Consider the following 231,035-nt stretch of genomic DNA (forward strand, 5'->3'; position numbering starts at 1 on the left):
GTCAGATCTCGTTACGGATGGTTGTGAGCCACCATGTGGTTGCTGGGATTTGAACTTCGGACCTTCGGAAGAGCAGTCGGGTGCTCTTACCCACTGAGCCATCTCACCAGCCCGTGTGGTTGAATTTTAACAGACATATCTGGGTATCTCTGTGAGGTATAAAATATTGTCATGAGACTAGCCCATCTCCTCATTTTTCCTGATTTACAGACTAGGAAAGAAGAGGAAACTCCAGCTTTTCCAACCCCCTAAAATAGCTCATTTTGAAGCACTAGGCTACATAGCCTGTCTCAGAAGGAACTGCTCTGGAGGCAGCTGAATCTCTCCTGCAGTCTTACTCCCTTGGGCGGGTTAGAGCATAGCTTCTCCTGGGCCTGACAGGAGCTAAAGACAGTAGCACCCAAGAAATTCAGCTGATTCTAGAGTTGACTGGTTGGCTGTTTGTCCTGGTTGTTCTAAACATCATGGTACTCCCAAGTGAGGGATGTGGTCTGCTTTGGAGTACTTGGTCACACAAAAACAAAACCAAAAAACCAAAAAAACCAAAAAACTAAAAAACAAAAAAACAAAAAAACAAAAACAAAGATTCAAGAAAATTGCACTCACCTGAGTGTGGTGGCACAGGCCTTTAATCCCAACACTGAGGAGATTATTTTAGTGAGTTCGGAGCCAGCCTCATCTACATAGAGAGTTCCAGGACAGCCAGAGAATGTAGTGAGACTATGTCTCAAAACAAACAAACAATAAACCCATTATAGAACCCCAAGATTTTGGCTGTGATTTGTGACTCAGGGGAGTCAGATGTTGGGTGCGAGTCTGGGCATCTGGCTTCTGTTCAGTCCACGTCTCCGGTGTTCCAGTGCGAAGCTCGGTGATTAAGAAGCTGTCCATCTGTCAGCGGTAAAGAGTAAATAACGTTGTAAGCGAAGAGTCCTGTTCACGCTGCAAATCCTACTCAAGTTGTTACAAAAACTCTGGACAAACAACGAAGATGGGAGAAGCACGTTGTCACCTGCTCTTTCACGGAGTCCTCGGTTCTGCAGCTTAGCCATTCCTTCAGTTCACTGGGGGTCTCTGCTTTAGAGACTGCGCTGGAGTTTGCTGCAATGATCATTTTGGACGGTAGGAGGCGATGTTGCCCACAACATTCCAAGTCTTCTCCAAGGGGCAGCCTAGCTTCTACCTTCATCCATAGCAAAGAAGCCGCTATTTAGATAGATAGATAGATAGATAGATAGATAGATAGATAGATAGATAGATAGATAGATAGATAGATAGATAGATAGATTATATAGATTAGATTAGAGAGAGATGCTCAAAGCATCTGGTCCCCGTTTTTAACAGTGAAAAAGAAACAGAAGGAGAGCTTTTGTTCACTGGCTGATTTCTCAATGTTTTTTCTTCTCTTCCCTGGTGTCAGATGGTTTCCATTTGCCTCCTTTCTAGTAAGGCTGTGGCAGCCTCCCCTGTGAAAATAATTATCAGATCAGACTGACCTAGGGAGAAAACATCTGTGCGGCCGTGACCATCCCTGGACGGCAGAGCCTAGAACATGATTTCTCCTAGCTGGGGCCTTCCTGCTGCATGTGGCTTCCCTCACAACCTCTTGCAGACTGAGCAAGCCTGTGTGGGACCCTTTTCCAGGCCCAGCGTCTGCTTTTGTATTGGGCTCAAAGGTAAGATTTCATTTTGTAGAATTCTCTGTTGCTACACGCACCAACCCTCTAAAAATTAGACACCCTGGTGTCCCAGAAAGGCAGCAAGACATTAGATGCCAAATATCTAGAGAAACAAATTAAGTCGGTGAAGAGAAAGCCCTTGGCAGACGTGGCATTTAATTAAGCTTTGCTTCACTGAAGTGTGTACTCCTAAGTTAACATTTGTAAGCTAGTATTCTCAATGAAGTTCAAAGACGTTCAAGTTTCATAGCAGACAACTGTAATGGCAAGCTTTCAGACAGAAGACTAGCCAGCACACAGCCCTTTCCACAGGTGACAGTTTATTTATATTTTTTCCTTCCGCACGGTGAAAAACAGTTGTCATTGCGTATATTGGAAAGCCATGACTCGTGGGGCAGGAGGAGACAAGAGAAAACATCTGGAGAGGATGAGTCTGTCTCCTGAGAACAATACACATTTGACTACTTAGATTACACACACACACACACACACACACACACACACACACGAAGACTTTAATCTCCACCTGACTGGCATGTGGACAACCCCGTGGCTTCTTGGGGGTGCTTTCTCTTGTTTTCTTACCTTTCTCAAAGTGACTCCATTCTAGCCCTGTGCTACCTAGTAAAGCAAATACCAGGGAGCATTTGGGAGCCTGAAATATAGATAGAGCTGAGATGGGTTAACTCTCCTTTTCCAGAAGCAGAGGGACTGACTCCTGCCTCACCTGTGGCGGCACGGCTGGGGCCAAGAGCAGCTGGTATGGGTTTTAATGTGGAGTTTTGGCCACTGCATCCCACACCGCAAAAGCCAGCTTAGTTGTCCTTTGACGTCTTCAGACATGCTGTAGCATGGCTGAGCCTGCACTCATACGCATGCGCACACATGGCAACCGGCGACCGCGGCATGGCAGCAACGCCGCCCACCGTCGGTGACAAGAAGTTGAACTGCAAGCTGATGTTGGTGGTACATACACATCTGTAATCCCAGATACTTCGAGAGCTAAGATGGGAGGATTCTCAGTTCAGTGACAACACAGTTTTTCACCTCAATTTTTCAAGAAGAAAAGATGGCGTGTTATTTGTCCTAATTTGTGATTTATATCATAAGGTACTGATTTTGGTTTGCTTGGGCAATATATTTTAATCATTATCTGGTAACATTTATCCAACTTTTATCTTTAAAGTTCCTTGTGTAGCTCAGAAAAAAAATTCTTCTGCACTTCAATATTTGAAAAGCCTCCTTTAAGTGGCTGCGGGTGTGGCTGATGGCGATGGCGAGGATGAGCTGTAAGCATGAGGCCCTGGCGGAGGTCCCCACCAAGACAAAATCAGTAAGGAGCATCGTTTTACTGCATATCTCAAACATTTTAATGGTTTCATTATATTTAAATATTTGATGCATTTGGAATATAATTGAGTCTAAAGTAAATTAAGGTATTCCTCCTTTAGGGAACCTCCCAAACTCTTGGAGTTCTTATTTTTCTTTACTGTATTCATATACTTTGGGGGAAAAGAGAAATTAATTTAAGTCAGGTGTGGTGGCATTTCACGATAGCCCTGGTACACAAGAAGAGGCTGAGGCAGAAAGATTTGTTTTTTAATTTTGTACCTCGATCTCTTTGGCCATTAATTTAAAAAAAATATATATTTATTTTATATATTTGAGTACACTGTAGCTATCTTCAGACATGCCAGAAGAGGGCATCAGATTCCATTACAGATGGTTGTGAGCCACCATGTGGTTGTTAGAATTAAACTCAGGACCTCTGGAAGAGCCATCAGTGCTCCTAAATGCTAAGCCATCTCTCCAGCCCAAGGAAGATTTTTAAATTCAGGGCTATCTTGAGCTAGCAAACTGAGTCCCTGTTTTAAAAAGTAAAATAAATAAATAAAATTGGCCAGGCAGTGGTAGCACATACCTTTAATCCCAGCACTCGGGAGGCAGAGGAGGCAGGCGGATCTCAGTGAGTTTGAGCCTAGCCTGGTCTACACAGGGGCAGCCAGGCCACACAAAGAAACCCTGTCTCAAAAAACAAAACAAAAAATAATAATGAATAAAAAAATAAACTTTGAATTCAACACAGTAATTTCTCCATATTTATTAAAATCTGAGGTGAGAGAGGTGGCTCAGTGGCTAAGAGTGCTTTATGGTCTTGCAAAAGGTCCAAGTTGGATTCCCAGTGCCCACTTCTGGTGGTGCACAGTCACCTGTAACTACAGCTCCAGGAGGATCTCGTGCTTCAGGCCGCTGTGGGCACCTGCACTCACGGGCACATACCCCTCCCCCACATACAAAATTAGAAATAAATGTATTTTTTAAAATCGACCTTTTAAAATAAAATATTTAATTTTTAAGAGTCTGCCGTGCTGGGCAGTGGTGGTGCACGCCTTTAAACCCAGAACTCAGGAGGCAGAGGCAGGCAGATTTCTGAGTTTGAAGCCAACCTGGTCTACAGAGTGAGTTCCTGGACAGCCAGGGCTACACCATTTTGAGCTAGAGAGATGGCTCAGTGGTTAAGAGCAGTGACTGCTCTTCTAGAGGTCCTGAGTTCAAATCCCAGCAACCACATCTGTCATGGGATCTGGTGCCCTCTTCTGGTGTCTGAAGAGAGCAGCAATGTACTCATATATAAAGCAAATGAATAAATATTTATAATTTTTTTAAAAATCTGCCATTTCCCAGGCATTGGCACACTTGGGAGACAGAGGCAAGGAGAAGTTTAGGAGTTCCAGGTCTGCCAGGGCTATAAAGTGAGACCCTGTTTCAAACAAAACAAAACAAAAATCTATCCTTCTTTCCTCCACTGATCTGAAACTCCAACTTCAATCTAAAAACAGATCGTTGTGTTGTGTATATTTGGGGAAAAGAAAATCATCTCTGGGTTCTCTGGATTCCGTACCCAAGATTCACACGTTCAGCCAAGTGCCAGCATTTGTGTGTTTCAATTCTTTCTTGCTTCTCAATGTGCCTCGAATTCTCATTCCTTGTATGCCCATCCGATTCCTTTATTACATCGCAAACTCTCTGAGGGAGAGGGATGCTTTCTTATCAACTTTTGAATTCCGAAAGCTTTTCCTTGTCGGGAGTGGGCGTTCCGTCAGCATTTGTTACTTGATTCAGCTTGGCATGAATGGAAGGCTGGATAGGTAGATTCATAGCAGAGTCAAATCTCCCCTTTTCAGCCCCACCCCTCCCCCACCCCATCTCCACCCAACCGGAAATCTCTTTCGATATGTTTGCTGGTTTGTTTATATTTTTATGTATGTTGGTACTTTACCTGCGTGTTTATGTGTATGATGCTGTTGGAACAGGAGTTACAAGCAGATGTGTGAGCTTCCACGTAGGTGTTGTGAATGGAACTCCGATCCTCTAAAAGAGCAACCAGTGCTCTTAAACCGAGAGCCATCTCTCCAGCCTGGAACTCCTCTGAGGTTCCTCTGCACCATCCCTTTGGAGTCCAGTCTCCTTTTTGGGTCGCTTACTGTTCTCACTCCCATACATCCAGCCTTCCAAGCATGGCTGTTCATTTCTCCAGGTAAGACTTATCTGGCCTTGGCCATCTCTGGGATGGTGGTCATGGAGAGATGAACAGGCTCCGAAGAGGGAGGAATTGGCACACAATGCTTTTAATTTTTGAAGTCATTTTAAAATGCATCCTGTTTGGGCGTCTGAACTTTTTTAAAAAAATTATATATTTTGTTCAAATTTATTTCTAATGGTAATAAGCGTGTATGGATAGTGGTGATGGGTACACAGCAAGTGTGCTCTTGTTATGTTTATAATCTGCAGCATCCCCAGATCCCTGTTTTTGAGCAGCTGGCCCTTGGATATTTAGCATAAAAATTGTATGTGTGGTGGTTTTAATATGCTTGGCTCAGGGAGTGGCACGACTAGGAGGTGTGGCCTTTTGGAGCAGGTGTAGCCTTATTGGAGGAAGTGTGTCACTGTGGAGATAGGCTTGGCGACCCTCTCCTCCTAGCTGCCTGGAAGCCAGTCGTCTCCTGTTTGCCTTTGGAACAAGATGTAGAACTCTCAGTTCTTCCGGCACCATGCCTGCCTGGATGCTGCCATGCATCCTGCCTTGATGATAATGGACTGAACCTCTGAACCTGTAAGGCAACCCCAATTAAATGTCCTTTATAAGAGTTGCCTTGGTCGTGGTGTCTGTCCTCAGCATTAACACCTAACTAAGACAGACAATATGGATCGTTTTATATGTATAATTCCGTGTTATTAAGCATGTATCAGTACCTTTTGTTTGTGACAAAAATATTTAACAGGAGCAACTTAAGGGCATGGGGATCATTTCGGCTCACAGCTTCCAGAGGGTTTCAGCTCCTCGAGGAAGGAAAGGCAAGAGACAGGAACGTGGAGGCAGGAGTGTGACGTGGGAGTGATGGTTTTGTACCTGTGTAAAGATGTGTTTCTGTTGTCCTTGCCTGCCTTAAGGTACCTACTGATGGGTTAAAGTAAAAAGTCTATAGCCTGCATCAAAAGGCAGAATCATAAGGTGGGACTTCTGGACCAAGTGGGAAGTGGGGTGGGGGTGGGGGAATGATTCAGCCAGCAGAATTCGCAGGAAGTCAGACATTTGAACCTGGAAAGAGGCAACTACCCAGCCTTGTGGCAGAAATTAGATTATAAACGGGATAACTGAGATACAAGCTAGTGAGAAACAAGGCCTAGCAATGGCCTAGGCATTCATAAATAAATATAAGTCTCCCATTATTCAGAGTAAAGGCGGACATAGAAAGTCTCACCTCGACAGTGTGAATAGGAAGCCAGTCTGGAAGCAAAAGATGGCCAGAGAGTGTGGCAGGGCTATTAATTCTCAAAGGCCTACTCTCCAGTGATCTAATTGTAAAGTTAGACTCCACCACTTAAACGCTCCACAGCTTTCAAGATAGTCTCAAGGCTGCAGACCAAGCACTGAAAGCACGGGTCTGTAGGAGCATTCCACAGCGAAGCCATGATAATGACTGCGCATGCGCCACCTGATGTTTTGCACCTCTCACTTTCAGAACCCATCTCTTACAAAATTAAAGGCATCCGGACATAGTGGCTCACACCTATAGCCCCAGCATTTGGGAGGTGGAGGAAGATTAGGAGTTCAGAATGATATAATTAGCTGTGTGCAGAGTTTGAGGCCAGTCTTGGGCTATATAAGACCATGCCACAAACAAACAAAGAAAACTCTGAAGTTGCACCCATTAAAGACTCCCTACTCTTTATCTTCTTAGTCCCTGATAGCCAATATTTTTATTTTATTTTATTTTAGTTGTTTAAGACAGGGTCTTGTTACATAGCCATGTCGGTCTTGAGTTCTTCCTGCTTCAGCCTCCATCATGCCTGTGTCTACTATTTATATTTTTGTGAATGCCAACCACACTGTCCTCCATAGAACTGAGCCACTTTCTCTCTCTCTCTCTCTCTCTCTCTCTTTCTTTCTTTCTTTCTTTCTTTCTTTTAACCTTGCCATCAGCCTACAGGGTTCAATTTCTTTCTGGCTTCTACTGTGTTGCAATTTATCAAGGAAAGATACACGCATTTGGAAGCTGCATTGCATACACTAGCAAGATTTCGCTGAAAGGACCCAGATATAGCTCTCTCTTGTGAGACTATGCCGGGGCCTAGCAAACACAGAAGTGGATGATCACAGTCAGCTATTGGATGGGTCACACAGCCCCCAATGGAGGAGCTAGAGAAATAACCCAAGGAGCTAAAGGGAACTGCAACCCTATAGGTGGAACAACAATATGAACTAACCAGTACCCGGGAGCTCTTGTCTTTAGCTGCATATGTATCAAAAGATGGCCTTGTCGGCCATCACTGCAAAGAGAGGCCCATTGGACTTGCAAACTTTATATGCCCCAGTACAGGGGAACGCCAGGGCCAAAAAGGGGGAGTGGGTGGGTAGGGGATTGGGGGGTGGGTATGGGGGACCTTTGGGATAGCATTGAAAATGTAAACGAGGAAAATACCTAATTTAAAAAAAAAAACATTAAAAAAAAAAGATACATGTAATATATTTCTTACCTGTAGGTGGCAGTATTTTAACACTCCGCATCATCATTAAAAGTTTTGGTTTTTTTTTTTTTAAATCATCATGCAAAATTATAAAACGCTTTATTATTTAAAAATGTCAAGTACACACAAAGGTGGGAGTGTCACAAGGGACCCCACTGTCTCCAGCGGCCACTTCAACCTTTGCTACCCTAACCAGGCTTGTATCATTAGTTTACTCTCCCTTCCATTCTCATCTGGATTATTTGAAGCAAATCTCCAACTACTACAAAACTAAAACAGAAAAAGTCATGAAGTCACTTGTAAAGCGCCTAAGAAATTCTAGTGGCATTCATGGGACTCTGACGAACCAAAGGACAGATAACAAGCAAACAAAAAGCAATCGCCATGCTACACAGATGAAAGCCATAGCATTCTGTATGCTTATTTGGTAACCCTGCAGGTTTTTATAGACAGCGTGTACACAGATAATAGAAAATGTGTCGCTTCAGTTTCTTTAAGTGATTGCTAAGTCAGAGAAGCAGCAGGCCGAATGACAAATGACTGCAGAGATGACACATATTCAGGGTTAAAGGCATAAAAGCAAGTTAGAAGTTTCTGCAAAGTGAGCAACTGGGTATAGAAAGGGAACGGGAGAAAGCCAGGCGAGTGGAAAATTACTGACTTGTTAGAACAAAGCCGTGACAGCTGCTGGCTCTAAAATTAGGAACAGAGGCGAGTTTTCAGAGCACCCCCAAACAAGTCACAAAGGCTCGGTTCACCCAGCACCTTCCAGAGCGATGTTAACCCTCAGAGTATGCAGCAAGCTCCCCACGGGTGTGTCTGTCTGCTGTGCCTCACTTGTCGCTGCCTGCTGAGTGCTGGCAGGGCTAGACCTCTCTGAAGATACTGCCCTTGAGTGACAGCTTACTGAAAATCAAGACCAAGAGGATTGTGTCTCTCGAGCTGTTGGTGTTTTCTGTGCTTTCATGGGGCCTTTGTTTCCATAGCTGTTTCTGGTCACCATCCCAACTATGGCAGCCAACCATCACACCTCAATCGTACCACAAGGACCATGAGCTTTCAAGCAGCTGGGTGGCTTTTTTTTTTAAACTGTCTGATTCAGAAATTTAACCAAATACAGGAAGAGAGCAGAAAAGAGAAAACAAGAAATGTGTGTGTGTGTGTGTGTGTGTGTGTGTAATGTATTTATTTATTCTATGTAAGTACACTGTAGCTGTCTTCAGACACTCCAGAAGAGGGCATCCGATCTCATTATGGATGGTTGTGAGCCCTGTGGTTGCTGGGATTTGAACTCAGGACCTCCGGAAGAATACTCAGTGCTCTTAACCACCGAGCCATCTCTCCAGCCCTGGAAGAAACATTTAGAAGGAACCTTACATAATTTTCTGTACCCAGGGCACATTTGTCTTTGGGATGAATAGAGGGTGGCTGAAGGAGTCCATCAGTATCTTGGTACACAGTATCTTGGTACACAGTATCTTGGTGCATAGCATCTTGGTACATAGTATCTTTGTATACAGTATCTTGGTACACAGTATCTTTGTATACAGTATCTTGGTACACAGTATCTTGATACACAGTATCTTGGTACACAGTATCTTGGTACACAGTATCTTGGTACACAGTATCTTGGTACACAGTATCTTGGTACACAGTATCTTGGTGCATAGTATCTTGGTATACTGTATCTACTTAGCATCCCATTGGGACATCAACTACATCACAAGGCACTAAGACAAATTCAGGGATTCATTTGGTCACTGACTAGCTCATAGGTTTAGAGTTGTTCTTGATTCCTTCCAAGTTAGAGATTTTAAAGTGATGTCTCAAAGTCCTGCTTCATCCCCTCATCCAGACAGCCAGGGTAATGCTGCTACAGATGCCTCTCATCTTCCAATGGGTGTGTGTCCTGCAAATCTTTTGTGAGTTGAACACGATTTTAATGTGCCTACTCTACTGGACGCCACAGCTTAGTAATGTGGCATAGCAGCCTATCAGTCAACTGGGAGCTGCCCCTCCCTGTTAAGCCCTAGCACTGCAAGAGAAGGCCACTGGCCCAGGAGAAATTTCAAATTCAAAATATGGTTCCCAGTTAATATATAACACTCATAAAATTGTGAGGTCAAAAATGTACAAGTCATCTGAGGGTGGTTCTGTAAGACTCTGACGAGTCTCAGCTTACTGGAGCCCCTCCATGTGAGCAACATTGAGCCTGGGCTCAATGCAAAAGCAAGAGGAACTTATTGTTCCAGCGCGGGGGTGGGGGTGGGGGTCCATCCCAACCTGAAGGAGAGGCGGTGACCTTGGGAAGCCTGTTTAGACAGTTTTTATACAGCTTTCAGGGGTAGACTAGAACAACAGCCACTAGGCACAATGTGATTATCAGAACAGTGTGACTTTTAAACTGATTGGTCCTTAGGGAATAAAGTAGCAAGGGGTGTGCTCTATGACCCTTCTCTTCCAGGAGGGTCTGGTGGAATTTTCCAAAGTTCCTGAGCTGACCTCTTCAGTTCTCACCATCAATACTTAAAAATGGAGACAGGAAGGATGCAAGTTCAAGTTCAGCCACGTAGCCAGCTCCAGGCCAACCTGGGCTTCAAAGTGGGACCCCTGTCTCAGAAATTCCCCAAACCGCCAAATCATTCAGGAACTAGGAATTTGGAATGTTTGTACCTAGAATATTAGCTTCCAAGCAGACAGAATTATCCTGGCACTATAGACTTCTCATTAACTGCTACATGGTAATCCTGATATGGAGATAGTTGCTGCAAGAAAAATAGATAAATTTGTGGGTTTCATCCACTTTCTAAACTACACAGGAGCCAGGAAGCTGAAAGGGCTCTTTGCTCACTGAAAGGAGTCACGGCCGGAAGCTGCAAGACTGTGATCTGTGCTTTGGACTGTACAATGACAAAGAGGGAGAAGGTTCCGGAAGCACCATGGAGGGGCGGGTCTTGAAATTACCATGCAAGAAGGGATGGTTAGGAAGTGATTTTGGGGGTGGTGAATGAAAGCAGTTAGAACCATCAATCTCTCTTCAGGGAGACAAAATGATTGCCAGTTCCAATGTGTTACTAATAGTTAGTTCCTTGATTGGAAAACTGTGGTCGGTGAAGAGCAGGGAAGGTTACACCTGTGCAAATGAGGAGTTTTCAGCTCTGGTGCTGTGCAGACCTGAGTCCAGATGATTCTTTGTCATGTTCTCTATAGCAGAAAGTTTTTCAACACCCCTGCCTCCCACCTCCCAGCTGTGACAGCCAGATGTGTCTCCACATATTTTCACATGATCTCTGTTAGAGCCACATGATCTGGTGGAGAGACAGTGGTGTGGGCCTGTTCAGCCACCAAAGCAGGGCTGGCACCACTCAAAGCAGCTGGTTCCATGAAGCAGAATTTGGGACACCATCCAGGACAGATGTTACAAAGATCAATGAATAAGCATCCACTATGGCTTACTTGGGGAATTTCAAAGAGTGAGCTGGAAGCTAATCACTCTTCAGTGGCCTAATGCTACTACAACAGATCCAGAGCTCTGCAGACAGACTCTAAGCAATGTCGGCTGGGTAAAGGCTTTCTTTAAACCATATGACAGTGTAAATGACAACTGTCAAATAATCTTACAGGACTCCACTTAAAAAGTCAGACTGCTGTGGACAGAAAGCAGGATGGTACTGCCAGGAATCAAAGACAGAAAATGAAGAGTTGTTAATTAGTGGGTAGGGTGCCTGTTTTTGTAATATGGAAAGTGTGGTGGGTTGTTCTCACAACTGTATAATGTGCCGAACACAACTGAGCTGTACGGTTAGAATGACTAAGATGCTAAGTTTTGTGGCACATATATTTTTGCACACTACCTAAAAACATATTACGTTCACTCCTTCAGTAGTGGGGATGTGGCAAATAGTTCCAGATATTTAACCATCCAGGCTGATAACCCCAGAGAAGGGCTCTGATTGGCCTGGCTCTAGAGCTCATCTCTACCTATAGTATTCAGAAGAGAACAGGATGGGGCTGCCATGGTCTCCAAAGGCTGTAGGAGAGCAGGGAAGGGCAAAAATCACACATCTGACCTGATTAACTCTAGCCTGGGATATGGAGCCTGCAATGCCAGCTCTCCTTCAAATCACCTGACAGGTGTGGACAGAGAAGCATAATCCAGAAAAATGGAGGCGAGGGACAGGCAGGGAGGTCAGGCAAACAAAACCGTGGCAGGAGCCCAACAACGCATCGCCATAAATGATGACGCAGCACTTTGCCGTCATCGTCCGCTCTTATCACCAAGTTGGAGTTGGCCGTGTCCGCCCAGGGCTTAGCAAGCCATATGCACAGTCATCACGAAGCTTGCTGAGTAGCTCAGACTTCTGCAAAGGCAAACCTGTGATTTAGAAAAGAAAAACCAATTCTGAGTAACAGCCTGCACTTCATGAACGGGGAAAGGGCTGGGGCAGACACACTCGGGCTTTGCTCAGCGCCCTGTTGACAACGGCCTTAGACATTAGCATGCTACGGGCAAAATCACACGCCCACGGACTTGGCTACTAAGGGGCCAGACAGAGTTCACAGCACAGCTCTGCCATTTTACAGGGTCAGCCAGCCCACCTCTGGAGTCTCCAGTGCCTTGGGAAAATGAACGAAGGTGGCGAGTTTAGCATCTGTAGCCGGTAGAAAAACAAAGTCGTAGGTAAGTGTTCTCTCTCTCTCTCTCTCTCTCTCTCTCTCTCTCTCTCTCTCTCTCTCTCCTCCCTCCTTCCCTCTCTCATTTTTTGAGACAGAGTCTCACTATGTGGCCTAGGCTGGCCTCAAACTCATGACTCTACTGCTCAGCCTCTTGAATACTAGGTTTGTAGGAGTGCACCAACACAACACTGGTCTTCCGAGTGTGTGTGCATGTGTCTGTGTGTTCATGTGCATGTGTATGTCCGTGTGCGCATGCGCACATGGTAGCCACAGGTCACCCCAGGTACCTCCTTCAGGAGCCAAGCACCTTGGTTTTTTTAGTACAGGGTCTCCCACTTAGCCAGGAACTTGACAATTCAGCTAGGCTGTCTGGCCAGGGAGAATCACTGTGTGCCTCCCCAGCGCTGGGGTTACAAGCCCAAGCCACCGACACTAGGCTTTGTACATAGGTGCTGGGGATTAAACTCCGGTCCTCTTGAGAGGCAAATATTCCACTGAATGAGCTAGCTCCCTGCCCAGACTACGTCCCACACCCTGCTTTTTTTTTTTTTTTTTTTTAAATAAGAGTTCTCATAAAGGCATCTCCAGCAGGACAGTCAGACTCAGCCCATGCCCGACAGCTGCCAGGTGTCACAGAAGCAACCAGGGCTGAGCATGATGAAGTATGAAACCAACTGGTCTCTGACATGAGAGATTCTGACGTCTGCTGTGGTGGATTTTCTTTCTCAGCATTACTGGCTCTTCTCTGTCTCTGTCTTTGTGGGGGCACCTCCCACCCTATGTCCCCTACCAGCCTGTTTTCCATCACTTGTCTTTTTCTGACTCTCCCTACTGTTTATTTGCAGCAGTCAGTGTCTGATACAGCTTTCAGCTTTGCTTTCGCTATTGAGCGGCCCTGGAACTTTCCGGCTACATTCCCAGGGGGCTTCCTAATCGACCCTGCTGAAGGGGGCGTTCTCAGCGGTTCCTTCTCAGCCTTCTGATCCTCCGTGGGAGGGCTGATCTCTATTCAGCTCTTCCTCATAATTTAGGCACCAGCAGACCTCGGGTGAGAGCTCACAGGTGCAGGAAGGAGCCACCTACAGCTGCTGAGGATGCACGACTAGGGCCAGGCTGATTTCTGGAGGGATTGGCAGATGTGGAAGTGGTTAAGGTTGCTTGAACCCAGGAAGAAAGTTCTTATCCCTGAGACATCCCTGTGCTATGCTGTAGCCAGTGTGCTGGCCACTCCAGGGACACAGAAATCCTTGCCTCCTCGAGCACACTGTGAGCTGGGGAAACATACTGAGTTCTATACATCGACAGGGGGGTTGGAAAGCATCGATCTAAAAGGCTGGCAGAATGGCCAAAGACTAAAGAAAGCATTAGACGGCGTGCGTGTGGTGCACAGCCACACATGCCACCAAATACTCATTCACATAAAAATACGTCTTATTTTACTTAAAGAAAGAGTGAGATGGGGCAGAGCGAGATTTGAGAGGACCTGGAAAGGCTTTTTCTCCCCGGTGGACACCAGCCGGTTGTAAAACAGTAACATTGTAACATTGTAGCCTAAGGAGGACAAGGAGAATCCAGATTTCAGCACTTTTGGTGCTGGGATTTAAAAGTGCGCAGCTTACTGGTAAAGATCAAAGGAATCACCACAGGGAAGGCAGAATGGGAGCAGAACCCCTGTCAGTGTGTGGTGGTGGGGGTGAAACTGGACAGTGACCTAAAAGGCATTTTACAGATTAAGCCCCTCCCCACCATCTTTACACCGTTCCTGGTCTGGCTTCCCGGTAGCTCTGTCTGTCTTCATGACCCTGCCCCCCACTCTGGTAGCTTTCTCACCAGAGCCCCTGAGCTCCTCTTCGCCCACTGCCGTGCCAGATGAAGGCACAGACACCAGCTCCGAGATCGCCACCAAGGACTTGAAGGAGAAGATGTTGTGCAGGAGGCAGAGAATGAAGAGATGCCCTTGACAACGGGAATGCCGGAAATGGGGATCAGGAGGCTGGGGTGAGGCAGGTAAGGAAGAGGACAGAGAGGAAGCTGAGGCTGAGGCTGAGGCAGCCACAGGCCAGTGGGCTGCTGAAGATGACAAGGATGATCATGCTGATACTGTGGAGCCGGAGATGGATGAGGACGATTGGACAGCAAAGAAGAAAAGGTTAATCCTAAAAGGCTACCATGGCCTCTTCACCCTCCACTTCCCAGCTCAGCATCCCTGTGCATTCACCTGTGGGTAGCAAGGTTGCCTACAGTGGGCAGTCTCATGGGAAGAGCACACACACACTACACACACACATACTGCTGAAATCAGGATCGGCTCTGAACCCAGTGACATCACACCTAGGTGACAGTGACCTGTACATGTGTGGCCATGGCGACTGCCATACATTCCCCGAATCCTCTTGGCTCACCTCCCACCTTTACCTGCAAGCGACTACGTCATCCAAATAAAAGGAAGACCCCTCTGACCCCTCTCTCCCCTCCCTTCTTCAATGCCACCTTTGCTCTCTTCCTCCACAATAAACCTCTGCCATGTGGATCTGCTTTGGCCTGGTGTGGTCTGTTCAGACGCAAGCTACACTTCTAACACAACATACACACACATATATATACACACACACATATACATATATACACACACACATGGATACACATATGCATACACTCACACACACACACACACACCACCACCACCACCACCACTACCACCACTGCACCAAAACCACAACGTGGACTTGCAGTAGGAGAGGGGAAAAGAGCCCAAACCCAGAAGGTCCTACATTTCCTCTCTAAAGCACTATACAGGGGAAGTTGTATTTTTGATTAATATTTTATATTTTTGTAATATTGTCGGAGTTAGGCCATTTATGATAACAGTGACCAAGCTACCCCTCAGAGCATTCTCTGTCCTAATTTTGAGTTTACATGGTTATATGACCATGCTCATTATAATTTCATAGGAGAAAAAAATCTTGTTGAGTTTTAAAGGAAAATCAACAAGAACAGTTTTACTGTAACTATTTCAAAAGATTTATTTTTAATAAATTTAACAAAAGATTTATTTATTTATTTATCTTTGATTTTTCAAGACAGGGTTTCTCTGTGTAGCTCTGGTTGTCATGGAACTGTGAGACCAGGCTGGCCTTGAACTCAAAAATCTGCCTGCCTCTACCTTCCAAGTGCTGGGATTAAAGGCATGTACCACCACTACCCGGCAAAAGATTTATTTTTAATTATGTGTGTACATCCATGCACACATACATGTAAGTATGTGCACATGAATACAAATGCCTGCCTAGGTCAAAGGTGTAGGATTTCCTGGAACTGGAGTTACAGGTTGTGAGTCTCCTGATATGGGTGCCAGGGAACTCAACTCAGGTCCACGGCAGGAACAGCGTATTCTCTTAACCACTGAGTCACCTCTCCAGCACCTAGAGACTTCATACACTCAAGCAGTTGTGGTGTGTATGTGTGTGTGTGTGTGTGTGTGTGTCTGTGTGTGTGTGTGTCTGTCTTTACTTGGCTTTACCATAAATAGCTGGTTTGTATAGGGTGGATTAAAAAGCCAAAGTTGAAAGATTTCTCTTTTTTTTCTCATCTATGAAGTTGCTGTTTATTTAGTTAGTTAGCCTGTTCAACATACTCATGAAACAATATCCAATAATCAACCATAATATTATTTTGCTGAGTTGTTCTAATGAAAAATAATTTCTTAAATTTATTTTTTAAAGGTTTATTTATATGAGTGCTCTATCTGCATGGATGCCTGCACAGCAGAAGAGGGCATCAGATCCCATTACAGATGGTTGTAAGCCACAACATGGTTGCTGGGAATTGAACTCAGGACCTCTGAAAGAGCAGACAGTGCTCTTAACCATTGAGCCATCTCCCCAGTGCCCCCCCCAATAATTTCTTATCTCATTATAACAGGTTCTTTTTTTCATGGCAAACCTGAAACGGAAAGCACAGCTCTTTCCCACACACCCTCATCCTTACATACAAACAGTGCTTACTGAACTCTCAGGCACAGTAACCGGCTTCTTCCAGGCCATGATGATATTACATTAACACATCGTTGCTGCCTAGAGTCCACTGTTGTCAGTAAGATCCACTTGGATTCTATGCAACCCGTGGCTTCTAACAGCATCGTCCAACGTGGTTCCACTGCCCTGAACTCTGCTGTGCCCAGTCTCACTCACACTCCTCCCACCCATGGAAACTACTGATTTCTCTCTTTTTTTTTTCTCTTTTGTCCTCTCTACCTCAAATATCAGTTGGAAGTACCCAGTCCAGTGATCTGACCCAGGATTGGCTGTTTTTACTGCTGTGTCTTCTCCTGATCCCATAGCTAACTCTTCAGAGCATATACCATCATCACTTCTCCTGGGCTGTTGGTATTTGGGTATAAACTCAACAGGTATAGAGCTGCAGGTCACAGAATGGTGGAGACCCTGGTGACAGACAGGGCCACCAGGGATGGAGCATGAACTAGAAAGAGAAGGGAAGCAAAGACAACCTTTACCTCCACAGAAAGAGAAGGAAAAAAACTGGCTCAACGAGACTGGAAAGCATGAGAGAGACACACACAGGGGTCATGTACTCCCGTTACTCAGGAAAAAGGAATATCAAGAAAAACAGATTGGCAAATAGCATCAAAGACTGCAGAGAGATGCCAGGCGTGGTGGCGCACGCCTTTAATCCCACCACTCGGGAGGCAGAGGCAGGCAGATTTCTGAGTTCGAGGCCAGCCTGGTCTACAAAGTGAGCTCCAGGACAGCCAGGGCTATACAGAGAAACCCTGTCTCGAAAAAACCAAAACCAAAAAAAAAACCCTAAAGACAGCAGAGAAGACAGCCCCAGTCATATCTGGGAAGGCTGGATCCATCTGGATCCTGGGTAACATAGCAATATGGGGGGCTTGAGGCCAGAGGGTACGTTGCATCATTCAGACATGTCTGGGTGAAGCAGGAGGCTAGCACGGCCAGGGTGGGCTCTGCCTCTGAGCATCTCAGTCAAGGGGAAAGACAAGGGTAAGCAATGGTGAAGGTTGCATGGAGTCCCAGGGATAGTTCTGAACTCGTTGCTATAGAGAGATGAAAACATAAAGTTCAGAGTGTCCTCTTGAGTCTTCTGACATCAAGTCTGTCAGGTTAATGGAGCTTCCCCCAAGTGAGTCAGACCAAATGACATAGACCATATGCCATTGGCTCTTACGTACTGGGCCATGACTCAGAAATGCTGACAAAGAGCCACGTGGAGCTGTGGACGATCACCAAGAAGCACCTTTGCATGGTCTAACAGTGACTTAAGAGATTGCACAGGGTCACGCACAGCAGATGGAACAGCCTGAAGTATGGAAGTGACTTTTGTGTGGAACTTGGTGAACTTGCATCATTAAAATGCCTTGAGACTGTGACTGTGAACCGGTAGACGTGTAGATATTCCTTCCTTTGTGTTGAAACCAGGGGAGGGGAAGAGACAGTATTGGCTCAACTACACACATTCTATAGCTTATGAAACTGATTTTTAAAAGATGGCAGCGCATAGCGGTAAGAACAGAGACAAAGGGACTTTCAAGATGGCTCAGTGCATTAGAAAGCACTTGTCATGCAAGCTTGATGAGCCAAATTGGATCCACAGAATTTACTCGGTGGAAAGAGAAAGCAGAATCTCAAAACTTGTCCTCTGACCTCTACACATACTCGGTGGCATGTTCGACACATCACAACACACAAACACACAAACACACACACACACATTAACTTTTTAAAAAAGAGAGAGCCAATGGGGGTGTGCCTCAGAGGTAGAGCACTTGCCCAGTGTGCCTAAGTTCCTGGGCTTGATCCCCAGCATGAGGTGAGGGGACAGAGACAATGAGACAGAAGTAACTTGAATTTTATATCCTCTCCCAACCTCATAGGAGTTGGGGACTCTCTGGTGGGTCACTTATTCATAAACAGGAAACAGCATTGAGCACGGAGGTGACTAATGCAGGCCCAGTAAGGCTGTGAATATTGTGCTTGGCTCAGAGCGTGGAGGCCTGGGCTACACAGCAAGAAACAAACCAAGGCAAAACAAACAGAAGAAGGGGGCAAGTGATCCAGCCCTAAACTAAAAACCAACCGTTAACAGTTGCTCCCTGTACAAGAGGTCAGAAATACTCTTAAATGTTTTGGGATTTAGGAAATTAAATGCTTGCCTAAATTCTTTTGCATAGTTTTAAAAGCCTCCAATTCCTCAGAGCTGAAAGGCTTGTAAACCTTGCAAACACAACTGACATTCTAAGGTAGGTGATTCCTCCTTATGGCTGATACCGTCTTCAGCATCATCTTTCACCTCTGCCCACTAGTGTCTGCAACTGCTACCTACTCCCTCCTGTTTGGCAATCAAAGAACACTTGTGCAGATTTCACAAGCCCCTCCCTGGGGAACCAGCTGGTAGGGTGGGTGATTTCCCAAGTTTTGTTTAGTTAATTGGCAAGTCTCTTTTCTTTCTGTTTTTGTTTTTGTTTTAAGACAGCTCTTGTAGCCCAGGGTGGCCTTGAACTCACAATATAGCTAACCCTAGTCTCAAACTCTTTATTCTCCTGGCCAGACCTCCCAAGTGCTAGGAGTTCCAAGTGTGTGCTGCCATGCCTGGTTTTAGGTTTGCTTTTTATACTATACATAGAATCCAATTTTATCAAGAAATTTTGGCTACAAAAAGGTTTTTCAAACGTTCAAGTGGCTTTGTGAAGTCGGGGCAGGGGAAGATCTGCAAAGTAGCTCCAATAAGAGAAGAATATCCCAAGAACACAATCTCTACACAATCCAGAAATTTCTGAATCATCAGAGCCTGGGACAGTGTACCACCTCAGCCCGCCTCAACCCAGATCTGTTTTTGTTTCTCCATGCCTGTGTCCAGTTTCAGCTGCATCTGTACTTGGTATCAATTCGTGCAGATATTCAAGAGAAACTTGACTGGTCCAGCGTATTGTCACAAACCACTCTTAGGGGTCATCTTCTGCTTGGAATAAGGATGGACCATCCAATCTCTGTATCCAGAGCTGGAGTGGAGATGGGGGTCCCTTGCTTTAGAACAACAAGAGCAGCACACTGGAACTCAGATGTGTGGGACTGCACTATGAGAGGCAGGATCTGAGCCCCCTCCAAGTACATTTGTATGATGGAAGGGCAGGGAGAAAAAAAACACATGGGTGCAAGGCATGAGTGACCAATTGTCCCATTAGGCCCCTCTGGGTTTGCTTGTTTTTAATTAGGGTTTGGGTTTGTTTTAGATTTTTAAAAATTTTTAAGTTGATTTAAAAAAAAAGATTTATTTTATGTATGTGAGTACACTGTCACTGTCTCAGACACATTGGATCCCATTACAGATGGTTGTGAGCCACCATGTGGTTGCTGGGAATTGAACTCAGGACTTCTGGAAGAGCAGTCAGTGCCTTTAACTGCCTAGCCATCTCTCCAGCCTCCTTAACATCGATTTTTATGGTGCTGAAGTTTGAACCCAAGGACTTGTGTATGCAGAGCAAATGCTCCACCACTGGGCTATAAACACCAGCCCTGGGATTTTTAAATCTTTACACTGGGAAACTCTATTTAACAAACATTTTCGTTATATCTATGCAAACAGCTCTGTGACTTTGCCATTCCTCTACCTCCAATTCTGTTTTGTCCACACCCACCCAACAGTAGCCCTCCCCGCTTCTATCCCCATCCTTGAAACCCTCGCTCTTTTTTCTGTCTCCATGAACCTGACTGCTCTAAATTCCTCATACATGTGGGGACCTTAAACTACTTACTTGTTTGAGACATGGTCTCATTCTGCCCATGAGTTTACTATATAGCCCAGGTTGGCCTCAAACTTGAGCAGATGTTTCGGCCTCAACCTCCCAAAGTGAGTGCTAGATTACAGGTATTTCTTTCTTTCAGCTGAGTGAAAACCCAGCGCAGGGCCCCCAAGGTCAGCCATGTAGCATGCGTTCTTCTGAAACGTGCAGTAACATTCCATGCTCTGTTTACCCATTTGTCTGTCTGTGGACACTTGGGCTGATTTCTACTTTTTTGGCTATTATGGATGGAACTGGGTCATTTTTTTTTAACACTAAAATTCTGTGCCCCAGGAAACTTACAAAAGTCCTAGGGAAACTGGGACAGTTGGCCACCCTAGCCCTGGATCCAGCTGTCAAACCAGAAAGAAGTTAAGACGTCCATGAAAGAGGACAAAGCTATCCAGCAGGTGAGCCCCACCTGTACCAAACATGATTATGCTCTTCCAGGAAAGGTGACCCTTAGAGCAGAGCCTCTGAGGATAGAGTGGGCTAGAGAGAGGTGGGTCTCAGAGGTCCCCAATGGCCCATCCAGCTCTCATTGACAGAATGATAGCATCACTGTCCAAATGGGGTAGCGAAGATAAATCTACCCCAGACACAGACACAGACAGACACAGACACACACAGACACACACAGACACACACAGACACACAGACACACACACACACACACACACACACACACACACACACACACACACACACACACTGAGACTCCTCTGTAGCATTCAGTTTGCTTAAATCTTGCCTTACCCATCAATACCAAGGAGATCAAAACCCCTACAAAACCCAAGGGTTTTCTGTTCGCAGGCAACTTGGTTAAAAAGTCCTGCATATTCCGTAGAAGTGAGATCTCTCACATTTTTGTGCATTATTTCTTAGACACACTCACTGCTAAAAAGGCTCTGCATTTTAACATAGTTTCCTCCACACTGTGTAACTCAGAAGAAAACAGAAGGCTCAGCTCTGGCCTTCAGCACAGGGATTTTGGTGTCACAGAAGCCTGCCAGGCCTGGCTTCTGTTTCCCAGTCTGTTGCAGGGCTTGCTGTGTGGCAAGCTTGGGCCAGTAGGTTTTGGGGAGGTGTGAAGTCCTATTTTCATTGTTTTTCCAATTGCTAGTACTAGCAAATTTGAACATTTTTGTTTTCAGATCGTCGGTGACACCACAAATGGGTGGAAGGGAATAATTTTTTCAAAGCACTTAATCTGTGTATTATGAAATTATACCATATTTTAATTTTTTAAACCTCAGATTTTAAAATTCTTTTAAAAGTTTTTGTTATTGGATTTGTTTGTGTTATCTTCCCAATGAGTGTTTTGCCTGCTTGTAGGCATGGGTACCTCGGTGTGCTTGGTGCACACAGTCAGACTAGGGCATTAGATCTCATAGAACTGGAGTTGCAGATGGCTGTGAACCACCACGTGGGTCCAGGAATCAATCCTGGGTCCTCTGCCAGAGCCACAAGTGCCCCTAACCATTGAGCCATGTTTTCAGTCCCAGATTCTAAATATCAACTTTGTGACACTGTCTTTGGTTTGCTGGTAGTGTAGGATACAGGGTTATTTTCAAGTTTGTTTGTTTTTTTTTTAAATACACTCCTTAGTTGATTTTTGTTTGTTTCATTTGATTAAAAACTTGTTATCTTATCCAGAGGTCTCATCTGGAAATATCAGATGGGCAGAGAAGTATGAGAAGCCAGAGTGTGGTGTAATGAGTTGACATTGCCTGCCGTAAAGTCAGCGTGGTCCACATTTCCGAAGACCCCACAGCTCTGGGTAGCTGTACTTGAAAGCTTGGATTACTCAAACGGGTGGGTGTTCCTGGGTTCCCTCTGGAAGCATGGCTCCACTTTCCCTTCAGTGCACCCTCCAAATCAGGGGCTAATACGTAAGAACACCGTGCGGCTGAGGCTGAGGAGTGACTTAGAGGTTCGAGTTCTATGTGATGATGTTTTAGAAGATAAAGGCTCTCTGGGGAGCCAGCTAGAAAGCTTGAGGTGGAGTCTCTGGGCTGTCTGTACATCAGCAACCCCAGGTGGGTAAATGCGCCTTGTTGTGGGGTTTGGCGAGGCCAAAATGCACAAGGAATTTACAAAATGAGACACCTGGGTAACCTCCTTTTCTTCTCTCCACAGTGTCTCTCTGTTTAGCAAGAAGCTGTCTGCTAATTCATAATCCTCCTGCCTCAGTCTAGGATTACAGAAGCACACCACCGTGCCCAGGACTCAGGTGATCTTTTGAGGGTCATGCACAAGATTGTCACCTGCCCAGGGTTCACTCCCTGCCTCTAAGTTAAAGCCCTGATTTTTCCAAATGGAGAGAGCATGTTCTTTTTGGTACATAAATAAACTGGTGGTTTGTATGCTCCTGTTTCAGCCTTTACAGAAAAACAAACAAGCACACCCCACAAAACAAAACAAAACCTTCAAATTTCACATTTGATTTATTTTTTAAAAAATTTTAGGGCTTTAAAAGTAAAAAAAAAAAAAGTGGAGGCACAAATTAAAATTTTAAAGCTTGCAAAAATATATATGTGCTCTCTTCCCTTGACTCTAGAGAGGAAACCACAGCTTCAATATTTTTACTAATATCTTTCCAGAAGTATCACGTGCAAATACAGGCATATTTAAAGATATACAGCCACCATTTTTCATTGTTTCATTCCTTTGTAATTAATCTTTGAGTAAGCATACTTTTGGTTCACATACAATTACAAGAACTCGCACAGATCTTGTTCTACTTCTGAAATCTATCCCCCTTTAACCTTATTTTGAAACAGGTCTCATTAAGTTGCCCCAAAAGACTTTAAACTTGCAATCCTCCTGCCTCAGAGCCTCCCGAGTAGCTAGGTTTACCTGCCTGTTCCACCAGATGCAGTATTTCAGTTTACAGAGCTTTATACACTCTCATAAGTCGAATATTAACACTGGTAACGATTCGTCCTCCTTGTGAGACGCATTGACTTATTCATTGTCCTATTCATGTATACTCACATAGCTGTAGTTATTTTCAGCAGCACTTACAAATGCCTTTGGATGAGAACGTAGATGACCACTTTAGGAGGGTGAACTGCTGAGTCTCAGGGTAGGTGTGGTGGCTTTGGGAGATACTGCAGGTAGTTTTCCACAATGGCTCACCACCACCTGCTCTTACCAGTCCTGTGGAGGAGTTCCACTGGCTTCAGAGCTGTGCCGGCCTGTCTGTCCTCCTCTTCTTAATCCTTTAGTCATCCTGGTGGATGGGACTGCCTCTCCCCTTTCCTCTTTTCAGTGCTTGGTAGTCAAACAAGCACCGTATGCCTGACTACGTCCCCAGCCTAGTATTCTGGCTTTAATTGCATATGCTTGGTGATGACTAATGATGCTGAAGATGAAAAATAAACTTATAGTTTATTTTTCCTGATTTTTTATTCTCTGCTTTTTACTGTGAACACTTTCACATACCAAATGTTGAAAGGATTATATAGTGAGCTTCCATCTGCGCAGAACTAGATTCCAATCACTGACAATCTTTCGTAATATCCCCCCCTCTCCTCTCTTTCCCCACCTTAATTGTTTGGTTGACCGCTGTTAAGTAACTTTCCATCATTAGGACACTTGATTCCTAATTACCCCAGGAAGTTCTCCTAGAAAGAGGCACTGTTCTCCATAACTACAAAGTCACGAGGGCATCGAACACAATTAGCCATAAATCCCTTAAAATGTTGTGTAGTAAATAGTCTACGTTCAAATCTCCCAATGTCTGCAAAATATTGATAATCAATATTTTTTTCTTAAGCTTGAAGCAAAGAGGGCTGGTTCATCATTGTATTTGATTGTTATACCTCTTTAAACAGACCTCACCACCACCCCTCATAACATTGAGTTTCTGAAGGCCAAGTTTTACCGCAGTTTTCTATAGAAAAGATTTTTATTTTGAGACAGTGTTTTATGCTGCAGTTCAGACTATCCTCAAACTCAAACTTGCAATCTGTCAGCCTTAAAGTGCTGGGCCACTCAGCCTGGTTTAGGAATTTTAAAATATATATGTTCTAGAGCTTTGGTGGCTTAAAATTGTCAACTCTTATCTCCAGTGATATTTTCTTTCATAGTTTGTGAATCACAAATTCTGGTAGGGTCCAGGTAAGCCATTCTTCTTTTTCCGTGACATCAGAAGTCATTGGTGGGCACAGTCGGGGTGTGGGGGTGGGACAGGTATGAAGGGTGCAAAACGGTGTCACTCTTATGTCTGACACCTGGATTAGGATAGCAAGAAGTGTGGAATCAGTTGAATCTGCTCACCGGAATCTGTCTCTCAGGCACCTCCAGCATGTGGCATCTTACATGATCACTCCCAACTCTGGGGTGAACCTGCTGGGGACATGACAGAAGATGCAATCACCTCTTACAGTAACCTCGGCCTGCGAATCCACATCACCTCCAACGCTATCCATGTTCCAAGGTGGCCCAAACTCACCCGAGTTTGAATGATGGCAGCTATGTTTTTAAAACTTCTGTGTTCACCATCTGGCCACAGACGATCTGTCTTTTACTCATATGCGAAATTCACACCCCGATGGCTTATCAGTTAAGAGCATTTGCTACTCTTACAGAGGATACAGGTTTAGTATGCAACACCGACGTGGCGATTTTTGTTCTAAGCGACCTCTTTCACCTTTTTTCTGATCTTCTCAGGTACCAGGCATACATGTGGCACACATACAAAACATGCAGTCATACACATAAAATATCAATAAATCTTTTGAAAGTTCACACCGTCTTCCACACCTCCTTGCAGTAGTTTGGATTAAGGACCTGCAAAGGTTCAATTGTGGAATATTTGGTCCCTGCCTGTGGCACTACTGAGAGGCATTGCAGCCTGTAAGAGGTAGGGCCTATAGCGGCATCTTAGGTTACTGGGGTAACCCCAACCCAAGTAACAATTTCCTTTGATTAAGTTCTTAATGATGTCTTCGGGAGATAGTGAGACCACAGCCCCTCTTCTCCCTCTTGTCCATGGCTTGACCGCGGAGTTAGCAGCTTTGTCTCACTAAGATCCGCTGCCCTGATGCGAAGCTACCATGGCTCAGAGTAACAAGGCCAACTTGTTGTAGACAAATCTCTAAAGTGTAAGCCAAAATACATTTCTGTCTCTGTAAACTGATTGTCTCTGGCATTTAAAATATAGTAATGGGAAAAGCTGACTCACACACGAGTCCCTTGGCAGTATCAAGCTTAGGCTTTGGACCAGTCTTTTCTTTCCTGGGTCCCCGGTGAGGCTTCTATATGACCACACCCTTAGAAGTTTCGAGAGCACTGCTGTCAAACTGAGAAGAGCTACCAGATAATCCTCTAGGATTGTCCCACACCCCTACTCCCACCTACTCGGGATGGAATTTATTGGTTTGCATTGTGGTAGACAAGCTCTCTACTGCATATTCTTAGCCCTTGATATGAGAAAAGGATCCCACTGCATTGCCCAAACCAGCCTTGAACTTGTTATCCACTTGCCTCCACCCCCAAGTGCTGGAATTACAGACATGCACCACCATACCCATGTCTTTCGGGGTTTTAGAGAAGGTTTTGCAAATCTGCCCCAGCTGTGGAGGAGGGCACTGACCTCTCTCAGAAGTCTTGATTGAAGCATTGGGGCAGGAGGGCTGGAAGCATATAGAACTGACTTAATTGGCAGCCAGCCTGTGTCCTTAGGGGGATGAGACACAGATGGGAGAGGACCACATATAGACCGAAGCAAAGATAGATCCTCAGGGGCATCTTTGTGGCTCAGCCAATCATGTCCTCAGCTCAACTGTAAAGCATTTTGGAAATCCTCAAGTTAGCTAAAGCAGTTAGTGTTAGATTCTCCTGTTATGTAAAACCATAGGGGGAGCTAGTGAAACAGCTCAGTCAGTGATGTGCTCACTGAGCAAGCATGAGGGCCAGAGCATAGAAAAATCTATCAGCATCCGGGTGGGAGGGCAGAGACAAGAGGTTTCCTGGAACTTTCAGGCTAGCCTAGATGAAGCAGAGAGGCCTAGATCCCAATGAGAGATCTGCCTCAAAACACAAGGGACAGGGGTGTTGAAGGAAAAGACCCACCATTGACCTTTGGACTCTATAAACATATGTACCTGAACATACATGAACATGTGTATGCGCACACACACCAGAAATGACATGACAGTCGTGTGCATGATGGTTCTGTTGGTCAGGATCATGCAAAGCAGTGGGAACAGGTGACTTGGAGTGTGAAGTGTGGAGCGGAAGCTCCTAGCTTCTGTAGAAAGTTTGTTATGTCAAATGATGGGCCACACAGGTGAAAGGATGTCTTGCTGAAGCAGACACGGGCGAAAGGATGTTTTGATATAGCAAACGTGAATGGAACCCTAAGGATAAATATGACCATATGACCTCACAGACAGTTAGGTGGCGGCGGGGGGCGGGGGGGGGGGAACGGGACGACAAGCACTGAGCATTGGTTTGCTTTGCTCCACCTCGCTATTCTTTGCTAACCACATACACTTCTTGGTTCCCCTTACGTAGTGTTGTTGAGCTCACCTTGTGGTAATGGCACCATTGAGAGAAACTTGCCAAGGAACTGCTTGTGAGGTTCCTGTGGCAGCTAGCCACTTCAGTGGTCTCCTCAGGCGGGTTGATGAGCCTGGTGAACTGTAGCTGCTGGTTCGTGTCTGGTGCCTGCCTGTCTAGAGGACTGGTCTGCAGCCACTGAACCATATTTGATGTTTGCTATGGGACTGAACTGCTGCAAAGATCGAGCTCACCCCCAAAGAACCATTGCTGAACAGGTCCACTTCCCTTTCTCTTCCACTACCTCTGCTGTGTGATGGGCTAGAGGAGAGATCGAACCCTTACTAAAAGTAGGTTGCAAAAAATTTATGCTACAGAAGTGCTTTCTTCCAAACGTTCGTAGTCTCAGTCTTTCCCCCAGGTTGATCCTTGGCTCTAGAATGGCCCTTCCTCATACTTAGGGGCCTGCTGCAAAAATTCTACTTTTGCTATAAGGCCCTCATCTAGTCATCTTTCTCTAAAACATTTGTTGTTGTTATTGTTGGTTTACTTTTTAGACACAGGATCTCTTTGTGTAGACTTGACTCTCCTAGAACTCACTCTGTAGCCCAGGATGGCCTCAAACTCACAGAGATCCACCTGCCTCTGCCTCCCGAATGTTGGGACTAAAGGTGTGCACCACCACCACCAGGCCTCACTAAAACGGTTTTTAAATGTTTATTTATTTATTTTGTGTGTGTGTGTGTCTATGTGTGTGTGTGTGCACATGTGCAGGTCAAAGAACACCTTGCAGGAGTTGGTTCTCTCTTCCACCAAGTGGGATCCTAAGGCTGAACTCAGTCATGAGCCATGGTGACAAGTGGTGACCTTTACCTGCTGAGCCATCTCACCAGCTGATGGTCTTTCCTTAAAGCATTTATAAACATGTTCACATCTAGGTTAGAATTCACGTTCCCTTCTGAGCCTCCACATCATTTTGGACTTGACTCTCATTGCCGTGACTACCGTGTGTTACCATTTATTACTCTGGGTACTGACAGATTCCTTAACAGTCCAGAACTGTCACACCCATCCCATCCTGTGCCCACGGTTGAGCCCCGGGGCATGAAATGAGCAACTGAACATCTTGATGAGCTAAAGCAGTCTTCCGCCCATTTTCTTTTCAAACAAACGAATCTGCTTATCACCCTTCCCCTTTAAGAAAATCTGGCCATCCCACAGATTAAACTATACAATACATTACCACAATAAGATGGAGCTATAGGATTGGTTAAGAAAGGTATTGTGTGTGTGTGTGTGTGTGAAACTACAAATACAGAAAAGGAAAAGTTGGCTGAACAAGTGCCTCTGTTATAGAGATAGCAATAGCTGCTTCTTTGTCAAATGAAGGGGGTGACACACAGTCTCCCTGAATAAATAAGACGGGTTTACAATTTCATTAGTTCTGCTGAAGGCCGTGGGAAGAATCTAAAACGAGCACTACCCACATGGAAGGTCGAATCATGCCCATCAATTTATTTTGATCTTGCGGAAGGCGTTTTAGAGCAGGGGCTTAAGAAATAGCTCAACCAAAAGAACATTCGCATTATGTAAAGATGAGCCCCACTGATTTTAATCCATTAACCTTACATAATAAGATTTCAAACATAGCACTGTAATTTCACAATACAAAAAAAAAAAAAACCTTAATACGGTAATTCTTCCTAATAGGTGGTAAATTCTACCTGATAATTTGCAGGGGGGAAAAGTTGAACAGTAACTGTAACTTCAAATACACTGGGAAACCTGAATTGGAGAGGAAAGAAAGGTAGCTGAGTCTAGAGGAATGACAGTCACAAAAGATAGCGACTATTTAACAAGCACTCAGTGAGTGCTTGCTGTATGCCAGATGTCATTTGTCTCATTGAAGAGACAGGAGTGAACAGACACAGTTAACAGCTGGGTTTCAAGCACTTTCTATGGGCCTAATCCTGAGAGCAGAACTCCGTGCAAATTGGCTCATTTGTTCTGTCCTTACCACATTTGTTCTGTCCTTACTACAGTTCTCCGTGCTACATCATTAACTCCATCTTACAGGCTTGGATGTCCATCTTCCTGGCGGTCAAAAGGTGTATCAAGTGGTGGAGGTTAGACAGCAGCTGGGGCTGATGAATTCAGAAGCTGCACACCAATTTGGTGGAAATGGATGCTGGGGATGCTTCATCGAAGAGAAAGGACATTCTCACCTGTAGTCAGCGTTGGCTGAAGTACTCTCTTGCTCACAGTTACATCTAAAGTTCAACTGTGTCAAAATTAGCCAAACTCAATCAGTGGACTTCTTTATGGCTTCAGCTCAGGTCTAGAGAAACACTTGAGACTTAGCCTATACCTTGGAAAAACATTTTTTTTAAACCCCTGGTTTCTGTATTTTCAAGGTTTCCCTGCTGTAAGAGTCACTGCTATTAAATGCCTAAAATACACCAGGCAGTGGGGGATATAGGGGTAAGGTTAGACTAAAAAGCCTCCCTGTCCTTACCCCTGTGGAGCTAACACTCTGGGAAGAGTAATGGATCCAAAGTACTATAAATATAGAAAATACACAGTATATTGAGAGTGATGGGGGATGAGGGAAAAGAAGGTGTCACTCAATTTTGTGTCCTGTAGCCGAATACCACAGACTTGGGAAAATTGTAGGGAACAGAAATGTATTCTTTCACAGCTCTGGATCCTGTGGGGCATGAGAGCTCACGGGGACTAATGAAAGCCTTCTAGCTATGTCCTCCCATGAAGAGAAGCCATGCCCACAATCCTTTCTATTCACTCATGAAGCCATTCAAGGGGACAGGGCCCTTGTGACCTACATGCCTCCCAACACTGTTGCATTGGAGAGTAAGTTCCAACCTGCACCTTTGGGGGACACATTGAAAGTATAGCAAGTGAATATCAAGTATGAGTGGAAAAGAATGAGAACTGTATGTAGAGAAGGCTTCATTGATCCAGGGACTTGGAGAAAAAAAAACCAGAAGAAATCAATCTCGTGGGAATGCAGGAGAAAGGCAGTCCAGACAGGGAGACAGACAGCAGCAAAGCCCTAGGAGTGAGAGTGACTGGAAAGAAGAGGTTATGAACAGAAGCAAGATGAGGCAGGCGGCTAATGCGAAAATCCACTTGAGAACTGTCTTAGGGTTTTACTGTGTGAACAGACACCATGACCAAGGCAAGTCTTATGAAGGACAACATTTAATTGGGGTTGGTTTACAGGTTCGGAGGTTCAGTCCATTATCATCAAGGTAGGAGCATGGCAGCATCCAGGCAGACATGGTACTCCAGACAGGCATGGTACAGGAGGAGCTGAGAGTTCTACATCTTCATCTTCATCTGAAGGCTGCTAGTGGAAGACTGATTTCCAGGCAGCTAGGGTGAGGGTCTTAAAGCCCGCACCCACAGTGACACACCTACTTCAACAGGGCCACACCTCCAAATGGTGCCATTCCCTAGGCCAAGCATAGTCAAACCATGACAAGAACTAATGGACGCTTTGGACTAGGTTTGTGAAGATGTTTAACCTGCAGCTTGAAGCCCACAGGTAGCCATGATGATAGCTATAACGTGGCCCCTGCCAACCTCACAAACTTATTTAAAGCTTTAGGAGATTCTTTGCCATTATTTTTGAGGTTCAAACTGGAAGTTCTTGGGTGTCGATGATGTAGCTAATCATGTCGTTTTGATGAGAGTGATCAGATACTAGAACTTCTGTGAAGGCAAGGGCAACTTCTGTGAATGGGCAAGTGACTGGGAATGGGGGAGGGGGCAGGGCAAGGAAACCCTGCCAGACTCTAAGGGTGGAGCCCAGAGCATTTCTCCTTCTTTCCTGACCCACAGATCCTCCACACTCCCTAGGTTTGGATTTTTGTCACCTGTATTACAACTTCCCACTCAAGGAATTTAGAAAGCTCTAGCATTCAAAGGAGCCAGCTGAGCTGGCTGTGGTAATGAGCATCTCTAATCCCAGCACTCTGAAGCCTGAGGCAGGATGATGAGTTCTTCAGTTTTGGATACCTAAAAAGAAACCTGTCTCAGTAATAATAATAATAATAATAATAATAATAATAATAATAATAATAATAATAATAATGATGATGATGATGATGATGATGATGAGGATGAGGATGATAAAGTAGAAACAAAACACAAATAAAAAGCAGATTTAGGGCCAGGGATGTGGTTCAGTGGTAGAGTTCTTGCCCAGCATGCATAAAATCCTGAGTTCAATCCTCATCATGGGACACACACACACACACACACACACACACACCACACACACACACACACACTCACACACCACACACACACATACACACACACACCACACACACACACACATCACACACACACACACTCACACAAACACACACACCACACACACACACGTGCACACACACATACACACACACACCACACACACACACACACACACACACACACACACACACACACACACACACACACCACACACACACACACACACACACACACCACACACACACACACACACACACACACACACACACACACACACACACACACCACACACACACACACACACACACACACACACACACACACACACTTACCAGGATTGCTTGTGATGTTGCATATCTAAAGGCTGTGGCTTCTAAACTTAGGCCATGACAGATAATGCAGCTCCTGTCTGTTCACTGTCATCTTAAGTATTGCTTCCCTAAGATTCTGCAATTCTAAAATGATTCCACAGGAAACACTAGTCTATTTTCAGCGATCCAGCAGACACATGTCAGAAGGCAGCTCTGAAATTCAGTGTCACTAATACAGTGAGTACCACGCGGGTATTATAAGTAGATGGAAAGTCTTCTCAGCACAGCTCTAGTCTATCGATTAGTTGGCTTAAAAGCATTCTTGGCTCTTCGGATGTAAGCCATAGAGAGATACATACTCAATAAGCCATGTGCCACTCTGCCAAAGGATTGGCTGTTTTTAGTATCATAAACTCAAACTGTCACTCATTTCACTTGTTCTAGTTTATTTACTTGTTTAATAGCACTTATTTATTCATCTATTTATTTACTCAATATATACAAGTACACTGTCGCTGTCTACAGACACACCAGAAGAGGGCATCAGATCCCATTACAGATGGTTGTGATCCACCATGCGGTTGCTGGGATTTGAACTCAGGACCTTCAGAAGAGCAGTCAGTGCTTTTAACTGCTGAGCCACCTCTCCAGCCTCTTGTTTCATAGCTTAAGAAGAGGAAAGGCTAAATGGGGGAACAGTACACAAGTAGTCAAGAGCTTCAGCAGCAGCCAAGAAGTTAAAAACCAAGAGCATCCGATTTCATCTGGATCCCTTTAGTATTAACATGGTGTTTTATTTAGAGCCAATATTCTGATCCCTGCACAAAAGTGATACCTTTTTTTTTATCATGTTAACTCATTAAGTCTTTTTATTATTTCTACCCAAAAGTAGCTTACTGTCCTCAGCAGCAAATGACCCATATTGCTCTTAGTTACCTGAATTAATATTTCTACCCTAAACTCTATTATTGTCATATCTCCCTCTCAGCAGAAAAGTATACATTATCACTATCAGTTATGTTTACTTAATTTTTCAGTGTTATATTGTTTGCATGCAGTATGCATGTGTGTATGTGTGTAGACATGTGCGTGTGCGTGTGTGCACATGTATCCCATGCAGAGGGGGTTCCTTTAGGTGACAGGGAACCCAACCACAAAAAGAGAAAAGAATGAAAACCCAGTGCAGATTGACCTCCATCAACCTGGACCAGACCTCGGGGAGTCTGATGCAGACAGTTCATTGCCAGCATATTTTAAATAGTACAGTTTGGGAAAAGCTTCCAGTCAGTCCAATTCCTGGTGCACAATAAAGGTTAAGGTGTGACCACATAGAAACTCCTTTACAAAGTACATGTGACCACGAGGGTGGGGTTCATATCTGATAGGCCTAGAATCTAGTGTGGTCTCTGACCAAGACATCATAGAGGTCAGCAGGTCATAATGTACATGTGACATCTTCTGTCAGGATGGGTAATGGTCTAGGAGGGCAGAGTCTGGGATAATCATCCTGGGGAATTTGGGGGAGGTCTGCCTCTATAGCAAAAGGGGTGAGGTCTGCCTCCACAGACCGCAAAAAGGTCACCAGGTCATTAACAAGATCCACTCTCAGCTTTCTGGATGGAATGCAGGCATTTGATCTTTATCTCTTCCATTTGATCTCTTATCCTACAAAATATCAGCACTTAGCCCAGTGTGCCTCAAATGGCCTTACAACACATTAACATATGGTTGGGCAAAGTCATCTAACACAAGGCCTAATTTATAACAAAACATGAAACATCTCGTGGTATTTATTGAACACTGTATTGAGAATTACAGCATGGTTATATGAATAAGCTTTTGTTAACACTGTAAAGTAAAAGATTGTGAGTCGAACCATTGTGAATTGGGTAGCAGCAGTATATAAGAACTGGGTACATGCAGAAAATTGCCAGTAGTTACAGGACATGCCTAGCTCACACCCTGGGTCTGCTTCTGACCCGCTCTTGTCAACAAGCACATTAGTCATAATTGTTTTAGAGATAAGGCCTTGCCCTATAACCTGGTCTTGTTTCGACCCTGAGATCCTGTTGCCTTGGCTTCCCCAGTCCAGGGATTCTAGGCATGTGCCAGCATGCTTGACATTATTGCAACTTTTTAAAGTAGCTGTCTGGAATAAAATGTCTTAAACTGACTAGAGCAATGGTTGTTAAAAGAAGAGGAATAAAAAGTAAAGAAAGTGGTGTAAATACTTCAAGCATTCATGTGATACAAGTGTTTTTGGCAAGAAAAAGCAAGTGACTATTGCTTAGCATATGTAAAGTTCTAGTCCATATTTAGAAGGCTATTGCTTAAATGTAGTGAATTATGTAAATACATTAACAAATTATTTCATTCAAAACTAAAAAGGAATACAAAAGATGAAAGGCATGCTCGCCCCCTTTCCTGTGTTGCTCACAAACCACTACCTCAGGAATGCCCTCCTACAGTAGGTAAATTCGGTAGCAAATCTCGCAACAATCTGCCTCAACCTGTATTCATGTATGTACCGCCAAATCTAGGACCAAGCAACCAAGCAACCGTGGTCTTTCCTTTGTTCTCAGGTACTCTACCTGTGATCGCATTTGATATAGGAGCTCCCGCTTGCAGAGTGGCTGTGAAAAGACTAGGAAACTGGTCTAGTTTCCTCTTTCAGGAACCCAAACTGATCACCACACGAGGACTTTGCCAGTTGACAGTAGAGCAAGGCCCTGAACTTCAGATCTTCCAGCCATATATAAATCTACCACTCCATCTAGACTCCCACCCCACCTGAACCTACACCCGGCCAAAATACTACAAATAATTTGTAACTTAGCACACAGTTAAACATTTGGACTAGTGCTTGCGTTTTAGTTTCTTCTGTTGTTTTCAAAGACAATAATTAACCTACCAGTGAAAATGCAATAAAAGCGGGATTAATGAGGGCTGGAATACATAGTGTAAAATGATATTACTTGAATCCCCAAAGATGTTTTTAAATTCTATGTGTGTATTTAAAGGCTGCATGAACACAGTTCCGTTAGTACAGACACATGCTGTCCCTTCAATGATGTTCAAGCTTCATATACCTTCCCCAGCCTAGTCTACAAGCTGCAGGAGGACTTCCGGCCGACTCATCCAGGGCTTCCGCATTGGGCGGGGACACTGGACCCAATCTGTGACCTTATTGATTGCTTTTGCCTGAGCGGCCGCAGGCTCGCCGAAATCGACTGCTCGGGTCTGGCGAGTGCGGCGCGGGAAAGCGAGTTTGAAGCCGGCCCTAGTTCGCTGAGGTGGCGCGCCCTCCTCATCCCTGACTGTGCTGCGAGCTGCCATGTCCGAGGCGTATTTCCCAGTGGAGTCGGGCGCTCTGGGGCCGGAGGAGAACTTCCTGTCTTTGGACGACATCCTGATGTCGCAGGAGAAGCTGCCGGTGCGGGTCGAGACGCCCATGCCGCGCCTGGGAGCCTTCTTCCTGGAGCGGGGCGCGGGCTCCGAGCCGGACCATCCGCTCCCTCAGGTGAGGCGAGCCCGGCCGGGGCAGAGGTTTCCAAGATCTGGAGGCGGTGGGAGTCCTCGGGGGTCCCGGGAAGCTGCACAGCACTCGGAGGACTCTCCCGCCACCGATCTTAGTCTTCAAACTTTCCAAAGTCATTGGCTTTGGCTCCAGCCCATCATCTCAGGGTCTCTTGGTTCTATTCATGGTTTCCATAAAACTTATTTGAAGTTTCGAAGTCTGGGAACTGCAGATTGTCATGCGCACTCGGCACAATTATGACAGTGTCTGCAGCCTGTTTCCGAGGACCGACTGTCCATCAGGGGATGGGAGTCTGTGATGGGGGGATAAATTGTCATCTTCTCGCTTAGGCAATTCTACAAAGAGTGAGTACCTCAGCCAGGGTTCCACAGTAAGTCCGTGCTGGCTTAACCAAGGCAGTCCTCGGTAAAAGGTTGCTCATAACAATTTTCAGTGTCGCACTGAAAAATGGCAACTGCAGCTTCCCGTATTAAGCCTTTTGCCCTCCCATAAACCTAACAAAAGCTGGGTTAACAAAGCCAGGGTCCTCCAGTAAATGGTGAACTGGGATTCGAACCTTGGACTCTATGGCTTCAAGTACGAGTTTGTCCCAAGAGCGTAACTTGCAATGGTTACTTTCATTTCCCGTTAGGTCCTTTAAGTTTTGTTTGGAAGGGTATCAATTTTGTCTCTGTCTATTTCTAGGTACTTTTTCTCAAAGTAAAACACCACATTTTTACTTTTTCAACAACAGAAAGGCTCATTTTTGCTCCCTGGGCTGCTTCTCAACCTCACAGTCCTTTGTAAGTCGACTCTTCAGAGTCGACCGCCATGTTTTTGAAGAATATTCCAGGACTGGGGGTGAATCCTGGAGCGTTTCACATGCCAGGCAAGCATGCTACCACAGAGTTCTACCCCAAATGTCAACTTATTGGCTCCCCATTGTCATAGAGAAAGATTTAGGAGTCTTTTGTTTTTGTTTTTTTAATGTTTTTGAGACAGAGTTTCTCTGTGTAGCCTTGGCTGACATAAACTGGCTCTGTATACCAAGCTGGCCTCAGACTCAGCAATCCTTTTGCCTCTGCCTCCCTGATGCTGGGATTAAAGGTGTGTGTCACCACTGTATGGCTAGGATTTAGTTGAGCTCTTACACTCTACTGAACAAGATATCCTGCCGAGTTTGGGTCTTTTTTTCTTTTTCTTTTTTCCTTTTCTTTTTCTTTCTTTTTTCTTTTTTTGGTTTTTCGAGACAGGGTTTCTCTGTATAGTCCTGGCTGTCCTGGAACTCACTTTGTAGACCAGGTTGGCCTTGAACTCAGAAATCCGCCTGCCTCTGCCTCCCTCTGCCTCTGCTGGGATTAAAGGTGTGCGCCACCACGCCCGGCTGGGTCTTATTTTCTTAATTTACCTAATATTCTAGTCTAGCATCTTTAAAAAAAAAAGAATTAAAGAATAATTTTTAGCTATTATATTTCTCTGGGTTCTTCTTAGCTATCGTCAGGCTTTTTTGTTGTGGTTGTATCTAATGACAGTTTTCTGGCTATGATAACAGATAAGGTTTGCTTGATATTTTACTCATGATCAAACTGGTTTATTGGTTTGGGAGAGATCACAGGGGTCAGGTTCCATTTTTACTGCATCACACCAACTTAGTGTTGTCGACTCTGTGGTAGATTCTGATCACCAGGCTGAGGTAGTGTTTGTTATGTTTGCCATACTCCTTGGAAGTTATTATATATAGCCACTCTGAAGGAGCAGGCTGTCTTGCTCCAGTTTGAGAGATAGTGTCTACACAAAGTATTTGGAATTCCTCTGCAGCACAGAATTAGGTTTGAAGATTTTTTTTATGACATCTAATTTCACTCATCGATATAAGACTTCATACTTTGTTTCTTATGTTGATTTTGATATGTGCCTTGAACTCTGTTCTCCTGCCACATTATATGCCCCTGCACCTGCCTTAGTCTTTCTTTATAGGCAGAGTGAGCTGGGCCGTGTGCTCCAGTTGTGTAATACCGGCTACTTTAGAGGCTGAGGCAGGGAACTGTAAGTTCCACCATCACCTGTTTCCTAAGTTGTCTTATTGTTTAGTTCTGCAATTTTCCATTTGCTATTTTTAGTTTACATTAAAGTCAGTGCCTAATTACTCTGCTACTTAGTTTTAAGTACCTGGCTTCCTACCTTCTAATACCTTGGCCACTCAAGTCCTGGCCTCCTGGCAACCTTGGGCTGTTTATTTCCAGCCCTGGGATGTTTGTGGACTGCTCTACCTCTCTACCCCTAAAAGTTGCCCCTCCCTCTACAATAGTTCTCCCTTTGAGATGAAAAATTTCCATGGCTTCCTTTAATCCAGTTGTTTTTGTATATGAAAATATTTATTCTAATTGGATGTATCAGTGTGTGTCTGTATAGATGTATGTACATCGGTGCAGATGCCTATAGAGGCCAGAGGAGTCACATCCCCCTGGAGCTGTAGTTAGAGGCAACTGTGAGCTGCCCGATGTGGATGCTAGAAATTGAACTCTCCATCTCTGTAAGAGCAGGATGTGCTGAGCCATCTTCCATGTCCCCTTTTGTACCTTTTTATAGATTTTATAGATTTCTGATCCATCATGCCATCTCATCTTGTCATGTTGTGCATTTCTTTTAAGGCTTTGAGAACATAGACATTGACCCTTTCTGCCATCTCCAAAGCCATGAGGTGGGTGGGGAAAGAGACCACTACCTGACTTCAGACTAATTTCATTTTATTCTATTCTACTAGCATCCAGACTGGTACTTAGTGCTTAGTAGACACCCAGCAAGAGCTTATCTACCATAGATGGAAAATATTCAAGGAAAGTAAAAAAATTATTGATACTCATTTACTTTAGAGAACTCATGTTTTAGCTGATTGTTGTTATGATTTATTTTCTGTCTTTATTAGATCATAACGTAAATCCTCGGCCCAGGCTGAACTCATGGAACTTGAGAGTAAGATAGTGATGGTAGAGGCTGGGAAAGTGGGGCAGGAACTTGGTTAGCAGGTATTACCTTGTAGTGAGAGTTAAGGAGTTCTGGTGTGCTGCTGAGTAACAGACCACTTAAGAAAAAGTAAATTGGGGCTGGTGAGATGGCTCAGCGGGTAAGAGCACCCGACTGCTCTTCCGAAGGTCAGGAGTTCAAATCCCAGCAACCACATGGTGGCTCACAACCATCCGTAACGAGATCTGACTCCCTCTTCTGGAGTGTCTGAAGACAGCTACAGTGTACTTACATATAATAAATAAATAAATCTTTAAAAAAAAAAAAAAAAAAAAAAAAAAAAGAAAAAGTAAATTATACACAGAGAAACTCCATCTTGAAAAACCAAACCAAACAAACAAACAAAGAATAAGTAAGGGTCTGGAAATGTGGCTGAGTGGGTGACGTTCTTGCTGCATTAGCACAAGGACCTGAGTCTGGATCCCTAGCACCCACAGAAAAAGTCAGGCCTGGGCTGGTGAGATGGCTCAGTGGGTAAAAGCACCCGACTGCTCTTCCGAAGGTCCAGAGTTCAAATCCCAGCAACCACATGGTGGCTCACAACCATCTGTAACAAGATCTGACTCCCTCTTCTGGAGTGTCTGAAGACAGCTACAGTGTACTTACATATAATAAATAAATAAATCTTTAAAAAAAAAGTCAGGCCTGACTGTGCCTCTCTCTAACTCCAGGAGTAGCAGGGCTGGGGTCAACTGGTTTGTCCCCAGCACCCACTGACCAGTTAGTGTGGCTAAAACAGCTAGTACCAGATCAACAAGAGCGCACTCTCCAAATTAAAAAGTGATTGAGGAAGGCATTGTGACATCAGCCTCTGGCCTCTCCACATACACCATGTTCACCGGGTTGGCAGTGTCTGTCCCTGCTAAAAAAATGTAAATAACACTTTAAGTGTATGGTTCGTTTCTTCAGACCACTTCACAGTCACTTCCCCAGTAGAAGAGACAGTTTTTAACATACACTGACTGTGCCTTTTGTTTTTCAATTTTATGTTCTTGTCTGACGCAGGGTACAAAACTTGAACTTCCCCTGTGGCTGGCTAAAGGACTCTTTGACCACAAGCGGCGCATCCTTTCTGTGGAACTTCCCAAAATGTACCAAGAGGGATGGAGGACTGTATTCAGTGCAGATGCTAATGTCGTGGACCTCCACAAAATGGGGCCCCATTTCTATGGGTTTGGCTCACAACTCCTGCATTTTGACAGTCCGGAGAATGCAGATATTTCCCAGTCTCTGCTGAAGGTAAGTAGTGTGTAGTATTGGGCTGTACATATCTTGGGAGCCTGTGGTGGCATTTTTATCCCTTGTGTTAGCCAGGGTTCTTCTCTAAAGGTGTGAATGAGTGTGTGTGTGTGTGTGTGTGAGAGAGAGAGAGAGAGAGAGAGAGAGAGAGAGAGAATACATGGGGACTTAGAGCTGGAGAGTTGGCTCAAGGTTAAGAATACATACTGCTCTTCCAGAGGACCCAAGTTCAGTTCCCTGTACATTTCTCCCTCCCTTTTCTCCTTCCAAACCCTTCCATATGTCCCTCCCCACTCGTTCAAATTCAGTCTTTTTGTTTTCACTAATTGTTATTGCATGCATATATGTATTTGTACATACATATATGTTCCTAAATATAACCTTCTCAGTCTGGATAGTATTACTTAAATGTGTGTTTTTAGGGCTGACCATTTCAAAAAATCAAAAAGAAATGTAAAAAGTGCCTGTGAGCTCTCAGGTCAATAAAAAGTGGAGAAGAAAAGACAACTATTAAGGGGATATATTGAATTAGCTTATACTAGGCTTCTCACACAACAGAGACTAAAATCCAGTAGTTGCTCAGTCCACAAGACTGATGTCTCTGTAGTCCCCATCTGGCGCTGAAGGTCTAAAGGATTCTTAGAGAGCTGCTGGCTGCCAGCAAGAGTGAAGGCAAGCAGACGGGCAGTTTCCCTCTATGTCATTTTATTATCTGAGTTGTCATCAGAAGGCGCTGCCTTTGCTTAGGGTGGGTCTTACTATTTTAAATAAAGAAAATCTCTCCTAGGAGTGCCTAGCAGCTTGCAGTTCAGTTGATTCCTAATCCAGTCACGTTGACAACTAGGATTAGCCCTCACACTTAGTGAAGGCTAAGTGGCGTTCTAGGGTGACCTACACTTACAGCAAGCATGTCACTAGTTTTTTTTTTTTTTTTAAATTGAGTCAGGGATGAAGATGAGTGGTCCCGTGCCTACCTATTATGTGTGAATTCATAAGTTCAAGCCCGAGCACCACAAAAATAAAACCCATAAAGGTTTTACATAATATATCCTGGAGGAGTGAAAGGGGAACTTGGGGTAGATATGATCAAGATACATTGTTTACATGTATGGAATTATCAAACAATAACTAGAAGATACTGGATTTTAAAAGAAAAACAGTTAATCCAACTTCTGTCAGTCACCTGACCAGGAGTCCATCCACCCCAGAGGAAAGCTTGTCTACCTGAAGGCATGCTAAGGAGAAGGGGGGATAACTGCCCCCTAATAAGTTAATATATGATTGTCTTTCCCAGACGCTTCTCCCATGGTAGATCCTTTTCTTTCCAACTCTGACGGAAAAGCCTAAGCATCTTTCCCTGGCACCCTAGGCTCTCTTACTCTTCCTGCAGTCCTGTCAGCCATACAGCTACTTGCCTACTTGCATTGCAAATGGCAATTGCAAATGGCATTGCAAATGGCCTTTTCTCTTCCTCTTCTCCATCTTGCTCCCATAGGCAGCTTCCAGGATCTACAGCCTGCCTTCCCGGTTGTTTTTCTCTCAGACTTAATAAATTGTCCTCTGGTTTCAAAACAAAACAAAAAAGGTTTTACAGAAGTACAGGGTCCTTCTTAATAGTGCTTTAATGCATGTATACATTGTGTAATGTGTATGTCAGGTTAAACCTGTCTCTTCAATATTAATTCTTTTGCATGTGTGTATGGTATGTTTATGTGTGTTCCTGTTAAATATGTGAGTGTAGGTACATTCTTGCCGTGGCACACTTGTAGTGGTCAGAGACAACTTTGGGTGTCAGTCCTCACCTCCAAGGTCTCGGTTTTGTTGTTCGCTGCTCTTGACTGTGTTGTCTAACTAGTCAGTGAGTTTCCCGGGAGGCTCTTGTCTCCACTCGAATCTCACCATAGAAGCAGTGAGATTACAGATGTGCAGTACTGTGCCCAGCTTTTATGTAGGTCCTGGGAATTCAGACTCAGGTCCTCATGTTCGCAAGACAAGTGCTTTACTGCACCACCTTCCCAGACCCTTAGTCATTTTTTCATGGCAAAAAAAAAAAAAAAAAAGTTCATTATAACCATCTGTAGCCACTTTATAGTATGGTAGCACTCCAGAACTTGCTCTTATCTAATACATTTTAAAAATATATGACCTGCCTACTCCTTTTTGTATTTACTTCCTAAGAATTGGAACCATTCGGAAATTGAGAAAAAGAGAAGGAAAGATGGTGGTAGATTATACATGATTAAACTGTTAACCATGTTAGGCACATGGTTAAACTGTTCTGGCCGAGTTGCAAGTCTGGACTGGAGTTCCTTTTGGAAATACTTGAGTTACTTGTTTGTCCACTAGTGACCCTTCTTCTGGAGTTAAAACATGGCTCTCTCATTAACTCTACCTGTGATTCCTGAAGCTGCATGGCCTGTCTTAACATCAGTTTTTCATTCATATGTACAAAATGTAACATAACATCAAAATCACAGTTACAGTTAAAAAAAAAAAAAGATGTAGTGCCATGTCAGTTAATATTTAGTAAACAGCACCATAGTTACTATTCTGTTGTGATAAAACACCATGACCATGCAGCTTATAGAAGAAAGGGTTTCTTTGGGGCTTACTATTCCAGAAGGATAAATCCATCATGGCAGTAAGCAGCCAGCATGGTGACGGGAGCAGGAAACTAAAACCTCACATCCTTACAGTAAACACAAAGAGACAGAGCAGTCGGAAGGGCACAAGGCTTGGAAATTTCAAAGCTCCCCTCAGTCACAAACGTCCTCCAGCAAGGTCGCACCTTCTAGACTTCCTCCAAACAATAGACCACCTGAGTAACGAGGTGTTCTAATAATTAGCCCTTACCAGACATTCTCACTCAGCTGTAACTACATACATATTTTTTTATGAACAAAACAATGTTAACATAATATTGTTATCATTTATGGTGTATCCTAATTTAATTTCTTAATTATTTATTTTAATATCAGAAAAAATGATCTTTTGTGTCTCTTGAACAATAAACAGCCAAAAGACTTTTGTTTTTGTTTTTGTTTTTGTTTTTTTGAGACAGGGTTTCTCTGTGTAGCCCTGGCTGTCCTGGAGCTCACTTTGTAGACCAGGCTGGCCTCGAACTCAGAAATCCGCCTGCCTCAGCCTCCCAAGTGCTGGGATTAAAGGCGTGCGCCACCACGCCTGGCGAGTCAGTCAAAAGACTTTAATTCTTCCATTTTAATTTTATAAGAACTGTTGGCTCAAAGGCTGGAGAGATGACTTATCGGTGAAGAGAGCTTACTGTTGCAGAGGGCTTGAGTTAGGCTTCCAGCAACCATGTTGGGTGGATCTCAATGGCCTGTAACTCCAGGGAACTCAACGTCTTCCTCTGTCTTTCATGGGCACTTCAGCAACACAATGAGAACCTGTCCCAAAAAAGCAAAAACTTGGCTAGTGGGTGTGATGGTGCACACCTTTAACCTCAGTAGTCAGGAGGAGAGGCAGGCGGATCTCCGTATGAGTCCAAGGCCAGCATGGTCCACATAGTGAGATCATGTCTTAAGAATAACAACAAAACTTTGGGTCTGGGAGGATGGTGTATCAGGTAAAAGCACTGGCTACTCTTCCAGAGGACCTGGTTTTGATTCCCAACACCCATATTCCCACTCACAGCCTTCTCTAATTCCAGTTCCAGAAGGATCCAGTACCCTTTTGTGGCCTCCCTGCAACTTATACACCATAAAATAAAGGGAAAAAAATTGAATCTTGCCTATTCTGTGGCTGCCTGAGATCACAAAATTAAAAGAGAGGGGGGTGGGGAACATTGCTATGCATTCAGTAAAAAAACTCATACGTACCCTATAGAGCAGAAAGCTGAACTCAAATTCATGAAACACTAGAATAGAAAGCTACAGGAGAGGAAAGCATGATTGTTTACTAAGACGTGGGCTTTTTATTTCTGTTTGTTGGAGGTAGGTTGTCTCAGTTCCTCAGCATGGCCTGTAACTTGCCAAGTATTTTAGGCTGGCCTCTGCTTGGGATCCTCAGCCTCCTAAACGTCGGGCATCACGCGCTGGGCCAGTAAGTTCTACTCCCAGGACTTGCTCTTGAGTTCAAGTTTCCTTTTCTTTTTTTTTTTTTAAGTGAGTTGTGTGTTTTCTATTTCCATCACTGCCTTCAAGTGTTTTATAGTTGCTTCCAGATTGAATATTTAGCTGTGAGATAGATGAAGATACTGGAGTAGGGGCTTGTGGTTTTCGTTCAGAGCCCAGTGATAAAATGATACCCTTTGATCTTACACATCTCCATCCTGTGCTTAGACTGAGAAAAACAAACTGGATTCGGTTAAATCCAAAATCCCCTCTGGTTGAAAGCTGTTGGTTATAATCCCTGCAGTCTTTTTTACCAATAACAACAACAGGCAATGCTTCCTCAGAGGCTTACTATGTGCCAGCCTCTCGCTATGTGCTCTGCATATGTTACGTCACTGGTTTTTATAACAATCCATTGGATTTCCATAACAACCTATTGTGCTGTAAGAGAAGAAAAGGCTTTCTTAAGTAGCAGAAGACACTCAACCCTTCTGGGTGAGTCCTGAGACCAAATTCTTGGAAGCTTTCTAATTGATCCAGTATAGGGGCCGAACAGAAGTCTCAGTGGTTAAGAGCACACACTGTTCATATAGAGGACCCATGTTCAGTTCCCAGAACCCACTTCAGGTAGCTCACAAGTGTAACATAAGGGCATAGATGGTTGTGGCAGACACAGGTGATTTTTCTGAGTTCTAGGCTAACTGGGGCTACATCGTGAGATCATAAGTAAATAAATAAATAAATAAATAAATCTTCAAGTGTTCCAGTAAAAAAATATGTCTAAAGGCCAGCAAGATGGCTTTGAAAGGTAAAGGCATTTGCAGCTGAGCCTAATGACTTGTGTCTCCCACATTGTCCTCTAACCTGGACACACATACATGGTGTCACATATGTTCCCTGTCTCCCCTACAAAGTAAATTAACAAAGGTTTTCAATGTGTCTGGCTTTATGGGATGTGATGGTGCCCCTGATTCTCTTCCTCTTCCTCAGACTTTTATTGGACGGTTCCGCCGCATCATGGACTCCTCCCAGAATTCTTACAATGAAGACACTTCAGCGCTGGTAGCCAGGTTAGATGAGACAGAGAGGGGCTTATTTCAAATCGGGCAGAGAAGTCTAAATGACTTTCAGAGTTGGGAAAAAGGACAAGCTTCTCAGATTACAGCTTCCAGCCTCGTCCAGAATTATAAGAAAAGGAAATTCACAAACATGGAAGACTAAAAGCCGAACACAAACTGCAACTTGTGGATTTATCTCTGTGCCCTTGATAAGACCAGTTAACTTCATGGGAGACCAAATGTGTACTGCTTCAGGGCTTTTAACCTTCACCAGTCTCAAAGCTTGGAACTACCTGGTTGGGGCGGATGTGGTTGCCCATGACCCTGTTGGTCTTCTGGACTGTAGCTACCTGCTAGCCTCACAGCATAGGCTTTTGGCCCAGGAATGCAGCTGAGGAGGAGCCAGACTCCATCTTAAGCAAGGAGCACAGACATGTTGCATACACAGTCAAGTTGGAACTCAGATTCCTCGGATGTCTGGTCTCGTTGGCTGCAAAGTGAGTCATCTCTGCCTGTTCACAACTTTCTCTTAAGCTTATTTGCCTTATCTTCCTCATGGTTGGACAAAGGACAGCATCTCCACAATGCTGCCTACCTGCTGGGACTTAGCCCAGTTTTTAAAACAGGAAACTGGGGAGAAAAGTGGAAAGTCAGATGAATGGCAGAACAGAAAGGAGAAGGCACTGAGCTTTTGTGCCCTGTATTCAGGGCTTTTGAACTAGAATCACATCCCTTCAGTCTACTCAGAGGGGCCATGTACTTGTGTTTGTCAGGAATCTTTAGAGCGGTGGCACACTCATTCCGTTCCCTGTCTAGAAAAACTCTCCAGGCAGCCATCTTCCAGTAACTTGCCAAAATGACCCAACACAAAGGGAAAGAGGTATTATGTTCTCCAGGCCCTTTAGGAAACATGGATTTGTTCCTTTGGCCACATATATGCGAATCTATAAGAAAGGTGATGTTGACATCAAGGGAATGGGCACTGTTCAAAAGGAATGTCCTATAAGTGTTACCACAGCAAAAAAAAAGGAAGAGTCTATGATGTCACCCAGCATGCGGTGGGCATCACTGTAAACAAGGAGGTTAAGGGCAAGATTCTGGCTAAGAAGATCAATGTGCGGATTGAGCACTTGAAGAGCAGAGACAGCTTCCTGAAGCAGGTGAAGGAGAACGAGAAGCCAAAGAGAAGGGCGCCTGGTTCAGCTAAAGCGCCAGCCTGCGCCACCCAGAGAAGCACGTTTTGTGAGGACTAACGGAAAGGAGCCTGAGCTGTTGGAGCCCGTTCCATATGAGTTCATGGCCTAATGTACAAAGAGAAATAAAGGATCTGGCCTGCAAAGTGTTTTTCTTTAAAGAAAGAAAGGAAAGCTATCAGGGAGGTGTTAGGAATTGCAAAGTAGTTATGAAAGGATGTTTGCCAACCTTTGTATAATTGCATCAGGGGCTTACAGGTTGGGAAGAGCCCTTGCTGAAAAACAGCTTGGCAAGTTTTAGTAGAGAAGACTCTTTTACATTAATTTTTTTCTCCAGGAAATACTGCAACTTTAATGCAAAAAGCACCCCTGACCACTTACTGGGAGTCTCTTTAAACATGCACCAAACTGAGAGGGACAAGTTCCCCAGACCATAAGCTAAATAAAAAAGTCTCATTTCCTGGAGCCCTTTGGATTGTCTGGTGGGCAGATTCTCCACACCACTGGCCACCCCTGGTATCCTATGACCACTGAAAAATATCTTCATTGTAATTAAGGAGAGCTTTGGGTGTCCAGATAACACAGTTGTTTAATGGAAACTTAAAAATAAAAGACATGCATTAAAATGCCTGTCTTAGCATAAAATTGTCTTTTATCATTCGACTTTCATCCTAAATAAATGATGGGTTTTGTACATGTGTTGTCACTAACTGTCTGGCTGCCAGGAATCAGCAAAACAAGGACTTGTTCTTTGATCATATTCAGCTGTAGTGCTATAGTGCTCAAATCTGTGTTTTAGCAACTACACTTCTGTTTTGTACAATATGTATAAACACCAGGGACATTCTCTGGGAGTGTGCTATGCCCTAGGAAGGCGACACTTCTATTTCTTACATAGCTTTTTATGCATACTCAGGGCCCAGAAACCAGGGTGCAAAGAGTATATTAGCTTAACTTTTAGCAGCTCTGCTTTTACAGGTGGCTTTATTTTTGCAGTTAATACTAGATTGCTGGTATATCTTCTTTAAAAGCAAAACAAATTTCCTCAGGGGCCAAATATAGAGAAAAATCTACTTTAAATTTTCAGATTATATGTATTTTTTAACCCCATTTTTAGCTACATGCACACACACACACAAACACATACACACACATGCCCTTTAAGTCGTTCAGACTAAACCACCCCTTCTCAGTTCAGGTTTAAAGTAACTGTTTAGTTCATTCAAGAAGTTGGGGTCCACCCCCCCAAAAAAAGCCCACAGTGGATTGCCTCAAATATTAAAAAGCTTCTAAAATTCAGTGACGGGATATGTGCCTTTTCCCCCTTTTAGGCATCTGTCCATAATTATAGACAAAAGACTTCACTGTGCAGTTTCTCCAGGGACACATTAGGCTGTAAGAGGAGTGGGACAAGCAAGGCTGTCTCTGACTGTCCCTGACCTCTACATTTTGGACAGCTCCAGGCTTAGCCTGTGGATCTTAGCCTACCTGCCGATGACTCCTCCCAAGTTCAGAGCTCCAGCTCAGCTCTTGCCCTCCAGTCCTAGATGTATATCCAGCCACCTGCTTGGTGTCTCCACTGGAACGTGTGACAAATCAGATCGTGGTCAAGACTGAGGCCCCAGTCTACTTTTGTGGCCTTTTTCATCTCTATTGATGACAGCTTATCTTTCCTTATTGCTCAGAAAAGAAAAAAAAAATGTCTTCGGCCTTTCCTCTCATTCTGCATCTCTTCTAGACCACCTACCTGTCCTACCTCCAGTGCTGACACCTATCTCCCCGTATTCACCCTCCATCTTCAGACTGTTCTTACCATATTCCCAATGGTCTGGATCAAACACATCAGATCTAGTAAACATCCTCCCATCAGAGTGGGAAAGGCCAGCCCATTATCCTAGCACTATTTGTTTAAAACACACAGACACACACCTGCCTTTAGCCCACTGACTCAATAATTACCTCTATTACCGCCTCTAAAGCAGGCCTAATCTTTTTTATTTTGTATGAAGATTCCACTTTCTCCCTAAGAATGCTGAGCCTCTTGCAGAGCTACTCATTTCCTCCTCAGCATCACTGAATCAGTGGACCGCTGTGTCTGAAGAAGTCACACAGGAGTGTGAAATATAAAACGTCTCCAAAAGCTCGGTTAAGAGTTGGTTCCAGGGCTGTAGAAGTGTAGTTCATGCCTAGCAGTCAGGAGGTCTAGGTTCAGGCCTTAGATCTATTCAAAGAAATTCTACATGTAATTTCTTGTTCCATTGCCATCCTTCAAGGAATGTCAAGAGAGCTTTTTTTATCTGTATTCTTGAAACAATGGTGTGTCATGCCAAGATTGACCTTTGCAAACAAACAAAACTGTGGAGACCGTATGTGTGTTTCTGAAGGTGGGTATTTTTGTGTTGAGGAGGAAACTATGTACATCAAGGATCTTCAAGAGCAAAATATAAGGTATGGTTATGAAATGACTCAAAATGTAGACTATCCTGGGTGGGTGGTGGTGTCACACGCCTTTAATCCCAGCACTTGAGAGGCAGAGGCAGGCGGATTTCTGAGTTCGAGGCCAGCCTGGTCTACAAAGTGAGTTCCAGGACAGCCAGGGCTATACAGAGAAACCTTGTCTCGAAAAACAAAAAACAAACAAAAAAAATGTAGGCTATGGTTATGAAATGACCGGGTAAAGGTGCTTGCTGCCCAGGCTGACAACTTGAGTCCGATCCCCAGGACCCACATGGTGGAAGGAGAGAACACATTCCCTTGAATTGCCCTCTGACCTCATGCACCAAAGCACATGCGTGTGCATACGTACAAAATACATCTTAAGCAATTTAAAGATGTAATAAAAAGTACTCTGCACCACAATTTCAACATTTGCTATCTAGTAAAGGTAAACTTTTTAGCGTAAGAGTACACATATAGTTTTCTAAACAGTGGGACTGGGAAGATGGTAAAGTGCTTGCCTTGCAAACAGGAGGACCTGAGTTTGATCCCCAGAAGCCAAGTGCAAATAGCAGGCATAATGGCTGTGCACGTTATAGCCCTGGGGAGACAGAGATCCAGCAGACAGCCTTGCCTACTTTAGCAAGCTGTTAAGCCAATGAGAGACAGTCTCAAAAAAACAAACAAAACAGGTGGACAGTACCTGAGGAATGACACTAGAGTTAATTCTCTGGTTTTTATACTTAGCATGCACATGTACACATGAACCCATATACACAGGAACACACAAACAGACACATAAAAAATGAATTTCTCTAAACCAGCAGTTCTCAACCTGTAGATTACAACCCTTTTGGGGGGTCAGGGTCATGTATTAAATATCCTGCATATCAGATACTTACAATTCATAACTATCAAAATACAGTTCTGAACTAGCGGTGAAATAATTTTATGGTTGGGGATTGCTACAACATGAGGAACTATATTAAAGGGTCAGAGAAAGGTTGAGAACCACTTCTCTAAACCTAAAGAAAGGTCTTTGTCTTAGGGTTTTTATTGCTGAGGTAAAGAGACACTGACCATGGCAACTCTTATAAAGGAAAACTTTAGATTGGGTTACATTCAAAGGTTTAGTCTATTGTCATGGCAGGAAGCATGGTGGCATGCAGGCAGACATGGTGCTGGAGAACGACTGAGTTGAACATCCTGATCCACAGGCAGCAAAAAGAATGACATTGGACTCCCCCTGAGCTTTTGAAACGTCAAAGCCTGCCACCACCCCCCGCCCCCAAGTGACACACTTCTTCCAACAAGGCCACACCTCCTAAGAGTGCCATTTCTATGAACCTGTGGGGGTGATTTTCATTCAAACCACTACAGTCTCTAAAAGTTGGAATTCCATTGTTAATTGTTGATACTGCCCTCTTGAGTGGTCTTCCCTAATTAATATAGTATTGGATAAAATGTTCCGTGAAGCAAGGGCCCCTCAGCAGAGTCACTGCACTGATTTCTCTTCTCATTGCTATGAAGGGTTTCATTTTGCTCACACTTTGAGGGGAGTGGGTGCAGACATGGCAGCAGGCTGCTCTGTGGTCATGGGGCCATGCAGATAGAACTTATCTCTTCATAGCAGCAGGGCAGGGAGTAGAGCTCAGGACAGGAATTAAAGCTCAACACCAGCTCTCATTGACCTGCTTTCTCCAGTATCTCTATGGCCTGAAGATTTCATAATGTCTCAACACAGTGCCATCAGATGGGGACCAAGAGTGCAAAGACATGGGGCATATCATGCTGAAGCAACACCATCTTACTGAGAGAGAGCCAATGATAATGGAGCCGTGGGCCGGGCCTTCTTTGGTTTGAGCATTTCATGGATTCTTCTAGCTTTCTGCTTGTCTGCATAGCTAATCAAGCAGCCCGTGCAAACCAAAACAGTTTGCTTGGCAAGTAGCAGCATCCTCTGCCCAGCCCAGAAGGCAGGGTCAGGAAATTTAAGGGGATCCAAGAGAAAGGAGTTTCTAATCTTGGAGTTTGGTTGAAGTACTTTGTCCACTGAGATTTAAGAACTAAGGTACAACCAGCAAATTTGCTTTGAAGATTGCAGAGGTAATAATCCCTTTTCTAAAACACTCAGATAAGGGTATTTAAAATAAAATAGTAACAGGGGGGGGGGGGAGCACCTCAAAACTACTTTACAATTTCTTATACAAAAAGAGAATGCTTGAAGAAAAAGTTAATAAACCAGCAGCTTGTATTGTATTTGTTTTTAGAACATTGCTTCATCCTCAAATCTTGTTTAAATTATCCTATATCTTTTGAGCAATGTAACTTTAAAAGCCACAGAAATATAGACATACATTATTATAAAAGACACAGAATTATAAATGTGACTTTCTTGAAAGCTTACCCATGTATTAGATGTGTACTACCCTTTTCTGTCTCAGGAGTCTGCTCTGTGTCTAGGAGAAACACTAGTGTCATTTTCTTAGGCATTGCGCTCTAAAATGTCCACACTTTCTAAGCATGCACTGTTGTTGCTTAGCTCCACTTAATAAACTCACTGACTTTGCTTCACTCTGACTGAAATTCTTTCCTGTGCCTGGTCAAGGACCCAGCTTCATTTGGGTGAGGGCCTCAGGAAGAAACTCCAGATAGCCTGGCAGCAGCGCTGGGCTGCTCTCCCTGCTGCTGCAGCTCTCCCTGCTGCTGCTACTAGCTCCACTGTCCCTTTGCTTGCCTTCTCATCTGAAGAAAGGTACAAGGTCCTTCCTGGCCCCAGAAGGTCTCCTCCTGCCTGCTTCTCCAAAATCAGAGTCAGAACAACCAACGATCATCATTTCCATATTTGGAAATAATTTCGGATGTATAGAACAACGAATAGACATAGGACAGGAGAGTCTTCCTGTATTCTTTCCCTAACATCTTTAATCATGGTACATTTTCCAACAAAGATATTAACATTGATACAGCATGCTAAGCCATAGGCTTTATGCACACTTCACCAAACATTCCACTAATATCCTTTCCTATTTCAGAATCTAATCTAGAAATCCTGTTACACTAGGTAAAATAGCATCAACATTGTATCTATATTTTGGAAGTTCAGCTTATTAGAGCAGTTTCATTGCATGAAGTGCGGAAGAGGAGGGTATCCAGGCCAGCTAACCCTATTAGCTTATAGAACTAGCTAGTGAATTCATTGTGAAGGTGAAAAATATGTTTTATTTTAACCCGTAGTGCATACATCTGACAGAAAAGGATATCTCTGATTCTATTTAAAATTTCTAGCATTCTCTCTACAACAACTTAACTTAATTGCCTCTCCCTTTTTCTTGCGTCTCCATAATTGTCCTATGTCTAAATGGGTTTGGAACGAGCACAATTGTATATACCAACGTTATTAACAAGTGTCAGCACAGCTCTGAAAATAGTGCCTGGGAGTCACTTGTTCCAGAACTCAGAACAGACATCCAGCTCCTACTGACTCCCACTCATGGCTAGTGACAGAGAGAGACAGAGACAGAGACAGAGAGTCAGAGAGAGAGACAGAGAGAGGAGAGAGAGAGAGAGGAGAGAGAGAGACAGAGAGAGAAGAGAGAGAGAGAAAGAGAGAGGAGAGAGAGACAGAGAGAGGAGAGAAAGAGAGACAGGAGTGAGAGACAGAGTCAGAGAGAGAGAGGAGAGAGAGACAGAGAGAGAGGAGAGAGACAGAGAGAGAGAGGAGAGAAAGAGAGACAGAGAGAGAGACAGAGAGAGAGAGGAGAGAGACAGAGAGAGAGGAGAGAAAGAGAGACAGAGAGAGAGACAGAGAGAGACAGAGAGGAGAGAGAGACAGAGAGGAGAGAGAGAGAGACAGAGAGAGGAGAGAGACAGAGGGAGGAGAGAGACAGAGAGGAGAGAGAGGAGAGACAGAGAGAGAAACAGAGAGAGAAAGAGAGAGGAGACAGAGACAGAGAGACAGAGAGAAAGAGGAGAGAGAGAGGGAGGAAAGAAAGAGAGACAGAGAGGAGAGAGAGACAGAGAGAGAGGAGAGAGAGAGACAGAAAGAGAGACAGAGAGACAGAGAGAGGAGAGAGAGAGATAGACAGAGACAGACAGACAGACAGAGATCCAAACCCACATGACAACGTCAGCCCTAGTTTCATCCTTGAGAAAAAAAAGCTGGCTTCATTGTCACAGGATTTGCATGAAGAACTAAAACTAGCCTCCCCAGGCTAGTTTTGGACACAAAAGAATGAATGAGTAGCTAAGAAGCAGGTCCAAGGGTAATGAAAGTGTGCAGGGAAAATGTGGGGAATTATTTAGAAGGCTGGAGACTGATCTCTCTGTTCAAGAGCAGAGCAGTTTGTAAATGTTCAGAGAACACTGTCATCTTCTCAGCACTTCCTGAGCTGAGACTCTTGCTGAGGACTGAAGCCAGAGCCTCATAAATGCTAAGCAAGGGCTCACTCCTGAGCTTTGACCCCACATCCTCCATTCGTATTCTTCAATCCAGGATACAACTCTCAGTTTGGGAAGAGTTAAACCCTCCAGGACTCCCATCATGTCCGCCATACATTAGTTCTTTCTGAGTCCAGAAGCATTTAAATAATGTGCTTCTTTTCAAGTGATGGACCAGTCCAGGAAATATCTTCTCAGGTTTGAAGCTAACACGGGCCTTGATCAATTTTTTTTTGGGGGGGGGGTTTCACCTGCTAAATTCCTCAAATCATTCCAAAGGTTTTAGTGAGGAAAAGAGCCACATGCCAATGACAAACTATATTGGTGTATGACCTGTCATGAAAAGTCCTCTGATTTTTTAAAAGACTTTTTAAAAAGCCAATAAAAATTTAAGACCTTATTTCATTGAGATGCCATTATTTCCATAGACCATTGTGGTTTTCAAAGGCTTTTCTGCCAACTTCAAATAAAACAAACCATATAAAAATCATTTGCCTTGGGTTATATTATGTGTGTATCCGTAGAGAAAACAAAGCTTTCTGCTGAGCTAAATGGGGAAGAATGTATCACTGTGTAATTACAGCTCAGACATACCAGCCTCCTCCCTGTCGTCCAAATGGTATGGCAAGGCCCCTCCAGGTCCCACACTGCCCTATCAGTCTCTCTCTCTCTCTCTCTCTCTCTCTCTCTCTCTCTCTCTCTCTCTCTCTCTCTGTCTCTCTGTCTCTCTGTCTCTCTCTGTCTCTCTCTCTCTCTCTCTCTCTCTCGGGTTCTGTTTTCAGGCCACAAAGAGGGTCTTAACACTAAGAACTCAAAAAGAACTAATGTGTGTGTGGGGGGGGGGGGAACGACACAAAATGACAGAAGCTGGGGAGAGTTTAACCCTTCCCAAACTGAGAGCTGAACGGTCCTGGGGAAGAATGAGTCCAGACTGGTGAAAATCCTTCTTGTTATGCATGTCTCTAATCCCAGCATTCAGGAAGCTGAAGCTGGAGGTCTTCCTGTGGAGTTCCTATCCCCTTCCGGGCCCCCAAATCCATCCTCATATTTTTCCATAAGAGTCCCCAAGCTCCATCCACTATTTGGCGGTGGGTGTCTGCATCTGTCTGAGTCAGCTGCTGGGTGGAGCATCTCAGAGGACAGCCATGCTGAACTCTTGTCTGCAACCATAATTAATTGTGTCAAGAACTGGAGCTTGCTCCTGGGATAGGTCTCAAGTTGGGCCAGTTATTGGTTGGCTGTTCCCTCAGTCTCTGCTCCTTCCCCATGCCTGCATTTCTTTTAGACAGGATAAAGTTTGGGTCAAAAGTTTTGTGGGTGTCTCTATCACTCCACTGGGGTTCCTGCTTCGATACAGGAAGTGGCATCTTCAGGTTCCACATCCCCAATGCTATTAGTCACAGCTAAGGACACCCCCATTGATTCTTTGACATCTCCCTTATCCCTGGTCTCTGTCTCTTCCTGGAGATGCCCCTTAGCTCCCCAGCCCCATCAGTTGCAAATTTCTATTCATTCTTATGACCATCTGGCCATCCCTTCTGTCCCTTTCCACACCTGATCCTGAAGCCCCCCCATTCCCCTTCCCATCCCCTCTCCCACCCGGTTCCCTCACTCCATCTGCCTCTTATGACTATTTTATTCCCCCTTCTAAGGCAGAAACTGGAAACAACCTAGATGTCCCTCAGCTGAAGAATGGATAAAGAACATGTGGTACATCTACACAATGGGATACTATTCAGCAATGAAAAGCAAAGACATCATGAATTTTGCAGGCAAATGGATTGATCTTGAAAATATCATCCTAAATGAAGTAACCCAATCCCAAAAGGACATGCATGGTATGTACTTACTTATAAGTGGATATTAGCCATAAATACAGGTACCATGTACACTCCACAGGCCTAAAGAAGCTAAACAAGAAGGAAGACAACTAGTACTTTTAACAGCAAAACATCTCTTCAGACCTGATAGAAGCAAGTTACTGGAAGAAGGACTTGCGAGGGCTTACCTTTTAATTATAGTGAAGAAGGCATGGTGGAATTTTTGGCAGTGAGAGTATGCAGCAGAGCTTCCTTGCTTCTTGGTAGATCAAGAAACAGAGAGGAAGACTACAAGCAGAGTTGGGGTATAATATTCAGGCTCACCCACCTGCTGGTCTCTACATGCCAAAGGGACCACAATTTCCCAAAGCCGCACCAGCAGCTGAGGACCAAGTCTTCAAGCACAGGAGCATGTGCGGGCCATTTCCTGTCTAACACACAACAAGCAGCAACTCTTGTTTATGTAGTCAGAAGAAGCTGCCAGCTCCCGCCTTGCCCGTGTGTGTTTTCCAATATCACAGTCACTCAGCTCCCACAAGGACCAATCACAAACCTTGCATGTCACCAATCAAAGGCTTGAGTCACTGGGGAGGTGTTCCCCTTCCTGTCCCCACAGGGTGAACAGGGTCATCAGAAGCCCATCAAGGCTTAGTCTGCCTGCAGCAGAGCCTCCCAACGCTGGTGCAGGTTGCCTGAAGTAGTTGTGACTGCTACAAGGCCTCCTGAAGCAGTAGTCGGGGCTTTAGCATCAGTGGTGTTTCCTCCGCGTGACCATTTTGTCAAAGGGGCTGCTTTCAGAACAGCAGACATAAAAGCAGGGTCTGTCAGGTCTGACAGAAAGTGAAGTCCGTAACACTTCTGCCCTGCCAGAGAGCTTTGCTCATTTAAAACATCAAAAAATGCTTACCACATTTGGAGACCTCTTGCTTCACATGCACAGAGTCCTGGGTTTGAATCCCAGCACTGCATAAAACCAGGCATGGTGGGAAATACCTGTAATCCCAGAACTTGGAAGCAGAAAGACCAGAAAATCAACATCATCTTCTATTGCATAGTAAGTTAGTGGCCAACCCCAGGCTACAAGAGACCCAATTAATTAATTAATTAACAGCAATAAAAAACACAGTAAAGACCTAACACAAAATTAACATTGTTTTCTTTTTGTCTTTTTGAGGCAGGGTCTCACTTGTGGAACCCAGGCTGGCCTTGAACTGGGATATTCCTGCCTCAGCCTCCCAAGTTGCTTACATTGTATACTTGTATCTGCAGGCCTGGCTTGTAGCTTGTCTTTTAATTTTCTGTCATATCTTTGTATGAATAGAAAAGTTTCTTTAAGAACTACTTTGGGGTAGGCTAGCAAGATGGCTCAGTGGGTAAGAGCACTGACTGCTCTTCTAAAGGTCCTGAGTTCAAATCCCAGCAGCCACATGGTGGCTCACAACCATCCATAATGAGACCTGATGCCCTCTTCTGGTGCGTCTGAAGACAGCTACAGTGTACTTATGTATAATAATAAGTACATTTTTGGGTGGGAGCAAGCAGGCCAACCACAGCAAGTGGGGCTGACTGGAGCAAGCAGAGGTCCTAAAACTTAGATTCCCAGCAACCACATGAAGACTCACAACTATCTGTACAGCTACAGTGTACTCACATACATAAAATAAATACATAAATCTTTTTTAAAAAACTACTTTAGGGATGAGAGAGAAGAGAAGGAGGAGAGAGACAAAGAGTTATAGGTGTGAGCAGTAATGACGATTTATTGAGAGCTTATTCTGGGCCTGGCATTGCTTTAACTGCTATGAATATGTTTTCTTTTACAACAACCCCAAGATGTAAATTACTGGTTAAACAGGAGGTTAAGTGAATGTCAGCTGTATCAACAGTAGCTAGGGCTAGACTCAGCTGACAGCTACATGGACCTATGTACTGGGCGGTTAGCAGTAGAAGCAGATCAGGGCAGCCCTTTCTCATGGCACCCCCAAGCACCTCTTGCAGAACTCTTTTTTTTTTTTTAAAGGATTTATTTATTATATGTAAGTACACTGTAGCTGTCTTCAGACACTCCAGAAGAGGGCATCAGATCTTGTTACAGATGGTTGTGAGCCACCATGTGGTTGCTGGGATTTGAACTCCGGACCTATCAGAAGAGCAGTCGGGTGCTCTTACCCATTGAGCCATCTCACCAGCCCCTCTTGCAGAACTCTTAATGCTTCCTTCTTGGTTCCTTCTACAGGGAAGAGCACACTGCCATTCTTAAGAACGGAATCCTGGCCCAAACTGCACCCATCACATAACCATTATCTGCAGTTTAAAAAGGACTCCACTTCCTGTTTCAGAACACTGCTCATACCATCAACAGCTCAAGTTTATTCCTGAGATTGCACATTGCTCTTTCTAAAATGTTTCTTTGTATGGCATTTTGCCTCTAGGGTCTATGGCCTATTCAGTCTGAATATCTCAATTGGCAGAAGAACGCTGAGGAACCTCTGGATTTGATTGTATATGTCGAATCTACAGTCCTGGCTGTTACTACAACTCCCCTGCCTACCTCTGCCTCCATGCTCACTCCCTAGTCCCAACACAGTGAGAAAGGCTCACTGTTGTGGGGCCCCCATTGTTCAGAGAAAGAAGAGCCCAGACTCAGCTAACTTCCTGCAGGGCAGATGGGGCTCACTGGTTTCTGGCTTCTTGTATGGCTTCTGCTGGGAACAGAAGTGAGTCCTATTCAGTCACTCATCCATCTAGCCATCCCTCCAGGAAGGGGCTTCTGCCTTGTGCCAGCGGTAAATGTGGGGTCCACGGTGGGGAATAGGCAGCTGGCCATCCCTCCTGCCCCTGTGCAGCTTGCATTCTGTAGAATGAGAAAGATGGCAAACCAAACTGCAGTGAGATATATGACGTGAATTAAAGTATGTGTGAAGGCAAACAGCTGGAGACATTTTTCATACAATGGATTCAAGGAAGCAACCCTCAAGGGAAGATACGGAGCTGGCTGTGTGCAAAGCCCAACGGGAGCCATTCCAAACAGAAAGAGCACCGTGGCTGGTTCTGGAACAAGAAAAGGGAGAGTCTGTGGTATGGCCTGTTCTTGAGAAGAGGCAAAAGTGGGGCCTAACTAGCAGAGGTATGGATGGTAGCGACACCTGAGGTAGTGGAAGGTCACAGAACTAGATCTCTGAGGGACAAACAGGAAAGACAGGACCCCGCGTCATTGTGAATATTCTGGACCTACACATTCTAGTGCTTTGACCGGGACTTCCTGGCTGCCTGGAGCACACAACCCGTTAACCAGAAGCTGCTCCAAGAAATCAGACTTGCAAGAGCCCTCACTACACATGTGCCTGCAGTCAAAATGCATGGATTCATGTGGTGGGGCAATCACCACAGAATAAAGACAGTCCCTGGCTCGCATGGGTTGAGCTGATCTTAAGGTGTAAAAAGTAGAGACAGGCCTGGATTGCCACAGCTCTGGAGAATTTCACACTTGGATTCTGTGTGCCCGGCAGGGTGTGAGAGAAATTTACATTCATCCTCTGGAACTGGTTGAAGCCTTTCCACCAGTTTTGAGCAAATCAGAAGGAGGAGGAAAAGGAGGAAGAGAAGAGGAGGAAGAGGGAGAGGAGGAGGAGGAAGAAGAGGAAGAGAAAGAAGGAGGAGAAGGGAGGTAAGGTTATTTCAACCACAGTTATATCCAGGCCAGCTGCAGAGGGTGTTATCAAGTTAGCTGCTAAGAAAACCCACCTTGAGGCTTAAACTTACACCCTTGGGGTGGGGGGTGGGGAGGGAGGAGTCTTTGAAAACAGTTCTGTGCCTTCAATAGCTCACAATGCAGCCCTCCTTCACAGCCTGCAGAACAACAGGCCTTGACACTTTAATTGTTCTAATAGAAACCGTTAATGGGGTTTTAGTAAAAATAGAACTCAAATAGACTTCAAGGCTCCTGTTTTTCTGCAGCCAGAGATACTGACTAGAAATTCATTTCCACCGTGGCAGGGTTGGAAGTTCCATATATGCAGGAGTGTGGGTAAAGAGTCAGTATTTTAACAGCCATATTGGTCTAGAAATGTTGAACTTAATTTTTTTTTCCATTTGTACAGGGGTAACGCACTGTATTAAATATGTAAGGTCTTATCTACATGGGTTTGATTACAAAAACTAATAAAGTATTCTCTAAATAAAAAAAAAAAAAGAGTCAGTGTTTGAGAGCATCAACAAAACCCAGGAGGTGACTGACTGCAGCAAGGCCTGACACAGGGTCACCAGGAAACTGGGCCCCCGTCACAGTGAAAGCACCTGGCTGGTACCCTCTGCACTGTAGGGTGTGGACTCTGCTGCCCTCAAGCCAGCTTGAATCTTTAAAAGATGACCGGATGTCAGCTTTAGTCTCCTTCATGGTTTCAGATTGATCGTTTCCCAAGGAGGGACCAGTGTCCGGCCTGAGAGCACCCAGATTTGCCATTTTAGTGGTGCATGATTTGGGGGTAAGCCACTGTTCCCCATTTTCCACACCGATAAATGGAGGCCATAGCTGCACATTTTAAAAAGTGCTCTGAGGAGACCTGTAACTTCAGAATGGACAATAAAGCCCCAGGGAGAAACTGGTCTACTTACTTGGCTGGCAGTTACTCCCGACCCTCCCCTCCTGCTTCCTTATCTTGGGCATACTCTTAATTGTCTGGCAGGCAGCCTAGAAGCAATTGGTTTCCCACCTGACTTTTTTTTTTCAAATGATTGATTGATAGTTTAGTGTTTTATATTAAAAAAAAGAAAGAAAGAAAGAAAGAAAGAAAGAAAGAAAGAAAGAAAGGAAGGAAGAAAGGAAGAAAGAAAGAAAGAAAGAAAGAAAGAAAGAAAGAAAGAAAGAAAGAAAGAAAGAAAGAAAGGGAAAGGAAAGGAAAGGAAAGGAAAGGAAAGGAAAGGAAAGGAAAGGAAAAAGAAAAGAGAAGAGAAGAGAAGAGAAGAGAAGAGAAAAGAAAAGAAAAGAAAAGAAAAGAAAAGAAAAGAAAAGAAAAGAAAAGAAAAGAAAAGAAAAAGAAGTCAGGGATATGTTTGGTGGAGGCACAGTATGGTGTGTGGGGGGGGGTTCCTCTGTGGACCCATGCTGAGGCATCCCTCCCCTCTAAGGTACACAGCCATCTCTTCCCTCTGAGGTATAGTATAGAATAGAGTTTATTTAGGGCATGGGGAGGGGAGTTGAGAGGGTAGTAGAGACAGAGAAAAGCAGAGGGAGGGGGAGAAAGAGACAGAGACAGAGAAGAGGAGAAGAGGCTGGCCATGACCACATGGAGAGAGGGGGGAAGGGAAATGGGGAAAGAAGGGATGGGGAGAAGGGGGAAGAGAGCAAGAGAAGAGAGGAAAAGCAAGAGAGTGAGGAGGGGGCAAGCGGCCCCTTTCATACTGAGTCAGGTACACCTGGCTGTTGCCAAGTAACTGTGGGGCGGAGCCTAGAAGAAATGCTAACAGATAATGTCTTATTTTGTAGCCTAGGCAGACTGGAACTCACAATCGTGCCTTCCCTGAGGACTAGGATCACAGGCAGGTCTCACTTGATTTTCCTCACGGGCCAGGCCGTTCTTGCTGTTCCAAGCTCCTCACAGTTACTGTTGTTTGGGATTCATTAATGCAGTGTGCCATAAAGTCACACCAGTGTTTACATACCACATGTCCTCTCACGTTGGGACTGCGCCTGTGACCCAGATAAGCAAAGCCTGTTTGCAGCCCAATGGAGGGACATTTTGGAATTTGGGTCTGTTTTGGGGGTCCTGTGAATCATCTTACACATGCTAAACAAGAGCTCCCTCACTGAGCTATATACCCCAACCCCAAGGGTGGCTTTCTTATTTTAAAACTATATCATACTTGTACTGCATACTTTAAATTGGTTATATAAACAGTATTTATTTCTTCATATACAGACTTGCTTAAAAAATATCTCAAAAATCCAGAGCAAATAAGAGGCCCCTTTGTCACCATCTCCCACACCTGACAAGAGGCTCTTAGTGCCTTCCTGGGATGACTGTCACTTCCTTCCATCGCCTTTGTGCTTGCTTTCAAGCCTGTTGCCTGTGTTGGGGCCTGGATATGGCTACTCAGAGATCTCACTACCTTGTTTAGATTTGGTTAAAAATAGCTGCTGGCTTTGTCATGGTAAGGTTACCTTACTGTATGTGCCCTTACCTTCTATGAATGGTTTGGACTCTATAAACTTTCACACTACACTAACTGTTGCTGGACTTATAGCAGATTCACATGCAAGGCTTTCTGTAGAACATACCTTTGGAAATAGACCTGATGCTCAAAGGATGCTCGAATAATCTTTGGATGGCTGCTACAAAGGATCTTCCCAAAGGCCCAGCTATTTCTGCTTAAAACAAGTTCCTTTAATTACAGAAGTAATTCATCTTCTTACAAATATGTAAAGAACACAAAGAGCAGACATTTTTAAACATGTAAAGTTGAAAGCCAGTATGGTGGTACATACCTATAATGTGGGGAGGTAGAGGCAGGAGGATCAGGAGTTCACAGGCCATCCTCAGCTAAACAGCCAGTTTGAGGCCAGCAACCACCAGTGATGTCATCATCTGGAAATAACAACTGCTAGCGCATAGTGTATTGAGTCTTTAAATGGAGCCAAATGGAATAGAATTCTCTTTACTAACTGACCTTTTGAAGTGAATATATCTCACAAAGATTTTTCAAGACAGTTAACAGTTCTTCCATCTTGACAGTCTAGGCTCCCAACATTATTTGGGACAAAAAGAAGAAGCTTACGTGGAAAGAAGGAAGCTTTTAAAAATTATTTTAAAAGGGACTAGAGAGATGGCCCAGTTCAGGACACAGCCCTTCCAGAGGATCTAGCTTCCATTCCTAGCTCTCACCCGGAGGCTCACAAATGTCTCCAACTCCAATCCCAGGGGATCTGATGAACTCTTCTGGACATGGTACACAAGCATACATGCAGGTCAAAACACACATTGCATAAACAGAATGCTTAGAGATAGCTTGTTAATTACTTCTAGAGACCACAGAAGGCAACGTTGAATCCTTTCTTGGCTTATCAAAACCAACAAAGGGCAGCACGGAGAATTCATGTGCTTTTTGTCTGTGGAATAGTCTGCCATCCTGGCTCCTGGTTATCTCTGGAGTTTGACAATGCTGGCTGCTTCCCAGCAATATCCATCAACACGGTAAATGTAATTTGGGAGATATAATTTCAGAGTACACACACAAGATATGTAAGGACATATTCTCTTTTCTATATCATCACTTCATACTGTTGTACTGAAGATTGCAGAGATGACACACAGCATATTTGAACCACAGAACTTGTGAACTTGTGCCGGGTGGGGTGTTTGCTTGTCTGTTTGAAGACAGAACCTTCCTATGTTGTCCATGCTGACTTCAAACTCACAACAATCCATTAACGCTGGGATTACCGGTGTGAGCCGCCATGCTGGGCAAGCCTATTCTCTTGATCAGACCCAGGCCCTCAGTCCTGGCTCCAATCCCTTTGCCTGTTTCTGCATTTGGAAAAAAAGAAAACCTGACATTAATAAGAGGTTTCAGGGTTGTTGTAAAGTTAAATGTGTTCATATGCAGAAAACGTGTGGAAGGGAGGCTGGCATGGGATAAGTGGTAATTACATGTCAGCTCTCATTATCTCCAGTCTCTTGCCTTTGTAACATTTCTAACACTCATTGCATCTGAGGGATAAATTCCTAGAGGCAGAAATAGCAAAAAAAAAAAAAAAAAAAAAAAAAAAAAAGTAGTAAATCGTTAGCATACTAATATGAATTTGGACATATGTTATAAAATTTCTCCCTGAAGACCCAGATTCAGTAATCTCCTAGGCCAAGGGTTCACAGTGGTAACAAAGAGGGTGAAGCCGGCCTCATGGAGTCTCGGTCTGCTTTAATTTTCTCGGTGCTAAGGATGAAAGGCAGCCCCGCAGTGCCAGGCAAGCGCTACCTACCACCCAGCCAGAGCTCATGGAAAGGGAAGGCAGAAGGCAAAGTCAGTAAGTGACCTATGAGGTGGCCAGTCTGGAGGAGAAACTGAGGCAGGTTAGGTGAGGTGGCTGGGACAGGGTGGTGGCTGCAGTTACAAGAGAACAGTCAGAGCCGCTCCTGGGAAGGTGCCATTAGAGTAAAGCCATCAAGGGGAACAAAAATAAGTGCTCCGGAATAACAGGAAGGATATCAGGTCCAAAGGGCCAGGGGCCCACCTGGCCTGTGGGGGATAGGGAGGGAGAACAGTCCGGGCGTGAGAGCCACTGAGAACCCGGATGACTGAACCAACCTGCTACGGGAGCTGTTTGGAGTTTTCTAACTTCAGCCCTAGGAAAGATGCAGCAGGCACTCGAGGACACAGAAGAACCTGAAGTTGTGTCTTTTTGTGTTCAATCCGTGTGAGAGTCCTAAAGAGAAGGGGGCAGCTGTCACCGCCCTCCGGGAAAATCTGGCATTCCAGTTTCCTCAATAAAATGAAACTATCTGGCTTCTCGTTTCACCCATTCTCCTTTTCCTTGTGACAGCAAAAGGACAGGAGTAAAATAGAAGGCACAGCTTGTGTGGTTGGTTAGTCCCTGGGCTGTGTCCCAGGCAGCATAAGACTGTAACTCTCAAGCATTTGGGTCTGAGATGAGGAAGCATTGTTCCTGAATGTGCATCTTCTTCCTGTGCCTTCACAAGCCCGGAGATGAGTGAATTAGAGAGGCAGTGCAGGGGCGGGAGTGTAGACTAACCAGCAGCAGCAACAAGCCAGCGCACTCAGGCTAAGAAGCCTGGAATCTCCACTCATGTCCCAGAGATAGAACCAGTACCTTGAATAAGCTCGTATTTACCAGGGGACGGTGAACAATGACAGGTAGAACCGAAAGGTCTAAATGAGTGGAGATGTGGGTAGGGTTGAGGCAGGTGGATGTACCTGTTGGCATAGGGGTCAAAGCCTAACCCTAACATGATGAAGTTCTTCTGCATCTTGCGCAGTACTTCCATGTGTAGCTTCCTTTGGTGATATGTACCTGATCACCCATTGAGTGTGGGTGTGGGTGCCCAAAGGGAGGATAGACAGAAACTACCAGGAGGGGCTGTGCCAGGTCCTGTGGAGGCGGAGGGACATTGCGTATCACAGGGACCTGGCTGGGTGCCCACAGCCTCCTGCTTCTTGACAATTGGGGCTTCTGACCTCCAGGACTGTGACACTGTTGTTTTAATCTACCTAATTTGTGGTAACTTGTTACACAAGAAGTGAATGGGGAGTAGGGAGAGAGAGACGAAATTGGGGTTTTCTTAGTTCCTTCAGGCTGCAATTGTAAAACGTTACAGACTGAGGGCTTATAAACACCCTTCGGCTAGTGAGATAAGGCTAGGTGGGTCCAAGTGCTTGCTGTCAAAGTCAACAACTCCAGCCTCATATCATGGAGAGATGGAGAGAACTGACTCTTGCAGGTTGTCCTCTGACCTCCATACAAGCGTTGTGGCATGTCTATCCACATAAGTGGGTAAAAAAATAATTTAAAAATTATAAACTTTGAGGTGTGGTGGCATGTGCCTTTAATCCTAGCACTCAAGAGACAAAGGCAAGCAAATCTCTTGAGTTCGAGGCCAGCCAGGTCTATAGAATGAATTACAAGATAGCCAGTGCTACAAAGTAAGACTGTCTCAAAAAACCCAAACAAGCAAAATCCCAATATAAATAAAAATTATAAACCACAGGAACTTAACTTCTTTCAGTTCTGGAGCCTGAGAAGTCCAAGGTCAAGGTGCTGGCAGATGTGGTGTCTGGTGAGGACCCACTTCCTAGTTCATAGGGGAGCCCCCTTGATACCACCTCCCACAGTAGTAAGGGGTAGGAATTTGAAATATCCACACAGGATCATGTGTTGGAACACTAGGTCCTTAGCTAGTAGTGCTGTGTTGGTATATGGTGGAACAGGAGGTAGGGTCTCAGTAAGGAAGTAAGTTACTGGGGATGGGTCTTGCCCCACTTCCTGTCTGCTGCTTCCTGACTGCTAATGCTATGTGACAGTCTCCTCAACTCCTGTTGCCATGGTTTCCCCGCCATGATGGGATGTAGCCCTTTGAACTGTAAGCCCAAATAAACCTTGACCCTTAAGTAACTTCTCAGGTGTTTGGTTACAGCAAAAAATGAAAGTAAATAAAATCTCTTTTATAGGGGCATTAATCCTGTCCATAAGATGTGTAGGTTTCAACATAGATGGGGCAGAGCTCAGACCACAGGCTACACAGCACTGACTTCAAAGGGGAACTTGTTTCTCCGTGACTGTCATTACCGTCACGACATTACAGTGTCTGTACTTATCACTTCCCTCCAGATGCTTTCTAAGGGTCCATCTTAAATGTCCATCCCACTGTGACTTGCCCCTCCAGCCCCTGCGATCCAGGCAGAGGCAGCATTTGGTTGATCTGTAAGTCTAGGGCGCTCAGAGTAACTCTGTGCTAGCTCAGCCAGAGATCAGCAGACCATCTACAGCTTCAGTCTGTTCTCATATCGTTGGCATGGGTTTGCTGCTGTGGCTGGACTTGCCTTTGACTCCTCCTGCAGCTCACACTCTCTGAGGAAGTGTGACAGGCTGGGGTATCCACACAAGCCCCAGCCAGACTCCACCACCAGCTCGAGTTTGCACTCTTAGAGGATGGAAAAAGAGGGCAGTTTTGAGCTCTCACATCTGTTAAGAAAGAGGCTGCTAGAGACAGCGTGATAAATAATGCAGAGTTGAGAGCCTCCAGATCAGAAGTGGCTTGACGTCAGGGCTTTAGTGCTTGAGTAGGGCACTTAGGACCTATGCACAGAAGAGCTGCCTCAGCTCAAGGACTTTATTTATGATGGATTTTCCTTTGTCATTGGTGCGGGGATGATCAAGCCACTGAAGGGTCAGCTTGGGTCTTGAGAGAGGTGGTATATGAGACCACGGGCCGCACAGCCTGTGGACATGCTGAGAACAAGCTCTCAAGGGTCAGTGATTCCTCGGCTCTTTATTTATTGCTCTACAAAGCTGAACAAGGTAGGGCTTGGAAGGTATCAATTCATTCTGGCTCCTCCGTTTCAGACAGGGAGCCAAGACCTCTGCAGTCCTGTATTCCTCCAGTCAGGAGGGCCACACATTCTCTGAAGGTGCCAGAGGAAAAGCCTCCCTCCTGCCTTATGGCTTCTGGGGACCATGGTTGACCTTGGTGGTACTCAGCTTCTAGACACAGCTCTCTACTCTCTGCCTTTGTGCTCATAGGGTCCTCTCCTCCTTCCTCACTCTATTACCTTCCTGCTGTGTAGCTCCAGTCTCCTGCCTCATTCCCCTCTTAGGAGAACAGCAGTTGTGCTGAATTGAGTTCACCCTCAGCTGGGCTTCACTACATCTGCAAATATCCTGTTTTCAAATAAAGCCATATTCACAGGAACCCCAGATTAAGCCTTTAGGAACAAGGAGACAGGAGGCCCATCAATGGAGATCTCTAACAGCCATGTTACAGACGAGTGTTATCAGCGTTGAAATAACAATAAGAAGCTACCACACCTTAGGTTCAGACAGGCTGAACCTAAGAACACTGCGAAGAACCAAGAGTGGCAGCACATGCTATAAGTCCCTGGAACAGGAGGATTGGGAATTCAGCTTGGACTACACAGTAAAACACTGTCTCAAAATAATGATGATGATGACACTGATGACGATGACAACTGAAAAACACTCATATCTATAATCCTCACATTTTTAGAGGTTGAGGCAGGAGGACCTTAAATTTGAGATCCCACAGCTACATAGTGAGTTCTAGTCCAGCCTGCACTATGAAGTGAGACCCTGTTGAGTGAGACTCAAACTGAGGAGGGGGAGAGAGGAGGGAAGGCAAGAGGGGAAGGGGACTTTATATAAAGTTACTAGTATACTTCTAACTTGTTTGTAGGAGTGGAAAATCACTGGAGAGACGGCTCAGCAGTTAAGAGCACTGACTGCTCTTCCAGAGTTTTGAGTTCAATCCCAGCAACGACCTGATGCTCACAACCATCTGGAATGAGACCCGATGCCCTCTTCTGGTGTGTTTGAAGACAGCAAGAGTATATGTGTGTATGTATATATATACATAGTAATAGTAAATAAATCTTTAAAAACCTCTCACTCGGAGCTGGAGAGATGGCTCAGCGGTTAAGAGCATTGACTGCTCTTCCAGAGGTCCTGAGTTCAAATCCCAGCAACCACATGGTGGCTCACAACCATCTGTAATGGGATCTGATGCCTTCTTCTGGTGTCTCTGAAGACAGCTACAGTGTACTCATCATATATATATATATATATATATATATATATATATATATATATATATTTTATATATATATAAAATAAAATCTTTTTAAAAAGCCTCTCACTCTATTTCATATTATACATACACACACACACAAATATAAATGACTTTATTATAGTTGTTAACCCAGATTTTGCTCTCTCTTTCCATTGAGTTCTATTTTACCTTCAGGGAAGTCTTTCTGGTGTGGTGTTAAGTTTATACATGTCCATCCACCAGGTTCATAAAACAAGACTTACCCGAGGCTAGATTTCCCTGTATGAATTAGTTTTCTTTTTAATTACACATTACAATAACTTTAGTCTTACTATTAGAGGTATACAACCCCTCCCCATGTTGGAGAGTAGAGCCAGGGCCTTGTGTATGCTAGCCAAGTGGTCCCTCACTGGGCTGCATCCTTAGCCCTCTATACATCATTACAAATTTAAAACACTGGCAAATACAGCTACGGGAGAAGTACGAGGAAGAAACGAACCACCCTTTCAAGTCTGGCACCCAGGTAGAGCTGCTCTCAGCCTCTGGGGACACATTCCCCTAGTTGAAACAAGCTGCCTCTTCATTTCTTTTTCTTTTTTCTATTTATCCTTTTGTCAGACAATATATTCCAACTGTAGCCTCCCCTCTTCAAAGGGGAACTTGTTTCTCAGTGACTGTCATTACCGTCACGACATTACAGTGTCTGTACTTATCACTTCCCTCCAGATGCTTTCTAAGGGTCCATCTTAAATGTCCATCCCACTGTGACTTGCCCCTCCAGCCCCTGCGATCCAGGCAGAGGCAGCATTTGGTTGATCTGTAAGTCTAGATCACTACTCCCAGACCCCCTCCACTTCCCCCTCTCCCCCAGATCCACTGCTCTTCCATTTCACTCCAGACATGAGCAGGCCTCACAGTGATGATCAACAACGGCATGACAAAATACAGTAGGACTGGGTGCAAACCCTCATTTCAAAACCGGACAAGCTGCAACCGGGTGTGGTGGCATACGTCTTTAATCCCAGCTCTTGGGAGGCAGAGGCAGGCGGATCTCTGATTTCAAGGCCAGCCTGGTCTACAAAGTGAGTTCCAGGACAGCCAAGGCTACACAGAGAAACCCTGTCTCGAAAAACCAACCAACCAACCAAACAAACAAACAACAACAACAACAACAAAACCGGATAAGCAACTGGGAAACAGAAACCCAGGTGGAGGGAAAAGGGACCTGAGAGCAGGCAAGAGAGTCAGAGACTCTCCCAATGTTAGGAGTCCCACAGAAACCTCAAGCTAAACAGCCACATGTATGCAGAGGGCCTAGCGCCAACTCATGCAGGCTCTGTGATTGCCCAGCCACTTCAGGTTCTGTGAGGCCTCACGAGTCCTGCTTAGCTGGTTCTGTGGGATGTTCGTGTTCTCCAGCGCTTCAGTTTTTACGGTGTGTGTGTGTCCGTCCGTCCATTGGAACCAACCAAATGTGAATGAGGGCAGAGGCCAGAAGAGGGTGTCAGGTCCGTTGGAACTAGAGTTGCAGGCTATTTGTTGCCTGGCATAGTGCTGGGAACTGAACTTAAGCTCCCTGGAGGAACAGCAGCAAGTGCTGTTAAGGACTGCGCCATCTCCTCCCCTGCCTCCTCTTACAGGGCTCTGATATCGTTTCCCAGGATTTGAGACTAGCTTCCATGCCCCACATGGCTGCTGAACCCGAGCACACCACCCCACCACCCGCCAAGGCCTCGCCCCTGCTGACCGGGTGCTACTCTCCTACTCCACTGCTCCAGCTCTGAAATCCACAGGCCTGTGTGAGCCCAGGTTCAAAGAAGACAACCAAGATGGAAAACTCTGCTTGGCAATCCGTCAGCAAACAAGTTTCCAAAGCACATACGTTTTTTGAAAGCAAAGCTATTAAATTAGCCAAAAGGAACATAGCAGATCCAGCAGAGTGAGTTCCAAATGGCTTTTTTTGAAATAATTAACTCGGACAGCAGAGACAAGTGCATTCACTATCAGCAGGAAATACTGCTGGGGTGCAAAGTGGAGGTGGCCCCAGGGTGTGCGGAGGAAGGGTTGGGAAGCGAGATGTGATGGCACACACCTGTAATGCCAGCATATAGGAGGCAGAGGAAGATTCACAGATTCAAAGCCAACCTGAACTATACAGCAAGGCCCTTATCAAAAAAGAAAACCCTGGGGGGAGTGGCTCAGTGACAGAATGCTTACAAGACCCTATTGATTGATATCCAGTACAAAGAAGAGAAAGAGGAGGAGCCAGAGAAAGAGAAGGAGGAAGAAGTAATGGCAGAAAAAGTGAAGTGACCAAGAGTATGTGGATGTAGGCATCTATCCGACTTGCTCCATCACAGACTCGCAGCAACTTTCTTAACTTCCCCCGTGCCTTGGGTTTCTCATCTATCAAATGGGGATAGCAGCTTTGCACAGGGGCAAGTACTGTAGCCAACGAGGTTAATCTGAGGCGCAACTATTAATGATTAAAGTGGGGACAAGCAAAATACCTGTTTCATAAACAGTTAAAGGCAACAAATATATAAAACATTTCGGCTGGTTAGCGTCGGAGTGAGCACATAGTGATTGCTGTGGTTGTTCCTATAAAGAATGGGGTGGAAGGGGTTAACAAGATGGCTCCACTGGTAAAAGGTGCCTGGGTTTGATTCATGGGACCCATGTGGTGGAAGAAGAGAACCAATTCCTGCAACTTGTCCTCTGACCCACAGACCATAGCCCACATGTGCCCACATGCATACATAGATTGATACATTAATTAAATGTAATAAAAAAAATATTAAAGAGTAGAGTGGGAGATGGGTGGGTGTTTGTGGTAGCACAGCTTGATTTTAGAACAAGATGGCATTGAGTACTGCCAGAATCACTGAAAGGATTTGTGACCTCAGAACAGGACTGAGACAGGATAAAAAGCAAACAAAGCTGTCTGTAAGTGCCCCACGGATACAGCTTCCCTGGAGCAACCAGATAATGAGCACTGTTTCCCTCTCACTTGGGAGGGGAAAGTGCTCCTATCACACTCTCAGCTGCAAGACCGGAAAGGCAACATGTTCAACCTTGAATGTTCCAACTCACCTCCACACATGCACACTCCTTCACACACACACACACACACACACACACACACACACACACACACACACATACACACTGGAATACATCTACCCTCCACACGCTGGGGTGAGACGACTTCCCTATAGCCATGGCTTTAAAGGAAAGCAGGCAGCTAGCCCACTGTACCAACAGGCTTGGTAAAGGAGGAACCGTGTGTATGAGGTGTATCTTGTGTGTAGGACGAGGGGCAGGTTGTACCATACACTGGGAGAAGAAGGGACATGGAGAGCAGGGGAGGCTGGTAAGAAAGAAGCTGCCCCTGGTCCTCTGCAGAGGACACGGGAGGTTACTGCTTTGGCAGGCAGCATCTGGTGCTAGCAGGAGACAAATAATTGGCCATAAATAATATATGGGGTAAGCAGGGAGGCTGGTGGAGCAAGAGGCAGCTAAGACTTAGGTGCTGGAGATCCCTGAAGGGGTCTCACGTTTGCTTTGGAGGCAGAGTGCAAATGACAACTGGGATGCTCAACCTAGCCACTGTGAAGATGGCCAGACACAGGGAACTGTTGTTAACAAGATGGCCTAGCTGGAAGTGAGGCAGTATTGCAGAGGAGAAAGAAAAATCACTTTTCTTCTCTCCTCAGCCCCAAGGTCCCTGGCTGGAGTCCTGTAGATTATACTTATCAAAGACAAAAGACAGATTAGAGTGCACCACGGGAGGACTCGGGCTCACAGAGCATCTGACATGTTTTTAGCAAAGTAATGAGACAAAGAGATGGATTCTGGGAGATAGTGGAAAGGCAGGTATACGAAAGCACTAAGAGAAGATAGGGCCAGTTAGATTTCACCATGATGCCTTGGTGGCTCTCTCTGCTCCAGCTGTCTCCCTGGTAGGGGTCCATAAAAGGAATCCTTACTGGCTGTGGTGGTACACACCTCTGATCCCAGCACTCAAAAGACTGAAAAAAAGAAATCTCAAGTTCCAGGCCAACCTGCCTCTCCATACTCAGACCCCAAAAGAACAAAGACAGAACAAACAGAGCCCACAAATGTGTGTCCTACGTTAGGCGAACAGTGGGAGGCAGAAAGCTGGCTGTGTATTTGGTTCTTCTCAATCATCAGCTCAAACTACATGATATGATGAAGTATATGTCTGGGGCATTGTGTTCACTGTTACTGTGGTAACCCTACCTGGTTGACATTGCCATGAGTCTTGCACGATGGCCTTGTTGTGCTGGTTCTGTGGAGGGGCTAAGAACCCTGACAGGAAGAAGTGGAGACTCGGTGCATGCTGGCTATGATTGTGAAGGCAGTGGGTGTGACACCAAGATGGCACACAGACCCCAGGCCAAACAGAGACAACATGCTGTTGTCTACTTGCTGGACCTAACCTTTTCACTTACCAGCCTGCAATGCTGCGATCCACATGGCCCTGGTCCAACCCAACCCACTGGGCCAATGGGTTGGTGTCAGTGCAAAACCTTCCACTGGGCCCTTGATATAAAAATGGGGTGGAGGGAGATATAAAAACTGTCCTCAAGTTTCCCTTTCTTGTCCCACTCTGCCTTTCCCGATTACATGGGCCACCCAGAGAATCCAGGATAATCTCCACATTTTACATTTTTATAAATCTGTTCATTTATTGGGAGGGAGTGCCTCTGTGTACATGTGGAGGCCAGAAGACAGCTTGTTGGAGTTGGTTTTGCCCCTTACCATGTGTACCCTGGGGACTGGATTCAGGCTGTTAACTTGAGTGACAAGTACATTTGTCTGATGAGTCATCTCTCCAGCTCCCAAGCATCCTATCTGAAAACCAGCTGAGCTGGGATATGGCACAGTGGGTAGAATTCAAGAGTTCGACTTCCCAGCACCATATAAGCTGGATGTGATGGCCCACTCCTGTAGCCCCAGCACTTAGGAGGAAGTACAGGCAGGAGAATCAGAAATTTAGTCATCCTCGGTTACACAGCAAATTTAAGGCTAGCCTAGAGTACAAGAGGCCCTGTCTCACAAATAAATAAATAAATAAACCAGCTGGTTGGTATCTTTTTTTCTAAAACCTTCATTCCTGATGTCAACTAACACACACAGTCACAATTCCAGGGATTAGAGCCAATGATTTTTAGAGTGCTGCCTAACACAGGTATTTTGCCGACTGCAGTAGTATGCCAGTAGTATGTGGCTCTTTCTTTACTTATTCATTCATTGATTTGTTCAACAAATATTGGTGAAAGTCTCCCTCGGGGTAGGACTTGCATTTGCTTACTGTGAAGCCCCAGGCTGAGTACCCTGAACCAGCTATTGATGGACTAACCTCTTAGATGCAGGCTGGGCAATCAGGAAAATGGAATGAAATGGGTGGGGCCTTACGAGAACAGCTAGTCTACCCTAGTCAGCTTAGGGGGACCCCAGGCTTGGAGCAAGGGCTTATGCGGGAGCCAGGGCACCAGTTAGGCAGTTTGCCACAATGAAAGGTTTAAGCAAAGAAAGGAGCGTTTGGCTTAGAAGAGGCTTCCGAAACTTATAATGGGGACGTGTCCCATGAGACCGAAGAGCTGAAAATCATTGACTCACTGACCTACTGAACACAAAGGCTGCACACAGAGGCACATCCGTGTGTCCTGTAAAATCATGAGGCTGGCACGGTGTTGCTACCAGCACTTCAAGAGAGCCTGAAACTGTCTGCATCCTGTCCGGAAACAATACAAACTCCAAAGCACAGTGTCTACTAAACATAAACTCTCAACACTTAAGAAAAAAATACCTTATCACTCTCCCAAGTAGGGGACTGGTTAGAGACCTCTGGTTCCACCCACATGTGCTGTCGTGGTGCTGAGAACACTGGGGATCCCTGTAGCACTGAGAATAGTTACCCTTGGCTGCTCCAGCCGCAGGACTGAATGGATCCCAGGGTGGGACTGTAACAATGGCAGCCCAAGAAGCTTGGGAGGGGGTTCCAAATGCCAGTGCCTCAAGACAGAGATTCCGATGGGTGGTTTTCTCATGGGGAAGGAAAATAGCTTTGTTCTTCTCCAGAGTGGCTAGCACCTTTCATCTTCTTTCTGCCAGGTTCCCATCTGTGGGCATGCTTGCCTTCTTAGACTCACTGGGAGGCCATGGAAGCTGTGCTACTGGTCAGTCCTGCGAGACTATGCTCTAGCCAGTGGACATGATGGTGCAGGGAAGCTGTTACGGCCACCAGCCATGAGGGGTGCTTCTCTTTGACCATGTGAGGCGGGGAAACTAAGACATGGATGGACGCCTTTGCTCTGCTTCTGTAACAGAGTATTTACTCACCACATCAACTTGTGTGACACATGCCGGTCTGCGTCAGTTTTGCTTTTTAATATTTATTTGAAAAGATTAACGAGAAGATGCAATGATAGAAGAGATAACCTGGTGGGGTTACCCCTCCTTCAATCTCTTCTAATGGTAACACTTTACATAACTATAGAACAAGATCAAAGCCCCGGGCTTTAACCTCAGCTTGGCACACTTGGGAAGGTAGAGGCTGGTGACAGACATACCTTTCTTTCCTTTGGATTCTCCCCAGGACCCATACAGGTGCAGAGACAGCCACGCTTTAAGCACACATTGGCTTCCAGATGGCAATGGGTTGCATTGACAGGTGGTCAAAGAACACATAACCAGACAAGGGAGGATACTGAGTGGCTTGCCAGCCATGTGTGCAGAGGCTGGGATGGCGGGAGCTACTTGCAATATCGCTTCCAATTATGAAAAAATGAACGTATCTTAAATGTTCAAGTAATATGGGGTTGGCTAAGAAAATTGGGCGTATCCAGAGGGGAATAACAGTGTAGCTATTATAATTACATTGGAGAAGTTTTGTTTGTTATTGATCTAGGCTGGCTTTGAACAGAATTCTGTCTCAGCTTTCCAAATCAACAATTTTTATTAAGATAAAATGGTAATGGTTACACTCTAAAATGTTAATGCTGGCTTTTAAAAATTGTTTTAAACAAGGTCTTGATATCTCTCTAAATATGTGATATACATGCACATATATGTATATATGTATGTGTGTAGATGGACAGATAAATGAGTGGACAGAGCTCTTCCCAGTTACCCCATGTACTGACCTTACATTTATCTGCAGGCTCACCTGTCTCTTCTTCCAGGAAGACCTCCCTGAGTGCCCCAGCCCCTCAGTGCATTCCACAATCACCTCAATTATACATCTTGACTACGCCTTCCTGGTGCCCAGACTGTGATCTTTCTGCTGGTTTCTTCCATCAGTGCATGAAGTTTAAAGAAAAGATCAATATTGGGTCAACTCTTGTTTCTAGTGGACTCTCTAGCACAGGGCTCAGCACCAAGGGGTAGGAAGTCAATGTCACAGAAGGTGAGAATGATTCCCCTTCAGCTCGCTGTCTGGCTCATGACCACTGAGTCAGGAGGGGAGGGAGCACCTAGCTAAGAGATGACATTTCTATGGCCTCAGGCTCATCTGTGGCCCCTCCCAACCCCATCACTTGCTTCTTCCACTTGCTTCCAGTCATGGTCACGAGGGGACCAGAGAGGGACGGTGACTCAGCCCAATTCATCACCACAATGGAAAAACCCAGTCACCTGTCCTCCTGGCAGCAGGCAGGGCTGCTTCTGCATCTGGAAGGGCAGCAAGCCACACTGCTTTGAAGGTCCTTTTGTCTTTCACCTACTGGAAAAAAAAAAAGAGTCACAATAAGAGAACATGAGGGAGCACCACTGGCTGACACTCGGGGCTCACAGTGCAAATCTCAGCGATCAGAACAACATGTTACTCAGCACCAGGATTCAAGTTAAGTGTCCATGTGTGCCCTCTCCTAACAGTGCTGCAAGCCCGCTGTTCTCTGAAGTGCCTCTGGGCACTTAGTTGGCTCCAAGGCATCCGAGCATCCAAAGTAGTCCTGTGAGGCAGAGCCCACTTCCCACTGTAGAGCATGAAAACACCTCTTCCTGGCTTCCCTTGCGGCTTTATCAGAGGGTCTGATCTGGGCTGCACCAAGCAGATATTGTACTCTGAGCCGAGAATTAAAAGCTGATCCAGCATCCATCTGATACCTGGCATGGGTGGCAGCAGTGGCAGCAGCCTTCACTCTGCATCAGAGGCAGCTGTGGCCCAGATGACAGTGTCTAGTGTCTGTGTCCACTGCTACTACAGGTTGCGACACCCACGCCAAGGGATGGCACTGAAGTTTTAGCACCAGATCAAGGCTGCCTGCTGATCAAGCCTGGCTCCTGCCATCCTGATAGTCTTCACTAAGTCCTCTTGTGCCCCACTTAGCCAGAATAGGCTGGTTTGTGCAGCAAACACCCTGCCTGACATTTCACTCTGCTTTCAAATGAGGAAAGGAAGCCTTCTTCTCCAGCCTAGGCATGGCAGAGGAAGTCTTTTGCTTATTCTGCACAGCAGTGACCGATGAGGCGTCTTCCAGGGAACTAGCAACAAGGCCAAGGACACTTCTTAGGGGTGCCCTGTCCCTGCATGCGCTTGGCCCTCTGCTATGTACTGCTCTCCTCTGTTAAGATCCCACTTATCCAGCTTGCCTTCAAGCAGCAGGCAGCCTCTCTAGGGAACTGAAGATGAAGCCTCATGGCACAGGGGCCTGACAGTACGTTCTTCTTCTAGTGGCTCAGCAGTGACAATCTTGCAGTGACTAGTCCAGAACAGTCTGCTCCCACCGCACCTGTGCTTGACTCAACAGTCCCCCCCCCCCCGTGGAGACGGGGGGGGGGGGGCTACCATCACCCTTTTCACTCCCTAGCAGGTTACCACATCCAGGGGTTGAAATGCCAATCCCGATACAGCAGAATTCTCACTGAAGTCAATGGATCATATGAGCCAAGCACATTGTAATATATCAGTCCAAGACCATTACAGATGCTGTGCCTCATACAGACAGACACACCAGAGCTCTACAACCTCTAGGTCCTCTTTTTCCTCCATCTCTAGGCAAGAACTTTAATGAAGTAGACATTACTAGCAATTCAAGAGACAGCGTAACACACAACTATTGCTTTATGTCAGGGGAAGCTTTCTCATGTTGATAACAGTATCCCTCCTGCTGAGAGAACTCATAGTGGCTGTTCGATGGCATCCACCAGGAAGGGCCCACTGGGACTTGCTGAACACGTTCCTATCAGTCTATGGATGTCGGTCTCTGAGAAACGTTCAGAAGAACAGATGGAGAGAATGCACCCCCAAAACAAAAGGGAGGGCTGTGTTCAAGAGGCATTCCCAAGGGTCCCTGTGCTCAGGGCTCAGAACTTCAGGGGGATGACAGGCCAATACTTGGGCTGCTTTCTGTCATATTTTTTTGTCAAAACTCAGCTGTATGGTGGCCTCCATGGCCAGGATCTTGGCAGCACTGTCTCCATACAAACACTTCATCTCGGCCTGGCGCTGCGCACTGGGCCTCTCTGCCAGGGGCTCTATAGACTGGCAGTGGTTGTAGTACAGGCCATCGTCGGCATTCACATAGCCACCCAGGCGCTCTTTGTCCAGCTGCCACTGTTGCCTTTGTTTTTCCCGGTGCCTCTCAGTCTCTGCAAAATACTGGTGCAGCTCCTCCTGTGATTTCCATGTTGCTCGGGTCGCACTCTGCTCAGTCACCTGACTCTGACCCCTTCCCTTCCGAGGCACACAGTGCTTCATCTCGCCTGTGGATGCCCGGGTCCTACTGCAGTCATGTGGGGGCTGCCCAGAGCTTTCAAGATGGGAAGCAATGCAGGGTGACTCCTGCCAGGCCGAGTGCTGGGCACGGAAGGCTGAGGGACACCCTACTTCATTAGCATGAGCGCTCCAGGGAGGAGGGAACCATGGGAAAATGAAACGGGAGTTCCTGGACTTTCTGTAGGCATTCCGGTGGCTGTACATCCAAGCCATTGCGCGACAGTAATGTCTCCAGTACTGCACATATACTGGGTGAGACTACCAAGACTCGGTCGCTCTCCATCTCGACGCCATTATTGCTATCTCTGATTGGAAAAGTCCAAGGAGGCGCTCGTGGGCACAGAGCTTACAAATTGTCAGGTTACAGGATGTCAGGCAGTGGGCATTCAGACTCGTTCTGAAATTATCGAGAAGGGTAGGCGTTAAAAGACTGACTCTATGAGGCAGTAATGATAATTTTACCACCATCACCACCATCATCATCAATAATAGCAACCACTTACTGAACACTAAAGTATTCAGGCACGACGTTAATTGTGTTCTTCACAGGCTACCATTTACTTGGGGGAGGGGAGGGATGTATGTGTGTGGTACACGTGTGTGCATATGTGTACTTGTGGGGGTGCCCCTGTGTGTGCTGGCCTGTGCTTGCCTAAAGTTGACATGGGTATCTCCATTTTAATTACTGAGGCAGCCTCTCTCACTGAAACTGTACCTCATCATCCAGGATGCAGCCTCTGCCTCCTGAGTGCTGGGATTACAGGTGACCATCATGCCTGCTGGGCTTTGTGTGGGTTATCCTGCACTGTCTCCCTAGGACACACACGCCCCCATCATTCTTACACAAGTCTTCTGGGCTCAGCACTGTCCCAGCTTCACAGAGGACGAAGAGGCTGGAAGAGAGTCACATGCTAGACGTGAAAAAATAAAAATAAAGTGCTTGAAAGCGCTGGTCTTCTACCTACAGAACCCTAGCCCAGGGGAAGAAAGATATTACAGAGAATGTTCATTCTGTCACCACAGACTGCCTCACCCCAACTCCCTTCACAAAGGAAGACACTAAGACGGAGGGGTTCCCCAAACGTGCAGAAACTAAGCTTCTGAGCTTGCTGCTTTGGTCTCAACACAAGACCCTCCGTTCAAATCCACGTCGCTAAAAGGATCCGTATCAGCTCAGGACACCCCAAGACCCCGTTTTCACAAGAGGGATGTTTGATTTGCCCCAGAGGGACAACAGGCAGCAGTGGGTGGGAGACAAAGACAGGAGATAGAGGATGAGGGAGGAGGGGAAGGGGAAAAGGAAGAGGAGGAAGGGGAATGGTGTGTGTGTGTGTGTGTGTGTGTGTGTGTGTGACAACATGGGGCACAAAGGACTGTCTCTGGATAGACAGGAGACAGACGTGGCCCATAGGAAAATGGCGGTTTATAAAGGTAAAGGGGGAACCCTGTGTTAGGATGGGGTGTTTAATTTTAACTGGGCATGTTAATTAGGGCAGCCAAAGGGGACTTTTGACTGCTAGACTTCAATACTTTGATAGCTGGACCTCAGCCTCGGGAGGAGGAAGTGATCAAATACAGGACTAGATCCTGATGGCACGCTTTTAGGAATGTAATCTAGTGGGGGGTTTAGCAAGGCAAGGAGAATGCGGGAGAAGGGCAAGGCCAGCCAGTCATGTCTGCCTTGTTCCGGCTGGTTAGAATCCCTTCAGCCACAAGCTGTAACATAAACAGGGGTTGCGTGCCACACCTGCAGCCATCAAAATCTCAGCGGCCTCCTCAGCGGGCAGTGGGGTTAATTTACTGCTGCTTCAGGTGTGGCCACCTGAAGCCGAGGCCTAAGGGCAAAGCACCTCTTACAGAGGCAGCAAAGTCAGAAGTGTTGTGGGCTGGCTTCTTGTGACATGCTCCTTCCCCGCACCCAGGGCCTCAGAGAGATCCTGATCTAGTGTACTTTCTCTGTGAGCCATCAAGACAGGAACCCAGAGGAAAAGGTAAGGGACACACAGGGCCTGAACGGAATGAGTCACCAGGACCTCTTATCTCGTCCCAACTTCGGGGTTGGTGATGCTCAGGGTTTGGGGAGTCAGAGAGACTTCAGGGCCTCTGACCCTCCTGAGGAACCAGTGAGATCGAGGAGGATAGAGTCCCTTTCCTTTCCTGCTCCGGGAGGGTGACCTGCAGGGAATAGGTTGTGGCCACCGTGTGGGTGGGGCCCTGGTGGGGACAGAAAGAACATCTTAGCCAGGAAGTTGCCTGAGTTCCTCAGAAACCTTCAGACTTTGCAAACAGGGGGAATGTTGGCTCCTGGACCACTGAACCCCAGCTTCTCCCCAACCTCCCCAGGGTGTCCCCTCAGACGGATGGGTGGGGACTGGAGGGGAAGAGAGGTAGAGGTGGTGGGAGTGAGCCAAGGTTCCCCGTGGGAGTCTCTGGCGCTCCCCGAGAAACGCTGGACAGAGACGGGACCCTCTTTGGGAGGTCAGGCGCTGCAGATTGCATCTGGGCCCCGGCCTGTGGGTCTTCTCACCGGGCCTCCCGCCCACTCCCACAGCCCGAGACAGCCCGAGACAGTCCAGCTCCAGCCACCAAGCGGGACGCGCAGCGCGCCCCACGCCCACCCACCCACGTGGGCACGCCCCCGCTGCGCGGCGCCCCGCCCCCAGCTCCCGGGGCTCGCTCGTGCGGGGAACCTGCACCGCTCGTGGGTGGCGGCGGCGGAGGCGTCCAGGCCCGGCTCCCGCCTCCGCGACCGTGTCGCTCGGCAGCCTGGGTGAGTCGCCGCGCCCTCACCCCTGGGATCCCCTCTCGGCGCAGCCACACCGCAGTCCCGCACCTTCTCTCCACCACCCTCACGCCCTGGCCACCTTCCCTCCCCCCGCCCCCCACGCGAGGGCGACGCCCTGTCTCCCAGCCTTCTTGGCTCGGATCCCCCGAGACCGCGGCTGTCGCCCGTCCGGCCGCGACGTCTGGGGGCGGTAGGCGTCTTTGTTCGCGAGGGGCCCCTCCCGCGCGGTGTCACACTCCCCCCCCCCCCCCCCGGCGCTCACCACGGCCAGGTGGCGGCGGGTGCCTTTTGGGGTGCGCGGCTGTGCCATTGGTGGATTTTTTTAAACCCTGCTGGAGGGGGCGGTGAGCGCACCGCGCTACCGGCTGCTGCTCCCGCCGCTCCCGCTATCCCGCCGCTCCTCTCTGCGGCTACTGCGCGCCTCGCCCCGGGCGGCCCAGCGCGCTCCACCGTCGCCAAGATGAAGGTGCTGGGACACAGGCTCCAACTGCTGACAGGTACCGAGGCTTGCCGCTCGCCGCTGCCGCTCTCCGACTTGGAGCGGGTTCGGGGCGCGGTGGCCCGGGTTGGAAGGGGCGCTCTCGGGTGCGCGTTCCCAGTTGAGCGAAACCTGAAGCATGCCGGGCTCTACTGAGCCGCGAGCGCCGGCGTCTGGGAGGGTGGAGCTCCACAGAGGCCCCCTGTGGTGTCCCGTCGACGGAGCTCCGATTAGCAACCCCAGGGGAGCTCCGGAGTTTTCCAATCAAATATCCCAAGTCCCCAGAGAAAGCAGCCCTGGGCCTCCTGGGGGAGCTGGGAGAACCTGTGTAAGGGCCTCCTCTTTTCTGTGATGGTCAGAGCCACCTTTCTCTCTGGGAAGAAGTTTCTTGCTGGAAGTAGAGTCAAGTGGACTAGGAAGATGGGAAGCTAGGTTGAACCGTGATGGCTCAGGCCATCCACCTTGGGCCCGCTCTAGAGAAGAAATTAGATGTCCCTCTGAGGGCATCCTGGGGCCAGTAGCTGGAATGCCTTGGAGAAACTGGATGCCTAGAGGAGATGGGAAAGGGAGCAAGGACAGAAGCCAGGTATCTATCGGAAGGTTACATGTTCCTCATACATGAAGTCCAGCATCAGTGGAGGCTTCCGTTCTCAGAGGGGAGGTGGGCACCTGGGCTGGAGGGAGCAGCCCCTGTCCAGATCTCACTGGACCATGCTGAGCCCTTGTCAGGTGCACACCCATGTATCCCTAATGAACATATTCCAAGAGATGCTTCTCAGCACTTGGGGTCCTGCCGCTGTAAGGTGAGGAAGGGGTTGCTCTGTGTGTGTGTGTGTGTGTGTGTGTGTGTGTGTGTGTGTGTGTGTGTGTACACTCAGGAAATGGAATGGGATATGGGGTAGGGATCTGAAAGGACCCAGAGATTAGAGCAAGTGGCTGCCTTTGAAGACCCAGACAGTGAAAGTAGAACTTTCTGTTCATGGAAAAGGGAGGTCACGTTCTAAGCTGGAGGAACAAAGGGTGTTCTGCATGTGCCCTAGAGTCTTGAGTGACTTAGTCTGGGAGTGGCCTGGCCCTGGAGGGTGTGTGTGTGTGTGTGTGTGTGTGTGTGTGTGTGGAGTGGTGGTGGATGGAGGTATAGGCAGGAAGTAGGCCAGGTGAAGGTTTGGGCTGTGAGTGTGTGCGAGCATGTATGTGTGCAAGCGCGTGTGTGTGTGTGTGTGTGTGTGTGTGTTTGTGTGTGTTGGGAATGGTAGTGGATGGAGGTATAGGTGGGAAGTAGGCCAGGTGAAGGTTTGGGCTGTGAGTGTGTGTGAGCATGTATGTGTGCAAGCGTGTGTGTGTGTGTGTGTGTGTGTGTGTGTGTGTGTGTGTGTTGGGGTGTTATAGGAGGAAAGTAGGCCAGATTCGGGTTTGGGCTGTGTGCTAAACCACAGTGGGTCTTGCTGGGCTCATAGAGAAAGGCAGGTGGAGATTTGCTGGAGCCTGGGAAAGCCTGGCGGGTGGTTTTTGGCACCTGCCATTGCCCTTCAACTTTTCCTTATTGCAGTCACCTGCAACAGAGAGCTGCAGCAGGCTAGCCCCACTCCCCACCTCAGACTGGAAGAGGGATCTGTAGAGGCTGGGATTTGGATTTATACCTGGAGGACAGAGCCAGGTCCTCTCACGCCCATCTGGCCCTCAGAGGGAATGGACGATACCCTGTGAGGGTCTGGAGATTGGAGTCCATGTGCAATGTTCCCTCAGGCCCTCATTGTGCTGTGGCAGGCTTTCTGAACCTCTGGCGGGGCTTCCAACAGGACTCTGTCACTGTCAGAAGCTGCCGGTGTAGCAGCCCCAGCTGTGGGCAAGCCATGGTGTTGTGAAACTGTAATCCTGGCACCCAGGAGGCTGAAACATGAGCATGGCGAATTTAAGGCCAGCCTGGGCTATGCGGTGAGCTCACACCCCTTCTCCTTCATGCACCTGCCTCCCCCCCCCCCATCACCACCCCCAACTCCTTGTGTCCTCTTCCTGCCTCATAGGTTTGGATTCAAACGCCAGCCACAGCTGGTTGTGATTTCAAACAAACAGGTCGTTTAACCTTCATCTCATTCATAAGATGGAGGTTAAAGACACCTAAGAGATATTATGGGGCCTCCTGAAACAGAGCAAGTAACATATTTGATTGGAACCATAGAGGTCTATCTCCCCTCTGGCTCCTTTTTCTGGTAATGAAGGATTCTACCTGCCTTGGCGCATTGGCTTGTAAGGACTTGGGATCTGCCACACACACTCCACATTACCCCTGCTCACAGGCAACTGGGAGATGTTTTACTTATCTCTATGGAGCGATGTGCAGGTAACAGGGTGATTACTGTGCTGAGAGTTCAGCACGTGCTCAGTACCTCTTGGTTTGCTCTAAGCTCATGCATCCTGCTCATTGGCTGTGTCCCCAGGATGCTCTTGGAGAGGACTCCAGATCCTTGCCCTAGGAGGTGGTTTCTAGTAGTTTTTACAGCATCCGTCTTACCATCATACCTATTTGCCAACAGGATTGGTCACTCTCCCACATATGAACAGCTGAGAGTGGATGAACCTATGTCCTACGTGAGGGATGCACCCATGGCCTTCTGCCTGCTCAACTGTGCGCTGGACTAAACCATTGCACACTTCATGTGAGCATGCTTATCAAATGTTGCAGCATCTGGTAGCATCTCCCTTTGCCTCTGAGCTCATTCCTCAGTGCTCTGAGGGCTCCTGTCCCCTCCGGGATATCCTAGCCCTCTTATTGGGTTCTCTGCACAGCAGACCTCTTTGAGATATATTTCTGGGGAGCTTGTTTAGGCCTCAGTTTCTCTCATGCGAGGTTGGACCCTAATGGCCTGATGTCCACAGCAAGTGCCCCTCCTGTGGGGATCAGAGAATGCCATTGATTTGTCGTGCCTGGGCCCAGTGTCCTAAGGAAAACAGAAGACAACCTGAGGTTCCCAGGTGGCTGCTGCTGCTTGTGGAAGCTTCCTGACTCCCTGCATGGGGTCGGGGGGTGGGGGTGGGGAGTGGGTCTTGCCACAGATGAAGAGAGGCAGCAGGCAGTTTTGACCCCAGAGGATGTGAGTTTCAGGGGTCTTCTCTGCATCTCTGTTCCTGGGCAGTGCTGGACTCTGAGCTCCAGACTTGTTAGCAGCTTGGGGTGGAGAGTCAGACCTCAAAAGTGGGAAAGAGCGACCCACAGTGAAGGAGTCTGGCCCAGTGTCAGTCCACACACAAGTGCCTCCCAGCCCTCAGGGGCCGGCCTGGTGGCTTAGTGTAGTTGGCCATTTTCTTTTATGTGTTGGATGTGGCAGTGGGACGTCTGTGTGTTTGCAGACTGCATAGCAATCGGTCTCATGTATTTGTCCTCCAACAGTAAGTTTCCAAGATGGTTTCAGAGAGCTCTCACATGGCAGACTAGGGCTTTGACAGGGTCCCTTGGACGTCTGAGGATCTTGGTGCCTCCTCCTACCTACCCCTCCTCCTTTTCCTCTTCTTCTCCTGAGACAAGGCTTCACTGCATAGCTCTGGCTAGTTTGTAGTTCACTATATAGACTAGGCTGGACTGAAGCTCACAGAGATTTGCTTGCTGTCTCTGGAGGATGGGTGTGTGTGTGTGCGTGTGCGTGTGTATGTGTCTGTCTGTCTGTCTTTGTATGTGAGTGTGTGTGCACATGCGTGCACAAGCAAGCGTGTCTCTGTAGCCCAGGCTGACAGTGTGCTTACTATGCATTGGAGGGTGACCATAAGCGCCTGATTCTCCAGAGTCTGCAGGTGCCATCACACTCGACTTTACCTGATGCTGGGACTCAGGCTCGAGGCTTTGTGTGTGCTCGGCAAGTGCTTTACCACCTGAGCTACATACATCCCCAGAGCAGCCCGTGTGCCTTGGCAACTTTCCCTACTGCTTCTTGTGAAATGGATGCAGGGCTGCATGCCTTTAATCCCAGCATTTGGCAGACAGAGGCAGGCAGAGCTATGTGAGTTTGAGGCCAACCTGCCCTATAAAGTGAGTCCCAGCTCAGCCTATATATTCATAGTGAGACTATATCTTTAATAAAACAACAACAACACAAAAGCCCAACTTGTATAATTTTTGTATCATTAAAAAACAACTTGTGGGCTGGCGAGATGGCTCAGCGGGTAAGAGCACCCGATTGCTCTTCCGAAGGTCCAGAGTTCAAATCCCAGCAACCACATGGTGGCTCACAACCATCCGTAACAAGATCTGACTCCCTCTTCTGGTGTGTCTGAAGACAGCTACAGTGTACTTACATATAATAACAAATAAATCTTTAAAAAAAAAAAAAAAAAAAACTAAAAAAAAAAACAACTTGTACAATTAAAAAAGCAAAGGTCTGGCAGTCCTGTGTATAGAATTTCGGGTTTAAGTCATTGTCATAATTACTTTCCTGTTGTTGTGATAGAGCACCATGACCAAGGCAACTCATAGAAGGAAGGGTTCATTTGGGGCTTATAGTCCGAGGGAAGGAATCCATCACTATCCTGGCCGAGAGCGTGGTGGCAGGCAGGCAGGCATGATGCTCAAGCAACAGCTGAAAGCTCACATCTTGATCCAGAAACTGGAAACAGGAAGAGTTTAGTGTGAATAGACCTTAAACCCGTCTCAGTGACACACCTCCTCCAACAAGGTCACGGCTCCTAATCCTTCCCAGACAGCCGCCAGCTGGGGACCAAGTTCTCATTCAAACCAGCATAGTCCTGGCGTGTCTCCCACAGTTTTACAGGATACTTATAAAGAGTGCCTGATTAGTGTTAGGGCGGTCGAGGGAAACTAAGGCTTAAAACTAGAATCAGGACCCCTGAATCTTCTTCCTCTCCAGGTTATACATCTCAGTACACACCACTGTTTCACTGGGGTGCTGGGCTGTACCTGTGGGATGCCCAGGCAGGCAAGGGAGTAGGGTTTCTAGATCCTTAGATATGGGGAGGCTCCCAGTGTATAGAAGAGAGCTGGTACCACCCTCACAGAAGGCCAGTTGGTAGTGGTGTATCAGGTCTTGGCAATGCATGATCTCTCTGCAGTTGAAACTTTAAGAACAGATAAAGGTTTATTGCAGAAAGTGGCAGCAGCCAGTTGCAGAACACTAGACTGCACTCAGCTCAGGACACACACACACACACAAACACACAGACAGAGGGGGTGGGAGGCAGGCATCTGCAAATCTCACTTCCAGAGGTCATTTATCCCCCACTCAGATGTCCCCTTAAAAATAAGTAATACTAATGGCAGTGACAGCTCACCAGTGCGTGACATTCTCTACATATCAGACAACGCCCCGGATGCCTTCACTATATTATCTTGCCATCGTAATGTCTCATGATCAGTGTACTACTTTTAAGGAAACTGAGGCACAGAGTAGCAGATCGCTCGCCAGAGGTCACACTGATGGCCGATGACCGGCTGGAATTTGAACCAGACGAACTGGCTCTAGAGTCTGGGAAGTTTTGTTAGAACTATGTTTCCTGCATCAGAAGTAACATCTTCAAGGCTGGGGCTGGGACTCGGTGGCAGGGCACTTGCTGAGCGTGCAGGAAGCCCTGCTGGGCCTTGGGTTTCATCCCTAGTTCCCCAAAATAAAGCTTTTCCAGGGTGCTGCTGGGCATTGAAAAGGCCGTGGAGATAGATGGTGGGACATGGCAGGATGTATGCAGTTTTCACCTCACCTTTTATTTTCTCGTTTTTCTTAGTGAATGTGTACACGTGAATATTAAGTTTACTTTCCGTTTGATTTGGTTTGGTATGTTGAGACAGGGTTTCTCTCTGTAGCCCTGGCTGTCCTGGAACTTGCTCTGTAAACCAGGCTGGCCTTGAACCCACAAAGATCCACCTGCCTCTGCCTCCCGAGAGCTGGGATTAAAGACATGAACCACCACTGCCCCAGCATTACTTCAGACAAACAAACAAACAAACAAACGACAAAAAAGACAACCAACCAGGCTCCTTTGTAGCACAGGTTGGCCTTGAAGTTACTAAAACCTTGAGGGTGACCTTGAAATTCTAATCCTCCGGTCTCCACTTCCCGAGTGCTGAAGTTTGGAGAGGGTGCCACCATATCCAATTGATATGATGCTGCGATTGGACCCAGGACTTCCATTCACACTGGGCGAGCACTGTACCAACCAACCAACACCCCTAACACTTGAGTTCTGGCTGTCTTAAACTGAAAAATGGCGAGGCATGATGGTTCACCCCTATGATCCTTGCACTTAGGAGGCCAAGCGAAGAAGGGTGTGGGTTTGGGCTAGCATGAGTTACAAAGGGAAACTGTCTCAGAAACAATATAAAAAGTAAATAAATAAAACTGAAAATCTGCCGCTACCCAGCAGAATAGCATTATAAGAGCTGTGGTTTCAATGAAGCCAGCCCTGCAGGCTCAGAGAGCTAGATCTCTCTCACGGAGGGGAAATGGAGAGATGCGCAGTTGTTCTGAGGGCTCCCGAGAGCTGGCCTTCCAAGACCCTGAGGGGAAAAAGATAGTGTAGCCTAGGGAACAGTGCCCCTGGCAGAGGTAGAACACAGGAGCACAGTATACAGGCCCCTACCTCCAGCCTCATCGTATAAATGCATACCTCAGTTTCCCCTTTATGTTTTTAGGGTGTGCTAGCCAGAAGAACAGCCCCAAACGGGTATTCTGAACGTAGTCCCCTAGAACCTAGGGCTAAACTTTGGCAGCCATACTGAAGGGGCTTTGCAGCTAGATTAGCGATTTCATCTGGAGAAAATTCCTAGATTAGCAAGTAGGGTCCTGTGTGTACTTCCTTTTCCCCACTGTAAGAGGGAGGCAGAAGCTAGTCTGTTATAGAAACAGGCAGAAGCAGAACAGCCCGCCCACGCTGTTCGCTTGGCTGTACTGTCTTTTTCCCCTCAGGGTCTCAGAAGGCCAACTCCCACAAGCCTGCCGAAAGACTGTGCGTCCCTAGATTTCCCCTCTGTGAGATAGATCAGTAGAGGCTGCTTGGCTGTGGGCCTTGCAGTGGGGAGGGCCACCTGAGCCAGGGTTGTGAGGAATGCTGCCTGGAGAGGGAGGGAGTCTGCAGCCACTCCCCCCCCACTCACACACACACACACACACACACACACACACACACTTTTCACTGGGCAGAGCTGATTATGGGGCTTCCGACCTTCAGAACTATAAGGGCGTTAAGTCCAGGTAATGAAGATTCGTTAGATCGCGCACTGCAAAGTGACCTGCAGAGAAGGTGGGCAGGACCCCTGAGGCTTGTCGTCCGCATGGACGCTTCCCATCAGCCCTGGCTGTATGACCTAGAGCTGAAGCTGAGCTTGGCTGTGTCTCAGTGTGGTCCTGGGCTCAGCTGAGAAAGCACCACAGAAGCCAGAATTGGCTGTGTGTTTTGACCCTGCTTGCCTGCCATACCCTGATCCCCTTGGGTATAGAAGATTGTGTGTGTGTGTATCTATACACACTCATACATGTGAATGCCTGTACACACACACACACACACGCACAAAGAGAGAGGGAGTCAGTCAATCAGTCCAGTCTGTGAATAAAATGTCTGCTCCAGAGTGGCTGATGGAACACACCTTTGGGACATGCCAGCTTCTCAGCCCACTTCTGTCAGGAGGCAGGCAGGGGAAGTAAGTGCTATGTGCCGGTAGATATGCCTAGGTGGGCAGGGGCAGGGACCTCAGTCACTTTGGAGGTCACAGGAAGTACTTGAGGGATGCCTTTCTTTAGAGGGTGGTCCCATAGCTGGGTTCAGGGTTTGTAGCCCTCACATAATCTGTATCCAAAATTGTTCCCTGGTGGCTCTCGTGCCCAGACCTTGAGCACCAGAAATGGCTTGTAGCCCTGTTTAACCCCTTGATGTTCTCTGCTAGATGTGTCTGGCAGACAAGGGTCGGGTCTAGGATAGGAGTGGGACCTGGGGCAGGGTGGGCCCTTCCCATTGGTGAGGGGTCCTTGTAGATGTGCCTAAGCTTGTTCCTCACCCACACAGAACAACGTTGAATGTTCCCTGACACATAGGGAGGGATAATCTGGGAGTCCTTTCACCACCACAGCTCAGGAGGCATCTTTGGAGATTTTCTACATTTGAAGAGACCTCCTGTACTGTCCTAGAGTAGATGGAGGTATGGCCTCTCTAACACAGGGAGTGGCCTGCCTCTTGGCCATCCCCTGCACAGCATGACTCTGTATGATGTCCATGAGGACAGACGCTAGGGTTCACGTGGCCCTTTGAACCCAAAACAGGGAGGATTTGGATGTTATAGTAGATTTCTCAGTGCAGGTGGCAGGCCCAAACGCAGAACTTGAACCAACACAGTGTTGGGCTCCGCAGCAGCCACAGTAGGCACAGGTTGGGCTTTGGTCTCCTCCACTTTTTCATTCCCAAGACAGGGTTTCTCTATGTAGCCCTGGCTGTCCTGAAACTCATTCTGTAGACCCGGCTGGCCTCGAACTCACAGAAATCCCCCTACCCCTGTCTTCTAAGTGCTGGGCTTAAAGATGTGTGCTACCACCGCCTGGACGTTCCACTCTTGTTAGTTAGGTTGCTTGGATGGGTAGATGTCTTAGCCCTTTCCTCTGGATGACAGGTCATCCTCCTGATGCACCCAGCAAAGAGCTCTTCCTTAAAGATTCTAACAAAAGCTGGGTCCTGAGTGGAGGCTCTGCCTCACCCTGAGCCGTCTCTAACACTTAGCCATGTGTCCCATCCACTTGGCCTCCCTAAAGCCTATACTCACTGTGGGCCTCATCTGATCTCCATGTTAACGTTGGAAGCACCAGCTTCCCCAGGACCTGAATACACAGTGTATTCCTACTGTGTGTGCTTGGAGTACCAGACTGGGGGGTGGGGTCCTTTTGCCCCATTCTGGCCTTGTTCTTTCTATGTAGCTGAGGATGACCTTGAACTTGAGACCTTCCTACCTGTACCACCTCAGGGCTCTGCCTCGGTTTCTCTATCAGCCTACAATGCTGGATGTTATCTGTCCCACTCGACTTTCCCACCAAGCAGGCAACACTGGTGCTCTTCCCAGACTACCCGGCTTCCTTCCTGCCTTCCCCATGCCTCTGTTTGTATCTCTTCAGCAAGGTGACACCTCTAACCACCTTAGGTGTTAAATTGCCGCCCCAGACTGGCTCTGTCCCTTCTATGGCCTCCATCCACAAAAGCACACAGACCTGTTAGTTGTTTGCACCAGCCCTGAACAGCAATCTGTTGTCAGTGGTTTCTCCCTAGTTCCTGAAGCAGCCTGAAGAAGTCTCTTCATGATTTGAAAATAGTTCAGATTTCAGAGTTGGGGATATTTGACTATACTCATGGGGAAAGCCCAGGGTCTAAAATGCTCATATTAAAAGTTTGAGTGTCAATCCAGGCAGTGGTGGCTCACCTTTTAATCCCAGCACTTAAGAGTCAGAGGTAGGCGGGTCTGTGAGTTTGAGGCCAGCCTGCTCTATAGAATGAGTTCCAGGGCAGAAGGCTTACACAGAGAAACCCTGTCTTGGGGGAAAAAAAAAACAAAAAACCTTAAAAACAAAAAACTGTGAGTGTCATGTTGATGTTCAGAAAGCTTCAGCCCTCAAAAGGGTGCCCTGCAAAAAGTCAAGCCAGATGGGGTGACCATGACTGGGCAGCTGAGGCAGGACAGAGAGGTGAAGGTCACATCTCAGAGCACTGCAGAGCACTGCAGGCTGTCATATCCGTGATGTCCACCAGTGATGTGTGCCCAGATTGTACCCAGCCAATGAATGGGCTGGGTTCACTTCTCGGGCACCGTCCATCATTCCTGCTTAAAGCACATAGATTAAGGATTGAGGACCTTCAAAGGGAGGCACAGGTGCTGTTGCATGAGGAGGGTACAGCAGGTGGCACCCTCCTACAGGCCGGGCACTCGGATGGAGAAGGCTGGCAGGTGGTTGGTGCTGTGGAGTCCTTTTCCGTGGCGACATTGATTTCTAAAGTGCTAATTAAACAGGTGGTTTGGGGAGAGGCTTTGGGGAGGAGAATGCCTTGGGAATGTGTGTGCCCACCCTCTGTCTGAGACTGTTACAGAATCTGGGCAGGGGGAGGTATACCCGCCACTTATTACCTTTTTGGATCTTACCCCAGGATCCGGGACAAGTGTGTCCTTGTTTCTGGGAAGCTCGCCAGGTTGGGCAGGCACAGCTGAGCTAAGTGGGAGATGCCTGTGCTGAGGAACTTTTGAGAATTTGTGACGAAAGTGCCAAAGGGAGCTTTTAACTTGTGTGGGTCATGGTTACACATACAGCTGCCAGCCAGTGCAGCCCTGAGACCCCAGAGAGAACGTTACCTAGGGTTGTGTTGCTAAGGGGGTTCGGGGTAGGACCGCACGTGATATGACAGTCCTGCAGGGCCAGGATCATGAGTGCTGCTTGTTTGCCTGTGGAAAAATCCCTGGCATTCCCTTCCCTGTAACATAGTTTTGCATATTATATAGTATGTGGGTGGGTCTCTGGTCTCCCAGGAAAAATGTCTCAAACATACATGAGTGTCAACTGTATGTGACAGAAAACTGATGGCAACCACAGATTAAGCAGGCTGTGGTCCCCTCTTCCACACAAGGCCTGGATTCATTGTCACCTGTTGCTCGGGGGCTGCTGCTGTGTTGCTGCTGCTGTTCCTAGTGTCCTAGCTCAGCATCCAAAGTAGTTGCTCAAGTTCCTGCCATCATATCTGTATTCTAGCCAAAAATCTAGCAGGGAAAGAGCCAAAGAACAGTATATCCAGTGTATCTTGGGCCAATGAGATGGTTCAGTGGATAAAGGCACTTGTAGCTGAGCCTGATAACCTGATGGTTTCCATCCATAGAAACCCATGTGGTGGGAGAGGACTGACTCCCACAAAGTGACCGTCACAAGCAGATCATAGCATGCACACACACACACACAGAGAGAGAGAGAGAGAGAGAGAGAGAGAGAGAGAGAGAGAGAGAGAACAGAAAACGATGGTATACCTCACCCTTAAAGAATAGTGGCCAAGGTCACATGCTCTACCCTTAGATGTCACATCTCCTGGTCACGAGTACCATTCCCATCCTTAACTGCCCATATACACTTTTAGGATCTCTTAGTTAGGAAATGGAGAGAGCAGGCGTCATCTCTGCAGCAGCAGGAGCCTGCTCTGGCTCCACACAGTTGCTGCCTGTGTGCGTAGTTAAGATTGTCGCTCCCTCTGCCCTTGGTCTGAGGATTAGAAGTTTCCTGCCTGGAGCTGCTGCGTTGTGTAGAGGAATGGAGCTCACACACTGGTGCTGTGCCTCAATTTCCAGCTTCAGAGAGGGCCACTGGTCAGTTAAGAGTACAAGCTTTAAATCTTTGTCCACCTCTAACGCCGGGAGCCTCGGACAGCTCATGGCAGATGGGCAGCTCAGCAATGCTGTCATCATGGCATCTCGTGCTGTCATTGCTGTCCCGGGAGCCCAGGAGACTGAAGAGCGGGTGTCACAGCATAGTGTGCCCTAGAGACATGGTGCTGCAGAGACAGGGATGGCACGAGGCATGTGCATGCCAGCAGCAAGGAGACGACCAGAGGCAGAGTTGGAGTGCAAGGGGGTTGAAACCGTTTATTTCCCGTTTTCTTTGGAGCTGGGGTTCTGTTTGTTTTGTTTTGTTTTTTGAGACCTGGTCTCACTCTATAGCTCTTGCTGTCTTGGAGCTCACTGTGTAGACCTGGTTGGCTTCAAACTTACAGAGATCCTCCTGCCTCTGCCCCTGCCTCTGAATGCTGGGATTAAACATGAGAATCTTAAAGTTCCAAACAGCACTTTCTGTGATTTCAGAGGCAAAGCCTTGAGTGATGATAAGTCACAATGGGCTGAGAGACAGACCCCAAGTGAGGACCAGTGTTCAGCTCCCCAAAACCCATGGAAATGCATCCATCTGTAATCCAAAGGAGGTGAAGAGACCCACAGAACAAGCTACCTAACTGAGACAGGAGCTCCAGGTTTAACCCTGCCTTGATGAATGAGGTGGTGACATCAGGAAAACAGCTGATGTCAACCTTGGTCCTACACACATGCATGAATGCACACTACACATGCACACCCAAAAGTCCCTCATCTTGTAGGGGTCAATTCTAAATCTTATACCTGCTCTAGGAATGATGAAAATAAAACATTGGGAATCTCCTGGCATTCACAAGCCCCAAGTTTGATCTTCAGCAGGGAAAAAGAAAAGGACAATATAAGCCAGATTCCTCACCACTTGATAAAGTCTGTAGTGTCCGACTGTACTTAAAGGACTTGGAAATCTAGTTCCAGGCTCCTGGTAAGCACACAGTAGGCTGGATTTAGAGCCAGCATGAGTCTTAGTACTTACTTCCCTTGGCTCTGCCTGCAGATAGGACCTAGAGCAGTTACCCTGCAAGTGCTGAGCTCATAGGCTTTCTGAACAGCAGCCAGGGACCCTGGAGAAGAGAGCGCTGTGGTACACACAGAGAGCATGCAAGACGCGCATGCGATGCCAGATGTGGCCAGCCAGTTAGTGGCTGCTCAAAAACTGATGGATTCACATCAAAAGGACAAAGTGCCACCTGAAAGGGACGTAGGGTGGCCAAATCCGGCCTGCTTTGCTTTGATAGCCACAACAGAATCTAGCCCATAGGATAAATCTCCCCAAGTCTGCTGTGGTATGATAAATGGTGGACTGGATAGCTACACAGAGGAGAAAGGATAACTCTTGCTCCCAGAATCCCAACTAGCGACCAGACAGGATGACGGAAATAGAACATTGTCATTAGATAAACGCCACAGTAAGAATGGTGGACAAGAGATGTCAAGGGCTGCTAAAATTAGCCTGGAAAAGTATGAGAAGAAACAGGGTATTATTGTCAGAGTACCTTCCCATGTGATAACCAGCTACAGAGAAAGATAGTTCTCCCTGCAGAGAAGCCGAGCAGGTAACCACCTCCGGCCCCCTGGCAGCAGTCAGGATTGACAGCCCCTGCGCAGGACACAGCAGCACCACGAGCCCACTGTGCTAGGCAGCTCTGAGAACCGCACGTGGTTTCTCCTCTGTCCATGCTCCACATGCCTAACACAGAGTCTAATGAGAGCAAGCAAACTGGGGACTTTGTTCACTGCCCAGGCTTGCTTCCAGAGTGTCACAGTTACGAAAAACCAAGGACTAGGGTCCTTCGCCCATGGAAGAGTGAAGAGCTGAATGCTGTTATCATTTGGGGGTCCTCCTGAACCCCCCAGGTCCACAGCATCCGTCCTGCTTGCTAACAGCATTGCTCCTGTGTGTTCCTTCCTCTTCAGCTGTGGTTGTGCCTCTATAACACGGGGCCATGGGGGAAGTCCTGTAGTTTGTGTCTGTTGTAATTCTGTAGGGTAAAGTGGGGAGGTGTTATGATTTTACTACAAGTGGTCTTTGTCCTCGTCAATGTATAAAACGTGAGCGGAGTCTTAGTGTCTTAGGTGAGATGAAAGAAATCCAGTGTGTAGAGTAGAAATCTGTTTGCCCACTCAGAACCAGCACCCTCCCTGCCAGATGAATTGATACTTTATCTGAAGCCATGTGAAGGCTTCCTTTTGAATTTGCTAACATAGGCACCAGTTTGGTGGATATTCCTTACATAAATGGGATATTTTTCCTACTTATCGTGTGGTAGCCCTTGTCCCTAACTGTGTGTTTCAGAGTGATGCTGCCTTTTTAACGGTTGCATGGTACTCCTAAGTGAAGGTGCTCTCTAGTCACGCGGTCTTCTGTTCACGGTTGGGGGAGGGGAGTAGGCCTTCACAGGAACTCAGTGAGAAAGCAGGAGAGTGGGTCTCTTTCAGGTCTAGAACAAAGCAGGGGTCAGCAGCTAGAGCGGAAAGTGGAGAGCACGCCAGAGAAGAAACATCCTGTGTCCTCCTCTTCCACTCCTGAGGTGGAGCCGGTGAAGAAGACTCCACCCTCTGTGGTCAGGAGAGAGAAGGTGGGGGGGGTGATCCACAGAGAATGGCTCCAGACCCTTAAATTGAGGGTCTTAGGGTTCAGGGTCAGGTGTGTGGGGAGCAGTGGGAGACCCTTCCAGCTTGGGGTGTGCTGACTTGGTGACAATCCTTATGATGTCCTCCTCTTTAGTGGGGACCCCTCTCCCAGTGTTGTTGGCCTTCAAATGCTTGGTTTATTTTGTGATGATGGATCTTGTAGCCTTGGGGATACAGCACAGCTGAGTGGTAGGGGTGTCTGAAACACCCACTACCTGTCCGTCCGACTGACAGTTGACTGACTCCTCTTGGCTGAGAAAGAACACCAACGTCACCACCACCACCTTAACGTCCTTGCATGGCTCCAAGGACTTGACCTGATGAGGCCCAGTGGGAGACTGAGAAAAAGACACATGCAGAAAATCTAGCATCAGGTGGATGGGGCTCCATGATAGAGACACCGCAGCATGCTTGTTAGATTATACACAGGTGAGGCAGTTATTGCATACAGCTGGACAAGAAGGCGAGGCGAATGGTGTACAGATGGATACATAGACAGGTTAGCTGGTCGGTGTAGGAACACTTTCTGTGGGACAGCAATCTTCAGCAGCCTGGGGAAGGGAGAACAGAAGAAGCTATGGTGGACATCTTTACACACACACACACACACACACACACACACACACACACACACACACTCAACATCCATACATGGACCAGAGGTAGCTTTGCCATCTTCCCTATGAGCCTCACCACCCCAGATGGGCTCTGCCAGTTCCCCATGGGTCTGGGGTATTATATATATATATTTTTTTAAACGCTTTGTTACATTTTTATTTGTGTGTGTATATGTGCACATACGCACATATACATGTATTGTCAGGGTGTGCATGTAGTGATCAGAGGACAACTTGTAGCACGTTCATTCCTACCACATAGGTTCCGGGGATTAACGTTGGGTCATCAGGCTTGGTGGCAGATGCCTTTGTGTGCTGAGCCATCTTGCTGGCCCTAACTGCTGTGTTTTTAACCCTCGTTAATCTGAGGTTAAACCCCATCACAGAGCCACAGTTACTGATGCTCACAAATGGAGCCCGGTCCCTCCTGCTGCTGCTGCTGCTGCTGCTGCTGCTGCTGCTGCTGCTGCTGCTGCTGCTGCTGCTGCTGCTGCTGCTGCTGGAGACCAGTTCAGCCTTTCACCCAGCGGGGTTGCCTTTTCCCTGAAACAGAATCAGGAAGGGAGCGAGCGTCTGAGAGGACAGAGGGATGAGGAAGACTGCTCAGATAAAGTAGTTTTGCCTCATTTTGGGGTATAGAACTTCAACACACCTAATCTTTTCTTTAAGATTTATTTATTTATTTTATGTATGTGAGTACACTGTAGCTGAACAGATGGTTGTGAGCCTTCATGTAGTTGTTGGGTATTGAATTTAGGACCTCTGCTTGCTCTGGGCAATCCTGCTTGCTCTGGTTGACTCCTCTGGCTCAGTCCCTGTTCTCAGTCCCAAAGAGTTATTTATTGTTGTAAATAAATACATTGTAACTGTCTTCTGACAGCACTAGAAGAGGGCGTCAGATCTCATTACAGGCGGTTGTGAGCCACCATGTGGTTGTTGGGATTTGAACTTAGGACCTTTGGACCATCGAGCAGTGTTACCCGCTGAGCCATCTCGCCAGCCCCATTACACACCTAATCTTATTGGAGTTTGGAAGCTAAGCAGGGTCCAGCCTAGTTAGCACCTGGGCAGGAGACAAAAGCCACCCATTACAGAGTTCTCCTTTCTCCTTGATGCTTGAGAGAGCTTGAGAAGTAAAGCTTATCCCAGGCTAGGCAGGGCACTGGAGAGCTGCAGCCCAGCCCTGCATGGCTTCTATATAGCTGTTATGGCCACCATCCTCCCTGGGCTTTCCAGGGAGAGCGCAGGAGACCACAGTCCCGTCCCCGTCCCCGTCCCCGTCCCCCCACCGTCCACCCCCCCACCCCACCCCCCCGCATGCTAGCCAGTCTCCTTGTGATTTGCCCACAGGAAGCTGGCCAGTGATGCGAACATAACCCAGCAGTGTAAGGACCACGACTGTGGCCTAAACACTAAGTGGGAGGGCCAGGGGTCACCCAGGCCTGTTTGGAACTCAAGGCTTCAGGAGCCCTCTAAGGAATGAGTGGTCTGGAGGAAAAAGAGCAAGAGAGAAAGCGCCTGGCAGCATTTTCAGGCTTCAGCTGCCTGTCTGTCATCCACCTGGCCGCCACTGGGAAGAAAAGCGGCCATCTCCTCCACCCCCAACTGCTGTGGGGAGAGAAACGTTCTGTGGAAGCTTGTTCTCTGTTGCCCTGAGGGAAATGTCACTCTAGCCCCTGCCAGACGCCCCTGACCAGGCTGCACTGCCCGTTTTCCAGACTTGCTGGGTTCTCTGTGTCTCTCCCTACCCCTTCCCTTCTACTCCCCGTCACAGACCATCTGTCCCCCTGCACTGCCCACCCTCAGCCCTTTTAATAGCATTGTCCCTAGAGAGAACTGTCTCCAGGTGGTGTCACAGCAGGTGGGGGGGAGGACAGGACACCCCAGTGCCTTGAATTGAGGTGGGCGGCAGGGAGGCAGGTGGCCAGGATAGTCCTAATGAAGGAGGTTTCTCAGGTGGCTAAGCTCCCGCTGGGGTGGATGGATGAATGTACACATCGCAGAAAGGAAGGGAAGAAAGGGCAGAGGGAGGAGAGAGGACACCATTCTAAAAATACAGCCATCTGCATCGCTAGTTTCCTGGGAAACCTCTGGAAACAAAGCTCAGCAGGGCGTAGGGTGTGATCGTGTGGGGATTGTGGGGATCGGGGCTTAGGGTGGCAATTCCTCCTCCTGCTGCATTGAGGGTTAGGATGGAGGGGCCCGAGCTGCCACTGGGACGCAGGAGGGGGAGTCTGCGGGCTTCACTGCTAAGAACAGCTGGAGACAGAGCCATAAAGGGAGGGAGAAAGGAAGCCAGGTCTCCAGGGACTGACCGGGACCGACCGTCCCTTCACTCTCTAGGTGGTATGGTGCTCTAGCATGAACACTGAACAGGTCTCTTCCAGCCTCACCTCACTTCCCATCACTGTGGAATGAGACAGCAGAGTAGGCACTTTACAGGCTGGGAGATAGATGCCTTAGAGGCCGGAGGAATTGGGGCCAGGCCGCGGTGGCACTCGCCTCTGATCCCAACCCACTTCAGAGTGGACACCCTTCTCTCAGTTCTTATCCACGGCTACAGGGGCAATGCCTGAAACCAGTTATTATGCATATTTTGTAAGGGTCTTACAGTATCGCAGGATGGCCTTGAATTTACAACCCCTCTGCCCTAGCTTCCCCTCCACCGTGTGTAATGTGCAGTCTCCCAGGCTCTTTCTGTGGGGCCTGTTTATATCTTATACCTGGGATGATACTGAATGCTTTGTAGCGGCTTTGGAAACACTTATCACCTGGGTTCTACATGTGCCGTGACAAGCACGTAGCATCAGAGGACAGCTCGTGGGATTCAGTTCTGTCCTTTGCCACTGCGCGTTCTGGAAACTAAACTCTAGTTGTCTTATTTGGTGGCAAATGGCTTTACCTGCTGAGCCACCGCACTAGCTCTGTTAGCTGCATTTTATTGTTATACAACATTTCCCCATGAAATTGAAAATTATCTTAGTCAAATTACCAAAGTAATGTGTGAATCTCGTAGCCCATTGGTGAACTTTTGGCTGCTTCTGACTTTTCTGTTGACGGTGACACTGGAGAGCATTCCCAAAGCTAAGTGAGCCATTAGTCACCCCCTGGGTTCCTTACAAAGTCTCCCTTGTTGATTGGGACTTGCTGAATCTGACAATATGAATATTTAGAATACCTTATCTTTTGGTAATTCACATTGGCTACACCCCAGCTGTGTCCTCAATCCGTGGTTTGCGCCTTTTGAAGATTTTTCATTCATTTTTGCCAACCTGACCCTCAAGAGAACAAAGGTGTCAGAGATGATATAAGTATTTTAATTAATTTCTATTTTATGTGCATTGGTGTTTTGCCTGCACATGTGTCTGTGAGGGTGTCAATGCCCTGGACCTGGAGTTATAGACAGTTGTGAGCTGCCACGTGGGTGCTGGGAATTGAACCCAGGTCCTCAGGAAGAGCAGCTGGTGTTCTAACTGCTAAGCAATCTCTCCAGTCTAGAATACCTTATTTTAATCTGAATGTCTTTGGGTATCTCTCTGTGTTTTAATGAATGTTTGACTCATTTCCCTCCTGGGTATCTTCTGGCCTCTGCCATCATGCCCAAGTGAGACAGACACAGTACTGCCTCTCCTGTGCGCGCGCGCGCACACACACACACACACACACACACACACACACACACACACGTGTGCGCGCACAAGAGAGAGAGAGAGAGAGAGAGGGAGAGAGAATGCCGAAATGTGTACACACGTGTATAGATGTGACCCTTTCTCTCTAAAAGGTCAGACGTTTCTGTGTCTGCCAGAATCAGGTCCGGGACCCTCTGGTGACTGCCGGCTGAGATCACATGTGTTTTCTGTCCTAAGCCAAGCCCTGTTCAGGTTCCAGGAAAGAGAGCTTTCACCTCCCATCCTCTTCAGCTTCAGTCTACCAAAATCTCTGCAAGCAACTCTGAGCTGCTCTCATCCCATCTCTTTCTTGCCTCTCCATTGAGCCCTTTTGCCTCACAATAAATGCAGGGTTTTGTTTAGAACCTTCAAGGTTCCTTTGCTGCTTAGTTTTGCAAAACATGACTTTATTTGAAAAACAAATACAGTATAATAGTCCTTGGTACAAGCAGATCTTGGTCCCCTGGGGACAGCAGCCCTGCCCTGTGATGTCCTCACCCGGCAGCTTCAGAACAAGGCCCAACCTCGTACTCCCTTCCTCCTAGGGCTTCTGCTCCACGACGTGACCATGGCAGGGCTGCAGGAGCTGCGATTTCCTGAGGAGAAGCCCCTGCTCCGCGGCCAGGATGCCACTGAGATGGTGAGTCGCCCCTTCCAGGTCCTGGGGCTGAGCGCCACCTTGTGGTGAAATTGGAAATTGTGTGTTCTTGTCTTTCCTGTTGTCATGGACCCTCCCTGTGAGAGCTCAGAGCTACCCAGAACTGATGTTCATTCCCTGAGAAATGTGTCAGGGCCAGCCAGCCTGAGTGCCCAGCCCATGTCGCTGGGTATGGTCCCCGCTCACCTTGCTTTGCAGCTGGGAGAGGCAGGAGCCCAGAGCCTTCCACCTTTAGCTCCGTGTTTCCTTTCCACCCACCTTCAGCTTCCTTCCAGAAGAAGCCGCAAGGATTGGGATCGGATGGATGGCTTAGCCAGCGCTCTGGGGAATCCCAGCACATGAGACCATAGCCCTGCCCCTGAGAGCATGGTCTGTCCTTCCTTTAACACATAACTCCCAGGTTAGTTGAGGGTAGCTCGTGAGGCCAGAAGTGAACGTATTTGGCAAGCTCTTCAACCCAGGTTCATCCTCCTGCTAGGATGCCTGCGGGAACCTCCTTCCTGCATCCCCACTTTTCTCCTTGCGCAGTACAACCCTTTAAAGACACACAATAATAGTCCTATGCAGCCCTATCTGTTGTAATGGGGAGACCCTCCCCAGAGCTCAGAACCACCCTAAACTGACTCTCCAATGTTCATTCTTGAGGCTGGGGGATTGCCTTCTCTTTACCCTGCCTCCCTCCTTCCCTGCCTCCTTGAACCTTTGAGCGTATCTGCCATATTCCCAGGTGCTTCCTCTGCTGGAAGACATTAGCCCAGGAATGCATAGAACAGGCTGTCACACCCTGACCCTGAAGCCCGGGCTGGCCTGTTCTGTGCCCAGGTCTCTCCAGCCTCCTGCAGCACATTGCTATCCCTTTGTCCTGACTCACAGTCCTTTGCTTCCAGTTCGTGGCAACCTCCTTCTTCCTTCTGCTCTACCCAGCCTCTCACTTCCTGCCACCGGGGCCATAGCTTGCCTCTCTGGAGTTTGGATCTGTGTTGCAGTCTCACGAGGAGGTCTCAGTCCTTGAGTCAGCACAAGGTTCTCACTGGGTACCCAGTGGCCTCTGCTTTTCCCAAAGGGGCAAAAAAAAAAAAAAAAAAAAAAAAAAAACCACCCAGTGCAGCCTCCACGTGACTCCCAGCAAAGTCCTTGAGGTGTCAGCTAGCTTTACCTTACATTGTCTTTGGGAGCTGCCGTTTCTCGACCTGTGATGCTGGCAGAGTCTCATAGCACCCTGAGTGCAGTGCCTGCCTGACCTCTATGTTCTGAGTGGCTGTAGTTTGCCAGGTACACATTCTTGTTATCCCACGATCCACCCTCCCCCCACCCCGCCCCCATAGCCATGGTATCCACAGCGGGGGGGGGGGGGGGGGGGGGCTTCAGTTAGTGAGATAGAAGCAGCCCAGGAAAAGCATCTGTACACACTTTTTTTTTCCTTGCCTTTATTCCCTTAACAGCAGAGTATAGCAACTATTTCCATGACATATGTCTTCTAGAAGGTGTGTTCTGGGCAACCCAGAGCCGATTTAAATTGTGTGAGAGGAGAATCGTAGGCTCTGGGCAAAGAAAATGCCATCTCAGAGAAGTGGGCTCTGGTACCTACAAAAGACTCTGTAACCAATGCAGAGGCGGGAGGGTGACTATATTCTATATACATCTCGACCTCTATAAGCCACTTTAGACTAGCTCTCCCTGAGGACTGCAGAGTCCTGGGATCTGTAAGGTGCTGCCTGCTCCCTCTCTGCACCCCGCTGGTCTCCACACTCTCCTGGGCTTTCCTAGCATCCCGACCCTCTCCTGCCCTTTGTTTTGATCTCATATATACCTCCTATGGCGCCCAGGGATTCATGTTGGATTATTTCTTTCTGCTATCTCTTGGCTTGTGGACCCCATCCCTCCCACACTCCTATCTCCTGAGCCCCCAACATCCCGAGAGCACACTGCACACCCTACCATTATCTGCCTCATCCTTTCTGTCAGATTTTGTTTTTAACAGAACCGCCTCCCTCCTTCCCCGATGTAATTACCTTCCCACTTGCTCTTCTGTTTGGTGAGCTTGGTGAAGGGCTCCGTCATCAGTGAACAGCCCTACCCCCTTCTGCCAGCAGCCCCCCTTCCTGAGGGGTTCCCAAAGTGGCTGCCCTCCCTCCCTTGGCCCCTGTCGTTCCTCCCAGGCCTTGGAAGAATCAGTGGGTCTCACTACAGAGCTGAGGCTGGCCTTGGACTTAAGATCCCCCTATTCCACCCTCCTGAACGCTGGAAATACCTGCAGTGCTATGTGGGTGTGTTCTGAGCCGTAGGCCCCTCATTTGTGAAGGCAGGTTGTTCATTTGATCAGCCTGTGTTCAGGAGCCCACTCTAGTCCAGCCTTTACATGACCAGATACGGTCCCCTCCTCAAGGTACCAGAGGCAGGACAGGCAGGGATCAAAGATGCATGCCACTGACAGTTTGACATTGACCCAAGGTTTGAGACAGTAAAGTGGGCAGTGTGGCTGGCCTTGACAACACCTAATATCCATAGGTCAGGACAGTGAACAGGCCTCAGCTTACCCACCCAGCCCTGGGCGTGACAGTCATAGTGCTTCTTGGCTCCTTCATCCTCTTCCCTTATGTGTAATGAGGCAGAGATCTCAGTGCTTTCTGCCTGTGGTGCAGCTCTGAGTCTCCCCGTTAACCCAGAAGATAGAAATCCTTGCACCGGGTAACCTGTGAGTCACTTCTGTTAGCATGAATGTAGACTGGGGATCAGAAGATGGGTCTGCTCTGTGCAGAGCCCTGGGAGCTGGGTTAACTTGCCCCCTTTTGTTTGTTCTCCTTAGGATAACCCTGACGCCTTCCTCTCAATTGTGGACACAGACTGGAAGGTAGGTTGGGGTTCAGCCTCTCAAATATGGGACCCATATCTGTCTGGACTTCTCTCCCACTGGGCTGGGTCCTAGAGGAGAGTAATAGCCTGTCCATGTGTCCCAGTCTCTGGTGGTGAGGGCAGGGCCACCTCACGGCCTAATGACCCCCACGGCTCACAGCAGCTCCCCCTGCCCAGTGAAGGGGTTGGACCCTCTGTGAACAGGACAGTTGGAAAGGAAGCAGAGGCCTCCGGCAATGAGTGTGCAGAAAGGAGCGAGGGATGCTGTCATCTGAATCAGCATTTTCCTCCGGTGAAAGCTAGGTTGACTGTGAAATAACTCTTGTTTCCATAGCAGCTGTTGCCTGGACAACCATGTCCCGGTTAGTTTGATGCCAAAGGTACCATGAAAATGGAACTCGCTCTTTGTTTTTATTCCTTCACATGATGATTTTGCTCACTTGGCCAGCTATCCCCCCTGCCTCGAGTCCCTTAGGAACGGTTTATTTCCTGGCACCAGAATATGTCTAACAGCAAGCATAGGATGGAGAGGGAAACGGGGTTATTGGGTTCCCAGACGCCACTGGCCACCCAAATAGGACAAACCCCCTCCTCCCTGCTGGATGGAAGTCACCTCCAGGCCACATCCTTAAATAGATAAGCGTTGGGCAACTAGGGCAACTAGATGGTGGGACCCTGGTTCTCAAGACCTCTTACTTGGTGAAGGACAGCAAAGGAATCCTCCTGTCACTCTGGGAGCACTACATAGAGGCAGGTTTTGTTCGGTTTTCCTTTTTGCAGAAAAGCAGCCACAAAAGATGGCTGTTACCTGGGCCACAGCCGGGGAGCCATCTTCATCCCCAGCTTCACAGCGGCAGGCATTGTCACTGTCGCTGGCCTTACAGGGTCAGCGCGGGTGACAGAAGCAAGACAGAGAAACTAGAAAAATACAAGAGACCGGATTCTAGGTCCAGCAGTGTCCACCCCACCCCTGCCATCCTGCTCCCAGACTGCTCGCCTCGTACGAGGGGATGGTGTCCAAGGGTCCAGTGCTCAGACACCCCCAGTGACCATGACAAGGCACAGCCAGCCACAGCACATAGCCGTAGCAGACTGACTGATGTGGATCCTGGTGCAGTGGCTTCCAGCTGTGAAGTAGGGCAGCTTGCCACCTGTCTGAAGAGTCGGGTGCTGAGTGAGCTAATGCACTCAGGTAGGGTCTAGCATTCAGGCACTAACACAGTGTCTGTTCCCTTAGTGGTTGTGTGTGAGTCTGGACCGCTGAGGATGTAAGTTGCGCTGCTCTCGCCTGAGTGAGAAAGCACGCTCACTTCGGGGGCTCTTTGTGCTTTCTCCCAGGCTTCTGTGTCTCAGAAGCACAGAATAAAAAAAAAACCTTGCCCCCAGGACTCTTCAGACAGCCGCTGGGCAGGCCTGGCCTCGGGTCTTAGGGTTTGTAGCCAGTGAGCTGAACAGAAACAGGTAGTGTGGAAGAGGCCAGTGTTGGGTCTGCGTTTCCTTTGGAGCCAGGGAAGGAGAAGCCACTCAGTAGGTAGTCAGGGAGTGGATGTGGATTGGTCAGGGCCCACGGGGAGTGGGAGTTGGTGGCAGGACCTTTCTGTTCCCTTGAGAGAGTCATGGGAGCTCTTTAGGGACAGAGCAGGACAGGAGGGCCAGGGACACACTGTTCCATGACTCCCGTTTGGGAGTGGAATGGTGAAGCGTGGCACAGAGAAAGCTGGTGGTACCCCAAGACAGAGGCTGCTACTAGGCCTAGTGCCCATGACTACTGCAAGTCAGGTCACATGACTTGCAAAACAGCTCAGCAGACACCTGGGTGGGTGGGGAGCTGGCCCCCTTCCCATGGAACCCACCAGGGTGCAGGGTGGTACAGTCCTCCATGGAGAAGACAATAGGGGCACAGACACCCAGCTCCCACCATGTTCCTGTCGCTCGGGTTCTCTTAGCCCTGGGGCTGCCTCCTCTGTCACCTCCCTGGCCTCTCCTTTTGGCACTGCTCCTCTCTGTGTGCCTCAGACCAGCTTCTCACCCTGAGCCTCACTGCCCAGTAGATACATCGTGTAGCCTTGGGGATCTTCTCCACAGACTTCGGAGCTGGACTCCATACTGACTGGCTCTAAACACAGGGCTGGTTGGAGTGGGGGGGGGGCGGGGGGGGGGAATGCAAGCTTGCCAGCTTCTCTCCTTCCCTCCTATAGGAGTGTGAGGTTAGGGAGGGCCCCGCCCGCCTGCTCCTTTGCTTCTCTGCCCCTGCAGTCGACCCAGCCCTGGGCATCCCTATAGGTAGGGTGGGCAATGCCCAAGGGGAGAGACAGGCCAGTAGCCTGCCTTCAAGGACAGTAAGTGACTTAGGCTGTCATCTTGCTGGGATGGGTGGGCTTGAGAGTCGGGTCCTCCAGATCCTGGGGCAAGGGCCCTCCCAAGATCTTGGTACTTCCAAGGGAATAGAGCCAAGTGCCGGGGCAGGTCTGCACACCCAGCTTCTCCTCGGGTCTAGCCCTGCATCGGTATACATCGGTATATGTATACATCGGTATACATATCGGTGAGAGGGGCGCCTCTGTGTGCAGGGGTACCTGTGTGGCCTTAGCTGTTGCTCCCCGGAAGCCACATACAGCTGTACCTAATGGATGGTGCCAGGGTGCTAAGCACCCTTGAGCGGCAGAAGCTGGGGACCCTCAGGATGCTGTGTGGCTCGGGAGGGAGGGGCTGAAGTGAGGCGGGGTGAACGAGTACCTCAGAAGCCAATTGGAGCCAGGTTTGTCTCCTAACAGCCAATGCGGGAGCGAGGGCTCCGGGTGAGCAAGTGGCTGCGCAGAAACCTTGCAGGGAGGCGGGACCAGCCTGGGCAGGGCCAGGATCTGTGTATAAAACCACTGGAGCTCTACCCCACCACAGAGCCGAAGTCTCCCACCCAGGCTGCCCCCTACCTCCAGACCGAGTGACTCAGGCTTTTGTTTGCCCGCTCTGGTTCGGCAAATCCCCTTCCTCGGCAAGATGCCGGAGTGCTGGGATGGGGTGAGTGAGGGTCCAGGGGCGCTGCGGGATGGGCAGGGAGGTTGGGGCATCCTTGTGACCTCCAGAGGACAGGGTGTCCTCCTGCTCTGAGTGGTGACAGGTCTGCCGGGATGCTACCTTTCCTGGTCTATTCAGACCCTGGGTGGAGGGTCGGATAAGATGGTTGGTGTCTGGGAAACGCAGTGAGCGCACTGACCTCTTTGCTGACTTGCGTTCTCTGCCTCACATAGGAACGCTGGTGTCCGCCTAGTTGTTTGAGGTCGCTTCAGCTAGGTGTATCCTCTCTGAGCCCCTGGCATGTTCCTAGCTCCTGTCAGGATTGTGCTTGCAGGGTCTGGCCGTGGGAGATTGTCTTGATGCCGGCTAGCTGCAGGGTGTCATGTCTTCACTAGGAGCTGTTTGTGTGTCCCCAGTTCTCTGCAGTGCCAGGCTGAAGGGTGCAAGTCTCTGTCTTCAGACGAGTCGAGGAAAGGCTTTGCTGCTTTCCTTTACAGGGTGGGGATGACAAGGCTGGAGCACTGAGCTGGCAGGGCGTGGGGCCCCAGGATACCTCCTCTTGCCATGGGGGAGGAGCAACAGCTACCCAAGCCCTGTGCTCTTCCTCAAGGAGGGAGAGGGCAGATTTCGCCCTGCCTGCATCCCAGGCTCCACATCATTCATCCCTCCTTTTCTTGTCCGGCCCTAGTCTGCCCCTACTCTCCCATGCAGACCTTGTCTCCTGGATTACCTAGGAAGTTGCTGAATACAAATCATACCTCAGCCACCACCATGGTGTGCCCGAGTCCTGTTCTGACCCTCTTCTCCCCAGCCCTCAAGGTCACTGCTGAGGAGAGAGACTGAAAAGGGGACGCCAAAGCCCCCTCCCTTGCCGCCTGCCGCAATGCATCCCTCTAGCGCCCACATGGGGGGCGGGGCTCTGACGTCACCAGGAGCCAATGGGAGCATTTTACCCTGGGAATGGAGGGGCTGACAGTCTGCTGGGCTATGGCCCTTCAGGCATGTTCCCTCTCTGTAGTCAGCACCCTGAGGGGTACGGATGCTCAACTTATGTCTGGCAAGCTAGGTCTGAGTTCTCCACCCAGGGTTGGGGAGGAGGAGGCGTTAGAGAAATTACTGGAAACATTCAGTCAAGGTCACTAGGCCTCAGGACCAGAAATTTGGTTGTCATCCCTCCCTCAGCTCTCCATGACCTTACCAAAGCTAGCGCTTCTCTACCAGGGAAGTGAACCTTACTTGGCCAGTGTTGTGACTGATGGTATCTGACTGATGGGATAAGGACTTGGGCATCCATGTCAGGGTTGGGAAGAGACGGCAGACCACTTGGTAGCAGAGAGCAGACACTCTTCACACAGAAGCGTAGAGGTCTGATTTTGGAGAGTCCCTAGGTCCCTATGTCCTTGTAGAGCAAGAAGAAGAGCAAAGGCTGAGAAGCACCCCTTGGCTGGCAGTGCACCTCACGCCCCATCTCTTTCTCTGAGCTAAGAGAACAGTGAAGAGACCATAGCAGGGACTCCAGAGGAGAAAAGCAGATGGCTGGGGTGGGGGGCAGCCTGCTTAGGGGGTCCTTTGGGTGGATCTGAACCTCCCCCTCAGAAAATGCTTCCATTGGTGCAAAGCCAAGGCCCTGGGCGGGCATTTCATCAACCCTGGGCTCGACCTTGGGCAAGTCCCTTAGCCTTTGTGGGCCTGTGTCTTCTTGTAGAGCCAACTGTAGAGGGCTGGGATCCATTCAGGAGTAAATGAGGTGGCATGTATCAGATACCAGTAAACAGGAAACTTTTCTTGGTCAAGCGGGTCGCAAAGAAAGACAGGCCTGGGAGGCTGCCTTGGGCCTGGGCCTAACTGAAGACCACAGGAAGATACTCAGGCCTCCTGGGAGAATGTGAATCCCAGAGTATAGCCCGCCATCATGGGAGCCTCTATACTTTATCATTTCCTTCTGGAAACACGGTGTGAACACGGGACCTGTCATACCACACCCAGACAGCCAGTCTGTGGGAAGCTGGCTTTTCTGAAGCTAGTGCCCCGGCCTGCAAAATGGAGTCTAGGTTCCCTCTGTCTTGTGTGGCAGAGAGGAAGCTTGTCACATAGTCAGTACTCAGCCACTTGCTCTTCTCTCCTGTTGGCAGCTGCATCCCCAGCTCCGGGTCTGGGCCACTGGCAGTGGCACCGGGACCCCTGTGGTAGAGGCAGGGAAGGGTACATTCAACTCTGACCAAGCTGTTGGAGTTCCCTGATTGACTGTCCAGGAATAACCTGTTTGCAAAGAAGCCAATCAACAGGGTATCCCCTCAAGGTTCTGGGGTGCCAGGAGCAGCAGCCCCTCCTCTGGGCCTCGTCTACATATCGCCGCAGCTCCCACAAAGCCCCTGTGAGGATGCGAGAAGTTGCCTGCCCTGCTCAAAGTCACACAGAACCAGAGGTGCCCCTGAAGCAGTAGACCTGTACAACAAAGTCAAGGGCACTGGCTTAGGACCTGGGAGCAGGGACTGCAGAGGACCTTGTGGGCAGGCATGGCTAGCCCTGTCCTGCCTCAGGAAGACTATGGAGAGTTGTAGCAGAGGGCAGGGAATGTGAGAGAGCAGCAGTGAGGACTGGCATTTGAAGTAGGGGCAGGATATGGCCGACGCAGAAGTGTTTGCTGTGGCTTCTAGGTGGCATGGCAGAGGCCATTCTGCAGGAAGGGAGCACACCTTGTAGGTTGGCTAGTAGGGGTGGGGTCTGGGCTGTGGTGGCAGAGTCCTCTTGGGAGGGCTCTACGAAATGGAGAAAACTGGCCTCCTGTAAACTGGCCTCCTGAGACCCTGTGGCAGGCTGGATGCAGAGCTAGGCAGGGGCAGGTGGGTTTGTAGAGAGAGTCAGGACTTTGTCCCTGTGCTGAACACCTCTGAGAGCGAGGCTCCGTTAACTTGTCCTGTGTGGGGGTGACTTGTGATATAGCCTTGGCTAGGGGCTTCACCACCTCATCTCTCCAAGAGCCAGAGTGTCCAGTGCCATCTGTCTCCCACAGGAACATGACATCGAGACGCCTTATGGACTTCTGCATGTGGTGATCCGGGGCTCTCCCAAAGGGAACCGCCCAGCCATCCTCACCTACCATGATGTGGGTCTCAATCGTAAGTGTGGCTGCATCTTGATCTACCTGCCTGCCTCCTTGCCGTAGCATCGAGGTCTCCTCCCCTCCGTGCGTGGTCCTGAAATCTCAGTTCCCACTCCCTCTGTGACCTAGCCTCTGGCCTGAGATTCCCCACTGGCCCATCCAGCCTGCCTTACCTGAAGGCCAGCCCACAGGGCCCCTGGCATCCTTGGTGCCCGTCCTCTATTTTTGACCTCTACGAGGTGTGTCTTTGCAGACAAGCTGTGCTTCAACACCTTCTTCAACTTTGAGGACATGCAGGAGATCACCAAACACTTTGTGGTGTGCCACGTGGATGCCCCTGGGCAGCAGGTGGGAGCGTCACAGTTCCCTCAGGGGTAGGTGTCCCCAGAGTCTCTTTCACTCGCTCCCGCCCTGTGCCCTCACTTGTACCCAGGTCCTGAATTACCCCTCTGCCTACAGGTACCAGTTCCCCTCCATGGAGCAGCTGGCCGCCATGCTCCCGAGTGTGGTACAGCACTTTGGGTAAGCCCCTCCTAGCTCCCAGGCCATTAATCAGCTGAGAGCTGGGGGTGGTGGGTGAGATGTATTCTAGCTGAGTTTCATGGGGAATGCCATTGCAGCCCTAGAGTGACCAGTCTTGCTCTCCCACAGGTTTAAGTACGTGATTGGCATTGGAGTGGGAGCCGGAGCCTACGTGCTGGCCAAGTTTGCAGTGAGTCTCCCCACCCTCGGAACCCCAGGCCAGGCCCAGAGGGTGACCCCCGGGGCCACAGGCACTTTCCCTGATCTTCCTTCTCTTCTTCTATCCTTTTTCTAAGAGAAGCCCTTTCCTTCCTTTTTCCCTCCAAGGAAATTAACTTAGAAAGAAATGGGCATGGGGGAGGGGAGGGGCTAGGGCTGTGGTTGTGAGACAGTGTTGGCCTTGCCCTGGTGAGGCTCTGGGTCCCATCCCTTGCACTACACAAACAGTATTTAAAATCGATGGATTGGCAAGATGGTTCAACAAGTAAGCCACACTGAGCCGGGCGGGCGACCCGAGCTTGGTCCCTGGAGCCCACACAGAGGAGGAGAAGGACTCTATAGAGCTGCCCATGAGTTACGACACGCTTCCCACACTAATCATAAATGAATATTAGAATAAAACAGGAAAGGCGGTTCCTTCCCCGTGCATTGCTTCAGAGGACTGGAGCTACCGCCGGCTTCACTGTTGTCCAGAGCCAGATTCCTGTTAGTGACAATCTGTAACTGGTCACTCTGTCCACCAACAGAGGTTGTCCCCAGCGGATGCAGCGCCATATGGATACTAATGGCCTTTTAACCAAACATTACACTTACATTCCGGTTCTGAGGTTTGAAGAGACACCACATTTCAGAAATAACAGGCTAGGCGGGGAAGCCTTCATCTCCAAAACCAGAAACTGTTTCGGGGTCCAAACATTTATTGTGGAGAAAGAAGAAGTCCCACCTTTCGGTTCTGATCCAGCATAGTCATTTTGTTAGCTGTAGACTACTCCAGGTTCTGCAGACCGGCTGCAGGCCTTTATGTATGTGCGTGTCCCCGGTGTGTGCGCGTCTCCTGTTCTCCACACAGGCGGACAGTTGAACAGAACACTCAGGTCTCTGTCCCAGGCAGCACAGACTGGCTTTGAAAGACAGGTTTCTGAGCTTCCACAGCCGTGAAGAGCTAGGAAGGAAAGAGCAGTTTTAAGGTGGGGCTGGCAAGCTGGCTCAGCAGGTAGAGGGGCTTGCCACCAAGCCTGCCAACCTGAATTTGATCCTCTGAACCCATGTGGTGGAAGGAGAGGACCAATTTCCACTAGAGTCTTGCTTCCTTTTACACACACACACACACACACACGAATGTAAGAAATTAACAAGCTTTAATGATATTCATTACTCAGTTTGAAACACCTTCAAAAACAACATAATCATGGCCTCATGAATGAGCGTTTGCCTGGGACATGTGGTAGGGCTCTGGGTGCCAACCCCAGAACCACAGGCACATATGCAAATACACACATGTATTAGAAAGGTAAAAAGCGGGGTTGGGGGTTTAGTTTAGTGGTAGAGCGCTTGCCTAGCAAGCACGAGACCCTAGGTTCGGTCCTCAGCTCTGAAAAAAAGAAAAGAAAGGTAAAAAGCTGCAGTAACCATGGATTCCACCTAAATCAGGGAAGTTTTAGGTGTGAGCAGAGAGGAGCATCCACGGGGCCCCTGGCATTAGATTTCCTATACAGACCAAGCTATGCTGTTAACCCCCTGGTGATACCTTGAAGATCTCACCACGCAAGCGTTAGAATGCCTAATTTCCCTTGCTCCTCACCCTGTAGCTCATCTTCCCTGACCTGGTGGAGGGGCTGGTGTTGATGAACATTGACCCCAACGGCAAAGGCTGGATTGACTGGGCTGCCACCAAGGTGAGCACCAGGCCCTCATGGCTGGACCCTGATGGTGGTGAGCTGAGCCAGGTCTCACTCGGGCTTTCCCTCCCTCCTGCAGCTCTCTGGCTTGACCAGCACTTTACCAGACACTGTACTCTCCCATCTCTTCAGCCAGGTAAGCCGGGCGGATCAGACTGCATGTGGGGTGTCCTCGGGAGTGTGTGTTTGGGGGGGGGGACGGACTACAGGCTGGGGCTCAGCCAGTATGGGCAGGTCAGGCAGGGCTGGGTCATAGTGCCCCTCTGAGGTGGCCTGTGGGGTGCCTGAGGCACCTCCTCTGCCTTTGAGACCACTCCTGCTGGGAATGGGACCAGGTTCCTCCCACATACCCTCTCACAGCCCTTCTGCCTGTGTGTGCCCCCAGGAGGAGCTGGTGAACAACACGGAGCTGGTGCAGAGCTACCGGCAGCAGATCTCAAACGTGGTGAACCAGGCCAACCTGCAGCTCTTCTGGAACATGTACAACAGGTGCGGGTGTCCCCATCCCCCATGGGCGGGTGCAGGGCAGGCAGCGCCATTCCCTCAGCTTGTAGATGAGCTGGTTTTGAAGTCTGAGAGCTGAGGGGGCACAGGGCCATGGAGTCTGGTCTCTGGGGTTCTTGCTCATCTCCTTTGCTGGGTGGAGGGAATGCCAGCAACACCCTTGATCCCCACCGCAGGACAGGGTGCTCAGTCCTGTACAATGGAAGGTCAGATAAGGCTGCGGGGTCCCCACAGTGCTTTGTGGGAGCCCTTGGAAGCTCTTCTGCAAGGGTAGCCCGCCCTGCTGTATCGTTGCTTTTGTAAACTTGTAGTGAGGAAGTTCCTGCTGGAGAACTACAAGTAAGGGCGAGACCCTGGTGCGAGTATTTAGTAAGGGTGGTCATATGTGTGGTCCCAGAGCAGGGATGTACAGAAATGCCACATACCAGGCGCAGCCTGGGGGTTCTGAAGAGAATCAGGATAGGGAGGATCCAAACAGCCTTGTGTGAGCAGAGCAAGCTCAGGACCAGTGGGCAGTGTTGGGATACCCTCTTTACCTTTGCCCTCTTCCTCCACTCCTCCCAGCCGCAGAGACCTTGATATTAACCGACCTGGGACGGTGCCCAATGCCAAGACACTCCGGTGAGTGACTCTTGCCCTCCAGCCAGTCCCTGCCTTTGCCCCAAACCCAGGCCAGATGACCCTTATCCTCTGTCTCCTAGCTGCCCAGTGATGCTGGTAGTCGGAGATAATGCACCTGCTGAGGAAGGGGTGGTGAGTGTGACCGTCCTGGCCAGGGGAGGGAGGTTAGAGCCCGGGGCAGGCCCTGAATGATGCTTTTCCCAGAGCATTGGGGCCTGACCGCTCCCATCATACAGGTGAAGAGGTCTGCAGAGTGGATGGAGCTAAGGCTAGGGCCTGGCTGCCTAGTGGTCTCTCCCCTGCACTTCTAGTTTAGAGCCCAAGGTCCATTTCTTCCTAAAGTGGACCCATAAGTAACTCCTGGACATCAGTACTCGTCTTGGAGCCGCCCAGGCGCTCGCTTTGGGGCAGTGCATGTCACCACTCCCATTGGAGACCCGACAGCAGAAAACCTCAGGGTAGGGGCCTCTGAGCCCAGGGGTGCTCAGAAAAGGAAGGCTGTGAGAGCAGATGTAGGCTACACTAGCCATCTTGATCCAGGCTGGGCCCCTGGTGTTGCCTCCTGTCCCTTGGCATCCCTGGACCCCACTGTCTGGATCTTTTGGTCCATCCTGCTAGAGTGACCCTGGCTTTCTGGGTTAAACTCCTGTCCTACTTGCAGCTGTGACTACAGTTCCAGGGCCCTCAGACCAATGGGCCTCCAGGGACTCAGGAAGCCCTAGCAGGAAAAAGCCTGGGGGGGGGGGAGCCCTAGGGCCTGTACTTCCCTCCCTGCTCTGGGCACAGAACCTGCCTAAGCAGTGGAGTGGGGGTATTGCTGCAGCTGGCTCCTTGTTCCCAGGTTGAGTGTAACTCCAAACTGGACCCAACCACTACGACCTTCCTGAAGGTCAGACACCCTCCCCCCCTCCCCCTCCCCCTCCCCCTCCTCCCCACCCTATACTCGGCTGCAGGGAGGGGTCTGTTGGAGCGGGTGGCATTAGGAGCGGGTGGCATCAGGAGCAGGTGGCATCAGGAGCGGGTGGCATCAGGAGCAGGTGGCATCAGGAGCGGGTGTCTGTTGAGGTGTTGGGAAGGGGCTGCTCGGCTCACCCTGCTCTGGTCCTTTCAGATGGCAGATTCTGGTGGTCTTCCTCAGGTGACACAAGTAAGACTCTTGGGCCTGCTTTTGTGTCTATTAGTGGGGGTGGGGGGTGGGGGGGTCGGGCTCCCCACCCTCCCCACTAGTTCAGGGAGTCAGTCAAAGCCTCTTCTGTCCATCTGATTGCAGCCAGGGAAGCTGACTGAGGCCTTCAAGTACTTCCTGCAAGGCATGGGCTACAGTAAGTACACCTCCCCCACCCCGGGCAAGGGCTAGGAACACATTACCCATGTACTGAGGAGTCTGGGTGAGTGCATTCTTTGTCACCTGGACCCCAGCCTCTGCAAACACCCGTAAGGTGTGTGTCCCAGGCCCAGCCAGCTTCTCTGCCTGGGTGGAGCCTTAGGCACTATTCTGAGCCCAGTGTGGGGGGCCTGTTTGGGAACGGACTCCTCCTCCAGCCCTTGAGGGTCCAGTACCTAGGCTGGGGCCTGTTAGGGAAGCTTGTTTCAGATGAGTCACCCACACCCTATGGCACTTCAAAGGCCCTTTGTCACAGTAGAAGGTTAGCACTCAAGCCCATGGAGTCTGGGACCAGAGAAGGGAAGGGGGACCATCTGAGTATTTGCACATCCGGAAGGGAGCCTGAGGCTCCTCCAGGAACAAGGACTAAACCAGCTTTCGGTCCCCATCCTTCCTGGAACATCCCCCAGGTAACAGTGATGAGACTCAGCCTATGCACCCCACCCCCCTCCCCCACGATTCCAATGGCTCCTGTATGCCTCCTGGACCTCCGGTTTCCCTCTTTCCAACATACAACTCCCAGGATGCAAACTGCTCTCCCTCACTTTGGTGCCCTCCCACCCCCTACTAAATACTTTAGCCTCTGGGGCTTGCACCTCCTCAGGACAGCAACTAGGATATCCTTCCACCCTGCCAGCCTTTCAGGGAGAGGTAGAGCAAAGAGAGGTACACGTAGGCAGGGAGGACCAACCAGAACGCCATGCTAGGCCCCATGAGCTCTTGGAGCTTGGTAGACATCTGTGAAGCCAGGAAACGGTTGTGTCCTTGTCCTTGGGCTTCAAGGGAACTACGCCAGGCATCCCAGGAGTCAGAGGGGCTTTGGGAGGTTGTGCAGGCCTCCTCAGTCTGGAAGAGTGAGGGGTAAGGGCACTAGCCTAGGACGTGGCCTCCGTGGGCCTGAGCCACACAGCCTGGGCTGCAGAAGAGGGAGAGTGAGAATTCCCAGACAGCTTCCTTGCTGCTGTTTGGATGGGTTGCAGCAGCGGGCTTCCCCAGGCTAGCCCTCTCTGGTCTGTCTGTCCCATCTCGGCCCATCTCGGTGCCCTGGGCCTGGTCCACTCTTCACCGTGTTCTGTGTCTCCCCCACCCTTGCCCTCTCTGGCTGTCTTCTCTCTCAGTTGCACACTTGAAGGACCGAAGGCTGAGTGGAGGAGCAGGTAGTCCATGGCCTATGGCCTATAGCCCATGGCCTGTCTGCTGATGCATGGACACCCCGCCCCTCCCTGCCCCGCCCTAACCCGCCCCGCTCCTCTGCAGTGCTGCAGCTGCACTATGTCTTGCTGTGGTGTGGAACCTTCTTGTGTTATGCTCAGCTCAAAGCCCCGGAGGATCCCTGCTCTTCCACAGACCCTGGTCTGCTGAGGGCTCCGTCCCGTGTGGGACCTGACACACTGGCTGGTCTCAGAGCAGCCGTCTTGTTTCTAGGTTGCCGTGGGCTGTGGGGCTTCCAGAGCTTTGGGAGTTAGAAGCAGAGCCTGCAAACACAACAGTGCTAGGTTTGCCTTGCAGACATTGTCTGCCCCCTGCCCAGCCTCTAGGTGGACTGGCCTTACCTACAGTAGTAGAAGCAAGATTCAGGCAGTCTGTGGCTGATTGCCTTCACAGAAGCAATCCTGCCCCCCCTCCACCCACGCTACCCCACCCCTGTCACTTTTTGGATGCAGGTCTAGTTGGCCACAGAGCGTCTCTCTATCCCAGGTCAGGGTGCCTATAAGCACCTGCCCTGCTCTGACCATACATAGCTCTGGGTAGCTGCTGGGACCTAGGCACCTGCTGGCTGTAGCCCATTAGCCTGGCCTGCTCACCGTTGCTGACTGGTCCTGCATGCCTTGGCCTGGTATAGCCAGTGCCAGAATCCTCTGCGTGTGGCAAGACTGGGTGTCACTGGCCGCTTTGCTTGTGTTGTTTTTTTTTTCCCACCGGCCGGTACCCACCTTGCCTGTCCTCAGGACCCTCTGTTCTTGTCCATAGTGCCCTCAGCCAGCATGACCCGCCTCGCACGCTCACGTACCGCGTCCCTCACCAGCGCCAGTTCCGTGGACGGCAGCCGCCCTCAGCCCTGCGCCCACTCAGACAGCAGTGAGGGGATGGGCCAGGTCAACCACACCATGGAGGTGTCCTGCTGAAGCCCTCGTCCTGCCCATGATGCCCGCTTACCTGCCCCCAGGTCCCACTGCCATCTCTGCACCGGCTCATCTTCCCTTTAGTTTTATTTTTGTGAGAGTGAAGGGGAGGAAATGGGGTTACTTCTCTTTTATTTAAAAAGAAATGAGGGGATCCACCTTGGGACAGCACAGCACAACAGTCTTAGATGGTGTGAGGGGCTCGCCTTACACACTCCTGTCTCACTCAGTGTGGCCCCTCCCCTCTGCCCAGCTGGGGCGTGGCCAGGATAGTTAGATACAGTACTGAAGAAAGCCCAGCCCAGCCCCTGGATCTGGCAGATGTGAGGTTTGAAGATGGTGGGTAGTGAGCTAAAGCTCTGATGTGAGTGGGAGTCAGACCAGTGGGCAGCCTTGGACCTTAAGAGTGTCCCTTTCCTGTAACCCTTGCATCAAGCACACCTATTCTAATAGTAGAAGTGACAGTCATGAGGATGGTAGCCACAAGAGGGCGCTCTAGACAGACAGCCATTTTCCTGGTGCTCTCTGGGCAGGACAGGTGGTGTAAGGCCAGCCAGGCTGAAGAATATGGAGAACCCTGACATGGGGGCAGGAACCCCCATACCCTGCCACCACAGGGCCTTGTCCCACCCTGAGGCAAAGGTCACCTGGTCTCTTGTCCCTGTTGGCAGAGGTTAAAATGTTGATTGCTGTGTATGCTGTGTGTAGCCCCTGAGAACTTCATGATTACCCATCCCTTTGGAAGCTGGCAGGTACTGTAGGTCCCTCTTGTCCCAGATTTCACCAAGTATTTGTCACAGTGCCCTGGTCAACTTGGGCCAGTGTGTCACAGACAATACTTGAGAAGTGAGCTTGTTAGAAAGACACAGATGGGAAGATACAATGACCTCTGCTTGCTGGAGGGGCTGGAGATTGCCTGGCCCTTGGGTGGGAAATGGGCCATCCTCAAACAAAGGTTCCATGCCTCCTACAGCCCACAACTATGCCCGCCATCTCACCAAGTAGGCGCTCACAGCCTGGCCATTGGTTTCATCTGCTCTCATCCCCAGAGAGGAGAGAAAGCACTAAGTGTGTATATGGGGAGTGGGGATGATGTATGTGGTATTGTATGGGTGTTCTGAGGCAAGAGGACACCCACATCCATTTATCTGTGGCACATGCCGCCCCTTTCTGTAACTGTAAGCCATTTCTAGACTGCTCTGGAGTCCAGTGGAGTGTTTCCTATCCCCGGTTCAGTTCACTCACGTGCTTCCGTGAATACTGAATGTGACTGTTTAGAGGTGGTAGAACTAATCCCTTACTGTAGATAGCACTCCAAGTATTGGACATCTTTTTGCTGTGTTCTTAAGATATCTATAAATACCTATACATTATATATATATATATATGTATGTATATCAGGTCCTCCTTCCTGTATGTGGTTTCCCATTGGTAGTTGTCTTCTCTTTGGTCAAGATGAACTTTTAATGGAGTTCATTATTTTCCTCTCTGTACAAAGTTAAGAGCCTAATTTTGTGTATTCTGTTTGGTGGCTGATAAAGAGACTTTGAGATTACAAAATGCAAAACAAAAATCCTTGATATAGAAAGTTAACTGTGCAGAAAAACTAATAAAGAAATTAAGTCTACGTGTGTCGTGTTTCCTATCACAGGGAAGGCTCAACTGTTTAGGCTGCCTGGCTGCCCCAGGGCGCTGATAGTTGGAGGATAGTGCCTGTTAGACACATTTGGTTGGGGGAGGGTTGAGCAATCTTTCTGTAGCCCAGGCTGGTCTTGAATACTCAGCAATCCTACTTCAGCGTCATGGGTGTTAGAATTATGTAGGCCACCCTGCTTAATTTTTTTTTTCCTCTTAGGGTGATAAGAGATTGAACCAGGGTGTTTATACATGATGGTCAAGGTTCTACCAAGCGGCTATATACTCTGACTGAGATATAATTTTACCAGTCCTGATACTAACTCTATTTCACAGCTGAGCAGAAAGTTTAGCCAGCAAGAAAGACCGCTTCAAAGCAAGGGCACAACACTATTTGCTTGGTTTTAGTTGTTTTGGGACATGGTGTCACTCTGTTGTCTGGCTTGCCAGAAACTCCCAGTAAACCACAAACCCCCCTCAACCTTCCAGGTACTGAAACTAAACTACTGAATTCTCCATGTTACCGTTTGTGCTATCATTCATTCACCTTATATTACTTCCAGCGTCTCTCTCTGTCTCTCTCTGTCTTCTCTCTCTGTCTCTCTCTTCTCTCTCTTTTCTCTTCTCTCTCCTCTCTGTCTCTGTCTCTCGTCTGTCTGTCTGTCTCGTGCGTATGTGTGTGTGTAATGTGGAAACCCTTAAGGCCACTTCAAACCCAGGTGTAAACGGACTAATCAATCAGTCAGTGAAATGATGGTTAATCACTAACCATCAGTCGGTCACTACGGCATACTAGCCCAGCCTCCACAGAGGAAGAAACTGTTTTGTCCCTGCACGCCGCTCTCCGGGACACGGCCAGAACTAGGGTGGAGGCCGGTGCGCACGCGCACGCGCGATTCCTAAACCGGAGCGGTTTAGTAGAAACGCCCAGCTCCGCCCCGGAAGCGCAGTGAGGACCCGGCTGCTCGCAGCATGGCGGCCCCCGCCAAGCGCGCGCGGGTAAGTGGCGGGTCGCCCCTCGTCGCGCCCTGTCCCTCCCCGAGAGCTGCCCGCGCGCCCCTGCCGCTCCCTGCGGGGTCCAGCGGCGGCGAGCCCGAGGGCGACGCGGTGGCCGGCTTCCTGCGCTGGTGCAGGCGAGTGGGGCTGGAGCTGAGTCCTAAGGTGACGGTGAGCCGGCAGGGCACGGTGGCCGGCTATGGCATGGTGGCGCGGGAGAGCGTGCGGGCCGGGGAGCTCCTTTTCGCAGTGCCGCGGTCCGCGCTTCTGTCCCCCCACACCTGTTCCATCAGCGGCCTGCTGGAGCGAGGTGGGTAAGGAAGGGGCAGGGGGACCAGCTCGGAGGCTGGCAAGGGAGTGGCGCTTGGACGTTCACCTGGTGTCTTCCCTAGAGCGAGGCGCGCTGCAGAGCCTGTCTGGGTGGGTGCCGCTGCTGCTGGCGCTGCTCCACGAGCTCCAGGCCCCAGCATCACCCTGGAGCCCTTACTTCGCGCTCTGGCCAGAGCTGGGGCGTTTGGAGCATCCCATGTTTTGGTGAGAGCCGAGGGAAGGGCCGGGAAGAACCTGTTGCAGTTTCTTTGCTCTGGGACTGGGCACCTGCTGCATGAGAAGGCTGCGAAGGGCTCCGGGTGGGCTGTCCTTGCAGGCCGGAGGAAGAGCGGTTGCGACTCCTAAAGGGTACAGGTGTCCCCGAAGCCGTGGAGAAGGATTTGGTGAACATCCGTAGCGAATACTATTCCATCGTCCTGCCCTTCATGGAGGCTCACTCGGATCTCTTCAGCCCCTCTGTTCGCTCCCTGGAACTCTATCAGCAGCTCGTGGCCCTCGTGATGGCTTATAGGTCAGTGATTAAAGCCTAGAGGAGCAGACCCTCATCTTTGAGAGGGAAGGTGGGAAAGAACAGTGAACTCCAGGTCCCTCACCCGAGACTGGGCCTTAGCTGAGTTCTCTCTGCGGCAGCTTTCAAGAACCGCTGGAGGAAGATGATGATGAAAAGGAGCCCAACTCACCCTTGATGGTGCCTGCTGCAGACATACTAAACCACATAGCCAATCATAATGCCAATCTAGAGTACTCGGCAGTGAGTGGACCCCTATCCCTGGTCAGGTGGTGTGCATTACAAATCAAATCACTGGGCTCCAGTTTCCTACTAATCGTGAAAATGCGGTGAGACTAGCTACTCTCCGGTGTACTTTTGATATCAACTGAGATGGTGTGGACACACCCTAAGTCCACCAGAATAGCTGCCTGCTCTGCCAAGTCACCTCAGGCCCTGTGGAGAGCATTAACAGCAGTTCAGTGCTATTAGGAGGTGGGATGTTTATGGGCCAGAGGCATAGTAAGAAAGGCCCCACTTTAGTGTTGATTCTGTAGGAAAACTTGAGCAGACAGACGTCTATGTAATGTAAATATTGGCAGCGTCTTAACACCTGTAATCTTAGGAGGCTGAGGCAGGATCCAAGGTTCCAGGCCCATAGCTTCCAGTTTTCGTCTATACATGTCAAACTTTGCTCTCCAGTGTAAGCAGATGTGACTTTCACTTATTCTTTACCTCCGTTGCTATTTTGACATGAGGATTAACTTGTTCTGTTTTTGAGACAGGTGTGTATGTATGTGTGTGTATGTATGTATGTATGTATGTATGTATGTATGTGTATGTGTATATATATATATATATATATATATATAGCTAGCCCAAGACTCAAGAGTTTTGTCTCCTGAGCACTGAGTGTTTATCACCAGGCCTAGGCTTGGTTTTCTTAAAGCTTGTGTAGGTAACTAGGCAGATACACCTAATATACTAAATTGACCTCTAAAGTTGGTTTCACCCCCTCAGTATACAGGACTGAACAGTAGACAAATGGTCTGTGTCCTCAGCGCACATTCAGTAGGCTCTTCCAAGAGAGAAGTGGTCTGGTGGGGGCTATGGTGTGGTCCCAGCTTTATCCTTTTAACCCAGGATTATCTCCGGATGGTGGCTACTCAGCCCATTCTTGAAGGTCATGAAATCTTCAACACATATGGGCAAATGGCTAACTGGCAACTGATTCATATGTATGGTTTTGCTGAGCCCTATCCTAACAACACAGACGACACGGCTGACATTCAGATGGTGACAGTCCGAGATGCTGCACTGCAGGGTGCGTCTGCCCATCCCAGGTTCTGTATACCTCTTGACTGCACTTGTCTTGCTGGGGTTGATGTCGGCTCTCTCCGTCCATTACTTTATAGGAACAAAGGATGAAACTGAAAAGCTGCTCGTGTGTGAACGCTGGGATTTCCTGTGCAAACAGGAGATGGTAGGGGAAGAGGGAGCCTTTGTGATAGGTTGTGAGGAGGTGCTGACTGAAGAGGAGCTAGCCACCACACTGAAGGTACAGGACTGACAGGGTATGGGTTGCTGGTATTTAGAATAAAACCAAAGAAAGGGGAGGGACCTAACTTTCTACAGTGGTATGGTTGTCTTGAAACTCACAGTAGCACATTGCAACTAAAGGGCCCATATTTCTTGTAGGTACTGTGCATGCCTGCTGAGGAGTTCAGAGACTATAAAGAGCGGGCTGGATGGGGAGAGGAGGAGACAGAAGACGACAGTTTGGCAATCACAGATATCCCCAAGCTCCAAGAATCATGGAAACGGCTTCTTCGAAACAGTGTTCTGTTGACCCTACAGACCTACACCACAGACTTAAAAACAGACCAGGACTTACTCAGTAATAAGGAGGCCTATGCCACGCTGAGCTGGCGCGAACAACAAGCCTTACAGGTCCGCTATGGTCAGAAGATGATCTTACATCGGGTGTTGGAACTCACAAATTAAGCAGGCTTCCTGAGAACCTTTTAAGGTCATGTTCTGTTGCTTGGAGAGGAGGGAAATTTGGGACTTTTGCTATTTGGCAGTTAGAATCAAAGGAAAAATAGCTAAAAAGTAAACTTACATGTCGGCACGTTTGGATTGATGTCAGCAGATTTAGGAGCATGCTATTTTTACTAATGCCATCAGATTTTTTTAGAACTTAATAAACATGGGCTGAGTTCAACTTTGAGAAGTTCAAACTTTCTTTAGCACATTCCCGTGAAGTATGACATCTTACTGGACCATCAGTCTTATCACAACTCACCTCTCAAGGACAAATTAATTAGAAGTGGAATTCTTCCAAATACTCATACCAAGACAAAACCCCCACACAAGTTTTTAAATATAGTTTAACCACACAGATTTTCTTGCTCTAACAGCTTCCTCCAGTCGACACAGAAATGGTACACAAAATGTCCTTACTGGGGATGGTTGTAATGTCCCAGTGAGGCAAGGGATGCTAGCCTGGACTATGCAATAGCAGGACTCCCAAAGAATCAAGTAGTAACAGGAAAATCTGGTCATTAAGAAGTGACTATTGGGCTGGAGAGATGGCTCAGTGGTAAAGAGCACTGACTGCTCTTCCAGAGGTCCTGAGTTCAATTCCCAGAAACCACATGGTGGCTCACAACCATCTGTAGTGGGAGCTGATGCCCTCTTCTGGTGCGTCTGAAGACAGCATCAGTGTACTCACATATATAAAATCAATACATCTTTTTTTTTAAAGTGACATTTCCCAGTTGGCTGGGTTGTCCACGTTTACAACCAGCACTGGCTGCTGCTGCTACTGAGAAAGGCACAGTGGACTCATATGCATGTCATGACTTTAATGTTTACCGTCTTCACACATACATGAAAGCTGATTAAGGCCCAGAAACTACAAAGGCTACAAAATATAACACGGGCCTAGCTGTTCACGGAACATTTACGATCCTGATCCTTATAAAAAGCAGCAGCTGTAGTAGTCTTTTTGACTTTTGTTGTTTAACTAGGCTGTACAGCCTAAACAAGGTGAAGCAGAATCGCAGGCCAGAGATGTTCCTCTTTGGGTATGTTCTCCCTTAGGACCACCAAAGCAGGTCAACTACCTTTCCAGAGGCAAGCAGAACCCCCTGGTCTATCTAGTCTACACTTATAACTTATGTGGCTTTGTAAGCTTCCTTAGCTACGTTTTAAAAAAAAATTGCATGAATTCAGTATTTGCTAATCTTTGGAATGTCATGGATGTCGGAAGACATGCTGCTATGCTTGAGACAAGAGCATGCCATCAACTGCCTGTTACAAGGTAGTTTACATACGTACACACTTTACACAAACCCAAGAAGTTTCAGACAAAAGTTTTCTCTTTCATATATTTACACAAGTTCAAAATGATATTCACAGCATCTTCTAAATTTTGGCCAAGAGTCAAAAAAAAAATGCATTTAAACTTTGGAACTTGCCCACATAGACAGGAGATCAACCCCAGCAGTTGGTGGGGCAGACCCCTGAGAACCAAAGGGCTAGGAAAGTCAGGAGGAATCTTCAGTTTATGAACTTGGTTCAGCGGACCAAGGCTGATGCATCTGCAAGGGATATACACAGTTCATCTAACTGGCACCGGTCCCCTCCATCACTTGCTGAGCCTGCTTCTGTCCCATGCAGCACTGTGCAACAGACTGAAATAACCTAAGAAGTGGAGACAAGCACCAATTAACTTCACAACAAACTTTAAGCCTAAAGATCTCTTAATCTGAATTAGCTATAACTGCCCTTTTAACTCACAGACCCAAATTAGACACATTCTTTTCTGTCTCCCTGCTTGGTAATTAACATTTTAACTCACTTTTCAATCTCTGGGGCACAGTGTACAAATTCATGGTTCCAGAACTTAAATGCTGGGTTTTTAATCAGCTCAATGAAGGTGATAAGAAGACCCCAAGGATGTGGCCTATTTACAATCAACCGTTCCAAGAGAACCCTAAAAAGGGGTATAGAAGAGTTAGTTAATACATTAAAAACAAATTCACAACTATGCCTTCATTGCCCCTTTCCCTGAATGCACTCAGAATTTAGCATATGAAAATAGGTGAAATTTTTCCTACATGACAAGTGCTGGCTAGTACCAAATCTTTGTTCTTAAACTTTTTTGTTTCCTGGTGGCAAAGATTAAGGCCTTTGCTGCTGAAACTGGCACAAGTATTTAGTTGGGCGAAGAGGTAAAGTACAAGTCTGTATGTACACCCCACTATATTGTGCACTAATATCCAATCCTATACAGTTTAAACAAACAGTATGACCCTACTGTTTCCCTTTAAAACCTTAAAAACATGAAGTACACAAAAATGTCAACAAGATTCTGGATAAAAAACATTACTGCCACAGCTACCACCAAGAAACTAATGTTGCTTTTATTGTAAACTAGTACCCAGCATTTCAAAGCAAACCACTGTCCATTATCAACTTGTTTTGTAATTCCTTAGACATGGCTCAGCATAATAACACAGCGAAACTGGGAATGCACAGAACTCATTCAGAATACAGCGGAAGCAGTCAGTGGTGGTGCACACCATCCATCCCAGCACTCAGGAGGCAGAAACAGTTGGATCCCCAAGTTTGAACCAGCCTGGTCTACGGAGTGAATTTCAGGACAGTCAGAATACAGGAGAAAAGAGCCCCTTTAAGGCATCATGACAGTACATCTCTCACCTTGTGATCTGTTCCTGGATTGCCTCAGTGTTCGCCTCAGCAAAAAGGTACAACATTGTGCAGCTGAAGTAGTGAGTGTGGCTGTTTGGGTACCGTAGCTGGTTCGCAATTGCATTTAAGAAGAGATATCGGCCTAGAAATTAGGGAAACTAGATTTAGGATTTGCTCTGAAAGGCCAGTATGAGAGACAAATGAGTTTCCTTAGGCTTTGGTTTCTTAGGGGGACTGATACCATCAGTCAGACATAATCTAGCATGGTGGGCCTTGGGCAAACTGAGTATTATTCTAATTTTGCGATTTACTATTGGTTTTCTGGATATGAACTTTTTTTTTGCTTCTGTAGGCGTTATTTGCAATCCATATTATGAATCAGCAAAATACCTTACATTCTTTAAAAAAATTTTTACTGAAAATCTTGATCCTACACAACAATGGAAAGCTAATCTGCATTGTCTCAACATCCAACTACTTAAAACATTTTATTTCATGTAGTACTTGAAAAATTGTACACATGAAATAAACATAATGAAGGCAATGTCTTCCTCTGACAAAAACAGTCCTAACCTCAAAGCCCTTATAAGACTCTTGCCCCTAATGATCCTTATACTCTGAAAAGTACTTTGGTAGAATAATTGGAGAGAAAGTTTCAAATCCAGAATCTCCCACCATGCTCAGGTGGCAATAGATCTCTTATCTGTATTTGATTATCTTGTTTGTACCATTGATCACAAAGACTCTTAAACACTTGTCTAAAGGACGTAACATGAGGCCTCAATTCTACACAAAAAACTACAGGCAACCAAGAAATGCTCAGAGTAGAAAAAAACAGTCTTGTCTTCTCAAAGATGAGAACAGCAACTGGCTATCCAATACCAAATGGCCAGCCCTGAAACATATGCACAGGTAACAATTATACAGCCTGAGCAGCTTATACTGTAAAATATATTAGTAGTCTCAAGTGATCTAGCAGTTCCTCCTGACATGCCCCACTCCTAACATCATGGTGGCATACTAGCAACAGACTGGATTCAGCTACATCTGGTAGTCCTAGATCAGTGCCAAAGCAGCGAGGGATGCCCTGAAGACCAAGTTCAAAGCAAACGCTAAGACTTCTGGCAGGAGCATAAAAACTGTGAACATAAGTAGTGGATCTGGACTGAAGCATGAGCTGCTCAATCTTCAAAACCACCCCCACCTCCTGCAGACAAAACTACACATGTGGCTGATAAAACAGAAAAGGTTAGCCCCCCACCCCCAAAATGTGTGTATATACATGCACATATATGCATGGAGTAACAATAAAAATGAGGTCATGAATTTCTAAGAGAAAAACAAGCAAACAAAACAACGAGCAGAGCTTCTTTAGCACTAAGCTGGGGATTCTGAATCTTGACCACTGAAACAAACAGCGCAGGAGACACCACAGCGACGTGCCCTGTACATTTCCTACAGAGGAACAGCAAGCTCTGGCCCATTATCTTCTTACACTCACTAATGTGTTCTGTTCCCTGTCAAGCAGACCCTAGTAATTGTTGGTAAAGACAAACTTATGTATGAAGCAATGTAGTCCGACCTTCAGATGTAGGCTATCAAAAAGAACATACTTATTTCCCACTTATTGCACTCTGGCATACCATCTTTACTCACAGGATAAGATTTGGGGCCATTTTCTTAAGCATTCCTTATTGTAGCTTAAAGGAAATTTCTAGATTCTTTCGATTATATCTGTGGCAAAGTACAGAGTCTCTGATGATGCCAATGGCCAGCTGCTGCACTCACCCTCAGTGTCTAGGTCCACAGCCAGGTTCTGGAAGATGTCCATGTGTGCTGAGTGGGTGATGGTGCTCATTGAGGGCGTGCTGCCCTTGTTGTGGATGTGTGCGATAGCCTGAGTCCCTACGTAGAGCACCAATGCATTGATAAGCTGGAGGTTGTAGCGATTCCCGGGCTCATTAGATACCTAAATGGGCAAAGAGAAAACGTTACCATAGAACTATGAATAACACTTAATATTTCATTATTTTTTCCAGAGACGGGATCTCACAGTGCAGCTCTGGCTAGATTCAAACGCAGAGATGGCTAGGCCTGTGCTCCCCATGCTGGGGTTGAAGAAAGGTGAGCACCACTGTGCTGGGCAGCACTGCTGTTTCTCAAGCCTCCTTTCTCTGAAAGGGATAGGTAGCTGTTGATATTTACATATAAGAAACTTGTTCAAGATTGTGAGCTGTACAAATGTGCAGCTGCCCTCAGAGTGATTCTACTAGAAGACGTGTTCCTTTGGAAAACCAAATACTTTTGCTCATGATACAGCTATAAAATAAATTTCAAGCACAACCTCAACCATATATAATTTAGAGAAAGAAGTTGTTGCATTCTATGCTAACTCTGCAGAGCCAATTCCACTTCAAGTCACTCCATAAAGGAAATTTAACTATAATCACTCTAGAAATGCTGTCAGGTCTTGCAGGAAAGTAATGTTTTTTTCCATAGTGGTCTCATCTATAACTGGGTCAAGGACGAACTATTAGTACAGTGTGTGACTCAGGTAAGCTAACCCAATGAACAATTACAACAATACTTAAATCTGGGGATGGATGTCCAGGGATGAGGTCTTGCTCTAAGGTGGCCACAAGCTTGTCACCTGTCTGCCCCAGTCTCCTCTGTGCTAAACTAACAGGTATGGACTGCCACATTCAGCTTCAATGTTTCTACATCAGCTTTAAAATACTAATCTGAGGGCTGGAGAGACGGCTCAGTGGTTAAGAGCACTGACTGCTCTTCCGAAGGCCCTGAGTTCAAATCCCAGCAACCACATGGTGGCTCACAACCATCTGTAATGATAACTGAATCTCTTCTGGGTTGTCTGAAGACAACTATGGTGTACTTATATATAATAAATAAATAAATCTTTTAAAAAAATACTAATATGAAAATGGGACATAGATAGACAGTGCACACAAACTGCACTCTACAAAAGACACAGCAAAGAACTTAAGTCAAATCAACTGACCTGTAGGTTACTACGCAGATCAGACAGGAAAGTGACCGGCGACCGAGTTTTAAGATAAGAATCCAAATCCTTTTTGAACTGAGGCGGCATCACTCCAGTGAAATTGGTGAGGATCCGAGGTGCGATGTTAATTTCGCTTAACATGTCCACCTGCCACACATCCCAAGAATCACAATCAATCACAGATGTTAACAAGCCCTTCCCCTTCACAGACGTGTTATGATGACGTTCTAAAACTATACATACACATAGACTGTGATTACTACAAATCCACCTTTTCTTGTCACACAATGTTAGCTGTTTCTCATTATTTGAAAAGAAATTAGGGGTTGGAGAGATGGCTGAAAGAGATGGCACTGACTGCTCTTCCAGAGGTCCAGAGTTCAAATCCCAGCAACCACACGGTGGCTCACAACCATCCGTAACAAGATCTGACTCCCTCTTCTGGAATGTCTGAAGACAGCTACAGTGTACTTATATTTAATAAATAAACTCTTAAAAAAAAGAAATTAAAGAATATTTTGTGCCCATCTAATTTGCACCATTAACCATTTTTTCCAACCTTACATTTCTTATTTGTTTGTTTGGTTTGGTTTTTCGAGACAGGGGCTCTCTGTAGCCCTGGCTGTCCTGGAACTCACTTTGTAGACCAAGCTGGCCTCTAACTCAGAAATCCGCCTGCCCCTGCCTCCCAAGTGCTGGGATTAAAGGCGTGCGCCGCCATGGCCGATCAGATTTCAAATCAGTACAGGAGATTACTACCAAGAGTCCCAGCCACTGAAAGAAGCCCCAGACAAATATATGCTTTAAAATGTTTAAGAAAGGACCTTAAAAAAGAAGAGCTACAAGCAAAGTTAAAAGGCTACTTGGTGGTATGATTTTTAAGCGGTTCGTCTTCCTTAAATAATTTCAACACATGCACATGAAAACTTGTGAGCTATAGACATTACAAAGATCACTTTGTTCTTCAATTATGCAGTGTGGGACCAGCAACTGCCTACCATTCAGTCTGGGGTTTGATAATTAAACCATGTTAAAAATATGAGAAAACAGTGAACTAATATTCAACGACAGTATCACCCTCATCATCAGCTACCCTAAAAGTATCAGTACCTAAAGTGTGTGCACGCTGGAGAGAGGGGGACTAAATATACTGATGATCAGAGAAGGGGCTGAAATGGTAAGATAAAAAATTTTCCTTTAGGAAAGATGGTAAGAGCGCTGGCTGCTCTCTAAGAGTCCAGTTCCCAGTACCCACATGGCAGCTCACGATCATCTCAGACTCTAGTTCCATGGACCCACACTACCTTATTGCCTCTGTAGGTCCCACAGGCATCTGCTGCACATGAACTCAAACATACACACATAAAATCAATCTAAGGGAGGAAAACTTTAAAAAACAAAAAATAAATCAAGAAAACATTAAGGAAGTAAAAGTTAAATCCCCAGTAAAGCAATGGCAAAACAAAACAAACGTGTCCCATCTGCTAAAACTTTACCTTCAGATTAGGAGTGAATGGGTCTGGGAGCCTCATGTTTCTTGGGAAGGCACTCAGGATCAAATTTCTTAACTGGATACAATTAGGAGGGATCACATCACAGAACCCATAATGGTAATCACAAAGGAACTCTGGGAAATCATGCAAAAGAACCAGCAGCACTCTCAGAGTACCCTGCATACAAACGGAAAAGTTCCATACTAAAAAAGCAGTAGTTTTTCCTCCATTGTCGAAAATAGCAAAAGTATATTTTATTAACATTAAAAACAACAAAACCTATAGGCTTTAATTAATACATGCAGTTAAGATTATAAAAAAGTTACATGCAGAAATCATGAAAAAATTAGCTTTTGGAGCTGAAGCCTTAAATGAAGCACACAAATATTCTGCAAACACCAATGCTGCCACATTTATCTTCAGAAACTAGAAAGAGGACTAACAAAAGTGAAAAGGCAAACTAACAAGAAAACTACTGAAAATGGGGATGGGATCAAAGCTAGCCTTTTTTAGTTTTTAACAAGTTCGGTAAATTCAACAATTCTGATATATAGATAGGAAGAACACCTTAGCAACTTGAGATAGCCTAGTATATTTAAGAAGGCCCTAAGTTTTATCCCCAGTGCTATGGAAAAATAAAGTCAAATTATAAAAATGCATAACAAAACAAAAAACATGGGGAACATGAGCAAACACTGGAAGGAACATGACAAAAAGATACATCTATAAATGAAAATCTCACTAAGAAGGTGAGATAGCGGGGCTGGAGAGATGGCTCAGTGGTTAAGAGCACTGACTGCTCTTCCGAAGGTCCTGAGTTCAAATCCCAGCAACCACATGGTGGCTCACAACCATCCGTAATGAGATCTGATGCCCTTTCCTGGTGCATCTGAAGACAGCTACAGTGTACTTAGATATAATAATAATAATAAAAAAAAAAAAAAAAAAAAAAAAGAAGGTGAGATAGCGCATGCTTTTAACAAGAGTGAGAAAGAGTCAGGAGGAACTCTGAGTTTTAGGTAAATCAGGACTAAATAGTGAAGCTCCGCTTCAAAAAACTAAACATCCCTGCCAAGATGACCCTGCAGTTAAAACACTTGCTGCTCTTGCAGAGGATCGGGGTTTGCTTCCTAGCACCCACACGGTGGCTCTCAACTATCTGTATCCAGTTCCTGGGAATCCAACATCCTCCTCTTTATTCTCTGAGCACCAGGCACACATGTGGTGCACATAAATGCACGAAAGCAGACAGGAAAGCAAAAGTCATACACATAAAATAATCTACCAAAAAAGTTAAACAAGAAAACATTAAGGAAATAGAAGTTAAATTCCCCAGTGAGATTGTAGCAAATGGCTAGGATGGTGGTGGTTGGGGGTTGGGAGTGCAGTGCAAGAGATATACAAAAGATGAGAGAACAACTTTCCATTGAAAAGGTACATTGGTAGATGCACTAGAGTGCCACTAGAGTATCCTTAAGTCGGGCCTCTGAGTATCAAATGATTCTGTAAAAGCATATCAACAATAGTTCCCATATAAAAACACTTTTAAGTTATTTATAAATAAAAATTACCTTGTAGAGGATTTGCATAGGTTTAGTGAGTTCCACATTTCTAAGGAAAGGTGCTAAATATTTGAATAAATCAATCAACAGCTGAGCATACATAGGCCACCCCTAAAAGAAAGAAATATACATAAGTTGTAGTAACATTTACAAGTTGTTTGGCTACTACAAACTTGCCCGTCTCTACTGCATCTTATCTATAGTAACCTGACACGAGGGCCTCTCCTAGATTGGATCCTAGCAAAATGAAGCATCAGCTCAGTGTGGTGGGCGTGTCCATAACCCTACCTGCCACACCGGAGGCTGAGGAGGAAAACTTAAGTTCCAAGCCAGCCAGAAACATAAATATCCAACAAAACAAAAAGTCCAAGTATTACAGTAGTGGATAATGTTATCTAAAACAACAGGACTCCAGAGACTTTGGAAAATATTTAACTTTGTGCCTATAAGAAAACTAAAAAGAAAGGAGAATACCCTGAGGAAATTGCAGAAGTAGTATCAAACCAGCTACAGGCTGCTTGCCATAATTCCTTCTTTAAGTCCTGTAGTAAATAACCTTGCTGAACTCAGAGCCTCAATTCTGTACTTTCAGCCCCAAGTGGCCTCCTTACTACAGTATCACCAACCACACAAATTCTAGTTCATTCTTTTTGTGTGCACACCATGCATGTGTCTGTGTGCCATGGATTGCATTTGGAAACCAGAAGACAAATTCATTAAGAGGCTACTTCACTTTCAACACAATTTTCTTCTGGTCAGATGAGGGTACTTATTATATGCAGTACTCCTTTGCCATTTACTGCAGTGACAAACTCCTCTGAAATACTGTTAACTCCAGCATAGAGAGACTGGCATACCTGGTCCATAGCAAAGCTAGAAAAGCAATACCTGGTCACCCAACAAAGCCTTCAGATGCAGTCAAGTACTTGATAAGCCTAAGCCTCTTCTACTACTAAGTGACTAATAAAATTGACATAAATAGTGCTAGAAAGCCCCAGGTAGTTACAGGCTTCATCTGTAGGAGATAAACTGCAGCCACACCTTCTGCTGTGGCGTATGTGCCAGCATTCTTGCAATAAAGATCCGATGGGAAATCAATTCGAGCCAAGCATATACAAAGCCAGGAGCTTTAGTAGGTCTCAAGATGTGGAATGTATTGCTGAAAAAAAAAAAAATTCAGAACCACAAATTGAAATATAGTAAACACATGTAGACTTTACAATGAAACACATCAAAACATCAAAGTTCTACCTGACTTTTACCTCACTTAACCAACAGCCCTGAAATTTCAGCAAAGTACTGCCTGTGATCCCAGCACAACCTCTGACACCTACAAAAATCAACCATTAAGTTGGGTGTTGGGGTGTGTGCCTGCAATTCCAACTCTTGGACGCTCGAATTGGGAGTTCAAGGCCAGCCTCAACAATACAGGAACTTTTGAGATCAAACCTGAGCTATGAGACCCTGTATAAAATAACAAATAGAAATCTCTACTATACACAACACTCACCAGAAAGCAGTAAGAGTCTGGAAATTAATGGTTTCCAACACATGCTCGGGTGCATTGAGCTCCAACAGCAGCATGATAAAAATCCTATGGTACGGAAGTTGCTGAAATTCACTCTGCCGAACATCATGATCCTGTAGGAGAACTCCCACTACTATACCGAGAACCTATACAGAACATACAGATTACATCCCATCAACCACACAGATAAGCCACTTGTCACTTTTACCTGTGTCTTGGATTGAACCTAGGCCCTCCCAAATGCTGAGTACTTAACACTTGAATATTATAGTCAGGCTTTTAAGAAAACAAAAACAAAACAAACAAAAAAACCAAAACTTTGCACAAAGTCTCACTAAGCTGTCCAAAAACTGGCTTTGAACTTACAAGTTCCATGTGATGTTCTTACCTCCTCACTCAGTCAGGCCTGCACTACCAGCAGTGGCTTATTTACCCTGAACTCTGTAAGCACTACAAACAATAAAGGAAAGGATACATGCTGTTTAGACACAAATTTCTATGCTGGCAGCCAGCAAAAGGGAAATTAGATTTTCTGTCTTGTTTTGTTTTTTAAATTTGTTACTGGACCAAACTTCTATATTCTCAATAAAGGCCACTGGCTTTTCTAAAGGTATAGAAACCTGGACGTCTCTCCACATTTCATCATGTTGAGCTCTAACAAGGCTAGACTGTCTAATGTGACCCAACGGGGCAACGATTCCCACTTTGCTTGGCAGAAGTGTGGGTTCTCAACGATAAGTGCAGGGATAGTAATGACCCACTTGTATTTCTCCACAGACAAAACTACAGTCAAGGTTTACAGTCTTGCACTAGTTTGATATTCAAATTTTCATGATTCACGCTGTCTAAATCGGGTCAATAATTAATCAAATGCCATTCCTAGTGACCCATCCAGACATGAGTGGAGGCCGGAGTGTACCAGCTACCACAATCTCTTGTTTAGATCATCATCAAAACACCAACACACCAACTGCATCTCCCTCTTCTAAATTCTGCTACACAATATATGGATACTATCTCTTCTATTTCATTTCCAGATGAAAAAGATTTGGGGGTTGGGTGTGGGGGTGCATGCCCTTCAATCACGGCACCTCACGGGCAGGGGAAGGTGGATTCTGAAGACAGCCTTGTCCACAAATTGGGTTCCAGGCCAGCCAGGGCTACAGTGAGACCTTGTCTCAAACAATGGTGTGTGTGTGTGTGTGTGTGTGTGTGTGTGTGTGTGTGTGTGTGTGAGAGAGAGAGAGAGAGAGAGACACTACAATGGATCAGAGAACACAATAACCCGCAAGTCAAGAAAGGATTCCAGACCTTATTGAGCAGGTTGATCTTTGTGACAGTGTTGGTGGCCTCCCCAGAGTGCTTCACTAACAGTGCAATGAGGCGGACAAAGGCATCCAGGTTGTGGTAGCACTTGGCCCGGATCATGGTAGGGTTAGCCGCAGGATTGTGCTGCTGCTCCGCCTGAGCACGGTAACTGATTTCAACACACATTTCAGTGCAAAGACGAAAAAACCTTGTTATGAGGTCATCAGTTTTAAGTATTCCTTGTTGGTGCATCTACAGTGGGAACAACCAATCAACATGGTTAAGACAATCCTCAAAATCAACTTTACAGTTAGCTTTCAAATGGCAAAACTCTAGTTTATACTCATTTAACTTCTTACTCTGAAAGGATGCCATTAGGAAAATGACGTCCCTGTCATGAAGGAGACATGGCAGAGTTCCTCTCAGTTTTAATTCATGGAGAAGATTGAAGCTGACAAACAGATATTAACATTAAATAAAAGGACATCTACAGTTTGGGAAATTATATTAATAAAGCTAACTTTTAGAAATTCTCTTCATAGATGCCTTCTTCTTATTTAACCAGTGGCAGCGTTTTTTAAAACATCATCTGCAGAAAAATCAATAATTTAATAAATTCCCAGGATTATGTCACTTAAACGTAATGATCTTTTATACTGTTACAATGAGTAGAAAAGACTAGCTCCAGGTCAGGAAATGGTACATAGCAACACTGTCTCAAAAAGACAGCAGCAGGGAAGACCACTAACCGGTAAAGCAGCAGAGGAAAGGGGTCGGCGCTTACTTAGGAACCAAGGGGGGGACGGACGGACATAAAGTCATCTTGGAAATTTTTAAACAATTTAATTATCTTGATAATAAAACAGCTAAAGGTTTGAATTATACACAATGTTCCCAAACCAAGGCAGAAGGCCAGCAAAAGGATCTTATTCCACATTTGACACGTGAAAGCTTGAGAGGAATATGTGCTATGACCAAGCACTACACATAAAAAGGAGCAGTAAAGTATAGTGCAGCATCTCCCCAAGAGAAGTGAGTAAAGCGAAGGAAGAGGAGCCAGGCAGGTACCACATCCATACTCACACAGGCAATGCCGCCGAGCCACGCGTCTGCATTCCGTCAACGGAATGACAAGTCAGACTACAAACATGGAGGATGGCCTCTCAGCCTGACTTATGGTATCATTTCCTGGATTCTTTTAGCAGAGAAATTTATGTAGCATAGTTTACTGGTTGTCACTTATGTTGAAAAGTAAATCCAATTCTTAACAAATCCACAAATGTAAATAAAGCATTTAAAAATAGATCAATCATTCTTTGGAAAAACAACCATCTTTTGGCGTCAATTTGAGCGAATGAAAAAATACAACAGTCAAGCTTTCTAGCTTACTGAAAGTACTGTAAAGCACTCTAAAGGAGTTAAGGCCAGTTCAAGACAGTACTCTTCATTTTCCCTTTCGTCCTCACACCACTGAAAACAGCCAATGATGATAAGAAACAAATGGACTGTGATTATTTTTTCCAGTTTATTCTGTCTGTAACTGCTTACTTTTAAAAAGGTTTACTTTTAATTATGATTATGTGAATGCTCATGCATGCTTGTTATTGTGTAATTGTGTTCAGTGGTGCACATATATGCACATGAGATCAGGCATCTGCCAAGACCAGAGGTGCAGGATATCCCTGAAGCTTGAGTCAGTGAGCTGCCCAATGTGGGCCCTGGGAACCAAACTCCAGTCCTCAGCAAACACAGCACAAAGCATGTGCTCTCTGCGGTGAGTCAGCCCGGGTCCACTACAACTATTCATTCTCTGTGTGGTGGTTTGAGTAAAAATGCTTCCCATAGACTCATATATTTGAATGCTTAGGCATTGGAGAGTGGTACTATTTGAGAAAAATTAGGAGGCACACCCTTGTAGAAGGTGTGGCCTCGTAGAAAGTGTGTCATCGGAGGTGAACTCTGAGTTTTCAAAAAGCATATGCCAGGTCCAGTCTGTCTCTGTTGCCCCTCTGTCTGTCTGTCTGTGCTTGTAAATCAGGATGTCACTCTCAGCTACTGCTCCAATGCCACGCATGTCACTATGCTCAGAAAACCGAAAACAAGGCCTAAATGAAATGCTTTCTTTTATAAGAGTTGCCTTGGTCATGGTGTCTTTTCAAAGCAATACAAATGTGACTAAGACACTTTGGTAGCCTGATTTTTAAAAAGCAGCTCAATTTCTGAGACATTTAAATTGCAATTTGTGTCAGATTCATATATATATGAGACAAAAAAAAAAATCTACCACTAAATAGGGATTTATTGTATGGTAGTGTTGTTAAAACGTGATATCCTAACATCATAATGTGTTAGCTTATACTCTATCACTAGTGACGATTTTAGTAAAATTGTATGTTGTAGCTTCATTATCATTTTCTGATCCACTACAGCTTGTAGCCAGGACAACTGGAATAGGCTGAGTAGGACTGAAGGAGTAGGAATGTTGAATCAACAGTAGCTGTGATCAACAGTGAGGAATAAAGTAGGCCAGATTAGTTTAATAAAGCATGGTGGTGGTATTTTTGGTTTGCATGAGTATGGAGGTAATTCTGACCACAGGCATACAAAACTAAACTTTAATAGTGGAGTAATCACACCCTACTTATGTTGAATAAAAAGCACCTTTCTTTCCAAAAGCTCTACCTGTCCAACAAACGCAGAGAATGCTTTGGTACTGTCGCGGCCAGCTGCTGCTGAATGGTAGAGATTCACCCATTCCCTCAGAAGATACTCTGCCTTCTCCCTCAGGCCTGGAGGGTCATCATATTCTGAGGCTTGAGAGATCCCAGAATGCATCATAAAGTTAGGGCCTCCATGAGCACGATCAATCATTGCTTCATAGTTGGATCTCACCACTTCCATCAGCTGGGGCAACCTAGTATGATAAATTCAGAGTGAAAAACCAGTTAACCCACAGTTGTTTACTTTTCAAAACTTGAGAAATTCAGGCAGGACAGGCTGTCTGGTCAATGAGCTTCTCTCTGCCTCCCCAGTGCTGAGGTTACTAATATTCACAACTACACCAAGTTTTGTTTTGTGCTGTGTGCATTCCTTGTGCACACATGAAAGCCAGAGGATAACCTTGGATATTATTTCAGCAGGATTCATCCACTTTGTTTTCTGAGGAAGTCTCTCACCAGGACCTCACCATAGCTGATTAGGCTATGCCACCTGTGCCTAACTTAGCACTGGCATTACAAGTTTGTATCAGTACACTGGCGGCTGAGGACTTGGGCTTCCCAAGGACCCTGAAAGCACTTCACTCCCTGAGGTTTATCCCAGCCTAACAGAGCCAGTGTTCACGGTGACTTCTGCTGCCACTCAGCAGTCACTGTATGTGCAGCTCTCCTGAATCAGGAAGGCAGCAGTGGATTACGAGTTCATACTTTAAGGACAATATTGGCCCAACCTAAAATTATGTTATAGGTTAAGAAAGTCACAAAGTCACGAGTTATGCTAGTGTGTATCTAATTTCTGAAGCTCTTAAGAGACTGCTGAGTGTACAGGAGAGCAGAGCACTTCATTCTTACCCTTCTGGAGCATTGCCTCTGGAATGAGCATTAATTCTCATGAGGGTTTCAATGGTATGGAACAGATCTGCCTCAGTAATATGGGCAACACTCCTTTCATCCACCAGCAGAATTTTTACCAGTTGCATAGCAAACGCCACGGCCATATAGTTCAAGCCATTCTCCATCGACTGGCAACACAGCAAATTCAAGAGAGTAATAATTAAAAAACAAAAGCACTTCCTGAATCCTTTAATTCAATCAAGTTAAATTTCTTCCATACCTGAGCAAGATGAAGATCATACTGCTGCATGTTAACCAAATGATTTCGAATTAACAATTCCACAGCCTCCACATTATATTTATATTCATCTCGACATTCAATTAGGCACCTAAAAAAGGGCATTTTTCTTAATCTCTCTTTTTATTTGCATTGGTGTTTTGTCTGCATGTATGTCTATGTGAGAGTGTCAGATCTTGGGAGTTATAGACAGTTGTGAGCTGCCATGTGAATACTGGGATTTGAATCAGGGTCCTCTGCAAGAGCAGTCAAGTCTTTCGAGGCCCCCCCAAAAAAACAGCATTTTAACCGTATTAACCATATTAGCTATGTGTTCTATACAAAGATGTCTTAAAAAGACAACTGCGGGAGCTGGAGAGATGGCTCAGCGGTTAAGAGCACTGAATGCTCTTTTAAAGGTTCTGATTTCAAATCCCAGCAACCACATGGTAGCTCACAACCATCTGTAATGGGATCAAATGCCCTCTTCATACACATATACAATAAATAAATAGATAGATAGATAAATAAATATTAAAAGAAAAATCAATAACGTGAGTTGGAGTACACACATAAGTAAAAACAATAATAAAAAGACAACTGCAAACAAAAACAAAATAGTATTGTTTGAAAAAAAATAGGCAGGTTAGGGATATTCAAATACCACCTAGGCTTAGCATCCATGAGGTCCACGGCACCCTTATAAACAATAAACATGATACCAATACAGTACTAGCCAGAAGAGATGGCCTAATGTTAAAAATGTCTAAACTTGCACCGGGCGTGGTGGCGCACGCCTTTAATCCCAGCACTTGGGAGGCAGAGGCAGGCGGATTTCTGAGTTCGAGGCCAGCCTGGTCTACAAAGTGAGCTACAGGACTGCCAGGGCTGCACAGAGAAACCCTGTCTCGAAGAAAAAAAAAAAAAAAAAAAAAAAAAAAAAAAAGAGGAGGGATTTCATTCAAGACACTAAAATGTTTACCATGAATGTGGAATCATGAAAACAAATGACCTAAAGTTTACTTCTCAAAGACATGTGTCAGAACTACTCAACAATTCTTACCCCTTAGAATCAGGGATTTCAAAGCCCCATTTATCTTGTAGGCAAAAGAAAAACATTTAGAAAAATAAATAAAGTATGACAAAATCTAGTCCATGGGGCTGAAGAGATGGCTCAGTGGCTTAAAGTACACTTTCTGTTTTTGCAAAAGACCCAGGTTCACTTTCTAGCACCCAACTCACAAGGTAGTTCACCATTATCCTAACTCCAGTTTCAGGGGCTCACATGTCCTCTCCTCTCCTCTACAGGCACCAGGTACACACACATAGTACAAATACACACATGCAATGAAAACCACACATGCATAACATTTATGAACATAAACTTCAGAAACATAAAATAATTATGAAGCTAGCCCAGTTATGACGAGTTTTCTAAGGTCACCCACCTTGTGATTTGTTTGTTGCACCATGGAGATCCATATGCCCTGCCATCCTGCAGAGCTTTCAGTACCAACAGGTGGCACTCCCTGTATCGCAGCAGTAAGTCGGCGTCAGCACCACTTGTGGCATCTAATAAGCCTTCTACAGCCTATGGACACAAAGGATTCACAAGCATGTAAAATACAACACTCAACCCAACTGTTAGAGCTGGAAATCAAACACAAAGGACTACATAATTTCTGAAGCTTCAAAATTCTTATCTCCACTCTCAACTTCTATCTAACTTAAGCTTATTCTTTAGTATTTGTCATCTTAAAGTCTTCTTATAGTTTTTCCATTCACCATAGTGCCAAGAAAATATTACCATATGGAAAAGATGTCCTTACTACTTCTAACTGCTATAAGTATATTCTATGGAAGGGGGTAGGGGTGGGAATCAACAATACTTGGTTTGCATTATTTTTTTTTTTTTTTTGGTTTGTATCAATTTTTAAAACTCAGTTCTAAATATATAGATTCAGTTACAGTCTGAAGTCCATAAACCAAGTTCCTATTACAAGCTTAAGAACCAACCTTCTGTAGTAATCCAAGAGCAGCTATCGCATCCCGAGAATTCCGAGACAACACTACAACCTCTAAAAGACTTCGGAGAGCCTGGGCTTGAGGATTCATGGCCAGAGTGGGTGGAATGGCGTGTAGGTGCTGCTCCAGTTCTGTAATACACTTATCATAAATCTGCGCTACATCATCAGTTGCCCAAGCTTGCTGTTTTAGAAAAATAAATAGCCAGAGATAAGCAAACATTCTTAAGGTTGTTCACGGGCACAATGCACCGATAAAATAGAAGAAAGTCCTTGGCATATTGCTTTAGCTTATTTTTTTCGTTCACATATGCAAGCCCTCTTCTACACCTGGCTCTTGAGTTCTTCAGTCTTAGTATTATTATGTGGGGGTAATTCACAGCCAGGACAGACCTGTTGAAAAGGCCTGGCCATCACCAACACAACTAAGTGATCAGAGAGCATAATATCAACAATGGAAAAGACTGCACGTGTACCATCCAGAAAGCCTTCTGCAACTTAACGTGTGTCAAGGTTCAAATACAATACTTCCACCAAATTTTAAACCATAACTGGAAAATAAAAACACATCACTTCTGTGCTTCCCCTTTTCTCTTCCTCCGAAACAGGGTTTCTTTCTCTGTGTAGCCCTGGCTGTCCTGGATCCAGCTTTGTAGTCCAGACTAGAGTGTAACTCAGAGATCTGCCTGCTTCGGCCTTCTGAGTACTGACTGGATTAAGGCATGTGCTGCCACACATGGCCATGTGCTTTTCCTATCAAAAACCTGCTACTGGCCTGGAAAGATAGCTCAGTGGGTCAAGGGCTTACCCTGCAACCATGCAGACCTGAGTTCACATCTCTAGAAGAAAGTAAGGATGGGTGTGATGGCATGTGCCTGTAATCCTATTGTTCTAACAGTAAGTTGGAAAATGGATGAAGGAGTATTCATGGAAGCGCACAGGACAGCTAGCCTGGGGCACACAGGAGTGAAAAATGAAGAGACTGGGTTTCAAAAAAAGGTGAAAAGTGAGAACAGTCTTTTGTCTACCACACATGCACACATACACACTTCATGAATGCATACACAAAATCATATCCATACTCTGGAGTAAGTGGAAGTACTATAAAAATCTGAGTGTAGCTCAGCAGCAGAGCATTCAGTTACCACATCCAAGGCCCTGGGTGAATCCCAGAACAAATGAGGAAATTCAGGGGGTTATTTCAAAGAACCACTACATGAAATGTATGATTCTAAAAGAGCATTACTCCAACAACTTGAAGCAACAACTTGAAGTTTAAAAGAATTAGATGAGGATACTAGCATTTAATTTCTTGATTTTAACATTTGCACACAGGCTGGAGAGATGGTTCAGTGGTTAAAAAACCCGACTGCTCTTCTGAAGGTCCTGAGTTCAAATTCCAGAAACAACATGGTGGCTCGCAACCATCTGTACAGCTACAGTGTACTTATATACATAAAATAAACAAATCTTTAAAAACATAAAACATTTGCACACTATGGTTATAAGGAAGAATCCACTATAAGCCACTTGAGCATTACTGTACATGCCTGAAGTATAAGGGAGAGGTGTGTGTGTGTATAAAAAGAAATGGTAAATTCTAGATCAAGGCAACAGCAATATAACTGAACCTGTCACTCCAAAACCTTGTGGTGAGCCAGTGCTTAGCTAGAATCCAAAGACCTTTAAACTCTCTTCTCTGGCTGGGCATTGTGGTACATGCTTTTAACTCCAGCATGTGGAGGCAGAACTGAGAGTCCCAGGACAGTCAGTGATACAGGCTACCCTGTGTTGGGGGCGGGGGTGCCACTACTTTGTAAACTAATAATTAAAAAAACAAAAAAAGTTGAGGCTGTAGTTTGGTGGGTAGAGGGCTTAGCACACACAAGGTTCAGTTTTTCAGGACCTCATAAACCAAGTGCAGTGGTGTATATTTGTAATTCTAACACTAAGGAGGTGGGAGGTGGGGGCAGAAGATTAGGAGGGCAAAGTCACCCTTGGCTACAGAGTTCAAAACGATTCTGAGCTCTATGAAACCCAATCTCAAATACAACAACAACAACAACAACAAAAAAAAATACACACACAAACAAAAACAAGCAAACAAAACTTAATTTGTGTATACACACTGAGAGGTGACGGGAAGAGAAAAACTAAGACTGAATGAATGGGCAGTGTTAAACATTAGTAAGTAAATGATATCCTAGTTACCAAAATTCCCATTCGATACCCCCCTAACAGGTTGTTGTTCAGGGAAGTCTTAGAGCCCCTCAAAACAAGACAGGCTACTGCAATTACTCACAGCTGCCAAGCAGTAGAACAGAAAATGGGAGAAAAAAAAAGCAAAACAAACCAAACAACAAGCTAGAACTGAACTAAAACAAGCTCCTCTGCTAGGTAGCTTTCTTAGCATAGGAAATTAATCTGTAGGCTGCTAGGGAATTCTCTATGGCCCTACTCAGCTGTGAGCCATGTAAGCTCTAAGTCAAGTAAGATATGTCTACCGGTGCAATAGTGGCATCAATATGGGGATAATCTGCCACCTTCTGGCTGAAATGAGTCCCACTCCAAGGAGGGAATTCAAGCCTCGTACTATAAAACCGGCTAAAAGCCCATGGTTGGGACGACTCTGGTGGAAAGGAAATTACTACTTTTGTTTCGCTAAGTGGACATGTTGTCGAACTGTCTTCTAAATATGCATCTTTATACTCTTAATACTCCTCTCAACCTACGTTGCAAAAGCTTGTTTTCCAATGGTTAACAGAGAAGACTGGTCAAGGAGCTGAGAATGAGTAACTGTTGAACTTTGCCCTGAACACTTCCTCTAAGGCTCAGGGAATTATTTAAACAAGGGTACAAATATGTTTTTGGGGTGTAGCTTATGTTAAGCTTCTAGGATCCAGAAAAACCCCACCTATACCCATGCCGATGAAGGCTGCCCTCATTAAATTCAGCGGAATATGGATGCATATGTGGAAGTCAGAGGACAATTTATAGCAATCTTTTTCTCTTTCCTGGGACTCCAGAGGAACTGGAGATGGATAAGTAAGAAAATAATAGAGATGAAATTAATAAAAACTAAACCTTAAAATTATTTTTAAAAGAGACAAGAGCCTCCAGAAAAGAATACAAATTCAATAAAGGTGCTTTATGTTATTTTCTTTCTAAAAGTAAATCAACAGAAACAAAGCAGATAGCAGCTCTACAACTCAAGTGGTTTATGGGAAAATGTTTTCCTTGTAGTGTCAACTTCAATTAAATGTGCTGCACAATCTTAGAAACTCCCTTTCATTAAATTTAAGTATAAATTAAAGAAACAAATATTTAAAAAAGGAAAGGGAAGTCAAAAGTTAAGTTTCCTTGAACTAAACAGTAGTCAAGCTAATGCCAGGACTCACTACACTGCTTGACATGCTGATCTAACAAAGATCAGTTGTAACCAATGGCTTCCATTTTCCTACCCGGTAACAAGCTCCCCAGCAGAAAGCAATGCACTATTAAATTGTATTCCACAACACAAACAAGTTAATCAAATGAGGTATTTACCTTCATGGGCTGAGCTAAAAACCCTGTAGGCTGACTTAAGTCATTTGTAGGTAAGAAGCCAGGCACATTTCGTGCAAACTCTTCATAGACGGCTAGCTGCTTTGGGTCCACACCACCAACCTTAAAAGAAGAAAGCCTTTTTTGGGTAGAATTCACTTCACAATCAAAAGAAACGGATTATTTTATTTTGAGGTGGAAGAGTTGAGATGGAGTCTCTCTCTGGTAATAGAACTCACTAGATCAGGCTGGTCTCAAACTCAAGAGATCCTTGCTTCTCCCCACCCCCACCAGACCCCCTGCTAAAATGCCCAGCTAAAACTTATTTTCTACAAGTGATAAGCTTGCACAGAATTCTGATACAACAGTTAATACAACATATGCCAGCATTCATGCCAACAGATCACAGAAGAGGTTTTCTCATTTTCCTGTTAGAGTCAGTGTCACTTACAGTCATTAATAATTCCTTACTGGAGTCCCTATAACAGCACTGTCTGCAGTCCCTGCCCCGGCACTTGGGACTTAGTAGAGACCAGATGATTATAAGTTTGAGGCAGTTTGGTCCACATGGAAGCCTTGTCTCAACAACAATCGCTAGGAAATGCCTCAAGAGGAGACTGCCATGGAAGTCTCCTCTCCCTTGGGGTAAATAGTATCAAACCCTCACCATCTTGTTGGGATCAATAAGGAGCTATCAATAAAAAGATAAATACCAGAAAATATGAAAAGGCAAATTTAAGTTGGGAAAACACAACTTCAGTAGTCCATGCACTCTTTTTATCCTTGCTAGGAAATGTGAAAGTGAGCTGCTACCAGAGATGCTCCTTCAGCAGCAGCATATAGATGCACAGTCCTTAGGAGGGGTTCATGCAACAGTGACAGAGAAAGAGAGGGGAAGCAAGGAGGCAAGAGCCTCAGTTCTCACTTTCAGCCTGATCTGCTCCGGCATCCGCTCGGCTTGGTAGGTTAAGACCACAGGATCACAGTACCTACGTCCTTCTTGCCGGGCATGCTTCCTCAGCTCAAATTCCTACAAATACAAAACGTCACTGAGGCTCTTGTTATGAGACACTTCCTCAGACTCAAAGAAACCACAACCTTACAGATACACACTAAACACTTACAGTTGCCAATCTCTTGTCCATCTCAGGGCCTGCTTTCTCCACTGCAGTTTTCTGAATAAAACAACAAGCTAATTCACAATTGTCCTGAGCTAACTGAGCAGCAGCCTGGTCCATCATTTCCCTTTGCTGTGGGGATGCAGTCTATTGAGAACACAAGACAAAAGAAAAGAGCAATTCTAAAATGTACAACAGGAAATGCGGTATGGTCAACAGGTCATTCCATATTCTGGTACTACCTATGTACCAGCAGAAACCTACAAATATTCCTAATTCATTCACATATAAGATGAAAATACTTTTCAACATTTCATCAGGTTGTGGTGAACATACTGAACAATTTGTGAACTGTTAAGAAGCAAGAATTCTTAAATCTGATACCCACAACTTCAAAATGAAAAATTACTTGAAGTGATAAAAGTAAAGTAACTATATATTATAAACTATTAGTCCAACTGCTGTAATCTAAATTCATCTATGTTTGAGATGCTGGCTCCAAACTAAAAAAAAAAAAAAAAAAAGTCCTCTTCTCTTGGGTACTGCTGAGTATCTGACAAGTAACACTGAGCACAGAACTACATAAAAAAGAAGCAAACGCAACACTTTGCCTTAACACAACTTAGAATCTAAAAGACGCCAGAGGCTGGAAGTATCCTTCAGTGCTAAGGAGTTTGCCCTAACTCATTCTCATTCATTCATTCACATTCATTCAAATTCTCTCTCTCTCTCTCACACACACACACACACACACACACACACACACACACACACACACACACACACACACACACAGCACAGGCCCAAGCTCTTACAGACCAGTAATACATTTTATAGTACACAAAACAGTCTGCTTACACGCAGGGCTGAGGCAAAGCTGTTTTTGAGGTTGGTGGATATGCTCATCAGTAAAGGTTCCCTGCAAGTAATCATAGCCATTCCAGCTGTCAAGTTCCGCATCATGTGATGAGCTGCTATTCTCATTCGAGACTCCTCAGAATCCAGGGCAAAGTCCTTTCTGACTATCTGTTCGCACGTAGTCATAGCAATCTTAATTGAGCGATCCACCACAGGATGGACAAGCTCCTGGACAGCTCTTTCAATTGCTTGCCGCACACACTGCTTCAGCTGAGGATGAGCTTGAAATAAAGGGATCTGGAAGGAGGAAACAAGGCACAAGTCACATCTGACTCTGGTACTCCTTCAATGCTACAGAAACCACAGAGTTCACATAAAACTAACAAAGCCCCAGGAAACAGAACCTAGGAAGAAAAGAAGTCAGTATAACCTGTGATCTGTTTTTATCTGTTTAATCCCCTTCAATTTTAACAAGCTCATTAAACAAATAGTACTTGCTTATAGACATATGACTTTCTAAGTTAAAGTTATAGCTAAATTATCCGTTAGGAAGGCAGTATCAGCAGACGGCTGGCTGGTGAAAAGCACTCGCTGCTCTTGCAGAGTCCCTGGGCTATGGTTCCCAGCACCCCCACTGTGTAGCTTCACAATAGTCATAACTCCATTTCCAGATCTGCTGCCTCAGGCACACATGTGGCTTATACATGCATGCAGGCAAAACATTCCTATACATAAAATAAAGCTAAATGTAAAGACTTTGATTTAAAAATTATATATACAAACTGCATTCTGCCAAAAGAAGTAGCTTTAAATAGCAGGCCAAAGTGGCATGATAATGAAGGCCAAAGGAAAATACTATAGTATACATCAAGAAGAATCTCTTTTTATTGCTGGCATAATTAAATCACTGTGGGGTAGGGTTAAGAGTAAAAAATAGAAATCCTAACCGCTTAAAATGTTTGCCTATTGTAATATACACATTATAGATCCCCTACTTTTTAAAAAAATATCCCAGGGGAAAGCTGGTAAACAGGGAAGTAAGTAACCAAGAGTTCACTGCCACAAACTAGAAGTCAAAGCATTCTGGGGCTGCAGAGATGGCCCAGCGTTTAAGCACTTGCTGCTCTTGCAGAGGGATCAGGATTTGATTCCCAGAACCAATATGGTAGCTCACGCATGACCACCTGTAACTCCAATTTCAGGAGAGCTGATGTTCTTTTCCGATCACCTTGGGTACCTAACAAGCATGTAGTGCACAGGCATGCATTCAGGTAAAACACATAAGTCAATCTTTTAAAAGAAGAAGGATAAGTTTTCACTCACTGTAGGGTTTAGAGTAATATGAGGTGCCAGGCCTGCTAGAGAGTAGACATTGATGTCGTGGTAGCTGTACTGTGGCTGTGGTGGAACTGTGGCTGTACACGTAGTACTGGTAGCTGGTGTTGTAGAAGTTGCTACATGTAAAGTAAAGTAAAAGATAAAAAGCACATTTATCGACTGAACAAAGAAATCAGCTGGATAATAAATGGATCTTATCTATTTAAACTATGTCTCAACTCTTGAGTAGGGGCAGCTAATGTCATATTTTTCCCATTTTGAAAAAGAAATTCTGCTATTGTATGACATATGAGCCGGTCTATTAGTGGCAATGTCTACAGCACAGGAACATTTTCAGGATAATCCTGTATTAGGCAGGCCAAGCTTCCAATATCTGGCAGTGTTGTGGGTACATGTTCTCAACCTAGCCTTTACCAGGCTCATTTGGGATTTGTCAGATGCCAAGAGAAGGCTGGTGGGAGAAGAGGTGTTGGGTGCTGGTTGGCATATTCTACCAACTCCTCACCTTTAATATAACTACATCCAACTCCCAAAGGCAATCCCACCATCACCAGGGAGTATGTGTGCCTGTGTGTCTCACTAGTGAGTGCCAGTGCGTCTCTGTCTGTCTGTCTCTCCCTCTCTGTGTGCACATTGTGCGTCTGTGGAATGATTTTTAAACAGGGTCCCAGGCTGGTTCAAACTCATGTAGCTTAAGTTGTCCTCAAATGCACAATCCTCTTGCCTTTAGTTTCTTAAGATTAGAGCCCTGTACCTCTAAACCTCTTGTCTTGATGCAGATAAGATTGTCCTTGTAGGCATGACTGATCTGGCAAACCCTGGATTTTAAGAAATAATGTATACTATTATGTCATTCAAGTACTGTGATACTTAAATGTTTTGCAAGATAAGCTAGCCAGGCTATGATATAAGAACAACTCATCTACTCATAATTGCTTAAAATTATCTTAAGAGATAGTGAGACGATCTAGTAAGCCTATCCTTAGATGCTGCTCACACTTGATAATCAGATGGCTCACAGTGTGGGGTGGTTGCTAGGTGGCTTATGAGGAGTGGTGTCATCTGAGAAGGATCTGATGAACTTGTGCACTTACTTGTTGTTGTGATGGCAGGAAGCTCTTCGGGCTGCTTGACATCTTTCTTTGGAGCAGAGAGTTGCTCATCTAAGTTCTTCAGACGATCTTTATCTTTCAGCAGGTTTCCAGGTTTGAGCTCATTGATGTCTAATGCAAGGTTCTTACAGAGCACCTCAATCTCAAACTTCAGGTTTAACTGCATGATTCCAGTATTTAATTAGAATAAGAGAAAATTTGAGCTCTGTCCATAATATATCCTACAATTCAATCCACTGGTGCAATGACCACTGCCTACCCCCTGTACTGGTCTATCTTTACATTAAATCATCTGAAGGCCCAGAATCCTCTGAGAGAGGCAGCTCTTTTACCTTTAAGTCATGCTCCTGATGCAGCTCAGCCAATACATTCATAATTGCCATTGTCCAGGGGTTTGGTGGTCTAAAAACCTAAAGAAGAGCTATGATATTAAGGCAGCCTAAATCAAACCTTTACTCTGTATTATTCCAACAAGTAAATAAACATGACAGTGACAAAAGCCCCATTCTTAGATACAACCCATTCCAGAAAAACACAAAACGGAGTGGAAAGCTGATCCACTCAGCCTCTTCACCTAACTTAATGTGTAATAATCTAGGACCAACTAAGGAAGATTGTTCAACTAGCTCTATGTGCACAAGAATAAAGCTCTGATCTTTTGGTATTGTGTGAGCAGCCTCTCACCAATTCCCCAGGACTAACATTTACTCACCAGGCTGCGAATGCTGGACTCTAGAACTTTGGCAACAAAGGGCACCACATAGAGCAACTCTTGCTGTCCTTTAACGTAAGCCTCTAACAGCAAAGATTTCACATCCAAGTCCTAGAATTTTAAAACAAAACATTTGAGAAGCTGATGTTCTTCTGTTCCAGAAGTCCTCAGGGAAAAGTAAAATAAAATAAGAACCTAAGAATAGTATCTCATGGCCTAGTCGGCCATCACTGGGAAGAGAGGCCCCTTGGTATTGCCAACCTTATATGCCCCAGTACAGGGGAACGGCAGGACCAAGAAGTGGGAGTGGGTGGGTTGGGGAGCAGGGCGGGGGGAGGATATAGGGGACTTTCGGGATAGCATTTGAAATTTGAAATATAAATATATATATATATGCGCAAAAAGAGAAAAAAAAGAATAATATCTCACTAAAAGCTCATTTGCCAACATACATTATCTGATTCTTGCCCGACAAAAAGCACACCCACTGGCTTTTCTGTATCCTAAAAGAGCCTAAGAGACCACGAGCACAGAAATAAGAATTCAAACATGGTCAAAGACATAAAATCCCAGTGACAATTAAAACATTTCTTATAGCCAAGTTCAAAACATATATCCATCTTAAAACTCACTGTGTGTAAGATGGGTTTATTTTTAGCTAATGTGATCATTCCTAACCAATGTCCCAAGTTCTTCAGCAAAGAACGATCTGAGAAATTGGCCGCAGCTTTATCAGAAGTCAGCAGCACCTGCGATAATACAGAATTTATAAATAAGTGAATAAGCATATAAAAGAAATTCTCAATTTCGTATTTGAGAGTTTCCCTGGCCTCTCTAAAAGAAATCAATTCTGAGCACCTACCCAAAGCAGACCTATCCCGTGTATCCCATTGGTATCTTACTGCATGCATTAGCAAACTGTCGATACTACCTTTGAAACAGGTTTTAAAGAGCTCACGAGGTGGAATACTGATCTACCATGTCTAAGACCCTGAATCTGAATCCCAGCATGACAGAGAAAGCAAACAAATGAATGGTTGTTGTTTGCCTCAGAGTACGTAGGAAATTCCAAAGACTACAGAACTCCTTCCTAGAAAAGATAACGCAAGCTGTACAGTCATGTCCCTTAACTCCATAAAGCAACAGCAAAATGGCATCAGTCAGCTGTGCTACAAGGAGCCAGGAATTCTTTTTGCACTACAGCGTAACCAAGAATGGGGAAATTTCCCATACATAGGTTTAAATATAGTGCTAGTTCCTAAGCCAGCCCCAAGTTACTCAGAAATGAAAGACCCCATCTCCATCCGGTTTGCACTGTTTCTTTACAAAGCTTCATATTTAAAAATAAATGGTAGATTAGAAATAAAATAGTTGAACTTTATGGAACAAGTATAAGAGTTTGGCCTTATACCACATAGGATCCCAGAACAAAAAGCTATTTCAAATAGGACTGAAATCGAGATATCTTGACATTCAACCAGCAGAATGAGTTTTTCTGTAAGACCATTTATTAAAAACAAGGATAGAGACCTGAGAACTTGTACCTAGTCTCCAAAGATAAGAAAGAAGTGGTCACACACGCACTCACACATGCATAGACACAACTCACACATGCATAGACACAAGTCAACAAGATGCCATGCCACAAAAATACTGAGTATTGTTCCTTATCACAGAAAAACCTATTTTAAAGAGGGACTATACTTACATAGGGTTATGTCTAAATGATTAGATTCTTGGTCCAGTAAGATGATTGGGCAAGTAAAAGTGACAGTTACCAAACTAACATTCTGATATTCTGAGTTTGAAAACCGCCCCTGAAAGCTATCCTCTGAGCACAAACATATGTATGACAATCGCACAAATACGATTTTACAATGTTCATGAGGCCCAATAGTATCATTCCAAACCAAACCTATGGCACTCTCCATGGACACCTAACAGAGAGCACAGAGAAAAACACAAACCTTCCCATGTTCCACCTGCAAGATCAACTTTAAAGCTGAAGGAAATGTAAGAACTCTTCTTACTTTAATGTTTCTGTAGGTTTCATTCAGAACCATCTTGTTAAATTCAGGATTCTTCAATGTATCAAGAAAGTTTGAATACAGGCTATGAAAGTTTGGCTCAATACTGACTCTTTTCATAACCAGATACTGGGAAACCCAAGGCATAAATTCTTCCTTCACAGTTTCTTTAAGCTCTTCAACCTAGCCAATCAACATGACAAAGCAGTAGAGAATTAGTATTTAAAAACAAAAACAAGAACAAAAACAAAACAACAACAGATAAAATGAAGTCCAGGTTCTCTGAATCACAACACACAGCATCTGGCTTGGACTTCCTCATGACACTTTAACAACAAATAATCTTCAGACTTTAACAGATGATATGTGCTTCTTTTAAAGTCAGGGTTTTCCTATGCAATAGCTCAGGCTGACCTCACTTAAAACTCTTCATCTTTCCCTCAGCCTCTCAAGTGCTATTATTACAAGCTTACACCACAAGGCCCATCATGTTAAAGTTTCAGAAAAACCTACTTGCTCTTTTTTTTTTTTTTGAGGCAGGGTCTCTCTATGTAGTCTTAGGTGGCTTAGAACTCACAATATAGACCAAGCTAGCCCCAAACTCACAGAAACCCACCTGCCTCTATTTCACCATGTGTCACCATGCTCAGCCTAAAAGCCACTGTCATTTTGAAGTATTATTTTAGGAGGCAAGCATCATTCCTTATTCTTTTCAAAGCTCTACCTCAAGGTGCTCATGGGGTATAATAAGCAATTAAAGTAGTTTCTGGAGGAACATAAAACAAAATTTTCCATCAAACATAGGCATGGTGGTATGTACTTTTAACCCCAGCACTTGGGAGGCAGACAGAATCTAGAGGCCATCCGGGTTAACAGTGAGCTCCAGGCTGGTCCAGGCTAGTTAATGAGTCCTTGTCTCAAAGCAAAGAAGGAAAAAAAATAACACTTCCCTTCTCAGGAGAGCATAACACTATTTCAAAAGGCTACAACTCACTGCAAAACAATACTGTAACTAAGGATACTGTTTAATTCCTATAAAAATAATCTTTAAAAAAATTTTTGAAGTCATGTGCCACCACACCCAGCTAAAATCATACCTTTTCGACTGAGTTTGTGGGCTTTTAATTTTAGAAAGGGTCTGTTACCACTGTGACAGAAAAAGCTAGTCTCAGACTCCTGATGCTCACGGCAGCTTCCTGACTTACTGGATTCAAAACAAAACAAAAAACCAATCCCGCCATTCATCAAGGAGAAGGAGAGGGCATTTCATGTCATTACATCATGCTTACCTTCTGTGTCATATTTGACTGGGAGAGATTGTTGAAAATAAAAGCAATTTTCTCTTGAATATTTTCTGGGGGCTCCACAATCCTCTCAGTTTGATCTGTGGCCACAAGCAATGTATCGATATTTGTTGTATTTATAGAAGGCTAGAAGTAATAATATGCACTGTTAAAGAAGCCGAGGTGTTTCATTGGAAAATCCTAGAAAACAGAAGTGCTGGCAAGTGTTGCCTCATAACCCAGCCTACGTTCAATCCCTGGGACCTGCACGTCAGAAGGAGAGGACTGCTTATCACCTCTGACCTCCATACACATCATAGCACACAGACATACAAACTAGACAATAAGATATAAAGACAATAAATAAAACATTTTAAAAAGATTATAGATTTCCATTAGCATGAAAAATAAACATGGTATGACTACACTGGTAAGACCATTAAACCCATTACTGAATTATTATATTGCATAGTGCTCTCTGGGAAATATAGGGAGAAATGCTGATCTTTATGCTTCCAATAAAATAATGTACAAATTCTCTACTACATATTTATACCAACAGATCCTCGGAAAGCAAAAAGACCTACTTACTGGCACATCTTTCTTAAAGCTGACTCCCGTTGGCTTGGTGACTGTAACCGTTTTAGCAACAGTGGTGGTTGTTGAGGTGGTTACCATTGTGTTAACCTGACCGGCAAGAGGAGCTTTTGCTGGAACCTGGGCCTGAGCCTGGGCCTGAGCCAGTGCAATACTTCCAGGGGTAGTAATAGAGCCCTGCATTTTCACAGGAGGATCTCGAGACTGCTGTCCGTACTCAATGTACTATATGGGCACAGAAGCAAACATATAGAGGCATCTTAATAGAAATCAAGAATTTCTGTCCTGGTAAGAATAATTTTACTTCGCCTTTAATTCTTGCCCAATATTGGCACAATACCTAAGAGGATACTGTGCACACCAATAAAGTTAAATCAGTATGGTAAAGTGCTTTAAACTAGCCTGGCAAAACAATTTTAAAAAGCAGTCTCAGTTAATCTGTAAATAAAATTCCTTGTCAGGCAGTGGTGGCGCACGCCTTTAATCCCAGCACATGGGAGGCCGAGGCAGGCGGATTTCTGAGTTTGAGGCCAGCCCGGTCAACAGAGTGAGTTCCAGGACAACCAGGGCTACACAGAGAAACCCTATCTCAAAAAAAAAATCCTAAACCCTTTAAAAATTTCAAAATTTATCTCAAGCTACATTTGATTGAACTTCATCATAAACATACTACATTGTGTTTTATATGCCCATAAGACTATCATTATGAAACAGAACTATAACTGCAAGCCAGCTTAAGTAGAACCAACAACATTAATGAACAGTTTCATTTCAGAGCTCAGTTAGAGGATTGGCATGGAGTTCTGATGTTGCCTAAAATCATCCTTACCTGAAAAGTAAAAGCACAACATGTAACTTCTTGCTAACTGAAATACTGTCTGTCTGTATTCTTCTAGGAAATGGGGGTGGGGGTGGGGGAGGAGAAGAGACTGGAAAAAGCTCTATGACCTAAATTGACCTGAACTCAAGAGACTTGCCTGCCTCTGTATTCCCAGTGATGGGATTAAAGGTGTGAAGCAACCATTTGCAGAGTAAATGATATTTTAAAGGCCATTTTAGGACTACAGTCTGGTTTAGTGTTTGGTTAGCTCCAGGTGTAAATCCAGGTGCATGGGAGCACAGCTTTAACCCCAGCAGATAGTGGAAACAGTAATGGGGATCACTGAGGGCAAGTAAAGACAGTGACACCTTATTTGTTTGTTTTTTTAATAAAGGTCCTTGTCTTATAGGGCATATGCATGAGAAAGGGAGTCAGTCTTATTTGGTCCCTAGAATCATCAACAGGAAGGCAGGACATTTAAAAAAAATGTGCAATATTTTAATTAAAATATAATTATCTTATGTACCACCCTTACAACATCAAATTCGTGGCCTCTAATTATTATCCCCCACCCCACATCCATACAATCTGCTCAGTCTATTCAATATTGCTTTAGTTTTTAAGATTGATTACTTAATACAGAGTAACTAATTGACTAATTAGGAAGCAATCCCTTGGGAAAGACTAATTCTCCCTCTCAGCAATCATTAATTGCCTGTAGGAGCTGCCTGAGAATTTCCTTTCCCACACTGTAATCACTGCTGGCAGACTAACATTTTAAATGTGATAACTGTTATTCCTTACAGTCTATCTACTGTATGTAAAGTTTTTGTTTGTTTGTTTTTTGAGACAGGGTTTCTCAGTGTAGCCCTGGCTGTCCTGGAACTCACTTTGTAGACCAGGCTGGCCTGGAACTCAGAAATCTGCCTGCCTCTGCCTCCCTTGTACTGGGATTAAAGGTGTGCACCACCATGTCCGGCTACTGTATGTAAATTAACATTATTTTAAGAGATTAAACAAGTTTCATTTCAAACTGACTATCCAAATGCAAGCCAAAGGCATAATTAATATCTATAATTTCAAAAATAACCACTAAAAAGGTTTCTCAAATTTTAATAGTACACAAAGAATAATATGCATTATTTCATAGGTCTACTTTTGTAGAAATTGACTCCCAGTGAATTCCTCCACAGAATCTAAGCAGATAACTTTAAAGATTTTATTTATTTATTTAAAGTGGATGATTTGTAAACCAACTTTGGATTGTGTAATTCTGTCCTGGGTGTTGTCTGTTTTTGAGACAGGGTCAGTATAAAGCCTTGGCTAGACTGGGACTTACTCTATAGACTAGGCTGGCCTTGATCTGAGATGCAGTTGCTAGGACTAAAGGTGGGTGCCACCAACCTTTGAACAACATTATTTTGTAAAATCATATATACAAAGATATATACAAAGATTCACTAATCTATCTACTGTTCAAAAGTATCACCAGGCCACAAGAACTAGTAAAAGCCTTTTAATTCAACCAAGAAAACCACAGCTCAAACCATTACACCATGAATGTCATTTTTATCTGGTTTATTATTAAGCCAAAAAATGCGCAAGGAACAATATACAGATCAATGAAGAATCTTAATCTTGGCATTGTGTCATATACCTTTAATTCCAGCACTTTAGAAGCAGAGGCAGGAGAATTTCTGAATTTTGAGGCAACCTATTGAATTCTTGGCAGCTAGATGTACACAGTGAGACCATGTTTCAAACAAACAAACACACACACACAAAAGGCAAGTGTTATGGAACAATAAGGAGAGCATTTGCCCAGGAAGCACAAGGCACAGCAACTGAATTCTAACAACATATAAGTGAGTTGTGATCCACAAAGTGTACTCTGACCTCCGTACAGGCCATGAAGTGCATGTTCTCATACAATAATACAACAAATTAAAAAGCAAAAAGAAAACAAAACAACACCTTAATCTTACTAGCATTTCTCACAAAATCTCCAATCAAATCAAGGGTGATCTAGCCTCTGTCCACTTGACAGGCCATTACAGATCAAGGCACTTACCTCCTGCAAATGATGTGGGAACTGCATAAAGTGGCTGATAGAAGCCAGGTGCTGACAATACTGAGGATAGTCCTTCAATCTGCCAAAATAAATTGTTCATTCATCATTTCATGTATGTACAGAGAAAAGGTGGGGTTTTTTCAGACACTAAAATTGAAAATCATTTCTGTTACTTTGAAGAGAATGTCAAATGGAAGACTACCAGCCAAGAGTAGTACACACACACAAGCCCAGAATTAACAACAGCGACACAAGCTCAAAGCCAACCTGGCCATGTCTCAAAGGGGGAAAAAAATCAGTAACATGGGGAGGCCACCAAAATGGGAGTAGGGTAGAATGCACTCATGAACCTCACTCCACACAGGAAAGAAACCATCATGGAGGTGTGGTCACACAGGCCTGCAATCCCAGCACTTGGCACAGTGAAGGAGAATTGGGATTTCCAGGCCAGACTGGGAGAGAGCCAATCAAAATTTTAAAAGTAACTTAAAATTATGTAATTCAAATTAAACAAAGTCAATATCTCTGCTTAAAACAAACAAACAAATAAAAATAAACAGAAAACCAGTTTACTTTGCCCAAACAGTGGACTTAGTTGTATAGGTCAGTATATATTTAATGTTGAAATGTATGCATTGTGTGTAATATACACTACTGCTCCACAAAAAAGATATTACCAAAGAAGGCTGAAAAGGGAAAATACCAAATCTCACTGCAGGTTGGGGAACAAGAGAGAAAGAAGTGTCAGTGTAACTACTCACCTATTTTTAAATCTATCTAGTGCAGCAATACCAAAATAATACATTTTGGATCCAAAAGGCTTCCGTAAGGCTTCAAGAACATATCGCAGGGCCAGACCCAATGCCATGTAAGTGACCAGTCCTTTTTCAATTATGCCACCAAACAAGCAAGCTGTTATATGTAATTCTTTATCAGGGTACTGAGGGAAAAACCGGTATTCTTCAAACAAGTTCCTCAGCATACAGTTAAATACTTCTCGTTCCCTTTTTATTGTAGAGTCTTTAAATCTCTGTAGCATTTCTAATACCTAGAAAAGCAAGATAAACACAATACATACATACATACAAGTAACTTTACCGAGAATTTTCCTTATATGCCTTATAAGACTTGCTACGAAAAGCATTTACCAATACAAAAAAGAGCTTAACACAAACATTAAAATTTCAAAAGATTACAACATTTTAAGAGACTTTCTAAAAACCTTCAAAGTCTCCTTATTTCGAGTCTATAAAGACACAAGAAATTAGGGATCCTAGACACTCACCTCATCAACAGACATGGTTGGATGTGGTGGGTGATTATATATTCGCTGGAAATAACTGTTTGCTTCATCATCAATTTCTTTACTAAAGTGCTGATTTGCCTCTGGCCACACCTGAGACAAGTCGGCTGTTGGGGAGGAAAAGGCTATCAGTTAATTGTTAAGTCATAGTCTTTCAATTCCCCCAGAAAGCTAGAAAGACTAATATGGTTTTAACTTTGGGGGGGGGGGGGCATACAAAAGAAACTGAAGGTTCAAGGGTCAAATGATGGATTTTTATGGCCAGAGCTGTCTAGGCAGACAAGGAAGACTTCTAAATAAATTGCTTTACTTAGTTCTGCTATAATATTTTGTACATCCCACTACAGTAAAAAGCTCAATAGGCTACAACTCCTAACACATTTACCATTAACAAACCCACTCATGACTCATAATTAAGTCTTTATTGCCTTGTAATAAATATACAAATTAACAAAAAACAAGACACACACAAACACAAAGCATGCTACAAAACATTAACATTCAGACAAACCTTTCACACTAATAGTGTCAAGTCAGTGGGGAGGAGGAGGAGGAGGGAGAGGAGGAGGAGGAGGGAGAGGAGGAGGAGGGAGAGGAGGAGGAGGGAGAGGAGGAAGAGGAAGAGGAGGAGGAGGGAGAGGAGGAGGAGGGAGAAGAGGAGGAGGCAGAGGAGGAGGAGGAAGAGGAGGGAGAGGAGGAGGAGGGAGAGGAGGAGGAGGGAGAGGAGGAGGAGGAAGAGGAGGAGGAGGAGGGTTATTGGGAGGCAGTATCTCTGGGTGCCCTGGACCTCAATATGTTATCTCTGACTGGCCTTGAACTCGAGATTCATCTGCCTGTGCTGGAATTAACGGCCTGTACCACAAACACCCGTCCTGCTCCCCACCCTTAAAAAATTACTTTTCTGTGTATTGATTTACTTGTTTTGTCTGTAAGTATATCTGTGTACATGCCTGGCGCCCTTGCAGACCAAAAGAGGGTGTCAGCCCCTAAGAGTTCCAGACAGTTGAGATCTGCCATGTGGGTTCTGGGAAAGGAGCCTAGGTCCTCTGAAGATCACTCAGAGTTCTTAACCACCTTTGTTTTTTAAGAAAAAATTAGAACTAGTATGTATAAAGTAAGTTAGCCCAGGGTAGCCTACAAGTGTACATCTTTGTGCTAGCTCTTTCAATTCTTCTAGCATCAATATTTGGCCCCAGGAATAAAACAAATATGCAAATCAATCAACTAAGCTGCTAGATATATAAAAATGAGTATTTTTTTTTTGTTTGGGCAATATTACTACAAAAATGAACCATAAATATTGATCCTTATCCTTATTTCACAGTGATATTTATGAGACAAATAAAACTGCATACACTAAGAAGGTAATACATAATTTACTTCAAATTTTTGACTGAAACAGAAATCTGAAATGTTGGCCGCTCCTCCACTCATCCGGTTCCTTCCTTCTTTCTGTCGCATGAGAAAGGGTCTCTCAATGCAGTTCTCAATGTCCTGGAATCCACTTGCCTAGACCCAACTGGCCTACAACTCAGGAAATCCACTTTCCTTAGTTCCTGGGATTAAAGGCATATGACACCACACCTAATAGATTTGTGTGTGATGTGTAAAATTTGTATGAAAATCTGACATGTTCCAGTTTTCCCCTTTCCTACACCTACCCGTACTCTCAGCGTGGTATGGTGAGGACACCTTTTACTATCATTTTGTTCTGACAATCCAGAGTACAGGTGGAGTGAGAGCTTTAGTTTTATTGTTTTGAATTTGTGTATTCCCACAAGTCTAAGGACATATCTAATGCAACCTATTATCAACATACAAGTCAGTATTAGCAACATAATTCTAAGGATAACAGAAAATAAAATGAAATTTTTACATTTGTCAGTCACACTTCACAATCACAGACAACACTACCACTTACAAGGTTTCATCTTACTCTGCTGGAATGTAGGCTGGTTGAGTCCAGAGGTGCCCAGTTTCCTCTGTACAAAAGGATCATTGTTCACTGCAGGAAGTCCAAGGGCCCCAGTTCCTATGCCAGTCAGGCTTCCTGTGCCAAGACCACCTACTAGAGAGAATGAGGGCAGCCAGAAGTTTAGTCAGTACTTCATTTCAAAGAACAGTTAAACTTATTGTGTGCACATGATGGACGTCTGAGTGCAGGTATGTCAGAGGCTGGTACACCACCACACCAATGTGGGGGTGAGAGGACACGGGGCAGAGGAGCAGACTCCCATCTCCAGGCTCCACGTGTCCAAGAGACTTTTCCACAGAGCCATTCCACCAGCCCTATCATTTATAGTATTAAAGAATTTCATGCAATTGTTTCACAATTATCATGAGTTAGGATTTCTCTATTTAATCATCTCAACTCTAACCCAAAAACTAACAAGCAAATACCAACAATGAAAACCACAAAGGCTAATAATAGTTACATCTGTGCTAAGAAGGCTTTAATATCACAGTGGTTTCAGCTTAAGTAAATTATTCATCAGGTCTAAAGCCATCCAGCAGCAGTAACTAAGACTGATCCTTTACTCCTTGGCTTTAATGTGCTAACCCTCAGAGCCTGCCCAAGAGAAGCATGTAGAAGGAGAAAGAAATATATGAACGTTTACTTCAATATCAAATTACAAATCAACAAGATCAAGGAGAAGGAATTCAAAGGGTTTTAAAAGATACAACAGTATTTTCTATGTGGGCATTGTATAAATAAGTTAGGTAAAACAAAAACTTGAATTTGGTATGCACAGTCTTTTCATAACGCTGAATTCATACAATTAGCACGTGACCGCCCCAGTATTAAATAACCAGCACCCCCCCCCCAAAAACACACAAAACATAAAATCATAATCACTTATTTCCATTAAAAGGAACAAAATTAGACAGTATGTTTCCTTCTCCCCAACGTAGGATGTAGATATACATAGCTTTCACATTTTGCCTATTTTCCTTTCTTTTATGAATCATTTCAAATCCTTTAGTACACGCTAATTAGGCACAATAAAATATATACAAATGATTCTGACCGTACCCAACTCCCCTCACCTGGAAGCTGTGAGGAGAGTCCTCCAATCCCACTGAAGGCCGTTGTTTGATTTGGGGTTGAAAGTGGTGGAAATGCTTTTGCTGGTGACTGAGGGGTACTGAACGCAGAACCCAGATTTGGAGGAAAACCCTGCATGCTCTGGGTGTGAGGGGCAGCCGAACCACCTATACTAAGAGATGCCATTCCAGCAAGAGGGTCAATCTAAAGAAAAACAAATGTTCATTACACATGTTTTGAGGAAAAACAAATTACGGCAGAAGGTGTATATTAAGTCATAATAATAGCTTTATACTTTGAAACACTTTAACACTCACAGAATTGTATAACAGTATCAAGAAGTCTGCTAATCAGTTCTCATACAAGACAAACACTTAAAGAGTTAAGCCCTGCCATAAAGTAACAGAGCCATAGGAGATGACAAAACTGACAAGATAACTATCCTCCCTATTGTTTGACTACTAAACTTTTAGTAGTAACATGGGGCAAGTGTTACATTATTATAAATCAAAATTAATTCCAGCCTCATTTTACTTACAAAAGAATATTTCACTTAAAACACATCATCAAATTTTATAATTTTCAGAGTTCAAAAAGAAACAACAAAAACAAAATATGCTATTTGCAGAAATTTTTTAAATCTAGTAACAGCACTCCAAGCACTGTAGTTGTGACGCCAGTTCACACCCTCATGAGTATGGGAAATGACAAGCAAATGCCTTAGGAGGGAGACACTGAAGAAAGAGTCTCTAAGAGCTTTTCCTTCCTTAAACCCCAATCTGCCATTTAGTGCATCTGAAACCAAACTGGAATACGTTGCTCCCAAAGAGAATGGGGTGGGCGGTGTCAGGGAGTAACTTAAATGTACCTTGTTTTTAAAAGAGCAGTTCAGTTGCGAGCTGAAGAGCCCAGTTATAACAAGTCCTTATGCTCTAGTACTGTTGCTTGGCCCGTGAAGCTACAAACAAGACACATCAGATTCAAAGGCAGTGCTTAGTCTCCCAAGAGTGTAACTCTAATTTTAAAAAGAAACCCTCTTCATTTACCTATAGAAATGATTTTATCTTTTCTCTCAGTCATGTTCTTTGTGATTATTAAAGTCTATTCTCAGTTATACTGCCTATGGAAGGATCTTCTTTCAAATATGTTACACATGCAGGTATCTGAAGTAAAATAAACTCAAGCTGTTACTAAAGATGCAGGTGTTTGGTCTATTCTCAATCTATGAACAAAAATAAGAAGAAACTGTTACCTGAACAGGAGAAATGGCATCTAAGCTGCTAGCACTAGGAGGGCGACCTTTTGGCATAACTCCAGGTGGTGGCTGTCTGGCCTTATTCATTACATTACTGCAATTGGCTACCATGGTGAGGATGGTCTCTGATAACTCTTGAGAAACACTCCTACAAGGAGAAGAAAAGTGAGATATACTTGCTATTTCCCAGAATGCCTAAAGAGACCACTCTGATCAACAAAAACCATGCTCTGCAGCACAGGCCTACAACTGTCCACCACCCCCTCGCATCTGCCACTTACCAACATGATTTTCTCAACACTAGGTTATCTTCAAAACTTCTGGCAAAAACTGTATCTTGTCTAAGACATTTCAGCTACTGAATAAAAGATTTTTTTTTCTTTTTTAACTAGTGGTCATTGGGGAATGGGAGCAAAACAAGCCTAAATAAAAGCTCTAGCAGTCAAGGGTCTCAAGCCAATATACTGCTTAAATCCAAGCTGACATAGCAAGACCTTGATTCTTTAAAATGATAACAGTAATAACCATCAATAGCATACTGAAAATACAGAACTACCATATGATCTTAATATTAAGATTCAAAAGCTCACTTCCACAATCTTACTAACATAAGAGATCACATACTACAAGAATAAAAACAAAAATCATTTGACAATGTTATCAAACAGCACAAAGATCTTTTGACCAAACGCTTTCATAATAACCACATAAACTAGGACAGTAATCCTCAGACTCAGGAGGTTAAGGCAAAAGAATTGCTTTAGTAGTTAGAAGTCAGTCAGTGAAAAATAGTTGAGACTTTATGCAAATGCCACAAAGGAAAAATAAGACCTCCTCCTCCAAAAAAAGCCTAAAAGGCAGAGGGAATTTATCCTGAACAACGAAACCTATGAAACCCCACAGGTATCAAGACCATAAAGGACTTGACACTTTGTCCAAAATCAGGAACAGGACAAGAATTCCTACCATTTAAGAAAAATAATAAAAAAAGGGGGGGTGGGGGGTGGGCGGGAGGTGGCTCAGTAGTTAAGGGCACTGACTGCTCTTCCAGAGCTTCTAAGCAACCACATGGAGGCTCATGACTGTGATGGGATCTGGTGCCCTCTTCTGGTGTGTCTGAAAACAGCTACAGTATACTCATATGCATAAAATAAATCAGGAAGGAAGGAAGGAAGGAAGGAAGGAAGGAAGGAAGGAAGGAAGGAAGGAAGGAAAAAGAAAGGAGAAACACTGGGCCGGGAAGATGGCTCAGTGGTTGAGAGCTCTGTCTGCTCTTCCAGAGGTCCTGAGTTCGAGTCCCAGCAACCACATGGTGGCACACAGCCATCTGTTATGGGATCTTCTAGCATGTAGGCATAGATTCGGATAGAGTACTGGTGTATAAAATAAAAAATAAATAAAATCTAAAAAAGGAAAGGCAGAAAGAAAGAAATGAGAAACACCCAGATTATAAAATCAGAAATTGATTTGGAAGCACCTTTAATCCCAGCATTTGGGAGGCAGAGACAGGTGGATTTCTGAGTTTGAAGCCTGCCTGCTCTATAGAGTTAGCTCCAGGACAGCCAGGTATATACAGACAAACCCTGCCTCAGGAAGGAAAAAAAAGGGGGGTGGGGATTTGTCAGAAAGCTATCTACATTTACAGATAACACAATCTTGTATAAAATATCCAGCAATAAATATAATTTTTTAAATAAAATTATTTCAAACAAAGCTGGAGAGATGGCTCAGTGGTTAAGAGCACTGACTTCTCTTCCAGAGGTCCCGAGTTCAATTCCCAGCAACCACATGGTGGCTCACAACTATCTGTAATAGGATCTGATGCCCCCTGTTGGTGTGTCTAAAGATAGCTACAGTGTACTCATATTCATAAAAAATACATAAAAATAAATAAACCTTTAAAAACTGTTTCAAACAGCAAAGAAGTTTTGTACATCAAAAATATCAAATTATCAAAGAACTAAAATACAAAGACATCCCAGATTCGTGGACTGAAGGTTCTAATTTTATTAGGACTACAATTTACCCCCTAACCTGTTTTCTACAAACTTTTATCTGTACATCACTCCTAGTAAAATCTCAATCACTTGTTTTAAAATAGTTCTTCAAGGCCCTGCTATGAGCTAACAATGAAAAACATCAACTGTGACTCCCAAAGCATCTCTGCTATTCTGTAGGGATGTACCAAATGACCTCGAAAGTCTCATAAAAATTCAAGGAACTTAAAAAAAAAAAGTTGGAAGGCACCTAATTAGCTGCAATTTCAGTGTTTATCAAAAGGGTGATTTAATTAAGACAGGATGGTATAGCAATAAGAAGTCATTTATGTAATTTCACAGAAGAATTAATCTATAAATAAACCCATATAACATGGCTTTTTTAAAGAAGATAGGTCAAAGAAAGCCAACATTCTCATTCAAGAGTGGTGCTACAACACACTGTTAACACTGTAATGCCCTGGGATTAAAAACCATAAGATTTTCTTTTCTTTCAAGACTAGGTCTCACTACTCTCCTTGGGTGGCCACCTGCCCTTGGTCTCACAATGTCACTTTTGGACCAATGGTGATTAGACATAATTTTTGATTGGTTGTCTTGATTAAGACAGTGCCTTTCCACATACCTGGCAGGTCATGAATTCAATCAAGACTAAAATAAACTGGCCTCAAAATTCATAATGATCCATCAGTGTCTACCTCCTGAGTGTCTCGGTAATAACGCAATTTCCAAGTAGCCCCAAGCATATTCTTCTTACCCTGCACAAGCCTGCAGACAAGCCAACATTGTTGCCAGAGTTTCAGCGGGAAGTTGAGCACTTTTGGGCTGATCTTTCTCTGGGGCAAGTCCACCCAAAATAGAAGGGCACCTTCTCTTTAAAAAAGTCATACATGCTTGTATAAAAGGCTCCTAAAAAAAGAAAAGACTTCAGTGTATTTTACATCTATTTTAAAAACTTTCTAAACACAATTAACTACCATCTACAAAGACCAACATTTTAGATATCATCTTAAAAGGGGTACTTTTGAGGGTGGGGATATTGCCTAGCATGTACCAGGTCATGAGTTTAATTCCCTAACATCCTTTTTATATTATTTTTTTTCTAAGACAGTTTAGATACCAGTTTTGGAAAGAAATGAACATTTCCTGCACACTGCTTACCCCATGCTCTCTTATCTTATCTGTTAGCCACTTGTCAAGTTTGAGGTATTCCCGCCGTGAAGCGAGTGCAGCAAGGTCAATGACAAAAGCAAATGGAGTGCCGTTCAGCAGCATCGACAGGGCCTAAAGAGAAACGTGCAAAGTCCAGTAATAGCCATTTCTTTGTACTACTTTCTAATTCCTGTCCTAAAAACATGTCTATTAAAAAAAAAATCTACTCTTTGCTTGGTCAGTTTTTTAAGGGAGTACTCTATTTAGAATTAAAGCCTTATTTAAAAAGGTCAACTCATGCCTACCTTCATAAGTGAACTACTTGGCTCTTTTTTAGTTAGTAATATCAAGAGCAAAGCAAGGGTACAAATACTGTCCCTTCCCGAATTTTAGCATCTGCATGCAAGCTTCTGATATCTAAACACAATTATATCACTTATATTAACAGTGATAAATAATACCTTGGATAACTAGCAGAATACTGCAACAAGTTTGCAAAGGAGTTGAAATTAACGTACTTTTGACAAAATTATAGATTATAGATTACTCATGACCAAAGCCCAATCATCACTTGCTTTAAAAAAACCTCTTGCAAGACTCGTTATACAGCTGGGTGCTGGAGTGCTTCCCTACCATGTCTAAGTGCCTGATTCTGAATGCCACCAAACAAGCAAACGAAACCAGCCTTTAGGACTGACTTACCTATCTAAAATTATTCTCCTTGTTACCTTTCAATGTTTAAGCATCTAAATCTTAATTCAAATGAGCTAGTTACATGTAAATATTCCTAACCCATTTTAGTAAAGCACTGTTGACCCTCTGAAGTCACCTTCAAGTCCTGGGCCACGTCAAGTATTCGAGACAATTTGGCCTGATCATACTGCTCCCCTCTCATGTACCATTCTGCCATTGCATGCATTATAAGTTGGCGAATTGATGGAGACTGCCCCTAAGAAAAGAGGAGGGAACATTAAACAGGAACCATGTTAGCCATTTGGTATTATTACACCTACCTAGCTAATTTTCCATGTTCTACTCATGAAAGAAAAATGTGTCAATACAGAGACTGACAGTCAGGCTCAAGCACCAATTAATTACAGTAACATTCTTTACATCTTCCCAAACCTGGTCAACAACTCAAAAAAAAAAACAAAAAAAACAAAAAAAAAACTACGTTTTCTATGAACATATAAGTCTGCTTATTTATTTTCAAACACAAAAGTAAGATATAAGAAGTCAAGTGCCCTGCTGTGCACCTGTCATTTCAGCATGCAGCATATGAGCTCATGATTACTCTGACCTTAGTGCTTCTATTTGACGCATCAAGGGACCCTGCATGAAAAGACTTAAAAACATAACAAAATAAAAGAGGGGGAAATGTTAAGGCAGGTGCACATTCCTGCAACACTAGCACTCAAGAGAGTTCCAGAGCAGGCAGAGATCATTTTTTTCCTTTGTGGGGGATAGGGGCAAGTTTAGTCTATAAAATTAGGGGCGTAGGGACAGAGAAACCATTCAACAGGTAAAAGTGATTGCTTTGAAAACATGAGTATCTAAGTCTGAATTTCAGTACCTGCATGACTATAACCCTGCAATTTAAGAGTGGAAACAGGACGCTCGCTGGGATTGCTGGCTGCCAGGCTAGCTCTAGGTTAAAGGAAGAGAAAGATGAAGCAGGGTAAGATAGCCTAATCCTCTGAATGCATGCATGTACACTATGCAAGCATATACACACTACATCCACACCAAAACCTAGAGACAATGCCTCGAAAAAGTAATACAAGTGTTTTTATTTGTTCATTTATGTTATTTGTTATTATGTATCTAATTAGGAAAGATGAAAAGTGGCATTTAAAGCTATCTCTGGGCTAGGGGATATAGCTAACCTACTTTCTTAACAAACTTTAAAACCTGTGCTACAAAATGTGAAAGTCATCATCCTTCTACATAGGAGTTTCCAGTCCAGCCTGGAATACAGGTGACTCTTGACTCCAAAACAAAGGATTCTTTTGTGATTTTCCTAATTTTTTGCTGAAATTAGGACCAGGACCTTGTACTGTCATAGTAAATAAGTAAGCTCTTCATGGATGTCAATGGGGTATGTGTCATACCAAGTAGCAAGTTTTAAGGATGCTAAATTTTAATATCTACATAGAAATGACAATAGGATCTAAGATTAAAAACATGTTTGATGATAATAAATCGGTCTATTAGAACACTGATATTTTTCGGTTTTAAATTTATCTTATGTGATTGTTAGATGTTTTGGGCATCATGTGTATGCCTAATACCACTGGAGGTCAGAAGAGGATGCTGGCTGCCCGAGAACTTGTGTTATGGATGGTTGTTAGCTGCTGCGTGGATGCTGGGAACTGAGCCCAGGTCCTCTGAAAGAGCAGCAAGCAGTCTTTAACTGCTACACCATCACTAGAAACAGGAAACTCCAAGATTTAAGACTGTCAATAACTGAAATGAAGAACTGCTTATTTGTCTTACCTGCCCATGCCATGCATAGTGCAAAATAATGGCAGAGTTAGGATGGTTTCCAAGGAAAATTGGCATCAAAGTAGAGATGAGTTCATGGCGTAGGGTGTGCCAGGAAGTGTTGATTTGAAGTAAGGCCAATACCAACATGTCTGGACAGTGTTTGATAGGGAAGCTGAAGAGTTGTTTCACTTGCTCATACTGCCCAACCTCTGCAAGCCTCAGCAGAGATTCAATCAAATCCAAGCTTTTCCTAAGAAAAACGAAGAGGAAATGCTTGAGATCACTGACAATATTAACTATATCTTTAAAAATCCCTTGTTTTCCCTGAATACTGGGCACTAAATCCATGTCCTTAAAAGCACTTTGATAATGAGCTATATCTCTAGCCTTCAAATTCACTCCAGACGAGGTGACATCCACTACAGAATTTAACTACCCACATCACATTTCTACCAAGCCTTGGTATTAGAGAATATTCTTAAGTGGCTGCTGTGGATTTTTAAAACTACATGCTTCAGGGGCTACAGCAAGGGAGGAAAACACTTGCCTAAATGTGTAAAGTCCTTGGTTTCAGAATGCATTGGGTATGTTGGAAGGGGGCATGCTGCTATGCCTATAGATTAATTTTAAAAGAAATGAAACTAACAACCAATAAGTAATTTGAATAATCATTGGTTCTTTACTACCAAGATTTTTATGAATGGAATGAAAAAACAAATGAGATTTCACAAAAGCTAAATATCCTAAATAAATATATTAATAAGACATACTTCATATGATAAAGTTCTATCAAAAATACAACCCTAACACTTACTATCATAATGGAAAGATTTCAGTATGATGCAACTGTCAAGTCCATAACAAACTAATTAGAATCTGGATGGCTTAAATTAGATCTAATAATCTAACTCTACATTTAGTCCATGAAGAAAATAGAAAGACATGGACTGTTCTAGAAAACAAATGATGCATCAATGGCAAAAAATAACTTGAGAGAACTTAATACAACTAAAAAATGTGTTTAGCCTGTGTCTGCATTCTGTCACTGAAATGCATATAAAAATACCTACTAAGCCAAATAGATCTAAATGTGGAAAATACCTAAATATCAGCCTCACAAAAACAAAAATTTAACTAGTGACAATAACTAAAAAAATAATTTTTATTCAACATTCTTTATAAAAAACTTTATTAAATCACTTCATTAAAAATAAAATTTCCAAGCTGGAAAGATGATACATAGGTTGAGGGCACTTAACCTCTGGCTATTCTTCCAAAGATCATGAGTTTAATTCTTAGTCACCACAGGGTGGATCACAATCATCTATATTGAGATCTGGTGCCCTCTTCTGATTTGTAGGCATATATGCAGGCAGACCACTATATATAATAAACTTTAAAAATAAATTAATTTTCTTTGACAGTGTTACATGCTCAGTATGAGCTTTTGTATTTCAAAAGTGCAGGAATTTTTACCATGTGGCAATTTCTCGATTGTCATCCTCTGGTGGTGCTTTCAAAATATCAGTGGCAACAGTGTGACAGGGGTAGTCAGCAAAACAGAAGACCTCTGGGTTTATCAGGGAATGCTGGATGAAGGAGAGCTGGAAAAGAAGACAAAGTCCTTAAGTGCCACAAAAATATGAACCACTTTCATGAAGCTCATCTCAAGGTTGTTAGATAAATGTCCTTCAAAAACAAGGCAGTAGGGAGCAGGGAATATCTGCCCTTTGAAAACCAGGGAATTCAGAAAGGTGGAACAGAACAGTATGATGGCCTTGGGAGATAGACATCATCAAATTAGAAAAGTTTGGCTACTACACCTTAAAGAACTCTGATCAGTTCTAAAACTGTGAAAATACAAATATAAACCAGATGACATGCAACGCTTCCCTGACCTGTGCAAAATAAATTAAATATAATATTGCAATCAATAGGTAAATTGCCCTAAGATTTTTTTTTTTCTTGATTCTATAGCTAAGCATCATTCTATTCTTACCTGGCCTTCTGCATGTTTCCAAGGCCTATATATAAAATCTACTGGAAACACTTCCATGCCCAGACCCCTTTGAATGCCATAAACCACATTGTGAAGTCCTTTGCTGTCACGAATCTGAAATCCAGGATGGTCCAGTTCATAAGTTACTTCCTTGAAATTCAAACTCGGGTTCTATAAAGATGAAAACATTTCAAAGTTAAAGGAACAAATATGGGCAAATATTCGTGCGTTGGCCAGGTCAAAATAATTTTGAAATTCAATCAGAGTATTCTATTTAGAATATCCATCAATACCGAAGATGCACAACAGATTTCAACAATCTTCTTTGTGAGGTTTTTTTCGTGTCTTTTCATTTTTTTCCCAGACTGGATTTTTTTTTTTTTTGGAGACAGGGTTTCTCTGTATAGCCCCGGCTGTCCTGGACCTCACTCTGTAGACCAGGCTGGCCTCGAACTCAGAAATCTGCCTGCCTCTGCCTCCCGAGTGCTGGGATTAAAGGCGTGCACCACCACGCCCGGCTGGATCCCATGTTATGTAAAAAATTTAAGCCTGACAGCCTATAACTCACTATTTGATCAGGCTGGCCTTGAACTCAGAAATCAGCCTGTCTCCTCCCCTAAGTGTTGGGGTTAAAGGTGTTTACCATTGTGGCCTGTTTCTTATAAAGTCTGGATGCATGTACCTCAAAAAAATTTTGTTTTTTTTTTTAAATCTGCATCTAACATTATTGATGCATTATCTGCTTCCAAACTGAAGCACAATGAAAGAGGAGTAAAATGCCACAGGCCTACTTCTGGTAAGGTTGCCAATTTCTCAAAAGCCTTTCCAAAGGTTTGTACCACTGCACTATGTATGTGTTACAAATTTAGTGTGATTACAAGTCTACATGAAGCCGGGCTGTGGTGGCGCACACCTTTAATCCCAGCACTCGGGAGGCAGAGGCAGACAGATTTCTGAGTTTGAGGCCAACCTGGTCTACAAAGTGAGTTCCAGGACAGCCAGAGCTGTACAGAGAAACCTTGTCTCGAAAAACAACAACAACAAAAAATTAGCTGGGCATAACAGCATCTTTATTATTTTAGCATTTAGTAGAATGACAAGGAAAAAAAAATCAAGAGCTCCCACTCCGCCCGTGCTACAGTGGGACCGTCTCAATATAATAATACCACTATAGTCTAAAGTTATAATAGATTAAAATGTACACATTTTAGTGGAGCTGGAGACTGAACCTAGGGCCTTATTCATGGTAGATGTCAGTGAATTATACATCATAAGTTCTGTTAAAAATCTTTTAAAATAAAGATTTTCTTTTCTGTGAGTACTTTGCTTGCATGTATGTATCATGTACATGTACAGTTTCCATAAAGGTCAGAAGAAGGCACCCAATACTCTTAAACTTGAGTTACAGACAGTTATGAGCCATCACATAAGTGCTGGGAACCAAATGGAGGTCTTCTAAAAGAACAGCAAGTCCTCTAAATCTCTAAGCCATCTCTCTAGCTCATCTTCAAAATAAAATATCTAAAAAGTCTAACAAGCCAGGTATGGTGGTGCTAATCTGTGTAAGCACAACACCCCAGAGGCAGAGCAAGACATCTTTGTGAGTTCCAGGCCAGCCTGGTCTGTACACAAGTTCAAGGATAGCCAGGGCTACCACAAAGAGATTCCTGTCTAATATTTAATAAAAATAAAAAAGAGGGGGAAGAATTAACCAAAAACAGAAGTCTAATAATAAAGTATACATACTTATAACCTGAGCCTTCACAATACAAGTGCACTACTGCTAAACTATATCCACAGTCATACTTATTTTTTCACACTGTAATTTTCCTATGTTTGGGAAAACAACTACATGCCATTGTGGTACAGCTATCCACAGTACTCAGAACAGTAATGTACTATTTGAATATGGTGGAGGAAGAGGGAAGTGCTCAGCAATATAGACTATTCCTCCTAGACTTGTATTTATTAGTACACACTATTCTGATTGCAGTGAGAAGATTACCTAATAAAACAATTCTCAGAATGTCATTCCTTGTTAAGCAACAGAGAAATACTGCTAAGAAATGTGGCAGAGCTCACGTAGGATTACAAGTTCTAAGCCACCATGGGCAACTTCAGGAATTCCATCAAAATCAAAGTCTTAAGAAATAAACATAAAGCAACATCAAAATACCTAAGTCACATCAGATACTGTTTCAAAAACAAAGCAAAAAGGAAATAAAAAATACGTTTAAAAATAAAAGGAAAAAGAAAAAACCATAAGGAACTACATACAGCAGCACTTTTCAACCTGTGGGTGGCTACCCTATCCAAACCCTTTCACAGGAGTTGCCTAAGACCATTGGAATTATTCACAATACAATTTGTAACGTTACTAAAACTACAGTAATAGCAACAAAAATGATTTTATGGTGGTGGTGGGGATGACACCACATAATGAGGAACTGTGTTAAAGGGTCAAAGTATTAAGAAGGTTGAGCCTAAGGAGAGATCTCAGCTGAAAGTCAAAGCTGGGCATAATGGTGTACACCTCTAATCCCAGCACTTTGGAGGCAAAAGCAAATGAGCCCTCTCTCAAACAAAGCATTGCATGTCTACAATTTCAGTGCTGAAGAAATAGTGCCTAGAGCTCACTGGCCAGAAAACCTTGATCAGCTCTAGGCAGAACAAGTAACCCTTTAAAAAAAAGGGGGGGGGGGGAATGAAAGGCTAGATAAATGGCTAAAGAGGTTACTTGCTTTGCACTGAGTTTGAAACCCTAGAATCAGTGATGTTACAATGTAATTGCTCCTGTAATCCCAGTGTTCCTTCAGCAAAACTGGAAACAAAGTCTGAGCTACCCAGACTGGAGACAGCAGTAGCAAACAAGAAAAATGTGGTATCTAGCCTCAGACAAGATAGAAAGCAATGACTAACATATAATGTTGTCTTCTGACTGTCATGTGCAATGTGCAAGTCTGCATTCATTCACACACACACACACACACACACACACCCATAAAGTGGAAAGCGATTTCTGAAGACAGCATCAACAACAAACATCAACCCTGACTACCAAACAGACACAAGTGCCTATTAACACACAAAACCCAAGGCGTTGGCTTTGACCCCAATACTATGAGTAACTAAATAATTGGAATACTAATTCTGTTAGTAGCGATGTTATGAGAGAACACCATGGTTCTCTGTAACTGGGTCTTCGTTGAAAGTTGCAAACATAGAAAACTAAAAATGAGAAAATAGGCCAGATACCTCGATACCTTGTAAAAATAACATATATGAAGTCTTAGACTCAATTCTTACTAACCCACCAAGTCTATATGGATATTGCTAGGCTTAGTGGTGCGTGTCTGTTGTCCCAGAACTCAGGAGGTAGAATCAAGGTGCTCCAAGAGCATTCCGTTCTATGTAGCTTCAGGCCGAAGATTAAGGTTTGTCTTCTCTGCTATGCTGAGACTAAGCACAGCTTTCAGCATGTTAGCTGAGTTAAATTCCCAATTCCACACTAAGTAACAGAAAGTCTGACCATTTGTTCAATTTTTCCCATATGATGGAGCCTAGGTAGCCTGAAGCTTGCTGTGTAGATCAGGCTGGTCTCCAATAGTACAATACTCCTACCTCACACTTACAGCCATGTATCGTCATTCCAAACTATAATTTGTAATTCTCACAGTTTGTCCTTTGTATCAGTAAGGAGTTATATTTGAATCCACTATTCTTCTGCTGCATAAATGGCATTGACCCTTCCTACTCGTAGCATCTAATTTGCCCTTTGTGTTTTATTTAAGCACTTCCACATTTTCATCTGTTTTTTTTCCTTTGCATGGAAAGCCAATTAGTTTCTGAATAATCAAAAATAGAAAAAGATCAATCAATGTATAATAAAAACTGTTTTGTTGAATTTATAAAAAGAATTCATGCTACCTTCTCAATAATTCGTTACTTATTACTTTGCAGTGAGTTAGCCTATCTCAGAACCTGTCCAAAGAACAGCCTTATACAATATACTGCCAGGCTGTGGTGGTTCAAAAAACAAAAACAAACAAATAAACAAAAACAATTTACCATTTTAATTCAGAACCGTAAAAGTAGAATCTACAGATAGCTTACTTGTGCCAGTTTCAAGAACAAAAAACCTTAGTCTAACACCTAGCACCTCCAAAACATTTGGACATGGCTGCATATATCTGCCATCATCAATAGACGGGTGGGGTTGGGACAACACAAGAGGTAGTAGATCTATGGAGGTCACTGGCCAGAAAACCTACCTAAAGCAATTGTTCTAAATTCAGTGAGATAGTTTCAAAAAGAGGGCTTAAATTTGATTATGTATTGCTTAAAATATAATCATTGTAAATGCTCTTGTTGCTTTCTGATCTAATAAAGCTGAAATAGTACAAAACACTTTTGCTCTTATTTAACTGCCATCGAATTTATAAAACAAACAAGAAACACCCCCCCCCCCCGCGGGTGTATATAGTGTAATATGAATCCAAAGACCTGACGACAACTACTCACCAGCTCTTTAAGAACATCAATCAAAACCTCGACATTCCACGTGTGTGCCTGTGCCCCCTCGCTTTTATCTTTTCCGTCGCTCCAGATCCCACTGCCAGGAGCAGAGATGCTCTGTAAAAGTGAAACTATAATTAAGTAAATCCAACTAACATGATTTCCTCTCATCTTTAGATCAATCAATCATACTGCACTTTAATAAACAGAATAAAAAGTCTTTTGGTATAACAGTTGAATTCAACAAACCTGTAATGGAATACCGTCTGTTAATCCTGAATGAGTCCGAGCCATCATTCCCAAAACCCTGGCAACCTGGGCAGCTGTGACCTCCCGAACACCAAACTGCATGATTATATTGCGACATTCTTCAATACTGAAACAAAAATATAACTTTAAAAATATGCTACCTCCCACCTCACACACCATGACTAAAATAGACTACTAATAAATGAAGAGGTAGTATGAAGGATGCACTTAACATAGGGAAATTTAATGTTTTGTTTTACTTTTATGCAACTAGAAACATGAATCATTAGCTTAAAAACAACCACCCATAATGAGATCTGACACCCTCTTCTGGTGTGACAGAAAACAGCTACAGTGTACTTATTTATAATAATAAATAAAACTTTATAAAAAAGTAACTTCCATTTTTAGTATTAATTAACTTCATTTTTAAAATTACAGCCTGTGCGCGCGCACTGGAGCATACACATAAGCATGCATACTGTTTTGTGTGGATATCAGGACAACTTGGCTCAAGTCTACTCTCTCCTCCCATCAAATGTGTTCCAAAGATGAAACACAACACCTTTCTCAGCTGAGTTCTCTTACCAACATCAAAACAAATAGCGCATATAGAAGTGAATCTCTTTACTCAATACTTGAAAACCCTTGAAAATGTACCCATCCTTTTCATGTTACTTCTAGAAATTTAATTTAAAATAGTAAAGTATGTGCATGATGATAAAATAGGACTATCCCAGTGACTAAACCAAGACCATGGTTCCTAAATTTTAGAATCTGGTATGTCTTCCTACCAACCTTGCACAAAAGCCATAGCCCACTTCCTGCATGAAGTCAGCTAGCGAGCTCTCCATCATGGTTTTAGCTACCCCTCCAGAATCAGGCAAAATCCTGTCCATTAGAATGTCCCGTTTTTCAGGGTATAAAAGTGGTGCAAGCACCACAGGACAGCGCTCTTGGGGAAAATCTGGAGAGAGAGAGAGAGAATGCAACTATTAAGCAACTAAAAACAACAATCTCGAGGCTAAGAATGCAGCACATCATACTCCATATGATACCCGAGGCCTTGGGTGCAATGTTCAGCAACACATAAATGGAAATCTCTCCTGTTATTTCCTCTAAAATCTCTTCAATCCCAATTCTGCAAGCTCATTCTCAAAACCAAGCAGTTTAGGGCTGGGTGTGGCAGGACACTCAGGAGGCAGGTCTCTGTGAGGTCAAGAACTACATAAAAAGATAACCGCCACCACCAGGGAGTGGTGGCGCACGCCTTTAATCCCAGCACTCGGGAGGCAGAGGCAGGCGGACTTCTGAGTTCAAGGCCAGCCTGGTCTACAGAGTGAGTTCTAGGACAGTCAGGGCTACACAGAGAAACCCTGTCTTGAAAAACAAAACAAAACAAAACAAAACAAAAAGTATTGAATTTCCCTAAGCTAAGCCACATTATGACCTCAAGCCAATCCTAGGATCTGAATCTTTGGGTATCTCAGAGCAACTCCTTACGTATATACTTTTTAACTTTTCCTGTGTAGATTCCAGTACCTGTTTATCAATTCATTACCATATATTAAGCTTTTCACAGCAAAATAATGAGGAACAGAATCCATTACAGTAAGTTTCTTGTCTGAAAAAGTTGATGCAGCTTAAACTACACAAACAATAGGAAGTAGATCATATCTATATTTATCTTTTTGAAGGACTGGAGGCTGGGGGTTTATTGATATTGAATTACAAAGCCAACTGCCTAGAAAATACTACAAGTATTATCAAAAGAGGTCAACCTAGCTTTTGTAATTCAATTTTTTGTAAGCCTCTAATCCCAGCACTGGAAAGACAGAGGCAGGCAGGAAGATCTCTTACGTTTCAGACCAGCCTAGACTACAGAATACGGAGGACAGCCAGGGTTACACAGAGAAACCCTGTCCCAAAAAAACAAAAAGGAAAACAAAAGTGGCCAACCTTTCAAATCAAAAGTAGCCTGTTACTATAATGTAGTCTTCCTATAGAGGAGAAAAGGCAGCAAAGAGCATTGCCTACTCTCACAGATGGGAGTAAGGCTTACTTTAAACTTATTCTTTAACATAGGTCTAGTAGCGCTTTTAAATTTAAAATTCCTCATTTGTTATAGGACTAAAAACAAGGAACAGGAAATCTTCATCCTCACTTATATACCAATATGCCTTTTTTTTATCGTAGCTTATGACCACCGATGATGGCTATGCCTTACCTCTGCGTAGTGTCTTAAGAAAGGCGTCTATCTGTTCCTGTCCAACTCCAAAGGCTCCCTTCTGCCCAAAGAGGAGATGGGAGAGTAGGAGGTGTAGGACCTCTATTGCTATATCTTGGAAGCCACCTTCTTGATTTCCACTGACGTCTGCGTCAATGTAAGAACGCAGAAGATCCGGAAGCTTCTGTTTAATAAACTGGGCAGCTAAAAGTCAAATAAACCAAGTTACTTTTATACTATAATAGGTAAAAAATAAATATCTAAATAACCACCTTTTGTATGCACCATAATTCACTTTGCCTCTCCAATGCTTTCACATAGCTCTACCATTACTATTACTTAGACAGTGACTGATGAACGGGAAGAAAAACTTAAAAGATGAAAAGGTTGTGAAATCAGTTATACAACAATGTAAACATAACACAACAAAATTGTTAAAAAAAACACAGTTGGAGTCAGATATGGTAGGACATGCCTTTAACTTCAGCACTCATGAGGCAGTGGGCTAGAGGAAGAGGAAGATGAAGAGAAGAGGAGGAGGAAGAGGAAAGAAAGAAGAAAAAAGCAGCAGCAGCAGCAGAAGAAGAAAAAGAGTTGGGCCAGGCAGGCATAGCAGCACATGACTATAATTTTAGACCTTAGGAGGCTATTAAGTTTGAGACCAGCCTGGGCTACATAAGCAAAACATTGCCTTAAAAAAACAAGAGCTACAGAGATCGTTCCAGCTGGGCAGTGGTGGCGCTCACCTTTAATCCCAGCACACACACACAAAAAACCCAAAAAACCAGAGATCGTTCTGCAGTTAAGAGCACTTGCTACTCTTGCAGAGTACCCAGGTTCGGCTCGCAGCAGGCACGTGGCATCTCATAACCAGTTCCAAAGGGCCTGACACCCTTTTATGGTCTCCTCAGGTTCCAGGTATACAAGTGAAGCACATACACAGAAGCAAAACATTCACATGTGGATAAATGATTTAAAAAAAAAAAAAACCTAGCCAGGTAGTGGTGGCTCACGTCTTTAATCCTTTAATCCCAGCACTTGGGAGGCAGAGGCAGGCAGATTTCTGAATTCAATGCCAGCCTGGTCTACAGAGTGAATTCCAGGACAGCCAGGGCTACTCAGAGAAACCCTGTCTCGAAAAACCAAAAAATAAAATAAAACCAAATATATAGAACACTATGAAAAAAAAAAAAAAAAAAGAAAAAAACAAAACAAAACCAAAGTAACAAAACTAAGAATCCAGGAATGTAGCTCAGAGGTAGAGGCCTTGCTTGTATAACTTGTCCAAGGCCCTAGATTTGATCCCTAACACCACAAAAATAAAAAAGGGGGGGTGGGGGGTGGAAGAAAGGGAAAGGGAAAAAAAAGAAAAGAGGAAGGGAGGGAGGAAAGAAGGAAGACGAAAGGGGGAAGGAGGAGGGGTGGGAGGAAGAGTCTTATACTCTGGATAAAGTGACTTACCAAAACCCCTGAGATCTGGGCTAGAAGAATTCAAAAGGGCAAGACCAAAAATGACCTGAAACAAGAAGGAGTTATATTAACAGAGTCAAATGTCTGCTTTAGCTACCGTTTCTGCCCAGGACTGTCTTGAAACACTTACCTCCTGTACTTTACTTAGCTTGAGAACTTTACTCAGCTGGGCAAATAAGTGGGGTGCAGGCTTTAAACTCTGAAACGTAACAATTTTTAAAAAAGATTTAACTTTCATTTTTTTTAAAGATTTATTTATTATTATATATGAGTACACTGTAGCTGACTTCAGACACACCAGAAGAGGGCATCAGATCTCATTGCCGATGGTTGTGAGCCACCATGTGGTTGCTGGGATTTGAACTCAGGACCTTTGGAAGAGCAGTCAGTGCTCTTAACCGCTGAGCCATCTCTCCAGCCCTTAACTTACATTTTTATTTTGTTAAGGATGCAAATGTTTTACAGAGTTTTAATGTAGTTAGTTCATCTAATAATGGCACAATATACATACAACATGACTCTGGGTCACTACAAGCAATATAATATATTCTAGAACTATAAACTGATACTTAATACTTGACCCAATCTGATGCCGGGCGTGGTGGCACACGCCTTTAGGCAGAGGCAGGAGGATTTCTGAGTTCGAGGCCATCCTGGTCTATAGAATGAGTTCCAGGACAGCCAGGGCTATACATAGAAACCCTGTCTCGAAAAACCCAAAAAAAAAAAAATTAAACCAATCTGGTTTTAGTAAGTTTCCACTTAAAAACATGCAACTTCCTTAATTCTCTCAGAAAGGTACAAAAGAAAGCTAATCCTTCAAATTTTAAGATAGGACAAGATTTTTTTTAAAAAAGAAAAAGTACAGATGTGGTAGCACACATCTTAAATCCCAACACTCCTGAGCCATAGTCAGGTAGTTCTCTGAGCACCAGGGTTACATAGAGATCGGGTCTTTGAAAAGCAAAGAAAATGAACACAAACCCCCCCCCCACCCCATCAAAGGCTCAGAGTCATTTTAAACAACATATTAAAGAGCACACTCAAGTTGAGTATGGTGTTACATATCTACAACAGCCCGGCACTGAGGCAGAAGAGTAGCCTGGATTATACAAAAAGACCCTTCCTCAAAAATGAAAGGGAGAAATAGATATTATCACACTCTTACTAGAGATAAAAATATACTAACCTTCTGGTAGTGCAATGGATTATCAATGGCATATGACAATGTTGAGATAAAATTTGGCTTTGTAATCAGCGAGGCACACTCCTGAATCAGAAACTGTGTCTTCAAAAAGGTAAAAATTAAAAAAAAAAAAAAAAAAAAAACTTCTATTAGCATTAAGCATCATCTCACATAAATAAAAGTAGAACTTATGAATATTAGATGCTGTAAAATTTTACTATCAAAACTATCTCTTTTAAAATCCCATTTAGGTATATAAAACCTATCAGCAACACCAAAATATCCATATTAGAGTTCATTAATAAGTCACAAAACAATATAATTAATTCTAACAAGACTAAAAAATATCAAGCCAAAGAGATTCCGTTCAGATTCTGAGCTAGCCCATCTGCGTTTCCAGCAGGCGTCCCCTCTCCTGCTTCCTTTGCCAGGCAGATCCAGCAGCGGGTCCCTAATCCTAAATTAGACTGCTATCAGCCTATTAGCCAGGCGGATTATTAGAGGACAGATGAATCCCCAATACATCTTAGCTACAATTAATTGTAAGATTATGTTTAGATGTTATTCTGTAGTGTTCATATATTATGCCCAAAACTGCAAATTTACAAAGTGATTGGGGGTAACTCTTATAAACTCTGTAATCCCTAAATACCTGATGGAAATCTTTGCCACTGCTTTTACCATCGCCACTGAAATCCACATGTGAAAATAGGCAGCGTAATAAATGCCTGTCTGCCTCAGGACCGTGCCGATTCACAATCTGAAACACAAAAATGTTATAAGTTTAAAGGAGGGTTTTGGGGAAATGGCTCAATGGTAAGGTGGCACTTGACTACTATGCATGATACTCTGGATCTTATTCTCCACAGCAAAATTAAATATACTTTTAGGAAAATCAGCTTCTGGGGAATTACTGAAACAACTGCTGAGCATAGTGGCATAAGCCTCTAATCTACCTCTTGGGATTCAAAGGATGGTCATGATTTCAAGGCCACCCTCAAGCTAGAAGGAGTTTGAAACAGCCTAAAAGATAAAAGACCCTGTTCTCAAAAACAGAATTATAGGAATCACTTAAGTACAAGTAACTATACGCAACAATTACTTAAATTTATTCTTTTTGAACTGGCTAAAACAGGGGTGGGGGGTGGGGAACTGACAGGCAAGAGAATCAATGTTTCAATGCAAGAGACAGGAAAAAGCTCAAGAAGCCACTTAAAATGAACCTAGTACAGGCAGGCTTTAGGATCTTTTAACAGCACAGACTTCTTTTGTGCTTTTTTTCTTTGGGGGAACTGAGTGAGTGTGGGTGAACCAGAGTGCTTGTGAGGGTTGGTTTTCTCCTACCATGTAGGACTCTGGGGACCCAATTCAGGTTATCAGATTTGGCAGCAGTTTACTGCTGAGCCATTTTGTTGGCCCTCTTGTCTCTGTGTGGGTGACTATGCGCGCGCACGCGCGCACACACACACACACACACAGTGTCTATTGATTGTGTAGAAGACAGGCATCAATGTCAGGTATCTTCTACTGACACCAACTGGACAATGAGCTCTGCAGCACCCATCAGGGCCAGGGCTATAAAAACACAAACTACAACCCATACCACCAAGACTGATTCTTCTCAGATTGTGCAAAAAGTACTTACTTAATCCTCCGGGACCTGATATGGACATTCATATGGCTAAAAAATAACTAGTAACAATAATTACAAAATTATAAGAAAATATCTGGTAAAAACTAGATGGCAAACAAAAAATACTTGGGAAGCAAAGATGGGCAAATGTCTCTAGAGTTTCACGCCTGTCTCAGAGCATACATGCTCAAGCAGTGTCAAGGCAGCGCACTTGTCTAGCAGTCACAAACTCCTAGAGTCTACCTGAAGGCACTAATCCAAACCCCTCATCACCAACTTTTGCATAAAGCAAACAGGAGAAATGTGAATGTTACATGATTTAATAGCACTGCTATTTTGAATTGGCAAGATAGCTCAGCAGGTAAGATGCTTGCTACCAAGCCTGGCAATGCAAGTTCAATGTCTGGGCCCAACGGGTACAAAGAGAAAACTAACTCCTACAAGCTGTCCTCTAACTACCATAGTCACTGGGTGACACATACAACCTGACCCTATAGAGAATTCATGTAAAAATGGCATAAATAACTGTTTTTTAATTTTTTTGGTTCTTTCCTCTACACTTACATAAGGGATCGCCACCTTTTTTGCAAGCACCTTTAATCACGGAGCCATCACAAGGTCCCCCAAATTTTTTTTTCAGAGTTAATTATTTTATGAGTGCTTTCCCTGGATGAATGTATATGTACCACATTCATGCTGAGAGATCAAAGAGGGTGCGAGATCTCCTGGAAACGGGAACTATAGATGGCTGTGAAGCACCGTGTGATATTAGGAACCCAACCCCAGAGCCTTTCCAATAAAAGCATCATGCCAGGTCCCCAAACAATTTTAAAAGAATGATTACAATGTTAACCTTTGAATAATGTCACAAAAAAATCTCACCTAGGAAGCAAATTTATTTTCTCATTTGTAAGATATTGAGATACCAACTAGTTGACATGATTAGTAAATGCATATAATAATTTCAGTAAAATCCCATCTTTCCATCTGTCAGTAGGTAAAACTATAGAGGAAAAACATCGTATTAAAGTCTGGGGCCTGGTCAGACCTAACCACAGTAAAATATACCTGGTCTCCTTGTACAATAGGGAGAGCATTCATTTCATAAAATGGTGCTGAGTGTGTCTCCAGGTTTGCAAGAAGCTTGCTTACGTCCTTCACCAAGGAAATCAGCAAGGGGGCAACAAAGAGATCCTTGCTATCATCCCAGGTCTAAATACCTAATCTCTGGTGTTAAAAGAGGTTATGTACAAGAACACTAATGGAAACACAACATTTATGTGTTTTAATAACCGTGTACATTGTGAAGCCTCAGCAATCAAATAAACCCAGACATGGTAACACATGGGAGCAATCCCAGTTCAAGGCCATCTTAGAATATACAGAAAAACTTGATCTCAAAAGACATGAAACAAAACCACATAAAATAAATGACTAAGGAAATGGATCAGCAAGTTATTGATTTTGTAGAGAACCATGGGTTCAGTTTCCAGCACACAGATGACAGCTCACAAGTCCTGTAACTTCAGTTCTACAAGATCTGATAGAGACCCTCAGGTCTCAACAGGTGCACATACTCATGCACACAAACATACATGTTTATTTGACCAGATTTATTTAACCATTAACTAAATGTCAGACATAAGACATAGATATCCTTAGATCTCAAGAACTTATAAGGAAAACTGAATAAACCAACTATAATACAACCAAAACATGTAGGGCACTGCTGGTGTCACTAGATTCTCACTTTCAAATAATTTCTGGTAGTCAACAACCAGCTTCTCCGGGATTTGCCTCAGTTGCAGAATTTCAGTGTCTAAATATATACCCTCCTGTGGCAGCCTTCCCCAGCAGGGCCCTTTGAGCCCACTGTGGTACCTTGGTATATGACTTAGAAATGGCCATATAATCTTAACCTGGGTTTAACTGGGAGTGAACTCCAGCTCCCCAGCAAACCTGGTGTCTTAGTCTCATCCCACCCTGTTTTCATTACACCCTAGCCTGCAGAACTGACACAGGTTATATCCTGCTTTCCAGATTCCAGGGAATACAACCTCACCCGTATCATAGGCCCAGTTCAACAAGCTGAGCAGTAAAAAGAACCATGCAAGTTTGTAGGGCAGGCTTAGTAGGTGCACATGCATAACCAGTTGGAAAATACAGTCAGATTTATCTTTAAAAAAAAAAAAACAAAAACAAAAAAAAAAACAAAAAACAAAAAACAAGTGGGGCTGGAGAGGCAGCCCTGGATGGTCTTAACAGATGATCCAAGCTCAATTCCCAGCCCCAACAGCCATCAAGTTCCAAGGGTTCCTATGATCTTTTCTAGCTTCCAAAGTCCCCAGGCATGCTCAAAGTACCAAAACACAAGAAAAAATATTCATATAAAATTTTTAAGTTAAAAGTGGCAAGGTGGCTTTGTTGCCAAGCAGTGGTGCCCAATGGAGGCAGAGGCAGGCAGATTTCTGAGTTTGATGCCAATCTGGTCTACAGATTGAGTTCCAAGACAACCGGGGCTATACAGAGAAACTCTGTCTTGAACTGCCATACCCCCCCAAAAAAAACAATAGCTCAGAGGGTAAGGATGGCTGCTATGAAGCCTGAGGCCATGAGTTCAATCCCCAACACCTACAAGGCCAAAAAAGAACTGACTCTTGTAAGTTGTCCTGTGGCCTCACATATGTGATTGTGTGTGTAGGCCTATGTGCTCCTATTACTTTTTTAAACTGCTAAGTGTTAGCAATCCCTTGAGGCTCCGCTCAACAGGTAGCAACAGCTTGTGTCTCTCCCTGCCAGGTACAAGCCAGGACTCAGGCATATGAGAAGACCACTCATTATGCCCTCTCCCCCATGTGTTCCCAAAGAGCCTCTCCCCCCCTTTCTCTTTTCCTCTCTCTTTCTGCTCTTCTCTATCACCAGCCTTTCTCTACCTCTACCCCTCTTTTCCACGTCCCCTTCCCATCACACCAATAAACCTTCTTTATATTAGGTGTGTCACATGACTGATTTTCGGGAGAAGTCCTTAGCAGGGCCCACTGAGGTACTCCCTCCCAGATCACGAACTCCCCAAAGACCTCAAAATCAGATGCAAAATGTAAAGTCTTTAAGCTCAGATGTTTGCAAACCTCTCCAACACAGTGGATGGGTATAGAAGGCCTGGAGCTGGTAAGGCCATGCTTTTTTATCATGGTTACAAGCAGGGTGAAGGGCTTTCCAATTTGGCAGCTACATGATTAGCTACCATCTAAAGGTTATAAGCTTGGCACAATTCCATTGGCTAGTAATGATTTCAAATGGCTATGAGCAATGGGGGGTCAGCTTGAGTAATCTTATCTGGAATGTTAGATACTTAAGTGGAAACATAAGGATTTTTTGGAAAGTCAATTATGTTAGATGGTGTTTTGCTAGGGCAAACACTTGGGAGTGTTTCTTGAAATGGACACAGGTAAAAGGCTAAGACAGACTGGTGAAGGAACGTTTCACTAAAGCAGACAAAGGTCAAAGGATGTTCTGTTAAAGCAAGGTGGCGAAAGGACACGTGATGGATTCTTAATAACACACATGTATTGGTTCGCCTTACACTGTGTAACTGGTTCCATTTGTTGGGACTCCATAGAGAGAATACATACCAAAAAACTTTTGGTGGTGCACTGTAGTTTCATGCCCTTCCTCGGACTTGGGCTGATTGGCAGAGTGATGTCAGCTGAGACAAGATACATGTTGAAGCAAGACCATGGGAAGAATGTGTAGTGTTTGGAGGGCGTATAAATAGAACTTGATGAATGATGAGAGGCTGAGCTAGGCTTGCTTATAGAGCTAGCTATACAATGCTTGGTGGTCTCTCTTCTATGCTGATCTACATTTCGCTGAGAGAGGCACAGCCTCAGACTTCTCTTAACACTCTTGTTGGTACCTCCTGTTGGCTCATGTGGAGACTGAGACCTGGCTGTTCCTGCTCAGTTGTGTCACCACTGTTAACCCAACACTACTGAATTAGACCACTGGTATTTCTGTGACATGTGTGTGAGTGGATCAAGCTGTCACTGTTGACTTCTGTGAACTGAATTGTCACAGACAACATAGATGGGAATTGTTCTAAAGACTATCTCTTAACAGGTCGGACCATTTCCCCTATGTCTTAGTCAGGGTTTCTATTCCTGCACAAACATCATGACCAAGAAGCACTTGGGGAGCAAAGGGTTTATTCAGCTTACACTTCCATACTGCTGTTCATCACCAAGGAAGTCAGGACTGGAACTCAAGCAGGTCAGGAAGCAGGAGCTGATGCAGAAGCCATGGAGGGATGCTCTTTACTGGCTTGCTTCTTCCCCTGGCTTGCTCAGCTTGCTCTCTTATAGAACCAAGACTACCAGTCCAGAGATGGCACCACCCACAAGGGGACCTCCACCCTTGATCACTAATTGAGAAAATGCCTTACAGTTGGATCTCATGGAGGCACTTCCCCAACTGAAGCTCCTTTCTCTGTGATAACTCCAGCCTGTGTCAAGTTGACACAAAACTAGCCAGAACACCCTATATTTATTTTTCTATTATCTCTGGTGAATGGTAGACTAAAAGGGAGGTTAAAGCATTTAAGAACCATCATTAAAAATAGGTTTTTAAAAAAGTAAAGTTACAGGTCCTGCTTGATACTAATTGGCCGTTGCTGGGGGTGGGGGTGACTAAGTGTGGAGTGGTTCCTGGAACAATTTCAAACTAGGGGCAAACTAAACATAAAAGGAAGTCTGGGTACAAACTGTAATCTAGTAGGCTAAAGCTAGAATGGTAACTGGGCTCTTTCTGCCAGAGTCCTCTGTTCTCGACGGTCTGAAAGGATTTGTACCACACAGATGTCTGGTCACTTCTATGTCCCTGCTCCTGTAGCTCTAGGAACACTCTCCAGATTTCATTTCTGTCTTAACTCACTCTTGCCCTTCTCTTAACTTCTACTTCCTAAAAATCTCTTATCTCAAATTCCTTTCCACCCTGTGCACCTGCACTCTCTTGCTCACTCAAGTGTTCGCTCTCCCTCACGCTGTCTCTGTGTGTGTGTGTGTGTGTGTGTGTGTGTGTGTGTGTGTGTGTATGTGTTTTAATTAAACAGTCTGAGTCAGCACAAAGAAGTGAGGCCCTCAGCAGACTGAGAACTGCACCTAATGGACCCTGTGCCTCAGTAAGGAACTTTTGGCAGCAGTAGCTGTTGGCATCAGGACCTCCCAAACCTATGACATCACATAGGTGACAGCACGACCTACAAATCTGTTGCCAAGACAACAGCTATCATATTCCCAGAAATCTTTTGGCTCACCTCCTACCTTTACCTTCGTTACGTCATTTTCCATATAAATCAGGGAAACACCCCTCCCTCTCTCCCTCTTTTGCCCCTTCTCTTTCTGCCACCACCTCTTCCATTCTCTTTCTCTCCCAATAAACCTCTCACACATGGAACTGCTTGGGCCCAGTGTGCTGTGTTCAGATGAGAACCCCTATTCTAACACATCAGTAGCAGTGGAGGTAGGATACCAGCTCGCCATGCATGCCCCAGACCAGCCACACCTGCCAGGTAAAACATGTGTCTAAGCATTTGTCTCTCTGCTAGTGCACTGCTACTGCATATGCTTGTAGAATTGAATGCTGTTCCATGGAACCAACACACAGCTTGTAGCCATCTTTGCTAAGGGCAAGAAAGGGCAAAGAGCTGTATCTTCAGCGCCATCTTGGTTGCCAGCCATCTTTGTTGTGGAAAGTCCTAGCTTCACTGCATTCTTGCTTAAGAGCAGCAACATGTGACCTGAACAGACCAAAATTAAGTCTCCAAAGACTTCTGAATTGAGGTTAAGGTTTTTATATGGTTCCTATCCTGCCTCAGTAAATTGTTATAATATTGCTCTATGTTTTCACTTTTTGAAAGATGATTTTAATATTACTTTAAAGGTTTACATTTAAAAAGTTAAAAATCACTGCCTTAAAGATATGTTTAGCCTTGTTTTTGCTAATGTTACTATAGATTTCTATAATACACCACATGGGGATCTAAGGTTAATCTTTTTTTGGACTGTGTTTATAGACTTAAAAATCTTGTTTTGATAGAACTTCAACTCAAAAATCATGAAATCTAACAGGCTTTAGTATCAAAAGCCACTATTTAACAGTCCTAATCTCATGAAAACTACTATAGTTAAGTGCAAACCAGTCCTAACCTTACAAATGACATTCTTTAATGTGCTCAAGTATTTATCTAAAGCCATGCTAAAAACCAATGCAGTTAATTATAAAATCAAGTTTTAGCCTTCTGTTTTATGTTTGCTAGTTACAGCTAGAGCAGGTAACTAAAATCAGACACAGATTATCTAATTCAATAGATTCTAGCTCTCAATCCTGTCAGACAGAGATCTGCTGAATATGTCACTGTTTAAGCTTGCTATGACAAAGACTCTCAAATCCTAACAGTAATCCAACCCAGGGTTTCCAAAAAGATATGGGCACAGCCTCAAAGAACTCTACTTGGATTGTAGTATACCAACCACTGGGTGGCACTGCCAGTGCTGTGCCCCCTGCCAGTGCTTGACCTAAACTGTGGACAGAGGACACCTGAAGAGTTGAATGTCTCATATTATCTAAGACAAGGTGAGGTCATCTCTTCCATGTTCCACCTTCATGGAAAAAAGCCTGTCATCTTCTGAGCCTGATTGACAGACACAGACTGCCTCTACCCAAGTTGTGATGGACACCACAGGGACTTGGGAAAACTGTCTAGGTAGTGGACTACAGACTAACCTCTGTCATTTTAATTAAATCTATGGCATCTAGATTATAATTTATCCTTCTTAGGTTTCTGATTGACAACTAAGCTAACTATAGCTTGACCAGCTAGAGAACAGGCAACTAGCTCCTTACCCCAATGTAATCCAATAATGTGTTAGTTCATTAGTCAATTTAAGACAACCAGACCTCTTATTAAAAGAGCATACAGGTTTGCCTTGCTCACAGGCTTCATGATAAAAGACATTAAAGTTTCAGATATAACCTTTTACTACTCCCATATCTAAAAAACTCTACTGCTCCCCAATGATCAACCACCTGTGTCTCATGATAAATTGGACAGGAAAAAAAATGTAAACTTTATACAAGGTGCAAGGATATAAAAGCTCAAGTTATAAGGACTAAAAAAAATATATGAGGGTCTAGGAAGGAGTTTTGGGGTTAGTAATTCTAAGATATGAAGATTAGAAAACAAAACGTGGATGGTGATAGAAATACTTCAGATTTCTTTCCCTCTCTATACCACTGTCATATTAGGAATTCAAAAGTTCAGATTTCTAACATTAATCAATGAGTTCTGATAAATTATTAGCCTAACTGATAAAACATTCCACTATACAATCCATTTTCATAAGCACAAGTTCAAGATTTTTTTAAGTGCTCTTTGATTGTATTCTAAGTATAAACCTAAAGGGATTCTCTTGAAGAATCCATAAGATCACCTATCAGAGCCACAAATTCAAGTTTTCCCTTGGTTTGCTTTCTAGCTAAGAAGAACTTAAGATGGTTCTCATGTAAATCTATACTATCATAGTATACTATCTTAGTCACAAAGTCCAGATTTCAAGTTTACTTTGATTGTCTTTTCTTCTGAACCTACTTAACTTTTATTTTCTTCCTCTATTATATGTGTGTTTCAACATCTTGACAAGTTAAAGTGTTTACTCAAAATCTACATCCAGGACAGCCCCAGAGAAGCAAACCACAGGTATTCCAGAATACAACCCCAAACACACACACTCTACTGGGCCTGCATTTCCCTAGCTACACATGGTTCCACAGACCCCAGACAACAATGGAACAGCCAGCTCTGCCAGGACTTGGCCAGCATCATTATCTCAATTCTCTTCAGTTCCCAGACTACAACCATCACTACAAAGTCAGCAGGAAGGAAAGAACACTGCAACCCACTTCTGCTCCATCATCACCTTTTCCTAGTTCCTCATTTTTAATTAAACCAAAATGGAGGAATGTTAGACATCCTTCGAGGCTCCGCTCAACAGTTATCCGGCAACAGGTGTGATCCTGTAGCCAAGCATATAAGACCACTCCTTATCTCTCTCCCTTGGTATTACCTCCCCAGGTGTTCCTGTCAGCCTCTTCAGCAGCACTGACCACTCTTCTGAAGGCCCTGAGTTCAAATCCCAGCAACCACATGATGACTAACAACCATCCGTAATGGGATCTGATGCCCTCTTCTGGAGTGTCTGAAGACAGTTACAGTGTACTTACATGTAATAAATACATTATAGAAAAAAAATGGCTCAGCGTTTAAGAGCACCGACTGCTCTTCCGAATGTCCTGAGTTCAAATCCCAGCAACCAAATGGTGACTCACAACCATCCATAATGGAATCTGATGCCCTCTTCTGGAGTGTCAGAAGACAGCTACAATATACTTACATTAAATAAATAAATAAATCTTTTTTTTAAATGGCTCAGCAGTTAAGGGTGTTCTTATAAAAGAAGAGGATTCAACTCCTAGCGCACACATGGAGGCTCACAACCATCCATCAGTTCCAGAGGACCTGATGCTTTCGCATCTCCATAGGCACTCACACATATGTGGCACACAGGCATACATCCAAGCAAAACACTCAATTTTATGTAATTCAAAAAGTAACAATAAAAATTTTTAAAAAGGATGTGAGAACTGCCACTAAACCACCTTAAAAATACCTACACAAATAGTAAAACATGTTGCTATGAAAAGATGTTAATTTTACACAGAATGACTCAAATGCTACAAGCTTTGCATTTTTTCTTTCAACCTTTTAAGAGCCACCCATGATATTCAAAACAATAGTTTCAATGCTTATAGAATAGCCCTGATGAATCCTGAGGTTGTTTCCAATATGGACATATCAAGATACAAGTCTTGTGATAGATGTAAAGTACAAGCCTAGAAATAGAGCTGTGTTCAGTAACTGAGAGGAAAGTGAGTAAAAGCTATCACTTAGCTTGATTGATCTGTACGAATATACTAAATAGATGCTCACTTAATGTAAACTCACTTGCACATGGCATGTGCCCTACTCCATATGTACATCTTACTTTTTAAAAAGGTGGTGAGATTAGTCAGGTATGGTGATGCACACCTATCATTCCAATACTTGGAGGGCTTCAAGTTAAGTCCAGCTCTAAAATACAATGAGATCTATTTGAAAGGAGGGAGAGAGGGAGAGAGAGAGAGACACCCAACCTAGGGATGAGACATGAGTCCTCTCTGAGTAGTTAGAAGATCTGACTGTTCACAGCTAGAGAAAGGACTGGGTAGTTAAGAGCATTTACTGCTCTTGCAGAGGCCCCAGATTTGGTTGTTAGCACCCCAAGGAGGGATACAACCACCTATAGCGCCAGTTCCAGTACATCAATGCCCTCGCTTTTCTGACCTCTGAAGGCACTAGGTAAATGCAGGGTACATGTTGTAAGTAACACTCATAAATAAAACTTGCTTGGCCTAGTGGCTCAGACCATTAATGCCAGCATTTGAGAGGCAGAGGCAGGCAGGTCAAGGCCAGCTTTGTCTACATAGGAATTCGAGGTCAGCCAGAGTTACATGGTGAAACCTTGTCGAGAAGAGAGAGGAAGGGAGGGGAGGGGAAGGGAGAGGAAGGGAGGGGAGGGAAAGGGAGGGGAGGGGAGGGGAGAGAGGGGAGAGAGAGGAGAGGAGAGGATTTTATCCCTTTTCCTCATTTCCCCTACAACCCCCCCCCCCCCGTTCCACCTCCCATCCCCCTGCTGACCCACCCTTTCTGGCTTCCCTGTCTTGGCATTCCCCTACACTGGGGCATCGAGCCTTCACAAAGACAAAGGCCTTTCTTCTCATTGATATCCCACAAGGCCATCCTCTGTTCCATATGTGACTGAAACCTTGAGTCCCTCCTTGTGTACTCTTTGGTTGGTGGTTTAGTCCCTGGGAGCTCTGGGGGTACAGCTTGGTTCATATTGTTGTTCCTCCTATGGGGCTGCAAAAACCTTCAGCTCCTTGGATCCTTTCTCTAGCTCTTCCACTGGGGAACCTGTGCTCAGTCCAATGGATGGCTGTGTGCATCTACCTCTGTATTTGTCAGGCACTGGCAAAGCCTCTCAGGAGACAGCTATATCAGGCTCCTGTGAGCAAGCACTTGTTGGCATCCACAATAGTGTCTGGGTTTGGTAACTGTATATGGAATGGATCCTCAGGTGGGAAAGTCACTGGATGGTCTTTCCTTCAGTTTCTGCTCCAAACTTTGTTTTTCCTCCCATGGGTATTGTGATCCCCCTTCTATGAAAGACCGAAGTGTCCACACTTTTGGTCTTCCTTCTTCTTGAGCTTCATGTGGTCTGTGAATTGTATCTTGGGTATTCCGAACTTCTGGGCTAATATCCACTATCAGTGCGTACATACCGTGTGTGGTCTTTTGTGATTGGGTTACCTCAGGATATTTCCTAGTTCCATCCAACTGCCTAAGAACTTCATGAATTCATCATTTTTAATAGTTGAGTAGTACTCCATTGTGTAAATGTACATTTTCTGTATCCATTCCTCTCTTGAAGGATATCAGCCAGGCTTCTTTCCAGCTTCTGGCTATTATAAATAAGGCTGCTATGAACAAAGTGGAGCATGTGTCCTTATTACATGTTGGAGCATCTTCTGGGTATATGGTAATACGTCCAATTTTCTGAGGAACCACCAAACTGATTTCCAGAGTGGTTGTACCAGCTTGCAACCCACCAACAATGGAAGAGTGTTCCTTTTTTTCCACATCCTCACCAGCATCTGTCACCTGAGTTTTTGATCTTAGCCATTCTGACTGGTGTGAGGTGGAATCTCAGGGTTGTTTTGATTTGCATTACCCTGATAACTAAGGATGTTGAACATTTTTCAGGTGCTTCTCAGCCATTAGGTATTCCTCAAGTGAGAATTCTTTGTTTAGCTCTGTTCCCCATTTTTTAATAGGGTCATTTGGTTCTCTGGAGTCTAACTTCTTGAGTTCTTTGTATATATTGGATATTAGCCCTCTATAGGATATAAGGTTGGTAATTTTTTGAAACAAAAGTTACAGGATGGGCAGGTCTCAAACAATCCTGCTTCCGTCTTTAGGAATTCTGTTTCAATCTCCATGTGGGAGCACATCACACTTAGCTGGCTACTTTATGTTCATAAAAATTGAATAAAATACTAACACATGTAAAATCTACACTACTGAAAGTAAGGATTTAAAGAGCTGGCTTCTTATATGTATGTTCATGTGTGTGTGAACACAAGGACATCAGATACCCTGGAACAGGACTTAAGTGGGGTTGTAAGTCACCCAATGTGTGTGCTACAAACCAAATTCCAGTTCACTGAAAGAGCAGCAGGTGCTCCTTACTGCAAAGCCATCTCCCCAGCTCCAGAAGGAAAAAATTTAACAGGTACTTCCCAAAGATGCAGACTTGATAGTGGGACACAAGCATTCAGCACCATTGCTTGTGACTCAAAGCGTCCCACCCAGGAGGACGGCTAGCAGCCCACCGGTAACTGTCACTGACTTGTGCTAAACAAGCACTCCACCGCTGAGTATCTTACGCCTCCAGTGCAGCTCCCTCCTTTTTTCTGTATACATGGATTTGTGAGCACACACACACCATCACAGCTGCATGAATGTGAGGGTGCCTATAGAGGCCTAAATTTGCCATTAGATGTCTCCCTCCACCACACTTTACTGACTGAGGCAGGGTCTGTGGCTGAACCCAGAGCTCAACAATTATGGCTAGTTGGCTGATCTACACCGCCCAGGAAGCTTGTCTCCACCTCCAGAGAGCTGAGATTACAGGCCGACTGCCAGTTCCCTGCTCTCTCATGGGCTAAAGGGATTTGAATGTTCATCTTCACGCTTGAACACAAGTACTTTATCCACTGAGCCATTCCCTCTTAATGCTGAAGAGGAAAAAGGTGGAACTAGACTGAACCCAGTGAGATCATGTTTCTTTACTGAGTTTTTTGCTATTAATGTTTGTTTCTCAGACAGATTTTTCTTTATGGAGCCTTGGCTCGCTGGCCAAGAACTCAGTATGCTGACCAGACTGGCATCAAATGCACAGAGATTCACCTGCCTCTGCCTTCCAAGTGCTAGAATTAAATGCATACTTGGCTTCATATTTGTTCAATAGAAAAATTAAAAGCTGTGAACGTACCCATAGACTGATATAAGGTCTTTTATGTACAGTTCTAAAGCAAAATAACACAAAGAAGCAGAAGTCATGACCTGTCACACAACCTAGTAACATAAATTGCCAACTTGGTATCAGCCGGCTCTTTGTTTTGCCTCACTGCTGTTACACTCTGAAGGAGTACTCACATGCTGTATTTCCTGCTGGCTGGCTCGGTAGTTTTTCTTGGTTAAATTGTCCACCAGGTAGCTGATTTGAGACAAGGCCAGCGAGAGCGAGTCAAGATTCATTGCTGGTTGGGGCGGAAGCAGGCGGCCGAGCCCGGCGCAAAATCACCATTATTCCCCTTTAGTCACCTCAGAGGCAGGTTAATGCTTTCTTTGTAATTAGGCTATCTCTGTTATCTGTAAATGTCTTCAGTTCTTCTTTACCAAGTGTCTTACTCTGTTCTGAAACATGGCACCTGTATAAATACAAAATTCCAGAATTCAGTTGTGGGGGAAAGGTTAAATAACTTTCATTTAAAATGTTAAGGACACTTTTAAAAATAATTATGATGTCTTGACCAGTGAAGATAAAAATGCCATCTCTAAATCTTCCAAAGACAAATCTTCCAAGAGTTTAAATTTAGTAAATAGTAAAACAATCGGAAACGTTTGAGATCTCTATTTTATCAATATCATCTAACAACTGCAGAGCACCAGGAGTACACCGAGTCAGGGCTGTGTCTGAGACTGCTTCCGACTCAGCCTGAGGGTGTGAGCAAACTCCCCTCCCTTTAGTGCCTTCCCACAGGATACACTCATTCCCAAGACTCCACTGCCTCACTTGACTCCCACACAACTGTACAATCCCACAGTTATACTTCAGGTTGCATCTTGTAGGAATTTAAATGGCTAATTGAAAGCCAAGGAAGAACTCCAGAAGCGTCAGGCAGTGGTGGCACACGATGCCTTTGATCTAAGCACTTGGGAGGCAGAGGCAGGAGGATTTCTGAGTTCCAGGCGAGCCTGGTCTAGAGTTGAGTTCAAGGAAAGCCATGGCTACACGGAGAAACCCTGTCTCAAAAAACCAAAACCCCTAGAAGCCAATGTTGAAAGTACTCATAAGAAAAATTTAGACCCTCAGCAGCCAGAGGCAGAAGGATCTCAAGAATTCAAGTCCAGCCTTGTCTACATATTAAGTTCCAAAAATGAATGAATGAATGAATGAATGTAGAGCCAGGCAGTGGCTGATCTAAATAAAAGATGGCGCACACCTTTAATCCCAGTACTTGCAAAGCAGAGGTAGGCAGATCTCTATTGTTTGAGGCCAGCCTGATCTAGAGTGAGTTCCAAGACAGCTAGGAATACAGAGAATCGAATCCCTGTCTCAAAAAATGAAATTTTTATTTTTAAATTAAAAAAAAAATCTGGAAAGGAAAACCCCAAACTGTAATAAAGCTAAAATGGCACGTTGATCACTGGTTTATCCCCAGCCATTACTCTAGGCAGTTAACGAAATCAAAAACAAGCCTTTTTCTCTGGAGGCCAGAAAAGGTCCCAGGAACCCCTTGAGCTGGAATTAATAGAGTTGAAAGTAGCCTCATGTAGTTCCTAGAGACCAAGCTTCAGTCCTCTCCAAGAGCAACATGGGCTCTTAACAACTGGGCCATCTCTCCAGGCCCAAATTCATGAAAATTAAGCTTTTATCTTCTTACAAATTATGAAACATTTATCACCCTAATAATCTTGAACCTTGAAATTTGATTAAGACTATATTCCTGGGGCTGAAGAGATAGCTCAGAGGTTGAGGGCACTGACTGCTCTTCCAGAGGACATGATTTGATTTGTTTTATTTATGTGTTTGCAATGTCTTCCTACTCTTAACTGACACTATTCTTTTAAAGATTTGTTTGTTTGTTTGTTTGTTTGTTTAATGTATGCGGGTACACTGTGGCCTTACTGATGGTTGTAAGCCATCATGTGGTTGCTGGAAATGAAGGTTGATCACTCTAGTAGGCCCCGCTTGTTCCCGCCTATAATTTATTATTATATCTAAGTACACTGTTGCTGTCTTCAGACACACCAGAAGAGGGCACCAGATCTCATTACAGATGGTTGTGAGCCACCATGTGGTTGCCGGGAATTGAACTCAAGACCTTTTCGGAAGAGCAGTCAGTGCTCTTAACTGCTGAACCATCTCTCCAGCCTGTTAACTGATACTATGATGTCTTAAATTATTCATAACAAGATCTTTAACTACCTCCCCTCCCTACCATCCTCCTCCTACCATCTTTAAATTTGATAATCTAAAGACCATTTTGTCTCTCAACAGAATTACTATGATATACACTTGTAACTAATCTCTCAGATCCTATCTACTATTGTTCTCCATATTCTATTATATTACCAAGGAGAAATGTTTTGTGTGGATGTGTATAAGTCAGGAGTGAAGTCAAGATATCTTCCTCCATTTCCCCCCTTTTGAGAGACTGGACTCTCTCAACTAAACCTGGAACTGGAATTATGCTAAAATTTCTGGACCAGGAAGCCCTAATGGGATGGCAGATCAAATGCCTAGCTTGGAGAGCCATACTCAGGTCATCATGGTTACTTGGCAGCACTTTACCCACCAAGTCATCTTCTTAGCCCTAAAAAACCTGAAAAAACATGAACATGAAAAACTCAGTTACCCTGTGCCAAGTATGGTGGCATACACCTTTAATTCTGGAATTCAAGAGGCAGAGGCAGGTGAAACTGAGTTCAAGTACAGCTTGTGGGAGTCATCTTTGTCTTTCCACCACTAAGATGAGTCTTAGATGTATATCTCAGAATCAAAATCATATTATCAGACTTAGCAGTAAGCACACCTTTAGCACTAAACCATCTACCTCACTAGCCCATGAATTTTAATAAATGTAAATTTTAATTTACCAGCTTCTATAGCACACACTAACTTCCAGTTAAGCTCTAGTTCCATAAATGTATCCATAATTTAGATCACATTTTGTTATACATTATCTATTCTGAATACTGTAATATAAAGTAATAAATACAAAGGGCTGGTGAGATGGCTCAGTGGGTTAGAGCACCCGACTGCTCTTCCGAAGGTCCAGAGTTCAAATCCCAGCAACCGCATGGTGGCTCACAACCATCCGAAACGAGATCTGACTCCCTCTTCTGGAGTGTCTGAAGACAGCTACAATGTACTTACATATAATAAATAAATAAATAAATAAATCTTAAAAAAAAATAAAGTAATACAAAGCTACAAAACTACTGCTAACAAGCTCTCCACTAAACATTTTCTGTAACTGTTTTGTTTGTTTTGGGGGGCAATTGTTTAGTTTTCACGTTTTTTGCTTTGATGCAATTTCTAATTTTTTAAAAAAGATTTATTTATTATATGTAAGTATACTGTAGCTGTCTTTAGACACACCAGGAGAGGGCATCAGATCTCATTAGGGGTGAACTCAGGACCTTCGGAAGAGCAGTCAGTGCTCTTACCCACTGAGCCATCTCACTAGGCCTTAATTTTTTAAGAAACTAGTAGGTTTTTGAGTCTGGGCTTCTCTGTAGCCCTAGCTGTCCTAGAATTCACTCTGTAGACCCTGCTGCCCTCAAACTCAGAAATCCCTGTGTAGCAAGGGCTAGTAAAGGTGTGTTCTACCACCGTGTGATTTAACTTAATTTTTATTTTATGCACGGATGTTTTGTCTTCTTGTATGTCTGGGCACCACAGGTGTTCAATACTCTTGAAGGCCAAAAGGTATCAGATTTTCCCTGAAACTAGAGTTACAGTTGGGTTGTAAACTGCCATGTGAACCCAGATCCTCTGGAACCTGAATTCACTGAGCCAGCTCTTAGGCTGGGCTGGTGAAATACTTGCTGATAATTTGAGTCCACTCCCTACAAAAGAGGACAGAAGAAAAGCAGCTCCTGAAGGCTGTCCTGACTCCACAGTCACAACAATCCACAACAAACACCTTTACAAAACAACAAAACCTTTACAAAATAAGCAAAACCAGAACCTGAAAGGAGAACATTCAAAGGGGAAGAGCGAGATGACCTAGCATTAAGAACATGTAGAGCAGGGCTGGAGGGACAGCTCAGCAGTTAAGAGCACTGACCGCTCTTCCAGAAGTCCTGACTTCAATTCCCAGCAACCACATAGTGGCTCACAACCATCTATAATGAGGTCTGATGCCCTCTTCTGGTGTGTCAGTGACAGTACACTTACATACAGGAAATAAATAAATAAACCTTTAAAAAAAAAAAAAAAGAACATGTAGAGCAGGGCTGGAGGGACAGCTCAGCAATTAAGAGCACTCACTGGCTGCTCTTCCAGAGGACCAGAATTCAATTCCTAGCACTCACATGGCAGTAGGATCTGACACCCTCACACAGACATACATGCTGGCAAAAACACCAACACACATGATCTAAAAATAAGTCGTTAAAAAAAAAAGAACACCAAGAAACCCTTTCTTGAGAAAACAAAACAAACAAGGAGGACCTTAGTTCGCACAAAAATAATACACACGACATGCAACACACTCACACACATTTAAAAAAAAAGTCTCCCCCTCTCCCTTAAAACACATTTATGCATCCACCTAAACCTCACATGATTTGCTGTGAGTGTACCACTAGAATAAGTCACATTGGGAATAACTACCTATACAAAACAACCACACTACCTGCAACCACTTAACCCATTCCACAGTGGCACCATTCTCCTTTGCTTCTTTTTTTTTTTTTTTTTTTGAGACAGGGTTTCTCTATGTAGCTCTGGCTGTCCTGGAACTTACTCTGTAGACCAGGCTGGCCTCGAACTCAGAAATCCGCCTGGCTCTGCCTCCCGAGTGCTGGGATTAAAGGCGTGTGCCACCATGCCCAGCTCTCCTTTGCTTCTTAATTTGACCATGCTGTACAGGGCAAAATGGCAGGGCACTGACAACTTGTCATGATGGAGCACTTCTGTAATTTATATTCTAGAGCAGTGGTTCTCAACTTGTGGATGGGGACCCCTTTAGCAAGTCCCCATCTCCAAAAATATTTACATTACTATTAATAATACCAAAATTATACTTATGAGGTAGCAACAAAAACTTTATAGTTAGGGGTCATCACAACATGAAGAATTGTATATTAAAGGGCCGTAGAATTAAGAAGGTTGAGTTTAATTCTATGTACTGAATTTGAGGGTACAGATGCTACACAAGACTTTTTCTCAAAACAAACACACTCACAAAAAGAAACCGCACTAATATGTCACAGCAATGCAACACAAGTCAACTATACCTGAAGAGTAATACTGTTAAGTAAAAGCCTGGCGTGGTGTCACACGCCTTTAATCCCAGCACTTGGGAGGCAGAGGCAGGCGGATTTCTGAGTTCGAGGCCAGCCTGGTCTACAGAGTGAGTTCCAGGACAGCCAGGGCTACACAGAGAAACCCTGTCTCGAAAAACCAAAAAAAAAAAAGGTAAGTAAATGTAAGGCATGACTATTCAGTGGGCTGGAGATAATAGTAATAGAGGGCTGGCTGGTCTGCCCACAAAAGCCCTGGGTTTGGTCCCCAGTAACATCTCCTCCCCCTTAAAAAAACAAAACAAAAAAGTAATCACTGGGCTGGCGAGATGGCTCAGTGGGTAAGAGCACCCGACTGCTCTTCTGAAGGTCCAGAGTTCAAATCCCAGCAACCACATGGTGGCTCACAACCATCCGTAATGTGATCTGACTCCCTCTTCTGGAGTGTCTGAAGACAGCTACAGTGTACTAACATAAAATAAATAAATGAATAAATCTGTTTGTTTTAAAAAAAAAAAAAAAAAAAAAAAGTAATCACAGGGGACAAAGACATTTTGAGTAATTCTCCAAAAACAGTAGGAATAACCAGAAATCCCACTGGCACCAAGGTTATCTGCAGTCCACAGAACTTTGTCCAACAGCAAAAATCACCACTTAATGGAGTTTTCTCAAAACACTCACTTTGTCTCCTGTGGAATGAAAGCTTAAGAAAGAACATTCACGTTTTCACTGGAGAACACCACCTAAAAGAAGAATCTCTTGAACATGAGGTATTCTAAACAATGCCTAACAGATAATCATAGCTACCAGATGTTAATGTAAACCATCCATGTCGTTATGGGAAAAGTTGCAGAACTGAATAGAAGGATCACAGGCTTTTTTTTTTTTAAAGATTTATTTATTTATTTATTTATTTATTTAAGTACACTGTAGCTGTCCTCAGACACTCCAGAAGAGGGAGACAGATCTCATTATGGATGGTTGTGAGCCACCATGTGGTTGCTGGGATTTGAACTCCTGACCTTCAGAAGATCAGTCAGTGCTCTTACCCACTGAGCCATCTCACCAGCCCAGGATTACAGTTTTATTGTGTTTTTTAATGGTAAATATAAAAACAGCTACCAAATGCCGGGGCCTAGCAAACACAGAAGTGGATGCTCACAGTCAGCTAATGGATGGATCACAGGGCTCCCAATGGAGGAGCTAGAGAAAGTAGCCAAGGAGCTAAAGGGATCTGCAACCCTATAGGTGGAACAACATTATGAACTAACCAGTACCCCAGAGCTCTTGACTCTAGCTGCATATGTATCAAAAGATGGCCTAGTCGGCCATCACTGGAAAGAGAGGCCCATTGGACACGCAAACTTTATATGCCCCAGTACAGGGGAACGCCAGGGCCAAAAAGGGGGAGTGGGTGGGTAGGGGAGTGGGGGTGGGTGGGTATGGGGGACTTTTGGTATAGCATTGGAAATGTAAATGAGCTAAATACCTAATAAAAAAATTTAAAAAAAAGTATAACTACATTTCATCAAAATGTATCATTTATTTTAACATATGAGGTTGTTACTGCTACGTTTAATTGAGCTAATAAAAAATCATTTAAAAAAAAAAAAAAAAAAAAACAGCTACCAAGCACAAATTTGTTAAACCAAAGAAAAATGTGGTCTTGATTAACAGTGATTAGAGACTTTCACTCAAAATCCTCTAGGAAAGGCAATCTTTCTAATAATCTACACTCTTCAAAAGTTTCTAATAACATACAAAATTATTGTCAACTGCAATACTTGTCAGCAAAAGAATACTCATGGACTGGAGAGCTGACTCAGCGGTTAAGAGCACTGACTGCTCTTCCAGAGGTCCTGAGTTCAATTCCCAGCAACCACATGGTGGCTCATAACCATTTGTAATGGGATCCGATGTCCTCTTCTGGTTTCTACAAAGACAGCTACAGTGTTCTCAAATAAAATAAAACTTAGACAGAGAAAATGAAAATACCCATGAGGGCTGGAAAAGATGGCTTAGCAGTTAAGAGCACTAACTGCTCTTCCAGAGGTCCTGAGTTTAATTCCCAGCAACCACATGATTGCTCACTACTATCTATAAAGGGATCTGATGCCTCCTTCTGGCCCACAGTTGTACATGCAGATAAAGCACTCATAAAATAAACCTAGCCAGGCGTGGTGGCGCATGCCTTTAACTTTAATCCCAGCACTTGGGAGGCAGAGGCAGGTGGATTTCTGAGTTTGAGGCCAGCCTCGTCTACAGAGTGAGTTCCAGGACAGCCAAGGCTATACAGAGAAACCCTGTCTTGTAAAACAAAAATAAATAAATAAATAAATACATTTTAAAAACCTAAAAAAGAATACCCATGAGTCAGTGACTGATGAACACACATTCCGGGCAATATACATATATGTAATATGTATATTAGTCTGCATCTTGCTTAAGCATTTAGAGTACACACGACTTAACAAATGGCTAAGAAAGGCTTGGAAGAGGTAAATCAGAAGCATACTAACTAAACATGAGCTAGGCTGGCACAGAGGCACACACCTGCAATATCAAGGAGGATGATTATAGATGTGTAGACCTTTTTGTAGTTTTTTTTTCAAGATTATTTATTTATTTTATGTATGTGAGTACACTGTAGCTGTCTTCAGACACACCAGAAGAGGACATCAGATCCCTTTTCAGATGGTTATGAGCCACCATGTGGTTGCTGGGATTTGAACTCAGAACCTCTGGAAGAGCAGTCGGTGCTCTTAATCACTGAGCCATCCCTCCAGCCCCACTTTTTGTAGTTTTTTGTAGGCCCAGTGGACATATTCAATTTCTAGGCTAGTAAAACACAACCTGGTAAAGTCTCTTTCTAAAGATATGTATCACTAGTAGCTTAGACAGACAGGCAATTTCTTCCTGTTTCTGTCTGGAGAGCCACAAAACTACAGATGCGCATTACCATGCCCCATTGAAAGATGAGGGTTTTTTGGTTTTTTTGTTGTTGTTGCTTGGTTGGTTGGTTTTGTTTTGCTTTGTTTTGTTTTTTTCAAGGCAGGGTTTCTCTGTATAGCCCTGGCTGTCCTGGAACTCTGTAGACCAGGCTGGCCTCAAATTCAGAAATCCACCTGCCTCTGCCTTCCAAGTGCTGGGATTAAAGGCATGTCGAATCACTGCCAGGCAAGATGAGGGTTTTTTGTTTGTTTTTTAAAGATTTATTTATTTATTCTATGTAAGTATACTGTAGCTGTCTTTAGACACTCCAGAAGAGGGAGTCAGATCTTGTTACAGATGGTTGTGAGCCACCATGTGAGGGTTTTTTAAAAAGGGAAACAGGGGCTGGAGAGATAGTTCAGTGGTTAAGAGCACCGACTGCTCTTCCAAAGGTCTTGAGTTCAAATCCCAGCAACCACATGGTGGCTCACAACCATCCGTAATGAGATCTGACGCCCTTTTCCGGTGCATCTGAAGACAGCTACAGTGTACTTAGATATAATAATAAATAAATCTTTTAAAAAAAAGGGGGGGGGGAGGTTGGAGAGGTGGCTCAGCAGTTAAGAGCATTGACTGCTCTTCCGAAGGTCCTGAGTTCAAATCCCAGAAGCACATGGTGGCTCACAACCATCTGTAATGAGAACCTTCTTCCTGAAGGTAGCTACAACGTACTTACTTAAATAAATAAATCTTTAAAAAATAAAAAAATTTTAAAAAAAGGGAAACAAGCCGGGCGTGGTGGCGCACGCCTTTAATCCCAGCACCTGGGAGGCAGAGGCAGGAGGATTTCTGAGTTCGAGGCCAGCCTGGTCTACAAAGTGAGTTCCAGGACAGCCAGAGCTAGACAGAGAAACCCTGTCTCGAAAAACCAAAAAAAAAAAAAAAAAAAGGGAAACAAATGACTAGAGATCTGCCTCAACAGTTTTAATAGCAGTTGTTGAGGACACATAATAGTGGTGGCTCAGGACCACCCATAAACTCCAGTTCCAAAGGGTTCGACATCAACATCCTCTTCTGATCTGAAGGCTCCTGGCACACACATGGAAAAGATACATACTTGCAGGCAAAAAACATTCACACAAAGTAAATACATTTAAAAAACCCAACAACAACAATGTAGTCAAAGTCTGAAAATGTTTTGTCTCTGAGGCCCATTCAAGAAACGTCTTTACACACATTCATGTATCAATAATGTTACTGATAACTATGTATCACCAGCCACTAGGGCCAAGTGTTATGGCACACACTTTAATCCCAGCTCTCAGGAAAAGAGGCAGGCAGATCTGAGTTCAAGGCTATTTTGATCTACAGAGTTCTAAACAGCTGGGACTACATAAAAAGACGCTATCTCAAAAAAAAAAAAAAAAAAAATATATAACTGAAGACAGAGTACCAACAGTAATCTTAATAAACCAAGAGGCCAAGTGGCTGGAAAGATGACACAGAGGATCTGGGTCTAACTCCCAGCACCCACATGGTGGCTCACAAGCATTAGTGAATACCAGGCACAAAATGGCACACACAAAACATTCACACTTAGAAAAAGTGTGATGATGCGTAGCTGTAGTCCGAGCTACTAGGAGGCTTGGGGGGAGGAAGATAGTTCTTAGGTTTAGAGCCAATCAGTTTATAATATGCTAAGCCCTGTGGCCAGATGTGGTGGCATACACCTTTAAGCCCAGCACTCCAGAAGCAGAAGTGGATGATGGGAGTTCTGTGAGCTAGAACCAAGCCCATTCTACGGAACAAGACCCAGGCCAGTCAGGGCTAGAGAGAGCCTTTCTCTGAAAGAAAAAAAAGTCTGTGTGTGTTGGAAGGTAGAGATTAGCCACTGAAACCAAAGACAGGTAAGGACTCAAAAGGCTACATACACAGCCAGGGCTACACAGAGAAACCCTGTCTCAAAATAAAATAAAATAAAATAAAATAAAAATAAACAAAAAAAGCAAAACAAAAAAGGCTACATACAAATATTTCAAAGCTAGGTTAGTATGTTTAAACAAATTAGTGCCAATTAATTTTGACCACCAGAGATAAACTAAAACCTCAGAGTTCTGTTCTCAGCACCCACAGAAGAGCTATGGGAGTAAAACTCTTCTGGCACCATAGGCAACCAGCACTCACATGCACATGTAACTTTAAAATTTAACACTTTCATGTAACTATGATGTATATCTGCTTGAAAAAAAGAAAGGGTTACATTCTCAGAAACACCCCAGGCAGAACAATGAATGCATGCACTGCATCTGTAACCCTGCCAGCCCAGCTAAAAAGCAATTACACAAATGTGAAGAAGTATATACCACATGCATCCAAAAATGTTGGCCTTTGGATACAGTAGATATAGCACTGGCCTTCATATATCCAACATGTGATCCACGCACATCTCTGCCTCTTAAGTAAATGGGATTACAGCCATGTATCCTCACATTCCGCTTCAAAAATTAAGTGTTCTAGTGAGATAGGATGCCTCCGCAGTGAAAGCCCCGCAGTGCATTGAGAGAGAGAACAGCGTCTTAAGCAGCCCTCTGACCTGCACTATGGATGCCATGGCACATGCACACTGTCTTTAGTTATGTGCTCTTGAGGCTGTAAGAGGGCTCACTCAGTAAGTACTTGCCCCAAGCATGAAAACCTAAGTTTGATACCAGGGAGCCACATGGTGAAGAGAACCAATTCCCACATGTTATCTCTGATCCCCACAAGGACACTGGAGCGGGCAGAGTACCTCCCCTAATAAAAAATTATAACATTGTGAATGTTTAAAAATCCTATTCTTGGGTTTAGTAACGCCCCGTGCCAGAAATATTTTTAGGAAGGCTGGGATGATGGCTCAAAGGTTGAAAGTACATGCCGGGCAGTGGTGACACACGCCTTTAATCCCAGCACTTGGGAGGCAGAGGCAGAAGGATTTCTTGAGTTTGAGGCCAGCCTGGTCTATACAGTGAGTTCTAGGACAGCCATGGCTACACAGAGAAACTCTGTCTCGAAAAAACAAAAACATAACAGGGGAGGGGAGGAGAGGAGAGGGGACTTGCTTCTCTCGGATGATCCAAGTTTGGTTCCCACGTCAGGTGGCTGGCTCACAACCACCTCTAACTTCAGCTCCAGGGGACCCAACATCCCTGGTCTCTAGTTACACACACACTTTAAAAAACAGGGCTGAGAAATGACTACATGGGTAAAGCACTTGCTGCATAAACATTAGGACCTGAGTTTAAATCTCCAGAGCCCACATAAAGCTGAGCATGGTAGCAGGTGTCTGTAATCCCAATGCTCCTACAGCAGGATGGTAGGGAGAGGTGGGAAATCCCCTGAAGCTCCTAGCTCAGCTAGCCTAGCATCATGTACAGTGAACAAAGAAACCCTGGCTCAAAGTGAAAGGAAAACACTGACACCCAGTTCTTCCTGACCTACATTACCTTCAAGCACACTCTCCTGTACAAAGACAGTGTGTCTCAGTGTCTGTCTGTCCCTCCCCCCCTCCTTCCCACTATCCCCCCGGAAAGGAAACCTGGACCTAGGATGCCATACTCTTCTCAGGTTGTTGTTGAGAAGGAAGCAGATGTTCCTAACAAGTGCTTATCAAAAGCAGTCCCATGTACTTCCTAGGAGAAAATGGCTTCCTCAGTACAACAAAAATACTGGTCTACCCTTCAAGGGGCCCTCTCACTGCTAAGTCTCCATCTGAGCAATGAGCCTGTTGAGTGTGGTGACCACCATGAATAAATACGCAGAGAACCACTGTCACCCACCAAGATTACCTCAGCTATGTCTAAAACCACAATTCAACAAGTGCCACAAGAACACGTCTGTGCACCTGTCTCCCTGCTTCAAGAGCATGCAGATAAGGGATTGGAGAGATGGGTCAGTGGGTCAGTGGGTCAGAGCAATGGCTATTCCTCCAAAGAACCTGCATTTTATTCACAACCCCCATGTGGCAGCGTCTCAACTGATTAACTTCAATTTGGGAAATATGATGTCTCCTTCTGGTCTTTAAGAGTACCAGTCACAGATGCACACATGTGGGCAAAACACCCATACAAATGAAAAAATAAAGCCCGGCAGTGGTGGCGCAAGCCTTTAATCTCAGCAGTTGGGAGGCAGGGGCAGGCGGATTTCTAAGTTCTAGGCCAGCCTGGTCTACAGAGTGAGTTCCAGGACAGCCAGGGCTACACAGAGAAACCCTGTTTCGAAAAACCGAAAAACCAACCAAACAAGCACACACAAAAAAACTTCATTATTGGCTTGTTGTTGTTGTAAAGATTATACAGATCATTACTATGGGTGAATGCAGACCCTCGAGCAAGATAATGCAATTCAACCTATTCAAGATCACCAAGGTTTCTAGCATAGGAAGCAATTGTATACAGCTGGACATGGTGATGCACAGGCCTTTAAATCTCAGAACTGAAAGAGGCAAATGGATCTCTGAGTTTAAGGCCAGCCTGGTTTGCAAGGTAAGTTCCAGAGAAACCTTGTATCAGGGCACTGGAGAGAGGGCTCAGCGGTTAAAAGCACTGATTTTTCTTCCAGAGGTCCAGACTTCAATCCCCAGCAACCACATGGTGGCTCACAGCCATCGTAATGAGATCTGATGCTCTCTTCTGGTGTGTCTGAAGAGTGACACTGTACTCACAAAAAAATAAATCTTTAAAAAAAAAAAGAAAGAAAGAAAAGGATAAAAGAAACCTGGTCTCTGGGGGGAAAAAAGAAAACCAATCCTGTAAATTCTAAAAGGACTATGGCTAACTCTCCAAAGCATACACAATTTAAAAATAAAACCAAAGCAGCCCAAGGGTATTCCTCCCTTGAAACCCCTCCCACCTCAAGACTTCTCAATATAACAAACACTTTAGAAGCAAACTAGGCACAGTGAAACACACCTTTAATCACAGCACTCAAAGGCAAAGGCAAGTAGATACCTAGTCTACACAATGAATTCCAAGTCAGCAGGGGGTACCTAATCCCCTCACCCCAAAAGACAGAAGCAAACATAGAGTTGCATCCCTATGCCCAGGCGGCCTAAGGCAGTAAGGCTCCAGTTGTAGGCCCAGAGACTAAATCACAACAAGGCTATCTCAGAGAGAAGGAAGAAGGAAAAGGAAAGCCAAGACTGTAGGTGGGGGTGGCACAGCAGTTAGGGAAGAGTGCTTCTGCTCTAACAGGACTCAGACTCACTGACACCCACATCTAGCAGATCACCTACAACCCTTGTCATGCACATGCATACACACACACACATATATGTAATCTTAACAAAATGGAAGACAGTGTTGTGGTACACACCTCCAATCCCAGCATGTGGGAAGAGCATTCCAACTCTGAGGTCAGCCTGTTCACATCACAAATTCCAAATTAGCCAGAGCTATACAAGGTGGCTCTATTTCCAGAAAGAAAATTTACATGGTGAGCTGGTTAAAAGTGCTTCCTACCTTCACATGAGGACTTGAATTCCAATCTCCGGAACTCACAGTAAAAGCTAGGAACTGTAGGACCCATCATAATCCTGGTGTAGAAAGAATCCCGGGACTTGTGGGCCAGCTGGCCACATATGCAGTAGAAAACAACAGACGGTCAAAGTGGCAAGTAAAGGCCAACCCTTGAGGTTGTCCTCTGACAGCCACACTAATGCCAAGGCCATTTGTGCCTGCATTCACACAATCTATGTTGTGTTCTTCAAAGTAGCATCAATCACTCAACATCTCCTGTAACAAGGTGACCATCACCTACCACACAAAGTTCTGTGTCTGAGGCAGGCTTTCACTTTCAACTTTCACGTTGCTCTACTACTCAAGATATCAGTCTCAGCTGGGCGTGGTGGCACACGCCTTTAATCCCAGCACTCGGGAGGCAGAGGCAGGCGGATTTCTGAGTTCAAGGCCAGCCTAGTCTACAGAGCGAGTTCCAGGACAGACAGAGCTACACAGAGAAACCCTGTCTCAAAACAAACAAACAGATAGTACAGTCTCAGCCTCCTTGGTGAATGGACTACAATGACAACCAGCGTTGCCCTACAGTTTATTGTCTAATTAACCTTAACCCAATCTCTAGGAATTGCATTTTAACAAGTATAACAAAATCAAACCACATTCTAGAAGTTGAGCTTTCCACATGAAAGACTGAAATGTTTTGTTTTTGATTTTTGAAGATAGGATCTTAATATGGAGATCCTATAAGAAGAAGATCCTCATCTTACTATGGAAATCTGGTTTTCCAAGATAGGATGTTACTATGAGCTCTCCTGACTTAGCTTGAAATTTAATTGTTTTATGTGTGTATAACCCATGCCACAGCAAATATGTGAAGATCAATGGACAACTTTGCTCCCAACTTTCCCCAGTGAACCATCTCCAAGTCCTGGAAATTAACTTTTTTTTTTTTTTTTTGGTTTTGGTTTTTCGAGACAGGGTTTCTCTGTGTAGCCCTGGCTGTCCTGGAACTCACTTTGTAGACCAGGCTGGCCTTGAACTCAGAAATCCGCCTGCCCCTGCCTCCTAAATGCTGGGATTAAAGGCGTGCGCCACCACGCCCGGCTGGAAATTATTTTCTTAAACCTACACTGTCCTACCCTTCCAGAGGCTGCTTGCAGAAACCCTAACACAAGATCTCAGATTAATTACTACCTTCTCAAAAAAGTACTTTTCAACGAATGACTTTTATTTGTTTTGATATATTCTTACATATAAATATTAACATAAAAAACTAGGCACAGTGAAGGTCATTTTGGCCTTTGAAACATGCTTAAGAACCTTGAGCCAGCCCAATCTGGTGGCTAGCACCCTTTATCCCAACACCTGAGAGCTGGGGCACTGTGAGATCCAGGCCAGTACTTTCTACTGCTAGTGCAATACATAGTGAGACCCCACCTCAAGATAAAAACATTGAGGTGCCTGGATGGGAAAAGACTGATAACTTGAGTTCATTTCTCAGGACCCACCAGATGAGAAGAACTGACTCCTACAAAGATGTCTTCTGGCTTCCAAACCCACACATGTAATAAAACTGAACCACCAGAAAAGCACTGTTGGGCTCCCTATAAACGACACCTTAACATAATATTCCCTGGGAGCTGGGACTGTTGTTTGGCAGCAGAAGATTCCCTGGTATATGCTAGATCCCAGATACCACGCCCAGAACCACAGAACAAAAACCTTACTGGGATTTCACTTTGAAACAGGAAAACTTACTCAGTGTCATTTAAGAAGTGTACAGCTAATTCCTTTTTTCCTTTGAGACAGGGTCTCCTGAACCAAGGCTAATTGTGAGTTGAAGCTGGCCTTGAACTCCCCATCGTCCTGCCTGAGCCTCAGTGCTGGAGCTATAGGCCTGAGTCACTAGGCCCCATCGTTTAAGTTAATTCTTTATCTTTTTTTCTTCTTAGGATTTGGTGATTAAGGCAAGAAGGCATACTTATATACACATATATCTTTTATTAAAAATATACCAAAACATGCCAGGTGGCGGCAAACCTTTAATCCCAGAGCTTTGGGGGAAGAAGCAGGAGGATCTCTAAGTTCAAGGCCTGCCTGGTATACAAACTGAGCCAGTTCCAGGACAGCAAGGTCTACACAGAGAAATTCTGCCTATAAATCAATCAATCAATCAATCAATCAATCAAAACAAGTAAGTAATAAATAGACCCAAAACAGAAGTGATGGCCACTGGGGCTGGAGATGGCTCAGAGGTTAAGAGCACTGACTGCTCTTCCAAAGGTCCTGAGTTCAAATCCCAGCAACCACATGGTGGTTCACAACTACCTGTAATGAGATCTGATGCCCTCTTCTGGTGCAGCTGAAGACAGCTACAGTGTACTTACATATCATAAATAAAATAAAATCTTTAAAAAAAAAAAAGTGATGGCCACATTTGGGAAGCGGGGCAGCAGGACAAGTCCAAGATTAGCTTGTGCTTCACAATGAGTACTTGGGGTGGGGAGAGTGCCAACAAGGAGCAAAACACACAGCTCAGGGGTAGAGAGCATTTGCCTCAAATGTTAAGGTCTTGTGTTCAGCCCCAACAACACATACAGAGTGTGTGTGTGTGTCAGCAAACACGCCATTTCAAAAGGGCAAATACTATTTTGGTTAATTCAAGAAGCATCAAATGGGGACAAGTGCAGTGCACTAGTAGGTAGAGGCACCTGCCACCGAGTCTGACTGCCTGCGGTCTATGCTTGGGACCAAAACAGTAGGAGAGAACCCACTCTTCAAAGTTGTCCTCTACCCTTGATGAGTACTGTGGGATGTACTCACCATACCAACATAAATCCACTCACACACGATAAATGTGCTTTAAAGAGACAGAACAGGGTTATGTGGTGAAGAGTCTATAAGTATCTACAATCTAACACTGCCCTACTGTCACTTAGTGATCTGAGACAGGACTCTGAACTTGAGGCTACCCTAACTACAAGCCAACCCAACCATAATCCCACTTCCACAGAACCCAACTCCCTCTGCTGAACTCTTCAACACACGGTACTCATACATATGAACAACACACACACAAATAATAAAATAAAGTCACCAAGAATATAAAGCCAACTTCTAAGACTATAATTGTTAAGGGCCTCAAGATGGCTCAAAAGGTAAGAGCATTTGTCACACAAGCATGAGGACCTGAGATCCATCCTTTACATTTCACTAAGCGTCAAAATACTGACTCCTCATATTCTTAGACCTCTCCTCGCATGAGCTATGGCACAAGAATGCTAAACTCACTCACTCGTGTGTGTGTGTGTGTGTGTGTGTGTGTGTGTGTGTTATTCAACAAATTTTAATCTTGGGTTTAAAAAAATACTTTCAGGTATTAGTGACTAGGATCCTCCCCACTCAGCCTTTGTTTTTTCCCACTGTTTTTGTTGCTGAGACAAGGCTTTCACATGTAGCCCAGGCTGTAAAGAAATCACAATGAGCTTCATGCCCCATTCTGTACTGCTGGGATTACAAGCAGCCAGTGTCACCACACCCGGCTAAAGGTCAGATTTGTGTGTGTGTATGTGTGTGCCTCGATTCTAGACTTGCTTCCACTAAACAAACAGCCAGGACCAGGTGAAAAAGAACCAAATTCCCAAGTCAGACCCTCTGCCTGCAAAAAGAACCTTTACTAACATCCTGCCTGCCATTCAGGCCAAGGCCCTGCTTGCTATCATCAGGTCTTCCTGCCATGGGACAACCATCTGTAATGTCCTCACACAGCACTGAAAACAGGTCCCATTTCTACCTCCACCATTTTCACACATGTATACTACTTTTCCAAAGAGAGGTCAGGAGGGAAATGCTGGTATTTTCTCTAATAAGCAGTACACCCACTCAATTATTGGCTGATTGTTGTTGGGTTCCCCCCCCTCTCCATTGTAATCACAAGGGACCGAACTGCAACAAAACCGGAAAACTCAAGTACTGTTACTCGGTTTTGAATAGAGAGGAAAAAGAAGTATATAGGCCCCAAAGAAACTCGACATCTGGGGCTAGAGCTCACTGATACAAGGCCTGCCTGGATTAAATGTCCACGGAAGGTGGGACTGTAATATTTGTCGAGGTGACTTCTGGGGAACGTTTACCTCTCATGAAGCTTAATTTTCCATACAACACTTTGAAAAGCACTTCTTTTCAAAACCTACAAAGCACTCCTCCTGCAAGTAATGTCTGTGAGCACAGGTGGGTGAGCTCCCTCCCGGACCTGGTGGCATGGCCAAATGTGTTTGCTTATTAGCCTTAGGCTTAACCTAAGATCTCTCCAAGATCTGCACCAAATCAAGACCCACAAGCATTCTGCTCACTGGTGGGCATCTGCCGGTAGTTGCCGGTTGGAGGGTTGGGGGCGTTGGGACAGGCAGAACCAACACTACCAACCGCACAGGGACCTAGGTGACTTAAGTTGGGGGGCTATCGACTTGTTAGAAAGTGCGAGCGCCGGGGCGCGCGAGTGGAACAAAAAACCTGTAGCGAGAAGGGTAACACGGAAGTGCTCACTCCCGCCCGCCCGCCCCTCCCACCGCCAAGCAGCCAAAAGCGAGGGGCTTGACAACGTGCTGGGGGGCGCAGGAGGGGAGGGAGTCCCCGGAAAGCGCTACGAATCGGCAGCAACTCCAAACCCGCCCCCTGGCCCGCCCGCCCAGCGAGGAACCTAGGTAGGCCGCGGGCGCCCGCGCCCATAGCCCCCCATCCGGGAGCCCGGGAGGAAAGGGACAGTTGAGGAGCTCGTGCGCTCCGAGGAGGCTGCAGCCCTGCGCGCGCGGCGAGCCGAGGCCCTGGGATCCGAACTGCCACCTCCGCCGCCGCCATCCTCGAAGCCTCCAGGCAAGGCCTCCAGGCCGAGCCGCTCCGGAGCTGCTCACCCGCGCCCGGGCGCTCCGAATCCAGGAACGTGAGCCCCCGGTCTCCCTTCTCCAAGAGAGCAAAGCCGCCGCGAGCGGGCCGAGTCCGTCCCCTCCCGCCTTGGCTCCACGTCTCCGGCTCGCCTGCCCGAGTCCCGACGCCCCGGGAAAAGGCTTCCAGGGTCCCCAGTCCACCCCACCCCCGGTACCGCTCCCACCCGGACCCGCGTCCCGAGCTTGACACTCCCAGCCTCCGCCACCTCCAACCGCAGCCCCAGCCCGCCTCACCTCAGTCGGCTCCCGCAGCGCTGGACACAGGAAACTCCTGGGTCCTCGACTCCGGCTCTCCTCGACCCCCCTCTTCGGTTAACTCCGCTTGTTTTCTCGACAAAATGGCGCCCGAGGTCGCGCGCTCACGTCGCGGCCTTTCCCCTCCCAGTTCCCATTTCACCATTCGCTGCCCGCTTTGGCGGAGGGATGGCCCTAGCGCCCAGCCAATGGCCGCGCGCTGACCGCAACGGCGGTCCAATCGCCGATGGGTACCCGCGGATTTAAACCAATCACACACTAATCACTCGCAGAAGTCGAGGAAGAAACCAGGCTCCTGCTAGCAACCACCAATCCAGACTCCTAGTTTGCGGGGCTCAGGCCAATTGCCGCTCATCAGCCCTGGGACTGGGTCCGAGTCTGGGCGCCTGCGCACCCGGGTGTAAGCCAATGGTTAGACGTTGGGAACTTCGATTTGGGACTCGAAGACATAAGCCTTCGAGGTGTTCGACCTATGGGGACTGGCTGGTCATTGCCTCCGGGAAACAAAAAAATACGGAAGGGAGCTCGTTAATGCATTGCCACCCTGCGCACAAACTACTCTAACTTAGAGACAGGGTGATGCTCGTCTACTTTCCTTCGTCTTTCGAAATGTCACGGTCCGAGAGGCTGTGCGGGTTCCCAGCGGAAGCATTGTCCACCCCTCGGATCTCTTTAGCAAGGAGCACCAGTCATCAGAAGGCGTCAGACGCGGGGCAAAGTTGAGGTCCTTTGCATCCTGGGTTATGTAGTCGCACGCCCCGCCTATTCCTGTCGCAAAAGTAACGTGGTCTCTTCCATCACTGTCTGCGCCCTAGAGCAGCAATGCATGCTGGAGAATGTAGTCTCCCAGATGCCCACCTAATCCTGGCTCTTTTAAAGTTTGTTTTCCATTTGTCTTTTGAAGCAGGGACGCTTTGCAGAGATATAGAAACAGAAGTTCTCCTCCTGCTCTTGGCTATTCTCAAGGATGCCAATGCCTTTTGCTTCTTGGATAAAAGGCTACGTTATCCACTGTGTCCTCCTATCTTTTAGACTTTTTGTTTGAGTTTTGAAACAAGGTCTCTTTCAGTTAACCCAACTGTAGTCCAGGCTGGCCTGAAACATACTAAGAAGCATAAATTGACCTTGAGCTCCTTGCAATCTTCCAAAATACTGAGATGATAATAGACGTAACCTCTCATACCAGTACTATTTGAACTTTAAAGAGATGTGTTAAAGACTTTTATTACTTATTTTACGTGTACAGGCGTTTGCTTGCATGTAAATCTATGCACCATGCATGTACAATGTCCTCAGAGGTCAGAAGAGGATGCCCGTCCCTCTGGAAGTGAACGGTTGTGAGCCACTGGGTGGGTCCTCTGGAAAAGCAGCCAGCTCTTGTAATCTCTGTGCCATCTTTCCAACCCCTAGATGAAAAAAAAAAAGTGTCTGAGTGCTTGCCTATATATATGTTCACCTAGAGAGTGTGGACCTGGTACCCAGGAAGGCATTGGATGCCCCGGGACTGAGATGAGAGTCTCAGCAGTAAAGTTGTAAGCTGCTCTATGAGTGCTGGAAACCCACCCCTGCACCTCTGCAAAAACAGCTCCTCTCCAGCCCCCATCTTGAACTTTTTTTATCAATGTTTTATTTGTGCAATTTAGCAATATGGGGGTTGTTTCGTTTTGTGGGTTTTGTTTTCTTTTGTTGTTAAAGAAGAAGAGAGACAAAGATGAACTGAGACTGTTCTGGAGAAGGGGGAGGGGGACATACAAGTCAACTACCCAAGATCAATTCTGTAATTCTACAACCAGTTTAGTTCAAGCTTCAATTGCCCCCAAACTGAAGGTAAGCTGAAATAAAGCTGATATAAACGGGGCCTCCTAGAGGAGATTCTTAAGCTCACTGCCCATCTCTCCTCGGAGGTTATACATCACTACTAAAATCTGACAGCCATAAAAACTGAGCCAGGATTTTCACAATGCCCTAAAGGTCAAAGTCCTTTGACTGTGTATCTAGGCTGGGTGGTTCTTGTCTTTCCTAAAATGGCTGAGAAGACCTTCATAAAGGATCTAGAAGGGTCACCTTCTAACTCAGCAATTACGAATGTTTGCTTTCAAACATCCTTAAGAACAGGATGTCCTAACGAGCAGACGAGCTCACCTGGCTGATTCTCAGCCTTCTTCCCACCCTCCCTGTCCGACTTTCACAAAATATCCCGGGGCTAAAGTAAAATACAACAGAAGAACTTGGTGTTAAAAGTAAAAAAAAAAAAAAAAAATTTCTTAAAAATTTAAAAGGTTTATTTATTTTATGTATATGGAAGTGTAGCTGTCTTCAGACACACCAGAAAAGGTGCACCCAATCCCATTACAGATGGTTGTAAGCTAACATGTGGTTGCTGGGACTTGAACTCAGGACCCCTAGAAAAGCAGTCAGTGCTCTTAACTGCTGACAGTTGATGGCTCCTGGCGTATATAGAGAGTTTTATAAGTTCACTGTGCTCCAGTGAATGCCCCCTCATCCGTGAGTACGCAGGCAGATCAAATTGGTCTCAAAAAAAAAAAAAAAGAAAGAAAAAAGCAGGCAGACAGAGTGTCTCATACCTCATGACCTGAGCTCAGCACTCACATTTAAGACATTTAAGCAGAAGCAGTCAGATCTCTGTGAGTTCAACCAGCCTGGTTCCAGGACATCCAGAGCTACATAGTGAGACCCTATCTCAAAGGTGGTAGAGGGGAGAGACAGACAGACAGAGGGGACAACAATGACACACACAGGCTAACATCTGGGCAGGGGCCTAAGAGGTGGGATAAATATGATAAAAATACATTAAATACATGTATGGTATTCTCAAAGAAGTAACTGCAATATTGTGTTGGTTTTTTTTTTTTTAAGCCCTCTGAAACAACCAGAAACCCACTTCCTACCTGGACTATATCACTAGCTTCCTGAGTTACGCTGGGTGAGTTACTTCCCCTCCCCAGAGGGGAGTCAGCACAGAGCCTCTAGTGCTAGTCAAGTGCCCTGGCCCATTTATTTGTTCTTTTGTTTGCTTCTTGCATAGCTCTGCTGTGTTGCCTGGGTGGAACTCAAATTCTCAGCTCTACCTCAGCTTCTCAAGTGCCCGGAATCTAGGCACAGAGATAGAGGGTATACTTGCTAGCCAAGATCTGTAGCACTGAGTTCCAACACGGCCCTGTCTTTGTTTTTAATCAGCCAACTTGTTCTAAAAATACTATGTAATCTCATCCACACTTTATGTCCCAGTGAGGTAGGGGCTGAGTTAGTCACTGTTTTTTCTGGATCATAAAACTGAGGCTTGTAGTAGAGCTCTTGTTTTGTATGCCAGCAATAACAAGCTAAATTTAATTTTGGTTTGCCAGGTTGTTTGTTTGTTTGTTTGTTGAGCTGAGGACTGAATCCATTGCCTTGCTTCTTAGTCCTATGCTCTACCACCGAGCAAAATCCCCGAACTCTTTCATGTTTTAAAGACTTAATTTTATGATTGTGAGTGTTGTGCCTGTGTGTTTGGATATGTACCATTGCATGCCTGGTGCTCAAAGAGCCAGAAGAGAGCTCTTGTGGGTACCAGAAGAAGGTGTCAGGTACCTCAACCCAGAACTGGAGTTACTCTGTGTGGGTGCTTGTTACCCAGGTCTCTTGGGAGCAGCAAGTGCTCTTACCTGCTGAGCACTGGGTCCTGGTTGTTTGTTTGTTTGTTTGTTTGTTTGTTTGTTTAAATACAGTCTAATGTAGTCCAGGGCGGCCTTACTTTTTAACAGAGGCTGGCCGTGAACTCCTGATATCCCTTTCTCATGTGCCAGCAATAAATGGAAAGGTAAAGAAGTTAACCTCCTGGCCAAAATCCAATTCTGATCAATGACAAAGAATTAAAGCACAAGTTTTGTGTGGCTCGCTTTTAAAACCCCAGGGGCTGTGGAAGGAACACATGATTCCTCCGAGTAAAGATGCCCAATAGTCCCCATTAACCTGAAACTCCAAGAGACTTTGGAAACTGGGGACAGCATTACCATTGGCTAAGGGAGCTGCCACATTGGGGAAGGTGGCAAAGAAATGAACCACAACCAGAAAAAGCTGCCCCTGAACTCTAGGCTCCAGCTGGGAGAGGAGCGGCCTAACTTTAGGGTAGGGGCATCTGGAAGCTGAGCATTTGGAGGGCTGCCTTCTTTGTGAGCAGTCAAGCAAGGGGGGGAATGGACAAGGTGTGTGGGCTGTCACAGTGACCTGGGAGAAAGCTGTTTCTGTGGTATGAGGGGCCAACAGACAGAGCTAAGTGAGTCTTGGAAAGGGGAAGATAGCAAGAGCTGGAAGAAAGAGGAGTTCCAGAGAGATCCACACGTGTTTAAATGTGCTTAGCTTTTAGAAAAAAATTATCTGTAGACTAGGGATTGACGTGAGTCCTGGGTTCAGTTCCTCTCATCCATCTGTAGGTGCTGGGAGGGGCTCAGCCTTAGAGAGCTGGAGGAACAATGCATTCCTCCTTGTTCTTTGATCATCCTGGGCCCTCCTCCTCTTGACATTTCTTTCCTGGTGTGGAATGCTTTTGGGAGATTACCCACTTTGAGCACCCCATATCCCAGCTGATAACCACTGTAAGAATGAAAGGCTGTGACACACCACCCTGTCAACTGGACACAGCCTAGATCAGATTGGCCTGTAGACATGTCTGTGGGAGGTTTTCTTCATTGTTGATGGAGGGCCCATGTCACTGTGTGGCATCATTCCTGGTGCAGGTGGTCCTGGCCTATGTAAGAAAACCTAACCATGAGCTTGTGGTCCAACTACCTAGCAGCATCCCCCATGGTTCCTGCTACAGTTCTTTGGCTGTGAGTTCCTTGCTTAAAGGAAATGCTACATGGAAGAGCAAGCTATCATCAGTTTCCTGCTTGAATTCTTACCTTGAGTGCCCTCAATAATGACTGTGACTTAAAGTATCAGCTAGATACATCTTTTCCTCAGTTGCTTTTGGGTCCAAGCATTTTATCACAGCAACATAAAGAAAACTAGAACACACCACAATGTCACCCACACACCACAGTGTCACCCTCGCTCCCCAGAAAGACTTGCCTTTTCCCTTCTCTGTTGATATAGGGAATCCAAATACCTGTTTCCTCCAAGAAATTGCAAGCCAGGTCAGCATCTTCCTGCAAACAAAAAAGCCCAGAGGTCACGCTGCAGCAGCCCGTATTGTCCAGTATGGACTCAGGGAAACTGGTAGTCCTGGGGTCTTTTTCAATCCTGCCTTCAATCAGCCAAAAGTGGCCCTTTGCTGAGCCTGTCCCACTCCCAGGGTCACAACTGCTCAACACTCACCCTGGATCAGAAGACCCTCACCTCCGTTGTCTCTTCATCTGAGCATGGGTCTCTCCTCCTCCTCTTCCTCCCCTCCTCCTCCTCCTCCCCCTCCTCCTCCTCCTCCTTCTTGTTTAAGTTTTTTTTTTTTTTTTTTTTTTTTTTTTTTGGTTTTTCGAGACAAGGTTTCTCTGTATAGCCCTGGCTGTCCTGGAACTCACTCTGTAGACCAGGCTGGCCTCGAACTCAGAAATCCGCCTGCCTCTGCCTCCCCAGTGCTGGGACTAAAGGCGTGCGCCACCACGCCCGGCTTTAAGTTTTTTTTTTTTTTTTTTTTTTTTAATTTTATGTATGTGTGTATACTGTAGCTGTACAGATGGTTGTGAGCCTTCATGTGGTTGTTGGGAATTGAATTTTGAGGACCTCTGCTCGCTCCGGTTGGCCCTGCTCACTCCTCACTCAGGTCAACTCCGCTTACTCAATCCCTGCTAGCTCCAGCCCAAAGATGTATTTATTATTATACATAAATACACTGGTGCTGACTTCAGATGCAACAGTAAAGGGTGTCAGATCTCATTACGGTGGTTGTGAGCCACCCATGTAGTTGCTGGGATTTGAACTCAGGACCTTCGGAAGAGCAGTCAGTGCTCTTACCCATTGAGCCATTTTGCCAGCCCCGATCTCTCTCTCTGCTTGAGACAAGGTCTCCCTATGTAACCCTGTGCCTGGCTCATCTTTGTAAGTTATTTTAAAATTTTATTTGGTGTATGTGCGTGCATGTCAAGGTCTGAGAACAACTTTCTATAGTTGGATCTCTCTCTCTCCTTACACTTGGTTGAGGGAGGAGCTCTCGTTTCTACCCCTCTGCGTGCTGCAACCTCTCTGGCCCCGGAGTTCCCAGGTGATTTTCCTGTCTTAGAGATGGGAGCCACTTCACCCAGCTTTTTGTGGGTTCCAAGGATTGAATTCAGGTTGCCTTTCTTGATTGGCAAGAACTTTTGCACAGTGAGCCGCTTGCACCTGTGAGGGAGGCCTAGGTGGAGAGGAGCCATGAGGGATTCCCCTTGAGGACACAGATGAAGAAGGAGGCCTGGGCACGACCAAGATGTCAGGTCATGGGACACGTAGCTGGAAAGTAGGCTGGGAAATAGGCCAGGCCAGGATACAGTTGGGTTAGAAGAGCTTAGTATATGCCCAGCTATAGTACATGGAGCTTATTAATAAATATACCAGGTCTCCGTGTCATTATTTCAGAACAAGGGCAGGCGTAGAAAAGCCCTGAAGTTTTTTTCTTTCTTTTTTTTTTTTTTACAGCACTGGCTGTCCTGGAACTCTCTATGGAGACCAGGTTAGCCTCAAACTCATGGTTCCGCCTGCCTCTGCCTGCTGGGTTGTGGGATTAAAGACCTGTGCCACCATGCCCCCAGCTTTGCTAGCCTCTTCTCTCTGAAAATAGTCTCCTGCTTTCACGAGAGCATATTCATTACCCTCACTTTTCCCCTCCCTGCTCCTCAAGACCTACCTCTTCAGCCACTCTCATTGCCCTATTGATTTATTTGCATGTGTGTAAAATATGTGTATGTGTGTGCTTGTGCATATGTGTGTAGAGAAGATGGAGTTTAATGTCAGATGGTCCACTCTGTTGCTCTTCACTTTTTATCCTTGTTGTTGTTTTTGAGAACAGGGTCTTTCACTGAACCCATAGCTCACAGACTGGCTTGACTAGATGGCCAACTTAGCTCTTGACGTGTGTTTGTTTCTACCCCTCGGTCCCTAGCACAAGGATCACAGGCACACACCACTGCACACATGTAGGTGCTGGGGATCAGGACACAGAGCTTCATGCTTGCATGACAAGTGCATTCCTGACTGAGCCACCTGCAGCCCTTCCTAGTCTTCCTTTCTACTTTCATGTCACACACTCACTAACGTCTAAATCTAGTTTTCATGTAGAAGAGAAAACATGCAATACAGCTCTCTGAGAGTTTGGCTTATTTCACTTAACGTAATGCTCTCCATCCAGGTTCATCACTTTCCTCTGGATGTGGGTTTTTGTTTGTTTGTTTGTTTTGGTTTTTTCGAGACAGGGTTTCTCTGTATAGCCCTGGCTGTCCTGGAACTCACTCTGTAGACCAGGCTGACCTCCAACTCAGAAATCCGCCTGCCTCTGCCTCCCAAGTGCTGGGATTAAAGGCTTACGCCACCACTACCTGGCTGGATGTGATAATTTAATTCTTTTTTTTTTTTTTTTTTTTTTTTTTTTTTGGTATTTTCGAGACAGGGTTTCTCTGTGTAACCCTGGCTGTCCTGGAACTCACTCTGTAGACCAGGCTGGCCTTGAACTCAGAAATCCGCCTGCCTCTGCCTCCCAAGTGCTGGGATTAAAGGATTAAAGGTGTGCGCCACCACCGCCCGGCTCTTTTTTTTTTTTTAATAGTCAACTGAAATTCCCTTGTATAAAGCAAAAACAAATGAACAAAACTTCCATGTATATGTACATGTATATATATGCGTATGTGTGTAAGTATGCATATGTGTATGTATATGATATATTCTTCTTCTTCTTCTTCTTTTTTTTTTTTTTGTTTTTTTTGAGACAGGGTTTCTCTGTATAGCCCAGGCTGTCCTGGAACTCACTTTGTAGACCAGGCTGGCCTCGAACTCAGAAATCTGCCTGCCTCTGCCTCCCAAGTGCTGGGATTAAAGGTGTGCGCCACCATGCCCGGCATGATATATTCTGTTACCTGTTCTTTACTCACTTGTGGACCAATGGACATCTGGGCTGACCCCTTTTCTTGGCTACTGTGCAAAATGCAGCAATAAACATGGAAGTGCAAATATCTCTATGCTGTTCTGACATAGAATACTTGGTCTGGGCATAGTAGCACACGCCTTTAATCCCAACACTCAAGAGGCAGAGGCAGGTGGATCTCTGTTAGTTTGAGGCCAACCTGGTGTACAGAGTGTTTCAGGACAGCCAGGGACACCCTGTCTCAAATGAACATTTATTGACCATCTGTATGTCTTCCTTTGAGAACTGTCTCTTCATTGGTCTAGTTAGTGATTGGGTAGTTTAACTTTAGTATTTAAGTTTTAGAGTTCTTTGCAGATTCTAGGTATTAATCTGTCAGATATATAGTCGACAAAGGTTTTTCTCCCATTCAGTAGGCTTTTCATTCTGATGATGGTTTCCTATACCATGCAAAAAGAGCTTTTATTTTCATGCCACCCAATTCATCAGTTCTTAGGCCTATTTCACCAGATTTGGAGTCCTTTTCAGAAATCCTTGCATATGTTTGTATCTTTTTGTGATGTAGTTAACCAGTGAGTTTAATTAAGGTTACTCAGGGGGTATAGGTAAAATTATTTATAGAAGCTTGAGCAACTGAAATAAGAGTATAACATATACTATACTATAATCATATGATATATTAATTATATAATTGTATAATAGTACCACTGAAGAAAATGTCTTTCCCCCAACAACCGTTGGCTCCCTATGGATCTTCAGGGAAGGGTGGGGCTTTGTTAGTCCCTCACCCTTAGCAACTGTGGTTGCTAAGGTTTAGGAGTGGCCTTACTGGAGGAAGTGTGTTGCCTGAGGGTGGACTTTGAAGTTTCAAAAACCCAAGCCGCCAGCCATAGGAGCTAGCACCTCTCTCTCTCTCTCTCTCTCTCTCTCTCTCTCTCTCTCTCTCTCTCTCTCTCTCTGCCTACAGAGTAGCTCTCAGCGACTGCTCCAGTGCAGTGAAGCTGCGGCGCTCCCCCCTGCCTTGATGATACTAAACCTCTGAAACTGTAAGCAAGGCCCCAATGAAATGTTTTCTTGTATAAGCATGACCATGGTCACGGTGTCTTCTCACAGCAATAAAGCAGTACCTACAGCCCTCAGGAAAGGTCCCATGAGCCCTGCCTCCTTCCAGGACAGGATGCTAATGAGCTCTATCCCCTCCCCCATTTTTATTTTATGTGTGTGGATGTTGTGCTTGCTTGTGTGTTTGTACAGCCAGCTCCTCTGAGGTATCACTATTGTGAAAACACCCTGAAGTTTTTACTTTTATTTACTTGTTATAAATCAAATCCACCCTGCTCATCCTAAAACTAGAAGCAGCTGCTCTACAAAGTGAGTTCCAGATCATCTAGGGCTGTTACCCAGAAAAAAACAAAAATAAATAAATAAAAATAGAATCAGAGCCAAGCATGGTGGTACATACATGTAATCTTAACCCTTGGGAGGCTGAGACAAGGCAGAGGCCAGGCTCGGTTGCTCGAACTAAGTTCAAGGTCACAAGGTAAGAGGCCACCAACCCAACTGAAGTGTCTGGATGTCTTTGCTTTTTATTCTAGTGCAGATGGTCACCGTGTCTTTACCCCCTCTACTTCACAATCATTCATGGTTGGCTAAGTTTAAAAAAAAAATCAGTGCAAAGCAAATGAAGGAAAGAGGAAGGGGTCAGCCATTCAATTCACCGAAGTTAGGGAAATGTGCCTGGGCTTTTGTGTGAACAAGGTTTTATCTGGTGGCCGGCAACAAGGGTTTACCTAGAAGTCTTCTAAGGTAAAGGGAATACAAAGATTTTAATTATTGGTTGTCAATGCAAGTTTTACAGTGTTTGATAGAAAACACTAAAATTTAATATTTCTTACAGGGCTACACCAGAACATGCTACCCTAAAACAGCAGAAACCAACCAACTAACCAAGCAAACACACAGCAACATTGGGGCTGGAGAGATGGCTCAGTGACACTGGCTTCTCTTCCTAAGGTCCCATGTTCCATTCCGTCCCGGCACCCACATGATAGATCACCGCTGTCTGTAACTCCAGTTCCAGAAGATTCCACAGCCTCTATGGGCACCAGGCATAAAAGTCACGCAGACACACATGAAGGCAAAACTCCATATACTTAAATGAAATATGACAAATACCTACAATAACAAAACACCCACCCCGACCAAACACACACATAAGAGCTAACCTAGTCACACAATGCTGAAGTTTGCAGGAATCCGCTGCTCCTTTCTCTCTGTCTCTGTCTCTCCTCAGAATCTGGGCTGGCCTTAACTTTGATATGTGGCATACAGGGATTTGGTGACACACCCACACTTGGTTCCTGTTACACTGGCTGCAGAGCCCAGGGCTTCCTTAGGCAAGCACTTCCTTAGGCAACCACCTGAGCTTCAGCCTCAGCCCAGGAGTCCCTTTTGTAATGAAATCAAAGCCAATTCAGTGAGCTACAGATTCCTGGCGGCTAGTGTTCAGATATGCACAGTTTTGGGGGAGGGGGGAGGAGCATCAAGACAGATGGATGGAGGAGTTGGGGACATCCTATCTCTCCTGGCAGAGTGAATGTTCCCTCTGATATGAAACAAGGCTCCTACCCTCCCTGTTGGACCAAGGCCTTTCTTTGACTGAAGCACAGTGGGAGTACCTGGAGTGGGGAGGTTACACTTCCCCTGTGTTTCTCCTCTCGAGGCCGCAGGTGACAGTTCCTGAGGCTGCAGGTGACAGTGCCTCCACTTCCCCATCCCTTCTCCTTCTTAAAAAAAAAAAGAAAGAAAGAAAGGAAGGAAGGAAGGAAGGAAGAAAAGACTCCAAACAATTGTATTACTATGTTTCTACTGATACTGACAATGCTAAGGTCCAGCTAAAAAAAACCCTGTGAGGGCTTGGGGAGGTGAAGTGTCTGCTGCACAAGAGTGAAGACCTAAATTTGGATCATGGCATCAAGGAGTACAGCACCGCCTCTGTCACTTCAGTGTGGAGGGGGTGGAGAGGGAACAGGAATGTCCCCAAGGATCCCTAGAGTTTACTAGCCAGCCAGTCTGACTGATGGGTGGAGCTTGGGTTCAATGGGAAGCCTGTCTAAAATAATATGCTTCAGAGTGAGAGAAGGTGCCTTGAACATGTGCATTTGGTCTCTCTCTCTCTCTCTCTCTCTCTCTCTCTCTCTCTCTCTCTCACACACACACACACACACACATCTATCTCTATAACACACTCAGATTTCTAGTTGCCTTAAAATAATTTTAATTCCATGGACACTTTTTAGGAATAACAAAAGATTTGGGTCAGTTCTTCTTATCTAGATTATACAAGGAAAAAAAATCAGTCAACAGCAACATTCTTGGTGTTTTATGTTTTATAATATAAGAACCCATTTTTTTCTTATAAAAACATTTATTTAGTCCAAGCATAGGACAGGATCATCTAGGAATGTCAGCTCCTTCCCCGTTCAGAGTTTGAAAGTGTAGGCCCACACCCTTGGGTTTGAGGAGACTACATAAGAAGGACCAGACCCCTCCCTACTTTTTTATTTTCCATGCTTTGAGGTAGGTTCCTGTCCAGGCTTCCACACAGGGTTTTCTATCTGAGATCACGCTCTTAGGCTACTTCCTCACTCATCACACATCGTCTCTGCATCCCCTTCCCTTAGCTTCTTTTACATTCAAGATTTGGGAGGCCATGTGGGGGGAGGGGTACACATGCTACAGCATGCATGTGGCCATCAGAGCACAGCTTTTATGGAGGATTCTCTCCTTCTCTCTTTACATAGGTTCCAGGGTTCAAACCCAGGCCAGCAGGCTTGAATAAGCACCTCTTTCTTACAGACTCAGCTTGCAGCCCTGAACTCTAAGCTCTTGATTAAATATTTAAGATGTCCTATAGTACAGTTCTCTGGCATTTACAACATTGGACAACATTCATATTTTGTCCATGAAAGTTAAGTGTGTAATATTACAAAGACTCCTATTGGAGTTTGTTTCTCTTCCTAATTATAAACTAAGAAATAGGGCAGGGGAGGACCTCGAGGGAAGGGCGCTTGCCACCAAGCCCGAGGAGCCTAAGTTTGAACTCAGGACCAAGGTGGAAGAAGAGAACCAACTCCCACCAAGTTGTCTTCTGACCTCCACATCTGCATAACAGCACACACCCCTTCCCCACCTCCCCCCATATACACGAAATAAATAAAGTAGAAGCTCTAACAAAGATGTAATAAATGTTTAAAATAGTTTGCCATCTCTATAAGACCTATAGAATCTCAGTTTCTCACAAATATCTTTTATTCTATCCTTATTTATATTTGACATATGAAAGGGGAAACTAAAGGAACACTATATTACAATCATATTTCTTTTTTTTTCCTTTTTTTTTTTTTTTCAAGACAGGCTTTCTCTGTGTAGTCCTGGCTGTCCTGGAACTCACTCTGTAAACCAGGCTGGCCTCGAACTCAGAAATCCACCGTATTTCTTTTTTTGATATTTATTTATTTATTTAATGTATGTGAGTACACTGTAGCTGTCTTCAGACGCACCAGAAGAGGGCACCTGATCCCATTACAGATGGTTGTGAGCCACCATGTGGTTGCTGGGATTTGAACTCAGGACCTCTGGAAGAGCAGTCAGTGCTCTTACCTGTTGAGCCATCTCTCCAGCTCCATTTTCCAATCTTTTAGAACAAATTCTAACCGTCTAAAACTACACAGAACTCAAGGTAATCTAGTCTTCTACCTGAGATAAGAACAAACTTCCCTTTTCCAATCTAACATAATTCCTGGTATTAAGGTAAATCTGAATTCATGTGATACAGTTTGTCAAACTTTTCCCTAAAATCTTAACCCATTTAAATTGTTTCATATATATATTTGGATATTATTTTAAAGACCTATGATGCATTTGTGGGGTTAAAAGGCCTATAATGGGTCCATGATACTACTCATTCTACAAAGCTAAGAAGTGCTTGTCTGTAGTGTGTACATGTTCCTGAATGAACAACATGAAATGATTCCAGAATCTACACACATACACAAATAGCATGTGTTCACAAGTTAATCTCACTTAAAGAAAACCTAGTCTTGGCCTGGAGAGATGGCTCAACAGTTAAGAGCACTGGCTGCTCTTCCAGAGACCCTGAGTTCAATTCCCAGCAACCACATGGTGACTCACAACCATCTGTCATTACACCCTCTTCTGGTGTGTCTGAAGACAGTGACAGTGGACTCAATTACATTAAATAAATAAATAAGTCTTTAAAAAAAGAAAAAGGAAAAAAAACCCAGTCTTCTCTTTGGAGGGGAAGCCTCAAAGCAATGCAATGTAGAACAGGTATCCGTGTATACAGGTATGTGATGGGTTTTCACTGCTCAACTTCATTTCTTGGTCTTTCCCACAAAACCAAAACCCAGACCCAAACCAAACAAACCAACCACCACCAAAAAGCTACTCATACCACTGCCTCCTTCCTGACTGTCTTTGACCCACATATCAAATGCACGCAGCAATAGCCAATAAAGTAGGGGCTAGAAGGATGGCTCAGAGCTTATGAGGCGCACTGAGTGTCCAGAGGACCTGGGTTCTGTTCCCAGCACCCACATCAGGTGGCTCACAACTGCCTGGAACTCTGGCACTCATAGTTTTGTGGATTTTTGTTTGTTTTTTTGTTTGTTTTGCTTGTGTGTTTTGTTTTGTTTTTGAGACAGTTTCTCTGTGTTGACCAGTCTGGCCTTGAGCTTAGAAAATCCACCTGCCTCTGCCTCCTGAGTGTTGAGATTAAAGGCATACGCCACCACTCATTGCTGATGTTTGGCTTCTCCAGGCACAAAATGGGATGCTTGACCAACTGGGGAACTGAAGGTTGCATGGGGGGTGGGTTAAAGGGAGAAGTTGGGGGGTCAGGGGGGAGCCACACACTTGCTAAGCACTTTGCAATACTGACAGTGGAGAACTTGAATGCTGGGAGCCAAAGTTACCTTGGGCTCTGTTGACCCTTCTGTAGGTGTTTATCTCCAACCTCTGATGTGACCCGATGGCCTCGTGACTAATGTTAAGTCCTTCTGGAATGGACAAACATACCTCTGCATCCCACCGGTTCAAAGGCTAAGAGTGTCATCAGATAACGTCTGTGGCCTAAAACAGAGATTTCCCTTCTTCACTGGAGTCAATCGACCTGATGCCCCCACCAGTGTATTTGGATGGAAGGTGCCTTGGTGTGTCATTTTCATGAAACTGTTACCGCATTGGATCATGGTGTTTGAGATAACCTGAGTCCATTAATAGACATCAACTATTCATATTTGGGCCCAGAATAAACTATCTCTTTTTCCCTTGAAGGTGAGAGATGCTTTGTGTATGTGCCTGTGTGTGTGTTATCATTGTTACTCTTTAGATTTCTCTGTGTATGTGCCTGTGTGTGTGTTATCATTGTTACTCTTTAGATTTCTCTATGTGTGTGTGTGCCTGTGTATGTGTGTGTGAGAGAGAAAGAGAGAGAGTATGGAAATGCATGCAGGTGACCCCAGAATCCAGAAGAAGGTGAGTGTTAGACTCTCTGGTGCTAAAGAGTCTGGGTGCTGGGAACTGAATTAGAATCTTCTGGAAAAATAGCAAGTTGCTTATAACTAACTGCCAAGCTCTCTTTCCAGCCTCAGGGGTGTTTTTTGTCTTGGTTTGATTTGGATTTTTTTTTTTTTTCGAGACAGGGTTTCTCTGTGTAGCCCTGGCTGTCCTGGAACTCACTTTGTAGACCAGGCTGTCCCCGTACTCAGAAATCCGCCTGCCTCTGCCTCCCGAGTGCTGGGATTAACCACCACACCCGGCTGTTTTGTTTGGTTTTGCATTGTCACTGAGAGGAGAAAACCAGCTCAATCAGGTTTATTTCTCTGAGTTCATTTACCCAGTGCATGGCAGATCCTGCATAGGAACTCCTGCTAATGTAAGACTGGACTTCTTTCCCTCCCATTTGCATCTCCACAACATTGGCTCTGTGATCACCTATTTCCTAGATGAGGAGACTGAGGCCTGAAAACCTTAAGAACCAGCCCTGAGGTGCTGGATATGGGACCTAGACAGTCTCCCATCCACTAAGCAGGTAGACTGACGGGGGCTTGGGGGATTTCTGTCTGTGAGTTTACTCACTTAGTTCTACGAGGTCCATAAGGAAGGTGATCAGAAACAACAACAACAACAACAACCACCCACTGGGATGTGAGGAGCTGGCGTCAGCCTAGAGTGACATTAACTCAGACCCAGGACTTAAATCTGTACCCAGCTTTCTCTGGAAGTCTCAGTCTGCCCTGATCCTAGTTCAACCTATAGCACTAGGCTGAGCAGGGCTCTTCAGACCCTCACCATAGCTATGGCTCGGGTCATTAAGGCAAAAATAAATTCGATGGCATCAGTCCTTCCTGTCCCACCCAACACCACTTAAACCAGAACATCCTGTCTGGATCCCTTCCGCAGGCACCAGCCAGCCCTGTCATTCAGCCATTACACCATGTACTGGCTGGCTTTATGTGTCAACTTGACATAAGCCAGAGTTATCACAGAGAAAGGAGCCTCCCTTGAGGAAATGCCTCCATGAGATCCAGCTAGAAGACATGTTCTTAATTAGTGACTAATATTGGAGGGCCCAGCCCATGGTGAGTGGTACCATCTCTGGGCTGGTGGTCCTGGGTTCTATAAGAAAGCAAGCTGAGCAAGCCAGGGGAAGCAAGCCAGTAAGCAGCATCCCTCCATGGCCTCTGCATCAGCTCCTGCCTCCAGGTTCCTGCCCTGTGTGAGTTCCTGTCCTGACTTCCTTTGATGATGAACAGCAACATCAACGTGGAAGTGTAAGCTGAATAAACCCTTTCCTCTCCAACTTGCTTCTTGGTCATGTCATGATGTTTTATGCAGCAACAGAAACCCATGATATACCATAGCATCAAGATACCACAAGAAAGCTTGCCTGGGCCTCAGCAGCCCTAGGGTCACAGCAAAAAATAGTGATTCTCTGACACTGCACCCCAGAGTGGCTGGCAACTTGTCTTAATTGCTTTCTGTTGCTGTAATAAAACACCATGACTAAAAACAACACGGGGAAGAAGGGGTTTATTTGGCTTACTGTCCCTACCACAGTCTATCACTGAGGGAAGCCAAGACAGGAACTCACACAGGGCAGGAACCTGGCTGCAGGAACTGAAGCAGAAACCACGGAGGGTGCTTTTTATTGGTTTGCTCCCATGGGTTGCTCAGCTTGGTTTTTAATATAATCCAAAACCTTTCTGCCCAACGGTGGCACCACACACAGTGGGCTGGGCCTTCCCACATCAATCACTAGTCAAGAAAATGCCCCCACAGGCTTGATTACAGGATATATATATATATATATTTTAAATGTATCCCTGGCTGTGGCTGTCTTGTATCTCACTATGTTAGACTAGGTTGGCCTTGAACTCACAGAGACCTGCCTGCGTCTCCTGAAGTGCTGGGAGTAAAGGCATGTCCTACCACATCCAGCCTATAGGCCAATATTATGGAAGCATTTTCTCGATGGAGGCCTTCCTCTTTCATGACCCTAGCTTGTGTGAATTTGACAAAATAAGTAGGGCTGCTTATTCCACTTCACAGGCATAAGACCTATGTGGTGACAAAAGACCGGTGCTTAGGTGGTCTCTGCTCTTGGTTTAATACTCTTCAGACTTATTTAAAATGCAAATGTTCATGTCTGCCCAACACTCTTCTGCGTGTGTCTGGGGAGGAGGGGATCCCCGCCACCTCTTGTCACCTGAGACAGTCCAAAGAGCTGAACCCAGAGTCATGAGAAGGGATGAGCTGGCCCTACCCTTGGCTGGCTGAAGCTCTGGAGAGAGTGGGCTTTGCAGCTGTCTGGGCAACACAGTAGAACTGGCCTTGGTGAAGAGGCACAGGTGAGCCAGCCCAGAGAGTGACTGCTGCGGGAGAGCTGGCCAGGCCACCTCCCCCTCCCCCCACCCTTCACCTCCCACCACCTGCAGGAGCTGGGAGAGCCGGCCCTGGGGCTTGAGAGCAGGAGAGCTAGCCCCAACCCCTTCTATGACAGTAGCACTAGAGAGAGTAGGTCCTGCATCTGTTCCGGGCTACACAGTGGAGCTGGCCCTGATGGTGAAGACACTGTTGAGCCAGCCCCTCACAGGCTGTAGCACTTGCACACACCTTGACTGGACAGCGCAGTTGAACTGGCTCTGGGGGAGTGGGTTTGGATGAGACTGGAGGGCATAAGAGCTGACCCAGCCTCCTGCTGATGGCTGTACTGGGTGGTCTCTCCTGAGCAGTGCTAGAGAGCTTGCCTTGGTGGTGTAGTTAAGGAAGAGTCAGCCTCAGCTACTACTCGAGCCCAAATCCAGGGCTCTGAATTGACTAACCTTAGAATCTATGTAATCTGAAAATGGTTTGGACACGCGAAAGGGCCAGTTCTGCTGATCCAAAGCTGCAGGTTCCCTATGACACAGGGCAACAACAGGATTACCCGGAGAAGTCCTGATGAGGATCCAAGATTGATGGTATCACAGAAGCCAGAGGTTTTTTTTTGGGGGGGTGGGGTGGTTCAAGACAGGGTTTCTCTGTGTAGCCCTGGCTGTCCTGGAACTCACTCTGTAGACCAGGCTGGTCTCGAACTCAGAGATCCGCCTGCCTCTGCCTCCCGAGTGCTGGGATTAAAGGTGTGCACCACCACGCCCGGCTGAAGCCAGAGATCTTGAACCAGACTTTGCAATGAACAGCTGCAGGTGAAGATGTGTGACCAGAGGGATGTACTGTGGGACACACTACAGCTTCCACGATGAGAAGTTTTCTGTTCTTTGTTTTGTTGTTGTTGTTTGTGTATGTGTGTTTTATTTCGAGGGGGCGGGGTTTCTAGGATGAGGGGATAGGGAGATGAGCAATCATGCATGATTTGAAAAGGTGTCACAGGACTAGCTCATGCTCGCCGCAGGGGTCGGAGGTCAGGGCGAGCGTCTCCCGGGCCGAAGGAGGAAGATGGCGGTGGAGTCGCGCGTTACCCAGGAGGAAATTAAGAAGGAGCCGGAGAAGCCGATCGACCGCGAGAAGACCTGCCCGCTCCTGCTGCGGGTCTTCACCACCAACAACGGCCGCCACCACCGAATGGACGAGTTCTCCCGCGGGAACGTGCCTTCGAGCGAGCTGCAGATCTACACCTGGATGGATGCAACCTTGAAAGAACTGACTAGTTTAGTGAAGGAAGTCTACCCAGAAGCCAGAAAGAAGGGCACACACTTCAATTTTGCAATTGTTTTTATGGATCTTAAAAGACCTGGATATCGAGTTAAGGAGATTGGCAGCACCATGTCTGGCAGGAAGGGCACTGATGACTCCATGACCCTGCAGTCACAGAAGTTCCAAATAGGGGATTATCTGGACATAGCCATCACGCCTCCAAATCGGGCGCCGCCTTCGTCAGGGAGGATGAGACCCTACTGAAGTCTATTGACTTTCTTGAAGTTATTTTTCAGCCAGTTTGTAAAATAAACTTACTTAATCCTTTCTTCCCCCGGACTTTGCCATTAAGCCTTTAAATTTTCAACAAATTGTAACACATTTATTTAGGAATTAGAGTTGGATGTACTTTGGTATATTAAAGTCCATATGTTTTAAGCCCTTATGTAAAATATGAAGAAAAGTGCTCTTAGCATTCTGTATAAAGCTGTATTGTGAAATACATGTGTTCAATCAAAAAAAAAAAAAAAAAAAAAAAGAAAAGGTGTCACAAAGAATCAATTTAAAGGTTTTAAATAGCGGAAGCAGCTGACTTAAAGTAAAATGTTGCGGTTCTCTTAATACTGTAGCTAGTTAACTAAGGGAGCTGTGGTTAACTGCTGGTCCATTCAGAAGCGCTGATAAATGACGTGGAACGGAACTTCCCGATTGGCCTTGGAAGTGGAGGGCCAGTCTGACTGGATGTCGCCTCACCCTCTGGGATTGGGTGTTACTACCTTAGAGCTGGTAAGGTCAGAACTGAATTGGATTGCTTGAAATCATTATGGGTGATGAAATTCTCACACATCTGGTGTCAGCCTATTGTGAGAGTAGAAATGGAAGAAACTGCTCCCTACAGTCTCAGGGCAGTTTAGGAGATTAAATCACATTAGTTGGGTATTCAATTAAACAGACCAGTCCCTCGATTATGGTTATTTGAGGTCCAGAACCTAGCATGAACCATCAACAGAACAGCTGGAAGATTATCTCATGCTAAATATTGGTGCCCCAAGGGTTTGGCCCAAAAGGTCAGAGCAGCTTATCTTTGGGCCTCTGTTAATTAACCCCAAGAAAGCCAAGAAAGAAGGTAAGATGTTGGGAGCCCAGGATTTCCGAAGTTCCTGGTGAGGATGAGAGGCCTGTCTGTCTCACAGCCTTGCGCTGTGCTTCTGGTCAGTCCTATTTCCTTTCTTGTCTTGAGCTCTAGACAGAGGCTCTCGGGAACCGGACAGGCCACAGGCCTGGGGAAGCTTCTGGGTTGGAGCTGGAGCTGCAGTGACCTGGAGAGGAGCCAGAGCCCATCCAGCTCTTGAGGGAACGAGAACCAGCTACCACATATCCACATTTCTCCAGCCAAGCGTCCAAATTTCTACATAATCATTGTTGTTTTTGTTTGGTTATTTTTGTTTGTATCTCTTTATTATTATTATTATTATTATTAGTAGTAGTAGTAGTAGTAGTAGTAGTAGTAGTTGTTGTTGTTGTTGTTGTTGTTTTGTTTTTGAGACAGGGTCTTGCTATGTTGCCCTGGCTGTCCTCGAACTCACCATGTAGACCAAGCTGCTCTCAAACTCACAGAGATCTGCCTGTCTCAGAGTCCTTAGTGCTGAAATCAAGGGTGTGTGTCACCACATCTGACTTGGATTTTCTTTCTTTTTTTCCCTAAGACAAGGTCATGCTATAAAGGCCAAGCTGGTTTTGAACTCATGATCCTTTTGCCTCAGCCTCTGATATGCTGACATTACTGGTATGTGCCACTCTTCCCTGCTTTTTAATTGCCATTTATTTTTTGTTTCACACAGGTCTCACTCTTAGGCCAGGTTGACCTGGAACACTTGGACACAGGAAGCCCCTCTGCCTCAGCCTCCTGAAGAACTCGTCAAAGCCGCCTTGTTTTCACTGCTTCTTTATCCACCTTCTCCCCTTCTTTCTTCTTAGTTGTTCTTTTCAAAATGCAAGTGCAGATGGGCTTCGACTTAAAAGGCCTGTGTCCAAGAACTGGGAGAGGACACCAGGGACAATAGAATCTGTCAGAACTAGGGGACAAAACAAGTTCTGATGGAGTCACTGACTGTAGAGGCCAAGAGACATGGTAAGCACTTTTGTAACATGTCAGAGTGTCAGAAGACCTTAGTCTTGCCTCTCAGTGACTGTCTCACCCTGTTCCCTAATTATTTTTCTTACAGTTCTTCAAGGGAAGTTCATAGGTCCCATGGGCCCCTCAGCTCTCGAGTGTCTTGAAAGGCACCTGCTTCTGGAATGTGGGATGTGTGCGACTTCTCTTCTTGGTGTAGGCTGGCAAGAGTTGCAGCCCAGTGGCTGGAAAGGAGCCGCAGACATCAGAAGTATCCATGCTGATGAACAGGGCTTGAGTGTGGTTTTTGTTTTGCTCAGAATTTCTGGCTGACTCCCTTCCAGGTGTGACCTTGTCCAGCTACTTGGGACGGGGAGTGTTCAGGAAGGGTGGTTTTTCTAGAGGACTTCAGCGGGCAGTTAATCTAAAAGATAGGCTTCAAAAGGCAGCTAATCCCAGAGGTGGCAGGGAAGGAGGGGAGCTGGAGGAGACATTTCTGAAAACCGGGTCTTGGGAGGGGCAGATTTTTCTGTATTTTCAGAAGAGACCAGGAGTCTCTTGACATCTTGCCTCACTGAGGAACCCTGTCAGGGTCACAGATGTCAATGTAGGGCTGGGAGCTGGAGCTGGGGCTCTGTCCACAAAGAACTTCTGTCCCAGCAGTCAAATTAGAGGAAGATTTGCTGCAGAGATTGGACGTCCTTTAGTGACAGTCCAGAGGCAGTAGGGCTGTGGGACTGCTTCCCTGTAGCCTCCCTTTTGGACACCAAAAACTCCACTCTACTCCCTCAGAAGTCTCACCCAGTTCTTGGGGGTTGTCTTAGTTAGGGTTTTACTGCTGTGAACAGACACGTGACCAAGGCAAGTCTTATAAAAACAACATTTAATTGGGGATGGCTTACAGGTTCAGAGGTTCAGTCCATTATCATCAAGGTGGGAGCATGGCAGTATCCAGGCAGGCATGGTGCAGGCAGAGCTGAGAGATCTACATCTTCATCCAAAGACTGACCTCCTGGCAACTAGGGTGAGGATCTTAAGCACACACCCACACCTACTCCAACCAGGTCACACCTATTCCAACAAGGCCACACCTCCAAATGGTGCCACTCACTGGCCCAAGAATATATAAACCATCACAGGGGTCATCCTAGGACTCTATAGGGATTTGATTTGGGGAGTCTGTCTGTGTGTGTGTGTGTGTGTGTGTGTGTGTGTATGTGTGTGGTGTGTTGCTGGGAACTGAAACCAGAGCATCACAGCGGAAGCTAAGGAAGCCCTCTTAAGACTGAGCAAGTTCTCAGTCCCCTCCCTCCTCACCTCTCTATATTACATTTTATTCTATGTGTATGGGTGCTTTGCCTGCATGTATGTCAGCACACCGCATGTGTGCCTGGTGCCTAGGAAGGCCAGTAGAGGGCATCAGGTCCCTTGGCACTGGAGTTACAGATGATTATGAGCCACCATGTAGGTGCTAGGAACCAAACCCTGCATGACCGACCAAGGCCTCTTAAACACCGAGCCATCTCGCCAGCCCCTCCGTTCCCTTCTTTTGAAGGAATCTCTTTCCCTAGCTGAGCTCTCAGGGCAGGAGTTGGTAAAGTGCCTTTTCCCCTGCTGAGTGGCTGGGCTGAGTGATAAGAATTTATTATTTGTGTGACCCTCAGAGAATGCAGAGAGTCCCTTTGATGAGACCTGCTTCTAGATGTGAAGGCCTGTGAGCCAAATTCCCCAGAGAGTCCTACCACCCACAGCCCCTCCTGTCCTCTTCCCCTGAGTCTTTTTCCTAGGCACACAGTTCAAGCTGGGGTGGGAGGGATGGAGGAGTGGATTTTATGATGGGCTGCCAAGGAGAGACAGCTTCTGCGCTGTGCTTTTTGGGAACATTTGTTCCCTGTCAAACTTCTATTATTTGGGGATGGAGGTGTCCTGGGGCTCCCTCTTTCCCCCAAGCCCCTGAAATGAACATCAGGAATATATGAGGAGTCAGACACGCCAATGTCGGTAGTGAGCTATCAGAGATCAAAATTTGAACTGCAGCCAGGCGTGGTGGCACACGCCTTTAATCCCAACACTTGGGAGGCAGAGGCAGGCAGATTTCTGAGTTCAAGGCCAGCCTGGTCTACAGAGTGAGTTCCAGGACAGCCAGGGCTACACAGAGAAACCCTGTCTCGAAAAAACCAAAACAAACAAACAAACAAACAAAAAAAACCAACAACAACAAAAAACCTGCAGGTCTGGAGGCCTGGCTGCCAGACTGCCACTA

At 45.1% G+C, this 231,035-nt stretch overlaps 5 protein-coding genes, 4 long non-coding RNA genes, 3 other non-coding genes and 2 pseudogenes across 41 annotated transcripts; 7 read left to right on the top strand and 7 right to left on the bottom strand.

Moving 5' to 3' along the window:
- Gm31518 overlaps window positions 1–14,916 on the top strand; it is a 20,415-nt pseudogene extending 5,499 nt beyond the window's left edge.
- Window positions 14,917–34,599: 19,683 nt separating this feature from the next.
- Window positions 34,600–46,100, top strand: Gins3 (GINS complex subunit 3 (Psf3 homolog)). The gene is made up of 3 exons (NM_030198.3): window positions 34,600–34,824; window positions 38,851–39,084; window positions 44,148–46,100. The coding sequence occupies exons 1-3, from the start codon at window positions 34,639–34,641 to the stop codon at window positions 44,376–44,378; spliced, it is 651 nt and encodes a 216-aa protein (NP_084474.1). The 5' UTR covers window positions 34,600–34,638; the 3' UTR covers window positions 44,379–46,100.
- Window positions 46,101–54,081: 7,981 nt separating this feature from the next.
- On the top strand, window positions 54,082–58,296 carry Gm39230. Its single transcript, XR_879120.1, has 2 exons — window positions 54,082–54,122; window positions 56,341–58,296. It is a non-coding gene; the product is annotated as a predicted gene, 39230 (long non-coding RNA).
- A 2,169-nt stretch (window positions 58,297–60,465) lies between these two features.
- On the bottom strand, window positions 60,466–63,612 carry Gm42037. The gene is made up of 2 exons (XR_879122.1): window positions 63,033–63,612; window positions 60,466–61,627 (listed from the first exon to the last, which is right to left on the bottom strand). It is a non-coding gene; the product is annotated as a predicted gene, 42037 (long non-coding RNA).
- On the bottom strand, window positions 75,734–76,436 carry Gm6013 (predicted gene 6013; annotated as a pseudogene).
- On the top strand, window positions 78,015–115,997 carry Ndrg4 (N-myc downstream regulated gene 4). 15 transcript variants are annotated; one of them, NM_001372427.1, is made up of 18 exons: window positions 78,015–78,133; window positions 78,694–78,912; window positions 98,235–98,329; window positions 101,154–101,198; window positions 107,229–107,334; window positions 107,572–107,692; window positions 107,778–107,840; window positions 107,970–108,030; window positions 109,649–109,735; window positions 109,818–109,874; window positions 110,124–110,227; window positions 110,807–110,863; window positions 110,944–110,995; window positions 111,705–111,752; window positions 111,975–112,010; window positions 112,134–112,185; window positions 113,366–113,404; window positions 114,219–115,997. In NM_001372427.1, the coding sequence occupies exons 3-18, from the start codon at window positions 98,258–98,260 to the stop codon at window positions 114,371–114,373; spliced, it is 1,155 nt and encodes a 384-aa protein (NP_001359356.1). In that variant the 5' UTR covers window positions 78,015–78,133; window positions 78,694–78,912; window positions 98,235–98,257; the 3' UTR covers window positions 114,374–115,997. The 15 variants fall into 15 exon arrangements, with proteins under 15 accessions (NP_001359356.1, NP_001359350.1, NP_001359355.1 ...); NM_001372421.1 differs by lacking the exon at window positions 78,015–78,133 and adding an exon at window positions 79,368–79,424 and having other exon boundaries at window positions 78,804–78,912; NM_001372426.1 differs by lacking the exons at window positions 78,015–78,133; window positions 113,366–113,404 and adding an exon at window positions 79,368–79,424 and having other exon boundaries at window positions 78,804–78,912.
- Gm51585 lies at window positions 98,076–99,388 on the bottom strand. The gene is made up of 2 exons (XR_003947588.1): window positions 98,534–99,388; window positions 98,076–98,367 (listed from the first exon to the last, which is right to left on the bottom strand). It is a non-coding gene; the product is annotated as a predicted gene, 51585 (long non-coding RNA).
- Window positions 115,998–116,674: 677 nt separating the features above from the next.
- On the top strand, window positions 116,675–122,548 carry Setd6 (SET domain containing 6). 7 transcript variants are annotated; one of them, XM_030243711.1, is made up of 8 exons: window positions 116,675–117,311; window positions 117,394–117,535; window positions 117,648–117,842; window positions 117,962–118,082; window positions 118,962–119,142; window positions 119,234–119,376; window positions 119,517–119,768; window positions 122,321–122,548. In XM_030243711.1, exons 1-8 carry the CDS (start codon window positions 116,978–116,980, stop codon window positions 122,477–122,479), a joined length of 1,527 nt encoding a protein of 508 aa, XP_030099571.1. In that variant the 5' UTR covers window positions 116,675–116,977; the 3' UTR covers window positions 122,480–122,548. The 7 variants fall into 7 exon arrangements, 4 of the variants coding, with proteins under 4 accessions (XP_030099571.1, XP_030099572.1, NP_001030295.1 ...); XM_030243712.1 differs by having other exon boundaries at window positions 116,677–117,004; NM_001035123.4 differs by lacking the exon at window positions 122,321–122,548 and having other exon boundaries at window positions 116,954–117,311; window positions 119,517–120,048.
- Window positions 119,972–209,154, bottom strand: Cnot1 (CCR4-NOT transcription complex, subunit 1). 10 transcript variants are annotated; one of them, NM_001205226.2, is made up of 49 exons: window positions 208,374–208,486; window positions 189,671–189,945; window positions 176,320–176,427; window positions 175,671–175,763; window positions 174,612–174,680; window positions 174,473–174,527; window positions 173,012–173,215; window positions 171,583–171,751; window positions 170,785–170,911; window positions 170,542–170,652; window positions 166,021–166,191; window positions 165,498–165,625; window positions 164,031–164,271; window positions 162,364–162,483; window positions 161,544–161,666; window positions 161,140–161,291; window positions 158,383–158,533; window positions 157,133–157,334; window positions 156,021–156,152; window positions 154,067–154,191; window positions 153,543–153,829; window positions 152,782–152,860; window positions 149,885–150,115; window positions 149,300–149,440; window positions 148,014–148,193; window positions 146,616–146,732; window positions 145,984–146,094; window positions 145,604–145,681; window positions 145,254–145,431; window positions 144,145–144,275; window positions 142,822–143,118; window positions 141,970–142,110; window positions 141,771–141,875; window positions 140,849–140,968; window positions 137,295–137,486; window positions 136,727–136,869; window positions 135,282–135,390; window positions 135,020–135,189; window positions 134,133–134,364; window positions 131,454–131,702; window positions 130,125–130,288; window positions 129,656–129,773; window positions 128,624–128,725; window positions 127,056–127,229; window positions 125,557–125,706; window positions 124,326–124,506; window positions 122,547–122,679; window positions 121,684–121,818; window positions 119,972–121,526 (listed from the first exon to the last, which is right to left on the bottom strand). In NM_001205226.2, exons 2-49 carry the CDS (start codon window positions 189,770–189,772, stop codon window positions 121,448–121,450), a joined length of 7,110 nt encoding a protein of 2,369 aa, NP_001192155.1. In that variant the 5' UTR covers window positions 189,773–189,945; window positions 208,374–208,486; the 3' UTR covers window positions 119,972–121,447. The 10 variants fall into 10 exon arrangements, 8 of the variants coding, with proteins under 8 accessions (NP_001192155.1, NP_001359280.1, NP_835179.1 ...); NM_001372351.1 differs by having other exon boundaries at window positions 134,112–134,364; window positions 156,021–156,149; window positions 175,671–175,769; NM_178078.3 differs by having other exon boundaries at window positions 175,671–175,769.
- Gm26493 lies at window positions 147,101–147,236 on the bottom strand. Its single transcript, XR_003947685.1, has one exon. It is a non-coding gene; the product is annotated as a small nucleolar RNA SNORA46 (small nucleolar RNA).
- Mir7073 (microRNA 7073) lies at window positions 154,192–154,255 on the bottom strand. The gene has a single exon (NR_106041.1). It is a non-coding gene; the product is annotated as a microRNA 7073 (primary transcript).
- On the bottom strand, window positions 157,991–158,125 carry Gm26265. Its single transcript, XR_003947688.1, has one exon. It is a non-coding gene; the product is annotated as a small nucleolar RNA SNORA50 (small nucleolar RNA).
- Window positions 207,871–222,769, top strand: 4930513N10Rik (RIKEN cDNA 4930513N10 gene). Its single transcript, NR_015574.3, has 4 exons — window positions 207,871–210,221; window positions 211,272–211,338; window positions 217,409–217,487; window positions 222,464–222,769. It is a non-coding gene; the product is annotated as an RIKEN cDNA 4930513N10 gene (long non-coding RNA).
- A 3,627-nt stretch (window positions 222,770–226,396) lies between these two features.
- On the top strand, window positions 226,397–227,197 carry Sap18b (Sin3-associated polypeptide 18B). Its single transcript, NM_001142441.1, has one exon. The coding sequence runs from the start codon at window positions 226,405–226,407 to the stop codon at window positions 226,921–226,923; it is 519 nt and encodes a 172-aa protein (NP_001135913.1). The 5' UTR covers window positions 226,397–226,404; the 3' UTR covers window positions 226,924–227,197.
- Window positions 227,198–231,035: the final 3,838 nt, after the last annotated feature.

This window comes from Mus musculus, chromosome 8, assembly GCF_000001635.26.
Source record: "Mus musculus strain C57BL/6J chromosome 8, GRCm38.p6 C57BL/6J".
Lineage (NCBI taxonomy): Eukaryota > Metazoa > Chordata > Mammalia > Rodentia > Muridae > Mus > Mus musculus.

What these genes read in the sequence shown, in the direction of transcription:
- Sap18b (NM_001142441.1), top strand. Translation starts at nt 226,405, where the DNA reads ATGCTCGCCGCAGGGGTCGGAGGTCAGGGCGAGCGTCTCCCGGGCCGA.
- Gins3 (NM_030198.3), top strand. Translation starts at nt 34,639, where the DNA reads ATGTCCGAGGCGTATTTCCCAGTGGAGTCGGGCGCTCTGGGGCCGGAG. An exon ending in CGGACCATCCGCTCCCTCAG is followed by an intron (nt 34,825 to 38,850) that starts GTGAGGCGAGCC and finishes TGTCTGACGCAG; the next exon opens with GGTACAAAACTTGAACTTCC. An exon ending in TTTCCCAGTCTCTGCTGAAG is followed by an intron (nt 39,085 to 44,147) that starts GTAAGTAGTGTG and finishes CCTCTTCCTCAG; the next exon opens with ACTTTTATTGGACGGTTCCG.
- Ndrg4 (NM_001372421.1), top strand. Translation starts at nt 79,388, where the DNA reads ATGAAGGTGCTGGGACACAGGCTCCAACTGCTGACAG. An exon ending in CAGGCTCCAACTGCTGACAG is followed by an intron (nt 79,425 to 98,234) that starts GTACCGAGGCTT and finishes CCTTCCTCCTAG; the next exon opens with GGCTTCTGCTCCACGACGTG. An exon ending in TCTCCCATCTCTTCAGCCAG is followed by an intron (nt 109,875 to 110,123) that starts GTAAGCCGGGCG and finishes GTGTGCCCCCAG; the next exon opens with GAGGAGCTGGTGAACAACAC.
- Setd6 (XM_030243711.1), top strand. Translation starts at nt 116,978, where the DNA reads ATGGCGGCCCCCGCCAAGCGCGCGCGGGTAAGTGGCGGGTCGCCCCTC. An exon ending in TTGGAGCATCCCATGTTTTG is followed by an intron (nt 117,536 to 117,647) that starts GTGAGAGCCGAG and finishes CTGTCCTTGCAG; the next exon opens with GCCGGAGGAAGAGCGGTTGC. An exon ending in GCGAACAACAAGCCTTACAG is followed by an intron (nt 119,769 to 122,320) that starts GTCCGCTATGGT and finishes GTAATTCCTTAG; the next exon opens with ACATGGCTCAGCATAATAAC.
- Cnot1 (XM_006530870.2), bottom strand. Translation starts at nt 189,772, where the DNA reads ATGAATCTTGACTCGCTCTCGCTGGCCTTGTCTCAAATCAGCTACCTG. An exon ending in ATCTGCGTAGTAACCTACAG is followed by an intron (nt 124,507 to 125,556) that starts GTCAGTTGATTT and finishes TTGCCCATTTAG; the next exon opens with GTATCTAATGAGCCCGGGAA. An exon ending in TGTGCCCCAGAGATTGAAAA is followed by an intron (nt 121,527 to 121,683) that starts GTGAGTTAAAAT and finishes TCCACTTCTTAG; the next exon opens with GTTATTTCAGTCTGTTGCAC.